This window comes from Mercenaria mercenaria, chromosome 5 (assembly GCF_021730395.1).
Source record: "Mercenaria mercenaria strain notata chromosome 5, MADL_Memer_1, whole genome shotgun sequence".
NCBI lineage: Eukaryota > Metazoa > Mollusca > Bivalvia > Venerida > Veneridae > Mercenaria > Mercenaria mercenaria.
This window is the reverse complement of record NC_069365.1, coordinates 40,622,186-40,910,543: the sequence shown is the minus strand read 5'-3', so window position 1 is coordinate 40,910,543 and position 288,358 is coordinate 40,622,186. Positions and strand designations below refer to the sequence as shown.

At 35.3% G+C, this 288,358-nt stretch overlaps 7 protein-coding genes and 1 long non-coding RNA gene across 11 annotated transcripts; 2 read left to right on the top strand and 6 right to left on the bottom strand.

The window, feature by feature from the left end:
- Positions 1-17,873: 17,873 nt before the first annotated feature.
- LOC123556984 (torsin-1A-like) lies at positions 17,874-54,994 on the bottom strand. 2 transcript variants are annotated; one of them, XM_053543291.1, is made up of 5 exons: positions 54,751-54,994; positions 48,515-48,777; positions 44,580-44,755; positions 20,169-20,293; positions 17,874-18,762 (listed from the first exon to the last, which is right to left on the bottom strand). In XM_053543291.1, the coding sequence occupies exons 1-5, from the start codon at positions 54,977-54,979 to the stop codon at positions 18,491-18,493; spliced, it is 1,065 nt and encodes a 354-aa protein (XP_053399266.1). In that variant the 5' UTR covers positions 54,980-54,994; the 3' UTR covers positions 17,874-18,490. The 2 variants fall into 2 exon arrangements, with proteins under 2 accessions (XP_053399266.1, XP_045204072.2); XM_045348137.2 differs by lacking the exons at positions 44,580-44,755; positions 48,515-48,777; positions 54,751-54,994 and adding exons at positions 20,754-20,929; positions 21,415-21,677; positions 28,605-29,135.
- Positions 30,509-36,843, bottom strand: LOC123556983 (uncharacterized). The gene is made up of 2 exons (XR_006687544.2): positions 36,004-36,843; positions 30,509-34,566 (listed from the first exon to the last, which is right to left on the bottom strand). It is a non-coding gene; the product is annotated as an uncharacterized LOC123556983 (long non-coding RNA).
- Positions 54,995-58,989: 3,995 nt separating the features above from the next.
- Positions 58,990-63,171, bottom strand: LOC123558923 (torsin-1A-like). Its single transcript, XM_045350759.2, has 5 exons — positions 62,894-63,171; positions 61,636-61,907; positions 60,873-61,048; positions 60,266-60,390; positions 58,990-59,604 (listed from the first exon to the last, which is right to left on the bottom strand). Exons 1-5 carry the CDS (start codon positions 63,096-63,098, stop codon positions 59,336-59,338), a joined length of 1,047 nt encoding a protein of 348 aa, XP_045206694.2. The 5' UTR covers positions 63,099-63,171; the 3' UTR covers positions 58,990-59,335.
- Positions 63,172-82,894: 19,723 nt separating this feature from the next.
- Positions 82,895-85,250, top strand: LOC123556981 (uncharacterized). The gene is made up of 3 exons (XM_053543290.1): positions 82,895-83,185; positions 83,689-83,796; positions 84,146-85,250. Exons 1-3 carry the CDS (start codon positions 83,183-83,185, stop codon positions 84,467-84,469), a joined length of 435 nt encoding a protein of 144 aa, XP_053399265.1. The 5' UTR covers positions 82,895-83,182; the 3' UTR covers positions 84,470-85,250.
- A 5,146-nt stretch (positions 85,251-90,396) lies between these two features.
- LOC123556980 (torsin-1A-like) lies at positions 90,397-98,726 on the bottom strand. The gene is made up of 5 exons (XM_045348134.2): positions 98,451-98,726; positions 94,707-94,969; positions 94,022-94,197; positions 91,404-91,528; positions 90,397-91,074 (listed from the first exon to the last, which is right to left on the bottom strand). Exons 1-5 carry the CDS (start codon positions 98,683-98,685, stop codon positions 90,806-90,808), a joined length of 1,068 nt encoding a protein of 355 aa, XP_045204069.2. The 5' UTR covers positions 98,686-98,726; the 3' UTR covers positions 90,397-90,805.
- A 237-nt stretch (positions 98,727-98,963) lies between these two features.
- LOC123556979 (uncharacterized) lies at positions 98,964-119,501 on the top strand. 2 transcript variants are annotated; one of them, XM_045348132.2, is made up of 10 exons: positions 98,964-99,094; positions 103,725-104,131; positions 104,475-104,608; positions 105,606-105,748; positions 106,515-106,611; positions 107,354-107,506; positions 109,245-109,417; positions 114,609-114,780; positions 116,000-116,190; positions 118,654-119,501. In XM_045348132.2, the coding sequence occupies exons 1-10, from the start codon at positions 98,964-98,966 to the stop codon at positions 118,763-118,765; spliced, it is 1,713 nt and encodes a 570-aa protein (XP_045204067.2). In that variant the 3' UTR covers positions 118,766-119,501. The 2 variants fall into 2 exon arrangements, with proteins under 2 accessions (XP_045204067.2, XP_045204068.1); XM_045348133.2 differs by lacking the exons at positions 114,609-114,780; positions 116,000-116,190 and adding an exon at positions 113,660-113,825.
- A 10,093-nt stretch (positions 119,502-129,594) lies between these two features.
- LOC123556975 (probable phosphorylase b kinase regulatory subunit alpha) lies at positions 129,595-225,951 on the bottom strand. The gene is made up of 32 exons (XM_053544560.1): positions 225,948-225,951; positions 224,968-224,984; positions 219,593-219,751; positions 218,507-218,723; positions 217,934-218,016; positions 216,947-217,027; positions 216,242-216,382; positions 215,513-215,617; positions 209,030-209,206; positions 208,226-208,321; positions 207,036-207,143; positions 204,887-204,965; positions 199,019-199,153; positions 198,373-198,482; positions 192,938-193,082; positions 182,988-183,152; positions 182,315-182,482; positions 180,968-180,982; positions 167,444-167,488; positions 163,498-163,533; positions 162,866-163,130; positions 162,163-162,238; positions 156,201-156,355; positions 155,018-155,096; positions 153,555-153,684; positions 152,694-152,792; positions 149,987-150,022; positions 144,602-144,711; positions 137,125-137,301; positions 136,597-136,650; positions 136,123-136,329; positions 129,595-133,856 (listed from the first exon to the last, which is right to left on the bottom strand). Exons 1-32 carry the CDS (start codon positions 225,949-225,951, stop codon positions 133,686-133,688), a joined length of 3,645 nt encoding a protein of 1,214 aa, XP_053400535.1. The 3' UTR covers positions 129,595-133,685.
- Positions 225,952-228,743: 2,792 nt separating this feature from the next.
- LOC123556978 (transmembrane and coiled-coil domain-containing protein 4-like) lies at positions 228,744-271,364 on the bottom strand. 2 transcript variants are annotated; one of them, XM_045348128.2, is made up of 14 exons: positions 271,252-271,364; positions 264,287-264,383; positions 261,692-261,749; positions 260,567-260,711; positions 259,928-260,060; positions 259,306-259,323; positions 255,644-255,741; positions 240,018-240,161; positions 239,444-239,593; positions 237,881-238,042; positions 237,224-237,445; positions 236,655-236,772; positions 236,362-236,479; positions 228,744-236,042 (listed from the first exon to the last, which is right to left on the bottom strand). In XM_045348128.2, exons 1-14 carry the CDS (start codon positions 271,307-271,309, stop codon positions 235,458-235,460), a joined length of 2,106 nt encoding a protein of 701 aa, XP_045204063.2. In that variant the 5' UTR covers positions 271,310-271,364; the 3' UTR covers positions 228,744-235,457. The 2 variants fall into 2 exon arrangements, with proteins under 2 accessions (XP_045204063.2, XP_045204064.2); XM_045348129.2 differs by lacking the exon at positions 259,306-259,323.
- Positions 271,365-288,358: the final 16,994 nt, after the last annotated feature.

Genomic DNA, 288,358 nt, shown 5'->3' with positions numbered 1-288,358 from the left:
CGGAGGTACGCATTGATATAAGGGCTTGCACCAGCTATGTGTCATTTCACAAAAATATATCTTTAAAAACTTTACCTTCAAAAACACCGTTTTGTTTACAAATTCTGCTTGGCGTGATACCCCAGTTGAAACGTCATAAGTCACGTGATTGTGCACCGTGTTGTATCCCTAATAAAAAATTCTAAAAACATCTCAATTTGAATAGAATATGAGCATTGATTTAACTTTATCGAATGCCGTAGTGAAAATAATTTCCGTGAATCGTGGGTAGAAAACAACAACAACAAAATAAAACGGTGCTTAAGTAGAAAACATTCACAACTTGAACGGTATATATGTTTACTTTGTCATATACATTTTTAAATTAACTATAGACGGAAAAAAACTTCTGCTTCCCCGTAATATAGCGTACTATAATGCCCGTATGCGGTGGAATACTTACCATCGATTTTAAATAAACACCCCCAAAAATGTTCTTTGTGTATGAAGAAAAATAAACGTTTCATTTCACTGCGATATTTTATGCATTTTAGAACTAATGATTTGGTTGATATATGAAATCAGTTACTACAATAAAATGATTAATTATTGATTAATATCATAAATTTGCATATTGCGAATAATAGATTTCAGAAATAATATATTTCATTTTGTGATTAGTCGTTGAATAAAATCATTGTTTGGAGTTTATTTGCGAAGGAATTTTATCTGAACGACATACAATGATTCTATTCAAGAGCAAACCACTAAATGAGATATATTATTTCGATTCTAACACGTTTCCAGGGATTTTAAAGTACATCCTTGACGACATCCATCAAATATTTGTCTGTTTTCTGTTTGTTTCTTTTCAAGCCCGCCGCTATGCCACTTGACGCTATGAGGTAATAATTGTGACATCAGAAAAAATGTTTTGTTGTGAAATAACACACAATTTTCAGCCTTCTTTAGCCTTGTTTAATAGGTAACATTAATCGGGTCGTGTTAGTTTAGTTTAAACATATTATTCCCAAGAGTACATAACATAGATTTGTATAATTACAACAACGAGTAAACATGATATTAAGGAAAGGATAAGAATGAAAGACATGTCTTATAGAATTCTTCTCCTTAAGCGGACAATACGGTTTGTATGTAAATACAAGAGAGCGTTATGGTATACTTGTAGAAGGAAGTGGTCATATACAAGTATCTGTATATCATAAAATAAAAATAGTAGAAAAAAGAACAGCGTTAAAAAGCAATGTATCACGAAAATCTCTTACTCTCAAATATGTAATTCTGACCATGCGTGAATGTTATAGTGTTATCCTGGTCGGTAAGGGATGGGTTTCCAAAGAGCACTGTGTTGAGATCAATCTCATAATTTTGTAGATTAGGTAGAAAGACGTTACGGAGACTGTATAATCTACATTCGAAAAAAAAAAAAGAAAGTTTGATTCAATTTTTCCACACGTGCATAAGGGAGACGGAGAGATATTTTTCATAAAGATATGTTGGTTGAGAGAACTGCATGTAGTGCGGAGCAGTGTGTGAAGAATTTGGAGTTTTCTGCTACCAACGTAATAATACAGTGGTGTTTTTGTTTTGTTCTTGTAAATTTGACTTTTAAAGGCTGACAAAATTGAACAATTGCGAACGTCTGCAGGTAATTGGTTCCAATCACGAATGACTGAAGGGAAAAAGGAGTTGTAATATAAAGCAGATTTAGCGTGTATACTATGTATGTCGTCAGAGTTTCTTAGTGAGTGTCTTGAGTTAACAGCTTCAGGAATCAAAGATGAGAGATAATAAGGTGTTTGATATGCCTGCATTTTATACTAGTAAAATAAAACGAGTTTGTGCTTATATCTTCTGTCTGATAGGGGTTCCCAATTGATTTCCTGGTGTAGATTTTCCAATGAAATGCGTTTGTTGCTTCAGAAGCAATACATGCACACTTGATTTGTATTTTGTCAAGTTGATCGAATTCGTACTGATCACATTTACTCCAAACAACGTCAGCATACTCTAATATATGTCGAATGAATGATGTTTTAATAACTTCTATGGATTTATGGTCTAGGGAATACTTTAATTTGCGCATGATGTTAACCCGTTTCCATGCCTTGTCTGTGATGTAGTCGATATGGTTATGCCATGTGAACTCACTAGATAGAAAAGCACCAAGGTGTTATGCTCGAGGACCCCTGGTATTTCTTGGTTGAACATTTGTAGAGCCGGATGTTGAAGACGGTTGTTTTCTGGTTATAAGAAGAAAGTCAGATTTCGCTGGATTGAAAGTCACTAACCATTTGTCGGCCCAGGACGAGATTGTCTGGATGTCAGACTGGAGAAGCGTTGCGGCTGAATCGGATTTTTCTACTATTAGATAGAGGCTAGTGTCATCTGTGAAGAGATTTATACAAGATCGCATTTCATGTACAATATCATTAATAAAGATGAGAAATAGCAGAGGGTCTAAGATTGACCCCTGGGTAACACCTGCTTTATCATTAGCCCATGATGACTGAGTGCCTGAAAGTATAATTCGTTGACGCCTGTCTGATAGTTAACTTCGAAACCAAGAGAGCAAAGAACTAGGAACGCCTGTATGTTCTAGTTTGGATAGAAGACCTTTGTGCCATACTTTGTCAAAGGCTTTACTTATGTCGAAGAAGACGACACGAACTTAAAGTCCATTGTCAAGAGCTTTGCTAAGTGTGTCGTAAATGAAGACCAGTTTATTGATAGTAGTCACCAGGAATAAAACCGGACTGAGCTGTAGGTAGAAAGTTGATATCTTGAAGATGGCTAAAGACATGCTTAAATACCAGACGTTCGAACACCTTTTCAGTTGTGGCTGATAGTTACTTGGAAGTGATTCATCGCCATTCTTGTAAATAGCAGTTATATGGGTCTCTTTCCAAATAGACGGCAGTGTACAAGTTTGTAAAAATGCATTTAATTATTTACAAAAAGGGAAGGAGAGCTCATGCGAAATTTCACGTAGGTGTATGTTACTGATACCCTCAGGTCCTGCTGCATTGTCAATTTGTAATGATTTGAGGACATCTTCGATTTCGACTGGGTGTAGTATTAGATCAGATATAAAGAAAAAGGAGTTGGGAGGGTCAAGGTCAGGTGCCTCTCTATTGTCGTCTTCAATATTTGTCGGTTGTACAAAGTAGCCGTTAAAAAGATTAGCCTTATCAAGGTAAGAGTATGTTGTTTGGTTGGTGAAGACGTGGAATGCTATTCTTATTTGGTTTAGAAATAAAGATTTAAGAGTTTTCCACCAGTCCTTAGACGATAAAGAACCACGTATGAGGTTGTCAGAAAGTTTAAGAAAATAATTCGATTTAGTCTCGCGTATCATTAGGATTGTTTCGTTTCGAACTGTTCTGAATTTTTGCCAAAAATGCTATGTTGGTGTTCTTCTGGCCTTTCTATATAGATGTTTGCGTTTACGTATGTTTCTTCTTATGTCATTTGTCATCCAAGGTACATCAAGGGGTCAGATATAGTTGTTATTACATTATTGGCATACGACAATACAGTTATCCCATGGATGATTTTTAACAGCATCTCGCAAACTATCATAGTCAGCGCGGTCGTATTCCCAGACAAGTCTGTCAAAACAATGTTGTTTTGTTTTTTTGGAATTTAAGAAGACCAAATACAGGAATGTGGTATCTTTGTTCTTGGTCAAGAAAGTGTTCACCAACACAAGAATATATAGAGAACGTTGTTCTTACTGGAAACAAAAATAAAATCAATCAGAGATTCGGAGTGTTCGGTAAAATGAGTTGGCTGATCAATTAGTTGCTCAAGATTGAATCGTTGTGTGATTGACATAATTTTGTGACTTATTACCGGACTGAGTACATTGTAGTTGAAGTCACCGGTTATTATGACATCAGATATATCTGTATCAATTGCAAGACCGATAGAATATTCAATAAGGTTGTTGTGAATATTATCAGAATTTGGAGGACGATAAACACTCCAAAGAGAATATGTATGTTACTATATAACGTTAATTCCACCCATATACATTCCAAACGATTCAACACTAAATCAGACCTCCGCCATGTCATGTCTTCCGTAGAAACAGAGTTGTAAAGCCAAGTTTCTGAAAAGGTGAGAATGTTAAAGTCGCACAATTCTGTGTATAAGATATCAAGTTTGTGTTGTATACTTTGAATATTTAGGTGGATAAAAGAGAGTTGATTTGGAATGTTTATTAATTCTTGTGATGTGGAAGACACGGACGAAATGGAGGAACTTGTTGGACCTGGATTCAGGTGAACATCTTCAGCAATTAGCAGAAGTAAAGACAGCCATGTGTAAAAGTTTACTACAAACAAAGCTTTGAGAAGGAATTGTGTAAAACGAAGGTTAGTATAAAAGTTTTTAGTGTACATGGGAACTTTTCTTAGGTGATGCTTGTTATGTTTCTGCGTTTGAAAAGATTCTATAATAAGTGTACAGTGAGAAAGTATATTCGGGTATACTAGAAATATGCAACAATGACAAGATATGCATGGACATTGGTAAGCGACCTTGGAATCTATATGAATGCATGACGGCTTATTTTGAAATTTTGTTACTCATGTAACTAAGTAATTGACAGTGCTAATAGTAGAAGATATGAGAAGCCGCCATAAGTATTACAACAAAACCAGGAATACTATGATGCATGAGAAGGTGTTGCCAGCAAGTTTTGAACTGGAGAAACGAGACAGGTGTGATCGTAATGTAGTAGAGAAAATAAAGTGAGAAAGAAAAGTAGAAAAGCATTGGTATCAAATAAACGAAGGGATTTTACGAGGGACAGATTCAACACAATCACATTAAACTGGTTATTTGGCAATAATTTAAAGAAATGAATACGGACTGATGTGGCGTACAGTAAATGTTTTGCTGTTCATATAAAAGTTATGAAGTGGTGAATATTCCTTACATATGATAAAAACTGTTGCACGAGACATCGTGAAAATTACACGGTAGTTCGAAATTGTGGAGATGATTCAAATAATATACAACTATGAAAACTGCAAATGTAAATAGATATAACTTATCACTTGATGTTTTGATGCACAATGTTATGCTTGGATTTTTGCAACTGATGCAAAATAAGTCTTGAACGAAACGACTAAAAAACTTTTGCATGAGACATCGTGGAAATTACACGGTAGTTCAAAATTGTGAAGATGATTCAAATAACAAGTAAATTAGGAAGATGCACACGTGACAAACGGATTTTTTCTCTAAAAATGACAATTACAGCCTAGTATGTATACATATTTTTGCTAGCATATACATATACGGGTGGTGTTATAATTGATTAAAAAGATGCATTAAAGAAATCTTAACAAAATTATATAGAGGATATTTGTTTGTTTTGAGTGAATATGGAATATATCTCACTGAGAAGTGAGAAAATTTCAAATATTTTCACGAGCGCGTAGCGCGAGTGAAAATGTGAAAATTTTCTCACTTCGAGGTGAGATATATTCCATATTCACGAAAAACTAACACATTTTCTTTTTATTTTATGCTCAATTACGTTGAGAAATACATTTTGCAACTGTTTTAATCTCAGCGCGGGAAACAGACGCGCGTAAACAGACATGACGTCAGACGTGCTGTGACGTTATAAAGACGCATGCAACATAAAGTTCCATTTTGTTTTATATTTTGCTGCATAACGGTATGAAATTCTCTTTAAGTAAAATAATTTGAATCGAGAAATATATTATAAAGAACAAAGTGCGACTATAATTTTCATCCTGTTTTAAGCAAATAATTTAAAATTCATACACAATGTATGAGGGGACGGAGCTCATATCTCTCAGTGTGAAAATATAGATTTCATATTTTCACAGTGTGAGCGATGAGATATGAAAATATTTAACTGATAGAATACAGTATTTCATTAGTTAGCATAAAATAAAATTTATTATCTTAAAATGAGTTTATTTTAAAAATAAAATTGAAACTACATTAACATATTCATATAAATCATAATATATATAATAAAGCCGTGTATCGGGTCCGAATGATCCAACGGTGAATCTTGAAACAAACTGACAGTATATATTAATTTGTGTTACCGGCGGGAAGAACTTATTTCAGCAAGAAAATTTACTGCATGACGTCATTTATACACTTATTGTTGATGAAATTAGGCGCTGTTTATCCGATGGGAAAAATACTCTTGTGGAAACGGCCTTTTCGATACTTTCCGGTATTTAAAGAATGGCGGGCCGCGATATCTATCAAAAAAAGAAGAAATATTGCATAAACTTTTAAATCCATACAAACATATACATTTACAAACAATGCATACACACTTTAATTCGCAACCGACATTATTCTTCCTGTTCATTCAATATTTTTTATCAACCGCAAAAAACCGAATATCGGATTTCCGTAACCTCAGTGAAAATTCTCTCGCTGCTAGTTGTTGTCAGGTAATGGATACAAGGGTACTGTCAAAGGCATCCGAATACCAGTAGGGCGCAGCCATCTTGGACACGTACATATTCATTACAGGTTATAACACACTAAATAGTTGTTGTTCTTTATTCTATATAAAATTGACCTATTTCCAATAACCGCAGCACACATCAGGACCCATTTTAAATGTCTGTAACTTACATTTTCTTGAAGAATATTGTCAGTGCTAACTAAAAATCAAAAGAAAAGTGGGGGTCATGTTTGATGCAAGAAAAATAATTTCAGTCAAACACACGAACTGCAAAATCAGCTAAAAAATGAGACCCCAAATTATACTGGTGGTGTATGATCTACGTTTCCATGAAAAATTTTGTCATGTTGTTATTTCATTTTGAAAATGCTACCTACATGTCAAGCATAGATCTGTCATGTGATTTTAGCAAAAAAATTGCAAAGAAAATAAGGAAAATAGCTCTGCAGAGCAAAAAACTGAGGACTATTTGTATCCGCCATTTCGCGACTACCATTTTTTTCGCGCCATTTTTCTATTTAGTGTCTGTATGCCTACAAATAGCCTATATGCCAATGTGTTTGTCTTTACGTAAATCTATTGTGAAATGCATGTTGTTAACAGCAGGCTGATAAGGAACAATAATTCGTATAGAGTACTGACCCGTGCATTGAATATTTGATATTGTAGAATAGAGATTAATATAATGAATGTGCATGCTCTAAAATAGACTTCTGCCAAATAGTCATGTTATGAAATAGTCGCTGGTTACGTGATGTTTTATTTATAGCTTCAGATATATCTGTGCAATTTGCAAATGCTTAAGTTTAGGTTTGCAGATGTTTTTTAATTCATTTTTTCAACCTGTCTTGATCCTTTTCTCGTGTTTCGTAAATGAATATGCGAAATATTTTTGTATTTTATAATATGCACGTGACGAAAACATACGGGGGAGTGCTACTTCTGCATTTCGATATTGAACATAAAGTAAACTCTAGTTCAAGTCGGTACTCCCGAACAATCAATTAAGATTATGACTGGAAAGTAACAGACTTTCATCACTGTCATATTATACATCTGTAATATGATGCTAAATTCAGATTTTCTTAAATGACAATTCATTGCATATGCGCTAGAAGGAAACTTTTGGTAATATAGTACAGTCTTGAGGTTCCAAATAAATTATGCCGGCTCGATATAAACTGGCTAAAACCTCGAACATGTCCAAAAACAGGAAGTGCATAGCGTCCATTTTTCCTTTCATTATCAGTATGAAGCCGGCGGCGAAACACACTCATGCGGCATAGAAACATATAAGGCCATTTGATTATTGAAAAGTGACCAATAGAATCAAGTCTTTCAAAGTTGATATTTTCCCCGACAATCCACCACTTTGAATGGGAACCATAACAGGACAGGAAACCAGACAATCAAAAAGATCTCAATAGCACAGAAAATAACCAAAAGGGTTTTAGTTGCACGGAAAGGATCATATCAATTTTCTGTTAGGATTTCTCCACATGCTCTATCATTAAAAAAAGCTTCAACCCGTATAACCATTACAAATGCGATGTTTTCACTTCTTAATTTACTTAGCATGACGATTTCGCTCCCACTCCATATCTTCTAAACTGCTGGGAAGATTTTCATAAAACTAGCATTATTTATATACCTCGCCAAGAAAATGTGCAGAGTACACAACCCAGGTCACTAAGTCCAAGGTCAAGGTTACAGTTTGAGTTCAAATGTCAAATATCTTAAATTTTTGTCCGCTAAATATCTTTTAAATCTCTAGATACTGTTTATAAAAGTAGTATCAACTTGAGATTTCTTTTCACGAAAAACGTATGTCTCACACAACTTACCAAGCAGACATTGTAAAGTGCTACAAATAAAGGGTCGTAGCTCCACGGAAAATCACTAACATTCCAGCAGGCAGTAATAGACAAGGCTTGGCAGTGGTAACTCCTGTGAAGTTTGGTGAAATTCCAATCAGTGGTATCAGAGAAGTAACGCAGGTCAAAGAATTTGACAAATCAAGAATCATGACTCCGCCGAAAATAATTTAATCAGAACATGACAGTAATATGCACAACCACGCACCACACTAATCACTTGTGGTGTTTGGTGAAATTCAGCCTTATTATATACAGAGTAAATACTGTAAAATATGACAAATAAATAGAGGATATTTGTTTGTTTCAGTATAAGATCGAAATATATTTCACCGAGTGAACAATATAATGCAATATTTTCACGAGTGGCGCAGCCACGAGTGAAAATGTAAGTTATGGTGTTCACGAGTGAAATATATTTTGATCTTACACTGAAACAAACAAATTTTCTATTTATTTTATGTGATTTTAATTAGTTTAAACCAAATTATATCCAGTTTGTCCGTGCAACGTCACGTGCATGGCATCATGACGTCATAATGTCGTGACGTCAGGATATCTTTGTAGAAAAACTGTAAATAGTTCTATTACGTTTCCTGATATCTTTTACATTTTATTATGATATAACATATATATTTATAATCCTGTTACCTAGATTTTCTATACAGCCTAAGTTTATCTATAAGTTACTTATATGCCAAGTTTAATATTTCAATCCATTCACTCGAAAATAAAGTTCTTTAGCGGAAACTGTTTTTTTTTATCTTTAGTAACAGCGACTTTGACCTTGACACCACTGACCCCAAATTCAATCCCCGCCTTAGAATTAATATAAGCTACCTAAAATCCAAGTGTCATTTTGATATCTCGGCCCAAACTTAAGTTATTAGGCGGGAACAAAGCCATCCATCCATCCATCCATCCGACATCGCCAATTTAATAACCAGGTTTTAAACTTTAGAAAACCTTGTTAATAACTTGATACAGCAAGGGCCATAACACCGCTGAAATTCATCAAACCGGAGAATGCCGACGCTATACACAACTAAAGTTGGCAATTATCACTTTTGTATGTTTTGTGTAAATCCGTCAAGTAGTGTCGGTGAGTTTCATTTGCGCAAACTTTGTGACCGAGAGACGGACAGACTGACACACTGACAGACTGATAGACAGACGGACAGCACTATATTAGACATAATTATTCATCTAATCTGAACAATGTGTAGAACGCACAACCCGGGTCACTAGGTCCAATGTCTACGTCTCACTTGAAGGTCAAATGTAAGATAGCTTAACTTGTGTCCGCTCCATATCACCTAAAACGTTTTCATGAAATTTGCGCTGATTGTTTACCTCATCCAGCCAACGTGCAGACTAAATAACCCATTACACTAGACCAAAGGTCAAGGTAACATATTTCAAAGATTAAATAGCTTACATTTGTATTCAATCAATAAAGAATGAATTTCATAAAATTAGCATCAATCGTCAACCTCATCCATAACAGAGTGCAAAACCCTTGTCATTAAGCCCAAGGTCAAGGTCCCACTCAGAAGTCAAATATCAAAAAGCTTAAATTTATCTCCGCTCAGTATCTTTAAACACTGGAAGGATATTCATAAAACTAGCTCTTGTTTTTTTTCCGAGTCAGGTGGGGAAAATGGTAAAATCTTTTTTTTTCTATAAAACAAACAAGCCAATTTTTCAGGTGAAAAATAGAAAACTCTTGCCTGTTTTTGAATTTTTATTGTATATTTAAAACTACGAATTAAAATAGAACAGGAAATAGCCACAACGCATAACAAATTAGAACAAATTAGAACAACATAGGCAGAAATGGTCAGGTTTGGATGGTATTGGAGAAATAATATGACCTGTCTTTAAACACTTATGTGGAGCTAAAACAATGCATTTTCCATCAACAACGGAATATACATATTTTATCGAGAACATCCATATCTTTTTCATTCTTTTTTCTCTCCTTTTTTTCTTCTTTTTTACACTCCTTCTTTTTTATTACAGTTTTTTTCCAATATTATTGTCATTTATAATAAGTAATGAATACTGAAGATCAATTAATATTCTCACACGACCAACTAATAACTGGAGGCTGGACGTATTTTGTGAGTTGCTGTTTTTAGGCGAGAAAAATGTTAATTGGAGTTCAAAATGTCATTTGTTTACTTTCTGATATAACAGAGGACACATTTTGCAGTGGTAAAAGTGTTTATTATTTACGAATTTTTAAACGCCCAGTTGGTGTCCATATAATTTATCTTCACTCGGCTTTTGGTCTTACATGTTTATCTTTGTTTGTAAAAAAAGTTATTGAAGGTACAGTGCCAGTTTATAGTGACGAAAAATTTCGTAATCGTGCATAGAACATGATTCCTGTACAAAACGAACACTTCATGGGATGTTTATTGATTTGGACGTTTACATAAATATATACTGTAATTGAAGATTTTCATGTGCTACTTCTAAAACCTCCCCTTGCAAAAATATTTTGGTACAAGCAATATTTTGTTGTTTGATGTTGTATACACGACATTTTTGTTGTGTGATTGTTCTACCAAGATGTCTTCTTGAAGTCTACAATCTAATACAAAGACTGAAAATTAGAAATATTTGAAAGTGTTATATATTAAATACTTAATTTAATGTGGTACTCACCAATACTAGTGAACGCAACAAAAATATGATGCATTTCTCTGTCCTTTTCGTACATTTTTAATTCCTGTTATTGAAGATCAGGTAGTTACTTATTGCCGCCTGAGGGAGCAGACATATAGAAAGGTTCGACGATGCCAATCTGCAGCCGTTGTATGTCACGCTTCACGGCCACGTCTATCTATCTAGGTACCATATGAAAATTAAAAAAACTATAACATCTTCATTATTTCCATCCAAAAAGTTTGATATCAATGAGGAACATTTAATATTATGTATATTTTATGACCCTTTTACTATTTTGCAAATGTAAATATGTTCAAAATAAGAGAAGAGAGTAAATGAGAAGAATATCAAATGACCAGAGTGAAAAAAATTGTAGTTCGTTTCTAGAGTGGCTAAAGGTAAATACGATTGTTACTATAAATATAAATTTCGCTTCTTAAGGAATTAAAAAACTAATGTGAATAACAGATTTCAGTTTTTGTAGAGTGTTAGGCTAGTTGTTTTTCTCTATAGTGGCATCCTTAACCCTAAATAGAAAGATTAACAAATTTACTTAGTTTTTTATTATTATTATTCTTAAGCAAATCAAAAAGAGGATGCGTTTGGAATAGCGTCTTCGCTCCATACTGATTCATTTCAATGGGTGTGTGAACAGATACGTAATATCTGGCTAAATTTTGGTCACTTTTTACAACATATTACTTTACATAAAACGTAAAATACTGGTTTAATTTCATTTATATTGCTTAAGAAAAGATGAAAACTACACACATCAGTGCAGATCTGCAATATCTCAGTTGTATCTTATGTAACACATGTAATATTATATTCACTATTTTTATATTTATGTCCAGTATGACAAGAGCTTTGTCTAACCCGGTATAACAGGCCCGTTCTAAAGCAAACTGTGACAGGGCAGTAAACCAGTGGATAGGGGTAGGGATATGTATGGGGCTGCGAGATGTGGATTCAAGAGAAATGAAACTAAACAAGAAGTTAAAGGAGCGGAGAGGGGAGGGACGGCTATGTGGATAAGGGCCACCACAATACAGTATCAAGAAACTGAGTGAAAGTAAAAACAAACTGCAGGGGCGGAGGTGGGCGTAAAGGTATTAGGGGCAGGATTTGGATGAGGGACAGTAAGATGCAATATATAGGAACTGAATTTTAAGTAAAAAGACTGTGACCTTGACGAGCCACAGACTCCACGTGTACTTAGTCACTGTGTAAAGTTTGAAAGGCGTAGCTATTACAATCTATTATTTGAGATCACGGAAACTGAAAAAATATCAGGAATTTAGTTAGGTCCCTGTGACCTTGACCTTTGAGACATTGACCTCAAAATCAACAGAGATCTTACACTAGTAGTACTTAGTCATTATTTAAAGATGGAAAGCCGTAGCTATCATACTTCATGACTTAGAGTCCGAAAACCATTTTCGGTCTCCAGGTCAATATGTCCTTGACCTTTGACCGACTGAACACAAACACATACAGGATCCTTCCCAAGTAGTGCTTAGTCAAAATGTAAAATTTGAAAGCCACACATATTACACTTTGTTACCTATAGTCCGGAAACAGAAAATGTTGAAGAACAGACAGACGGACGGACGAATAGCGCCATTCAATAGAGAGTTTGAGATTTCAAACTTCGCCTTCCCCTTCAACGTCTCTCATATATATTTTAGGTAAAACGTCACCGATATGCGTGTATTTCATTTATATCACACGTTGCTACTAAAGTTTTCCATGTAATATCACGTAAGCCTAAGACTTCCCTTTATTTAGAGATAGGCCTTAAAATTTTCAGTGATAGAATTACATTAAATAAAGTCTAGAAATTAATTTCCAAGTCCTTGAAATAACCAAAAATGATTTCACAAATGTGAAGTTTATGATAGTTTTGTTAATATCAATAACAGAAGTTTTATTCTTTAATTTAAAGTTGTGATCCACAAAGAATGACAACTCTTGCCTTGGGCTAGTACTTATAAGTAGAGATCTATTAGTTTACTTCCCTTGCAATTACACAATTGAGTGGAAAATGAAAGACACAATATCATACTTTTTTGCACAACAAAATCATTAAAGATTTATTCATTTGTGTTTGATTTACCCGTCAAGACATGGTTCCTATGATTCTGTCAACTTACATATGGTAAAAAATTAACTTTTAACAAGCCAATAATAAAACGAAGTACCAGTAGGTAAATAATAGTGCAGATAATACAGTTTTGCTTGTATCAAAATGTCACAATAGATCCACTTTTGTAATACAGAACACCTGGTAGGATTAGTAAAGGTGCAATTATATTGATCTCTATTTCCTATGCCTACTTTATTACTATGCGAAATAAAAAGCTTAGTTTCAGGATTTCTGCTTATTAAGTTATTTGGTTATCCATATATATAATTAGACTAAATTTGATGCGAAACACTATCAATAGGTATAAGAATAATGAAGTTTTGTATGGCTAATGATTTTAACTAAATACATTGAATTAAACCTGGAAGTATGAAGTTATCAACTGATTTTGAGGAACTTTGAGATTTTGTTCAAACTTTAACTTCTACGGCATATTTGTGTCCCCAGGCGGTATCGATTATACCAGATGGGCCTTTTTGTCGTATGAAGTGAAGTTTTGAACGTCCGAAGATGTGATATCACGAAAGTCGAAACTTCATTCTTTTTACATCTACTCTGTCCACATACTCGGCACCAAAGACTGAAATCTGGATGGAGGCACATGGCATGACAGTCATTTTACTTGAAAAATAAATAATTACGCGCGATTATCATTTGGTGGAACATTTTATTTTCACATCCAAATAAAATCAATCTGTTTCTGTCGGACACTTAATACGACAATTGCGTTTTAATCATAAACACATAAAATGGTACTAGTAAGACGGAAATTCTTTTGAAGTATCAGACAATTTCAAATAAATGATATCATGATGAGAGACGTTTAATGTTAGCCGTATGGGATAACTCCATTCTTTAAATGCACGAAACCAGAGCCTGGCAGAGGGACATTGTGGGTTAATTCCCCCTTTGTTTCTTACATTTTACAAAGAAAGTAGGTCTTGAAACTCGGGGTGACTCTACCCTACCCCTCCCCCCTCACCCCCCTGAAATGGGTGACCCCCTCTTTAATGTTGGTGTCCCTCTAACCAAAATTCCTGGATCCGCAGATGCTTTACTTATAAAATAGTATATTAAAATCATATTGTGCTGTCTGAGAGTTTGGCGTTATACAGAGTCATACAGAGTGTCATTATCACTTTGATATGCTCATAATAGGTTATCAACTTTGTATGTGGATATATGCACGAGTTCTGCAGCGGTAATATTGCGCGACTTTGGAGCGCAATATTGTCTGCGAAAGAACGAGTGCATATATCTACATACAAAGTTGATAACCTTTTTATCACATATCCACTATCAAATGATTAATTTATATCTAAATTATCGTTCTGTCACGAAAGACAGGAAAAAATACGGAAAAAAATTCTCCGAAAACGCAATTAACAAATCAAACTGACGCGCATTAATATTTTCCGCGAAAATGACGTCAACTTTTTGTTGCAACGTGCGCGTGGACGCCATGGACGTCACGCGATTCTTTCCATTACAACGTTAAGAAACCATTCCATATTAGTCCAACTCATGACGTAATTATAACTTTCATTTCATTTCAGTCTGATAAATTACTACATGCCAGTATCTAATAGGTCAAAGTGTAAAAGTAAACAAAATGTTGCATAAATTACAAATTAAACAAACACACAATAGCAACAAAAAATCTAAAGAAACGAGATCCGCAATGGACGCACCGTCAGGGGAGATAACTAGAGTCACGGATTGGGAATAGTCCGATATGAAAGCGTTCAACGTCATGATATGGAAAAATATTGCACGATCGCGGTCCATTGAAACCCAATGGAAAATAATTTTAGGTATGTAATAATCATTTTTATTTCCTCTCATGTATGATTTACAATCGTGCATTGTATACTGACTATACTGACATAATTTTATATAAAACCTAAATGTTTGGAGCAACACTAACGATTTTTTACATTGTTCACATTGTTTTATCGTCTGATTTCTTTTTCTTTTTGGTAATCGCTCTAATATCCATGCGATGATTATATTAATTGAAATGTTTTTTTTTTATTTAATTTTCATTTTTTCTATTCTAAAGCCGCATGTAAAATTCCTGCCCTTTCGGACAATTGGTATCAAAATGCACGAAAAAAACGATCATAATTACGGATAAATTGAATGGGCGGATTAAAAGAAGTAAGGTTCATTCTAATGTTTGAAATCTCAAGGAATTTTAATCGAACTTCAACTTTATACGTTAACTTCGCAAGAGACGTTGAAGGGGAAGGCGAAGGTTGAAATCTCAAACTCTCTATTATCTCTGAAACGTTCATGTAAACTCGGTCCAACTCCACCATGACTTTTAACAAATGTGTTGACGAACTCTTACAATTCATTATAAAGTCATGAAAACTATCCATGGAGTTAGGTTATATAGATCCCAATAGTCGCGAACTACAGATATATGAAAACAAACTTTATGAAGGACTGCTGTTACGTCATTTGTGGAAACATCGTTTTGGCGTTTTGGCTAACAGTATTTTAAATATTATTGGCAGACATACCAATCATTTATCCAGACACTGTAAAGTCTTGATCGTTGCATCATGATTGTTGCCGAAAATTATTATTTACAGCTTAAAAACACTGAATTCCTGAACAGGATATGTATTTTAGCGAAACATTGAATTTTAACAAATAACAAAATAAAGACTTTAAATGTATCATTAATTTGCATACTGCGGTCTTTTTGATGCCATGCATCAATTTTCCTTGTATATATCTAAAGCGCAAAACATTTAATGTATACAGTCATAATTATATATTACTAACCTACTGTTCATGAAAAGCGACTGGAATACACCAAATGATACACTAGGTAATCCGCAATTTACATTACGTCAGAAATACAAGGATCGTACAGAAAACAAAATGCAATTTCAATTTATGTTCGAGTATCAAAACATTATTAAAGTGGAAGAAATATTTGCGACAGTTATATTAATTCAAATAGGCCTGTGTTTTTGTTTTTTTTTCTTTCAAAACATTATTGGTCTAAATATAATGTTAATTCTAATGTACAGGAAATCGTTAACATTGCTCATTTTTTAAGTCACAAGTAGTAACGTCATCGTTTCAGCAAAGAGAACACTGCCTTTGGCATATGAAGATATAACTTGTGTTTGGTAACATAACTTTTTGAGTTTGAAAATGTTTCAAACTTGAACAGTAGGCCTCCGTGACCGAGCTGTTAAGGTCTCGGACTTCGAACTACTTGCGCCTCACCGCCTTCGTTCGAAACCTCACTGTGAGGAAGAAAGCCAGCTAGCTTAAGCTACAGTCACACATACGGATATGTCCGTGCGTTGAGGTACGGTGCGGATAGGATTAGTCTGTGGGTGTATAACTACGGAGCAGTACGTCTTAGTACGGGAAAAATGATGAGAAACAAGAAACAAACAAAACAATACAGGACGCGAATAAGTACGGATAGGTACGAGGTACTACGTTGAATTACGTTTTACTGCGCCTTTCAACTTGCCCAGCGCACGGACGGGTCTACGGTAAACTACGTTGAACTATGCTTAATACCCCAGTCACACATACGGCGCGGATAGCTACGTTTAGCCACGGATAGAAACGTAGTTATCCGTATCGATCCGTACCTGTGCCGTACCTCAAAGTAGTAATCCGTATCAATCTGTATTGACACTTGGTCAAAAAGTATTCAAGACGTACTCCCAACTTGCAAGTTTCTCCAACTTTTGAACATGCACAAAAGTTTGAGCGTACCTTTCCGTACTTCTTCGCGTCCTGTATCTATTTGTTCCCCGTTTCTCACCAATTTTCCCGTACTAAGACTTACTGCTCCGTACTTATCCGTGTCCAATCCCCCACAGACCATTCCCATCCGCACTGTACCTCAACGCACGGACATATCCGTATGTGTGACTGTAGCTTAAGTACGAGCAGCCTCGGATAACTACGTTCAGCTACGGCGAGGTACGTAACAGCACGGATAACTACGTTTAAGTACGTTTAACTACGGATGGATAAGTTTCAGCCAAGTTGGCCTAAAGTCACGCTCAAATGGCTACGATTCGCTCAAACTTTTGTGCATGTTCAAAAGTTGGAGAAACTTGCAAGTTTGGAATAAGTTTTGAATACGTTTTGACCACGTTTTGGTACGGATTAATACGAATGACTACTCTGAGGTACGGTTCGATACGGATTACTACGTTTCTGTCCGTAGCTAGACGTAGCTATCCGCGCCGTATAAGTGACTGGGGTATAACGGAACTTAGGTTCTTGGTGGGGTCTCTACCGCCCGAACCTGGAAAGTCGCAATATGACCTAAAATTATATTGTTACAACTTTAAACCCAGTCAAGAGATATTTGTAATTTGAAAGATTATTTGCCTCGACGTTTATTCCGGGGAGAACATCAAACTGTGCTCTTGTTTAAATATTTTATCATTATGTTTATATTTATAGTGCTTCTCATAACTTTCTCAATGTAGTTCCAGCACTTTTGAGCTATATCAAACCTTATGTATCGTGACTGTACACATGTGGTAACACAGTAGTTATCATGATATGATTGATGATGATATATGAGTTACGAATGTTCCTGCAAATGTGATCCAGTGACAGTCAAAATGAAGATTTTGTGCTTTTAGATCTACTACCCAGTTACATCTACTATATACCACTATATACCACTAGATTAGTATGAAAATTATTCTGACGCAACACGATTTATTTCCCTATCAAACAAAGAAGACTGAAAAACTGTTTCATTATGCAGCACATGCATGTTTGTAAGTCACAATTGTAACGCCACAGCGTCAAACAACTTTACGGCAGGCAAATAATCGTTTTATATCGTCAAGGGTGTAAATAATCCTTGATTACGTGTTAGAATCGAAAACAAATACAATGTTTATCTCAAACAGTAATTAACTCTTGAATAAAAACTGGTTTGTAGTTACTTTGCATATAACTATATCATGAGTGTTGCGCCCCGGTGATACAATTCCTTCGCATCTGAACTCCAAGACAAATCACTCCTTGGTATATATCAATTCTTGAACAAAATTTCAAACATGACTAATCAATTATATCTCCATAACATGAATCAAAGCACAGCAAAAAAACTTCAGTTATGTCAAAAATAACAAAAACATCAAAATAAATCTTGTCAGTTGATTCTTGATTCAATATAATAAGAAATGAGAATTCAGTCCTTTTATAGAATACAATGTACCATAAAATTGACATATTACGGACAGTTTGAACACCTATTTAGTACATCTTTTTACCAGTCTGGCATAAATAATTATTACAACTGCCTGTCTATAGCTCTTCTTCCATAATGAAGCCTATTTTCTGATACACGCGTTTACAACCTGTAGTTGAGAACACACCGAGGCCTTCAGGATAATACCGAAGTTCGTCTGCTATCTCCTGAACTTTGATTTCTGATATTTCTTTCTCCAACTTGTAATATCCTCCTCGAATAAGGCCGTCCCTAATACATTGTTTGATATGACCTCGCTCAAGTGGAAGAAATGGTAGGTATGCTGTGATCAAATCATTCACAATTAACTCGCTATGCCAAAGACCACCTGTCGAGAAGAAAGAAATAGAGTGTACTTATGTGGCATGTGAGAGACAAAGAGAAAGGATGATGATATTTAAGAACAACATGCAATATACATGGGATAGGACGTAAATGGTGTCTTTCGGTGGTTTAAGTGAGAAAAGTGTGTCTATCGGGTAAATATGGCGGATTTTGTTGACAAGTCATCACCCTAAGGCGGATATTTGGCAAAGTAAGTGAGTTTTTCTTTTACTTTGGAAACATCGCATGCGCACATTCTGTGACCACGCTATTTATATGCTCCCGACAATTTACTCCGAGTCTGTACCTGGAGCCCTAAAAAGGTATTGAACGCTTTATACGAAGATAAATAGCTCAAGTCATGCTTAATTCCACTTTTTCCATCGATTTTTGTAAATAAAAAACAGTACAAGTTCGACCAAATTTATGATAGTCATGGCCTTAGAGTTATTAATTCTTACTTACGACTGCATAGCACAAGTGCAAGAACCTTTTATTGCCGATTTGTTCTTGTTTAAGCCGATTTCAGTATCTTACGGGGAACTTTAAAACAATTTGGTCTCTATTCGGGTCACTGTACTGCGTTAGAGTTACTAGTATGATACCATTCCAATGTACAAGTAAAGTCACCACAAAACATTACGATAGCTGAACCGTTTTCAGTTGTAACGTTATATATTTGCAAGCTAGCAGTTCATAAGAAAAGTTAACAAAGGATGGTTGTACTGAATTACATAAAGTGTGCGTAAAATGTAAATACATGCTAAATGCAATCGTTAATTGTGAATAAATTATGGCATTTACACGTTAGAATAGTAAATTGCGATTACCACGTAACGTGATGTTCTGTCTGTCCTGTCTGATACACATGTGTCGTTTCCCAGTGGCGGGTTTAGTGCTAATAACATTGGACCTCTATTCACAATTACTGATTGCATTTAGCATGTACTTATATTTACGCAAATTTTATGTAATTCAATACAAAACAATAAAATAAATCTTTCTTTGTTAAATTGTCTTATGAACTGCTAGCTTACAAATGCAATAGTTAGTTCTCAGACTGACAACGCATTTGCAATTGCTCGCTAAGAAAGCACGTTCAAAAAGGGGTCCATGGGATTCAACAGCTCAGTCGGTCTTTTTCGTTATTCTTAAAGAAAAGTCCTACTGTAATACGGGACGGAATGAAAAATACAATGATGAATAGATGCCATATGTATTAAGTGACATTACTTCCGGGCCAACCCTAATATTTTCTTAAAGACAAAAAAGATCTAAAACCTAAATATTGCTATTCTATGAAAACATATTTACAATAATGCATAAATATGCAATTCTTAAACGCCTTAGACAAAACTAATGTTTACATTTTTATATTTCATACATGATACATATAAAACAGAAACTCACTTTTTTCGTTAAGTGCAGGAAGTCTTATAATCTCTTCCATTTCCTTTAGTTTGATAGATTCCCTTTCCAAACCATTCTTCCAAGTTGTTATTGCTTTCTCTGCTATATCTTTTGCCGCTGTGTTACTGAAATGTTTTTCATCCACTTTCTTAAAATATATCTGCAACATTATATTATGTACAATATTTATAAGTTACAAATGGTAAGAAACTGATAAAATATTGAATGAACAGCGAGCTAGTCAGCCTAATGGCCAAAACCAATTAGCCGTGTGACTATGGCTGGTAAGTACGACATTCTAATCACAAGTAGCTATTGCATATTTCAAATAATTTATACTAGTATTGTTACGAGTATAATACTGGTATAGTTATGATACTAGTGTGGTTGTTGAGAAAATATGTTCTGCCGTTCTGTCAATATCATAACTCAAGGACTGGTATTCTGAGCTTCTAGATACACTAGAATTACATTAACTCGCTCTTCTAGGAATGTTTATTTGCATGCCAAGTAGCATTATATAGAAACTTATCCTCTTTAAACAAATCGCCATGTCAGAGTAACTGAAGTCTTCTAGGCAAATACCTTAAAAAGAAGAACGTAGCTTTCCTGTAGTCCACACCATCAAGGCTGTCATAAAAATCCAGATAGGGTTTGAGGGTATCAATAATTCCTGGTGGCATCTTATCCATCTCATCAATTATGAACAATGATCGTGGACACTCTTTTACACGCGTTTCTATGAAATCCTTTAACTTGTCCTATAATGAAACTCGTTTTGTTACAAAGTTACAATGATAGTTAAGATCCTGCTAGCAGTTTAGTAAACCTTAAAATGCAGACCTGAGAAATGACTAGAGTATTAGTTTTCCTTAAGGCTTTGCCGAAAGCAAATGGTATGGTGACACAATGATCTGATCATAATTCACAGAATAGACGCAGATAGTAAAAAGGGTTGGTTTTTTTTTAGTTCACAATCTCAGTAGCCAGGTTATCAGTGACTTCCGTTACTATAATATCAAATACCTTCATCATTTTACCAGTATTTTGTCAGGTAATAAACTAACAGGTGTTTGAAAACACTAATTAGAAACAAAAAATTGCTAATACAATGCATCAACATGGTTATGTTTTGGAAGGGCCTTAAATTTCAACATATTGGTGATATCATCGACAATTTGTGTAGTTCACACAACTAAGATTTTTTAATATGTCTCTCAAATGAACACGTGTAACTTGTGCATACCTTGTAAGAATCTGTCTTGTATTGATGCGGAAACTCTTTTACAGCTGAGATCAAATGAACGTACTTGCTTTTCATTCCTTTTACAAACATTTTCTCTGCTACAATTTTACTAGCATAGTTCTTTCCTGTCCCTGTCCCTCCGTGGAAAGACAAGACTAGCGTTTTTCTTGGGTTATCTTTTCCATGGGCTTTCAGATATTTCACAAGAGGTTCAATGACCAGGTGCTGCCCATACAGTTTGGCTTCGAGTGTCAATTTCAGGTCTGAAATAGATGAACAACTAAAGCTACATCATTTCAGTATAGACCGAAATACACTTTGATAATTCAAAGCTCGCCCACACAGTTTGGGTGAAATTTTTTCAACATATTCATTTCCACCACGTTTGGCACAGAATGCATATATGACACTGAAAAAGTTCGATATTGGTAAAGATGCAAGAAAAATGTTAATTTTCTTCATTATCTCAAAAGCGTTGGAACGGTTTACTAACATCTGCACAATAGTTTTGACTATTTATAAGAATATCTAATGTCAATAAGTTTGTTCCACTAATCACTTTCAGAGAACTCACTTTTTATTAGTTTTTGAGAGAAATTGTTTTTCGACTAAAATGTGTAGGTTAGTCCCATTATTTTTGTGTTAGTATACAATCGTAAACTACCAGCATTCTGAGTGAAAAGGTTACCCTTGACTGGAAAAGAACAATTTAAAATAGAAGGCCTATGAAATAACAATCCAAGTATTACTTAAAGGTATCAATAGAGATATAGAAATGCCGCCCACCCTTAACCCTTAAACTGCACAGTTCGGCAAATGGGTACGATGCATATTGAACAGTTGATCTCCGATCGTGCACCAATCACATTTGCACAATGTATCTTATATCTACGTTATCCCGTTTGTGCCACATTAAATGTCGCCTCACCAACACGCGACAATGCGATAATTATCGCGTTGTCGCCCTGTCCAAAAACATATATACATGCGAGATTTCACGATCCTCGCGAGGTTTTTGAGTCGATAATTATCGTCTTAATTTTCGCATGTCTTTCTTAATTCTCGCATCGGGAAATTGAAATTCCGCTTAAACAATGATAAAAAGTTGTGAAAACCTCGCATTGTCGTATTGTCGCCCGGTGATAGGGATCATTTCTTACTATAGCACTGTGGATAAAATTCTTCACCGTTGAAAAAGGGAAATTGCATCAGCAGAGACTGTCGATAGAAATTTGTTTCGGTGTATTGATACACAATACCCAGGAAGAATTATATCGATCAATTGTCCAGAAATTTAATCCTAAGCGACATTGCGACAATGGGACAAAGCGAGGTTTTACTAATTCTCGCAACTATGTATCATTACTTAAGAGGAATTTCAATTTCCCGATGCGAGAATTAAGAAAGAAATGCGAAAATTAAGACGATAATTATCGACTCAAAAACCTCGCGAGGATTGTTACATCTCGCATGTATGTTTTCAGACAAGGCGACAATGCGATAATTATCGCATTGTCTCGTGTTGGTGAGGCGAGAATTAAAGTGGCACGAACAGGATTCCGTATATATCAGAGACACTCCGCGTACTGTATGTTTTCATTTACGTTGTTGAAAAATTCGAAATGATGGATGAGAGTTGACATAGTAATGGTTGTGAATGAGAAATCACAGTGGTACTGTTACACATTTGTTTCAGTTGGATAAATTGATACACACATGTAGTTGAAACACCCATTACATTGGTATCCTTCTAAACAAATATCTCTATCATAAAATCCTCTTTAATAGCAATTTCTGGAAAAATTTACAATATCTCTTCTTTCTGACTCTCATGAAGATTCATCCAGAGGTACATGAGAAGAACTCATTTAAAGTTGTTGTTTTTTTCTAAATTTGGCTCTGGCAGTCCCTAAAAGGGGTCAAGTTAAAACATTTTGAATAAACTTGATAGACGGCCATGCCAGCAGTGATTTTAATGAGCCTATAGAGAAAATGGTTTTCTGAGAAAATACCAGTGTCAGTATGAAGAAAGAGATTAACATTATTACAAATTACTTGATCTCAACAGACTTTGTAAGTCTAAACACCGGTTGGCATTCATGAAGAAAATAAAAAATAGCAAGTATCTAGTTACAAATTGCCAGTGACATATATAAGGCCAAGACAATGTGTTTAATGTCTTAAAATTTTATTGAACTAATGTAGCAATATGTACATAAATCAGTGTATTTTAGTTAAATTTCAATCGCATTTTGTTTCTAAAGTGTAAGACAGTTATTCATCTATATTTTTAAAACTATGCTGAAAAGAGATTGACTGAATAAGTTTGCAGATGAAGTTGTGAAAACGCGTTTATTCAGGAAGGGCCTAAATTGTCCACCTGAAAACTTGCAGTATAGCTGTATATCACCTGTATTATAAGAATGATTTTTATGAAGTTTCAGTGGGCGAAAACAGTAGGTCACTAGCTAGGACGTGGTGGGTCTTTAAGACGCATCATAGAATACCTGTATTCTTTTGTATTTCCATGATATGGTAATTATACATGATTTGCATGATAAAAACGAGAAAATACAAGTATCATCTAACAAACTGACGGGCGACATATATTAGGCCAAAACAATGTGTTTAATTTGACAAATATTGGGGTAACGTTTCAATAATTTCAGTCAGTTTTGGTGAACAACATCTCACTCGAAATTATGGCTAATCCGTGTACAGGTAGACAATACAGTAGAGACCAATTACTGGATTATAGAGATGTGCCTAGGAGGTATACAATACCGAATAAAGAAACAATAGCTATGTTGAAAAAGTATAATCTTTTGAAATACAGAGGTAAACGAGCTGGTCGCCCGAGGATAAAATCTAAAGCTGATATTTACTTGACAAATTCGACCCAAATTAAACTAAATCATACATTTATATCAAATGCACACAGAAAGAAACAACTGGAACGTTCAAATTTGATCCAAATTAAACTAGATCATTCATTTTTATTGAATGCCCAAAGAATGAAACAACTGAAACTTTCAACTGTGAACATACGGTCTGTGCGGGGAAAGTCTGCTGACCTTCTCCAGCACATATTAGAGGAGTGTATAGACCTCTGTGTGATCACAGAAACTTGGCTACAGCCGGATGGTGATGACGTTGTCAGGGGGGAATTGTCTCAAGATGGTTACTGCTTTGATGTCCCGAGACCCGACCGTAAAGGTGGAGGACTTGCCCTGTTATACAGAAATAATCTCAAAGTGTCAAGATGACCAGCAGAAACCTTTCAGTCTTTTGAATGTGCTGAATGGAAAGTACGTAGTCAAACATTCCTCCTCTACATCTTTGGTATATATAGACCGCCATATTCGGAGAGACACCCAGTAACTCAGGCTATGTTTATGACAGAATTCACTGAGTTTCTCGAACAAATAACGTCAAGATCCGAGTCTCTGGTGCTGTTAGGTGACTTTAACATCCACATGGATAATAAGTCAGACTGCTACACAAAACAATTTCAGCAGTGTTTGAGATCTTTTGGACTGGTTCAACATGTCAATGCTCCTACTCATTCTGGTGGTCATATTCTTGACCTGATGATCACAAAGCTAGAAGACAAACGTGTGAATGTCTCAGAACCTTTGCCAGACTATTACATCTCTGACCACTGCTTTGTAAGTTGTAACATTGAACAGTGTCGCCCTCCCTTGATCAGGAAAGAAATCAAATCTCGCAATTGGAAATCTGTATCAAGTGACATATTACAATCAGAATTCGGTCAATTAAATGAAATTGTAATGAACACTTCCAATGTCAATGATCTTGTGTCTGAGTTCACTAGAATCACGTCCGACATTGTTCAGAAACATGCCCCTCTTAAGGAAAGAACTATTCTCTGTAGACCGACAGTTCCTTGGTACTCTGGATACCTAAAACAGCTGAAACAATACAAACGATCAATAGAAAAAATCTTTATGAATGACAAATCTGACCTTTCAAAGAAAGTGTATAGTGGTGTAAGAAATGTATATAGCGCTGAGCTTTCTAAGGCCAAGGATGAGTATTACCAGAACAAGATTGGAGAAGCAGAAGGAAACATCAAAAAGCTGTATGCCGTAACATCCGATTTACTGGGAAGGTCGAAAGACAATCCGCTCCCATTACACACAAGTGCAGTATCTTTGGCAAATGACTTTCTACGATACTTTGCTGATAAAATAATCAAGTTGAGAAATGATCTTGACAACATATCAACTGAAACACCCAATGGTAATTCTTCCTACTCAAATCCACGTGTGACTATGAATACATTTACTGCGTTCAAACCACTTTCCGAAAACGATATTTTGAAACTTGTATATGCATCAAAATCTACAACTTGTGAACTTGATGTGATACCAACTAAGAAATTAAAGGAGCATTTTTCACAACTTGTTCCCGTTGTGACAGAAATTGTAAATCGATCACTGCTATCTGGTGTGTTCCCTGATGAATGGAAAAGTGCTGTGATAAAACCTTTGTTGAAGAAGAAAGGTCTCCCACTTGAACTGAAAAACTATCGCCCAGTGTCAGATTTAACATTCCTCTCCAAAATTCTTGAAAAAGCTGCACTAAATCAAATCAACAAGCATATTGAAGCTAACAATCTCCTCCCAGCTTACCAAAGTGCCTATAGAACATATCATTGGGTTGAAACAGCAATGGTCAAAATGTATAATGATCTTTTGGAAACCATAGATGAAAATCAAATAACAACCGTGGTCATGATCGACTTGAGTGCAGCGTTCGGTACCATCGATATCCCGATACTGATTCAAATCCTTCAAGATGACTTTGGTATACATAGCACTCCCTTGAAATAGATAGAATCTTATCTCACGAACAGAACAATGAAAGTTTTAGTCGAACAGTCAGCATCTGACACGGAGCCACTAAGGTTTGGTGTCCCGCAGGGTTCTTGTGCCGGACCTGTGATCTTTACCCTGTATATATCGGCTCTTAACCGAGTGGTGCAGAAATATCCAGCTGATCTCTATGGATACGCGGACGACCACAAGATTGCGTTAAAAATTCAAGCGGGAAATTCTCAAAATGAGACAACTTTTCTTCAACAACTCGACAGTTGTCTAAATGAAATCATAAAATGGATGACAACCTTCAAACTGAAAATGAATCAGTCTAAAACTGAAATTATTATGTATGGAACAAGACAACAGTTAGCGACATTGGACATCACAAGTGTAAACGTTGGTGGGTGTGACGTAAAATGCGTCGATCACGTCAGAGACCTAGGTGTAACTATGACCAATACACTCAACTTTGACCATCACATTCAGAAAAAGTGTCAGATAGCTCATGTACAGTTACGAAACCTTAGGGCTATACGGAAACATCTCACACAGAAGTCAACTGAATCATTAGTGCATGGATTGGTTCATTCTCACATTGACTTCTGCGACAGTTTATTTACAGAAATTCCAGCCTACCAAATCAATAAACTACAGCGAGTCCAAAATCATGCCGCTAGAGTAGTCAAGAATGCTTCCTATGAAAAACCAAGTACCGAACTTCTGAAAGAATTACACTGGCTTCCAGTTAAGGCTAGAGTCATGTTCAAAGTTTTAGTAATAGTCTTCCGTGTCATCAATGGTACAGCTCCAGTATATCTGAGGGAAATTTTTGTACCTACTCGACAACGATACAGACTTCGCTCACAAAGTGACACTAACTTTAACATCCCTAGACGGCGAACAAAACTAGCAGACAGATCTATGGCAGTCGTTGGTCCCAAATGGTGGAACGATCTGCCTAGCTATCTGAAAAACATTCAGACTGAAGCCAGCTTTAGATCAAAACTGAAAACACATTTATTTAGGCAGTTTTATGAACAATGAGTGTAGTCTTGTTAAAATACAAAATATTCAGAAGTGGTGTAAAATAGTATTTATATATGTCCAAATCTTTAAATCTAAGTTCTAGAATCCTGTTCATATTTTGTATGTATATATGTTAAATGTGTGTTATGTAATTGTAAAGCGCAATAGAATATTTTATAATTTTTGCGCTATATAAATGCCATGTATTTGTATTTATATTTAATGTCTAAACATTTTATTGAATGAATGTAGCATTATGCACAATATTTGTTATATTAAGCTGAGTTTAGATTAAACTTTGTTTCTACAGGGTAAGATAGTTATCTATTATCTATCTATCTATGTTTGTAAACCTATACTGAAAAGAGATTGACTGAAGTTTGTAGATGAAGTTTTGAAAACACATTAATTCAGGGAGGGCCTAAATTGTCCTTGTCAGCATGCAATATAGTGATTTTCACAAAGTTCATGTGAGAAAGAAAAGTAGGTCTCTAGGTTGTGGTGGGTTTTTAAAGACGCGCCACAGAATAACTTATTCTTTTGTATTTCCATGACCGTGATTATACATGATTTGTATGACAAAAAAATGAAAAATACACGTATCTAGCTGCAAACTGACAGTTACATATATTAGGCCAAGACAATGTTTTAATGTCTAAACATTATTTGAAAGAATGTAGCATGATGCACTGTACTTGATGTATAAGTTGTGTTTAGATCACACTTTGTTTCTACAGTGTAAGATAGTTATTTATCTATGTTTTTAAACTATACCGAAAAGAGTTTGACTGAATAAGTTTGTAGATGAAGTTGTGAAAACATATTAATTCAAGGAGGGCCTAAATTGTCCACCTGTCATCTTGTAGTATATCTGTAATATAACAGTATTATCAGAATGATCACAAAGTTCGTGTGGCAGAAAAAATTATGTCACTACGTTGTTGTAGGTCTTTAAGTGAAAAATGTGAAAAATTAAAATAGGCTAGTATATTTTCAAGTTTACGGCCATGTTTATCACAGTGTGCATAGGAGTATAATGTAACATGTACGATAGCATTTTCTGTCTGGTCTGGTACCAATGATCTTGCCTATAAGTAATTAGGCATGTCTTTCTCATGCTTGACCGACATGAAGCCAGAGCATCGTTTTTTAAGGCTTGTTTGGAATATATATGTAGAAATCACCGTGTTATCTTGCATACATCTCCAGTAATGCATGTCAACAGTATCTGGTCTTTGATAAAATATACACACTATCTGAGGGCATAAGTGGATACTGTCCCAAGTATTCACCTTGCAATAGAATATGTTTGAGTTTTACCTGTATAATTTGTTGATATCCATCTGTCAGTACAATATTCTGAACTCGTGTATCCTTTGTTATTTAACCAGGCAGAAACTGCTGCAAATACACCAGCAGTTAAAAAGTCGGCTGAAACCACTGATAAAGACAAATAAATAATTAAAACAGTTGCTTCTCTTCTATGAATCATACTCCAGAAATTTAAAACTTAAAACTGAAAGCGAAAGCGAAAGTTCCCATTTTTTTTTAAAATAGCTGTCTAGACGGTAGTGACGTCACATTCCATGTTGCTCTTTGTATGTGAAATGCATTAATGAAACTTAATTATACTGAAATTAAATAACAGTCTTAACTGCATTTTGTGCTTTAATCTGCTAAGGAAGTAAAGTTTAATTTAGAACTGATAACATAACAAATATTTACGGAAGCATTTAAGTGCCACCACTTGCCAGAACCTGATACATAACGGTTTTGAATAACAATAAGTCTTTAAGTTTAACGTTCAGTTCTAGACATGAGATATTAACGGATCCATCTGTTTTTCGCCTACTATATACTAATAAACTTTGATAATGTGGCAGTTGACCTCAATACAATCAACACTGTTTATTTTCCAATACAGGTAAATCCAATATTTGCTTTACAATAGATCTATGACAGATTATCTTGGAACACCCCTGGACTTATTGGACTCAAGTGCCACATTATCAAAGTTTATTAGTAGCTGCAAACATCTTTATTCATGTGTGTTGTGCGTCGTTTAACTACAAAATCCATCAACGGTACTCTTTTTAAGGTTTAGGAGTATATCACCAAAACACAGAAATATTTTGTAAACGAACAACATCATTACAAATATTTTACCTGACCATTACATGTTCTGCCATACTGTCCCGTACTTAAAATATTCTGAAAAAGTTGTCCCCCTTTGAAAATGAATGCCATTTGTAAAAAAATGAAAATAAACAATTGCTGAAAACTGTGTTCCACCTATTTATGTGAAATTTCAACACTCGCACGCTATTGCAAATGCATCAAAATGAACATGTGTAACAGTTCCTTGAAAATGGTGAGTTTTTAAAGGTGTTTGACTGTCCGGAAGTGTGGCCCCTTTAGGCAGTCCTTTTCCGGAATTCAATGCTTATACCAGTATACTGACACTTGTTTTGTAGAGTAATATACACGCTATCATTACAAAAACTACAAAACAAGTGTCAGTATACTGATATAAACATTGAATTCCGGAAAAGGACTGCCTAAAGGGGCCCCACTTCTGGACAGTCAAGCGCCTTTAAAAACTCACCATTTTCAAAGAACTGTTACACATGTTTGTTTTGATGCATTTGCAATAGCGTGCGAGTGTTGAAACTTCACATAAATAGGTGGAACACAGTTTTCAGCAATTGTTTATTTTTATTTCTTTACAAATGGCATTCATTTTCAAAGGGGGACAACTTTTTCAGAATATTTTAAGTACGGGACAGTACGGCAGAACATGTACTGGTCAGGTAAAACATTGGTAACGATGTTGTTCGTTTATCAAAAATTTCTGTGTTTTGGTGATATACTCCTAAACCTTAAACAGATTTTCGCTCATTTGTTAATTTGAAGCGATGCGTGGCAACACGTTTCCCGTGTTTCTTTTTCAGTGAATGATTATATCAAACAAGAACTGTTTGAAAACACCTATGCCCTCCGTGATGGCCTGTCGGATTTGACCTTTGCCCAAATGATCTAACATTTGGAGTCATCTACTGACTTCAGGCAAGAAGATTGACTTCAGGCAAGAAGATTGATAGCCAAAAAGTTCTTTATTCAAGCTCCGTAGCATTAGTTCCATATAACCAAGGTGTATATCTTACACTCACTTTATGAGCTCTGTTTGATGATGTAGTAAATCAAATCAAAACCCAACACGTATCTTTGATTGAAATCTGTCATTTAATATCTAAATGACGAATTTGAAAACACAATTAACAATAAATGGTTCTGTTACAGCATCATACATAATATGTGATAGGTGAGTAATTTTATCAAGAAAAGACAAATATTAACAGTTGATATGCATCATCAAAGGTGGGGATCTAACCTTTATGCCAATAAGCAACGAATGATAGTCTTACATCTAGGAAAAAACTGAAATACATATCCATTAATTAAAAATGATCAGTATAATATTATGTTGAATGTCAGTCTTATAGTCAAAAAGTAATGGCACAATAACTAGCATAATAATAATAGCACGCTGAATGTCAGCCTTATAGTTAAAAGTAATGATATCAATATATTTATATTATATTTACATGTGAAGTATCAATACAGCATTTATAAATGTATGTTGAATGTCATGCTAACAATTAAGAAGTATGAGAAATATCTATTATAAAAATGACTACCATATGTTGAACATCATTTTTACAATAAAACTGTAATGACATATCTATCAAGACAAAAAAAATGACTGGCACATGTTGAACTATCTACAACTATAGGTATACTGAACATACCAGGGATGGGAGGGAGGGTTTGAAGTTCTTGATAATTTGCGCGTAAGCTTTTCGTGCTCCGCAATTGAATAATATTAAAACCCGTACCGTCCCGTACTTGCATAAATATATTTATTTTTCAATAAATCTGTATTTATGCAAGCTCCGTAGCATTAGTTCCATATAACCAAGGTATATAGCTTACACTCACTTTATGAGCTCTTGATGATGTAGTAAATCAAATCAAAACCCAACATGTATCTTTGATTGAAATCTGTCATTTAATATCTAAATGACGAATTTGAAAACACAATTAACAATAAATGGTTCTGTTACAGCATCGTACATAATATGTGATAGGTGAGTAATTTTATCAAGAAAAGACAAATATTAACAGTTGATATGCATCATCAAAGGTGGGGATCTAACCTTTATGCCACATATTGCAAAAACATAATAAATGGATTTCATTTATTACGTTATAAGCAATAACCCCATCCGAAGAAAGTGAGTGTATCATTTATTTATCAACAGCTTACACATGTGTTGTGTTACACCCTCTAACTTGCAGAAATTGTAGAAAATGGTATATTTAACATTACAAAATAGAGGTAAGCATCCCTTGGCACCATCACACAAGCAAAATATTAGAAACTCATAAAAAAAAAAAAAAAAAAAAAAAAAAAAAATTGCCTACTAATAAACTTTATGTACATGTAAAATGATAACATTAGTGCGAGAGACCCATGACCCCATCGCACCATTAGCAATAAGAATTAAAAACATAAGAAAACTAGATATTAACTTGATAAAAATAATCCACCCCAAACAAAGGTGTATGATTTCTAAAATCCAGTACTGATATTTGTATTAAGAGGATAACTGAAGAATACTTGCTGAAGTGTTACATCCTCAAACATGCAGAAATTGTAGAAAATGGTACAAGTATATTTAACATGACAAAATAGAGGTAAGCGTCCCTTGGCACCATCACACAAGCAAAATATCAGTAACTCATGAAAACATGCAAAACTGCCTACTAATAAACTTTGTGTACATGTAACATGATAACATTAGTGCGAGAGACCCATGACCCCAACGTACCATTAGCAATAAGAATTACAAATATTAGAAAACTAGATATTAACTTGATAAAAATAATCCACCCCAAATTTAACAAAGGTGTATGACTTCTAAAATCCAATACTGATATTTGTCTTAAGAGGATAACTGAAGAATACTTGTTAACATGATAATCACAAGGTGAGAGACCCTTGACCCCATCACATTTGTGACCATGATGTACCTATATTATTGGAGCTTTGACCACATCTAATTTTTCTCCCATAGGAATGCGAATATACTTTTTTATAAGCGTTTGAAAACCACCTGCCAAAAGGTCGATTTTCTGAAACTCCCCATAAACCTCTTTGCAATGCCGCACCAATGCGGAAACTATGACCTTTGTAAAAGTCATTACTATAACCTAACCGAGTGAGTGACATTTGAAGCTTGGTACAAAAGAAATATCTTGTCACTGGATGATTATCAAAAACGAAAATAGTGGGCCTGGTGGAGCGTTACTTAATGTATAATACGAGTACAATGCATGCAAAGGGCACATACCTAATTCATAGTGACAACATGAAATATGCAGTTTATGGGTCTTGCCTCGACTATATTTATAGCTTTTCAGAACCAAGTCAAAGCTATTTAGTTCGATTGAATGTTATATATACATATTCTACTACTATAATATACGAGTCAGGAGAGGAAGAAGTAAATTCTCCAACTCGAAGGAAAACATAAAAGGTCAATAAATAAATGGCTGTTAGCAGTACACGTAGAAATTGCGAATTGCAAACTACGTCCATTGACCGTATTAAGTTATGCAACTGGCAAACGTGTGTCTGTTTTAGGAACTAAATTATGATAACCTTGCATTGCTTTTAAAATGCGTGTCTTAAAATAAAAAGATATATTTCAAACATTGTAGAACTAATCTTTTGACCAGGCATATAATACTTAGGTCCTGAGATGTTTACCAAGCCTACAACTGAATTGGAATGATTTTAAATGCATTCTGGACATAAATTTTGACAGAAGCGTACCAGGTCCAATAGTTTTCACAAGTTCTACTGCATTAATATTGAACAAAACACAATTCTGATGGGATTCCAGCCTTAACAGTTGACCTTCTGAAAATGAGAAATAATGTATTCCACGAAATTCACTGGGTTCCTGATTTGGTACTAAACCCAGAGTTGAGGTCATAAAGTTGCTAAAAGGTGGTTCATTCAAAGGACCCGCAACACGACCCGCATCAATTTCAACAGTGATTTTATGCCCTCTAAATTTTCAGTCGCAGATTTGAAATTCCCAGGAAATTTATAAGAATGAATACCTGTAAAAGGTATTTTAAAGCCCTTTGTGAAGCCATTCATCAAATATTCAGTTAATTTCAAGTAGTACCTTGGAGCCAGTATCGTAGGTTATCAGAATTAATTGGTTTAACAATATGAAAAGTAGCCTTATTTAAGACTGCAGGCACCTTGCATACGGTTTCGTTATCAGTTCTTTGACTTGAAATTTGATTGCACCTTTTTAAAAACACACAATTCGTCCATGAGGACTGGGGCACTTTTGACATCTGTACTGAAAGATGCACGATTTTCTGGCACTAGACCCGTTGTTAAAATCAAAGCACGGTCTGTTTTGGTGGGATCTTGCGCCAAGAAAGGACTGTTTTTGTTTTGGTTTAATTAACCCCATGACCAGTGCCTGCGTGTATAACTGGGTATCGATTTCCCCATATGAAATCAAAGCCAATCTTGCTTCTTTTAAGACACTAAATTGTCTATCGTAAAAATGGCAGCGGAATCCCCCGATTGCTTTGCAAGTTTACGAACTGTGTCGCAATGTTTCATTAAAGTAGCAGCAGATGTTGGGTGTCTGTCTGTGTAAACACTTGTAAAAATATGAAATGTATTAAACCTTTGATCCAGCGTTTTTATACTGGTCGACAATTTAAAACTTTTTTGAACGAGAGTTCCCCACTGCCATTTTCGACTAAATGGTATTGATAATCGCCTTTATTTTATATGGAATCTAACACCACAAACTGATCTGATACAATCTTAGCTTTGATTTTTTCATCAATACCAAGAAAAAGTGGATGCAAAAATGTGGCAGAATTTTGATTCAAAACTGAAGCTGGCAAAGTCGGTGTTGGAGCAATGTTGAAGTGCTTTGTGTGGATTCCAAAGGTATCTGTTCTTTTCCCAAGTTTTTGGGTTTTGAATAGTCAGGCGGTAGTACCTTCAAGTCTTTTAAAACCTACAAAATACCTTGCGTGACAGCAGGAACAACATTTGATATAATTGTGTTCAAGTCTTTTCTGATAAATTGGATGTGTTAGCTTCTGAAACCTGCTCAATTTGGTTTGTTCTTCGTTCGGTTTTAGCAGCTTCCCCAGCTGCAGCAGCCTTCGCTGTCTTGGTGGCATATGAAATAGAAAACCATATACGAGAGCATGTAAAGATCAACTTCCACAAGAAATACTGTATTTACAACAATCTCTTCTTGTAACATTTTACAAGTGTATGGCAGTCATCCTGTGTTTTAAAACCCTACAGTAAAAATATCCATCGACTAAATAAAGTAGTCCATATGACTACATATAGTCCATTTGACTATACGAAGAAGTCCATCTGACTATACAAAGTAGTCCATCTGACTACACTGTAGTCCATTTGACTACATCAATACGGACATAATATCTGAGTAACATAGACTTAGTAGCCCATTTGACTCCATGCAGCCCATTTGACTACATAAATGTAGACAGCTGTCAAGTACAATCATTTTTGTTGTCCATTTGACAACTTGCGGTGTATTTGACTACAAATTGTCTGTAACCATTATTTATATAGTGGAACAGATTATAAGAAAATAAAGACAATGTGTCTAGATTTTATAATTCTAGTAGACCATTTAACTACATTTAAACTAATCGGCCACAAACGCATAAACAGATACAGACAATCTGTTTAGATTTTATAAAATTTTATTTGTCCAGTTACTTACATTTAGTCTTTTACTACAAACGGGCAGAACATTTGTGATATACAAGATCTGCCATGTTCATAAGCCTGCAGAAAGTATTGTTTATCTAACTGAAATGGTTCTATCATATATGACAGGCTAATATACTTACTATATATATACTTATTAAAAGAGCATGTAAAGATCAGCTTCCACGAGATAATACATGTATTTACAAAAATCTCTTCTTGTAACATTTTACAAGTGTATGGCAGTCATCCTGTGTTTAGCCATACAGTAAAAAATAATCCATCGACTAAATAAAGTAGTCCATATGACTACATATAGTCCATTTGACTATACAAAGAAGTCCAGTCCATCTGACTACACTGTAGTCCATTTGACTACATCAATACGGACAAAATATCTGAGTAACATAGACTTAGTAACCCATTTGACTCCATGCAGCCCATTTGATTACATAAATGTAGACAGCTGTCAAAAACGATCATATTTTGTTGCCCATTTGACAACTTGCGGTGTATTTGACTGCAGATTACTTGTCTGTAACCATTATTTATATAATAGAACAGAATATAAACAAATACAATGTGTCTAGATTTTATAATTCTAGTAGACCATTTAAGAACATTTAAATTATATAAACAAATACAGACAATGTGTTTAGACTTTATAATTCTATTAGTTCATTTAACTACATATAAGTCTTTTACCACAAATGGACAGAAAATTTGTGATATACAAGATCTGCCATGTTCATAAGCCTGCAGGAAGTCTTGTTTATCTAACTGAAATGGACCCCATATAGGTTTGGTTCTATCATATATGACGGCTAATATACTTACTACATGTATGTCTATACTTACTGTTATATGATAATATAGATACAAATGTGCCACCAATTAGAATACAGTATCTTCCAGTACATGTGCGAATTACATATCTGCAATGCACTTCAAAATCATTTCTCTCACATTGTGGAAAATTTTCAAATCCCAGGTTGTTGAAATGAACACCATCTATCTGTAAAATATTAGCATTTAAAAATAGAATGTTTCATTCCTTTCAAATTCCAGTACGTTAAGTATTCCAAGTTCTTGCTTAAACACCATGTTTGCTTTTCTCAGACTATAATGACAGTAATAATAAAATCATTGTATATGTACGCTGGGATGTGGCGGGTGTGTTGCCTTAGAATAAATTGACAAATAAACATGCTTCACTAATCAATCTTGAAAGAACAGGACATGGTTCGAGTTTGTTAAACAACCGCCACTAAATCCACAGAACTTCACGTCAGTTGCCGAATCAACATTAAGTAAATCATATCTTTGCAGTTTATCAATATACACCACAAATTGAGCTCTATTAGAATCTCCCATGAACAGCAAAGACATCTCTAGCACCAAGTAAACTATATTACTGGGTCGAAAATGACCGAGTACGAATAAAGAAAATTAAAACCATACAAATACGATTGTCCAGTGTTGTACACTGCGGCGATGTCTGCAGCATAACATTACATTGTGTTGGACATCAAATTGTAGTAAAACATCGGAACTGTACGTGCTAGAACCTCTTCTATTGACAATTTTGAAGTTCTTGATAATTTGCGCGTAAGCTTTTCGTGCTCCGCAATTGAATAATATTAAAACCCGTACCGTCCCGTACTTGCATAAATATATTTATTTTTCAATAAATCTGTATTTAATTAATTAACATAAACCGTTTTCAGTCTAGAGTGATCCTGACCTATGACCTACGGAAACTGCAACAAGTGGCTTCATTTGTTTTTCATTTGTTGACTGACCACATGTAATCATTCTATCAAGTTTGACGACTGACGGCCAATACAATCTTAAGTTATTGAGCGGGAACCGTTTTCAGTCTTCAGGTCACTGTGACCTTGACCTATGATCTACTGACCCCCAAAACAAAAGGCTTCATCTATTGACCACATTCAATCATCCTATCAAGTTTGATAAATATAGGCTAACGCATTCTTTAGTTATTTAACGGAAACTGTTTTCAGTCTTAAGGCCACTTTCATCTTTATCTATGACTAGGGGTCATCTACTGATCACATACTATGACGTCTGAGCCTTTTGAAACCAAGCGTTCTCTAATTATTGTTCGGAAACTAAATGGTCTACCGACAGACGGATAAACAGACCAACAGACTGGCAGACTGTCCATTCTGCAGTTTTGACTAAGATAAGTCCAAAGTGGATGTATATCAGACTTGACCTAGTTACTATATGGACGAACATTCTATTTAAGATTCAATTTTTGAGAGGACATTTTTGATATTCGCAACTACGACTCGAGTTTCATTAAGTATATGGAATTTAAACTTTAAACCGGAATCGCCTGTCCCGTCGTCCGTCCCACAAGGCCGTCGTCTCGGGAACCCCGGTCGGGTGGCTCCTGGAGGGGAACTGGTACCCCATATATATCCATATATATGTGATAATGGAAACGTTAGTAATGCACATGATGCTCGTGTTCGGCTTAGAATTTTTTCGGCGGACAGACAGAGATTTGTTCGCCGGTAACGAATGCGGAAATCTAGTAGAAGAATATGCCTTACGAATCGCTTCAAGTGGAACTCGAATACACAAAGTACATTGAATGATGCTACAGTATCAATAGGTCAGAATTAATTAAAACACACCTAACCACACGGCAATTAAGAATTGTATGGGCGGCGAGGGTTACGAAAAACAAGAGGACCATAAAGACACTATATCGTTCACCAGAGTTTCACAGTTCAAAGCTGTATAGAACTCATATGTGAAACTAGTACAAACCACTAGCGGTTGATTCATTTTACCAAACAAATAATGTGACTGAATATAATAGAGAGGTCTACTGAAAATTCATTTGTGCCGTACCATTTTGACAAGGTCAGTCTTATTTATGTTTCTTTTCTGATCATAATTAACATTTTAGTTAGGAGATTAACCATCTTCCTGCTATAAAATGTATTTCCAGATAATCTGGAGATTGGCCTTTGATACCCCATAGAACTATTGCTAAAACTGCAAAATTTGATCTTATGCGATCGTATGATGTTACTTACTTATTTACATTCTTTTATTTAAAAACAAAGCATCAAAGTTATCTAATCTAATACTATCATTTAATTTATGTATGTAAATTGTTACTCCATAACAATCAATTTGAAATATCAATAAACTCAAAAGATTGTCCATAGACATCATTGTGTCAGTTAAAGTCGAATCTGCATATAAACAGTGCTATAAATATATACCAAACATTTCTTTCTACCTATGTATACGGTCACCCAATGAACATTTGTGTGAAATTATTTTTTAAAATTGAACCAATATTTTTGAAAAAGATCTTTAAGATTCCACGGAAAGTGACAGCCATGTCTTTTGACGAATCGAAATAAGTTTAAGTAATCTTGGTAGAGAGTTTTCAAAGGGATGTTTCTGTGAAATTGTATTAAAATTTAGGCAAAGATGACGTTTAAAGTTGTTTTTTATGTTTTAGCTCTTATAACCATGTTTTTGACGAATCAGATTAATTTGAAAAACATTGGTTGAGGGTCAGCCAAAGGATCATTTATGAGATATTATTTTAAAATCGGAATTCCCGTTTCTGACAAGAAGATTTTGTTTAAAGTTTCTACTACATACATATAGGAAAAGCATTGCGGCCATGTTTTGACTATTCGATATAATTTGAACAATCTTGGTAGAGAGTCAACCAAGGATCGGTTGTGTAAAAATATTTAAGAATCCGGCCAGCAGTTTATGATTTCTTTTAAGTTTCTAATGTATTCCTATAGGTGAACGTGACCCCATGCATGTTTTTACGAATAAAAATGATATGTACATCCTTGGTAGCTGATCAACCAAACATTATTTAAATGAATTTATTTTCAAATCTGGCAAGCATTTACTGACGAGAAGAATTTAAAAGTTTCTAATATATGTATAGTGGGAAGAATGACCACATACCTTGGATGAAATGTTTTTGACAAACGAAATATTTCTATTTAATTATTTTAAAATCGGAGCATTGGTTTATGAGATGTCGTTTAAACCTTTTCTATTTCTTGCCCTGGCAGCCCCTTTGTGCAACCAACAGGAACCGTTTGAAATATTTTGGAAGACGACCACCTATCGAATATCCAGGGCAAATAAAAAAAAAAATCCTGCTAATTGTTTCACAGGAGATGTCATTCGAAGAAAATGTTGACGGAGTTAGCTCCACTCATTGGTTCAAAGATACGTGAAATAATCCACATGTAGAATTATATTAAAGTATATTAATATACAATTTTTGAAGGGTTGTGAGTTTAAGTCCCAGCGGGGTAATGGTGTTTTTGGTTTTAAGTTTTTTAATCTATCAATATTGTCTTCGGTTATAAAAGATTAGTACTATTAGATATCAACGAGATTCTATATTTTATTTACATTTAATTACGAGGCAGCATAGACTTCATCAAAACATTTGTTTTATTCCACATTCAGTCAAAGATATACTGTGCACATCTTTTACATACATTATTTCAAACTGCACGGACCTTACTATTTCATCATTTATTGATTTAAATCTAGATGATCTCCATCAAACTTCTGTATATTTATGTGCATTTGTGTTAATTAGAGAGACAAGCGTTCACTAGAAAGAAATGAGTTTCGTGACTGATAGTCCACATGTAGAGTTATATTACAATATATTAATATACATTTTTTGAAGGGTCGTGAGTTCAAGTCCCGGCGAGATGACGAGATGCTATTGGTTTTAAGTTAGTTTTTTAATCTATTATTACAGTTTTCAGTTAGGTAAAATTAGTATTACTTGATATCAGCGTGATTTTGTATTTGATATTCATTTAATTACGATGATTTGTTTTATTCCACTTTCCTTTAAAGATGTACTTGCTCACCGAAAACCGTTGCACATTGATCTAAATCTAGAAAATCCTCATCAAACATCTTTAACTTGGCTAAATATATAAACTAACTGTGTATGCAACAATCACAATAACATGTCTATTTAGTATATAACAACCATTTTTCTGAACAAACTTCCAGATTTTTAGTTGCGTAACATATTCATACTGTTTTTAGTCCCACATTTATTAGTATATATTATTTACACCTTACACACTACCTTTCATACTCACAATCATGATTATTTTATCATTCCATAGATAATATGCGATAATTGTTTATATATTCAAACATGAAATTTGGGCATAATATATCTTTCATATCGTATAAATGACGTTCATTTATTTAAAATAACATAAGGCGAAATAATTATGAATGTTTCCGATATAAACTACAAAAAAATCGCTTTCAACATCGAAAACAAACAACTCCGAACAATCATTTTGAAGATGACGACAGATTTAATGTTAAAAAATGGCCGCCATTTTGATGACGTCAAAACTCATTCCAGTCGCAGAAATCAGTCTGGCGACATGGCTTAGAATGAACTACAGACATAATGGAACAGATTGGTATATGTCGCCGTTAATCTTTTTTTGCAATCGCACGGGAAAAAAATTTATGGTTACAAGAAAAATACCCTAAATAAAAAAAAAATTTATTTAAAAAAGGTTTCATTTTTTTGGCATATTGCGGTTTTTTTTTTTTAGGTTTTGGCATAAATTTTCCTTGTTAAATCAAAAAGTGAAAAAACATTTGTTTATACAGTAAAAATTAAAAATTTTACTAACCTCCCTTTCTGTTCCCTAATCAATAAAAAAAACGACGGGAATACGAAAAATTGAGAAAAAACTAACAAAATAAAAATTAGCATACTTTTTGTGATATTACGACAAAAATTTTCCCGGGGATCTTTTTTGTTTGTTTTGATTTAAAAAAATTTATAATCTGAATATAATGTGAGCGAGCGGTTAAGGTCTCTGACTTCGAATCACTTGCGCCTTACCGCGTTGTTTGAAACCTCGCCGTGGGGTGAGTGATTGTTCGGGTTTAACGTTTTTTTTAAAAACAATTTTTCGTCTTTATAAACGAGGGTTTGTCTACTTGTGCGTGGCAAAAATTCCCCCAATTTTTATAGTGCTCCCTAAACGGGAAATATCACGCCAAAAGACATTTGCATGATACCCCACCAGTCACATTATACTGACACCGGGTGCCCAGTCCTAGCAAACCCTTTTTAATGGAGCCCAAGCGGGAAAGTTTCGGTACCATTTTTTACGTCTTTGGTATGACGGGGCCCGGGGGGATCGAAACCCAGGGCCCCCCGCACTCGAAGCGGACGCTCTACCATAGGCTACGAGGGGGTTTCGCGGTGAGGAAGGTAAAAAAGTGGGTTTTTTAGTGGGGTCTTTTCAACGAACCGGGGAAAGTCCAATATGCCCAAAAAATTTATTTTTGATAAAATTTTAAAATCCAAAAAAGAGAAAAATTGAAATTTTGAGATTTTATATTTGCCTGGGCGTCTTTTTCCGGAGAAAAAAAATCAAAACTTTTTTTGTTTTCCTTTTTTTTTTTTTTTTTTTTTTTTAATTTTTTTAAAACATTTGTTTATATTCATAGTGTTTCTCAAAAAAAATTTTTCTCAATGTAAACCCGCTGTGGAAATTTTCCAAAACTTTACACTTTTCAAATAATTTGAAAAACTTTGCAATGTAAAACTTTTAAAGGTACAATTTTATAAAAATTTTTCTCTAAAAAGTATTTTAAAAAACAAAAACTGAAGTTTATTTCCCAAGTAAAAAAAAAAAAACAGAATGTCAATTTTTTTTTACAAAAGAAAGACCATGGTCACGGTTAAAGTTATTTCATGATTTTAAAAAAATTTAAAATTTTTTGGGTTTAAAAAATTTTAATTTTAATAATAATAATAAAATAAACTCTCCAAAAGGACAGTTTTTTATTTTAAACTGAAAAACAATAAAAACAATATGGGGGGAAAACAATTATCTTTGGCCTTTTGGCTATTGATAAAACCCTTTTTTATCGTGACCGTAACTTTTAGTCAAAAATAGTTTCCCCAAAGTATTTATAATGTTAAAGATTGATGATCATATACGCCTTTTAAAATTTTCCTTTAAAAAGGTGTTTCAGTGCCGTCAAAATGGGATTTTGTGCGTGAGATTACTTTCCGTTCAACTCCCGTAGATTAGTATAAAAATTTATTCTAACGCAATCAAAAAAAATTTTTCCCTAGAAACAAAGAAGACTAAAAAAGTTTTTTTAGCAACACAGGATGTTTGAAAGAAAAAAATTTTACCCCCAACAGCTTTCAAACATTTTTACGGCGCCCCACACAAAACAAGCAAATAATGTCTTATATCTTCAAGATTTGAAAAAAAATCCTTGTTTACGTGGGTTTGAATCGATAACCCAAAATTTTTTCAAACAGTAATTTACTTCTGGGAAAGAAAAAAATTGTTTTTCGTTACTTTTCAATTTTTTTTATTTTGTGGGTTGCACCCCGGTAGTACCCAAATTTCCCTTTGCATTTGAGCTCCAAGGGCAAATCACTCTTTGGTGTAAAAAAAATTTTTTGAACAACCGCTTAAAAATTTTAAACGTGGCTTTCTCAATTATATCTCCAAAAACATGAATAAAAGCACAGCAAAAAAAAATTAGTTATGTCAAAAAAAAACAAAAAAAATCAAAATAAATTTTGTCAATTTATTTTTTGATTCAATATAATAAAAAAAAAGAATTCAGTCCTTTTATAATACAATGTTCCCTAAAAATGAAAATATGGACAGTTTGAAAACCCCGTTTATACATTCTTTTACCAGTGTGGCATAAATGATATTTACAAACTGTCTGTCTATAGCTCTTCTTCCATAATGAAGCCCATTTTCTGATTTTCACGCGTTTACAACCTGTAAATCGAGAACCCCCGGGCCTTCAGGTTTAAAACCCCAAATTCGTCTGCTAAACTCCCGAACTTTTATTTCTTATATTTCTTTCTCCAACTTTTTAAATCCCCCTCGAATAGGCCGCCCCAAACTTTTTTTGATTGGGCCTCGCTCAAGTGGAAGGGGTTTGGGATTTTTTGCTGTGATCAAATCATTCACAATTTAAAAACCCCTATGCCAAAGGAAACCCTGTCGAGGAGAAAAAAATAGGGGTTTTATGTGGAAGGGAGAAACAAAAAGAAAAGGGGGATGATATTTAAGAAAAAACTGGGTTTTTAACATTAAAATAATTTTTTTATAAACAAAAAAGAATTTTTCCCTGGGATCGTTTTTTCGATTAAAAAACGTTTTTGCAAAAAAAACCTACTTCTGGCTATTCCGCTTAAAACGGATTCCGATTAGTATCCTTCCTGGTGTAATTCGAACGTGTTAGAATGGAAATTGATTTTTGTTTGGGTGCTTTGTTGACATATTAAACACGGATTTGAGTTCAGATGCCTTGTAATTAAGCACCCACTTACCCTCATCGCTTCAATGGAATTAGCTTACATTTTGACAAAAAATTTACAAGGGGAACTTTTTAGAAAAAGTAGTCAGGGAGCCCTTTATTTTGATTTAAAACAAGTTATTTTTTGGTGTCTCTTTGGGTTTTTTTTATCGCAATAGTTTGGGTTTTCAGTTTACAATGGATTTTTCCCGTTTTCTCGCTAAGAAACGAGGTTTGAAAATCGTTTTGGGAAATTTTGAAGAAATTTCCCTTTCTAATCCGACCCGTCGAGACGGGAGGAATTAAAAATACAAAAATGAATAGTACCATAGGGTGTTAAGTGACATTCCCTTGGGTAAAACCCAATTTTTTTTAAAGACAAAAAATGATCAAAAACTTTAACTTTCTATTTATAAAAAACATATTTAAAATAAATCAAAATATATGAGTTCTTAAACGTTTCCCCCCCCAAAAAAACAAATTTAATTTTTATATTTTACAGTACAAAAAAACAAAAAAAACTTTTGTCGTTAAGGCAGGAATTTTTATAATCTTTTCCCATTTCCTTTTAGTTTGATAGATTCCCTTTCCAAACTTCTTCCAAGTTGTTTTTGCTTTCTTGCTATATCTTTTGCCCTGTGTTACTGAAATGTTTTTCATCCATTTTCTTAAAATATATCTGCAACATTACATTATGTACACTATTTATAAGTTATAAAAGGAATGAAACTGATAAATGATGGATGATTGAATGAACGGGGAGCTAGTTCGCCTTATGGCCAATCAACCGTGTGACTGTGACTGATAAGTACGACATTGTAATCACAAGTAACTATTAAATATGTGGCTGTGGAGAAAATATGCTCTGTCGTTCTGTTAATATCATAACTCAAGGACTGGTATTCTGAGCTTCTGGGTAGACTAGAATTATATTTACTCGCTGTTCTAGGAATGTTTACTTGCATGCAAAATAACATTACTGCCGCATGGCATTATATGGAAACTTATTCTCTTTAAACAAATCGCCATATCAGAGTAACTGAAGTTTTCTAGGCATAAACCTTAAAAAGAAGAACGTAGCTTTCCTGTAGTCCACGCCTTCAAGGTTGTCATAAAACTCCAGATAGGGTTTGAGGGTATCGATAATTCCTGGTGGCATCTTATCCATCTCATCAATTATGAACAATGATCGTGGACACTCTTTTACACGCGTTTCTATGAAATCCTTTAACTTGTCCTATAATGAAACTCATTTTATTACAAAGTTACAATGATAGTTACACACTGGCCATAGCTTTATCAGATCAAGTGGTTCCAACGTTGTTTGAATGGTGAATTTTACACCAATCAGGTGGAGAAATATGGCCGATACTACAAATTTCCGGTATTGTAAGTATGATTTAAAGGAATTTCTACCCGTTAAATAACGGATCAAATGAAAACGACGGGTGCACCTGGAGCGCAAATGTGTCTATGTTTTAGCACATGTGTCCGTTTAGATGAGATTTGTGCCGTTATTCAAACACTTCTTTACAGTCCGGGGGGGAAAGGGAGATTTTTTACAGTTTTTGACAATATCGCCTCAATATTGTGTTTATCGGGAACAAGTAACTTTTTAAACACTTTTTATATAAAGGGGCTACATCTAAAAACAAAGCGTGTGTATTTTCGTAGTTTTATTCAGAGTTGTTTCTGAAAAATCGGCCGAAAACCTAATGCAACGCCGTTTCGAGTGGGTCGCTATGCAACGAAATCAAGGGGATACCGTTCTGTGTCTTACTTGCGAAGTCTTATCCGTCTTAAAAACAGTCATTAAAGGCTAACAATGAATAAATTTAGAGAGTTTTATATCATTATAATAATCCCACCATTTCTAATATATTGTACTTTTCATTTTTGACATTGTCAAGAAACATCAACACAAAAACATAAAGCAAGGATGAAAAACCGAACAATATCATAAAGTAAATATTAGTATTAGTTCTTTAAAAACAAGAACCATTTCACTGATATTTATCTCCTCCGCGAATGGTACTAAACAGCATACCAAAAGCGGTTTGGGACTCTTTAAAATCAGTATAGTTACAGTTGGTAAATTTTAGTCCTTTAAAACCAATACTTTGGGCGATTTCATTACTTTTGTGATTTAAGCTGTTCATACAAAATAAATAAATTTGGTCCATGATAAAAGTATTGATCAGTTGTTTGTACATATTTTCATTCATATTTCTGGTGAAACGTTCATTTATTTTCAGAGAGATAAATCACAGAGCCCGTTAAAATTGGCCAGGGAAAAGACAAGATTTTTTTTCCTCCATAAACCAGAAACGACGTAAAAAAACTCTATGGTCGCCGTTCAAAAATGAAAATACAAATGAAAAACAGGCACAATAAAAAAAACGGACATGCAATTCTAAGAAAACGTGTCACCAAGCAAACGATTAAAAGCGTTTTCTGTATGTGCTCAAAGTGAATAAAAAAAACACACACAAAAAAAAAAAAAGAAAATTCTGCTAACTCCAACTTCAAGCACCAAAATATCAAGAAAAAAAAACCCTGTTCACAATAAGGAAAATTAGAAGAAAGAGTTTTTTCTGATGAAAATTTTTTAAGAATTAACAAAGGAAGAGACAGATTTTTAGATATAGACATTGCAAGCGACAAGGTTGTCCTGAGACAACTTTTTGAAGCAAAAGATACATTATTTTACAATATTTCTAACTCTTTTCAAATCAATTAAGTACCCCTTGGCAAACATCGATTTTCTTCTTTAGTTACAGACAGTTAAATAGTACAACTGTGACACGTCTCTCTTAGTTTTTTTGTAGTCCGTTTATTTTCTTTCATGGTGTCTGTATTTCATTTGTATTTTCATTTTTTAAAGGCGACCATAGAGGTTTATACGTCGTTTCTGTTTTATGGAGGACAAATAAAAAATTTCGTCTTTTTCCTGGCCAATTTAACGTTCTCTGTGATTATCTCTCTGAAAATAATGAAGGCTTCACCCGGAATATGAATGAAAAGTGTACAAAAAAACTGGTCAATACTTTTATCATGGACCCAAAATTTTTTTATTTTGTATGAACGGCTTAAATGCACAGCAATTTAAATCAGTAAAGAAATCGCATTGTATTGGTTTTAAGGGACTAAAAAGTAACCAACTGTTACTATATGATTTAAAGAGTCAAACCCCTTTTGGCATGCTGTTCAGTACCATTCGTTGATGAGATAAATATCCTTGAACGGTTCTTGTTTTACAACTGTAACTATTATTTACTAAATGATCTTGTTCGATGTTCATCCTTGCTTTATGGTTTTTGTGTAGATGTTTTTTGACAGTGGGCCCCAAAAATATGTTAAATGTTAAGCGAGCTAAAAATGTAAAAGTTTCAATTTAGAAATGGCGGGATCATTATATGAATAAAACTCTCTAAATTTATCATTGTTAGCCTTTAATGACTGTTTTAAAACGGATATACTTTGCAAGTAAGAACGAACGGTATCCACTTGATGGCGTTGCATAGCGAACCACTCGAAACGGCGTTGCATCAGGTTTTCGGCCCAATTTTTCAAAAAAAAACTCGAATAATTCTATGAAATACACACGCTTTGTTTTGGAGGTAGCCCTTTACATAAAAAGGGTTTAAACAGTTACTTGCTGCGATAAACACAATATTTGTGGGTGATATTGTCAAATATTTTTCAAAAATCTCCTTCCCCCGCCGGACTGTACAGAAGGTTTGAATAAGCGGCACAAATCTCAGCTAAATGGACACATGTGCTAAAACATAGACACATTTACGCTCCAGGGCACCAATTTGTTTTCATTTGATTCGTTATTTTAAAGGGTAGAAATTCCTTAAATCATTCTTACAATACCGGAAAATTGTAGTATCGGCCATATTTTCCATCTGATCGCGTAAAATTCACCATTCAAACAACGTTGGAACCACTTGATCTGATAAAGCTATGGCCAGTGTGAGTTAAGATCCTGCTAGTAGTCTTGTAAACCTAACAAGATCTGTCGGAGGACAGCAATGCTCGACTGTTCAACAGCGTTGTCAATTGGATGCATATAAAAGTAAAAAGTGGGGGGGGGGATAGTTTTGTAAATATGTAAAACAGGATTATGGAACATGCACAATGCATATCAGCTCATGACACTGTACAAGTGTGTGTGGGTTTCAATCCGTTTCGATAAGTGGGTACTGAGATACCAGCTTACATATAACCAAAACATTGGTATGTCGGAAAGGGGTATAATTTTGTGAAAATGCAAAGTAGAGCTATGTAACCTGTGTATTGCATGTCAGATCATGACAGTGAACAAGTTTGTGAAGCTTCAATCCATTCTCATTTGTGGGTACTGAGATATTACCTTACATACAAAAACTTAACCAAAGATTTCTATGTCAAAAGGGGCATAATTTTGTAAAAAAGCAAAATAGAGTTATGGAACCTGTGCAAAATAAGTCAGTTTATCACATGAACAAGAATGTTAAGTTTCAATCCCTACCCACAAGGGGTTACTGAGATACCAGCTTATATACAAAAACTTAGCTAAATCGGGACGCCGACGCAGCTGCCGTCGCACGGGTGAGTCCAATAACTCTACGTATTCTTAGCCGAGCTAAAAATGAAGACCTGAGAAATGACAAGAGTATTGTTTTTCCTTAAGGCATTGCCGAAAGCAAATGGTGCAGTGCTCATAATTCTCGGAAGAGGTGCAGCTAGTAAAAAGTGTTGTTTTATTAGTTCAAAATCTCAGTAGGCAGGTTATCAATGACTTCCGTTACTACAATATCAAATAATATCATTAGCATTAGGTAGTAAACTAACAGGTGTTTCAAAACACTAATAAGAAAAAATATTTGCTAATACACTTCATCCACACTGTTGTGTTTTGGAAGAAATACTCTGGATGGGCCATATATTTCAACACATTGGTGACTACATAGTTTACACTGCTAAGTATACACGTGTAACTTGAGCATACCTTGTAAAAATATGTCTTGGATTCATGTGGAAACTCTTTTACAGTTGAGATCAAATGAACGTACTTGCTTTTCATTCCTTTTACAAACATATTCTCTGCTACAATTTTACTAGCATAGTTCTTTCCTGTCCCTGTCCCTCCGTGGAGAGACAAGACGAGCGCTTTTCTGGGGTTATCTTTTCCGTGGGCTTTAAGATATTTAACAAGCGGTTCAATGACCAGGTGCTGCCCATACAGTTTGGCTTCGAGTGTCAATTTCAGGTCTGAAATAGATAAATATTACATAAGGAACAATTAAAGCTACAACATTTCAGTATAGACCGAAATACATCATTGACAATTGAAAGCTACTTGCCCATAGTTCGGGTGAAATTTTTCAACATATTCATTTCCACCAAGTTTGGCATAGAATGCATATATAACACTAAAAATGTTTAAATGGGTTAAAAAAGTTAGATATTCGTAAAGATGCAAGAAAAATGTAAATTTTCTTCGTTATCTCAAAAGTCTTGGAACGGCTTAATACCTTCTGCACAATATTTTTGACTATTTATAAGAATATCTTGCGAAAAATCTTATGTCAATAAGTTTCTTCCACTAATCACTTTCAGAGAATTTTTGAGATTTTGGTTAGTCCTTTTATTTTTGTGTTAGTATACAATCGTAAACTACCAGCGTTCTGAGTGAAAAGGTTGCCCTTGACTGGAAAAGAACAATTTGAAAAAGGAGACCTATGAAATAACAAGCCAAGTATTACTTAAAGGTATCAATACAGCCCACCGGCAACAGACCAGGAATGCCACCCATCACTAAACTGCACAGTTCGGCAAATGGGTACGATACATATTGAACATTTGATCTTCCATCGTGCACCATTTGCATAATGTATCTTATGTCAGAGACACTCCACGTACTGTAGGTTTTCATTAACGTTGTTGAAAAATTCGAAATGATGGATGAGAGTCGACTTAGAAATGAACATACAGTGGTATTGTTACACATTAGTTTCAGTTGGATATATCGATACACCATTTTAGCATACACGTGTAGTTGAAACACCCTTTGGCAATCATTTTTACACCAGCCAATCAGAATATCTGTTGTTCTGTGGACAAAAATTGATTAGGAGACTTTGTGCATGTTTTTCTATAACGTAGACGAAAACATAAATTACGCGAAATGATTGCGAAAATGTGACTGGTGCATGATCGAATAAAGCGGTTTAAGCAGGCATATTTGCCGAACTGTGTGTTTTAAAGACGCACCAGAGAATAATTGTATTATTTTCTATTTCCATGATGGTAATTATACATGATTTGCATCATGACAAAAAATGGGAAATACAAGTATCTTCTAACGAATTGACAGCGACATAATATTAGACCAAGACAATGTGTTTAATGTCTAAACATTGTATTAAATTAATGTAGCATTATGCACAGTATTTGATATATTAAGCTGAGTTTAGATCAAACATTGTTTCTACAGGGTAAGATAGTTATCTATCTATGTTTGTAAACCTATTCTGAAAAAGATTGACTGAATAAGTTTGTAGATGAAGTTGTGAAAACAAATTTATTCAGGGAGGGCCTAAATTGCCTTGTCACCATGCTATATAGCTGTATCAAAGCAGTTTTATCAGTGAATGATTTTCACGAAGTTCATGAGGGAGAGAAAGGTAGGTCACTAGGTTGTGGCGGGTCTTTATTTAAAGGCGCATCATAGAATAACTGTATTCTTTTGTATTTCCTTGTCGGTGATCATACATGATTTGCATGAAAAAAAAAGAAAAGAGAATAAAGTATCTAGCTGCAAACTGATAGGCCAAGATAATGTGTTTAATGTCTAACATTTCTTTTTGAAAGAATGTAGATATGCACTGTAGGCTACTTGATGTAGAGTTTAGACCAAACTTTGTTTCTACAGCGTAAGATAGTTATTTATCTATGTTTTTAGAATTATACCAAAAAGAGTTTGACTGAATAAGTTTGTACATGAAGATGTGAAAACAAATTAATTCAAGAAGGACCTAAAATGTCCACCTGTTATCTTGTAGTATAGCTGGGTAGATCTATTTCACAAAGTTCATTAGGCAGGAAAATGTAGGTCACTAGGTTGTGGTGGGTCTCTAAGATTAAAATAGGCTAGTATGGCTATGGTTATCATATTGTACCTAGGAGTGTGATGTAACATGTACAATGGCATTTTCTTTCTGGCATGGTACCAGTGATCTTGCCTACTCAAAGGGGCGGTCTCCATAAAGCTGTTTTCCTGGTACAAACAGATTTTCATATATTTTTGCTAACAGTTAGCCTTATGAATGAGCTTTACATCCCGGGAATAGTTAGCCAATCGGAGCTTTAGTTTTAAGAGAATTATGTCTTAAGTGTGGGTGGGGTAGATCTATTTCAAAAAGTTTATTAGACAGGAAAAAGTAGGTCACTAGGGTGTGGTGGGTCTCTAAGATTAGAATAGCCTAGTATGGCTATGGTTATCATATTGTACCTAGGAGTGTGGTGTAACATGTACAATGGCATTTTCTTTCTGGCATGGTACCAGTGATCTTGCCTACTCAAAGGGGCGGTCTCCATTAAGCTGTTTTCCTGGTACAAACAGATTTTGATATAATTTTGCTAACAGTTAGCCTTATGAATGGGGAATAGTTAGCCAATCGGAGCTTTAGTTTTAAGAGAATTATGTCTTAAGTGTGGGTGGGGTAATTCCATACCTGTACTGCCTTACAGAACAAATAGGTGGATTTCAGTGTATTTATATCAGCTGAACTAAAAGTAACGTATAATGTGTACACTATAAACACATACTGACATGATGTAAGACATTTGATTCTGCAGCATACCTTTACAAAAATATGCCACTTCATATGCACTTTGTAGAATCTTATACATTTTGCATCTACCATCTTTGCGGAAAACCACAACATTTCTTGATACAAGAAGAGAGGCAAACCGCATTTAATGAGAATATTTGTTAATGACTAGACATTGCAGAATTATGGGGATTTATTTGTGCTTTGCCTTTGAAGTGACTTATTTTCCTTTGATAGCAGAAAAAGACATGAGAAAAATGCAGAAAATACCAGATTTTCTTTTTTCAGAATTTCAATTCATTTATGTGTAAAAATAACCCATGCTCAATGAAATGCACTGTACTTAACTATAAAAATCATATTTTATTGCTCAGTTGCTATTAATTTGATATTGTCAAACAGCTTTTACACTTTCTAAGCGTTGCTGTACTGGTGAAAGCAATGGGCAAAAGATACAGACTTTTTAACCAAATATAAGAGCCTGGTGTATATTTACTCCTTATACTCTGATATTTTGTCGTTTATATGCTATTCTGCATTACCATCATGTGAGGAGTCATGCACTTTCGGTATTTGTTTTGTTTGTTTGTTTTGGGTTTAACGCCGTTTTTCAACAGTATTTCAGTCATGTAACGGCGGGCAGTTAACCTAACTAGTGTTCCTGGATTCTGTACCAGTACAAACCTGTTCTCCGCAAGTAACTGCCAACTTCCCCACATGAATTATCAGAGATGGAGGACGAATGATTTCAGACACAATGTCTAATGAGCTAAGCGGGCGGGTGCACTTTCGGTATCCCATACCTCAGTTGCAGCATCTGTCAAAGCGTTCATGAATTTTTCATGTGTTTTTTGGTGGCTTTCGTTTTGCTGGCGACGTTCAAAACCTAAATAATAAGTAATATTTCCCTTCTCAAATGCACTCATCTGATTGGTCGAAAGGAGTGCACGCGCGGGTCAGCAGAAAGCGATATTGACCCGCAAAAGTGATAATGACTCTTGTGATATCGCTTTTTCTTATGTGTATGAAAAATGGGCCAGTCAAGTGAGTGAATTTGAGAAGGGCATTTATAGACTTATGTTCGGTCAGTATGTGTTTTTACGGACCTGTAAAAACACATATTCACCTCACCATAAGTCAATAGCTGTATGATAATAATGCCTGTTTTTATATTAAATATGTCAGTTCTCTGTTTTGGCGAAAGCTTTCTCATATTGGCAGATTTATATTTACGTCTGTCTTTTTGACACACAAGGCACTTCATAGACGAAGGGGGTGATGGTGGATCTAGTTCTGAAGTGCTGGCATTATTATTGGATTGCTGTTCCCTTAAGATGGAGTTAGCCAAGGAGGAAGTTTGAATCCAGTAACATTTATCACAAAACAGATTACCCTCACAAACCTTTGCTTTTAATATTGGAAGTAAAACACAAATATCATGTCCATTCAACCTTCTTAGTCGGGAACAACGCCCATATCTGACTTGGCAGTCTTTGCAGATTTTGCCTCTTGACTTTGCCATATTATATTGAAAACAAAATACATACAAATATAAATGTGTTGTCATATATACAAAACAATAACCTTCTAGGCTTAAAATTCAATTCCTTTGAATTAAAGTATTAACAGTGTATAACTACCACCATAAAGGTTATAGAATATTGTATAAATGAAGCACAAACAGATTCCTTGTTAAAACAATATAAGAATTCACCAATGGTATCAAATGAAGCAAGGTCAACTTGTCCAATAAACAGAAGACATTCAAAGCATATTTTAGACAGTTCCTGATAATTTACCAGAACATATAAGGTAATGGTTTACATAGAATGTATTATGCAAAAATAAAAAAAAAACTTGCCAAATAAACAAGAAACAATTTTTCAATTCATGCTAGAGATGAACAAAACTTTGGAGCTAATGTCAGAAGAGAAAGTTTTTGCCAGCAACAGATTCTATGTGATATATCTCAATAGATAAGAAAATACAGATATATGTACCAAAATCACTGTGTATTTTTTCACTAGGCAGTGCTAAAGAGGTTTCAACTTTGTTGAAGCTATACATCTTATTTTCAATACTGCGAAAAAAGGTAAATTAATTGGACACTGGGCCTAAAGTGATGCCTGCGAAATTGTAAAAATCACTATGCATTTATTTCTTTTATTGTGACACATCCTTATTCAAACAAGGCAAATCTTTGAAACACCACATTACTGGAAACGTACCACAAGCATTTGCTAAATAAAGAAATGAAAGCTTAGTCAGTATTTGACAAAAAAACATACAGGTTTGAATGTATAAAAGACTTAGATGTAAGACTGTATTCAAGGTAGACGATATTAAAATGAATCATTTTCATACACTGAAGCAGAGATATGGGACACCAAATAGAACTGCTGAAATGAAAATGACACATATAATGCAGCAAATAAAGTTGTATCAGGAAGGCCAGAAAGTGGCCTACATCAGATTTTTATGTTTTGCTGACATTTCTGTATGCCTTTACTAGTAGAGAAATATTTAGAGAATTGACAACATCAGATGAATAGAAGATTATGAAAGTGATGAATAAAAATGTTTTTAGTTAAATACAGTATGATTCATTGGGCCAGAATTACTTTCACACATACTTGAATTGAAATTCTGAAAAAAAGAAAATCTGGTATTTTCTGCATTTTTCTCATGTCTTTTTCTGCAGTCAAGGTCAAATAAGTCACTTCACAGGCAAAGCACAGAAAAAATCCCCATAATTCTGCAATGTCTAGTCATTAACAAATATTCTCAATAAATGCGCTTTGTGTCTCTTCTTGTATCAAGAAATATTGTGGTTTTCCGCAAGGATGGTAGATTCTACAAAGTGCATATGAAGTGGCATATTTTTGTAAAGGTATGCTGCAGAATCAAATGTCTTACATCACGTCAGTATGTGTTTATAGTGTACACATTATACGCCTTTACTTTTAGTTCAGCTGATATAAAAACATTGAAATCTACCTATTTGTTCTGTAATACAGGAGAGGTATAGAATTACCCCACCCACACTTAAGACATAATTCTTTTAAAACTAAAGCTCCGATTGGCTAACTATTTCCGGGATGTAAGGCCCATTCATAAGGCTAACTGTTAGCAAAAAATATATCAAAATCTGTTTGTACCAGGAAAACAGCCTTATGGAGACCGCCCCAAAGTTTCATCCCTAGTAATTATGCATGCCATAAACTAAAGCCAGAGCATAGTTTCTTAGGCTTGTGTGGAACATACATGTATAATAGGGGATGTAGAAATCACCGTGTTAGTTATCTTGTAATTATATTAGTAATTCATGTAGTGTATCAACAGTATCTAGTCTTTGAAAACATACACTGTGCACACTGTCCGAATTATTCACCCTGTAATAGAGTTTTACCTGTATAATTTGTTGATATCCATCTATCAGTACAATATTCTGAACTCGTGTATCCTTTATCATTTAACCAGACAGAAGCTGCTGCAAATACACCAGCAGTTAAAAAGTCGGCTGTGAAACCACTGATAAAGACAAATAAATAATTAAAACATTTGCTTCTCTTCCAGGAATCATACTCAAGAAATTTACACTTAAAACTGAAAGCGAAAGTTCCCAGCTTCTGCTCCATTTACTCTACGGTTGCGCCCTGTCTAGACGGTAGTGACGTCACGCTCTATGCTTCTCATTTAAGAATATTTTATTGCAAATGTTACACAAGATACAAGCACAACACACACATACAAGACATAACAACACTAGCAATAGGATATTGACGGAAGTATTAGAATACTTATCGAAAGATAATATTTGCAATACTTACGGATGCCTGTTTTACTAATGTGTAACACATGCTGAGTTATTCATGAAAAGGAAAAAAAAAAGCAAACAAACAAAAATGCACAAAAATGGAAGGAAACGATGAAATAAAAGAATTGGTATATTGAATTATTAGTATTTCGAATATTTTAGCAAAATTAGGTAAAGGTGACGGTATAAAATACTGAATAAGAAACTATATTCACTAGAATAAAAGGGAAGGGAGAAGAAACGTAAAGAAAAAGCTGAGCTGCCGAGCTGGCCCAAACCACTCCTAGCTTATATACTTAACAGTCTTGTTGTCTGGAGATAGATAGAGACTTGTCAGAACAGGGTTGGGGTCAGATCGCAAGTCAAGTAAACCTATGGCTCGCAAGGATAAATTGTTGGACAGTTGTGAAGATTTGTCTGTTGTCAGTATTAGACAGAGAAGTATCACCATAAAGCAAGATGTTAACAGTGATAGACTAGGTGAAATTACAAACAGAAGTTAACATAACATGCCGAGGAAGGTAATACAGTCTACATTCAAGCAAAAAATGTGAGCTGGTCTCGGGTTGTCCGCATTGACAAAAAGGAGAGTAACAGTTTACAATAATCGTAAGATAATAAGTCCACTACATTTCATACGAAGTCTAGCATGAAGAATTTGCGCTTTTCTACTTCCACTGAAATAATAAGAGGAAGTTTGACGTTGGTCGGTCTTTAGACGCCTCTGACGGTGCATTCTTGATATCATCCGAAAGATCGTTCCATTCAAGTACAGTCAAAGGAAGAAAGAAATTGAAGTACTGCGTTGTGCGAGATGCCACCGAGCGGAGATCACCGGAATTACGAAAGCTGTAGTTGGATACTGAATTAACGACTGACGGGACGAGACCGGTCAGGTACTAAGGAGCGGTGTCTTTGCACATTTTGAAAAACATAATAAGTATGTGGTCGCGCTCATTCTATGTGAAATGCATTAATGAAACTTAATTATACTGAAATTTAATATCAATCTTAACTGCATTTTGTGCTTTAATCTGTTAAGGAAGTAAAGTTTAATTTAAAACTGATAACATCACATGAGTTTAAACAAACGAAAGCGTTTTTAAAAGTGCCGCCATTTGCCAGAACCTGATATTTAGCGGTTTTGAAATAACAAGAAAAATATGTCTTTAAGTTTAACGTTCAGTTCTAGACATGAGATATTAACGGATTCATCTGTTTGTCTGTCTGGTTGGCTGGCCTACTATATAGCTGCAAACATCTTTATTCATGTGTGTTTTGCGTCGTTTAACTACAAAATCCATCAACGGTACTCTTTTTAAACAGATTTTCGCTCATTTGTTACATTTGAAGCGATGCGTGGCAACACGTTTCCCGTGTTTCTTTTTCAGTGAATGATTATATCAAACAAGAACTGTTTGTAAAGCACATATGCCCTCCGTGATGGCATGTCGAACATGACCTTTGCCCAAATGATCTAACATTTGGAGTCATCTACTGACTTCAGGCAAGAAGATTGATAGCCAAACTGTTCTTTAATTAATTAACATAAACCGTTTTCAGTCTAGAGGTCAATGTGACCTATGACCTACAGACACCTAAAACAAGAAGATTCATCTGTTGACCACATGCAATCATCCTATCAAGTTTGACGACTGACGGCCAATACAATCTTTAGTTATTGAGCGGGAACAGTTTTCAGTCTTTAGGCTACTGTGATCTTGACCTATGATCTACTGATCCCCAAAAACAAAAGGCTTTATATATGGACAACATTCAATCATCCTATCAAGTTTGATAAATATAGGCTAAAGCATTCTTTAGTTATTTAACGGAAACTGTTTTCTGTCATCTTTACCTACGACTAAGGGACATCTACTGATCACATGCTATGATGTATGAGCCTTTTGGAACCAAAAGTTCGCTAATTATTGTTTAAAATTTCCACAACATACATATGGGAAAAACATTGCGGCCATGTTTTGACTATTCGATATAATTTGAACAATCTTGGTAGACAGTCAACCAAGGATCGGTTGTGTGAAATAAGTTTCCAATGCATTCCTATACGCGAACGTGACCCCATGCATTGATTTGTACATCCTTGGTACAGGATCAGTTAAGCATTGTCTAAATGAATTTATTTTAAAAGCAAAGAAAATCTCCTATATAAGTGACCCCCCCCCCCCCCCCCCCCCCCCAAATACCAGACTTTTTAATCCCCAATATACAAGATCCTGTCTGGTCCAGTCTGATAAGGGTCCATAAAACCCCTGTAGACTTGACATGTAGCCTAATTATTGTCAGAGAATCATAAATTTTATTGCCTACAGGTAAATTGGTTATTTCCTGTGTTTTGCATTTTATTAATTGAAATGCTGTTGTTGTTTTTTTAGTCTTTTTTCAGCATGTACACAAAATTATTTTAATTGATAAGATACTAATTTTAATTGCTCAGTCATGTTGAGTAATGTCCTGGCCAATTAAATTATAACTCTTATAGCAAAGCATTTCTCACTATAAAATAATTATTCAAAACTTAATAAGAGAAATTACAAGTTTGTTTATTCAATGATTATGATCTTTTTATCAAAAGTAACAAAATAAAACCGAAATAAAAAAAGATAATTGCTGGATTTTATTAGAAATTAAAGAAGCGTTCAGTTGCATTTTTAATAGATAAAGAAGGTATATAGACAGAAGGATGTTATATATTAAAAATGCTTAATTCCTCTTGTGTTGTCTAAATAATGTTAACTTCTTTTATGATAATAAAATCCAGCAATAAAGATATATCATTGTTCAAAATACACAATAATTTATTACTTCTAAAAGCTATGTGCCTGAATGCATTTTTATATTTTTGATAATAAAAAACAGCAATAATGGATGTAATTGTTAAAAAAACTTACTTTATTAAAAATATGATAAAACACTGTTGTATCTTATCACTTTGTTTATTTAGCCCTAATTCAATCAAGCTTTCTAAACTCGTTATAAAGGTGAGAACTGATTTGCTATAAAGGTGAGAAATATCACCTGCAATTTATTTACTGCACAGTAGCTATCAGTAGCTATACAGTAGCTTATTATGATAAACAGAAGCAAGTCTACCAATGGTCCTGACTTGTGTATTGGCCCTTATCGCCAATACGCAGACCTTATCATCTCCATAGGCCACATACCAGGCATACCAGAATCAGTGTCTTTAAAATCTGGCAAACATTTTCTGACAAGAAGAATTGAAAAGTTTCTAATATATTGTATAGTGGGAAGTGACAACATACCCTGGATGGCATTTTTTGACAAAGAAATATTTCTGTGAAATTATTAAAAACGGAGCATTTGTTTAAGAGATGTCGTTTAAACCTTTTCTATTTCTAGCTCTGGCAGCCTCTTTGCGCAACCAACCGTAACCGTTTGAAATATTTTGGAAGATGACCCATCGAGTATCAAAGTCAAGTTTTATAAATTTCCTGCTAATTGTTTCACATAAGACGTCATTCGAAGAAAATGTTGACGGCCGGTCGGTCGGTCGGTCGGACGGACTTACGAAGGACGGTGAGTCAATAGCTCACCTCGAGCACTTTGCGCTCTGGTGAGCAAACAATAATAAATATCAAACAACGAAGCCAACATTCAAGACGCAGCTTTACCCAATTTGCCACTCACAGCAGTGTACACATGATAGTACACACTACCAAAAAAAGGAAAACATACAGACACCAATAAGGCCAAGCCAAACAATAAAAAAGAACACGGTGAGGCATCGCACTGGAACGGTCAGTGGCAAAAACACCATTCAACCTGGTGTTATTTAATAAATAAACAATGTCTTCGCGTTGTTTATTTTCTGATTTACAACGGTTCAGAGTTTAAACGTGCAGGAGTTGATTCACGACGGCGTTAACTGACATCAACAACGATATTTATAATTCAGTTACATCCACCGTTAGGAAAAACTCAGTGTATAAAAATAACTATAAACTGAAACAAATGACAATGTTTTAAAACACGTCGCAAACTACTTTCCATTTCACTCTTTAAAAAAAAATCACAAAGAAGAACGTCGTAAAGCCCCAGTTTAAATTTCAATAAACTACCCTCACCAAAACAACAAAAAGGCAACAAACTATCTACTTCATTGCAAACAAATAAGTTGACGGCGAGTTCACAACTATAGCTCTTCCATAATTAAGCCTATTTTCTCCGCTATACGCTTGCATCCAGTAGTTGAGAAAATCAAGAAGTCTTTTGGATAATATTTAAGTTCATCCCTTATCTCCTGTACTTTCAACTCTGGTATTTCATATTCAGAATTGTAATATCCTTTTTTGATGAGACCGTCCTTTATACATTGGTTGACGTGGCGCCGCTCGAGAGGGAGAAATGGTATGTAAGCTGTGATCAAATCCTTCAGAATTAACTCGCTATGCCAAAGACCGCCTGTCACAGAAAGAAAAAAAAGAAATGCAAAAATATATATATATGAAAAAGCACAATTATAAATTGACAGAAGACATTCTGTTTGGAAGTTAAGATTTAAAACTTAAATATGTTGTGTGTGACTTCAACTGTTCACTGGTATTAACAGTTCAAAATCCGTTCCCTTCTACAATTACCTTTGAACAATAATGAAAAGCGGAATATTTCAGGGGTTGTTCATGGTTATTTTACATGCGTCACGTATATAACATTGTTATAGGAGAGGGGCCCAGTTTACCGGACGTTGCCCATAGAATGGGTGCGTTGAGATGAGACCTAAGAGCATTCGCTATAAAAAAATACTTACCCGAACATTGTAATATATGTTTTTAGAACTACATTATTACTTCAGTTTCTGTGCAAAGCCCAATGTATGCATTCCCATATGAAAACTGCTTAACCGCCATTCATTTCTCAATCATTCAAATTACTGAAGGTACAGCTTTTATGACACGTTACTTATGAAACCTCTCTATATTCTTTTATTTTTAGATGAACAGCTTTTTTTTTTGGGGGGGGGGGGGGGGGGGGGGGGGGGGCGGAGGGGCCTCTAATCGTTAATATGTCGGAACTTCTTGAAGACTTCATACTTTATATGCTACAAACTGAAGCAGTAACTCACTTTTGTCATTGAGTGCATGAAGTCTTATAACCTCTTCCATTTCCTTCAGTTTTATAGATTCCCTTTTCAAACCGTTTTTCCAATGTGTAATTGTTTTCTGTGTTATGTCATGTCCCGCTGTGTTACTGAAATATATTTTAACCCATTTTCTATTAATATATCTACATCCTACATTATCTGTGTAATTGGTACACAATAACACATGACATAAAAATGACAAAAATTTATTAGTAGATGGTTGACCAGCTGATCAAATAACAGACCAAAATCAACCAACTGAATGCTTTTATACCAGTTTTTAGCTTTATTGCACTTCCATACTTCCATAACAATGTGTATTATGGTCCGATGGAATTCTCTATAATAGTGGAAATGATTCGCATCATAAATATACCATCGTAGCAGTTAGTTATTGCTAGTAACTACAAACGACATTATAATAACAATACAAAGTACATTGGTCTCTGTGATATTTTCTTTGAGAAGACCTGCTCTGCCTTAGGTTCATACTCACTGGTATTCCAAAGCGTTCAAAAAGTTCTAAAGTGCCATTGGCCTGTTGTATATTTCATTTCCTAAAAATTAGAATTTGTGGACTCTTTAATACCTTAAAAAGAAGAACATAGCTTTTCTGTACTCCACACCCGCTAGGTTGTCATAGAAATCAAGATATGGTTTGAGGGTATCTATTACTCCTGGTGGCAGCTTTTCCATCTCGTCAATTATGAAGAATGATCTTGGACACTCTCTAACACGAGCTTCTATGAAATCCTTCAACTTGTTCTATAATATAACTTGTGTTAATAAGAATAAAGGCCCTGTCTGAAATGTAACTTAGACATGGACTTAAGAACGACACATATTCATGCTGCTATAACATTGTCTATAGTACATTTAAATCAAAGAAAATTTTAAGAGCTCTCTGAAGATACACAGGCCATTCATACCAATGCCAAGTTTTATTACTACCTGTGCCAATTAAACAACAGTGCTAAAGGAAACCTTAGCATTTTAAGTCTAAATCCAAATGATAGATTTAGGCAAATGATGAGAACGGGTCCAATTCAACATAAAATACCTTTCGTTAACCTTTATTTTGTTACCAGTATTTAGCCCCCCCCCCCCCCCCAAAAAAAAAAAAAGAGAAGAAAGTTACAGGTTGTTTAAAACGCTAATAGATTCATTATTTGCTAATACCTACACTTCCATTTAGAGGAAAGATACTAAATGGAACATTCATAGAATAGGCATTCGTTTTGGTAAGTCATTACCAATTATTATAGTTACACTGTTAAGTTCTCAACAGAATCTTTATGATGTGCTTTCGTGACACAGGTCTCGCAACTATGGACGTGAAACTTTATGCATACCTTATAAGAACGCAACATGCCGTCCATGTCTTTATGTGGAAACTCTTTAGGCACCGAGATCAAATGAACGTACTTGCTTTTCATTCCTTTTACAAACATTTTCTCTGCTACAATTTGACTCGCATAATTCTTTCCTGTCCCCGTTCCTCCATGAAAAGACAAAGCAAGGGCTTTACTGGGATTGTCTCTTCCAAAGGCCTTCAAATGCTTGACAACTGATTCAATAACAAGATGCTGCCCATGTAAATTGCCTTCGAGAGTCAGCTTCAGATCTGAATTTATTAAATATTACATAAAGAACAATACACACTATAACATATATGAGCCGCGCCATGAGAAAACCAACATAGTGGCTTTGCGACCAGCATGGATCCAGACCAGCCTGTGCATCCGCGCAGTCTGGTCAGGATCCATGCTGTTCGCTTTCAAAGCCTAATGCAATTAGAGAAACTGTTAGCGAACAGCATGGATCCTGACCAGACTGCGCGGATGCGCAGGCTGGTCTGGATCCATGCTGGTCGCAAAGCCACTATGTTGGTTTTCTCATGGCGTGGCTCATATGTGTATTTTAAACTAAATAAAGTAATGTGTTCAATATTTTTTGTGTAAGTATTTAAAACTAAAAACCAGTTTTCTGAATTTTAATAAATGTTGCAGGTGACATAGTTCAATCTTAATTGCTTTGTTTGTTTGTTGTGTTGGTGTGCCGTAAAACCCAAATAAATAAATAAATTGTTTGTTGTGTTCGGATAAAGAGTCTTACCGACCTCTTTCAAGTTATGTGGTGGCGTTTTCGAGCTTGTAATGGAGGAAACTCATTGTGCATTATTTTAGAACCACCAACCTTCCGTAAATCAGACGGATGGCATCCTCATATAAAAGAATCATACATTCCTTTGGGGGTTTCGAACCAATGACTATGTGGGGCAAGGGATTCTAAATCAGCGACTTTAATCACTCTTCTTTGGAAGTCATGTATGAAATTGCTCGATACAGTCAAACTATTGCTTAAACGTGTACACATATACATAAGTAGCCGCCGTATCTCCGATATGAGTATATATAAGCTTAATGAACATTGAAAATTATACGCCATAACGAAGGGAGTAATCAAACATATAAATATATAAATATATGCTGTATTGCTTAATTTAAACACTACTGTTTCATATTATTGGACATAATAAATCAACAATGATTTATTACGTTAAGTTGAGAAACAAACAGATTATAGTTTGTTTTCAATTTTGAATGTTACCTGTATAATTCAATGATATCCATCCATCAGTACAACATTCCGTCCTCAGACAGCCAATAGCATTAAACCCAGCATGCAAACCTGCAGCACCTGCTGCAACCAGACCAGCACCTACAGACAAAAAATCACCTGAAACCAATGGCAACGACACATAAATAATAAAAACTGTAACTCCATTTCCAGAAATCATAAATTTTGGCTGCATTTTTCAATTTCAATTAAGAAATCTTATTTTTCATTTTTTGCTTTTAAAACCGAAAGCGAAAGTTTCCAACTCACTTTAAGAATTATACCTACATGGAAAACATATGTTAATTATTGTTAATAAAACGCTTGCAAGGAACTGGAAAAAAGGACTCGATCGTGCTGTAATATCTCACAGTCATGTTTACTTATTTTGTACTTTTAATCATTAAAATCATTATTAAAGTTAACTTCACAAATAATTCGTCAGATTATTAATCATGAAGCACCTAGTCAATGGGGGTGGGGTATTGAATTCCACCGTGTGTAACAGGTTGCCAACGTCGCTGTTTATTTAATCAATAGTTATTGAATCGGTAACGCCGTGGTACTAGCCACAATAACATAATCTTTGCTGAGGAAGAATTATGCTGCATTTTACAAAATTTTAAGTTCTTTTTGTATTAATTGAAAGAATAGTCTAAATAAATTGAAATGTTACGATTACTTGTGCTGCATATTAATATAATGTTTCAGACATCTTTCGTTACAAAATGAATTGAAACTAGAGCAATGCTTTACGCCAACTTTGTCAGTCTATTGTAACTTAATTGTTTATACTGCTGCCTTACCTTATACATCTTCGGGTACCCAAGGGTGTCTTAATACGCTATTCGACATGTAGAGTAGGTAATATTTAAAGGTACCCGTGGGTATCCGTCGATGTGTTTTATCAATGAGGCTTACCAACGTGACTTTTTCGTTTCGTGTACACGCAGAAGATCGCTCGAATCGGGTAACATATTTTTGCTTAAAATTATCTTATGGATGCTTTCCTGGCCATAAAGAGTCTGCTAGATATTCTTGATACTTTTCTCAAACACTTTGCCCAAAATTTGTTGTTTTTTCACGGACGAAATGTGTAGGTAACATACACACTGGAATTTTAGCGAAGTGTTTGAAGACAATATTGACAAAGTCTGGCAGACATTTTGTGTCTTCGACGCTTTTTATTCTATTAAAATCCATCAAGAAACAAGGAATTAATAAAGCAAAAATGTAACGAATATATCTATTTCCCTCTGTGTAAAATTAGAATAACATTTGGTAATAATGAGAAGGTGTTGAATTCGTTGAATTCGAAAAGGACAACATTTATCAGGCCACTTACAATTTACTAAAGCGGAATTCTTCCTCACACAAATTGAACAGGGTCCCTGATCCCAAATGATCAAAAATATATATTAAAAAGACTCAAGTCTGGACACGACAATATTGAAAATTGTCCTCGACATGGAAGATCTGTAAGCGTTATGAAGCAAATGAAAATATGCTGTCACGGGATGCGCAATGCACAACTACTGAAGTGCTAGACATTGGTGTCTCTGTTTGGGAAACCTGAAGAATTCTAAAAAGATCTAGCGATGCAATGCGGATGCTCCGTATCTTCACAGACGAACGAAAACATCAATTGCCTTTAAAATATCAGAAGCAAAAGTGCAGGAGATACCGGAAGGACTGCTCTTCTGTTCGGTGTCCTGCTTTTTCTCAACTACTGGGCGCAGTTGTATGTAATGAGTGAAAATGCGCCATTATGGAAGAGAGAGCTGTAGGTAGTTTGCTATAGTCAACTCGTATAAATATAAGCCACATTGTGCAACATGTTCTCGTTTGTTTATCATGAGATTTAGCGAAATATCGCTCTATGGTTGTATGCGAGGTTCGGATTGTTTTATTTTCTAGATCTATACCTGTATTTATAAGATTTCAGTTCAAGTTCAAGCTTGTCCAAACCAATGTCTCGATAAAACCATTGATCATATCATTACAATATTTCGAAAGTATTTTGTACAAAAGTATTGTTGTCTTTACGTTGATGTAAAGTCATTTTGAAGAATATCACTTTAGGAAAGGATTAATTTTTTCCATCAGTAATGCATAAAAAGTACATAAGATGTTAAAACAAATATATTGCCAACATTTGTAATGAAAGGAAAATGATATTTTTTTATCGAAACAATCAGAATATACATATAATATATTGGCTGCTAAATGCGCATCAATGTTTTCGATAATCACGGACTGAATACCGAATTATAAAGAAAATGGAAAAATATTTGAATGTTTTATATACCCATTCAGTAATAATTGTATGATTAGCTGCAATTCATTATCAATAATAATAAAAAGTGGTTGAGAAAACAAATATTAAATGCTAGTTTTCATGCACTGGCATGATAAATATTGTGTACGTTTTTATTTTACCGTAGACTTGTTTGTTGTCTTCTCTTGTTATCTAAACCTAGGGACCATACGCCGCTTTTCATGGAATTACACACTAGGCATACAGACACTAAATAGAAAAATGGCGCGAAAAAGAATGGTAGTCGCATAATGGCGGATACAAATAGTCCTCAGTTTTTTCGCTGTGTAGAGCTATTTTCCTTATTTTCTTTGCATTTTTTGGGGTAAAATCACATGACAGATCTATGCTTGACATGAAGATAGCATTTTAATCATGAAATAACACCATGACAAAATTTTTCATGGAAACTTAGATCATACACCACCAGTATAATTTGGGGTCTCATTTTTAGCTGATTTTGCAGTTTGTGTGTTTGACTGAAATTATTTTTCTTGCATCAAACATGACCCCCACTTTTCTTTTGATTTTTAGTTAGCACTGACAATATTCTTCAAGAAAATGTAAGTTACAGAAATTTAAAATGGATCCTGATGTGTGCTGCGGTCATTGGAAATGGGTCAATTTCATAAAGAATAAAGAACAACAACTATTTAGTGTGTTATAACCAGAAAGTGTGGTTCTTCCAACTCCCCACTTATAACCACTAGTGTATCATTGAAGGTTTCATGTGCACCGCCGTATGAACACATCTGCTAAGGGGCGCGGACGGTAGCATGCATTTCCACTACCGTCCATGAATAGGCTTAATCGAACCGAGCCTGCAAGAGTTTCGTTTTTGTCGTGTTGAGCGACCTGTGGAGTTTCCACTTTTTCTGTTTTGTTGTTCCATCATGTGCATTACAAGATACTGATTTATTTACTGAAATATTTATGCTAAAATAGTGCAACAGTGTGCACTGTAGTTAGTATGGCTATTGGAATTGCAATTTTGACTTTAGACAGTCTTACCGGTTATTCAACTTCGACTAAATTTTATGGTGATGTTTAACTTAGTTACAAGGAAACTAAGGAAACTAATCCAGTTACTGAGCAATCCGCATACCCGCTAAGAGTGAAAGCATAATTTACTTCCAGTTTTTTTCTCTCAAAGGAATGAAAAAAGGACCAGCGTGCCCGATTCACAATTGTTTGTCGGTATATACTAGTATTTCCCTTAGGCGGGAATGTCAGAAAGATAACTTATGATATGTCGAAGGTATTCAAAAAGTAGACCATTTCTTTTGGTTTCAATATAGTTGTAGTATTACATACCATTCCTTCGGCAAAGTTTATTTAGATGTTGGTAAAAGTGCTTCCAACCTGGCAGTAAGTGGAGACTTGGGCTGGGTAACAGCTGATTCCAAGCACCAGGCTGAGGTGACCCGACTGTGGTGTAGATAAAAAAACCATTGAAAATGATAGATTTGTTACATTTATACACATGGTGTCTGTTAATAAATTTGTCTTGGGAAAAACATTCCTTGAGATTGTTCGAAAATATCGGTGTATGTGAATGTTTACTATTAAATAAACCATGCAAGGCAACATATATTGGAATGGAACAGAGGTTATTACATACTGACATTGTTAACTGGAAGAATAGTTTGCATTATGTTGATAAAAACATAAGAAATGGAAAGAAATAAAGAACATTTATAGAACCTGTAAAAATGTATTTAAAACTGAACAAGATGTATTGCTAGGGAACATTTAGGGCCTGTAACCTCCTTGTGGCAATAGCCTCGAAACTGGACGATATGTTTACCCGAAGTCCCTGTAAATGAACGCCTCTCTCTATACTGTGACTACAGAGACCCATTTTTAGCTCATCTGATTTTTTGAAAAAAAATGATGAGTTATTGTCATCACTTGAGCGGTTGTCGGCGTCGGCGTCGGCGTCGGCGTCGGCGTCGGCGTCTGCGTCGGCGTTGCCTGGTTAAGTTTTATGTTTAGGTCAGCTTTTCTCCTAAACTATCAAAGCTATTGCTTTGAAACTTGGAATACTTGTTCACCATCATAAGCTGACCCTGTATAGCAAGAAACATAACTCCATCTTGCTTTTTGCAAGATTTATGGCCCCTTTTGTACTTAGAAAATATCAGATTTCTTGGTTAAGTTTTATGTTTAGGTCAACTTTTCTCCTAAACTATCAAAGCTATTGCTTTGAAACTTGGAATACTTGTTCACCATCATGAGCAGACCCTGTACATTAAGAAACATAACTCCATCTTGCTTTTTGCAAGATTTATTGCCCCTTTTGGACTTAGAAAATCAGTTTTCTTGGTTAAGTTTTATGTTTAGGTCAGCTTTTATCCTAAACTATCAAAGCTATTGCTTTAAAACTTGCAACACTTGTTCACCATCATAAGTTGACCCTGTACAGCAAGAAACATAACTCCATCCTGCTTTTTGCAAGATTTATGGCCCCTTTTGGACTTAGAAAATATCAGATTTCTTGGTTAAGTTTTATGTTTAGGTCAACTTTTTCTCTTAAACTATCAAAGCTATTGCTTTGAAACTGCAAAACACTTGCTGACCATCATAAGCTGACCCTGTACAGCAAGCAACATAACTCCATCCTGCTTTTTGCAATAATTATTGCCCCTTTTGGACTTAGAAAATCATTTTCTTGGTTGAGTATTATGTTTAAGTCAACTTTTCTCATAAACTATCAAAGCTATTGCTTTAAAACTTGCAACAGTTTTTCACCATCATAAGTGGACACTGAACATCAAGAAACATAACTCTATCCTGCTTTTTGCAAGAATGATGGCCCTTTTTAGACTTAGAAAATCATGGGTAGGACAATATTTCTATTACACAAAAAAAAATCAGATGAGCGTCAGCACCCGCAAAGCGGTGCTCTTGTTTATAAATTGTTTGTCAAATATTTGAAAAAGCATATCGGTTACACCCACAATTTCACGTTTTAGCCTATGTATGTTTAACGATAACGGATTGTTGACAATTCTCTGTTGCAAACTGATGCCATGTGCAGTCAAACCTGTGTTAAAAATCACCTCTGGACAAAGACCACCTGCCTCTAAAGACCACCTGTTTTGTTTCCTTTTTTAACATTGACAATGTATTTTAACCTGTGAATAAAGACCACCTCCCAATAAAGACCACATTTTGGCTTCCCAAGGGTGGTCTTTATCGACAGGTTTGACTGTATACAACATAGTTTGATACATAATTTAATAATAATAATCTTTTTTACAATATTTCCGTCCTTATTGTCATTGTAATTTGATAATGTTATATTTTCATTTGGTTAAGATTTTCTTAACCTATCTCTATAATAATAGAATGTTAATATGCTGTGTTGTAATTGTCTTAAAAATTAGAAAGCTTAAAAATAGTTTTCGGTTAGATGTTAGAGTAAATATCTTCAGTCAGTATAATCAGTATGATTATGACAGGGTAAAACTCTAATCGACGATGAGTTGTCAATATTTAAGTCTTTATGTTTACATGCAATTTACATTTTTGTAGTACAATTTCAAAGGTAATGGTAATTTTTATTTAACGTCTCCGTAGAAAAGCGTTTTAACCCTTTCGATCAATGAGTTCATACTTTTTTTTTCGTCTAAGTCAGAGAATAAGAATAAAATAACTTAGGTATAAGCGTTCCAGAGTAAACAATTGTGAAAAATGGTACAATATGAAGAAGAATGAAAAAGAGTGTTTATTTGTATTAAAATGCTCAAAAGCATCAGTATTACATAGTGATGAAAATATTGCAAAGCATGACCAGATGGCGAGATTGCAGTGTTGCGCCCCAGCAAACACACGACGTCGCAAAGACGTCTTTTTATAGTTGTTTTGGGGTCGCGACGTCGGTGACCAGAATCCGACGTTGTTCCAACGACTTTACACCGACCAAAGTCCGACGTCCCTATCCCGACGTTGTTCCAACGGCTTTACAGCGACCAAAATCCGACGTCGCTAATTCCGACGTTGTTCCAACGGCTTTACAGCGACCAAAATCCGACATCGCTATTCCGACGTTGTAAAAACGTTGGAACAACGTCATTAGATCTACTGAAACTTTAAAATATTTCAAGCTGCAAAAATAATTTCATTGTGTGAATACTTTATTGCATTTTTGTCGTTTAGCGCTATTCGTCATGTCGTGAGGTTAGTAACATTAACCATCTAACAAAAACTCAAAAGAGTTCCGCCCCAGTTTTCCGACGTGTTCAAAAATTGACCAATAAAAAACGGTCTAGCTCACGTCCTTTTTGCGTCCTTCATGTTGTTGATCGAGTTTTAAAAATTCGTGAGATTAAAAAAGCGCCCGGACGATTTTTATGAAATCATGCTTTCCCCCTGAAGATTTTGTTATTTTTTTACAGCGTTTTTTTTTTGTCATGACGTTTTTAAAACTGGTGAATTATAGTATAACTTATATTGTAATATTTTCGCGTAGGCCCCTTTTCCCCGGAATTTGTATGTTGACATTGTTGGCTGAGAGGAAAAATTAAAAATTAGCATTTTAGGCTAAAAAAGGGACAAAATTAAAATATCGCATCGATAAGACAGACTGTCAATTTTTTGTAGTTTTTTACTTTTTTATACATGAAAAAAATTTTAGAACTTCCCTAAATTTAAAAAAAGGTTTTTTGACAAAGGGGTTTTTGTTTATAAATTCATATGCTTATTCAAACATTTACTGCCATTTTATGTTGATATCTGCCCCAAAAACGCTTTACTCACTGGGGGTGTGGGTAAAAATTTTTTTGGGGGTATGATATAGGACTAACTAGATGGTTTTTTAAACAAAATCCGTTGTAGTTTTTATTTTAAAACTGATAGACAGTGAGGGTGATCCATTTTTTTTTGTAAAAAAGTGATGTTTTTCTAACTGCTAAATATTTTAAAAAAGATTTATAAATTTTTTTTTTTTATATTCGGTCAAATTCTATCAACCCCAAAAGTCTGTATTAAAAAAAGTCCTTCCCACCCCCCCTTCGCATAATAACGTGCAAGATTCAAAAACGCCATCCACACACACAAAAAAAATTTAACAGAATGCCAGTGTGAACGGTTGTTCCTTATCAAAAGGCAACAAAATTGCCGAATATCTTTTTGTCGCGTCACCATATTGAAAAAAAAATCAACATTTTAACATTTTGTTTTAGTAAAGCCTTGCGTGACGTCACATGTTTTAAGTTTTCCCCAAAAAACCCGCCAAATAAGTTTAGAATTTGAACGCGACAGTCAGTTACACATGCCCCCGAAACATCCTGTTACTTTGTTTGGGGGACTCTCCATATAATATAATTTATTATTTGCCACTTTCTTTACGCCGATGATTCTCTTAAAGTAAATAATAGCCCAACTTTTGATGGGGATCCTAGGAAATGTGGGTAACTTTTCTACGGGCAGTATCCCCATTTTGCGTCAAACACTCGAAAGACCAAAATAGTTGAAGCTTTTTCCGATGAAATTTTCATCGTGCCAAAACGTTTCTGCACGGGTTTTAAAATGCCTTATTTTTAATTGAAAAATTCAAAAAAATTCTTTATTGAACGGGGATTAAATTTGTAAATGATTTATGCCAAAATTATCAAATAATAAAAAATTATTATTTTCGGGTGATTTAAATGTTGTAGTACGTAAATGTTTAAAATTTTCCGTGTCTTACAAAAATATGCAAAAAAACGAAAAACCAAAACTTAACATACTGTGCCCCTGTGTTTTTTTTTTCCATTTTTTGGTCCTAAAAGTTTTGACGTTTAGATTGCCCGACAAATATAAAAAAATCTAACGGGCAAATTTAAAATTTGACTAATATAGTAACATAACCTCGGCAAAAACCCTGGGATTTTTTTTAAAAAGACTTTGGTAGGTCTGGTATAGTCACAAAGTTTTCTTTAAACCTTTCCCCTGCTCAGTTTCTAAAATGAACTAAAACCACTTTTTATTTTGGACAGTCCCTCTATTTTTCGAAGGGGGGTTCACGAAAATTTACTGACTGATGCGAACAGTGCAACCATGATCTCCCTGCACAGATTGGGGCGGGACTTGGTCTGCACGGTAAAAAAAGGCAAAATCCTTGTTGCAGTGGGCAAAAGGGTTAAAAACCGTAAACTTTTTGTGAAATGATTCAATTTTTGTTTTACATCTAAAATAAGAAAAAAAAAAAAAAAAAAAAAAAAAAGGGGAAAAATTAGATTATTAAAATACTTTTTTTAAAAATTTTTTTGCTGTTGACATTTTTTCCATTTTCTGCTTTTGGGAAGAACACTAGGGGGGGACTGTGAATAAATTTTTAAACTTCTGCTTAAAAAACCTTTACTCATGGGCCAGGGGCACAGTTTTACTTCAAGGATATCTGGTGTTTGAAAAGTAAGAAATATTACCTGTATTTTATTCCCTTTAAATAAAATATGCTGAACTTAACTGAAACCATCTAAATCGTGTTTCACAAGCTTTTTTTGTGCATTTTTTAAATTTTAAAGAATTTTTAAGAGATGAAAAATAATGATTATGCAAGAGTTTATTTGTTTTTTAAATTTTTGTTAAAACCCACTTAGGGTGAGCTCGTTAGTCCCACTTTCGTGTATTTGCTTGTGTCTGTCGATTTTGTTCGACCATACTTATACGCTGAACCAAATCTTGTTTTTTTTGGGCATGAAGTTCCCTAAGTGAAAGGTGTGCCATGCGTAAACCCCCTTTTATTCCTTCTCAAGGTAAAGGTCACAGTTAAAGGGCCTACGGTCATACTGAATTTTGTCCAGAGCAGTTTTTCTTCATGATGGTGGGTTTTTTGATGTAATTGGCATAAATTTTTCATTATGAGAGGGATTTCATGCGCAAGAACCGGTCCTGCCCAAGGGTCCATTTGACACGGGCGGGTAAACACCTGCTCCGGGGGCATATTTGTCTTATTGTTTTTTTTTTTAGTGATATAGTTTTAAAATTGTACCTTTTTATTAAACTTTTTTCACAAATTCTTCGTTTACAGGTGATGCAAAAAACTAATGACCATGTTAACATCAGAAAAAGAAAACTGGGAAAGAAAGGACAAATTTTTTTCGACTTAAAGGGTTAAATATTTAAGAAATGATATTTGATCATTTTTTACGTAGAATGGTGTTGTAAGAATAAAAACTTTAGCTTTGAATGCCCCCGCCCCCAATGTTTCTGGTTCAAAAATTTTGAAAACTCAGTATTCCAAAATTAATTTTGCATCGGGCTCCCCCAACCACTGTAAAAACCGTTAAAATTTTTGTGATAAGAAAAGAAATAGTATGTCATGCATTAAAATGATACCCGTCACCTTACCAAAATTTTAATTTTATACAAAAATTTCTATGTATGGAAAATTAATCTTCTTTTTTAAAACAAAACGTTTAAGTTTAATGGTGTTAAAAGTTTATTTTCCCCTGCTAGACATGGACCGGAAAGGGGACTAGGAGTGGGAGAAGTGCTGTGACTGATAATGCCTACAATAAAAATCCATTCAAAAAAAAAATCTGAAATAGTGAAATGAAAAAAATTTATGACTTAATACTGTATAATCTGCTCAAAAACACAAAATTTAAATTTTAAAATGTGAAAAAGCAAAACAGTTCTATTACAAAAAAATCTTTCAGTAAATTCTAAATGCAGCTGAAAGTAATCAAAAATGTGTAAAACGGCAATTAAGTTTGTTTTTTTTTGTATAAAAAACAAAGAACTTGTATCCAATTCATTTTCTAGATCACGTGTTTTTGGAATTTTTTTCAGAAAATTTAAATTCTACAAGGTGAAAAATTTCAAATAGTAAAACTCAAGAAAAAAAGTTTGCACAATGTTTTTTTTTTTCAAAAATTTCCCGTGTTTTTTTTCATTGTTTTGGCCTCCATTACACTTAAACTTTACTTTTATTTTTCTTAATATTTTTTTTGAATGGTTAATTACTCATTCAAGGAAAAACAAAAATTTGTTGGGTTAAGGTTAATGTTGTCTAAACTAAGTGATGGCAATTTTATCCATTAAAAAAAAAGTTTAAGTGATTTTGGGGAAATAAATTTAAAAAAATTTTCACTAAATCATATTAAAAGACCTGGCTAAATTATAAATGAAAAAAAAATTTATTTTGTTCAGATTTTTTAATAGAAATTTTTTTTCAAGATTTTTTATTAAAACATTTTCGGAAACTGCATAAAAAATGCCGCATTGGGCCTTTTAACTTTACTATTTGAACTATAAGAATAGTTCCCCCCGATACGGCACCGCTTTTTTGTCACCCTTGGTTAAGTTTTTTTGGGAACGTTTACATTTTGGCAAAACCTTTGGGATAAAGGTTTGAAACTTTTTAACACTTGTTTTCTCACCATACCAAATTTTTTTTGGGAAGGGCACATAACTCTGTCAAGGACTTTTGCGAATTAAGGTCCTTTTTTTCCTACAGTTATTTTTTTTAACGTTTGACAACATTGAAACTTTTATCATTTTATTTTTATTAACCATATCGATCCGTAGGTAAAATAATAAATCTTACAAGTATTTTGGGGATCTTTTTGGACTTGGAAATTTTTCAATTTTTTACCCGTCCTGTTTTGTGAAAAAATTTGTGTGTGGGTTTGAAAATTTGAACACTTTCTTCTTACATCATGATTTTCCTCTGTGGCAAGAGCAGATAACTCTTTCAAGAGTTTGGATAAATTATGGCCTTTTTTTTCTTGAAATTGGTTCAGTTTGCTACAAAATGTGTTTGTCAAAAATTTTTTACATAGGGTTTGAAACTTTGAACACTTACTTATTATTCATATTTCCATCTGTAGGGAAGAGCAGATAACCTTGTCAAAGAGTTTTTATAAATTATGGCTTTTTTTTTTGGTTGGAACTTGGTTCGTCAACTTATTGGAATAATTAAGCAAGATAATCCTTAAAAAAACAATAAATTTGGCAGAAAGATAACTAAATTTAAATATGGGGAAAAAAATTTTTCATTCCCGTTGCATTTTTTAAACCAATCTAAATTTTATTTTTCACCCCCTTTATCACATTTTTGTGTCAAATACACATTTTCTGCTAAACTTTTTTAAAGGAAATGTTAAAAAATTTTTCCCCCCCAAAGGGTGAGTAACTTTAAAATTTAGCTAACTGTACAAAATAATGCAGAGCTATCTTATTGTTTTCTGTCCATCTAAGATCAGATTTCACAGACCAAATGTGGTATCGAACCAGTATTTCTTGAATTATTTAAAAAAATTTAGGCGTTTTTACTCATTTATGGCTATTGTTTTAATGCATTTTGTCAAACATAAAGTAATTGTGTAGGGATAACGCATGTTTTTTTGTGCTACAACACCCAGAAAAACCCCAGGGATTGGGTTTTGGGACCCAAGCCCGGTACCAATATTCCCGAGGGGTTTGAGATGTTAAAAGAAATAACTGTGCTAATGCTATTTGGGATAAAAAGCAAAACCCCAATAAATGAAAAATATTGTCCCTCACGTCTTAAAATCCCCTGAAAAAGTGCGGAAAGTTTGTTTTTACTTACTCTTTCCTTTTGAATTATTTTTTTTGGGGCCCTAATACGTTTTCGCTTTGCCACGAACCGCATAAATAAAAAGGTGTTTAAAAACCTGTGACGCGAGAATCTCTTGTTAAAACCGTTTTCTCTCCCTTTAAACACCCCCGAAAAGGACTAACAGCATTTTATGCTAGAATTCTGATAAAGTTTCTTCACCTATTCAAGTTTTTAAAATAGTTAAAAATGCTGTTTTGACGCTCTTTTTTTTATGCATACCTTATTAATTCAAGCAAAATGGTTGCCCTTTCCACAAGTGTTCATCGTTGTATTCATTATGAAATATTTGTTAAAAAGCATTTTAAAGTCATTGACTGTTGCTGTCCCCAAAACTCTTTTTTCGAACATCTCAACAAAAATTTTTTTTGATCGAATGGTATAGTACTTTTATAAAAAAAAATTTCATTGAATCAATTTAGTTTGTTTTCTTACTAACCCAGTTGTTAAGATACGCTTTGTGACATTCTATTATTCAGTACACTTTGTTTAAAACCATAACTTTTGGGTTTTTTTTTGCTTTTAGCGAAACAAAATTGAGAAAAGTGTCATTTAAATTAAAAAATACATCTTTCCAAAGTTGTGAAAAAATGTCGTTCCAACCCTGCAAAGTGTCAAAAAACTTTACAACAAAGAAAAAAATACGTCTTTCAAACTTGTTTAAAAAAAACTTCCTTTCCAAGGTGGCAAAAAAGACGTCAAGCACCTTTCATTTTCAACCAAAAAACAAATTTTTCCAAAGTTTTGAAAAAAATGTCTTTTCCAACTTGTGAAAAAAACGTCAAAACCCCAAACCTTTTTATTTTCAAACCAAAAAAAAACGTTTTCAACGTTTTGGCAAGACGTCTTTTCCAAAGTTAAAAAAGAGTCTTTCCCAAAGTTTTGACAAGACTCAAAGCACCTTTCATTCAAAACCAAAAACAACGTTTTTTACAACGTCGGAAAAGACGTCATAACAACTTGTAACAACGTGGGTGTTTGCTGGGGCAGTTCTTGGGGGATTTATAAATTTTTTTTTCAAATGGTTGTCGAAAAATTTGGGAACATTTATAAATAAGCCCCCTTTACATAGTCCTCGCAAGAAGAAAATGTATAAAAAACACCTTTTAAAATCTCTTTTTGCGGGAAAACATAATTTAAAGTACCATATGTCACCAAATTTTAAAGTTCTCGAATTAGTGGTCTCTGTCAGAGTTTGGGCAGTTTTATTTGAAGTACTTTGGGTCGTAAAAGAGCTCAAGCATCTTGTAATCATTTTGTACATATTCAGTCTTCCTTATTAATAGTGTACTTCAAAAGATATTAGAAACAAAACCTCAAAGCGCTGATGGTGGTGCAATTTTTGTTTAAAAATATTGCAAAGAAAGCGACAACTGGGAACTGTTAATATAAAACCCAAAAAACTTTTTTTTGCATTTTTTTTTTATTTGCTTGGTTTTAAAAATTAAACCTTTTTTACGCCCTTTGTTTCAAAAACCCCTGATTCATCTTTTAAAATTTTTTGATCCTTTTTTAATTTGTGACGAAAACACAAAATAAATTACATCGAAGATGTTTTACTATGAATAATAGTTTAAACTTTTTCTCCAAAACATTCAGCTTTTAAATTTCTTTTTAAAGCTTTTGGGCTGCCTGTCATGAAATTTTTATATACCACGATTTTCCGTATCAGATAGCTGTGGTTTATGAGACTTTTTTAAAGAAAACAAAACAAACAAGCACCAAAATTAAACATTCAAATGTCAGCTCTGAGCCGTGTATTTTAGAGGTGCATTAATTATCACTCCATCTGTTATACTCAAAAGTTCGCTAGACATGACATGACAGCAGGCTTCGCAAAAATGCTGGACATTAAGTCAGACAAACTTACAATTTTAGTCAGACCGAGAAAAAAGTCGAAAAATATGTAACTGGCGAAACGAAACCGTTTTAATTTGTATATGTTGAGCGCAAATAACCAATCTGCGCTATTTACCAAACGCGCAGCACATAACAAATTTTTGTAAGTTGGTTATATGCGCAACGATTTACCAATCGTTGCGCAGGATAAATTTAATCTGCGCGATTTGCCAAATGCGCAGCGCAAATAACAAATGTCACTTTATATATCAGAAGTTTGCATTTCGTGTTTGATAAATCATTCAGTTGGTCAATTTATTAATAAATATAGATGTCAAATGCTGAATATCTTGGTACTTAAACTATATGTGTCATAAATTTGTTTCTACATTAGTAAATTCACGGCAGCCGGTCACCAGGTTTCAATACCTCTGATCTTATACAAGATGCAATAAAACCCAAACATGCGTGAAGGTGTGATTTCCTCCAGCCTGCACACGTCGTCCTCTGGTATGTTTTAGGCTATTTTTATAATTTTCTACTTCACCCGAGCACACACTTAGCAAAATATCGTTTTTTATTATATTGAAATATCTTGAAATTTCACAATAATATTCTTTTTACCAACGGACGCATATCTCTAAACATGTCTAGATAAAGATGAAATAAAAAAGTCACAGAATTAAAAGAAAATTCTTACAGATCTTATCTATATTTTTCATTATTATTATTTTATAGCACAAATCGATTGAATAGAATGTAGGCCTAATTTTCATCAAAACGTAAACGAAATTTTATATTTTGTAGCTGCACAAGATATACATTCTATTAGCGCAGGACATATGTCTTGCACAGATAAATTAAAACATAATAATTTTTCGTTTTCGTTATGACGGAAATCACTCTTGTTTCTATCTATTTCTACTACATTTTTAAAAGGTACAGAAATGATATGTTTTATAAATTAAATATATTTGAATTCAGGATTTGCTATTAACGCAGAACTGACATCCCGCGCGGGTTACAGAATTAAAATTACATTTGTCTTTGCAAAAGCTACAACTTTAGTCTGTAACCATAAAACAAAATTAAATTTAGCACGGTTTATGAAAGATATTCAAGTAATCAGGATCATTTCCAGATTTTTTATTAGCACAGGGCCGACATCCGCGCAAGATCATTACAGATGTAACAAAATATTCATTTGGCAAAAGCTACAATTACAGCCTGTAATCACAAAACAATGATAAAGTTAGCATGGTTTATGAAAGATATCCAAGTTATCAGGATTATTTCCAGATTAACACATCTTGCGCAGATAACAAATGTAATATTTCGTTCTCGTTATGACGAAAACCCCTTTTCTTTCTAATTATTTTCTACTCTGAAAACATTTTTTTTAAGTTGTTACATAAATAGTATCTTTTAGAAATGAAATGTTTGAAATATCGACGTCATTTCAAGATTTGCTATTAGCGCAGGACCGACATCCCGCGCAGGATACATATGTAACAAAATATTCATTTGGCAAAAGCTACAATTTCAGCCTGTAATCACAAAACAATGATAAAGTTAGTATGGTTTATGAAAGATATCCAAGTTATCAGGATTATTTCCAGATTTTTTATTAGCTAGGGCAAACACATCTTGCGCAGATAACAAATGTAATATTTCGTTTTCGTTATGACGGAAATCACGCTTCTTTCTATTTTTTTCTACTCCGAAACATTTTTTTATGAAGTTACATAAATAGTATCTTTTAGAATTGAAATATGTTTGAAATATCGGCGTCAGTTCAGAATTTGCTATCAGCGCAGGAACAACATCCCGCGCAGGCTACGGATGAAACATTATATTCAGATTTTCAAAAGCTACATTTTAGATCGTAATCGAAAAACGAAGTAAAAGTCAAAATGGTTTATAAAAGATATTCAAGTTATTGGAGTAATTTTCAGAGTTCTATTAACGCAGGACACACATCTTGCGCACCTACAAAATGTAAATGTAAAATTTCGTTCACATTTTGACGAAATTTATTAGTTATTCTATCTGTCTCACTATCAAAAAATAAAAAAATGATATAAGTATAAAAGATCTGTAAGAATCGTCTTTTAATTCTGCTTATTTTTGATTTATTTTTAATCTTGACCATGTCAAGAGATATGCTCACGTTGTTAAAAAAGAATTTCAATATGATGAAAAAAGCGATATGGTGAATTGTGGTAAGTGTGTGGCAATTCAGTCTTTTATGTAAGTCTCGGATCCTTTATGTTCTATATCCGGTATAAAATGACTGCGTGTGATCGAATGAAGTAAAAAATACCTTTAGTTATAAAAAGAATAGAGAGGACGATGTGGCTATCCGAAGGAAATCACACCTTCACGCATGTTTGAGTTTTATTGCATATTGTATCATACAGCAGATATTGAAACCTAGGGACCGACTCCCATGAATTTACTGATGTTGAAATAAATTTATGACACATTTTTAACACCAAGATTTGCAATATCAGTCTGTTATTGTTAAACAATTTAAAAGTTAGCATGGTTTATGGCAGTTATTCATATTATCAGAGTAATTTCCAGATTTTCTATCAGCGCAGGGCACATCTTGCGCAGCAACAAAAATTCGTTCACGTTCTGGCGAAAATTACTCTTTTATACTACAAAACATTAAAAATATCAATACGATCTGTAAGAAATGATCAATATATATTTGAAATATCGGTGTCATTTCAGGTTTTGATATTAGCGCTGGATCGACATTCCGCACAGGCTACGGCGTTTAAAAGTTAAAAAAGTAAAGAAAAAAAAAATAAAGAAAAAAACTTGTGTTATTAAATATACTTTGGATATTTTGTATCATTTTAAAGTTTTTTAACACATATGACAAATGACTCTTAATACCGTCGTCAACAGAAATTTTTAGTCCATAAACTACAAGGGATGTGAGCATCTCAATGAAATTACCGCATAAAAACGCTAATTTACTTTAAAAAAATGTTTTTCTTGTTCTTTACAAATTAAGCACAGTCAATTCACACCTTTACGCGTGCCTGATCACCGTCAGTTTTAAAATTAAACAGTTTTATGTAGGCCTACAAGTCTAACCCTCTAATGATATTCAATCTTATCGGGAGATATCATCCATATGTTAAAAGCGCAGACTCATTTACCAAACGCGCAAGACAGTTACCCTGCGCATATAAGAAATATATAAGGTTGCTCGATTTACAAATCGTTGCGCAGATAACAAATTGGTTATTTGCGCTGCGCGATTTACCAAATGCGCAGATTGGCTATATGCGCGTAACATATACATCAATCCAGATATATTGAGACACACCATGAGAAAATCAACATAGTGCGTTTGCGACTAGCATGGATCCAGACCAGCCTGTGCATCCGCGCAGTCTGGTCAGAATCCATGCTGTTAGCTTTCAAAGCCTATTACAACTAGAGAAACCGTCAGCGAACAGCAAGGATTCTCACCAGAGTGTGTGGATCCGCAGTTTGATCTGGGTTCATGCTGGTCACAAATGCACTATGTTGTTTTTCTCATGGTGCGACTCGAATGAATATAGCTGAAGTGAGCAGAATCTGTCTTGAAACAATTCAATTTTTAAGTTGGTCAGATCTGTTATCCGACGACTTGCAGTCTGACAGATTGCCGTTTCAAAAAGGCGGGTATTAGTATCATCGCTGCGCCCACTTTCACGGGCTTACAAGTTGATGAAATCGTGATACAGTAGCACAACTTAGTCAAAGCGAGTTTGCAACATTTGTCACATTGAACGACCTGTGGGTTTCCACGTTGATAATTCGTGTTTTGTCAGACGAAATTGTACCGGAATACTCTATGCATACATATAGTATCTTATATTGTACATTTGCATTTTTGTTCACTCTCGTATTGCTAAGCATGTTTTAGTATATTTTGTTCTTGATATAACGATGAACTGTACATGTTCAAGTTATATCAATAATAACTGTCCTGTTCATAAAGCATCTCACTAAATTTGCGCTAATTAGTGTTAATTGGCAGTACCAACGCCTGAGGAAATCCATATCACTGCTGATTATCGATTTTCTATAAATAGCCTAATAAACATGTGTTCATATTTTTGCGTGCTTGAAACGAAAACGAGACAATGCAGTCGAAAATTCAGTAACATTCTTAGATCACTAGGGTTGCATTAATATATATTTTACAATTTGATAGCTATGACGAACATTTAAGTTTGTTCTGACATTTTTGAAAAATGTTACAACTTGTTGGAAAAGCTATCAGAGGTACAAACTGGTATTGTCTATGGACCGGAAATGTTTGGAAACTTTTCCGTTGAAATTCCGTTTCTATTTTTAGCCGCGGATTATTGCTAGCAGAAGTAATTGTTCTTTATCAAATAAAGCCTTAAATTTCGGGAGTTATACGTGTGACACTGCGGTTAGGAAACATTTTTGAATTGTCAGTCTGGATTCCCAGGCTAGGTTTCTTATATATATAAGCTACTTTTCTACGTTATAAGCTACGTGACTTCTGTGGTAGTACTATGCAATAGCTAATCAATATCATCGCTCCAGTTCAGGTGACATGAGGTCATCTTTTATTCACGTGACCATAAATTTGCATATTTGTATTCATACACGTGGTTGTTTTAATTAAAACGTTGACTTCAGTTTGTATTGATTTTAGTCGCCGAATTTACATTAAAAATGGTATTAAGGCATATATTGTAGCTTTGCATATTCTGCACGTTGTGTAGATAATTATTTACAGGGAAAGCTTGGAACTATTTTTGGTTGTGTTATTAGGATGGTCTTAAGAACTGACAAGATTTCTCAAACTGAGTATTCTTTTTGACACTGGTGGCAGCAGCCACCAAAAATACGACTTCTGTAATTCTTTACCAGTCTCAGAGCCCATATTTAGCTGGGTGTATAACAAATGCTTTTTAACACCCCAATCCCCACGCCCCTCGAAGGTGGGCATATTAAAATCGCACTGTCCGTCCGTACGTGCGTGCATCCAATAAATTCTTGTCCGGGCTGTAACTCTGTCACCGATAAAGTGATAATGAGATGACGTGTCATGCGCAAGACCCAGACCCCTAGCTCTAAGGTCAAGATCACACTTAGAGGTCAAAGATTACCAGGGTCTATTTCGTGTCCGGTCCATAACTCTGCCACCCTTACGGGATTTTAAAATAACTTGGCATAAATGTTTACCATAATGAGACAATATGTCACGCGCGAAATTTAGACCACTAGCTCCAAGGTCAAGGTCACACTTACAAGTCAAAGGTTGATAGTGTCTGTTTCATGTCCATTTCATAACTGCCATTCATCAAGGGATTTTGAAATAACTTGGCATAAACGTTCCCCATAATGAGACGACGTGTTATGCGCAAGATCCAGACCCCTAGCTCTAAGGTCTAGGTCACACTTAGAGGTTATAAAAGTTAACATGGTATGTTTCTTGTCTGGCCCATAACTCTGCTATCGATGAAGGGATTTTAAAATAGCTTGGCATAAATGTTCCCTATAATGAGATGATGCGTTATGTGCAAGACCCAGACCACTAGCTCCAAGGTCAAGGTCACGCTTACAAGTCAAGGGTTAAAATGGTATGTTTCTTGTCTGGTCCATAACTCTGCCATTTATCAAGGGATTTGAAAATAATTTGACACAAATGTTAACCATATTGAGAAGGTGTGTCGCGCTTATGACCAGGGTCTCTCAGGTCAAGGTAACACAAATGATTCATACCTAAACTACTCTGGCTATTTTGCGCAGACAACGGTAGCATTCTGGGGCACGCTTCGGGGGTCATACGTCACAGTCTAATAGTGACAGCTCTTGTTTATTATCATTTTAGAATATGACTATACTGTTTGTATAGTTAAACATGTGAGACTTAGATAAACAATTAATTTGAAATTGTATTGTATTATGTAAATGATCATTTAATTTTGTTATTTACATAAGGTCTATCATGTTAAGCATTGTGTACAAGTTTGGTCACACCCTGCTTAAGCCCCCACCCTGAATCAGTTTAAGCAGGGTGTGACCAAACTTGTACACAATGCTTAACATAATAGACCTGTTTTTAAACTGCTTTTATCTGTAAATCCTTCTTGTTTTTAACACTATCAACTGTATTTATACTGCAATACACACCGTGTATTACTTTTATCCTCCTATCCAATCATGTACAGGCGCGCAGCTGCACATAATACTCGCAGAGAGGAGTACTGCAGTATAAATAGATAGATAGATATATATTAAGCCTCTCAAATAAATCAATGACTTGATCAAAATCTGATCAACAACCTTTAACTATCAGTTTAAATCAAAACAATATTAAACAGAAAAAAATCTTGATAGGCACGGAGGACGAAGTTAACATCGATCGAGTTTGTTTGACAAGGATTTAAAACTGACAATTTACTATAGAAGGGTGTATAGCTCATCGAGCACTGCGTGCAATGTATCATAAAATAACTTAAACGATGTCTTCAGCTTAAGGTCATATTTCACACTGGACTATAGATATATGGTAGGTGGATAAATATATTCATTTGTATTAGACTAGAATTTTAGCATTAAATAAGCAACAGTGTATGAGTATTTTACAGTCAGGATAAGGCAGTACATTAATGTTTTAACATCTCCACGTCGTGTTAGAAATTTAGGATGTTTTTTATTTTAAGCGATCGAAATTTTATAGTTTCATAAATCTTGACATTTTAACTTCTGATAAACATGTAAATACATATATTCTAATAGCATACAACTGAGCTAGAATTTCAAAAAAAAATCTTTGAAGCTTATTTAAATTATTGTCAGGCCGTCTTCTACCCGTGTAAGATTATAAACAGGCGCGTGCATGACCAGCTGAAATTTTGGTATCGTTCTAAAAGAGGAGCGCTCTTGATCCGTATGGGTTCGAACCCAATACCTGCGTTTTGTTTAAAAAAAACAACTATTGAAATTCACACAAATATACTGTATATGTATCACTACTTAATTTATTACGAGAGACGATGTAATATTTTGCAGGGGCGGATCATGTTGGAAGGTATCACGGTCGTCTCGACGTTTCCGTTCCTGCTGCACGTGCTTACAGCAGTTGGAGTTGTATTTGAGGTGGCTTCTTCTTACTCAAAAGTAAGTATCAAAATTCTTAGGTGTTGAAATTTACTGAAGTAAGAAAAATATATAGTGTCACGCTAGTGTATGCGGATGTGTACATATACAGAGCGGTACCAAGTTTCCGATTTTTGAACAGTATGATCCGGTTGTTAGGTCCCCACTTCCTTAATACACTTTATCATTTTAATACCTTATCCTTTGCTTGCTGTCTGTTTATTTTTACTTTTAACTTTCATAAGGATTAATTAAACATTAAACGCAGTCAACAAAGTTGTGGAAATCAGAGATTTCTTAATACCATAATTCAGAATATTTGAACGTTAGAATAGATTTGGTACTACAATAAAATAAAACTTCTTTGTAGGATGACGTCATTAGCTACTGGATAGATGCTGCCCTCAACTGCTACAGTCTAGTACCCAGGAACAGTCCACTCTCACATTATCTCACCTATGTTCAAGCTACCCTTGCCATTGTTGCGTTCTTGGCTCATACATCCAACAAACTCGAAAAGAGGAAAATTGGATATGGAATATTATTAATAATGTACACAGTGACGCAATTAAGACTTCTATTCTGGGGATTCGGAATTGAAGTAATAGCATATCTTTATACAAATATTACAATATTTTCTATTCTAGTGCTATATAACGATTCTTTAAGACTAAAAAGTATCAAAGGTACCTAGGACGATGGAGGATGGACGTCTAATTAACTTTCAGTGGAAATATGGTCTGAAGACGATGAACAGAGATAACTAGATTCCTTACCAAGTTCATCAAAGTTTAATGCCTGAAACTTTTTTTTTCATTTTGCTCTGTCATAATTAAATTAGTACAGGGAAGTAATAAAACTATGCATGGATATATGAATATTTATTTGTAGCTAGATACATCTCTGCAAAATTTTATCAGTAAAGACATGCTATAAACAAACTTACGACAACTTAAATATTTGCTTTTCCAAGTTTCAGATTTTTAAATGTTGATAAACATCTTAAAATGAATATTCAGTATTGATGTTACGGCTCAGATAGAATCTTTCTTTAATTCCTAATAAATGTAATATAAAATTTGCTATCCAAGTTTCAGTTTCAAACTCAGCCGAGACCGGAAAATATTTTGTGAACTTGGAGTCTGTCTATAAAGACCACTGTGGTTTTATTTCAGATTAAAACATAACATTATTTTCTGTGTATTTTGACCTGTGACTTGTGCTCATCTTCAAATAGACTACTTCTGGAACCACTTAGTGGTCATGATATACAGGGTAGACTATACACGGATGTAACACAGTAAACAAAAAAGAGAAAGGTGATTCTATGAATCAGGTTAAAGCTTTAAAATGCACTAAACTTAATTTTGTGATTTGATATGCAAAGAATATATACCTAATGTTAAGAATTTCAGATACATGCATTTTTAAATGTTTTGTTTTAGAATATTATAGAACATTAAAACTCAATCTTATGCCTTTGTTATGAACATATTTGCATATGTATCTCAGTAAGTTTAAAATGGACCAAAATATCTGAGATACTTTTGAAATAATGAATAAAATATTAACTGTTTGGTCCACCTTTTCTGCAACAATTTTTTTCCCCAGTTTCTCTTTTAAGCGATTTGTTCACACATTTTAGGGCAATTTATTCTCCAAATAGTGGAGCTAAAAATTAAGCTACAATTCACAAGAAATCATGTAGTAATAACAATTTTATATCATTTGTTATTTCTCAGTTTCAGGTAAGATAGGAGATATATTACTTTTTGCTTTGATGTTAAGCTGAGGTGTTGCATTGGTTTTAAAATTTGTTTGTAAGCTTATTTACAGTCCCCACCAGTAACCCATACAAATTTAGTAGTAATTTAAGTGGGAGGATAGTGATGCTCCAATTCCAGAAGTTTCACTGCTTCCTTAACCTGCAAGGTGTAAAGCACCATATACGGGTCTCTGAGCCCAATATTAGTAATTTTTAGTTGCAGCAAAATAAAGTGACTACAAACCGAAGATGAACATGAATCGGGCTGTTTCAATGTTCTGCATGTCTAGGACACTCTGTTACAATGGTTTAAATAATTAATAAAATGCATTCACTGGCTTGTTATGACGTTTTGACTGAATGATTGAAATACCAAAACTGAAATAAATACATGAACTTGACTTCCAAAAAACAATTTCTATATACCATTTTTACATCCCATAAATTTCATGTTTTAACTATATGGTAGTGCAAAATAAAATGAAATCAATAAATTTCCTTCTTTTTTTATTTATATACATGCAAAAAAATCAATTTAATAAATAAATCAATACAAATATTAACAAAATAGCACTTTGAAGCAAAAAAAAAAAAAAAATAAAAAAAAAAAAGCGAAAAATGTCTTCATACTAATCTAAGTGACAAGAAATAAGTGGCAAGAAATAATCATTTCAGTGATAAGCGACAAGAAATAAGTGGCAAGAAATAATCATTTCAGTGATAAACCACCAGTATATCATTACTTTACAACATACTATGCACATCATCTAGCTATCAGAAAATATTGAACATAAAATATCTACACAAAACGTATTATATACGTATAGGATATTTGTTTGTTTTTGTACAAGATGTAATTTTATTTCATGAAGTGAACTTCAAAAACTGTATTCTCACAAGTGGCAAAGCCATTCGAGAGAACTCTATTTTAGAAGTTCACAAAAAGACAAAATTATCAGCATTTTCCATTTTTAGTAGATCTACACAGTGAAAATATATTTCATATATTTCACTGTGAAAATACTGAATATACCTTATACCATCTATGGCATTTTTCAATGAAATGTTAGTACAATGTACGGCTGTTGTAAGTTGTATATGCACCATCCTTATATACACTTATATCTAAATACAGTAAAGCCAGTCAGGGGAGTGGGGGAAAGTGACTGCTTACAGCAGGTGGCTGCTTAATGCAGGTAATTTATAGAATGAATGTCCATTTTGGGAAATGAGACACAGGCTGCTTAAGACAGGTTGGCTGCTAAATAGAGGTGACCACTAAAGCAGGTTTTACTGTATTTAAAGAAAGCATATGAGCCGTGCCATGGGAAAACCAACATAGTGTGTTTGCGACCAGCATGGATCCAGACCAGCCTGCGCATCCGCGCAGTCTGGTCAGGATCCATGCTTTTCGCTAACAGTTTCTCTAATTGCAATAGACTTTGAAAGCGAACAGCATGGATCCTGACCAGACTGCGCGGATGCGCAGGCTGGTCTGGATCCATGCTGGTCGCAAACCCACTATGTTGGTTTTCTCGTGGCACGGCTCAATTATAATAATTTAAAAGGATTTTTTCATGCCAGTTAATTAAATTTTGCACGCACTTGAAACAAACTTCCAGCATGACATATATCACTTTCTCTTGTTAATTCAACAACTGAAAAACCAGCATTTACAGTAATCAAATTCTCCCTTTTATACTTATATAATGAAATGCATATATAAATATAATATATTGTAAAGCTCTTGTTTAAATACTATTACACGGCAAATTCATGAAAGGGAGAGCTGAAGATATTAATGGCATTTTTCAATGAAATGTTTGTACAATGTACGACTGCTAGAAGCTGTACATGCACCATTTGATTTAGGATTGAAATCAATTTGTTTGATTAAGAGGTTTCACTTGTTTGTATATCAGATCTTGGCAACACAGATAACAAACAGTGTCACTAGACTAGCAATACAGTCAACCTTGTATTAAGCAGCCAGCCAAAACCGTTACCCTCTAAATTTCTAAAATGAACAGATCCATCATTCAATTTGGGCAATACCATTTATTATTCGAAGGAGTGTTCACTGAAAATTTAATGACTGAATAGCAAACAGTGCAGACCATGATCAGCCTGCATGGATATACAGGCTGATCTTGGTCTGCACAGGTCGCAAGGGCAGAATCACTTACCGCCAGTAGGCTAAAGGTTAATGCAAGTTGAAATTATGACAAAAAGTAAGTTTTAGAAATTTGCTGATTGGCCACTAAAACAAGTCATTTTGAGAAAGAAAGTCAACAGACTCCCGATAGGTATAAATCAAAAATATTTCCCATAATAAAGTTTTAGAAGTATCAAGTTAGATCCTTTAAAAAGGTTTAATAAGGAGACTTTTAATGAAAAACAATTAGTTTGTTAAAATATGATATAACAAATTAAGTAAGACTGGTGTTTTTTCAAATTTGGTTATATTCTTATACATCCCAATCAAAAGTCATTTGCATATACTCCATTGTTTTCCTCACTCTAACCAGTATAGCAGTATCTTAATGAGGGGTGTTCAATAAATAAGGTGCTCTCATTTCTTCATATATCATCAAAAATTAATGAAACAGTTACATAATGTACATCAGGGAATTTAAGTTGATATGTCAAAATCATTCTTTCGTTGAAGAGTTAACAAGTAAATGCTAGTTCCCATGGCAACCTCATTTGACATCATCAGGCCCAATTTTGTTCCTTTTTTTGTATTTCGCTTAAACATAACTTGCTACCTACTTATTTTTCAAAATAAATTCTCTTAGATCTGGTTAATATTTATCTAAAATGTAAGTATTATGAAAATAACATCATGTTAATTTGGTTTTAAACATGTTTGGCAAGCATATTGTAATAGTCATCTTCTTAAAATCAGAGTTGAATGAAATTATGCTATAACATTTTGTGTTATGAATAAAAAAGTCAAGGAAACAGAAAATTGCCATGTTGTGTAAGGATTAGCTGTTCAGACGCCAGAAGACAATTACATTCAGCGAGGTTCTGAAAATTAATATCATACAAACTTCAAAACAATGTAGTCTTTTGGCATGCCTTGACATTCTCTACATAAAATCTTTTGAGATCTTTAATATGCTGCTTTTCACTGTACATAACAACATATCCAGACTACTTCAGCAAACAGACTGAGAATTTAAGGCCTACACAACCCTGAGAAAAATATATAATCTTTCACAATGCTGTTAAGTGATTAAGTGCACATGCACAGTGATTTTAACTAAATTGATAAGTGATCACAAGTGTTGAGTTATCATGCACAAGGAACTAGTAATCATGTACATGAAAGTTATCATGTACAAGTGGCTGGTGATCACAAATATGAAAATAGAAATCATGTACATTAAGTGCTAATCAACAGGTGATTGGTAATCGTTTACATCATAAAATCGGCGATAATGCACATGAAAGATATCATGTACAAGAAAGATACCATGTACAAGTGATTGGTGATCATCCATCCAATCATGCACATGTTACCTCTAATCAAGAAGATATGGATTTTGTTCAGGGATCAACAATCTGACTACAGGCTGCTGCTTGATGCAAAACATAATTTTGTCTAACAAATTTTAATACGATTCCCAATAAAAATTTTAATTATCCATAACAACGACGTATTCTTAAATTTCACTTAGATAGATGTCTATAAAGACACTGAATTTGCAACTAGTGTGGGATGAATCAGGACTAGATTGTTCATGAAATTACCTTCCATATTACTCAAAAATGTATGTAGAAAATACCTCTGCAAAACTTAAATACCACTGGACAATACACAATGCCATAGAGACTCAGTACAACCACTAAAGCACAAGCTAAATTTTTTGAAATATTCCTGAACAGTCAAAATGACTCATTTCAAAATGTCAGCATTTGTAATTTAAACCATTTTCATTTGTTTCTGGATCGGCAAGAGTTGCACTTACAACAATAATACAGTGAGAGTAAAAAGAATGAGCTAGCCCCTGTTCACACAATGATGGCAGGTGCTGGCTGGGCAATAAATATTTTCTAAATATGCTGGAGGATGACAGAATCATTATTACTTCTTGTGATAGTGAAACCTATTAAAGGATATGATAAAAAATGTTTTGGTCAAACAAATATTTTCAAGTACATGAAAAATGGTAAAGTCCAGCATAATCAGAGTATTATATATATACTGGGTATACCAATTACCGGGATATACACATTACGGTGAATGTCCTGTTTTGACACTTAACATGAAAATTGCTATACAATTTTTCTCTCATTATTCATGCTCAATGTGCTTAGATTTTTAGTAAAACTATTTTTGAAAATTGGAGTGTCTTTCTTTTTATTTCACACTGATCCCAGAAATTAAGGAATTTAGCTAAGTGACTGGTCATTATGGTTAATCTTTGCAATTTTTCTCCGCAAATTTTCAGTGAAGTTGCTTATTTCTGCCATATTTGTTTCATATTTAGTTTGGCCAATTGTAAAATAGAAATGCTTTCTTTGCCTTAGATCAATTTAACAACTTCTTAAGATTGAAAGTTGAAATTCTCGGTAATAGGTATATGCCAGAAAATGCTGAAAGTCCCCACCTCTGTTCTTTGAATGACAGTAATGGAACTTTTACCTGGGGTTTTGACGATTTTTTTGCCAAAATTCTAAAGCTAAAATATAAATTAATTAAACAGAATAAAATTTATCCTTTCAAACAATCATTTTGTTATAAATAGAGTCCACTGAATATAAGACTCGCGGTAATTGGTATACCCGGTATAAACCGGGTATACCGGTATATATATATAAAATTAAATACATCTTGACAAATAATCTGCAGTGAAAACTGATGACAATTATTTTACATCAGCTTCAATGTATTTGTCAATTTAATAATTAATGTGTAATTGACAATCATTTTTTTTAATTAAGGATATATAAATTTGCTATAAAATGATAGACATCTTGAAAAATGACCATTTAAAGTACATTTCCCAAATAATTATGAACACATGGGTTGACTATGAATTTACAAATGTCAAGCTCTTCAATAATGAAGTCTGTCCTCTTCTACAGCTCTTCCATAATGAAGTCTATTTTATTCTATACTCCTTCATAATGAAGTCTACTTTCTTCTGCATATGTAACTCTTCCATAACCAAGTCTGGTTTTTTTCAACAGCTCTTTCATAATGAAGTTTATTTCCTCCTTTAGTTTTTCCATAATGAAGTCTATTTTTTTTTTCTATATCTCTTCCATAATGAGGTCTATTTTCTCATGTATACGTTTACAACCAGTGGTTGAGAAAATAAGAACACCTTCAGGATAATACTGAAGTTCGTCTGCTATTTCCTGCACTTTTGCGTCTGATATTTCATCTTCAGATTTGTAATATCCTTTATGAACAAGACCGTCCTTAATACACTGCTTAACATGTCGCCGCTCGAGAGGGAGAAATGGTACGTATGCTGTAATCAAGTTCTTCAGAATGAGCTCACTATGCCAAAGACCACCTGTGGAAGAAAAATATGGAAGTACTGGTAACTGAACACAAATACAGAAAATATCTGATCTATTCATTCAGAAAAAAAAATCTACCCAGTAAAGCTTAGCAAGTAAAGATCTTAAAGTCCTTTCTATCAACGATTATCATGTAAAGTTCTTCATAAAATTAGCTTTTATAATAACTTAGCTAAAAACTATTTTGAAAGTTGTAGGACTAAGGTTTTAATTTTCTACTTCTTGAAAATGCCAAGAAAATTCCTCAAATGCTGTAGCTAAATTACTCAAAAATAAAAGAAAGTCCTTGCGTAACGTGCCTAGATGAGAAACAGTAACTCACTTTTGTTATTGAGAGCAGGAAGTCTGATAACCTCCTCCATCTCTTTAAGTTTGATAGTCTCTCTGTCCAAGTTGTTCGTCCAAGTAGTAATAGTTCTCTCTGCTATATCATTACCTGCTGTGTTACTGAAATATAGGTATTGTTTGGGTTTAAGGCCATTTTTCAACAGTATTTCAATATGTAATTGTGGGCAGCTAACCTTATCAGTGTTCCTGGATTCTGTACCAGTACTAAACTATTCTCCACAAGCAACTGCCAACATCCCCACATGAATCAGAGGTGAAGGACCAATGATTTCAGACACATTGTCTTTTATTAAATAGTCACAGAGATCATGTGCCTCAACCAGGGATCAAACTCACCGCCCTACAATCTGTAGATCTGCGCCCTCCCTAACAAATGAAGCAGGGAGGGGTGGAATGGCGGGTAGGCTGTTACTGAAATATAGGTTTTATATTGTATGAACTGACAAATCAAAATCTTTCTTTGAACAAGAGGACCATGATGGTCCTGAATCGCTCACCTCTTCCCACATGATCCAGTTTTGAGTATGACGTCGTTTTTTCTATTATTTGACATAGTGACCTAGTTTTTGAGCTCATATGACCCAGTTTTGAACTTGACCTAGATATTATCAAGAAAAAAAATTCTGACCAATTTTCATGAAGATCCATTGAAAAATATAGTCTCTAGAGAGGTCACAAGGTTTTTCTATTATTTGACCTATTGACCTAGTTTTTTAAGGCACGTGACCCAGTTTCAAACTTGACCTAGATATCATCAAGGTGAACATTCTGACCAATTTTCATGAAGATCCATTCAAGGGTATGGCCTCTAGAGAGGTCACAAGGTTTTTCTATTTCAAGACCTACTGACCTAGTTTTTGATCGCAGTTGACCCAGTTTCAAACTTGACCTAGATATCATCAAGATAAACATTCAGACCAACTTTCATACAGATCCCATGAAAAATATAGCCTCCAGAGAGGTCACAACGTTTTTTCATTATTTGACCTACTGACCTATTTTTTGAAGGCACGTGACCCACTTTCGAATTTGACCTAGATATCATCAAGATGAACATTCTGACCAATTTTTATGGAGATCCATTCACTAGTATGGCCTCTAGAGAGGTCACAAGGTTTTTCTATTTTTAGACCTTCTGACCTAGTTTTTGACTGCACATGACCCTGTTTCGAACTTGACCTAGATATCATCAAGATCAACATTCAGACCAACTTTCATGAAGATCCATTGAAAATATGGCCTTTCGAGAGGTCACAAGGTTTTTCTATTATTTGACCTACTGACCTAGTTTTTGATCGCATGTGACCCACTTTCGAACATGGCCTAGATATCATCAAGACGAACATTCAGACCAACTTTCATACAGATCCCATGAAATGTATGGCCTCTAGAGAGGTCACAAGGTTTTTCTATTTCAAGACCTACTGACCTAGTTTTTGACCGCACGTGACCTAGTTTCGAACTTGACCTAGATATCATCAAGATGAACATTCAGACCAACTTTCATACAGATCCCATGAAAGATATGGCCTTTAGAGAGGTCACAAGGTTTTTCTATTATTTGACCTACTGACCTTGTTTTTGATGGCACGTGACCCAGTTTCGAACTTGACCTAGATATCATCAAGGTGAACGTTCTGACCAATTTTCATGAAGATCTTGTGAAATATATGGCCTCTAGAGAGGTCACAAGGTTTTTCTATTTTTAGACCTACTGACCTAGTTTTTGAAGACACGTGACCCAGTTTCGAACTCGACCTAGATATCATCAAGGTGAACATTCTGACCAATTTTCATGAAGATCCATTGAAAATTATGGCCTCTAGAGAGGTCACAAGGTTTTTCTATTTTTAGACCTACTGACCTAGTTTTTGACGGCACGTGACCCAGTTTCGAACTTGACCTAGATATCATCAAGGTGAACATTCTGACCAACTTTCATAAAGATCCCATGAAAAATGTGACCTCTAGATAGGTCACAAGCAAAAGTTTACGGACGCACAGACGACGACCACCGCGCAATCACAAAAGCTCACCTTGTCACTTTGAGACAGGTGAGCTAAAAATAGATATTTTTTTATTTTGCGACTATTGCAGTTCATTTATTAAATACTACACAAAAGATTTCATAAAGCTTAAACTGATCAAACTATCGTAACACAAGTTTTTAAATTTCTGAGTGGTATACACTTTTTCATCACTGGAAAACACAACACCAGTCCTGGATTTGGGTATCCCATGTCTTTCATGAATGATTAATAGCAAATAGATTTGTGGACAATCAACTAATTTTATTGACTAATAACGTAACAATATCAGTACCTTGCATTCCAATTCTCAGATCTTCTGTTTTTGGTGTTTGTTTTTTTTTGCTTTAGGGCTGTTTTTCAACAGTATTTCAGTTTTGTAAGGGCAGGCAGTTAACCTCAACAGTGTTCCTGGATTATTTACCACCAGTACTAACCTGTTCTCTTCAGCTGCATACTTCTCCCTATTAATTATAGGTGGACAAAGAATGATTTAACACATAATGTCTTCTTTCAAATCATTATGGAGAACTTTTTTGCCGAGACAGCAACATACATTTATTACCTTAAGAAGAAGAATGTCGCCTTTCTGTAGTCTACACCGCCAAGATTTTCATAAAAGTCCAGATAGGGTTTGAGGGTATCGATGATTCCTGGCGGCATTTTATCCATCTCGTCAAATATGAAGAAAGATCTTGGACACTCCTTTACACGTGCCTCTATAAAATCACGTAATTTGTCCTGAAATGAATATTTTAAAATTTATATAAATAAATTCTAACATGTCTCAATTTGTCAGTGAAACACAAAAGGAAATCAAGAACTGTATATTTAAGAAATAATAAATCATATAATTATTACTAGGGATAATATGTTACCTCTTTGGCATGTTTTAAGATTACTAAAACATAGTCAAGTTGATGTCATGGCAACCTACTATTTGGCACCATGCATACCTGCTCAAAGAATAAGTAATTCTCTATTTAAATTCAAAAGATATATAGCAGAACCATGTTTTATGTATTTAAACACTCTGAATCATTTGTTTGTATACTGTTTAGAATAATGTCAAAAATTATTCCAGAGGTGCACAACCTCATCATCATGTTTAAAAAACATGGTTCTACGATTTATTATTTATTTAGAATTTCGAAGCCAGTAAGTCTAAATTTCAGACATCACTTAAAATATTGTTCAGTACAGGCCCCAGTATCAGATGTTTCAACTGTAAAAACTTATAATGCCAATACCTTGTAAAACGGCACCATTTCTTTATGAGGGAATTCCTTTGTGGCGGAGATCAGGTGAACAAATTTGCTTTTCATTCCCTTAGCAAACATTTTCTCGGCTACAATACGACTAACATAGTTTTTTCCTGTCCCTGTCCAACCATGAAAAGACAAGGCGAGGGCTTTACTGGGATTATCCTTTCCATGCGCTTTCAGATGTTTAACCACTGGTTCAATAACCAGGTGTTGTCCATACAGCTTGGCATCCAGAGTCAGCTTCAGGTCTGAAACAAATGACAAATGTTTAACATTTACTCTGCTAAATTTCTAAAATGGACTGGTCCATCATTCAATTTGGGCAGTACCATTTACTATTCACTGAAAATTTACTGACCAAATAGCGAATAGTGCAGACCAATTGATCAGCCTGCACAGGCTGGTCTTGGTCTGCACTGGTTGCAAAGGCAGAATCACTTGCCGCTTGCAGGCTAAAGGTTAATAGATGCCCATGTGCGATCATGTAATATGGAATATAACAACTGATAAAATAAGACTTGAGTTTTCAAATCTTTACAGAATTTGGAAAAACTATTAGAGAAGGCAGCTTCAAGTTCTAAACATTTTAGGCTCAGATGAAATGCTTTCATTAAATTTAATAGTCTATTCAGAGAACTGGTGAACTAAGAAACATTTGAGATTAAGGCTAAGGCATGAACTAAAACCAAATCAGAAAGTATTAGGATAGGCTAAGTTGCTTTTAGTATCTGTATAACAGAGATGTTTATATATATTATGTATACACTTATAGCAAGAATAACTGAACTTCCGAAGATTTTATTGGCAAACATTGACTTTTTCATCCTCTTTCATCACTGTCTACCGTTCTGTGGACATACAAAAATGTTTGTAAGATACCGGTAGAGACATAATCGAGTTAATCCATGTGCAGAATATTCCAGTAAGGTAAGCAGAGTTTGAATTTAAAGCTCATCTACTCTTGTAATCATGATCATTAATGCAGGAAAAAAATTCAAAAACGAATTGTTATGTTATAAACTTGCATCTTTTTCCAAGTGAAAATTATGGGCCAAATGATCTGCATCTTGAATTAACAATCACTACAATCTCTATCATTGTTCTTTATTTATTTCATTTTAGTATACAGTTGACATCATACTTGCGACCACCTCTTAGTATTAAGCGATTTTTGTATTTAACGACCAGTCAAATTCCCTCCCGAACGTTTTCAGTATATAAATTTATTCCATTAAACAACTTTTTTATTAAACGACTAGCAGCCACATAAATGTAGTCCCCAAAGGTAAAATATTTGACAAAAGTATCTATTAAGCGACCGGGTACCAAAATTCTACCGGGCATTTCTTCATCTGTGTAATTAGCGAGTACGTTTTGCACGTGACTGAATGCAATTAACATTTGTATCAAACTGACAAACAATCTAGTCATAATTTTCAGGGTTTCTGGTCTTGGAAAAGTGTTCACGATGTTAAAACAGATTTTGAAACCATACATGTATGTTCATAATAAATACAGTTACAATAACAGTTAAAAATAACTTTCCTTTTCATCTGACTGAAATTCATTAAGAGACCAATCTTAGCAGTCCCTTGGGTGGTCTCGTATATTGTGTTTTTTAGGATGCCTGGGCCTATTTAATGTAGCAGAGTCAAGTTATAATTGGTTAGATTTGATCTATTAGATAGTTATTTTATGTTAAATTTCGTTGGCACATGTCTTTTCAGTGACTGTATCTGTATGCCATAGTCCAACGTACATTTCTATTACATCTATACTGGTGGTCCACTGTGTTATATTTTACTGTTTGGTCTATCATGTCCAGTTGTGCATAAAAGCTTGTTAGATGGAAGTTACTGAGAGACGGAATTCACTTGAATTGATCAGCTCTGCTTTTCCCAGGATTAATAACTTTTTTGTATGAACAAACATTTTCATGGCACTTTAAAGGGTTCAACACTAACAGGATCCTGGAAACACGAGGATCCTAATTCCTTGATCTAACATTGCAGGATTAATTCTTTCTCTCAGACAGCTAATGATTCCGTTGGAATCCCTTATCTCGGCGTACGTCTGTTACTGAATTTGCTACTTCTTTGTAAGACTTGTTTAAGATGCAATCATTCTACCAGAAAAACGTGCATGACTTATTAAAACTTCAAAAATTCAACATGGACGTAGCAAAGGCTTACATTTGGAGTTTGTTAGAGCCTAATTGATTCAGCCCATTGGTTCCATACCCATGCTATCAGCAATGATTACCTAGCATAACTGGTTTCCATAACATAGAATTCTGCCAAAATTTCTCACAAATTTATCTACACCATCTGTGAAAAGGAAGAAAATGTAGCTGGAGGAGGATTTGGAAGGTGTCGGATTTAGCCAATCTTACTCTAGTAGTTAAGTATACACACAACAGTAATTTCATGTCTAAGTAGATACTCTGAAGTAATCAGAACTTCTGGTTTACAAATCTAATATATATTTAACTAAAAATTCTTAAGTAACTGAGTTATGCATTAAACATTGAATGTGTAAACCAGAATCGAAGCAGGTTGTTTTCTTGTGAAATCACTTCTCAGAGTAATCCATATGTAACAGGCTCTGTACCCACCCTTTATGTTTTAGACTTAAACTGTGTAAATGACCTGCACAAATGACACATATTTCATCTTATACTGGTTAAGGTTCTAACATACCAGTATTTGTTGTCTGCTGCTATGATGCATCTGATGCACCACTAATAACCAATCATTCTCACTTAATGGTTCATGTATATTTGTAATGTTAATAACTTTGTAAATTAGTGGGCCAAGACATAGGTTATATTAAATGCAGTGTCTACTTCGGAGTTTGTTGGTTTACTTCAAGTGGAGGCAAGCTGGATTCGAACCATGGAATTGTATTTTCTGTTTCAAATCAAACTAAATTTGTCCCCTTAACCACGTTCATGGCTTAGGAAGGCAGTTCCCATTACACTAGTCCAAATCTGTGACTCTAGTGCAGCCCCTGGCTTTTCATTCTATATAACAGAGGCCTATGATAGGCCACTTCCCAATCCAAAAATATACTACTTTTTCCCAACTTAGGCAGACATATTTCCCAAAATGCAAGTTAAGATCATGCCAACAGATGGTTAAAATTTTTACATTTTAGTATTTCCAGAGGAAGCGTTTGTCTGGTATCGATTTTTTTCCGGTGAGATAAATTTAATTCGTCTTTCGGTGTTTACTTCCAGTTGATTATTTTTCCCAAAATGGACAATTATCATGTACTGGTACTGATGATAAACTTGGGCAGAAAATGAAGTTTTTTATTTGTAACATGTTTATTTCTGCAAATTGTTATCAGTGGTTGGTATCAAAATAAAGCTTAACATTTGCCGAAATAAATAACCGATTGCAATCGAATAATTCGAAGGTGGTCGAGTTTATCATCTGTTCGAGTTTATCATCATGAGTACCAGTATACATAAAATTCCCAATTTGAAAGGCCAAGGCCTCTTCCCAATATCCTGATGAAAAGCCCTAAAGTAATCTCCTCAGTAATATTCTATAAAAATTTTGTATCTGTTTTATTTTAAAGATCTTTGTCTGAACCCTGGAAAACAATCAGGACTGTCAAAATAATTGGCATGAATCGCTTCAAAATACTATACTTCAGAAAATTATAACGAAACAGATGAGATAACCAAAGTTCTATGAACAGTTAGTCTACTTTAAATATTACCTGTATAATTTGTTGACACCCATCGATCAGTGCAACATTCGTTAATCATACAGTTAATGACATTAAACCCAGCCAGTAAACCAGCAGATATAGCAGAACCTACTGCCACAACCCCTGCAGTCATAAATTCTCCTGAAACCAATGACAACGATAAATAAATAATTAACAGTGTATAGTCTTTCCTGAAAATCATGCTGCTTGATTGATCATGTCGCTGTCTATGCAAAATTTTCATAAAACGATTAAATTATTCTCAATTCATGTTTCAAACCGAAAGCGGAAGTTGTCGAATGATTTTTAAAATGTAAAATAAACGAAAATATAAAGACAATTATTTGCAAGTTAAACAAATAAATGCAACTTTAATAATTATATGAATTACGCAGATAATTTTGGTATTATTTTATTTAACATTTTAAAAATATTCATCTATCTATTCGTCTATAAAATAATATATATTTTCTAGATATTTCGTCCGAATATTGAGCTGCTTCTTCTTTCAGAAGCACCAAAATGTCGACTTGGACAAGTCAGACACAGATGGAGCAGCCTACACTTTTTGAGCCCGGGACCGATCCCAAAGATGCTGATGGAGATGCACACTCGCGGAAATCACATCCAATCTTTGATGCTATCAAATCAGGGTAGGCAGTTGGATTGTTAACAAATGACGTTCAATTTATTAGCCAAAATTTGACAGGGCAGACAAAAAAGTCTGTTGTCAGGTCATGCCCTAACCTGCGTTTCCTGGGAATGTCTCCTATTGATTGTTGTTATATCTTACACTGAAAGCAACCTTAGTTGTTTTTCATCTTTAATAATATGTGAAATCTAAATAATGTTTCAAAGAAAATGAAATGTTTGTTTGTTTTTGTTTTGATGGTTGCTAAGATAGTTTGCTTTACAATAAAGGCAGTGGCTAGAGAACTGGAATCGGTTCCTTAGACAGCAAACTAATACGTCCGGAACCGGTTCTCTGGCCAATATACCGTTTGTAGGCTATGGAACCGGAATTCCATTTCTATGCATAAAGCTGCCGAAATTCCCTGTTTCATAATTTTGGTAAGTATCATGCAGATTATTATCTTAATTATTTTTACCATGACCTTGCATTTATCTGCCTTTACTGTGTCTTCAAAATTGTACTCGCTGCATACTGTGTCCGCCATATTGGAATGATATTTATACTAGTAAGAATGAATGCGTGAAAACTACCTTGCCGTTTTTAAATGTTATTTGCTTTAAACATTATTTAAATGTAAAGTTGTATTGTTTTGTATATGCCTCATCAGATGTTTACGGATGTACAAAATAGTTTAATTGCCATTAAATATTCCAGTGGATCATTTTATCACTTTAACACCTCGGCATTTCACGTATATCAGTTTTTTATTAACCAGGTTTTCAACGAAAACCTGAGTTATTAGATTGGGGTATGTCGGGCGGGCAGATGGGCGGCGGCGTCAAACTGGTGTTTCCGGTCAATAACTTTTGTTTCGGTAAAGATATTTGAATAAAACTTGGTATGTATGTAGCTTATATCAAGACAAAGGCTGGGATTGATTTTGGGGTTTCTAAGGGTCAAGGTCACTGTTACTTAAAATAGAAAAAGGGTTTCCGGTCAATAACTTAACTTAGGAATGAGCTATCATGATGAAACTTGGTGTATAGAAACTTATATAAAGTTGTAGCTTGGGATTGATTTTGGGGTTTCTGGGGTCAAGGTCATTGTTACTAAAAATAGGGTTAGGTTAGGGTTAGGGTTAGGGTTGTGCTTTAAAGTGGTGCACTGTGATTCAGTATACTTTTTTTATTCTTATGAAAACTGTTGAAAACCTGGTTTCGTGGCATTGCCGCGTTTCTTGTTGGATTAAAGTTTGCAAATGATTAGCAAATTGAAAAAATATCATGTGATCAATACTAATTAACAAAGATTACTTAAATTGTAAATGTTGCTTTCATTGTATTGTACCTTTTAAGTTTAAAGTTCAAGTTTATTTCGGCTTGCCCCGATTTCCGCATTAATTCGTACTACGATAGTTTATATCATTCCAATATGGTGGACAGTATGCGGCGAGTACACTTTTGGAGACACAATAACGCAGACAAATGCAAGAGCATGCCTTGCTGATATGGTAAAATTAATTAAGATAATAACATGCATGATACTTACCAAAAGAAACAAAGTGAATTTCGGCAGCTTTATACATAGAAATAAAATTCCGGTTCCCTAGCCTATGCACGGTACTTTAGCTAGAGAACCGGTTCTGGACGAATAAGTTCAGGGCTTTCGGTAGGTTCCGAAACTCAAGAGTCATTGACTCTTCAGCCCAAGGGTCAAAATCAGATTTTCAAGAGTCAAGATCAGCTTTTCAGGGGTCAAGCTATACTGTTATTAATGCAACTCCCACAGACTTTATCTAAAACAATGACATCAGTCATTATAGATTTTCTTAAGCAATTCATATTTTAGTTGTCTTACTTTGCACATTGCCTGAAGGTGGGTGGGGTTTGGTGCTTTTTATGATTTTATTCTCAGCAAATTCTTTCAAATAAGGGCTACTTTGGCAACAGTGATAATATTTTTCTTAAATGCAGACTTTTTATTGGCTTTTTATTTATATTGTACTAGAAAAATCTTGTAAGAAATTATAAAAATGTCCAAAAATGGCGGTCACGGAAATGAGTGACAAATATGGAAAACGAAAGTAAACATTTAAAATTCTTGATAAAATACCTGTTTTAAATTTCATTTTTTCACCATACCACTTATTATTTCTGCTTATTTAAACCATTTAATTTGTTTTGGACCAAACAAAGGCTCGGCAATGATAATAAATTTGCTATAGACCGTGACGGCCGACCGGCTCGTGTAATCGTATCAAGCACACAAAATAATAAACAAGTGGTACAAACACGATAATCTAAGGCTGCAATGTTTATCAATTAACTTTTACACATTGGTCAATAGACACCTTTGATAATGACAGGGCATTATTGTACTAAAAACAAACCGCGAGATGACCATGTGTCAGTCGGCGCGTGGCGTGATTGATATCTGTCAGTAGCTAATTAACATACGATGCTCCACCGACTGCCATACTTCCGCTTGTGCCGGCGGACAATATTGAAATTCACTGGGATTTTGATTGTCAAGGGGCAGAACTTTCGAACTTCGAGACGCATCAAAGTAAATTTCCGCGAGTCAAGCCGACACGCGGGGCATATTCTATGCGGGTCAAATACAAGTTTTTCTCGATTATTGCGGGTCAAAACCCGGGACCTCGGGTCAACCAAACGCCCTGTAAGTTCACTGTCTAGGGAACCAATTCCGGTTCTCTAGCCACTATCTACAATGAAATGCATATTTTTGGCACAGATGAGGCTGTATAAATCTTGACAAATAGAAAAAAACCCAGCAAGTTACCAAGGTATCAATACTTTAACCACAGGCTCGAGTATCGGATCTGGGACAAAAAAAATATGACCAGACTGATAAAAACTCCTGTTTTCATCCTAAATGAGTCCAAACTGAAAACTATGTAGTGAAATATGAGCCCCCCTTCAAAAGATACATATATCTACTGAAGGCCAGACTCTCGAGATTCGAGCCTGCAAGCAATGGGTTTACTTACCAGGCCGTTATGTTTTATGTTTATATTTCATTAACAGGTTTTTTTGGCTAAAATATTTGGCGAAATTCTGCCCCATTCCCCCCTCTGAACAGTTTTTTTTCCCCCATTTAAAAAAAATCCCCCCCCCCATCCCCCCTCGCCGTTGTCAAAAACAACTATGACTTTCATTTTTATGCCCCCAAAGGGAGTCATATTAGTTTTCAACCGTCCGTCCGTTCGTTCGTCACAACGTTAACTTTTTGCATGAAGGCACTTTACTCGCAAACCACTGCACCCAGGACCTTCAAACTTCACGTGCTGATAGTACTTATTGAGTATACCACCCTTACTGACTTTGGGGTCACCAGGTCAAAGGTCAAGGTCACAGGGGCCAACGTTAACTTTTTGCATGAAGGCACTTTACTCGCGAACCACTTCACCCAGGACCTTCAAACCTTACATGCTGATAGTACTTTATGAGTACACCAACCCTACTGACTTTGGGGTCAAAGGTCAAGGTCACAGGGTCCAACGTTAACTTTTTGTATGAAGGCCTTTTACTCGCGAACCACTGCACCCAGGACCTTCAATCTTCACGTGCTGATAATACTTATTGAGTACACCACTTTCACCAGGTCAAAGGTCAAGGTCACAGGGGCCAATGTTAACTTTTTGCATGAAGGCACTTTACTCGCGAACCTTTTCACCCAGGACCTTCCAACTTCACATGCTGATAGTACTTATTGAGTACACCACCCCTACTGACTTTGGGGTCACCAGGTCAAAGGTCAAGGTCACAGGGGCCAACGTTATCTTTTTGCATGAAGGCACTTTACTCGCGAACCACTGCACCCAGGACCTTCAAACTTCACATGCTGATAATACTTATTGAGTACACCACTCCTACTGACTTTTGGATCACCAGGTCAAAGGTCAAGGTCAGAGGGGCCAACGTTAACTTTTAACATGAAGGCACTTTACTCACGTACCATTACACCCAGGACCTTCAAACTTTACATGCTGATAGTATTTTATGAGTACACCATCCCTACTGACTTTTGGGTCACCAGGTCAGAGATCAAGGTCACAGGGGCCAACGTTAACTTTTTGCATGAAGGCACTTTACTCGTGAACCACTTCACCCAGGACCTTCAAACTTCACATGCTAATAGTACTTATTCAAGGTCACCAGGTAAAAGGTCAAGGTGCTGCGGGTGCATTTGTCACCATTAGCGACAGCTCTTGTTTTAAAACTCGTTTCTGGTACATTGTCATTAATAATAAGTCAATTTCTTGAATTTTAAATACATGGACTAGAATTGTCATGTCATTTCTGTGATAATCTATTGGGGTCTGCACTTTTTGTGATTTTTTGCGGATGCAAAATAGTTCAGTTTTGGCGAAAATGATTATTTTGGAGGATAAAAGTACTAATCAAATATTTGATGTTGGATTAGCTACATGGTTGTATATTCTCCACCAGTGGCTATTATAACCACACTATCCAAGATTCTATGTGGAATAAAACATGCCACAAAAATTCCCCTTTCAGCTTGTTCACTTCAAAATTTTCCCCCAAAAGTGTAAAAAAAATTATCTGTTGACACTTGTACATAATTATATGATATGTACAAAATGAATATTTTTTCATAAACTGTAGGATGTTGGTTCCTGTGCAGGCAATTGTTGAACAAGAGGGACCAGACATTCTCTCTATGCGAGATGAAAAGGGACACACACCGGCCCACTGGGCTTGTCTGGGAGGCCACACAGCTGTTTTAAGATATCTACTCGAACACAAAGGCCCAGTAAATGAGCCAAGCAACAATGATCTTGGTGCCCGGCCAATTCACTGGGCATGTGTGAACGGACATATAGCAATTGGAGACATTCTTATACAAGCTGGTGTTAGTTTAGATGTTACTGACAATAAGGGTTGTACACCACTAATTGTGGCAGCCCAGTATGGACAGACTATGTTAGCTGGGTACTTAATGGGTAAAGGTGCCAGGTTACAGATGGTGGACAGAGATGGTGATACAGCACTGCATTGGGCAGCCTTTAAAGGTAACTGTACTAGACAGACATTTAAATAATACTGAACTTCAACATTTGTTAAATCTCTTTGGTTTCAGAATTTTCTGTTTTTGATGTTGGAGGCAGCAGTCAGTGCTTCAGCGCCTGGTTAGAACTCATGGAACTGTAACCCTTTACATGGTAACGATACAGATTTTCATGCAAATTGACAGTGAGATAGATATTGGCAACTGTCACATTATCCTAAATGATTTGTACAATTCTGATGATACTCAAATATACAATCGCTATTCTTGGTACCATTCATGCACGCATAATGTAATTCAGTCCCTTTTATGAAAAAATTGTATGGAAAAATGGTTTTAAATTTCAGGAAAGTCCGAGTTGATGAGATTATTGATCTATTCTGGATTCAATCCACGACAAAAAGACAATTTTGGTCAAACACCACTTCATTTAGCTTGTATCAATGGTGACTTGACCAGTGTGCGAGAATTATGTGAACAAGTAAGTGGAAATGATAGTTTAATCAGCTAGGAATTTATTAGCATGTGAGTGTTTAACAGCATTTAAACCAGTCATCCTTTATAGATAGTCTGTTAAAGAACCATTGCATGACTGTATCACATGATAGGCACAAAGTATAACATTTAAGTACTACATTTATAATTTTATTAAATTGTGTTGCAATATGAGATATATGCAACTGATGCTATTAAAACACATTATTTTTTTTTATTTCCGTTCTTGTTTGCAGGATTGATTAAACATTTTGTGTACTTAATTACCTCCCTTTAAAGTTTGTTAATTGGACTTGCTTTGTAAAATCTTACACTTTTGGGATTGGGGTAATCATGTATACTTTTCATTTTGATAATATATTTACTTCTTCAAAGAATAAATAAGGCAGGCCAGTCTAAACTTTATTTAAAATCTGAAAGTTTTTTTTGACAGATTATTAAAAAATTATTATGCTATGACATAATACTGTATTATCAAGTTTACCAGTTTTGTGAAAAAGAAGAAAAATCTTTGTAGATGAACATGTCATGCTCTGGTCGTTGTTTATTTAGAAATATTGTTGCTAAATTAATATGCTACTACATACATGTACAAACTGAATCTAGATAACACAAATGCCTTGGACAGAAAACTCAAAATTTTGATTCTTACAGATCTGTAACAAAACCAAGTTAATCTGCAGATACTTGAAGTTCTTGTTTTTAAGGCTCTTTACCGCATGTAGTAGACCTGTAATGAAAATCTACAATTTTGATGCTGTTAATTATTTTTGACCTCGCTTGGTTGGTATGGAAAGCCAGCTGTTTGTATGGCTTTTCATGCTGAACCAACCTATAATAATACGTATTTGTACGGAGACTTTCAAAGCCATTGTGTGTCTACCCCCTTTTGGGCCAATACTTAAATAATTGTAAGGTAAGAATTTGTAAGAAATGAGCTGAACCAAGTTTTGAGTTGTCTAGTCATGTATATTACATTATAGGATGGAGTAGAGCTAGGGCTGCCAGATAAGAACGGAAAGACCCCACTGATGTTGGCTACAGGTCGTAAACATATTGCTGTCATAGATTATCTCAAGGCAGAGCTCAAACAGAAAAGTAGTTTTATGCCAAAAATAGATTTTTGGTAAGCTTTGAAAGTTTGATACCTGTGTATGATTTTGTAGGGCATGCATAGAAAATTAGTCATCCAGCTGGCTTAAATGGACTGGTCCATCATTCATTCAATTTGAGCGATACCATTTATTATTCAGAGGGGTGTTCATTGAAAATTTACTGACTGAATAGCGAACAGTGAGGACCATGATCAGCCTGCACAGATGTGCAGGCTGATCTTGGTCTGCATTGGTCGCAAAGGCAGAATCAATTGCTGCCGGCAGGCTAAAGGTTAAACTGGGAAGTCATAGATTCAAACCTTGGTTAAGGCATATATTTTCTATCATGACTGACTGAAAATAATGGTATACCAATGTCATGTAGGGAAGTTGTCACTTGTAGAAAACAGGGTTATACTCGTAAAGCATCCAGGAACACTGGTTAGATTATCTGAAGACTATATAACTTGAATACTGTTTTAAAAAAGTACTTGAAAACATCCTTTTATCCAGCAAAACAATACAGGGAAAATTACATTCCAGTACTCATTTTGGCAATTGTTTTATAACACAAAATTAAATTTGTCCAGTATGGAGATATAACAAGCTTAAAATATATTTCTATGGACATAATTAACTATTAACCATAAAGCTTACAAGGAATTCTTTTCTCAACTTTATTTTGGTAGTGAAAAAACAAAATGTTTAATATAAAACTGAAAGTAAATATATAAATTCCTTGATTTTAAGTATCTTAGGGATACCAGTTGAAGTTGCAATATCTATTTTTTTTTTCAGGTCAATAGTATTTGGACCACCTGGGAACAGTAAAGGTCCACTGTTATTCTTCTTCTGTAATCTCCTTTTGTGGGGCTACCCCATGTATATTATTAAGGTGAGAATAAAATTTATTCTGCTTCTGAAAATAATCATAAATTAACTATCATATTGTTTTATGATATTTTGATTTGCATTCATTCTGGTATTCAGGTCTTTGTTTCTTGGTTTCCAGTAGTCTCACAGTGGTTTGTAATAAGTTAATATTTGTTTTGATACATATGGTAGATAATACATCATTTTGAAATTGAAAATAGACAGTAGATACACACTTTTCATGACTGTGTTCTTCATGAATGTAATCAGGTGGTTTTATATTTGTATTTCAGTGTGATACATCATCTTGATCTATAACTGGTACACAATGTTCTTCATAAATGTTGCCTGCCCACTTAGCTCAATAGGGAGAGTGCAGAGTCTATGGATCGCGGGGTCATGGGTTCAGTCTCTTGGCGGGGCATATGTTCTCTGTGACGATTTGATATAAGACATTGTGTCTTAAGTCATTCGTTCTCCACCTCTGATTCATGTTGGGAAGTTGGCAGTTACTTGCAGAGAACAGGATTTTACTGGTACAGAATCAAGGAAAACTGGTTAGGTTAAATGCCCACAATTACATAACTGAAATACTGTTGAAAAACAGCGTTATACCCAAAAAACATACAAACGAATCTTCATGGATGTAGTCATGTTTGGTAATAATTGTGTTTTAGTGCAGCCATACACATGGTATGATTTACATGGTGCACTCTGTGTATTCTCTGAATGTACATAGACATGCATTCCCATTTATATTCCAGTGCCTGCCATACACTTGGTACGATCTACAGCTGGTGCACACTGTGTTCTTCTTCATGAATGTAGTCATGTGGTTCTGCCTATTCCACTGCAGTACGACAGACCCAGGCTATCTGCCTCGCAATATACCAGAATATGACATGGCTATTAAACAGGTAGATTATAATAAGGTATCTACTTCATTATGACAGAAGAGATAGCCAGTGCCTTTTACTATACTCAACTAAAGGATAATACAATATTCATGTATGAATGCTTCTCTTACAAATCTTATATATTCTTTGTGTCACCTGCAAGAATTTACTGTATCTTGTAATAACTTATAAGGACTGAATTACCCATAGTCTGTAAAAGTTACATGTTAAAGACCGAGCTGAAATTCTTGTCATACTCTAGCAGTTCTTACAGCTTTTAAATGCTTGCTCATATTCTAGCTAGACTTTACATTTTGAATAAGTTGCTAACTTTGTATTTGAACTTTAAATATTACTGCAGTCTGTAGACTTACAAATGTCAGTGTCATGTTTCAAATGTACTGAACAAATTGCATTTTGTCATTGTTGTGTCATTAAGAAATTAAAACTGCTGGTTAATTCTAAGATATTGGATAGGTTAAGATTTCACCATTGGCTCTCATCCAATCTGGTTTTCAATATGTTTGCCAGTAGCCTCATATGTTAGTTTTCAGTATTTTTGCAGGCCCAGTTTTGAATCAAAGTTAGCCCTATTCCCGAAAATTACCAAAAGTTAAATTCGATTTTTTTTTTTTTTAACATTTTCAGCCCAAACTGTACATTAATCTTAAACATTTGAAACATGAGGGAGTTCATTAACTTAAAGCATTACTGAACCATTTTTCTCTTACATGTACAATTTTAATAAAAACTAAACAATGCTCAGTTGGATGTTTTATAATGCATGTTTCTCATTTGTAAAGGCCCCAGTGGTCTAATCAGTGGGAAAACACTGATTTTGGTTGACAAATAACACAGTATAACAACTGTTATGGTGAAACTTATTATACATAACCCAAAATTAAGCCTAAAATAGACTGTTTTAATTGTAAAAACTATATTCATATTTTCTGTAGCAAAAAATATTGGTATGTTTTAATCATGTATCATTTGAGGGAAGCAATTCTTATTTTGGAATCTTTAATCAACAATTCTTTTTCCGCTTATTTTGGAGAAATTTTCTACTTTTTAAAACCTTAAATCAACATCTTTCATATCTCTGCACACAGCATGTTAACACATTCAAACATCTGTAATTTATGATACTGGTATTCAGGGTTGGGCTTTTTAACTTTTTATGCCCCTGAAGGGAGGCATATTAGTTTTCAACTGTCCGTCCGTTAGTTCGTTCGTTCGTCACAACGTTAACTTTTTGCATGAAGGCACATTACTCGCGAACCACTGCACCCAGGACCTTCAGACTTCACATGCTAATAGTACTTATTGAGTACACGACCCCTATTGACTTCGGGGTCACCAGGTCAAAGGTCAAGGTCACCAGGTCAAAGGTCAAGGCGCTGTGGGGGCATTTGTCACCATTAGTGACAGGTCTTGTTAATTCTGGTATAGGTAAAGAATTGTTAATTATTTTACTAACTGTATATAACTTAATTTGCATGTTTACTTATGGAAGATAAAAAGGTGTTTTCAGATTTGGAAATATTACTCTTTATTTCTTTTTTGCTGGTTAAGGAATAGACATTTTTCTGTTTCTTGTTGGAATGACATTTATCAAAATAATTAACAGTTGTACATGCTTTTTAATGACCATATATATTTTAATACTAAATTTTAGGCAAGAGCATGATTGTATAGTTCGATGATATTTTTAAATTCTATTTTCATATATATTAATATTTCATGTACATAAACCATCTAGGTTGCACATTTTGATGAATGGAAACAAGGAGATAACCCATTGAGCCGTCTGTGTCATACATGTCGGACAGTGAAACCGCTGCGATCGAAACATTGTAAAGTTTGTAACAGATGTGTGAAGGTGTTTGATCATCACTGTCCCTACATATACAACTGTGTCGGAGTGAACAACAGGTTTGTTTTAACTATGCTTTATAATTTAAAGTCTAAAATGCAGTGCTAGAAGCTTGGGTAGTTTTATAGTATAATTTGTCATCAAAATTCATGAGTTATTAACATAGCACAAGTTGCAGGTATATATATTATTTTAGCTTACTTTGATAGTCAGGATCTTATAGAAATGAGTGTACAATAACTGTATTTAGCAATAAACAGGCTTAAAATAACTTGTTTTAGTTTACATGATGCAAGTTTTTTTATTTTGCCCATCTAGCTCAATAGGGAGAGTTTGGACCAGGGTCCATATTCATCAATTTTTTATGCATGGAATGCAAAATATTCAGTTTGGTGTAATTTTACTTATAGTCAATATATTCTGATAAGAATTTTACAAAGCTGATTGTCACTTTGGAAAACACATTCATACATAGTTTTGCTACAATTTATGCTAATCTAAAAAGAAAGAAAGAATTAGCATATAAATTTTAGACTTGCAAAGTTGATAAATATTGGACCAGTAATCCAGAAGGCAGTTTTGTTCTTTGAAACATTGCATGTCAGGCAATTTGACCAAGGTCATTAATGAGCCGTGCCATGAGAAAATCAACATGGCTTTGCGACCAGCATGGATCCAGACCAGCCTGCGCATCCGCGCAGTCTGGTCAGGATCCGTGCTGTTCACTTTCAAAGTCTATTACAATTAGAGAAACCGTTAGCAAACAGCATGGATCCTGACCAGACTGTGCGGATGCGCAGGCTGGTCTGGATCCATGCTGGTCGCAAACCCACTATGTTGGTTTTTTCATGGCACGGCTCATTTGTTGTCTCTCAGACTGTGTTGTTTTGTAGCTGTAAGGTACTTTACAAAAGCTGTTAGGAATTCCATCAACATGTTATGTATTCATATAGATGTAACTGCAATAGTGATAAAGGTAGTGTTGATCTGTAGTACGCGTTAATACACAGCTAGTTACACGCTACTACTTGCTTGATGATAAAATAAATGAATTTGAAGGCATGGCTCAGTGATAATGCCATCTTCTGAATGGGTCTGACCAACAGCAAATTTCCTGTTATCCTGTTACAAATGTTTCCACCATCTCACCAAACTGCATAGATGTAATCAATTATGTTGCAAAAAATGCTTCGAAAACCCCAAACTTCACAAGCAGTTATATGGTATAATATGTATGTTGCATTTCTGTTTGCTGAACTTTGTTCTAGTGCATAAATAATATTGCATGATCTTTGCCATGATCTCTGTTGATTCTGCTTGAGTTATCATATCAGTTGGTTACTCTTGATATAAAAACAAAGGGAAAGGGAAAATATGTCTATAGATATTTGTGTTTGGGTAAAGGAAATGCGAAATCCCAGCCAGGCTCATTTTCACTCACTATTAACTCTGTTTGTTTGTTTTGTTGTTTTTTCTTCCTATTCTATAACATTTGCTTCTGTGCATATTTTGTATTTTTCTGGATAAAGAGGCTTTACACAGAATTTAGATTATCTCCCCTTGCCACCATTTTGAGGGTCATTCCTGGTAAAAAGTTTTCAGCAGATTAGACAATATTTTGAAATCATTTGTACTGTTAAAAATCTTTTCTTTAATTGCTGTTACATATTTTCAAGTATTGATGTCTATGACAAGAATTATTTGAAATTTTGCTGAAATTTGCTTAATTAATTAGTTATTTTCAATACATAGTATTCGATTAAAAAAAATGGTAGCTTTTGTCAAGGGAGGTAATATTGCAAAAATCATAAATTATCTATATTCTAATTGTAAATGGACATTCTTTGCTTTATTTCAAGAATACGGTTTATCAGATTATCCTTTTAAAGAAATACAAAGACATGATTTAACAGAAAATACATTTATCCTAAAAGCAGAATTTTATGAACAAAGAAAACTTTTTTTAATGTTCAAAGGCAAAAGTTTTTTGGGTACTAGGGAAGTCTGTATCTGTTTTATTTCCTGGAGAATAAGCATAGCTGTTGAGTTTAGAAAGTTTGTAACCAAGTTTACCTTTTGAAAATAATTTATAATGGATATTTGTGTAAAAATGTTCATGAAAGCTATAAGAAAAAACAGTTTTGAAAAAAATTTCTCTGCACTAGCTAAATTTTGTCAGGTTAACACTAGGTTCATGGTTTGAATACAAATATAGTTAAAGATATTTAAGACCAAGTAGTCATAATGTTTAACATGCACATGCTTATTCTCCAATTATCATTTTATTTTCACCTATGCACTTGCCTTGCATTATGATTCTGCTTTATCTCTGCATTTTTTCCATAAAATTGTTACAAAGCACAAAAAGATTTGCTCTTAATTACAGAAAAGCCCACCCGCTTAGCTCAGTAGGGAGAGCGTTGGTCTACAGATCGCAGGGTCCTGAGTTTGATCCCCGGGCGGGGCGTATGTTCTCTGTGACAATTTGATAAAAGACATTGTGTCTGAAATTATTCGTCCTCCACCTCTGATAATTCATGTGGGGAAGTTGGCAGTTACTTGCAGAGAACAGGTTCGTACTGGTACAGAATACAGGAACACTGGTTAGGTTAACTGCCCACCATTACATGACTGAAATACTGTTAAAAAACTGCGTTAAACCCAAAACAAACAAACAAATAATTACAGAAAATTGGTGATGGTTACACCCTGTATTAATCTAATGTTTATTCAAAATCCCAACTAAAACATTTTAGAAAATCGTTAAACATTGTGTCATTGACAGATGTTCAATCCAAAATGTATCCCTTGTAATTTTAAAATACTTCAAAACACTGTTTGCTTGAGCTTAAAATGTGATTAGCAAAATGCTTGAGTTATCCTAGGGTTTTGAGCTATTCAAGTTTAAAAGATTAATAAAAAAAATTGCATGGGACCTCTTAAATTTCTCGAGTGCTTCTGTGCACAAGAGCCATTATTGCTGGAGGAGCATATAAGAAGATAGTTCATGAAGATGCTTAGATTCCAAAAATAATCTTGATTCATATGCATGCATGATTTGTAGGGCCTTATTTAAAAGTATTCTTAAAAAGAAATATGTAATATCTGTAGGAAAGATGGGGATTGATCTCTGGATTCCTACATGAATGGTCATACGCTTTAAGTTTTCCATTTCTAGAGAATGAAATAATCAATGTTGTTCCTATTCTTCAGTATTGCATTGTGTTCCTCCATTACTCTATTAGTTGCATCTTACCTCATGTGTTAGAAATATTGAAGATACCTGTTCTGTTGTCATTGAATATTTCTTCACGTAAGCTTGTAAATTGATGTCATAAAAAGTTTAAAAGTTAAGACATGATTTTTTAAAGCAACCTCTCTAAATAGACAGTTTTAAAATGATCAAAGGTTCATAAGATGGCAAAAATGCTATGTGCATATACTGGGTAATGAATAATAATTATCAAAATTGGACAAAAGACAAGGATATTGGTTGAAAAGTAATGTTTTTCTTTGCCTATATGTAACACTCTAAACTCATTATTAACGTTTTGCATGGCTGTAACCCTTCCTGTGCTCTGGTAACTAGTGTCCCCAGCTTAGCATGTATAGTCATATTTATTTGTATACTTTTTGGATAGAAAAAAGATCTTTTCGATACTCATAGATTTATGCATGTCACAAATCTGTTTAATCACTTTAGTAGTATTATGTAATTTTATTGTATTCATTTCATCAAATCTTCTGTAATCTCCAATCTGCTGTAAAATCAGAATTTTTTACGCAGAATTTAATTTCACTATATTTGCTGCCTGTATCCGCTAAGATATTTATTTGCAAAAGTGATATTGACATAAATAATTATATCTAAATGTTTAATGATTTGTTCTTTTCATTGGGAATTATATTCAAAGTCGAGAACTTACTGAATTTTGAAAATACCAACCTTTAGCATTGCAAAAATATCTGATTTTACAGTAACTGCCACTAGGCAGTTGTAAAAAGTAACTGTTTATGACTTAATTCCAAGAATAAGACTAAATTGAAAGTAATCCTATAAGCATGAAAATGTGCGTTTGTCTCATGGGAAAGCATGAATATTCAGTGCAGTTTTCTGGTTTTGTGTAAGCTTGTAGTTTGGGACAAAATAGAAAATGTCTTTCCAGACATACATGTAGTTTCACAATTACAGAAAATTTGATAGATAAATTTTTACAGTTATTCACAACAGTTTTCCCATAGCTCCTTTGTTTTGTATCTAACTTTGAATTTTAATTGATCGTGCCATGGTCTCATTGTAGGCACTGGTTTCTGGGTTTCGTAGTGAGTGTGCTCGTCAACATTTATATCACCGATTACCTCTGCTACTACCTTCTTAACGAGTTTGGCTGGGACTGGGTGGTTGTCGTCGGGTCCTGCGAGGCTGGGGTGTTAACTTTTGCCGTAACGGGTTTGAGTGGAATGATGGTAAGCGTAGGAATGCCGATAAAAGCGTTAGTGTTAGATGTGACGCAGAGTGTCCCTTCTGGCCTAGGGTGTATTGTGCTCAGTTTTGAAGCAATTTTGCTAATGTATAAAAGCATTTCATGTTGTTTTGGTATTGTTTGAAAGTAGGAAACAGTTTCCATGATTTCTGGTATGCGGGAATTTGTTGCAAACGCTACAATAATGCCAATGTACAGCAGGGCTGCTCTGTGTCGGACAATGACAGAGCTTGAAGTTTGGGAGTTCAGAAAAACTTTTATAAATTTTCAGAATAGTTCACGGCTTTGCACAGGCTATATAGATCTGTACTGTAATTTGTATTGAGAATCTCAACTTCAAGTTCTGTATATTAGATAGGTATCAAAAGTAAAGACACTAAAGATATTCTGTGTGTTTACTTTCATTGCTTAAGAAACAAGTTGATTACATTTGTCTTACAGCACAAACATTTAAAGTCATCTCTTTTGCTATAACAATTGGATTGAGACATTCTTGAATACATCTTTCTCTTTTTCATGTACGTGATAGATTGTTGGACAGAAAACAGGACTTTAAGCTGAAATAGAACTTGCATAACGTACTTGTTTGCATACTATGCACAGGCAGTCATACTTACCATGTATTCACAAACTTAAATAAAAGATATATACAGATGACCACAAATGATTTGTATCTCAGATAAATGTAATCAGCTTTGTAGGGTTAAGGTAAAATCTGTTAAATGATAAATTATTAACAGGCACAAAATGTTACATTTTGTTTCAGAGTTACATTTACAGGTTTCTGTTACACTGTGATGATTAATGGTCTCTTAACCATCTACCTTAGTCTCTACACACTCAGTGTCACTGAGGAAGAATGGAACATTGTCTACATGTTCTATATGGCTGTCGGGATCTTCTTTGAGGGTGTCTCCAGCTACGTGTTTTGGTCAATGGTGAGCATTCTTTTTGTTTTTATAGGCCTGAAGGGAATTTTTATGTGATATATGGGTAGTTTGTCTGTTAGTTATTATACCCCCACAAACGAAGTTTGGAGGGTATATAGGAGTGAGCTTGTTGGTCTGTTGGTCTTCATGGTTACCGGACAATAACTCAAGTTCGACTTTGAGTTCAGTAGGTCGAAGGTCAAGGTCACAATGACCTGGAACAGTTAAACGGTTTCCAGATGAAACTTTGAGATAGCTTGGCCCAAGGATCATAAATTTTGGTACACAGATGTAACATCATAAAATACAGGTCAAGTTCGACTTTGAGTTCAGTAGGTCAAAGGTCAAGGTCACAATGACCTGGAACAGTTGAACGGTTTCCAGATGATACCTTGAGAATGCTTGGGTTGTGTGTTGCAGGTCAAGGTCACAGTGACTGTTAGTACAGAAACTTTTTGCACTTAATATCTTGAACACCTCTTGACCTAAGATCCTTTTACTTGTTAGGCATATTGCCTATGGACAGTTGGTGACCTTAATGATTTTTAGGTCAGTGAGTCAAAGGTTAAAAAAATGCTTCATCCCAATATTTTGAGAATGATTTGACTTACAATCCTGCACTGTCATTAGGCAATAGATAAATCCCATTGATTTTTAGGTCAGTGGAGCAAAGATCAAGGCCACAGTGACTTAGTCCCCTCAAAATTTTGACAATGGCTTGACTTACAACCCACAGACTTTGCAGGCACATTGCTCATGGGCAGTGAATGACTCCTAATGATTTAAAGTCAGTGTGTAAAAGGTCAAGTTAGTAAAAAAAGAACGTTCAACTGTTATGTTGTTAACTGTCATGCAAAGTGATTAGATGGGAGTATTACGTGACAGTGCTGGTCATCAATCAATCTGTTAGCAATTTAGTTATTGCTCAATAACTTCAGAATGCTTTGACGTATGATTCTCAAACTTGATAGGCATATTGCTTGAGGCATATTTTTCTCCTCACAGCCCTCTTGTTGAAAAGTCCTATATACATGGATGAAATATGAAAGCATTAAAAATGTGCAGACTGAATAAAGCTTGTGAATTTTATAAGTCCTGGCGAATAACAAGTTGCATTAAAGAACAATATTAATGTAATTTTAGTAAATATTTGATTACTTGAGTTATGTTAAGGTATTAGTATGAAGTCAGTGTTGGATGATTTAACACACTCACTTTTATTTTACAGATGTACTTGGCATATTCAAACCTAACAACAAATGAGTCTATAAACTACAAACGGTACAAGCATATGAAGGACAAGAACGGCAACTACAAAAATCCCTTCGACTCTGGCTGGAAATTGAACATTCTCGAGTTCTTCAAAATTATTCCACAGCCTCCTGAATATCTTGATCCAGATGATTATAATGAAACTCCGTAATATTTAATATATAACCAGTCTAATAATGAATATTATTTTGACTTTGTATTATTACTTTACCAGCAATAGTAAAGGGTGTCTTGGTGGCCAAGTTGCCCATCTGGGACTTAAATAATACACAGAAGGGCACCTTGGGTTTTCATTATTGTTATAGCTGGAAATTCTTTATACTACCTTAAATGTGTCAGTGTAACTTACAATGAGTTGAAGAAAACCTTAGTTGAGGTTATTACAAATTACTTTTAGAGTTATACTCAAGAAAGCTTGCATATAACTTGAGCGCCTTTAGAGTATATCAGTTCTAGAGGTCAAAGGTTAGCAAACTTAAGTTTAAGACTAGTCTAATACTCAAGCATCTGGTTTGACATTTCTGAATAAGTATCATAGTATATGAATAAGATTTTAATGTTAAGGTTTAGCAGTATATCACAAAACAACGGATTTTTTTAACGAATGAACAGCATCTTGACACACAACTTATCTGTCCAATACATGTTTTACTGTTCTGTCCCACAGAGTTGGATACTTAAAATATTCTTAATGAGTTGTCCCCCTTTAAATAAGAATGCCATTTGTAAAGAAAAAATGTAAACAATTGTCAAAAACGATGTTTTACCAATTTATGTTAAGTTTAAACACTCGCACGATGTTGCAAATGCATCAAAACGAAGACGTGAAACAGCTTTTAAAAAATGGTGAGTTTTTAAAGGCGCTGAACTGTCCAGAAGTGTGGCCCCTTCATGCAGTCCCTTTCCGGAATTCAATACATATATCAGTAAATTGACAATGGCTTTGTAGAATAATATAAATGTTTTATACGCTGTTAAATTTTCAAGTAAAACAATGCTTTCTTTCTATGATTTGATGACGTTCGAACTTTTTTCTCTGAAACCTGGACCTATACCTTAATTTCCTTCAAAATAAAATTAAGAATTTTGTTGAAAAAAAAAATTATTACGGAATGTAATTGCAGTCTTAGTTGTTAGCTTAAAGTATTTAGCTTAGAGTAGTCTCCCCATACCAAAATGGGGAATGAGCTTGAACAAACTTTTTTGAAAGTTGAAAAGTCACTTAAACCTGTGTATAATATGCATCCATGATGGGGTAAAAATCTATGCATTATACATGGGAATCTATGGTGCATAATGTTTTAACTTATAATTCATTATTGTGAAGTCTTTCATTCACTATTTTATCTTAATCAGTGATGTTACTGTTGAACTTCAAAGATATTTACTATGAAATAATTTTATTTCATGGAGATGAAATTTAGATGGTTTGCCCATAACAGCTATTTCATCGGGATATGAGTTAATAGATTTCCACTTAACCAAGAAGATAAATGAATGGGAACTTGGTCTATTTGTTGAGATTTAATTTCATGGAGTGACTCCATAATAAAATTCATGAAAACTAGTCCCCGATGAATATAAATGATTTCATAGTATTTAGAATTGTCAGTGTAAAGTGAAAACCACTGGTATGAGGACATAGAATTAGAAATCATTCTACATAATATTATGTTTGGAGTGAAAGATTTAACATATGAGCCGTGCCATGGAAAAACCAACATAGTGGGTTTGTGACCAGCATGGATCCAGACCAGCCTGCGCATCCGTGCAGTCTGGTCAGGATCCATGCTGTTCACTAATAGTTTCTCCAATTCCAATAGGCTTTAAAAGCAAACAGCATGGAGCCTGACCAGACTGCGCGGATGCGCAGGCTGGTCTGGATCCATGCTGGTCGCATTACCCACTATGTTGGTTTTCTCATGGCATGGCTCATATTATGTTTTACATATTCTGCACTATATGCCTTTGATAGATATTCCATGCTCCTTAAATTATAACTGCTCAGCTTACAGGATAAAATACATACAGCATATTTGAGGGATCACTGAGCTATGAAAGTGTATCAGACAGTAAAAAAATAAATGAAATTGACCATTACAATTCAGCTGTTACAAAGTTTTGTTTGGCAGAAAATACCTCTTGGGCAACTGGTTGTTAATTTTTACTGAAGGCATATATTTTGCAACTTTCTTGTCTGAAATGGGTCTACACAGGATTTAAGTCTCTTGGCAATGGAAGAATTAGCTTCTAAACCATGACAATATAAAAAGAATGTTTCCCAGTTATATATTATAAAACAAAAATTAGACTAGTTTTTTTCTTACAGCTTAAAATGGACCTTTTAGAATTGGAAGTATGAGATTTATATTTATGTATAAAATTTAAGATTGAATCTACTTGCAAAACAGAACTAACCAGTCTTCTCATCAAAGTTCTTACAAATGTGCTTGAATATGAAGGAATTTCCTGATCTACCCATGAAATCACCCATTTCAGACATGGAATCACCCATTTTAGACTGGAATTATGCATTTCAGACTGTAGGGATGTTAAGTTTCTCTATAATAATCATAATTCTATTTTGATAATGTTTTTGTATATTTTCAGACTTTCCACGCTTGTAACAACATTACAGTCAATGAGAGAATCAATCATAAACGATATGGCTACCTTAAAGATGGAAAGGGACAGTTCTACAACCCCTTTAACCGAGGTGTAGGCAAAAATCTAAAGGAATATTTCCACCTAATCCGTCCATTTGAGGAGAGAGACGTTGAATTACTTAGTGTGAGAACAGTCTGATGTGATTTGTGGACTTTTTTTTGTGAAATTTAAAGAAATGTGACTTAAAAGAGGCAGCCTGAAAGTTGGGTTGGTAGGATAGTGTTCAGACAGTGATGTCTTGCATACTGGCTTAGAGACTGATGTTTATGCAGGTGCTGACAATATTTGTCCAGCATTCTGTAGTGACTAACAGCAAATGGCACCATGGCAAAACGTAATTTTGAATAAATTCAGACACTACTATAAGAAAAATATGTGCTTTAAAGGAAGTCATTCATTTCATTTTATTTCTTGTACTTTTTGGAGAATGGTATGCAAAAAAAAAAGAATCTTTTCCCTGGTTGTAGGTGGGGATACGAATATCTGTCTCTCGGATAGCTGCTTTGTCAGTAACTTAGCAGACCCACCGTACCTCCTAGGTAGTGACCAGAGGTGGATATTCCTATCTGTACAGACATTCTGTGAAAGATTTTGATATTCTGTATAGGCACGGTGTATTTTATGACTGTTCTACTTGTATTTTCTATATATATGTCAAGTGTTTGACAGACATCTTTGTACTGATTGAAATTTTGACAGTATGTGATGTGTTAATTGGGAAATACCTGTAATTTTTTTTCTGTGTAAGGAAAACTGAACAGCTTCTTGGAAATTAAACTTGTTTTATTGTATTTGCTATGAATTTTTTTTTTGAAGATTTTCATTGAAGTTATTATGCTAATACAAAGTCTTGGGGTCTGAGTGGTTAAGGTTGCTGAAAACGATTGCTATGAAAATGTTTTGAAGATTTTCATTGAAGTTATCATGCTAATACAAAGTCTGGGGGTCTGAGTGGTTAAGGTTGCTGAAATCGATTTTTTTTTTTTTTGCTCCTCACCTCTGCAGGTTTGAAACCTTGTTTTGGATGTAGAATTTTTCATGTGACAAAGCCATCCAGCCTGCTTATGGAAGGTTGATGGTTTTACTGAGGTGCTGGCCTGTGTCTGAAATCATGCATGATGGTCAACCTGGGGTTTTACTCCACCATGAAAGGCTGGTAGATCATCATATGACCTATAATTGTCAATGTGATGTTAAACCTAGCCAAGCAAGCATGTTTACAAAGTGGATTTCTCACTGTTACTTTCACTAACTTTATTATATTACAATTTTACTCAATACAGATTAGACTAGTATGAATATAAATGAGTTAAATGTAGAACCTGTGATATTAAATACAAAGCAAGTGAAAAATTAAATGGTTTAAGAATACTTCTAATATTAAAATAATTATTTATGACCATCAGGCATTTGTCTTTTCATCTTGCCTATGCAGACAGGTGCTAAGGCAAGATTTTGTTTCTTTTATGGATTTTTACCGAACTTGGAGTGGATAGTGTTGACGTTGGTTTCAAAATTCTTGAAAGTGTCTTCTTTTGCTGTTTAAAATGACCATCAGATCAAAAAGTAAATGTAATTCTTTTTTAAATTATTTGATGAGTATTGACCAAACTTGGTTGTTTTTACCTTTAATTTTTACTTGTGTAAGTTTTGTTCTGACAGCATAAAGGGTTGAATATAAAAAATGTGTTGAACTAAAGAGTGGATTATATGCATGTAAAGCCAGTTTTATTTTCATGCCCCCCTTCGAAGGTGGGGTATATTGTTTTGCAGATGTCAGTCGGTCGGTCGGTATGTCGGTTGGTCTACAGACCAATTGGTTTGCGGATGATAACTCAAGAACACTTGGGCCTAGGATCATGAAAGTTGATAGGGAGGTTGGTCATGACCAGTAGATGACCCCTATTGATTTTGAGGTCAGTTGCTTAAAGGTCAAGGTCACAGTGACCCAGAACAGTTAAACAGTTTCTGGATGATAACTCAAGAAAGCTTGGTTCTAGGATCATGAAAGTTGATAGGGATGTTGGTCATGACCAGCAAATCGAGGGCTTAGCGCAAAACTTCTGTATCTTGTTCTTTATTTATATACAGTTACAATAGTTTTGCACCAAGCCCACGAAATGAACTCTATTGATTTTGAGGTCAGTATGTCAAAGGTCAAGGTCACAGTGACCCGGAACAATTAAACCATTTTGAGATGATAACTCAAGAAAGCTTCGGCCTAGGATCATGAAAGTTGATAGGGAGGTTGGCCATGACCAGCCGTTGACCCTTATTGATTTTAAGGTCAGTACCTCTTAGGTCAAGGTCACAGTGACCCGGAACCGTTAAAGGGTTTCCAGATGGTAACTCAAGAACGCCTGGATCTAGGATTATGAAAGTTGATAGGGAGGTTGGCCATGACCAACAGATGACCCCTATTGATTTTGAGGTCAGTAGGTCAAAGGTCAAGGACAGTGACCAGGAAAAATTAAAGTTTCCGGACTTTAACTTGAGAATGCTTGGGCCAATATCACAAAACTTAATGGGGATGTTGATCATGACCAGCAGATGACCCCTATTGATTTTGAGGTCAGTAACCAAATAATTTCTGTTCCTTGTGCAATTACTGAATGCATCAAGGGGGGTATTTTGTGTTCTACCAGCTCTTGTTCATTTAGACACAAAATTCTGGGAGGTTCATTAAAGCAATATAGGGTTTTATTTTATAAAGTGGTCAGTCCATGCCTATTGTCAGGCATGTTTCAAATCAAAATCATCAAGTTTTTGAGATGTTATGTTGTTTCTGTGCTTCTTGAATTTTATCACATATCTCGTATTGAGAACAAATAGAAACGTCCATTTTATTTTGATGCGTTTTTACTTAATTTCATTTTATTTGCCATTACCGTAATTTCCTGCAGACAACACACACCTAGTGGCACATTTGGCATTCTTTCTATGACCTCTATTGATGGAAAAAAGATTTGGCGCAAAACACAGCGACAGGTAACCATTGTTCAATTGTAATATTTACCTGCTTCTTATAGTGTTATTTATATAATAGCCGATAGTTCATGGAAGCTTACAGGTCATTATTTAAGAAAACTGATCAAGAAAAATATGCCAACTGGGTCAATCATGACCTTACAAGTTATACATGAAACTGATTGACATATCGAGAACATGTATGGTTTGTTATCTTGGGTAACATGGGAAATTATGGTTAAGAGGGATATATCTAAGCTGGGTTGGTGCACATTCTTATCATTCGCTATTTGCTTTATCATAGTGTTTAAACAGCTTGTTTTGTATTCTATGAAGCTGACATTATCATCTTTCAAGGAAAAAGATCTGATTGTTCTGTGAAAGTATACTTATAAGCGTTTTATTATATGAAATCATTGTGGTATAGGGTTGAAGCATCGAAACTGTTAGGTCCTGGATTTGATATCCGCCACCATCAAGAGTTTGACTGTTCATTATTCCTTTGGCATGACGACTGGTTGGCAACCATAGAAGTGGTCGTCAAAAGTTATCATGTTGTGTTTGTTGCAAGTCCAAGGTGATGACCTACAGGGCCCTAAAAGATGCCATATTAACATACTCATCACATAGATACATGAAACATTTGTCATATTTGTAAATTTTATGTCAGCCCAACCACTTGGCTTAATAGGGAGAGTGCAGATCTTTGGATCACGGGGTCGTGAATTTAATCCTCGGGTGGGCGCATGTTCTCTGTGACAAGTTGCTAAAACACATTGTGTCTGAACTCATTCGTCCTCTCTCTGATTCATGTGGGGAACTTGGCAGTTACTTTTGGAGAACGGGTTTGTACTGGTACAAAATCCAGGAACACCGGTTTGGTTTACTGCCATTAACATGCCCAGAAAAAACTTCTTCAAATAATCCAGTAAATGGCATTTTCCTGCTGGAGCCTAAAATGTTGTGCCAATTTTGTCATGTATTTTTATAAAGCATTCATCAAGAAATATAACTTGGTCTCCTTTATGCGAGTTTGATGTCACTTCGTTCAGTATTGTAGAATTTGATGGCATATGTAGTGGTCCCGATAAATATTCTACTGTTCTGCAATTTGATACAGTGTAGAAAACTTCAAACTTACTTCATATACGTTAAACAATACATATCTTAAAGACTATGATTTTTAGCTCACCTGTCACAAAGTGACAAGGTGAGCTTTTGTGATCGCGTGGCGTCCGTCGTCCGTCCGTCCGTCCGTCCGTAAACTTTTGCTTGTGACCACTCTAGAGGTCACATTTTTCATGGGATCTTTATCAAAGTTGGTCAGAATGTTCATCTTGATGATATCTTGGTCAAGTTCGGAACTGGGTCATGTGCGGTTAAAAACTAGGTCAGTAGGTCTAAAAATAGAAAAACCTTGTGACCTCTCTAGAGGCCATATTTTTCATGGGATCTTCATGAAAATTGGTCAGAATGTTCACCTTGATGATATCTAGGTCAAGTTCGAAACTGGGTCACGTGGGGTCAAAAACTAGGTCAGTAGGTCTGAAAATAGAAAAACCTTGTGACCTCTCTAGAGGCCATATTTCTCCATGGATCTTCATGAAAATTGGTCAGAATGTTCACCTTGATGATATCTAGGTCAAGTTCGAAACTGGGTCACGTGGGGTCAAAAACTAGGTCAGTAGGTCTGAAAATAGAAAAACTTTGTGACCTCTCTAGAGGCCATATTTTTCATGAGATCTTCATGAAAATTGGTCAGAATGTTCACCTATATGATATCTAGGTCAGGTTCGAAACTGGGTCAAGTGGGGTCCAAAACTAGGTCAGTAGGTCTAAAAATAGAAAAACCTTGTGACCTCTCTAGAGGCCATATTTCTCAATGGATCTTCATGAAAATTGGTCAGAATGTTCATCTTGATGATATCTAGGTCAAGTTCGAAACTGGGTCACGTGGGGTCAAAAACTAGGTCAGTAGGTCTAAAAATAGAAAAACCTTGTGACCTCTCTAGAGGCCATATTTCTCAATGGAACTTCATGAAAATTGGTCAGAATGTTCATCTTGATGATATCTAGGTCGAGTTTGAAACTGGGTCACGTGCCTTCAAAAACTAGGTCAGTAGGTCTAAAAATAGAAAAACCTTATGACCTCTCTAGAGGTCATATTTCTCAATGGATCTTCATGAAAATTGGTCAGAATGTTCACCTTGATGATATCTAGGTCGAATTTGAAACTGGGTCACGTGCGGTCAAAAACTGGGTCAGTAGGTCTGAAAATAGTAAAACTTTGTGACCTCTCTACAGGCCATATTTTTCATGGGATCTTTGTGAAAATTAGGCAGAATGTTCACCTTGATGATATCTAGGTCAAGTTCGAAACTGGGTCACATGCGATCAATAACTAGGTCAGTAGATCTAAAAATAGAAAAACCATGTGACCTCTCTAGAGGCCATATTTTTCAAAAGATCTTCATGAAAATTGATCAGAATGTTCATCTTGATGATATCTAGGTCAAGTTCGAAACTGGGTCACATGTGATCAAAAAGTAGATCAGTAGGTCTAACAAGAGGACCATGATGGTCCTGAATCGCTCACCTATCCCCACATGACCCAGTGTTGAACTGAGTATGACGTCGTAATTTCTACTATTTGACATATTGACCTAGTTTTTGAGCACATGTGACCTAGATATCATCAAGATAAAAAATTCTGACCAATTTTCATGAAGATTCATTGAAAAATATGGCCTCTAGAGAGGTCACCAGGTTTTTCTATTATTTGACCTAATGACCTAGTTTTTGAAGGCACGTGACCCACTTTTAAACTTGACCTAGATATCATCAAGGTGAACATTCTCACCAATTTTCATGAAGATCCCGTGAAAAATATGGCCTCTAGAGAGGTCACAAGGTTTTTCTATTTTTCGACCTACTGACCTAGTTTTTGACCGCACATGACCCAGTTTCGAACCTGATCTAGATATCATCAAGCTGAACATTCTCACCAATTTTCATGAAGATCCATTGAGAAATATGGCCTCTAGAGAGGTCACAAGGTTTTTCTATTTTTAGACCTACTGACCTAGTTTTTGACCGCATGTGACCCAGTTTCGAACTTGACCTAGATATCATAAAGGTGAACATTCTGACCAATATTCATGAAGATCTTGACAAATATGGCCTCTAGAGAGGTCACAAGGTTTTTCCATTTTTAGATCTACTCACCTAGTTTTTAATCCAATGTGACCCAGTTTCAAACTTGACCTAGATATCATCAAGGTTAACATTCTGACCAATTTTCATGAAGATCCATTGAGAAATATGGCCTCTAGAGAGGTCACAAGGTTTTTCTATTTCTAGACCTACTGACCTAGTTTTTGACCGCATGTGACCCAGTTTCAAACTTGGCTTACATATCATCAAGTTGAACATTCTGACCAATTTTCATGAACATCCATTGAGAAATATGGCCTCTAGAGAGGTCACAAGGTTTTTCTATTTTTAGACCTACTGACCTAGTTTTTGACCCCACATGACCCAGTTTCGAACTTGACCTACATATCATCAAGGTGAACATTCTGACCATTATTCATGAAGATCTCATAAAAAATATGGCCTCTAGAGAGGTCACAAGGTTTTTCTATTTTTAGATCTACTGACCTAGTTTTTAACCCCACGTGACCCAGTTTCGAACTTGACCTAGATATCATCAAGGTGAACATTCTGACTAATTTTCATGAAGATCCATTGAAAAATATGGCCTCTAGAGAGGTCACAAGGTTTTTCTATTTTTAGATCTAATGACCTAGTTTTTGACCCCATGTGACCCAGTTTCGAACCTGACCTAGATATCATCAAGGTGAACATTCTGACCAATATTCATGAAGATCCCATGAAAAATATGGCCTCTAGAGAGGTCACAAGGTTTTTCTATTTTTAGACCTACTGACCTAGTTTTTAATCCAATGTGACCCAGTTTCGAACTTGAGCTAGATATCATCAAGGTGAACATTCTGACCAATTTTCATGAAGATCCATTGAGAAATATGGCCTCTAGAGAGGTCACAAGGTTTTTCTATTTTTAGACCTAATGACCTAGTTTTTGACCCCACGTGACCCAGTTTCGAACTTGACCTAGATATCATCAAAGTGAACATTCTGACCAATTTTCATGAAGATCTTGTGAAATATATGGCCTCTAGAGAGGTCACAAGGTTTTTATACGCCCGTTTGAAAAACGGGACGTATTATGGGAACGCCCCTGGCGGGCGGGCGGCGTCCACAGACCTTGTCCGGAGCATATCTTCTACATGCATGAAGGGATTTTGATGAAACTTGGCACAGTTGTTCACCATCATGAGACGGAGTGTCATGCGCAAGAACCAGGTCCCTAGGTCTAAGGTCAAGGTCACACTTAGAGGTCAAAGGTCAAATTCAAGAATGACTTTGTCCGGACCATATCTTCTTCATGCATAGAGGGATTTTGATGAAAGTTGGCACAATTGTTCATCATCATGAGACGGAGTGTCATGCGCAAGAACCAGGTCCCTAGGTCTAAGGTCAAGGTCACACTTAGAGGTCAAAGGAAACAAGAATGAAAACTTTGTCCGGAGCATTTCTTCTTCATGCATAGAGGGATTTTGATATAACTTGGCACAAATGTTCACCACCATGAGGCGGAGTGTCATGCGCAAGAACCAGGTCTCTAGGTCTAAGGTCAAGGTCACACTTAGAGGTCAAAGGATACAAGAATGAAAACCTTGTCGGAGCATTTCTTCTTCATGCATAGAGGGATTTTGATATAACTTGGCACAAATGTTCACCACCACGAGACGTAGTGTCATGCGCAAGAACCAGGTCCCTAGGTCTAAGGTCAAGGTCACACTTAGAGGCCAAAGGTCAGATACAAGAATGACTTTGTCGAAGCATTTCTTCTTCATGCATGGAGGGATTTTGATGTAACTTGACACAATTATACACCATCATGAGACGAAGTGTCATGCGCAGTTCCCTTCTTTAGAATTACTTCCCTTTGTTGTTACTATAAATAGCTTATATTGTAACTTTTTCATTACTAGTCGTAGGGAAAAATCGAGACCACTTTTCTGTAGTACAACATGCATGCTACATCCAATTTTGAGGTGTATTTTGACCAGTCTCTACCTGGTAAAGATTTTTGTGAGGACTTACAATTTTTTTTTTTGATTTTTTTTTTTTTTTTTTTTTTTTTTTTTTAAGATTAACTTCCCTTAGTTGTTACTATAAATAACTTATATTGTAACTTTTTTATAATTGACCGTAGGGAAAAACCAAGACCACTTTTCTGTGGTACAACATAGATATTACTTTCCAATTTTAGGTGTATTTTAAGGTATCTCTACCTGGTAAGGAGTTTTTTTGTGGACTTAGAAAAACAAAACACTTAGTTATTACTAAACAACCACAAAATTAAAATTCCATTTGCAAATACAGGTGCTAGAGTAAAGAAATTTGCTGTGACGGGCGTATATTGTGACATTCTTGCACTCTTGTTCTATTTTTAGATCTAATGGCCTAGTTTTTGACTGCACATGACCCAGTTTCGAACTTGACCTAGATATCATCAAGGGGAACATTCTGACCAATTTTCATAAAGATCCCATGAAAAATGTGACCTCTAGAGTGGTCACAAGCAAAAGTTTACGCACGCACGCACGGACGGACGGACGCACGCACGGACGACGCGCGATCACAAAAGCTCACCTTGTCACTTTGTGACAGGTGAGCTAAAAATAGAAAAACCTTGTGACGTCTCTAGAGGCCATATTTCTCAATGGATCTTCATGAAAATTGGTCAGAATGTTCACCTTGATGATATCTAGGTCAAGTTTGTAACTGGGTCATGTGCGGTCAAAAACTAGGTCAGTAGGTCGAAAAATAGAAAAACCTTGTGACCTCTCTAGAGGCCATATTTTTCATGAGATCTTTCATGAAAATTGGTGAGAATGTTCACCTTGATGATATCTAGGTCAAGTTCAAAAGTGGGTCGGGTGCCTTCAAAAACTAGGTCATTAGGTCAAATAATAGAAAAACCTTGTGCCTCTCTAGAGGTCATATTATTCAATGGATCTTCATGAAAATTGGTCAGAATTTTTTATCTTGATGATATCTAGGTCACATGTGCTCAAAAACTAGGTCACTGTGTCAAATAATAGAAATAACGACGTCATACTCAGTTCAACACTGGGTCATGTGGGGATAGGTGAGCAATTCAGGACCATCATGGTCCTCTTGTTTTTTCTGTTATGAATTGTTGTTTTATTGGTGTGAAAAAGAAGAAAATTATAACTGCCAAAATTATAATCTTGTGTTGTTAGTAATTAGTGAAGTAGTTCTAAATAGATTCTTAGACTATTAGTGATACTCAAGTTAAGATGAACATTTGTTGTAACTGGTTAAAGCCAAATCAATGCAACACTAAATATATTGACACATGGGTCTCATAAAAAAAGTTTAATATCGTCTAATTGCCATTTTCCCTAATTGTTTTTGCAGTTTTTTTCCTAGTATACAAGTTGTATCGTTTTAAAAATGATTATACATGTAATTTATATAATTAAATACAACTGATATTTGTATGAGTGGTTCATATTGATAAATTCATTTCGTGTGTGTGTATGTTACATGTATGAATTAGGTAGTTGACCCGTAATGATAAATTTGCTTCAATTACTCATTCTCTATATGTGAATTCTCTGGCTAATACACAAGGTCAGTGCTCAGATGTCAAAATAGCATACATCAATATGCAATCTCAGTGGTTATTGCCTATTGTCATTATGGGGGTACTACCTTGAGGTTATTGTCTAGATAGGAATACTGAAGATGACTGTAATTTTTTTTAACTGTTGAAAATATTTGTTTTCTGGTCTGTTGTCCCACCCTGCTTATACTTTACAGAGGTGTCTTCTATCATGTCAATTGTTTTTTTAATCATTCGGACATTTACTGGTAGTGTTGGGGGTTTACCTTCACACAAGTTTCAGTTTCTTGAAATAGTACCAGTTTGAAATTGTGCAAGCAAATGGAAAAAAAAATTAGTTCTGGAATGAATGAATCATGGAATAAACAATACCTCTTTTCAGACCCTAATGCAAGTATTCACAGCATTTATGTTTTTGTGTTGAATGTTCACATTTTGCATAATTTCTTATGAATGTGCTTGATTTTTCATACGATATGTGTATATAAATATATAGTTTTGTACAAATTATTTATTATATGTCATTTCATTATTACATGTATCATCAAATACATTCTCTTTCAAAGTAAATTTTTTGACAAATCGATGTTTCTCATCATTTTTGTTGTCCATTCTGGTCAACACCCCTCTGATTGGCTAAGTAGGTAAAGCGTATTACTTCCTAACAGAAGGGGTGTAAATTTGAAATCACGAGCAAGGTTTTTGTTCTCCAGGATGATGTACTAAAGGCGATATGTCTACAGTCAGTTGTCCTCCACTTCTGGCTCATGAGTTGAAGTTGTCAATTACTTGCAGAGAAGGAATCCAAGAATAGATTAACAACTGAACAAACGTTGAGAAACCTCATTTAACCCAGTAAAACAGTCTAGTTTGCAATAACTTTTGGCATCTTCCATACCAACATGCATTTCAGATTTGTAGCTAGGCCAATTTGCTAACAAGTTACTATACATTGAAATCAATTATTTTCATGGCCTTACAACTTGGTTTCGATCAAAATTTCCATTTTTGTATGCACTTGTATTCATGGATTTAAAAGTACAGAAGATAGTTAAAAATTTTGTTTGTAATAGATTGACACAATCTGGAAAAATGATACCGCAACAAATAACTGATTTCACGGTATATGTATATACCCGTTCAGTTTTAACCGATACAAAACCACAAGAAAAATCTACATTTCAATTGTCAATTTATTTCAACAATCCTCACATCTTAAATACTGTAACAATGTTTGGAGTAAAAACAATTTTTTGTAAAATGATTAAAAGGCATAAGAATACAGTGGTAAAAAATTATGCCAGAACAAATACTACAGGGCATTCATGATCATGTCGCATGTTTGCCATGAATACAAAAACGAACAAGAGCTGTCTGTAAGACAGCCAAGCTCGACTATTCGAAATATTGTCACAGAAGCAGGAAATTATTACCCAAAATGTTAAATATCAAAAGAGTTTTAAGTTCGAAAGGGGACATAATTTGACCAAAATACATATCAGAGTTATGGGACTTGATGCTATCAACTAGTTTTATAACCCCAAAGAAACATGTTAAGTTTCAATTCAATATCTGCATTAGTTTTGGGGATAGTAACTTGCATGTAAAACTTTAACCAGAATTTTCTAAGTCCAAAAGGGGGCATAATTTACTCAAAATACATGTTCAGAGTTATGAAACTTGACCCAATGAGGTTGGTAATTGACCTAGAAAAAGAATAAATAAGTTTCAAAGCTATATGCCTTTTGGTAATAGCTGTATGTACTTGCACGCAAAACTTTAACCAGAATTTTCTAAGTCCAAAAGGGGGCATAATTTGCCCAAAATACATGTCAGAGTTATGGGACTTGGTGCTATCAACTAGTTTTATAACCCCGAAGACACGTGAAGTTTCAATTTAATATCTGTAGTAGTTTTAGAGATAGTTACTTGCATGTAAAACTTTAACCAGGATTTTCTAAGTCCAAAAGGGGGCATAATTTAGCCAAAATACATGTCAGAGTTATGGGACTTGACCCAGTGAGGTAGGTAATTGATCTAGAAAAAGAAAAAATAAGTTTCAAATCTATATGCCTTTTAGTAATAGCTGTATGTACTTGCATGCAAAACTTTAACCAGAATTTTCTAAGTCCAAAAGGGGGCATAATTTGGCCAAAATAAAGGTCAGAGTTATGGGACTTGGTGCTATCAACTAGTTTTATAACCCCGAAGACACATGTGAAGTTTCAATTCAATATCTGCATTAGTTTTGGAGATAGTAACTTGCATGTAAAACTTTAACCAGAATTTTCCAAGTCCAAAAGGGGGCATAATTTGGCCAAAATACATGTCAGAGTTATGGGACTTGACCCGGTGAGGTAGGTAATTGATCTAGAAAAAGAAAAAATAAGTTTTAAATCTATATGCCTTTTAGTAATAGCTGTATGTACTTGCACGCAAAACTTTAACCAGGATTTTCTAAGTCCAAAAGGGGGCATAATTTGGCCAAAATACATGTCAGAGTTATGGGACTTGACCCAGTGAGGTAGGTAATTGATCTAGAAAAAGAAAAAATAAGTTTCAAATCTATATGCCTTTTAGTAATAGCTGTATGTACTTGCATGCAAAACTTTAACCAGGATTTTCTAAGTCCAAAAGGGGGCATAATTTGGCCAAAATGAAGGTCAGAGTTATGGGACTTGAAGCTATCAACTAGTTTTATAACCCCGAAGACACGTGAAGTTTCAATTCAATATCTGCATTAGTTTTGCAGATAGTAACTTGCATGTAAAACTTTAACCAGAATTTTCTAAGTCCAAAAGGGGGCATAATTTGCTCAAAATACATGTTAGAGTTATGGAACTTGACCCAGTGAGGTTGGTAATTGACCTAGAAAAAGAATAAATAAGTTTCAAAGCTATATGCCTTTAAATGATAGCTGTATGTACTTGCATGCAAAAACTTAACCAAGGTGGGACGCCGACGCCGACGCCAGGGTGAGTAGAACAGCTAGACTATTCTTCGAATAGTCGAGCTAAAAATGTCACAATGAGGAGGGACCACCACAACAAATTTGTGTAAATGAGCCCTCTTATTAGTATAAATTATCTTACATCAGTTAATCTTGATATTAACCACAGTAAAAAGTCTACAGTAAAACACCAACTGCTCTAGGCTGCAAGGGGGAAACCAAACTGCAGGAGTTATCCAGAGGTTTTGAATGATCCTAACAAACTATAGAGAAAATGATGTGGAACCATATGAACTGCTCAAATGAGCCAATGTGTTTGAGTAGCTGATGGAGCAAGCAGTGTTTTACTGTATTTTTACACACACTGAATGATTGCCTATCAAAAGATAAAAATGTTCACCTTCTGTCCAAAAACCATATTGGAAAGCCATTTAGTAAGTGTTCAGAAATAAATTTCAAAGTTTTTTCTCAGGTTTTGACTTAAGCCCACCAAAAATATCACTTTACATCACAATAAAATACTGCTGAAATTCCTTTATTGCAGACACTAAATATATACTTGCTTGCCAGTCAATAATTAGTCGAAACGTATTTGCCTTAGGTCTGAAGAACTGAGGTCTCGGAAGGACCAAGGTATAAATGTTTACTGATTGGCCAGCCATTCAATATTGCTTTCATTATATAACATCAGAAATAAATTCAAAAGTTTTTTTCTTATTTTTTTTTACTTTAGCCCAGCATACCTGCAATTAACATTTGAGCCGTGCCATGAGAAAACCAACATAGTGGGTTTGCGACCAGCATGGATCCAAACCAGCCTGCGCATCCGCGCAGCTGGTCAGGATCCTTGCTGTTCGCTTTTAAAGCCTATTGAAATTGGAGAAACTGTCAGCGAACAGCATGGATCCTGACCAGACTGCACAGGCTGGTCTGGATCCATGCTGGTCGCAAAGCCACTATGTTGGTTTTCTCATGGCACAGCTCATTTAATCAGTAAATAGCACTACCAAGGACTGGTAATTTATATAAGTGATAAAAAATACTGTATAATGAGTAATAATTCTTCACAGCTTTCTTAGTATGCAGTGTGTTTTTTTATGGAATTCTAAAACAAGAAATATTGTTAGAATACACTCCTTAAAGGAATTACTTAATCCGTAGATGTATACAGACATTTATATACTTAAGCTTCCTTGGTACAATCAACTGTGAAGCAGGAATATCGAGTTCTGTTGTGCTGTTACATCTGCAGAATCCAGAGGGATTGGCTAGTGCCAGAGCCCAAGAAATACTGCAGATGATATTACAGGAAACAAAAGGCATTAACCTTTACCCTGCTAAATATCTAAAATGGACTGGTCTATCATTCAATTCGCAGTACCATTTATTATTTGAAGGGGTTTTCACTGAAAATTTACAGACTGAAAAGCAAACAGTGCAAACCATGATCAGCCTGGTCCGCACTGGTCGCAAAGGCAAAATCACTTGCCGCCAGCAGGCTAAAGGTTAATGCAATTCTAACATAAATTAAGCAAAAAGCTAAATTAAATGAACAGTTTCCTCTCAAACATGATTTACTTATACATTATAGGGCTGTAGTATGTGCATGTGTTGCCATGGAAGAAGCATTTATAAAAAGACTTTTTCATAGCATGTGATCTTGATAATGAGCATTTCATTTACTCTCTTGTTATAACACCCACTGCAATCAACAATACTATCAGTTTTATCCTAGAATGCATTAAAACACATGTTTATAAAATAAAATTAATAACAAAACAACTCATAACAACATAATGCTGTGTATATGGAAGTCAGCATGAAAGCAGAGCCTACAAGTAATCACATTTGACTGGAAACAAACAAGCAAGGAAACTTGTGTGGGCATGGACTGATTTTGAAATGTAGCCATGTTAATGCCAGCAAGAAGCACATCCACTGAAACCAACAAGTGTGGACATGGACCAATGTGGAAGTGGATCTATGTGGAGGTCAACAAGTGTTGACACGAAGCAATGTGGAAGTGGAAAAGTGTGAAAAGTGGACCTGCCTATGTTCAAGACAGTGAAGCATTTGTAATGTAAGCTACTATCAGCCTTAATCAGATCTGAAAGATGAAACTGTTTGACAGACAAATCACTAAAACGGAAGCTGTTGCTATAAGCACCTTGCAATTATTACTATCACTTGATTAAAGCCTTGAACGACATGTAAAATGTTTATTTCTGTATGCCTTATGCACTATAAAAAAGCTGTTTTGGTGTTTTCAACACTTTTTATAACTTTTATATTAGTTCACTTTCAACGTTAGGACTATCAGCTGACACTACACTCCATGTTCTGATGATGATCTAGATTTAGAGCCATTGCCAATCCTCGTGCCATATATGACATTGTCCCGTACCTCCCACTGGGGGCTGTATCGTACAAATGCTGACAAATACCTGCAGCTCCCTGTGAATATGCCACTACCTCTGCTGAAATTTGCTGGAAAAAAAAAATTGTTGTTACAGTTTTTTTATTGTCATCATTTCTCCCTCTAACCCCAATTTGGAACTTCCAATAGGCTAGGCGGACGCGTTTCTTGCAAATGAAAAGACCAAGCACATCATTACCCTCTAGAAAGTGCTACAGCTGGTTAACTTAATACCTAATCTGATTCTGTGGTCAGCAAGTTTTCCAGATTTCAACTTTGCATTCAATTATGTTTACTTAAAGGAAACAAAAACAAGAGGACCATGATGGTCCTGAATCGCTCACCTCTTCCCACATGACCCAGTTTTGAGTATGACGTCGTTTTTTCTATTATTTGACATAGTGACCTAGTTTTTGAGCTCATGTGACACAGTTTTGAACTTGACCTAGATATTATCAAGATAAAAATTCTGACCAATTTTCATGAAGATCCATTAAAAAATATGGTCTCTAGAGAGGTCACAAGGTTTTTCTATTATTTGACCCATTGACCTAGTTTTCGAAGGTACGTGACCCTGTTTTGAACTTTACCTAGATATCATCAAGGTGAACATTCTCACTAATTTTCATGAAGATCACATGAAAAATATGGCCTCTAGAGAAGTCACAAGGTTTTTCTATTTTTATACCTACTGGCCTAGTTTTTGATCGCACGTGACCCAGTTTCGAAACTGACCTAGATATCATCAAGATGAACATTCTGACCAATTTTCATGAAGATCCATTGAAAAATATGGCCTCTAGAGAAGTCAAAAGATTTTAATAATTTTAGACCTACTGACCTAGTTTTTGATCGTAGTTGACCCAGTTTCAAACTTGACCTAGATATCATCAAGATGAACACTCAGACCAACTTTCATACAGATCCCATGAAAAGTATGGCCTCTAGAGAGGTCACAAGGTTTTTTTATTATTTGACCTACTGACCTAGTTTTTTAAGGCACGTGACCCAGTTTCAAACTTGACCTAGCTGTCATCAAGGTGAACATTCTGACCAATATTTATGGAGATCCATTCACAAGTATGGCCTCTAGAGAGGTCACAAGGTTTTTCTATTTTTAGACCTACTGACCTAGTTTTTGACCGCACATGACCCTGTTTCGAATCTGACCTAGATATCATCAAGATGAACATTCAAACCAATTTTCATACAGATCCCATGAAAAATATGGCCTCTAGAGAGGTCACAAGATTTTTCTATTATTTGACCTACTGACCTAGTTTTTGATGGCATGTGACCCACTTTTGAACTTGACCTAGATATCATCAAGATGAACATTCAGACCAACTTTCATACAGATCCCATGAAAAATATGGCCTCTAGAGAGGTCACAAGGTTTTTCTATTATTTGACCTACTGACCTAGTTTTTGAAGGCACATGACCCACTTTCGAACTTGACCTAGATATCATCAAGGTGAACATTCTGACCAATTTTCATGAAGATCTCATGAAATATATGGCCTCTATAGAGGTCACAAGGTTTTTCTATTTTTAGACCTACTGACCTAGTTTTTGACCGAACGTGACCCAGTTTCGAACTTGACCTAGATATCATCAAGATGAACATTCAGACCAACTTTCATACAGATCCTATGAAAAATATGGCCTCTAGAGAGGTCACAAGGTTTTTCTATTATTTGACCTACTGATTTAGTTTTTGAAGGCATGTGACCCAGTTTCGAACTTGACCTAGATATCATCAAGGTGAACGTTCTGACCAATTTTCATGAAGATCTTGTGAAATATATGGCCTCTAGAGAGGTCACAAGGTTTTCTATTTTTAGATCTACTGACCTAGTTTTTGATGGCACGAGACCCAGTTTCGAACTTGACCTAGATATCATCAAGGTGAACATTCTGACCAATTTTCATGAAGATCTTGTGAAATATATGGCCTTTAGAGAGGTCACAAGGTTTTTCTATTTTTAGACCTACTGACCTAGTTTTTGATGGCATGTGACCCAGTTTCGAACTTGACCTAGATATCATCAAGATAAACATTCTGACCAACTTTCATAAACATCCCATGAAAAATATGACCTCTAGAGTGGTCACAAGCAAGTTTACGGACGCACGCACGGACGGACGGACGGACGGACGACGGACACCGCGCGATCACAAAAGCTCACCTTGTCACGTTGTGACAGGTGAGCTAAAAATGTTCTCGGCAAACGTTTATCAATAATACTTTTATAATAATAGATACTGTAACAAGCTTGGCAAATTCAAGGTGCTAAAACAGACTTTAATCAAGAGAAATATAATTTCACCAGTACCTGTTCCTTGATAAATATATCATTAGCATTGTATACAATTTTGTCTATGTGTATGACTTGTCCACTAAGATTAATACGACAATCTCCGTCAACTAGCATCGTAGTGACCATCAATGCTTCAACCATCAGCTGTCGGAATTCAGGTTGTGGGATCATATTTAACACTCGTTCTACTTGTAAGGCAAACTTGAATTCTCCGGACGTCATCTAATAACAAAGAATAACACAAGAAAGTGTTCAATACAAGATTACATTAACAGTTTATCTTGTATAGCATATGCAAGAACTGATCAAGCTAGCTTGACCTACAGATTGTGTTAAGAAATCCAAATAATCATGGATCATTTTGAAAAACACATTTGCTCAAAATTAGCATGAAGAGGGAATACAGTCAGAAAAAATTCAAACAAAAATAGTCATTTCTAAAATTTTCTACATTTTTTTTTCTTCTATTGTTGAAAGACAAACACTGACCTCTCTGGTAAGACTGTGGGGCAGGAAATGGTTTCCAATACTCAACCCATGACACTGTAACAGAAGAATGTAGATGGTAACATTTTGTTTAATATACAGTTGAACCTGCCTCAGTGGCCACCTGTTTTAAGCAACCACTTGCCTCAAGCAGGTTTCGTTTAATGGTCAACTTGTTCTACCTTAATAAATATAGTTTCACCAGAACCTGTTCTTTGATTCAGCAGTTGCAAAACCACTCTCATATGGTGCCATAGGATATTAACAATATAATATGTGAAAACCATTAAACCTGTATATAATGATTTCAGAAGCCACTAATCTGCATGTGTTTTATTCACAAAGATAAATACACTAAAAGTATGTATACTGGCAAAAAACATTAGGTATTTAAAGCCATGTGGTCCCTGTTTAGGGTGGTCTTTAAAACAGGGTCTGACTATAATAAAAGTTCAAAGCCTTTGATCTACACAAACAAAACTGGGTATGAAAAAGTAACAAAAATATCACCTTATATCAAATAATGACTACCTTCTCTAAGACTTTCCAAACTTGAGTGTAGAAGCCTACAGGCACCCTATTTAGAGCCCCATCAAGACGTCGCCTCCGCAGCCACTGGCCTTGTCGATCTTCCATTTCTGTCTCAAACAAACCAGCCTCACTTTTTCTGGAGGATGCACCTGAGGGTGTAAGACTTACGCCTGGCACCTTTAATTCAAAATACCATAAATATTTCTTTAAAAAAATGTACGTTTACAAAATACTACATGTATAACTAGAACTGTCACAGGAGTGACTTATACCCCCACAATACGGTCTTGTCACAGAAGAATGGCAACCATAAGAAATTTAAACAAGAGGACCATGATGGTCCTGAATCGCTCACCTATCCCCACATGACCCAGTGTTGAACTGAGTATGACGTCGTTTTTTCTATTATTTGACAAAGTGACCTAGTTTTTGAGCATATGTGACCTAGATATCATCAAGATAAAAAATTCTGACCAATTTTCATGAAGATCCATTGAAAAATATGACCTCTAGAGAGGTCACAAGGTTTTTCTATTATTTGACCTAAAGACCTAGTTTTTGAAGGCACGTGACCCACTTTTAAACTTGACCTAGATATCATCAAGGTGAACAATCTCACCAGTTTTCATGAAGATCTCAAGAAAAATATGGCCTCTAGAGAGGTCACAAGGTTTTTATATTTTTCAACCTACTGACCTAGTTTTTGACCGCACATGACCCAGTTTGGAACCTGACCTAGATATCATCAAGGATAACATTCTGACCAATTTTCATAAAGATCCCGTGAAAAATATGGCCTCTAGAGAGGTCACAAATTTTTTTCTGTTTTCAGACCTACTGACCTAGTTTTTGACCCCACATGACCCAGTTTCAAACTTGATCTAGAGATCATCAAGGTGAACATTCTGACCAATTTCTATGAAGATCCATTAAGAAATATGGCCTCTAGAGAGGTCACAAGGTTTTTCTATTATTAGACCTACTGACCTAGTTTTTGACCCCACGTGACCCAGTTTCGAACTTGACCTAGATATCATCAAGGTAAACATTCTGACCAATATTCATTAAGATCTCTTGAAAAATATGGCCTCTAGAGAGGTCACAAGGTTTTTCTATTTTTAGATCTACTGACCTAGTTTTTGACCCCACGTGACCCAGTTTCGAACTTGACCTAGATATCATCAAGATGAACATTCTGACTAATTTTCATGAAGATCCATTGAGAAATATGGCCTCTAGAGAGGTCACAAGGTTTTTCTATTTTTAGACCTACTGACCTAGTTTTTGACCCCACGTGACCCAGTTTCGAACTTGACCTAGATATCATCAAGGTGAACATTCTGACCAATATTCATGAAGATCTCTTGAAAAAAATAGCCTCTAGAGAGGTCACAAGGTTTTTCTATTTTTAGATCTACTGACCTAGTTTTTCACCCCACGTGACCCAGTTTCGAACTTGACCTAGACATCACCAAGATGAACATTCTGACCAATTTTCATGAAGATCCATTGAGAAATATGGCCTCTAGAAAGGTCACAAGGTTTTTCTATTTTTAGACCTACTGACCTAGTTTTTGACTCCACATGACCCAGTTTCGAACTTGACCTAGATATCATCAAGATGAACATTCTGACCAACTTTCATAAAGATCCCATGAAAAATGTGACCTCTAGAGTGGTCACAAGCAAAAGTTTATGGACGGACGGACGGACGGACGCACGGACGACGGACGCCACGCGATCACAAAAGCTCACCTTGTCACTTTGTGACAGGTGAGCTAAAAATACTTAAAGTAATTATAAAAAAAACTTAATACTTATAATAAAAAAGTTAGAAAAATACCTAAAATATTGAAAATCTAAAAATAGAATTTCTAAAAATAGACCAAATCTTGGAATTTAAGGGGAAGTAACTCAGTATAAAAGTTAAAAAAAGGTTACTTCCCTTTGGCTCTAAGCCAATCAGAATGATATACAGTGAAAATGCATAAAAATAACCTTTAATTCTAAGTAAAAGGGGGCATAATTCTTGAAAATTGGTGTCATTGTTATGCACCTTGTGTCACATGATGTGGGTGATGAGGTGGAACATCTATTTTATGTTTGAATCAAATCCATGTAGTAATAACTGAGATATTGTGAAAATACATCAAAATTAACCATAAATTCTATGTAAAAGGGGACATAATTCATGGAAAATTGGTGTCAGAGTTATGCACTTTGTGTCACATGATGTGGGTGATAAGGTGGAATATCTCTTTTAAGTCTGAATCAAATCCATTTAGTAATAACTGAGATAATAGATTTCACGACGGGACGGGACGGGACGCGACAAAACTGACTCCTATGTAGCCACCCCCCTCACCCTCAAACCATGTTTGGTGGTGGTATAATGATGAAGCTTATAAACACTAAATCATATAGGAATTATGCAATAAAGTCCAACATAGACTGCTTTGAATACTCACTCAACTTGAACTCCAGGTCTGGTTCTGGCAAAACTACTTTATAGTACTGTGAAACCATTTAATATTGTGGGCAAGAAATTTTGTGGTTTTGGCCACAACAGCTAATACTTGGCACTATGAATTTGTAGATTTCATCTTAATATACAATGAATGGGAATTTTTAGTTATTGGAATTAAGTTTCATGAAATAATTCAACCAAAAAATCCATGACAATTAGTACCCCCTGAATATTATTTCATAGTACAGAGAGGACTCTGTAATACATAGACGATATAGCAGATTCAATATTTTCAGGAGTGGCAAATCAAATATGTATCTGTCAATGCAAGTCTATTAGAAATGTAATACAATAGTTCTCATTTTCATATCAGGAAAGTTTGTTAAACTTTATCTGATATATATCTGAGCTAAAATAACTCTAACCTTGTTGGGCAACAAGGATAGGAAAATTAAATTTCAAAAATTACTATGGTGAAAATCTAAAAGTATTATGCACTCAATAAAATTTATATTAATTAGAGTAATGACCAGATCTTAAAGATTCGAATAAATCCATTACATGACCTAAATCAAATAAACCACCTTTAAAACACTTACAAATCAAATTCATACTTGCATCTCTAAATCTGTTTTAACAAAACAATTTTTACAACTACTAAAAATAAAACATTTCCCATGGAGCCAACTTCAAATTCCAGGAAAGAACAAGGCTTTTACAGATTTCTATTATCCATAAAACCTTAACAAGAATAAATCAAAGACCATGAGTTTGAATTACATAAAATATCAATTCAACAGCCTTGTCACTAGAGAAAGTTAAGTGAATAAAAACGAAAGTCGAAAAAGGGGCATAATTTTGGAAAAATGCAAGACAGAGTGCAATACGCGGGCTTAGAGCAAAAAGGTTGTAACTTCTTCTTTATTTCATATAAGTTACAACCATTTTGCGCTAAGCCCGCGAATTATAGCTTTATCTAATCTTAGAACAGTATTGAATTTTTTACGAACAAGATGTTCAAGATTCAAATCAGCGACTGTGACCCCTGATCCTGAGAAAAGTTTAAGTAAAACACTGGTGCAATAAAATATATTAACATCAGTGAGCTGAAAGGCAGCTATACTACAATCTATTTCAAATATCATATACACCTCTTTAAATGAAGAGTAGTCTTCCAGTTTTATATGATTTAGGTCTAAAATAAGAGCTGTACACTCAACTATTGCCTAAGAATACGTAATTTGTCCAAATTCATGTAAGAGTTATGTGACTTGATGCTGTGATTTTGTTAATTGCACCCAACATCTGTGTGCAGTTTAAACCAAGCATTTGCATTAATTTTGGAAATAGTTATTTTGCATTCAAAACTTTTAACCTTCATTTTCAAAGTCCAAAATGGGGCATAATTTTGCCAAATAACAATCCAGAGTTATAGGACATGCACCTTTCACATTGCTTTATCCATGTAAATAACGTATAAAGTTTCAGTTCAATACCTGCATTAACTTTGGACACATCAATTTGTATGTAAAACTTCAACCTGGATTTTTTAAGTCCAAGAAGAACAATACTTTTGCTAAAACTCATGAAAGAGTATGGGACATGCTGCTGGAACCTTGTGTTATTGCCTGAAAGGTGACTGTGAAGTTTTTACATAGCATCTGCAATGTTTAAAAACATGTAAAAACCATTAACCAAAATTTCTAAGTAAAAAAAGGAAATAACTCAAAGGATAATAACTCTAGGAAACACAGAAGAAATACACTTCTTGTCACATTAATGTACATTGTCAGTCACTATGAGCAAGTACAGCAATTTTCAATTGAATATTTTAAGTAATGAAGAATGAACTAGATTTAATAAAAGCTTTAACCAAAATTTCTATGTTAAAAAGTGGCATAGCTCTGGAAATACTGCAGAAAGAGATACACTTCTTGCCATACTAATTAATACTGTCACTATGAGCAAGTTCAGAGAGTTTCAATTGAATATCTTAAGTAATGAAGAAGATATAGGACTTTATAAAAACTTTAAGGAAAATTTGTAAGTTAAAAAGGGCCATAATTCTGGAAATATTGCAAGTGGAGTTACACAACCTGTCACACTAATAAATGCTGTCACTATGAGCAAATACAGCAAGTTTCAATTAAATACTTTAAGCAAAGAAGAAAATATTGGTTTTCATAAAAACTTAACCACTTGAACCAGGCCAAGTGCAATAGCCCTCTTTATTCTTCAAGTAGTTGAGCTAAGAATGCAGCAGTACACTGAGAAAAAGACACCAGCAACATCATTGTGTTTTCATTTGGTAAGCTCTGCTCTAAATCTTCTTTTTTCTTCAACAAAATCATGTGTGTTAAGTCTAAACTAGTGCTCTCAAATCCAGGTCCAAATAACATCAGCAACATCAATGAACCACTCTGCATGGAATTTATGAAACTGTTAGTGTGCAATTCTACATTCTACAAAGGTACAAGTATGTGAAACAGGGGTGTGAGTGGTGAAAACTTCCAGGATACTTAAACATGAGCTCTCACAGGAGACAGCACGCTTGACTATTTCGATGCTGGATAGTGAAATCAGGCACATCTGCGGAAAATGAAGCTGTCACTGGAGCGTTTAATGACTCAAATGTGGATGAAGATATTGGACAACAGCTTAAGTCTTAAGTTATTGTCCTTGTGTCATATGATGTGGATGATGATGTGGTACAACTGTTTAAAGTTTGAATCAAATCTGTTTGGTAATAACAGAGAGAGTGAAAGTGCATAAAAAACTGTAACCTGAAATTTTAAGTAAAAAGGGGGATAACTCATAAAATACAGGTGTCACAGTTATAGTCCTTGTGTCAAATGATGTTGGTGATGATGATGAACAATTATTTTAAGTTTGAATCAAATCCCTTCTGAAATGACAAAGATAGTGAAAATGCACCAAAATTAACATAAAATTCCAAGTAAAAAGGGAGCATAATTCAGAGCCAGAGTTATGGACCTTGTGTCATATGATGTGGGTGATGATGTGGAACAATATTTTAAGTTTGAATCAAATCCATTCAGTAATCACTGAGATAAAGTGAAAGTGCACCAAATCTTTAACCTGAAATTCTAAGTAAAAAGGGGGGATAATTCATGAAATATTGGTGCCAGAGTTATGACCCTTGTGCCATATGATGTGGGTGATGATGAGGAATAACTATTTTAAGTTTGAAGCAAATCCATCAAGTAATAACAAAAATAAAGAGAAAGTGCATCAAACCTTTAACCGAAGTGGGGACGCGTAAAGACGCCGACACCGGGTTGAGTAGGATAGCTTACCATACTTCGTATACTGGTAGTCAAGCTAAAAACGACATCTTTAAGTCAAAGAATCAATGCTGTAAATTCCTATCACCTCAGCTTGGACAAAATTTGATTTGTCAACGCCATATTTCATCAGGAAGACCTCTGTGGCCAGATGGTTAAGGTCGCCAGCTTTGAATCACATGCTCCTCACCAATGTCGGTGAGAAACCTCACTTCAGGTGTAGGATTTTTCTCAATAATAAAAAGCAGGAAAAGTTGCCACATAACATACATTGTGTCTATGTGACTCTATACCCAACAAAACAACCTGAAAATTTTCAACCTATAAAGTAGATGTTCTTTCCAAAGAAATAAATCTTTGCACATTCCTTTCAAAAACATGTATTTTCCCATGAACGGCAAAAAGTACTGTGTAACATATGAAACATTAAATTCATCTAGTAAAAAAAATCTGTGTCTTACTATATTAAGTACCTAACCAGTAATATCAAATACAGCTTGGGTTGGAGGTAATAGCAAATGGGCAATATGGTTTCTCTAAAAGCAAGGACAAAGAACTGTTTTTGCGAATCTGTTCATAAAATCTCTAAGCTGCTCTGCTCTATTAAACAAAAGAAGCAGAAGCATTTTATCACTCAAAATTTTGAGAAGTCGAGGCCATGCCATACTTACGAGAATGTGCGAGGCTCTCCGCTCAGCCTGACTCGGTGTATGAACCGGGATGACTGCCCCTACAGTCTTTACCTCAAGGTCTTGGTAAATAGAAAAGAGGTGCATTTGAAACATATCCTAGTCATTTAAAATAAAATGTTTTCTTTCAAATTAAGAAAAAAAATCCTTGTTAGTTTCCTTGAACAAGTGCCCATGCAATATGAAGCCAACTGGATGCATTTCATCCAAATAACTTCGGATGACATTGAAACATCAATTTCCATATGAGATTGCTGCATGCCTAGGATTATGTTCAACTCCATATGATACTGAAAACTCATTCCCATACATGCCCCCATGAAACAGAAATCAGTTACTCCACAATCCTCATGAAACACACTGATGTTAACCCCCCCCCCCCCCCCCCCCCCCCCCCCCCCTCACCCCACTCCCTTGAAACAGAGAATCAGTAAACAGATAATACTGTTCCCCAATGAAACAGACAACCGGTTACTCTACAGTTCCCCAAAGAAGCAGAGATACATTTACTCCATAGTTCACCCTCAAAACATAAATGAAAAAGAGATGTGGTTCCCTAATAAAACAAGAATCAGATTCCCTACAGTTCCTCTATGAAAACAGAATTACAGTTTTTCAATGAATCAGTATTTAAATACACAGTAATCCTATAAAAAAGAAATGTTGTTTCCCAACAAATTAGAAATGCAATTTCCCTATGAAACTGAGATGCAGTTACTTGACAGTTTCCCAGCAAAAAACTAACAAACAAAGATACAGTTCTCCAATGAAATAGATTCTGTAAAAGAGGCATGCAGGCTCATGGAACAGTTCTTAAAATCCCACGCCTGTTGCTGATGATAAAGCACACACACAATAGGACACAATGAACAAATACCAGCAGAATTTTCTGTAATGATCTTTTCTCTCCTGAAAATTTAAGTTGGCTCATTGGGACACAAATTTTTCACACGTGCACACTAAAATCCTCTAGCATGTGCTTCACTACTTGTTAGTTTTCTAAAGCAAATAAGCACCTTGGATGGTGTGGCGGTTTTACTCAGTCTCTCGGCAAATGCAGACGTCTCCTTTTTACCGTGTTTGGTGACGACGGACAGCTTGTATTCATCATCGTAATCGGTTGTTACTACAAGTAGAGTGCAACAGTAAAAACTTTAACATGCATGCTTAACACACAGCAATAAACTCTAAAAATCATTCAAAACTGGATGTTGCTTTTGAAAAAATGACTCCCCAAAGGGCTTAATTAAACTGAAGGTTGAATGGATACAAAATCTCTAGCCATAGCACCAAGAGTTTGAACTGCATCTTAAGACTGGCAAATTAAAATGCTAAATGATTAATTCAAGATTTCACAGAGTAAAAAGATACAGAGTCGTACCAAAAAAAAAACCTTACATGACTTCTGATCACACACTGCTACCTTGACCTTGTACCTACATGACCAAAAGCTGTCTTCTGCAACTCATCTTATCATAGGTAACATTTCTGGTAAGTAATTTGAAAATCCATCCAGTGGGTAACAAGATACAGACCAGACAGAACCTAATCAGTATTTGACCTTTGATCTTAACATGCAACCTTGACCCTGAAAGTTGCAATCTGCTTGTCGTCCCATTATGGTTACACTTTGAGAAAATAATGAAAACTTCCTCCAGGGTTTAAAGAGATAGAGAGCAGGCACAGACACAAAATAGTCTCTAATTGACCTCTGATCTCATTCTGTGACCTTGACACTAAAGAGCTATGGCCAAAAATTGTATTCTACATGTTATCACATTCTGGTTTACACCATAAATATGGCAAATTGATTGAAAATCGTTGGATGGGGTAAAAATGATAGCCTTAAAGACGCTCACCTGACCATGACCTTTTGGTGTATGTCATGATCCACTGTATCATACATGGAACAATTTTGTTTGGGAAAAAGTTGTTTAAAGGTTTTTTATAGTTTTAACTTTAATGGCCCCATAAAAGAGACAAGCGGAACTATTTGAACAAAATTAGAAGAGATCCATACAAAATGCTACAGAACATTGATTTCAGTTTAATGACAATCCATCAAGTGATTCATAATGAAGAATTTCCAATTTTAGCTTTGGTTGCCCACTAGAAGAGGTCAAACAAACTTGATAGAGATCCATGCAAGGATGTTACAGACCAAGTTTGGTTTAGCTAGAAGATGCTTATGTAGAAAAGCGCATGTCTCCCCCAATGCATAGTAGTAATAGGCAAGTAGTCAATAGGGGACAGAAGTGGAAGTCAAAGAGACACTGATGGTTGGCTGCAATAGGGATCATCTACTGGGCATGTCCAAACATCCAATGAAGTTTCAACATTCTGGGCCTAGTGGTTCATAAGTTATGGATTGGAAACGGTTTTCCATGTTCTGGCCCCTGTGACATTGAACTTTGATTGAATGACCCCAAAATCGACAGGGTTCATCTACTTTGCATGTCCAATCATCCTATGAAGTTTCAACATTCTGGGTCAAATGGTTCTTAAGTTATTGATGGGAAAGAGTTTTTCATGTTCAGGTCCCTGCAACCCCTTGACCTTTGCTGTGACCCTCAAAATGATAATAGTCATCTACTCTGTAACTCCTATGAAGTTTGAAGGTTCTGGGTTAAATGGTTCTCAAGTTACTGATCTGAAACAGTTTTCCATGTTCTGGTCCCTGTGACCTTGACCTTGACCTATGATCAAGTGAACCAAAAATCAATAGGGTCATCACTCTATATGTCCAATCATCCTATGATGTTTCAACATTCTGGGTCAAGTGGTTCTCACTGAGTTTAACATTCATGCCAAATATAAACAAGATTATTCAAAGTTATTGTCTGGACAAAAAAATATAGAGGGACGCACCAACACACTAACACACGTACACCGAACAGCCATTTTGATGACCATGTCTTCGCTTTCAATGGGTTAGACAAAAATGCAGCTTCATAGATACAAATATTCTGACAAAGTGTTATGAAGATTTGACCTCTACAAAGTGTTAACAATGCTTTCATATTAATTTACCTAGTCACCTAGTTTTTAAAACCAGGTGACCCAGTTTTTATATCTTTTGAGAATTTATTGAGGGTAACATTCTGACCAAGTTTCCTGAAGACTGGGCCAATATCACAACCTCTACAGTGTTAACAGAACAACTGCACCACAATGGAAACAGGGCAATCACAATAGCTCACTATGAGCACTTCAGGTGAGCTAAAAATATTTTGTAAGTCAATTTCTTATATGATGTAAAAGTTTAATACCTAAACAAACAAATAAGTGAAACAAAACACAACAAACAACTTGGAAGGCATGTTAAGATGAAAATCTGTTGTTACCTGAGGTAAGTACAGTTTTGCAGAAGTGTATTAATTTTCAACTCTTCAAATATGTATTATATGATTAGCAGGCAAGAATCAGGATTTTTTTTAAAGCAACCTTCAGTCTACAAAATAAATATTGCCAAATGCTGATAATTTAATTCTTTTCTTACGCATTTTATTCAGAGTGGCCAAACCCACTTGACTTTAATATTATACAAATGGGGATAATCTGTCAATTCATGTGACATTTTTGTTTGTAATTTCCTTGTTACTTGATGGATTTTGATAAAATAAAAGCCCCAAAGACAGGAAAACAAGTGCTTTCCTTGGCACAAAATGTCTGCCAATCTTAATCATTACTGTCTTCAAACACTTCGCCCAAAGTCTAGTGTGTACATTATCTACATATTTGTTCCATGAAAAAAATATCTGGGCAGTTGTTTGAGAAAAGTATCAAGAATTTCTAGCAGATGCTTTGAGGTGAGAAAAGTACTCATTGCCCTGTCTTTGATGCTTTTTATTTTATTAAAATCTGTCAAGTAGTAAGGATATTACAAGCAAAAATGTTTCCTGAATCAAGCATTTCTCCTCATGTGTACGATACCAAAAGTCACGTGGGTTGGCTGCCCTGTTATTGCCATATACTGAAAATGCAATTCTAATCTTACGCATTTTATTGCCAAAGGCTGAAAATATAATTCTTGTCTTATGCATTATATTGCCAAATGCTGATAATGTAATTCTTTTGATGTTTAATGATATTTTTCTGGTCTATTATATGACATCAAATTAAAATCAAGTGCAGGAAATGAGAATTCATTATGATGTCATTACATTTGAATGAGTTGACAACATGGCGTTTCCATTTAAATAATTATCTGCAGATTAGTGACACATGTGTTTTGTAAACCAAACTCTTTCTGGATGTTAAAATATATTTTGATGAATAAAGAAATGAAAAACATATTAAATTTTCCCTACGTTTACATAAAAAAAAAATGAAAATAAGTTTGATGATTTAATAAAGCTTGGAAATAAATTAGTCAGTAGAGGTTGGTAGCTGCAAAAGTTCCAAATAAATACAACAAAGCAGGGTATAACCGTGAAAAGAAAGTTAATTCATTTCTTTGAATAATAGGAGATGATTACATTTGTTTAATGCATATTGAAACAATATTATCAGCTTTAATGAAAAGCTGTAAAAAGAGAATATGTGTATTTACGTATTACATTAAACTCTGCTTAACTGTTGAAAATGGACTTTCAAACAAATAGATACTTGTATACTTAGCTTTTAGTATTTAAACTGTGGCAGTTTTTTTTTGCAACACATTAAAACAAACATTTTTATGGAATTTAGAGTAGTCAGGTATATATCCCAGTCAAACAAAAAGAAATCCATTTATCTCTATCCAAACAAGTTTGAACTGTATGAATCCATATTCCCATGAAATAGGAACCACTTAATTTCTATTCTGACAAATAATTTCATTCTGACAATTTATCAATTTTATTCTGACAAATATTTTCACAGCAATAGAAACTTTGGCTACACAACAGAGAACCAAACTTTAAAAAATTCTGATTTTTTTTTTGCTCATTAGTGTTAGTTCCAGTGAAATAATATCACAAGAAAAGTGAAAAATTCTTGGTATATACTGGTAAGTATCTATTTGTCAGCTCATCCAAGACAACAAAAGGAGGTACAGGATTTTTAATCTATAAAAACAGATCTGAAATTCTCGTAAGAACATACATGTAGATGAAAATCTTGCATATCCTCACGATAACCAAAATTAATGATTTTCCACTTTATCTAATAAGATTCTAGTAGTTTGACCAACTGATCAGGGTAATGTAAGATTTAATGAATTCTGTTGTTCATTATTTCTTTGATGAAATGGGTCCATGATATATGGGTATGAATATAAAGATACAGAAAGAAAACTTGTCTTAACCATTTCCATGCTAAATTTCTATAATGAACTTGTCCATCTTCCAATTTGGACAGTACCATTAACTGTTAAAAGGGGTGCTTACCAAAAAAAATACTGACTGAATTGTGAACAGTGCAGATCATGATCAGACTGCATGGAAGTGCAGGCTGATCAAGATCTGCACTGGTCACATAGGAAGAATCAATCGTGTCCAGCATGATAAGGGCTAAAGCTTTTTAGAGAAGTATGTGATTGACTGAAAACATTTGATATTCCTATTAAAGAACAATTTGTTCAAAATAAATTTCTTGTGTATTCAGCGGTAAAAATAGGAAGGAGATGCTCTATACTCGGCAAGTTATATGCAATAACCTAACCTGACCAATATAATCTAAGTTAAAAAAGTCATGAAAATAACCCATGCATCCCATTTAAAAAATAATGTGGGTGTTTTAAATAAGCTTAATAATCTATCCAAATAAGGAATAATGTAACTATATGTTTTAAATATACTAAACAACTTCAAACAAGGAATAGGTATATGTTTTAAAAATGCTTTAACACCAAAAATGGGATAAAGTATATGTTTTACCTATGCATAATAACCCATCCAAACAAGGAATAATGCATGTGTTTTAAATATGCTTAATAACCCCAAACAAGGAATAATGCACATGTATATGTTTTAAATATGCTCAATGACATCAAACAAGGGATAATATATATATTTCAAATACGCTTAACAACCCTAAACAAGGAATAATTAAAAAGCATAAATTATGTTTTAATATGCTTAAAAACATTGAAAAAAATCAATAACAGAGAGGTTAAGATTTCATACTAGTACGTACACATGCTTGTGTAGTTTTAATATTATACATATTAAAACAAGTACCAGGTCCTACGGTACCAAAATTCAGAGCACTTCAATTTTAGCCCCACAGTAGTTCACAACACACTTGAAAAATATAGTTTTGAAGTTCAAAACAGTTAAATCGTACAATCACATGTAGCAATTAATTAGCTGAACAATATGCTATACATGCACTTATTATGAAATCTTAACCTCTATGTAAGTGTAATGTTTGACCTGTACCTCCTTTTAAATCAAAGTAATGGCAATTAAAATGCTTACAGTACTCCATGATGCTTTCTTTGTCGCAATCATCTCCTTTCAATTTAATTACATACACTTAAATAATTCTTCATTATATATCATATATTTGAGGAGGCACAGGTGTGCAGGTGTAAAGGCAGCAGACTTCCGATACAGAGGTCATGGGTTTGAATCCAACTGAGAGCAGAATTTGACTGTGGTCTCCACAACCCTATACCAGACATGTGTACTGGTCAAAAAGCAGGAAGCTGTGATCAAGGCTATCTAAACCAAGTTGTGAGAACTTCCTCTACAATCAATGTTGTAGGTCCTAACTAACATATAGATGGGGATAAGGAGCCTGTGTTAGTAATGCAACTGATCTTTTTATACCAAACTAAACCTATGCAAATTCATATGCAAAATAAATCTTTTCGGTATGTATGTATGTACATACACACTCACGGACTTTAAAAATGCCTCATCCATGTATGGCAATAATTACATTCTTGCAACTTGTATTCAAACAGTACAGTATATACTTATTATTACAGTCTAACCTGTACTAATGGTCACCTCTGATCAGTATATATATATATATATATATATATATATATACTGACTGCCCCTCCGATCAGTGGTCACCTGGCTAAAGCGGCCAAGTTGTCTGTTTCCCCTGGCTGGCTGCATAAGACAGGTTAGACTGTATACATAAAATCAGATCCAATATCATGGTGGTTTCTTTTGTGAAACTTACAGTATGATCATTGTCACCACTGTACATGTAGCTTGTGCTGTAATTCATGCCATACAAAATGGACAGCACACATATACAAAAATTAAATGTAACAACATGTTGAAATTGGCTTCAATCTCTTAAACATTCTTTTTCAAAATTTTGAGACTTTTATTCAATAAATGACCCATTCATTAAAATCAATGAGCAATTTTTTATTTTTTTTCTTGCTTTTATTCTTCTCCAAAGTAGCCATTTTTAAAATATTTCATTGAAACACCATTAAGGTTTCGATGGAGGCCTTGAGAAACAAAAATCAGACAACAACAAATCATAGAAAGAAAGAGTTGTCTGACATGAAAACTGAACAGCATGTAAAACATGTATATTACTTTACGAAACAAGTGTCAGTATACTGATATAAACACTGAATTCCTGAAAAGGGCTGCCTAAAGGGGCTCCACTTCCGGACAGTTAAACACCTTTAAAAACTCACCATTTTCAAAGAACTGTTACACATGTTTGTTTTGATGCATTTGCAATAGCGTGCGAGTGGTGAAATTTCACGTAACAAGGTGGAACATAGTTTTCAGCAATTGTTTATCTTTATTTCTTTACAAATGGCATTCATTTTCAAAGGGAGACAACTTTTTCTCAAAGATTACTTAAAATAATCGGAAAAAGTTGTTTCCCTTTAAAAATGAATGCCATTTGTACTTAAAATAATCGGGAACAGTTGTCTCCCTTTGAAAATGAATGCCATTTGTAAAGAAATAAAGATAAACAATTGCTGAAAACTGTGTTCCACCTTGTTATGCGAAATTTCACCACTCGCACGCTATTGCAAATGCATCAAAACGAACATGTGTAACTGTTCTTTGAAAATGGTGAGTTTTTAAAGGCGTTTAACTGCCCGAAAGTGGAGCCCCTTTAGGCAGCCCTTTTCAGGAATTCAATGTTTATATCAGTATACTGACACTTGTTTCGTAAAGTAATATACATGTTTTACATGCTGTTCAATTTTAATGTCAAACAACTCTTTCTTTCTATGATTTGGTGTTGTTTGATTTTTGTTTCTCAAGGCCTCCATCGAAACCTTAAGTCACAACATCAAATACCATCAAATTGCTTTTATACAAGAGTCAGTCATCAAAATTTTACTGCAAAGGCCACAGCTCTAAAAGTAGGATTCCACGTTTGACAACATCATTTGAAGATTAAAAATTACGTCCATACCATCTGCTTTGATGTTTTGCAATGTACAAATCAACTTAACGTTTTATCATTGGCAAAACTGGTCAATTCATATATTATCTTTTAGCCATGTATCAACTTAAACAGATATCTGATATTCTTTTCCGATGAGACAACCAAGTCTGTGTACAATCAATGTTTATCCGAATAAAACATCTGAATATGAGCTTCATAAGCAGTAGTCAAGCTTTAGCATAGAAATATTACCACTTTCATACTCTTATGCATATATCATTATTATATACACTATGAAAATCTTCTTGGATAAATTTTCCAAATGCATAAACTAGGCATTTTTGACAGTCCTTGAGTGTAGATGAACTAAATAAATTAAAAAATAAATAACAAAATGTCAGCCAAACATGAATTAAATATTTTATATACCCATATGGATACAGCAATAAACGATCAAGGCATTTACCTTCAGCTACCATAACTCTTAGCCTGCTGGCGGCAAGTGATTCAGCCTTTGCAACCAGTGCAGACCAAGATCAGCCTGCACATCCATGCAGTCTGATCATGGTCTGCACTGTTCGCTATTCAGTTAGTAAATTTTCAGTGAACACCCCTTTGAATAATAAATGGTATTGCCCAAATTGAATGATGGACCAGTCCATTTTAGAAATTTAGCAGGCTAAGGGATAATGTAAGTTGAATATCATAGACCATGACCAAAAACATTAATATTATAATCCACGGTTTGCTAGTTCTTATGTTCATGCTGCATCAGAAGGACTTTGATGATATTGCACCTACCTGTGGTTATCATAAACTCTTTCCCACTCAGTATATGATGTAACATCATCTTCAGCTCGTACGGACTCAAGTTGAGAAGGTGGTCACTGGCTTCCTCTCCTACAATATGAAATCATTCAAGGAAGTAAGGTGATGCAAACTGGGTAAAATGTTATTAAACAAAGAGTGGACACCAGTCTGGAAACTCAAGCATATGATTGGTTGTGTTCAAATGCAAATTTGAAATTGACCAACTGCAATTTTGCACATGAGAACTGGGTATAAAAATTGAGAAAGAAGACCAGTCTCCAAACTCAAGCATTTTGATTGGTTGTTTTCAAGTGCAAATTTGAAATTGACCAATGGCAATGTTGCACTCTGTGACTGGTCTTAATGCTCCATTTTATAACTTTGCAGCTAGTTACAGCTGGATGAACAGATGCAGTGGGCCAGTGGTAACATTGTCTGTCTATGAAAACAGGGACAATGAGTTTGATCCCCTACAAAAATCATTTACATTGGGCTAAGATTCTTGTGTATGGTAGCTTTTAAATCTGTTACACTTAAGAACCAGGGAACCTTCTAGAGTCCGATCATCTTCTGTAGCTTGCACTATTTTCCCACTAAAATTACTAACAGTCTTCTGGAGGATGGCCAATATAGGTTTCCAGTGGCAACTATAAATAAGTCTAAACACAAACAAATAGCTGGATGAGATGAGATGAAACCCATTGAAAACCATTTAAAATTCAGAAAATACCAGCATAAAACCAAAACAAAATTGGATGCATTGCATTCCCTGTTTACATGATTTACGGTAAATGATTCAAATATTTTATGCCTTCTATAACAAAAGTCCAGAAGACAAACATATATTCATACCTGTACATTTGAAAAGACGTGCCAGCTCAGTTGCCATGACTTGTATTATAAGACCAACTCTTAAACGTAACATTTCGTTGAACAGTTTGGGCTCAGTTCGGATGAACATGGCCAGATATATCAACAGCTCCTGTAATTATACCATAAAATGTCACGTCTCTCTCTTAAAGGCATACAAAGGTAAAATTGTGGATGTAAAATAGAAATCCTTTATATCATTGTAGAAAAGAAATTTCTCACATTTTACTAACATACTTAGTTAGAACAGACATAGTTTCTTATTTTAACGTTCTAGGTGCACAATTTTCATACTTTTGCTAACCTTACCTACCTATGCCTACTACCTACTGCTATAAAATATCACATTCCATTTTTCTTTCTTCATGCTACACACCACATCTCACATCACATACTTACTCTCTAACTTCGTATTTTTCCTATATCTTTATAGTCTGACTGTATTATTTTTACCTTACTTATATGCTAAAACTCATCAAATTAACCCATACACAGTGCCAGATAACTGTAGCAATCAGAAGAAATCAACTGTTTACACCTGATGATGTCACTGTTGTATGACATCAATGTTACTCTCTAGACATAATGATTGGTATTTCGTTAAATACAGTTATCATATGGTGAGTTATATTTAATGGGAAATCTCATCCAAAATTTGCAGGAACACAATTTGGGACAAAATTTCACTCAAAGTTCGAATTTCCTTATCCACAACTCAAGGGCATGGAATGTTAATTTTATCTAAGTATCAATGACAATCTTCTTACTTCAAAAAATGAGGTGGGGCATAAAATCTTATTTCCCGTTATTCCTCGATTAATTAAGTTCTAAATGTCATGTAATAAACTCTTCTTAGAGAAGGTGCTCTCACTGGCAAAAAGTAAAGAGATAATAATAAAAGCAAGATTGGATGCACTGGTGCGAAAGTAAGAATCCTCACTGCAAAACCAGGAGTTGCAGGTTCAATCCACCAGATCCTCGACCTCCAATAGTATGTTACCTGGCATGCGGAAGAGATAGGGAAACTTCAGGAATTGGAGCATTTTTTACATTTTACTCTACTTTGGTGTGAGCATGAAATTTCATGGTATTTATCAAAATAAGAATTTCATAGGGATATGGATTTGTGGGTTTCAAGTTCAGAAGATAAATGAAAAGAAATTTTATGTTTGCTGGGATCTAATTTGATGGATTGACACAAACATAAACACCCCCCCCCCCCCCCCCCAAAATAAGACCCCATCAATGTTACTGACTGCACAGTATTTTGTAACAAAACTCCCTTCTAGATGAGTCTGCCATATGGGTAACTGATTGAAACTACAAATAAACTTGGATAAACACACATTATGTTTCCATCTGTTTAACAGAATTACATCAACAAGTCTTCTATAAATAGTTATAATATCCTCAAATAGTTTAATGTTTTCTATCGCCTTGTTTACCTGAGTTAAAGATGCAGTACTAAGATCTTCACCACAGACACTATAGATGATTGCTGCCAGTTCATCTGGTGGTAGTGGGCTGAAAGTAATAATTTTAAAACACTTCAATTATGTAATAGCAGGCAGTAAGCCTGATCAATTTTCATGGATTCAGTACAACTAGTTACCTGTTCTCCACAAATAACTGTCAACTTCTCCACATGAATAAGATCAGGAGAACAAATTATTTCAAATACAGCGTCTTTAATCAAATCATCAGGAGAACATAATGTTTCACCCACAGATCAAACTCACAAACCTGTAACCGGTAGACCTGTGCTCTACCTATTGAGCTAAGCAGACGGGATTCAAGAAATACTAATATGTTAAGAGCAGGCTGTCTAGCATACCCCGACAAAAAATTAGGGCTAATTTAAGGGCAATTTGTACAAAAAAATAGGGCTAAAATTAGGAATTTGGTACAATTTTAAGGAAATTTTAGGGCTAAATTTAGGAATTTTCAAATCAAAATATGGACTTTAAAGACCATGTAATGTGCTTACCTTAGTGACTGACATAAAAGTTACTCAGAAATAGTGCTTTATTTACAGAAAAGACGTCTCCTAGCTTTCCACTGTTTTGAACTGTGCTAAATTGTTTTTTTCTGAATTAGAAAAACTTTTAAACAACATTTAAAACATTTTCTCTTTTTGATCATTGCAAAAGTTAAAAAAATTAGGAATCTTTGTGAAAAAATAGGGCCTTTTTAGGAATTTCCTTTGATTTTTTTAAAAAAAATAGGAATTTAAGCCAAATTGAAAAAAAATAGGAAAAAGTAGGAATTTTAGGGACGCTAGACAACCTGTAAGAATGATGAGGACCATTTGCAATATAGGCCAAATTAGAACAAAAAAATTCCAAGCATACAGAGAAATATCTGAAACTATAAGACACAGCATAACCTCTTATAATGATGCTTATCAAGAACAAAAGGCAGTGATTCGTCTTTCCTAAACCTTTAACTTCTACAGAGCAACAACCTCTGCACACACACAAAATATATTTAAGGTTTCCCAAAGGTGTTGCTCTACAGCTGTTGCACAGAATAATAAATAATAACAGAAAACTGTCGAAATTCATAGTAAATAAAGAAAGAGCTACAACAGTTTTCCATTCAGCCCTCAAATTCTACATTATCATTTACCTGGTTATAATTTTCTCATTCTCCGAAGGCAGTCCTACAGACAGTTGTTTCTGTCGTACCAGTAAGTCAGTAGCTGCCAGGGCAAGATCCTCTACTCTCTTCTTTAACATGCCCGCTGCATGTCTAACTAGCCACCATTGCTTAAAATGTCCAGCCTGGTATAAAATAAACAAGAGGGCCATGATGGCCCTATATCGCTCACCTGGTTAAATGGTTGCTATGAAGATTTGCATTTAAGCTTGACCCCGGGGTCAAGATTTGAACAAACTTGGTAGAGATCCACTAGGCAATGCTACACACCAAATATCTAAGCTCTAGGCCTTCTAGTTTATTTCTAGACATTTTTTGGAAGATTTTCCTATGTAAAATCAAGTAACCCCTGGGGCGGGGACAATTTGACACCGGGTGGTCATGATTTGAACAAATTTTGTAGAGGTCCACTAGGCAATGCTACATGTCAAATATCTAAGCTCTAGGCCTTCTGGTTTATTTTTAGAAATTTTTTGAAGATTTTCCGATGTACAATTAAGTTACCGCAGGGGCGGGGTCAATTTTACCCCGGGGGTCATGATTTGAATAAAGTTTGTAGAAGTCTACTAGGCAATGTTACATATCAAATATCTAAGATCTAGGCCTTCTGCTTTATTTTTAGCAAATTTATGAAGATTTCCCTATGTACAATCAAGTAACCCTGGGGCTGGGTCAAGATTTGAACAAATTTTGTAGAGGTCCACTAGGCAACGCTACATGTCAAATATCTAAGCTCTAGACCTTCTGGTTTATTTTTAGAAAATTTTGAAGATTTTCCTATGTAAAATCAAGTGACCCCTGGGGCGGGGTCAATTTTGACGCCGGGGGTCATGATTTGAACAAATTTTGTAGAGGTCCACTGGGCAATGCTACATGTCAAATATCTAAGCTCTAGGCCATCTGGTTTATTTTAAAAACATTTGAAGATTTTCCTATAGAAATCTATGTAAAATCAAGTGACCCCTGGGGCAGGGTCAATTTTGACCCCGGGTCCACTAAGCAATGCTACATGTCAAATATCTAAGCTCTAGTGCTTCTGGTTTTTGAGAAGATTTTTTAAGATTTTCCTATGTAAAATCATATGACCCCTCGGGCGGGGTCAATTTTGACCCCGGGGTCATGATTTGAACAAATTTGGTACAGGTCCACTAGGCAATGCTTCACACCAAATATCTAAGCTCTAGGGGTTCTGGTATTTGAGAAGAAGATTTTTAAAGTTTTTCCTTTCGGTTGCCATGGCAACCAGAGTTCTGCATGGAATTCAATTCTTTGAAAAGAAATTGTAGAGCTTCACCCAAGGAACATTCCTGTGAAGTTTGGATGAAATTGGCCCAGCGGTTTATGAGAAGATGTCATTTAAAGTAAAAGTTTACGGACGATGGACGACTGACGGTGAGTGATCACAATAGCACACCCTGAGCCTTTGGCTCAGGTGAACTAAAAATAATTTGGGTCATATTTGATGAGCTTTTAATCAAGCTTTACATCTGTTGAAATATCTGTTAAATCAAATTTATATAAGATGAAGTGACAAATACATAACACATTGTAACAAACAGAAACATTAAAAGTCAGCAGACACAAAACAAGACAAAAAAACAAGAATGTTGTCTACAGAGTATGACACATGCTCCCTGAAAATGTTGGACAGAATAATGAACAAGAGGACCATGATGGTCCTGAATCGCTCACCTGTTCCCGCATGACCCAGTTTTGAGTATGACGTCGTTTTTTCTATTATTTGACAAAGTGACCTAGTTTTTGAGCTCATGTGACCCAGTTTTGAGCTTGACCTAGAAATCATCAAGATAAAAATTCTGACCAATTTTCATGAAGATCCATTGAAAAATATGGCCTCTAGAGAGGTCAAAAGATTTTTCAAATTTTAGACCTAATGACCTAGTTTTTGACCGCAGTTGACCCAGTTTCAAACTTGACCTAGATATAATCAAGATGAACATTCAGACCAACTTTCATACAGATCCCATGAAAAATATGGCCTTTAGAGAGGTCACAAGGTTTTTCTATTATTTGACCTACTGACCTAGTTTTTGACGGCACGTGACCCAGTTTCAAACCTGACCTAGATATCATCAAGATGAACATTCTGACCAAATTTCATGAAGATCTTGTGAAATATATGGCCTCTAGAGAGGTGACAAGGTTTTTCTATTTTTAGACCTACTGACCTAGTTTTTGACCGCACGTGATCCAGTTTCGAACTTGACCTAGATATCATCAAGGTGAATATTCTGACCAACTTTCATAAAGATCCCATGAAAAATATGGCCTTTAGAGAGGTCACAAGGTTTTTCTATTATTTGACCTACTGACCTAGTTTTTGATGGCCCGTGACCCACTTTCGAACTTGACCTAGATATCATCAAGGTGAACATTCTGAGCAATTTTCATGAAGATCTTGTGAAATATATGGCCTCTAGAGAGGTCACAAGGTTTTTCTATTTTTAGACCTACTGACCTAGTTTTTGACCGCACGTGATCCAGTTTCGAACTTGACCTAGATATCATCAATGTGAATATTCTGACCAACTTTCATAAAGATCCCATGAAAAATATGGCCTTTAGAGAGGTCACAAGGTTTTTCTATTATTTGACCTTCTGACCTAGTTTTTGATGGCCGGTGACCCAGTTTCGAACTTGACCTAGATATCATCAAGGTGAACATTCTGAGCAATTTTCATGAAGATCTTGTGAAATATATGGCCTCTAGTGAGGTCACAAGGTTTTTCTATCTTTAGACCTACTGACCTAGTTTTCGACAGCATGTGACCCACTTTCGAACTTGACCTAGATATCATCAAGGTGAACATTCTGACCAACTTTCATAAAGATCCCATGAAAAATGTGACCTCTAGAGTGGTCACAAGCAAAAGTTTACGCACGCACGGACGGACGGACGACGGATGCTGCGCGATCACAAAAGCTCACCTTGTCACTTTGTGACAGGTGAGCTAATGAATCCACTACTAGGCCATAATGTGGGCATGACAATCCCAAATATGCTCATGTCCACAAAATGCTGATGATATAATTATACAGTTTCATTTCATTTGGAAACTGAAGGAGTTGAGTTTACAAGTTTCATTTCAACAGGATGGAATTGTAGAAGTAGTTGAATACACAATGCTTTGATGTAGTTGCAATATTTCAAAGTCAAACAAGAGGACCATGATGGTCCTGAATCGCTCACCTCTTCCCACATGACCCAGTTTTGAGTATGACGTCATTTTTTCTATTATTTGACATAGTGACCTAGTTTTTGAGCTCATGTGACCCAGTTTTGAACTTGATTTAGATATTATCAAGATAAAAATTTGATCAATTTTCATGAAGATCCATTGAAAAATATGGTCTCTAGAGAGGTCACAAGGTTTTTCTATTATTTGACCTATTGACCTAGTTTTTGAAGGTACGTGACGCTGTTTTGAACTTTATATTGATATCATCAAGGTGAACATTCTCGCAAATTTTCATGAAGATCTCAAGAAAAATATGGCCTCTAGAGAGGTCACAAGGTTTTTCTATTTTTATACCTACTGGCCTAGTTTTTGACCGCACGTGACCCAGTTTCGAAACTGACCTAGATATCATCAAGGTGAACATTCAGATCAATTTTCATGAAGATTCATTGAAAAATATGGCCTCTAGAGAGGTCAAAAGATTTTAATAATTTTAGACCTACTGACCTAGTTTTTGACCGCAGTTGACCCAGTTTCAAACTTGACCTAGATGTCATCAAGATGAACATTCAGACTAACTTTCATACAGATCCCATGAAAAGTATGGCCTCTAGAGAGGTCAAAAGGTTTTTTAATTATTTGACCTACTGACCTAGTTTTTTAAGGCACGTGACCCAGTTTCAAACTTGACCTAGATATCAACAAGGTGAACAATCTGACCAATTTTCATGAAGATCCATTCAAGGGTATGGCCTCTAGAGAGGTCACAAGGTTTTTCTATTTCAAGACCTACTGACCTAGTTTTTGATCGCAGTTGACCCAGTTTCAAACTTGATCTAGATGTCATCAAGATGAACATTCAGACTAACTTTCATACAGATCCCATGAAAAGTATGGCCTCAAGAGAGGTCACAAGGTTTTTTTATTATTTGACCTACTGACCTAGTTTTTTAAGGCATGTGATCCGGTGTCAAACTTGACCTAGATATCAACAAGGTGAACAATCTGACCAATTTTCATGAAGATCCATTCAAGGGTATGGCCTTTTTCTATTATTTGACATAGTGACCTAGTTTTTTACCGCACATGACCCAGTTTCGAACTTGACCTATATATCATCAAGATAAACATTCAGACCAACTTTCAAACAGATCCCATGAAAAATATAGCCTCTAGAGAAGTCACAACGTTTTTTCATTATTTGACCTACTGACCTACTTTTTGAAGGCACGTGACCCATTTTCGAACTTGACCTAGATATCATCAAAATGAACATTCTGACCAATTTTTATGGAGATCCATTCACAAGGATGGCTTTAGAGAGGTCACAAGGCTTTTCTATTTTTAGACCTACTGACCTAGTTTTTGACCGCACATGACCCAGTTTCAAACTTGACCTAGATATCATCAAGATGAACATTCAGACCAACTTTATACAGATCCCATGAAAAATATGGCCTTTAGAGAGGTCACAAGGTTTTTCTATTATTTGACCTACTGACCTAGTTTTTGAAGGCACGTGACCCAGTTTCAAACTTGACCTAGATATCATCAAGATGAACATTCAGACCAACTTTCATACAGATCCCATGAAAAATATGGCCTCTAGAGAGGTCACAAGGTTTTTCTATTATTTGACCTACTGACCTAGTTTTTGATGGCACGTGACCCACTTTCGAACTTGACCTAGATATCAAGGTGAACATTCTGACCAATTTTCATGAAGATCTCATGAAAAATATGGCCTCTAGAGAGGTCACAAGGTTTTTCTATTTTTAGATCTACTGACCTAGTTTTTGATCGCACGTGACCCAGTTTCGAACTTGACCTAGATATCATCAAGATGAACATTCAGACCAACTTTCATACAGATCCCATGAAAAATATGGCCTTTAGAGAGGTCACAAGGTTTTTCTATTATTTGACCTACTGACCTAGTTTTTGAGCTCATGTGACCCAGTTTCGAACTTGACCTAGATATCATCAAGGTGAACATTCTGACCAATTTTCATGAAGATCTTGTGAAATATATGGCCTCTAGAGAGGTCACAAGGTTTTTCCATTTTTAGACCTACTGACCTAGTTTTTGACGGCACGTGACCCAGTTTCGAACTTGACCTAGATATCATCAAGATGAACATTCTGACCTATTTTCATAAAGATCCCACATAAAATGTGACCTCTAGAGTGGTCACAAGCAAAAGTTTATGCACGGACGCACGCATGCACGGACGGACGACGGACGCTGCGTGATCACAAAAGCTCACCTTGTCACTATGTGACAGGTGAGCTAAAAAAAGGGCCATAACTCCAGAAAAAAATCATCAGACATGAAAGTCCTGATAATATGCAAATTTCCACTTCGTTATAATGAAGCATACCAAGTTTCATTTCAATTGGATGGAAACTGTAGGACTTGTACCCAAGAAAGAGTGCCAGACAGATGGGACGAAGGTCTGAATGAAAGACAGACAGACAGTTCAAATACTACTACCATATTTTTCCGACACTGTGTGCTTACAAATTTGCATTTGTAAAACTCTAAACTGTTTTTCCCCTGAAGATTTCAAAACTCTGAGAAATTTACAAAAGAACAACCAACTATTTCTACTGCCATACTATACAAGGAAGTAGGGTAGCACATGCACACAATACAACTTTATGCTATTTTCTTTTTTATGTGATGCCAGTGCTATTACTGGTATCATCTTATTATGTAAAGTAGAACTCACTTTTTCGTATAACTCCAATAGAAGTTCTCCCACTGTACAATACTTCCCATCAACCTCAGTATCCCATTCAGTACCTCTGTCAAAACAAATATCAACATTTTACTAGAAACAAAACTTTTACAAGGAGCCTCAGTGGCCAAACGGTTAAGAACACTGATTGCTAATCACTTGCCCCTCATTGAATTTGGTTTGAAGCCCATCCATGCCTAATACAATGTCTGGAGGGGCACCTGGGGTGTTCCTCCACCAAGAAAAGCCGGAAAAGTCACCATGTATCCTTAACTGTGTTGGCGTAACTGTAAACCCAACAAAAAACTGTCATAAATCTGTTGAAAAACTGCAGTACATCAAGCAAACATGAGACTGTTGTCTTTGAAAATATACTCTACGGTCTAGTTGGTAGAGAAATACCTTTCATGAAACTTGAGTAACACTGCAATTATAAATCAATTTAAAAGCGTCAAAATTTGGTACTGTAGATTTAAGGCCATATACGGTATCTCAGACTTGTCCAACAGTGACAATACATCTATACTGCTATTTACATTAGACAGTCCTACCGTAAATGTTTTAAAAACAACAGACTTCGAAATAACAATTTCTTTGTACTTCAGATTAAAATCTGTTCAAATTTCAACGTTATATATTTATACAATACTTTCTAGGTTTAGAATTCAAAATTTGACACCATCAAATGCCTTACTTTTTCATATACAGGTAGTGTATTATGTCTGCCTGCTCTTGGAGATTCTCTGACTGTGCTAGCTGCTCAACAAGCTCGTGCGCATTGACACTTTCATAGTTGTTTTCCTGTGTGAATGCATGCTTTTCGCCAAATGCCCATTTCTTTCGCTGAAACTTAGGTGAACCTTGTGGGCTTACTTTAGGGCTCGCTTTTGGGCTCACTTTAGGGCTTGGAGCTGGTGAAGCCCATGGTGACGAATCTTTTAAATGGTGGTGAGCTGATTCTGTATAAGAAAAATTGACAGTGGTCGATTAAGCACTGTATGTATTTTTGTTTCACATGACATGCATATACACTGTCAATGCACTTTATTATAAGTGTTAGAGTTTTAAAATGAATGATGCAACAATATGCATTTATTTCCATATTGTGACATGCTAATGCAAAGAAACATTTAGCAAATTATAATTTATACATATTACGATGAACATATCTACAACCAGTTTTAGGAGTATTTCAGCCATGTCTGGCAGCAGGCATTTCTAAAAGTTTTATAAGGTTTTATAACTTTGTTACTTCTAAAAGTTCAATTTTCTGATTACCTCTCTTTCATAGACTGTATTTGTAAAATTCTTTTTTTAAATGTTTACCTTCATGGTGCTCTGAACCAGGCAGTGGGCGGTCCTCTGTAGAAAAAAAAGCCAACACTGAATATACACCGCAATCAAAATTATGAATCACAATTACATATACATACATATACATATTACACATAATTATATGTTACACACATTACATTTAGCTCTAAACTGAGTATTAACAAGTGGACAAACATAACAAATTATATATGCAGGATATTACTAAAAACAAACAATTTATATAAATAAACTATTAAAACTTGAATATAATATGAATTAAAAAACCTTTAGAGTATATTATATTAAGAATATAATAATACAAAATACTATAATGATATATCATAGCTATTTCACAGCATAACAGTAAGAATTACACTCCAGGGAAAATTCAAATGCAAAGCACGGTAAAACAACTGCATTCAACAAGCCAAATCAAAGCCTGAAAAAAATGCTAACACAGTAATTTTACTACAAAGCTGTAATGAAGAAAATGATATGGTATCTGTGTCATTCCACATTATCTTCCATTTGTCTCTTTGGTTTTAATTCTCATCGTTAAACTTATGGTCATATGGCGACTTTCAATCTTACAAGGCAGTCTGAAAGACTGCTAAATCCCCGCCACTGCTATGGATAGTGAAAGGGTAAAACCTTTGATTTTAGCTGTGACCTTGACCTTGAACTGACACGGCTGACTCATGAATTCTGCACAATGTCTTGATGAGGTGATCATTTGACCAAAGTTTCATGAAAATCCTTCAAGGGGTTAAGGAGATACAGAGCTGAAACCTTTGACCTTGAGTTGACATGGCTGACTCATGAGTTCTTGGTGAGGTGATCATTTGACCAAAGTTTGATGAAAATCCTTCAAGGGGTTAAGGAGATACAGAGTGGACACCAAATGGAAGGCTCAAACCTTTGACCCTTAGTTGTGACCTTGACCTTGAGCTGGCATGGTTGACTCATAATTTCTGCACATCGTCTTGATGAGGTAATCATTTGACCCAGGTTTTATAAAATTCCTTCAAGGGGTGTAGGAGATATAGAGTGGACACGAAATGGAAGGCTCAAGCCTTTGACCTTCAGCTGTGACCTTGACCTTGAGCTGACATGGCTGACTCATAAGTTCTGCACATCGCCTTGATGAGGTGATCGTCTGACCCAAGTTTGATGAAAATCCTTCAAGAGGTTTAGGAGATATAGAGCGGACACAAAATGGAAGGTTCAAACCTTTGACCCTAAGTTGTGACCTTGACCTTTAGCCGGCATGACTGACTCATGGGTTCTGCACATCGTCTTGATGAGGTGATCATTTGACCCAAGTTTTATAAAATTCCTTCAAGGGGTTTAAGAGATATAGAGCGGACACAAAATGGAAGGCTCAAACCTTTGACCTTGAGTTGTGACCTTGACCTTGAGCCGGCATGGCTGACTCATGGGTTCTGCACATCGTCTTGATGAGGTGATCATTTGACCCAAGTTTTATAAAATTCCTTCAAGGGGTTTAGGAGATATGGAGCGGACACAAAATGGCAGGCTCAAACCTTTGACCTTGAGTTGTGACCTTGACCTTGAACCGACAAGGCTGACTCATGAATTCTGCACATCGTCTTGATGAGGTGATCACTTGACCCAAGTTTCATGAAAATCCTTCAAGGGGTTTAGGAGATATGGACCGGACACGAATTTGTTACGGACGGAAGGACGGACGCAGACCATTCCTATAATCCCTCCGCCATGGCGGGGGATTAAAAATGGTGGAAGACATTGCAAGGTACCCCTCCGGGAATTATTTCAGGCACAGGAGAGTACCTGGATAGAACCAGGGACCTTCTGCAAGCCAGACAAATGGCTTCCTCAAATGATGATCCAAGTCATGTTTGGACCACTGACATAAGAGGCAAGTGATTCAAAATTAGCAACCTTAACCACTTGACCACAAATGGCCATTAAGTCTACATTTTTATACATACAAAATCAACAATCAATGATATTTCTTAACTTTCACATTACAAATCTTATAAATTTTCTATTATTAAAGTTATCGCCTTTGCATCCTTAATCAAAGCCTTGAGATGTCTGGTGGTTGTGGGTTTTGCTTGAGTTATTTTCACTTTAAATGCCAATCTATAAATATACATGTATAAGAAACAAATACTAATGTGCCTCATATCTAAGATAAACTCTGCCTGACCTTACATGAACAGCTGGAAGTGATGTAATCATGGGCTGGAATACCTAATCATTGACAGATCTTATATAATCTAAATGGCCAGTGTGAATGGATAGAGGATGAATAAGAACTGCTTGATCATTGATAATTCATCCGCATTGTTCATGAATGGGACTACTTTGTGTAGCACATGAACAAATTCCTTTGGATGTGATTTGGAATCAAATAAAGATGCTACATGATTGTCAGAAATACACTTAACTTTGGTAGCGGGATAAACCCGCAACCAAAAACACATCTAAAGTGCCTTTGCCTGATGGAAAGATACATCAGATTCTACACATATCGCATAAACTTATAATGTAACTTCTTAAAACATACAAAAAAAGTTGTCTCAGCTCTTAGAATCTGTGAAAAATACAATTTTAGAGGGTGATTAATTTAACAGTCCTTAGATGACTTTGAAAACCCCCATCACAGTAAAACCATTGGACTTTACTTGAATTGCTTCTTTACCTATAGTCTTAACCTTGAATATATGTTGCAGTATCTCATAGAAATGGATAAGCTTAACAAAAATGTTTGTCAAGAACAATATTTCACGTATCACTTATATAAAATATCATCATCATCAACAACAACAGCATGCATTGGGGAAAATAAAACTCCCCAAGAAATGGTTCTCAACAGAACAACAGAGATAGATCACCATTATCGAATATTAGAAATGCATCAACCCTCAAATTCATTTCATGTAACAACAAGTCTCACTTCAAAGTTAGGTAACACGACCAGCATACTGGAAAATACCTCAAACAGCACTTCAACAACACATCAGAAAACTTGGTACCAATGATACATGTTCAACATAAATCAACACAGAATTACAATGTCATGAACAATTACCAGACAGATACAAACATGTACAGACCAGACAATTTTTCCAGACATCAGATATAAAATGAGTATCAAAACAAAGTTACTGGATAGGTAATCTCTATATTTGTTTGAGTATATTGAAGCTCATGGCAGCTACTGTACTCTCAATACTCCTAATATCTTTCTTTTACTTTTTCCATATACCAAAATGCTTTATACCTCTTGAGTGTTGGTTAATCCAGAGATAACCCTAAAAGCTGCCATGACTCTGACCGCCACATCAACAATTCTGCTACATCTTCAAACTGATTCTTTGCGTTAAGTATGTACGCCCTTGTGCGGGTGTGTTCATTCAGGTTCAGCATTTTTTTAGCATTTTTGGGTCATACTTATCTATTGAACTGTTTGCATATAATAGAATTCAACAGACCCTAGTGTCAGTTTCAACAGATCAGAGTGTCAGTTTCAACATGACAACATACAGATGTTGCAGTTTGAAAACTAACATTCAACAGACCCTAGTGTCAGTTTCAACAGATCAGAGTGTCAGTTTCAACATGACAACATACAGATGTTGCAGTTTGAAAACTAACATTCAACAGACCCTAGTGTCACTTTCAACAGATCAGAGTGTCAGTTTCAACAGATCAGAGTGTCAGTTTCACTTGGTGCAACAGGACAACATACAAATAATATCATTTGAAAAATAACATTGAGCAAACCAAACTGTAGGTTTCGCTTTGTGCATCATTTAAAAATACCAGTCAACAGATAAGAGTGTCAGATTCATTTGGTGCAACAGGACAACATACAAGTATTTACGAGAGTAACATGGAATCCAGCACTTGGCACCCATATACACCAAAGTCCTAACATTACATGCACCATTCCATGCAGCAGTTTTACCTCCTTCATCTACACCTTTAAACTCTTCATCTGAATCTACAATGACTGCAAAGGTAAGTATGGGGCAACATGACAACATGGGCCATTGCTTTTGGATGCATTTGGTTTAAAACCACTTAAATATCTGATGTCACATGGAGACGTTTAAGCCTTAAAGGTGGAGGAAAATCTACAGATGCCACCGTGGCATTATTTCTGATGTGAGTAGGTAGGTACATTGTCTGGTAAAACCACAGACCCTCACATATCTTCCTAAAACCAGGTGATTCCAGGCTTCCTTGCTGGGAAGAATTCAAATTGTGGCACTCAAACCCCTAGAGGTGGAGGTCAGTGCTTCAACACCAATTTTGTGGCTTTGCTGTTTAAAGCAATGGTATATAAACAAATCACAGATGTTTCTACATTCTATCTTCTCTGCAATGCAAGCATACATGTTTTCATGCAAGCATGGCTGTACTTTTACCATACTGTCTGTAATTTATACCATACATATATTTCAAACATTTATAAAAGAATCAAACTTCTAAATTTAAAATAAAATTTGATAAACATAACAAACTTTATATTATTATTATTATACCAGATTTATACAGCGCCCTTTTCATGATAAACACGTTCAAAGGCGCTTTACATATAGCAATTAGCAGATATATAAATTTGGTATAATAATAATAACAAACTTGAAATTTTACAAAAATTAATTTCAATAGGTAAGCAAAATTTCTTATGTGTTTTTTCTTAAATCTTACTATGAAATGCATCAACTGATAATCAAAATTCACCATCCTGTGAATCACAAACAAAAAACTATACTATTTGCAAAGTGTGTACAAATTTTACATTTAGAACATTACAATTTTTCGTACCATACCGTATAGGCATAATTTCATTGACATACTGTTGTATATATATAGCAGTTTCAGTGATAGAAAGCTATGTGATATTTATTAAACTGAATATACTTAAATTTACATGTACATGGTGCATTCCTAAATCTATATGAATCTCCTTAAAGTAGTGAACCCTTCATGGCAACAGGTAAATTTCCATGCGATGACGTTTTCTTGTATGTTGTTTTGTACATTCTTCAGAGGATAATGTGGCTCACGCTGCTGGCTTTCCCTTTATACTGGAGAATGCAGAAATCACATAGGTAATCAAATGGAAATTCCTGACTGTCATTACCAGCCCACTGCCTTAACCCTTACCCTGCTAAATTTCTATAATGAACTTGTCCATCTTCCAATTTAGACAGTACCATTAACTGTTAAAAGGGGTGCTGATACTGACTGAATAGCGAATAGTGCAGATTATGATCAGACTGCATGGATGTGCAGGCTGATCATGATCTACACTGGTCGCAAAGGCAGAATCAATTGTGTCCAGCATGGTAAGGGTTAATATGAGATTATTATGCATTTAGATACAACAAAAAGATAATGAAGAAGCAACAGTTACTGTGTGTAAGATAAATGAATTAAAATGTTGCAACTGATGGTAAGAACCAAACAAGAAGTATGAGCAGATTATGAATTTTCAGGTGAAACTATCACTGTTATTGAATAGTGCTGTTTTCTTTAAATCTAGTAAGTTATTAGATGATAAATATTACATCTGAACATCGGGCAGACAGTTCTGACTTTTGACTGGCAAACCACAGTAAGTGTTTTATTACTTGACAACAGACATAAATTTCAACATCATTTTTTCTAAATTTTTGAAGTATAGACTGGCCAATACCGCTAACTATGGATTTATGTAAGGAGTCAAATAATATCATGTTATGTTATTGTGATATTTTGTCCGTTGGCTATGCAATGCTTCTAGACAACCTCTATGACTAATCAACCTAAGACTAAATTGTCTAATGATGCCCTATCAATTATCTAAACAATCTATCTGAGCATGCTCAAATACTATAATACTAATAAGATATGACAGATAAGATACATTCTATCTTAAGTCGGCAAGACAAGAAACAACATAACATATCCTCTGAGTGTGCTATTTTAAACTTACTCCAATATAGAACAATAAACATTAGTTTTCATAACTGCCCTGTCATAGATCCAAGGTCTTATAAGCCCCAGGCCAAGAGCACAGGCCAAGGGCTAATATGACAGATCAAGAATCTAAAACAGGGCCATTGTGAAAACCTATTTTTTTTTTGACAATTCTATCACATTACTTAAACATGTTTTATATTCTTAATTGCCTGAAAGCATGTATGGGGTAACTTAATCAAAGTTGTTAGGACACTGTAGAAGCCCCGAGATTAAAAACGAAATAGAACTGCTTTTGAGAAAAGCGCATGTCTCCCACAACTGCCTAATCATTTGAATAGTAGTATAAGATCGGATGAGATGTGTTCGAGCGTAAACTCTACTCCCTATAATATTCTTAATTCCCAATCAGACTTTCAGTGCTTTGATTATCAAAAACAACCCAATCAGACTTTCAGTGCTTTGATTATCAAAAACAATCCAATCAGACTTTGTGCTTTGATACAACCAAATCAGACTTTCAGTGCTTTGATTATCAAAAACAATGTTTCAAGGGCCATAATTCCGAAGTGCCTGGGCCAATTTGGCTAGTTATCAAACTTGCCCTAGGACTTATTGGCAAACACATTTTGTTCAAGTCTAGTGAAGATCGGATGAGAAATGTTCGACTTAAGTGTGCGGACAAGATTTGAGACAGACGGACAGATGGACAGACAGGAGTAAATCAATATGTCTCCCACCACACAGTGGTGTGGGAGACATAATTAACCGACAGAATTAGCCCAGGCAATACAAGTGAAATAAAGCAAATTCTCCCTTATTATTAGTAATGATTGTAATATTATTTACTGGAATCATGCAATATTTTAAACAAACATTGTCCAACTCTATACTCCTATTTCTACATTGCTTGCATTAACACAACCTGACACAGTTTTGGCATCGACACTTTGAAAGTCTAGGTACTACATTCTGTTGTCACCAAAGTATAGGTGTTATGTCTAACTGTTACTTTTTGATGTGAAAATTCTGTTTTTGCAATCATATAGCAATCATGTCACATAGTCAGCTGAACTATACTTTTTTTTCTTTGCTTTTCTTCCATTCCAGTTCTTTTCAATTATGAAACAAATAACCTTCAGTCAGTAATCATTCCAAAAAGTAAACCAATGCCCTCCCTGAAAATGGCTCCTACCAAGAAGTTGCCAATTTCTTAAAAATAGCAGAAAACCAAACTTATAACAACAAATGAACTGGCCAAACAACTGGCAAAATACTATGTAAAATAAGCAAATTACTACAAAGAACACTCACATGTCAATATACTTATAAAAAAATGTAGCAATATCATAAAATTGATCCCAAATACATCACAACAAATAAGCTGATATCAACTGTGAGATAATGATTCTGCTGGTGATTGGAAACATACTGTTTTATGTACAAAACACAACGTTAAAAATGATTATTTTCAAGTTTATCATAATAATAAATTTGCATTTCAGAGATTTTCAACAACCCTTATGCATAGTTTACACATAGCAATACAGACATGGAAACACAGAATTCTTTACATAATATGTACATTCAGTAGCACAGACATTTTTGCAGTGGCACATTCGGCAGGTAACAAAGAAGTTATAGCAGTTATACATTTGGCAGCATAGAAACTTATGCAAACGTATATTCAATATTGCAGAATTTTTGCAGACATACATTCAGTAGTGTAGAATTTTTGCAGATGTCCATTCAGTAGTGTAGAATTTTGAATGTACATTCAGCAGTGTAGAATTTTTGCAGATATACATTCAGTAGTGTAGAATTTTTGCAGATGTAACATTCAGTAGACTAAGTGTAGAATTTTTGCAGATGTACATTCACTAGTGTAGAATTTTTGCAGATGTAACATTCAGTAGTGTAGAATTTTTGCAGATGTACATTCAGTAGTGTAGAATTTTTTTGCCAATGTAACATTCAGTAGTGTAGAATTTTTGTAGATGTACATTCAGCAGTGTAGAATTTTTGCAGATGTAACTTCAGTAGTGTAGAATTTTTGCAGATGTACCTTCAGTAGTGTAGATTTTTTTTGCCAATGTAACATTCAGTAGTGTAGAATTTTTGCAGATGTGACATTCAGTATTGTAGAATTTTTGCAGATGTGACATTCAGTAGTGTAGAATTTTTGCAGATGTAACTTCAGTAGTGTAGAAATTTTGCAGATGTACCTTCAGTAGTGTAGAATTTTTTTGCCAATGTAACATTCAGTAGTGTAGAACTTTTGCAGATGTGACATTCTGTAGTGTAGAATTTTTGCAGATGTACATTCAGCAGTGTAGAATTTTTGCAGATGTAACATTCAGTAGACTTAGTGTAGAACTTTTGCAGATGTACATTTAGCAGTGTAGAATTTCGCAGATGTACATTCAGCAGTGTAGAATTTTTGCTGATGTAACATTCAGTAGTGTAGAATTTTTTTGCCAATGTAACAGTCAGTAGTGTAGAATTTTGGCAGATGTGACATTCAGTATTGTAGAATTTGTGCAGATGTACATTCAGCAGTGTAGAATTTTTGCATATGTAACATTCCGTAGACTAAGTGTAGAATTTGTGCAGATGTACATTCAGTTGTGTAGAATTTTTGCAGATGTAACATTCAGTAGTGTAGAATTTTTGCAGATGTATATTCAGTAGTGTAGAATGTTTGCAAATGTATATTCATTAGTGTAGAATTTTTGCAGATGTAACATTCAGTATTGTAAAATTTTTGCAGATGTACATTCAGTAGTGTAGAATTTTTGCAAATGTACATTCAGTAGTGTAGAATTTTTGCAAATGTACATTCGGTAGTGTAGAATTTTTGCAAATGTACATTCAGTAGTGTAGATTTTTTGTAAATGTTCACATGAAAGCACAGAATTTTTTGCAGATGTACATTTGCAAGCACAGAAATTTTTACAGATGTACCATTGGTAGCATAGAAACTTCTAAGATGGGCTAAGTGCATAATTTTGCAGATGTGCATTCAGTATTTGCAGATGTACATTCAACAGTGTCAATTGTTTGCAGATATACATTTGGAAGCATAGAAAATTTTTGCAGATGTACATTCAGTAGAGTAGATTTTTTGCAGAAGTATATTTTGAAGCACAGAAATGTTTGCAGATGTCTTTCCATTTTAGGCGTATGCAACAGAAACTTTTTCAAATGTAATCAATTTTGCAAGTTTAGTGCAGAATTTTTGCAGAAGTACATTCAGTATTGCAGAATTTTTGAGTCAGATTAATTTTAATATTACGTAAAGCATAGGAATTTTTGCAGATGTAAATACAGTAGTGTAAAATTTTTGTATATGTACATTCATTAGACTAAGTGTAGACTTTTTGCAACAGTACAATGATTATAATTTTGTAAATGCTAAGTACATGTATTTCCTAAAACCTTTAAAGCTAGCTTCAATTTAAAACCATACATACTATCTACGAACACACTATCTATGACCACTATCTTCCTGCTTTTAGCTTGTCTGGGTTTACCTGCTATCACAATAAGTAAAAATAAATTTCTGAAATATCTACATTTAGGCAGAAAGATTTTCATGTATTTCAGACAAAGAGTCCTTGTTGAAGATGTTGTAAAACGAATGCTGTTTCTAAGATCATTTAACTGAATTTTAACATATCATTATTCAATTTCATTATTTACTGAAACAACAATTGAGGAACTTGATGAAAGTGACTTCCCTCTTTTTATATTGCACAACTATTTACACAATATAGTATTATAATAAAGAAAATAAAGAATCAACATAATTATATCAGTTATAATAAATACTATAAATAGTAACAAATCAATAGTGGCAAGATCAGTCTCAGAAGAGACTGTACTCAGAAACAACTGGATCCCAGAGTTTCCAGACTTCATAACCCCAATTTGTTTGCTTTTTTATCCAGTTTAATATTTAACACTGACACAATCATAAGTCATATTGCAACTTCCCAGCTTTTTAAGATAGAGTACTGTATTTTTTTTGTCCGGTTTAATATTTAACACTGACACAATCATAGGTCATATTGCTACTTTCCAGCTTTTTATGATGGAGTTAGGCTCAAACTCAAAAGTGCCCCTTAGGGCTTTATTTAAGACTCAAGACTGGGGCCTGGGTAGAACCTGCAACCTTCAGTAGGTCAGCTTGATGGCTTCCTCTCATGACAAGCGAGGTTTCAATAAGACAATGGTGAATGGCAAGTGACTTAAACCTTGAATCTTAACCACTAGATTATGGAGACCTCTTCATATCCTCTGACCCTGACTTTTTTGTTGATGAGATGACTTTAATGACTGACTATGATGGTGCAGCAGAAAAAAAAAAAAGAACCAGAAATGCCTGACTACTAACTAATCTCATTCTGTGTGTGAAAGACTACAGGACTTACTGGGTTCTAGGTAATAGCAACAGTTACCTGTTTGTGAACTATGGGCAGTATATATAGTTAGGCTCAAACGACCATTAAAAAAATGAATTAAAGAGGAATGGTTGAAACAGGAAAAGCAGGATAATTTTCTTTGCCTTTAATTGTATTATAATGAATGGCCTGTTTTTTTAACATGTTATTATATTTTTGTTGAAATAAACAGGTACATTTAAATAACAAATATTGCAAAAATCTTTGCCAACCTCCAAATGGATTTCAAAAATCATATGTATATTATTCTGAATAAACAAGAGCTCGTAGAAATGCCCCCCTTGATGCGTTCAGTAATTGTACAAAGAACTGAAATTATCTGGTGAATGTACACAAAAGTTCTACTATTCTGGGTCAATGTGACCTTGACCTTTAACCTACTGACCTCAAAATCAATAGGGGTCACCTGCTGGTCATGATCAACCTCCATATTAAGTTTCGTGATCCTAAGTCCAAGCGTTCTCAAGTTATCATCCTGGAACGGTTTAACTGTTCTGGGTCACTTTGACCTTGACTTTTGACTTACTGACCTCAAAATCAATAGGATAGGGTTCATCTGCTGGTCTTCCCTGTCAGGTTTCGTGATCCTAGGCCCAAGCATTCTCAAGTTATCGTCCAGAAACGGTTTAACTGTTCCGAGTCACTTTGACCTTGACCTTTGACTTACTGACCTCAAAATCAATAGGAGTTATCTCCTGGTCGTGACCAACCTCCCTATCAACTTTCATGACCTAGGTTAAAGCGTTCTTGAGTTATCATCTGGAAACCCAATTGGTCTACATATAGACAGACCGACCGAAATCTGCAAACAATATACCCCTCCTTCTTCGAAGAGGAGCATAAAAATCTATGAAGCAATAATCCATATCACAAATTCATTTCAAGGGTATTACTAATATTTTTGTAGACTGTTACAAATTATATATCCATCGTCATGATCATTGCTTTCATCTACAACTAACACCTGAAAAGACATGTCTAACTGTATACGTTTAAATGCCATGAATTCCACACTGAAAATCTGTGAAGAAACATTAATTTCACCAAAGATATATAAATACAAGTAGTGTAATAAATACCGTTGGTTATAAGAGGATATATATTTTTGCATCATGCTAAAAGGCCTTTAAACCTAAACTTATGTATATTGCCCAGACCTACTTATGATACAGGCTGTAAAAGAGATAATGTTAGAAGGATGCACTGTTCTACAATACACTCATAAAACTTGCATGAAGTAATGACAATATGTTTGTTTTAACGACAATTTTTTATTTTTTCTTCTTGAAAACGTTCTCAATAAAATGAAATGAATTAATTTAGCTTTTTTTTTTGTCTATTAAATAAGCAAACAAAAAACAAGAGCTGTCAGAGGACAGCAACGCTGGACTATTCAACAGCCTTCTCAACTGAATGAAAACAACAGTCGAAAAAGGGGCATAATTTTGTAAAAATGCAAAACAGGGTTATGGAACCTGCACAGTGCTTATCAGCTCATGACACCGGACAAGTGAATGAAGTTTCAATCCATTCCAATTAGTGGGTACTGAGATACCAGCTTACATATAAGAATTTAACCAAAAACTGCTAAGTTGAAAAAGGGGCATAATTTTGTAAAATGCAGTGTAGAGTTATTGAACTTTTGCACTGCATGTCATATCATGACAGTGAACAAGAGTGTGAAGTTTCAATCCATTCCCATTAGTGGATACTGAGATACCAGCTTACATACAGAAACTTAACCAAAAACTGCTAAGTTGAAAAAGGGGCATAATTTTGAAAAAATGCAAAGTAGAGTTATGGGACCTACTTAGTGCATGTCAGATCATGACAGTGAAGAAGTGTGTGAAGTTTCAATCCATTGCTATTAGTGAGTACTGAGATACCAGCTTACATACAAAACCTTAACCAAAAATTTCTAAGTCGAAAAAGGGGCATAATTTTGTAAAAAAGCAAAACAGAGTTATGAAACCTGTGCAGTGTAAGTCAGTTTATCACAGTGAATAAGTGTGTGAAGTTTAAATCCATTCCCACAAGTGATTACTGAGATACCAGCTTACATACAAAAACTTAACCAAATCGGGACGCCGACACCGACGTGAACGCCGACGCACGGGCGAGTCCAATAGCACTACTATTCTATGAATAGTCGAGCTAAAAATCACAAAACTAGAAAAAAATGAAATCGATTCCAAGACAAATGGAAAAAAATCAGCACATGAGCCTTTCCTTGCTTCAGGGGTGAGCCAAGAATTTACACTACATTATAGTGTCACCAAAGTCATGCAACAAACTGCAAAAGCAAGTCACGAGGGGTGAATGCAAAAGAGGTGCAAGAGCTTCTATCTACATGCACCTAGACCTCTTTTGCATTCACCTCTCACTGAGTGTAAAAGCAGACCAGTTCACGACAATTAGCAGGTGAAATTACACTGTTAATACACACAGAGATGCAAGAGTCAAGTTTACATTTGTATTCATGTACATGTATCTATTTAAAATTAAATATATTTTTTTTAGATGTAAGTACTATCTAAAGTTGTATCTTTTTAAGCAATGGTATACAGAACAGTCTACAAGTAACCAAAATGATTTTGGTGACCAGTCTTCGTAATAATTATCTACTTTAGGAATCAAATGTGCTATTATATGCCAAACTGAATCCTTTTTCACACATGGAAAACTCATGCAACTTGACTGTTTGTATCTCTGGTACGATAAAAATCACCAAACAATACAAAAAGTACTGAAGGACTGATTATTTGCAAATGTTAATTAAGTTAAATAAAGGTACATGAATTATCTCCCTCTGAAGGCAAGACATACCTGGGCTTGTCGGAGATGGGGAAATGTGTATCCCACGAAGCCTTAACTGAGCGTGTATAGCTCAAGAAATAAAAACGAACATAGAGCAAGCAAAGTTAAACATATAAAAGTAAATATCTTGTTAGAGATAGAGCTAGAAATATGTACCTAGACAGGTCTCAATTACGTCTAGCCCTAACGCTTAAGAGTATCTGTAAATCAGATATCACCTCATCCTTTCCAACGTCCACCATAAATTTTGCAAAGTCCTACATCTTTTTACATAATATTGAAATGAAAAATAGTAAAACAAAGTCAGATGGGTCACACTTAGATAACAAGAGGACCATGATGGTCCTGAATCGCTCACCTGTCCCAACATGACCCAGTTTTGAACTGAGTATGACGTCGTTTTTTTTCTATTATTTGACATAGTGACCTAGTTTTTGAGCTCATGTGACCCAGTTTTGAATCTGACCTAGATATCATCAAGATGAACATTCAGACCAACTTTCATACAGATCCCATGAAAAATATGGCCTCTAGAGAGGTCACAAGGTCTTTTCATTATTTGACCTACTGACCTAGTTATTGATGGCACGTGACCCAGTTTCAAACTAGACCTAGATATCATCAAGATGAACATTCTGACCAATTTTCATGAAGATCCATTCAAAAGTATGGCCTCTAGAGAGGTCAAAAGATTTTTCTATTTTTAGACCTAATGACCTAGTTTTTGACCGCAGCTGACCCAGTTTCGAAATTGATCTAGATATCATCAAGATGAACATTCACACCAACTTTCATACAGATCCCATGAAAAATATGGCCTCTAGAGAGGTCACAATGTTTTTTTCATTATTTGACCTACTGACATAGTTATTGATGGCACATGACCCAGTTTCGAACCTGACCTACAAATCATCAAGATGAACATTCTGACCAATTTTCATGAAGATCCATTCAAAAGTATGGCCTCTAGAGAGGTCACAAGGTTTTTCTATTATTTGACCTACTGACCTAGTTATTGAAGGCACGTGACCCAGTTTCGAACTTGACCTAGATATCATCAAGATGAACATTCTGACCAATTTTCATGAAGATCATGTGAAAAATATGGCCTCTAGAGAGGTCACAAGGTTTTTCTATTTTTAGACCTACTGACCTAGTTTTTGACCGCACGTGACCCAGTTTCGAACTTGACCTAGATATCATCAAGATGAACATTCTGACCAACTTTCATAAAGATCCCATGAAAAATATGGCTTCTAGAGAGGTCACAAGGTTTTTTTATTATTTGACCTACTGACCTAGTTATTGATGGCATGTGACCCAGTTTCAAACTTGACCTAAATATCATCAAGTTGAACATTCTGACCAATTTTCATGAAAATCCATTCAAAAGTATGACCTCTACAGAGGTCACAAGGTTTTTCTATTTTTAGACCTAATGACCTAGTTTTTGCCCGCAGCTGACCCAGTTTCGAACTTGACCTAGATATCATCAAGATGAATACTCAGACCAACTTTCATACAGATCCCATGAAAAATATGGTCTCTAGAGAGGTCACAAGGTTTTTCTATTATTTGACCTACTGACCTAGTTTTTGAAGGCACGTGACCCAGTTTCGAACTTGACCTAGATATCATCAAGATGAACATTCTGACCAATTTTCATGAAGATCATGTGAAAAATATGGCCTCTAGAGAGGTCACAAGGTTTTTCTATTTTTAGACCTACTGACCTAGTTTTTGACCGCACGTGACCCAGTTTCGAACTTGACCTAGATATCATCAAGATGAACATTCTGACCAACTTTCATAAAGATCCCATGAAAAATGTGACCTCTAGAGAGGTCACAAGCAAAAGTTTACGCACGGACGGACGCACGGACGCACGGACGGACGACGGACGACGGACGCTGCGCGATCACAAAAGCTCACACTGTCACTTTGTGACATGTGAGCTAAAAATAGTATGTTTTATTGCCGTTTTTGCAATTTTTAAAGAAAACAATTACCAAACATGAAGAATTACACCTAATCAAACAATTCTGTCTGAAGCAAATGATACTGGGAAAGCACATCAATGTTCATGCTTTAGCAATATCTATTTTGAAGCATTAAATATCTGATTTACAAACCACTATCCATTGACTATAAATCACAGGATAAAATTCTTACAGCAAGCAAATGACGTAAAGAAATTTTTTACTAAATTTACATTTTCTGCAACTGACTGATTCTTTAGACTTGAGATTCAAAAATTTCATAAACACACAAGTGATCTGTTTGCCCAGTTCTAGAACAATTAGATAGTTTCTTTCTTTCTTTTCTTCTTTCTTAAAACAAATACTTTTCTATATATAGATTTCTATCCTGCAATTCACAGAAGGGATTTTTCAAAGAGTACACATTTATATATATATTCATGAATTATCTTTTGATCAGATAACAGAATATGTTCTATATGCAGTGTTTATAACCTAACAATGCACCCTAAATGCCTAGCGTATTTCACCTTTTCCCAACACTTAACACTGGCAGATGGGTTTTTCAATATATTGAGGGATAGATTACAACAAATATATAAGCTGCGGTTCCTCTAATGATAACAGTCACACACGAAAACACGAAGTAAGAGACTTAACTCAGATTAAAATCAGATAAAGGTAGTGGACCTGTACTGACAATCTGCATTTTGAATTGATTACGAATTCTTGGTATGCCATTTCGGCATTCTTAAGGTGGTGTGAAAAAGAAACTTTCTACTATGGCCAAAGGATGCCAAAATAGCATATGAGAATACATTTTTGCACAGAAATTATCATTATGGCTCTACTACCTTAAGTTACTCCATCTAATATCAAAGTAAGGCATAACAGTTTAATGCATATTTTATAATGGTTTGATGCATATTTTATATTCAAAACTAGAATGTGTCTGTAGGATACAGGGTGTGCCCCAACTGATACATTTGTCACAAATAAGGGGCAATAATTCAAATGTTTCCAGTCTTAAGGGGGTATAGCCTCAACAAACATTTTATAAAAAGGATTCATTATTCTAGGCCATATACTTTTTGAGCTATGAGCATCACAAACAAAAAAATCCACTATTTTGGCTATTTCATGGGCCATAACTCTGTAATAAGTGCTAAGATTCTCAAGGAGAATGTCAAGTGTGCAAGGTCCCATCATGATAAAGACTCATGCAAGGTTTCATGAATTTACATCAAATACTTTTTAAGCTAGGCATGTCATTAGGTGAAAATGTGCATTTTTGACTATTTCAGGGGCCATAACTTTAAAAATAGGGGGTGGAGCCAGCCAAAAATAAGAGGTGCGCAAGTTTATATCACGATAAAGATTCGTGCAAGTTTTCATCAGGGGCCATAACTCTGTAAATAGGGGGAGGAGCCAGACGAAAAATAAGAGGTGCGCAAGTTCATATCTCGATAAAGACTCATGCAAGGTTTCATCAAGGTTTCTATTAAATACTTTTTGAGCAAGGAGCATCACAAGGTGAAAATAAGCATTTCTGACTATTTCAGGGGCCATAACTCTGGAAATAGGTGGGCGGGGCCATATGAAAAAGAGGAGGTGCACAAGTTCATATCATGATTAAGACTCATGCAAGGTTTCATCAATCTATATGAAATACTTTTTGAGCTAGGTGCATCACAAGGTGAAAATGTGCATTTTGACTATTTCAGGGGCCATAATTCATGATAAAGACTCATGCAAGGTTTCATCAATTTATAAATACTTATTGAGCTAGGCACGTCACAAACTTCGGCAGGACGGACGGACACATGTACGGACAAGACCAAATCTATATGCCCCCACCACTCATGGGTGGGGGGGGGGACACAAAAACCCCTATTAATTTGCACAATAATGTTTTCAAAAAGTGCAATTTTATTATTATATATATTATAAAATCTGCATTGTAAATTAAATTAACTGACTATATCACTTTTATAGATAATGAAGCATTAATAGTAGTGTTGCACAGCTCATGGTTATATAAGTACCCATTTTTTCAGCATCAATTAATGCATAACAATTTTGATTCATAAGTCACAGTCTTTTCATTCAATAATTAAAGAGCTTGGCAAGAAGATCTTGGTTAGGGAAGATTAGTGCACTTGACCTCGAAATTAACGTGCAAGAGTTTGCCGTGCAAAAGCTGTACATTCTTCAGTCAATTTTTTCGCTATATTTTTTCCCATGTAATAATCATCATCATACCTTTCTGACGAAAAGCTGAATATTTAAATTTGATGTTATGAATATTTATGAGTTCAAAGTTATGAGTATTTACTATTAATGAGTTTACAATTAGTTAAACGTTATCCATGTAGAAAGGTTTATTATACTATATTTCTGAGCCAACAATTGATTAAATTCAAGTTAACAGAATCAGTGGCGCAGTGGTTCGCAGGTTGGACTACAACGCCAGCGGTCCGGGTTCGATTTCTGGTAGCGGCTGATATCCCGACTAGTGTTCAGTGCTGCGTGATTTACTTTAATTGGTACTGTTTCCAGTAGTATCGGTCTAGACTGGATGCTGGGGAGATAAATATGACACCTGTCGTGGGCTCAGCTGGAAATAAGTTGTTCCATCCATTCCAGGTGGGGACTTTATCGACTACCCACGTTCAAAAATAAACTTTACCTTTTAAGTTATTCTATTATGAATATGGAAAATATACACCAAAATATACTATTATTATTATTTTGTTTTAAAGCAGTAGTTGAAGAAATATCAAAATTAGTTCAGTTGAATGAAAATGAACATCACTGAGACATGTACCAGTACTAACACAAAACATGTATGATTATATATAGACAAAAACTACATGTATATGCAACTGAACAGACAGCAAATTATAAGACAAAACTACTGTACATAAAAATTTAACATTGGGTTATGATCCTCTAATGCTTGCAAAAATAGTTTGGTTAGTTAAAATAAATTAAAATTTGGCTTGCAAAATTCTAGTTCATTCAATTTATGTAACATAAGAAACAATAAACGAAACAGTTTTAAAAAATTTGAAAGTACCCAAAAATATAGTTACTGTTGTATAATAATTCTGCAAGTATGACAGCCTATTAGTCTTATATAATCTACAAAACATAGACATATAACATGAAGTAACTGTCAGTAACCACATTAAAAAGAATTACCTAAAAAGCTATGTCATTTAACATAAATAACAATGAGAAATATTGTTAATTTCTCTGACAATAATTGCATTTTTACTTCTTAAGAATAGCAAATTTTAAAATCTCAAATTTTAAAACGAAAATCAATTATGGTTAGATATTGTCCTGTTATGGGTGATTTTTTTTTCAGAATTTTTCTTGTGTAATCCTTGCAGTTTAAATAATTTTACAGTAAACTAATATATTTCACATTAAAGTTATGCCAATTCCATTAACTATGGTTTATATAATCCCAGATATGGAAATGGTCCTTTTGAATGCGACAACACACAAATTGAATGGAAAACTGCCAATGAAAAACAAACCCAAGATCCCAGACGCATCTAGCTTCTATTCTGGAAATAAAATTATCAAATGCTACCATACCTTGCACATCCAATGCATCCACATTGATGGATCTTGACCTTCGAACGATACCCCTAACGGAACTGTGGCGGTATGACCGGCTTGCCTTCTTGCCAAAACTGAGCAATCTCTGTCTGGGAGATGACCTCTTTAATACATCACTTAGCAACTTCATCAACTGGGTATCAACTATAATGGTAAAGCAAACACACTGTATGTACAGAAAAAGTCATAAAAATTTCGTGTTTTTGACCATAACAGCTAAGTGACTGGGACATTCAAGTCATGCATTTTATACAGAATTTTCATTATTCTAATTCTTCTGACTAACGCAACCATGTAGTCCACAATTAAAGTTAGCCCACAAATATGTAAGATTTTACAGTAGCTAAGTCTTTATCCTTTATAATTTTGGGTTTTCTGGTAAATCTACTCAAGCAGGATCATTAGAATTCTTTGCTGGAACTTCTTGTTAAAAGAAGTTTTTGCAAGTATATACAATTTTTAAAGCAAACCTGCTCATAAACATTGAAATGCCAAGAACATCTACTGGGTTTCTACCAAATATGGCGAGCAGCAAGTCATTACTTGCCCCACCCCCACCCCATAACCAACATCATTGTAACCTGCCCACAGGGCAAAAAAAGATTTTAAAAAAAGTTTAGTAATGTGAAAAAGCATGCTGGATACAAACCCTGGTTTGATTGATCAAAGTCCTTCACGAAGCTGAGTTTGGTAACACAGGAAGTGGAGATAAAGTCAGACAACAGTCCCAGATGAACCCGGGTACCAGCTATATATCCACTCTGTAGCTTCTTCAGGGTACCAATCAGCGAGCTTGGTGGCTGCCCATACTGATCTATAAATAGAAAGGACATAATAGTTACAGTATCTGTTTCCACTATCAATTATGCATAAAAAGAGTTCAAATTCTGACTTTTTTGGTTAAAATATTAGAAACCTGACATTTTTTTTCCATTTGATTATTAACTCTGTACTGTAATTAACTGAATCTTTAATATCAGTATTTTAATCTTTGGAAAAGACTATTATATAAATTCTGTTGTGAATTTGAAAAACTATACATGTAAATATAACATTTCTAAAACATTAACATACACTCATACTGTGAAATCATTAATTTCATGGCCATGAATTTTGTGGTTTGGGCCAAAATAGTTATTTAAAATGGATATGACTTCATGGATTTTAACTTTTGAACAAAAAAATGAGCGGGATTTCATCTATTTGCTGGGATTTAATTTTGTGGACTGAGTCAATCATGACACCCATGAAAATTAGTGTCCCATGAATATTACTGACTTCACAGTATTCATTACTAAGAACAACAAGAGTGCCGTCAAGCAGGGCAATATACGCCCTAAGGGTTACATCAGAGGATGGGAGCAAAATTTAAAGAACTTGACTGTTGAAGCCCAAAGGACAGGAACAACAAAAAGAAGAAATTCCAAAAAAAAATTCTAAGTCCACAAAAAAATTCTTACCAGGTAAAGTTAGGTCAAAATTCATCTAAAAATTGGATGTACCATCAATGTTGTACCACAGAAAAGTAGTCTCGGTTTTTCCCTATGGCCAATAATAAAAAAGTTTCAAAATAAGCTATTCATAGTAACGAAAAAGGAAAGTAATTAAAAAAAATTATTGTAAGAGTACAAAAAAGGGATCTGCCAAATAAAAACAACAGCACTGCAATGCAGAGCAATATACACAAAGCAGTCATATCTGACCTTTGACCCCTAAGTGTGACCTTGACCTTGAAGTGAGTCATCCAAAACATGCGCTCTGCATGTTGCCTCAGTGTGGTGAACATCTGTGCCAAGTTTCTTTGAAATCCTTCATGCAGTTCAAGAGTTACAGAGCAGACACAGCAAAGTCATATATGACCTTTCACTCCTAAGTGTGACCTTGACATTGAAGCTAGTCACCCGAAACAAGCACTCTGCACGTCGTCTCAGTGTGGTGAACATCTGTGTTTCTTTGAAATCCTTCAAGCAGTTCAAGAGTTACAGAGCGGACACGAAACACACTCATATAACCTTTGACCCGTAAGTGTGACCTTGACCTTGAAGTGAGACATCCAAAACAAGGGCTCTGCATGTCAGTGTGGTGAACATTTGTGTCAAGTTTCTTTGAAATCCTTCAAGGGGTTCAAGAATTACAGAGCGGACAAGAAATTGCTAACAGACGGACACCGAGGCTATAACATAATACGTCACTTTGGGCGTATAAAAAACAACTGAAGCATGCGGGGTAGACTGGTATTGTAAAGAAACCACAAAACACACAATTTCACATAAAATTGTTGAGCAATATGCACAATTTTACATAACACATAACCAAAGTGCTCTAAAACACTTTCATCTAAAACATGCTATTATCTAAAATGTACTGTGATTGATCATTGTCACATTAAATTTTTTCTCTCTAAATTTTAAAATAATCTGAGGCTACATAATAAAATAAACTACTGAGTCAGTCAAATTTACCAGAATACTATGGTATCATTCCATACTGATAACTTGTATAGAGGGCGGGTCAAAAACTACAGAGGAAATACAGTGAACAAAAAGAGAAACATAAATGTGCCCACAGAGTGCTTCAACAAAATATAATATTATCAGATTTTTAAGAAAAATAACAAAGGGCATTAAATTTAGATCCATACAAGAGCTCATAGAACACGAAATGCCCTCCTTGATGCATTCAGTAATTGCACAAGGGACAGAAATTATTTGGTGACTGTGCACAAAAGTTCTACTGTTCTTGGTCAATGTGACCTTGACCTTTGACCTATTGACCTCAAAATCAATAGGGTCGTCTGCTGGTCATAATAAACCTCCCTATTAAGTTTTGTGATCCTAGGCCCAAGTGTTCTCAAGTTATCGTCCAGAAATGGTTTAACTGTTCCGGGTCATGTGATCTTGACCTCTGACCTACTGACCTCAAAATCAATAGGTCTCATCTGCTGGTCATGATCAACCTCCTATCACCTTTCATGATCCTAGGCCAAATCGTTCTTGAGTTATTATCCGGAAACCATTTAACTGTTCTGGGTCACTGTGACCTTGACCTTTGACTTACTGATCTCAAAATCAATGGGGGTCATCTGCTGGTTATGATCAACCACCCCATCAACTTTCATGGTCCTAGGCCAAAGAGTTCTTGAGTTATCTGGAAAACGTTTAACTGTTCCCGATCACTGTGACCTTGACCTTAGACCTACTCACCTCAAAATCAATAGGGGTCATCTGCTGGTCATGATCAACCACCCCATCAACTTTCATGGTCCTAGGCCAAAGAGTTCTTGAGATATCCGGAAACCGTTAAACTGTTCCTGATCACTGTGACCTTGACCTTAGACCTACTCACCTCAAAATCAATAGGGGTCATCTGCTGGTCATGACCAACCTCCCTATCAACTTTCATGATCCCAGGCCCAAGTGTTCTTGAGTTATCATCCGGAAACCGTTTAACTGTTCTGGGTCACTGTGCTTTGACCTACTGATCTCAAAATCAATAGGGGTCATCTGCTGGTTATGACCAACCACCCTATCAACTTTCATCATCCTAGGCCCAAGGGTTCTTGAGTTTTCATCCAAAAACGGATTGGTCTACATACCAACCGACCAACCAACGTCTGCAAAACAATATACCCCTCCTTTTTCGAAGGGGGGCATAAAAACTCCTTTCTTTAGTTTATACCAACTTATTTTAGCTTTCTTGAGGCCACTTCATGGAAAAGCCAGTATTGTTGTAATATAAGAAAGTGCAGTCGTGACCCAAGAGTGGCTGGAAGATAAAACCTTAGACTTGAGTGGGTGACATCTTAATCACTATACCACAGCTTGCAATTCTGGGCATTTGGATTAATATTTTTTCTTCAATGTACAATGTAAATTAATCCTGATCTTTAAAAGCATCATTTTATGTATAAAACACAAACATGCTACAGACCAAGTTTGGTGAAAATCCATCAATCTGTTCATGAAAAGAAGTTGTTTAAAGGTGCTTTTTTTTCTCCTATTTTTAACTCTGGTGGCCCTTAAAGGGGCAATGCAGAACCATTTTCAAGACAGCTGAGATAGGTCAATACAAGACTGCTATTTAACAAGTTTGGTGAAGATCAGGTAATTCATGAGATGAAATTGTCTAAAGGTCTATTTATTTTTAACTCTGGTGACCCCTAAAAGGGGCCAAGTGGGCCAATTTCATACACAAAATTAAAAGAGGTCTATACAAGGATGCTACAGACCACAGGGATGGATGGGGAAATAATGGTGTATCTAAATGCAGATAACAATGATAGAGTCTAAAAATGCAAAGCTGAGATAACTCTTTAAAACATATGAGAGGCAATTAGTTCTTTGGATTATCAGTGAGAGGGGTTATCATTAGAGAGTGTATCATACAAATTTTTTAGAATCTGGGTTGTGTTATGTAGTTAACAGTGAATTTCCAAAATATAATTATGATCCATTGAAAGTAAGTACAGACACTCTTAAATAATAACTTTGAAATGACTTGTCTGCTTGACAAGTTTATTCTATTTTCTTTAAAATCCAAATAAAAATTAAACATTCACTGTTACAATTACAATAGTTTTGCAATATCGACTAAAACAAGAACTTGTAGAACATGAAATGCCCCCACTGATGCATTCATTAATTGCATAAGGAACAAAAATTATTTGGCCACTGTACATAAAAGTTCTACTGTTCTGGGTCAATGTGACCTTGACCTTTGACCTATTAACCTCAAAATCAATAGCGGTCAGCTGTTGGTCATGATCAACCTCCCTATTAAGTTTCGTGATCCTAGGCCCAAGCGTTCTCAAGTTATCTAGGGAAAGGGTTTAACTGTTCCGGGTCACTGTGACCTTGAACTCTGACCTACTGGCCTCAAAATCAATAGGGGTCATCTGCTGGTCATGCCCAACCTCCCTATCAAGATCCTAGGCCCAAGTGTTCTTGAGTTATCATCTGGAAACCGTTTAACTGTTCCGGGTCACTGTGACCTTGACCTTTGACCTACTAATCTCAAAATCAACAGGGGTCATCTGCTGGTTATGACCAACCTCCCTATCAACTTTCATGATCTTAGACCAAAGCATTCTTGAGTTATCATCCAGAAACGAATTGGTCTACATATGGACAGACAGACTGACATCTAAAATATACCCCTCCTTCTTCGAAGGGTGGCCATAATAAACATTTCATCCATTGTCCCTTCCAGTTATCAAAAGATCTTCCATTCTTATTCAGCACAGAGACAAAGATGCTTTTTTACATAGCCCATCTGTGCAGTTTAACAGAACCTTTACAAACTCTACCAAACAAATGAATTTAAAGAATTTTATACATATGGAAAAAATATTGAACAGCAGGGTCATGATGGCCGTAGTTCACTCGCCGGAGTATACAGATTGCTTGAACAATTTTGGTAGAGGGTCATGGAAAACATTTTGAAATTGGGCCAGTATTTTCTGTCAAGAAGATATTTTGAAGTATCCACTTTATGCAAATAGGAAATACTGTACACATATATGAAAAAGTGACTACTCCATCTAGTGGCCATATTTTCGACAAACTAGAATAATTTGAACAAACTTGGTATAGGGTCACTGAAAGAACATTTCTATGATACTTTTAAAAGTAGATTTCATAAATCATAATCATTAACTACGTTTTTCAGTGATTTGACCTAATGTTTTCTCCCAGGTGACCAAGTAAGAGTTTATCCTAGATTTTAACCCTTAGCCTGCTGGCGGCGATTGGTTTTGCCTTTGCGACCAGTGCAGACCAAGATCAGCCTGCACATCCGTGCAGGCTGATCATGGTCTGCACTGTTCGCTATTCAGTTAGTAAATTTCCAGTGAACACCCCTTTGAATAATAAATGGTATTGCCCAAACTGAATGATGGAACAGTCCATTTTAGAAATTTAGCAGGGTAAAGGTTAAGCAGACAAACAATCTGACTATGTATCATGAAGACCAAACAGATTGGTCTTACTATGATTTTATCTAGTTTTTCACCTCAGTAAAGTTTCAAAGCTGACCTAGATTCCATAGAGACAAACATTCTGACATAGTTTATGGAGATCAAGTCTACAGTATTAACAAAGTTTTTTCTATGATTTAACCTAGTGACTTAGTTTTTGACCTCAGGTGCCCCAATTTTCAACTTGGCCTGTGTTACATGACAAAGATTTATAATGATCAAGAAGAAAATGTGGCCTCTAGAGTGTTAACAAGGTTTTCCTATTAATTAACCTAGTGACCTAGGTTTTGACCCCAGGTCCCAGATGACCCAGTAACAAACTTGTGCGAGATTTTATTGAGGGTAACATTCAAAGTTTCATTAAGGTTGGGCAAAAACTGTGATCAAATGACTGTGAACAGTCACATTGTTGACGATACACAACGACAGACACAGGGTGGTTACAATAGCTCACGATGAGCTCTTTATGCTCTGGTGACCAAAAAATTATAAGGACCATAAGCCCAGGAATAACGGTCAATACCTCCTGTTGTATATATTACAAACATTTACCTAACAACATGGCTCAATTCAAGTAACACTTTGCTCTTAATTTCCTTATAAAATGATTTTAACAAAAGTGTCAAAGACAGGAAAATGAGTACCTTCCTTAGCACTATTAAGCATAATTATGCCAAAAATTCTCAACAGTTTCCTTAAACACTTGGCCCAAATGCTTGTTTTTTAAATCAAATATGTAGGTAACATGCACACTTTGATTTGAGGGGAGTGTTAGAAAAAAGTATTGAGAATGTCTGCAAAAGAACATTCTTCTTCTTGAGTAAGATGGTTTATATCTAATTAAAATGTCGCATAATTAGAAAACTGTACGCGAAAAATGTTACTTAAGTCAAGCGATTTTTTCCCCTGTACTGAAAATGGATATGGGTTGAATTCAAGATTAAAAAGCCCCATCAAAACAGAAAACAAAATTTTTGGTAGATAAAAGATCACAAGATCAATGTACATATTAATACATCTTCCCCTAACCCCAACCCACCCCTTCAAGAGTGATTCTATTACAGATCTTTTTTTTTTTTTTTTATGCAACCTTTTTACAGAAATTGCTGCAAGAAAGACATGTCAACATAAGTTTATTTAAGGCTATATGTACTCACTTTTGTCAGGCTCTTGTTAGCACTCAAAATTCCTGATGACTGTGTATATATATAATGTGATGTAACAATAACTCTTAGAGCTTGCCTACATAATATTATTTTGCTTTTTCAAAATGATTTCCAAAATATAACTAGAGCTGTCACAGGAGTGACGAATTATACCCCCACAATACGGCCTTGTCACAGAAGTAAGCCAATGTCAAAGTCGAACTTGTCCTATATTTGGTGATGTTACACCTGTGTATCAAAAGTGATTTAAACCTATCAACCCTGCAAAAAGTTCTACTGTTCTGGGTCAATGTGACCTTGACCTTTGACCAACTGACCTCAAAATCAATAGAGGTTATCTGCCGGTCATGATCAACCTCCTTATAAAGATCTGTGGCCCTAGGCCCAAGCATTCTAAAGTTATCATCAGAAAACTATTTCACTGTTCTGGGTCACTGTGACCTTGACCTTTGACCTACTAAGTCATCTGTTGATCATGACTACCCTTCCTATCAACTTTCATTATCCAAGGCCTATGTGTTCTCAATGGTCACTGTGACCTTGACCTTTGACCTACTGACCTCAAAATCAATAGGAGTCATCTGCTGGTCATGAACAACCTCCCTATCAACATTCATGATCCTAGGCCCAAGCGTTCTCAAGTTATCATCCGGAAACCGTTTAAATGTTCTGGGTCTTTGTGACCTTAGCCTTTGACATACTGACCTCAAAGTCGATCTTGACCTGTGTTTTATGATGTTTCACATGTATACCAAAAATTATTTAAATCTGTCCAGCTTTTCATGAGTTATTATCCAGAAACCAGGAAAACCAACAGACCAACCGACCAACCAACAAGCTCACTCCTGTATAAGAACATACTGCTGGAAGTAAGCTTAATTTTTTATCCGAAGTAAGAGTTTTTTGTCTTTTAAAATTAGCTGACCATAAAAATAGGTGCGGAATCTCTGATAGTACTTTAAAGACTTTTGCATCCAAATATTACCTACAAGCTTTTCTAGCCAAATTAGTTTTTAATTCAATTTCACAAACAAGGTCAAAAAGCAATTTGTTTAAAGTGTAATTTCAGACGTAAATTTAATTATACAGTGATTGTCATCGACTTCTCTTTTTATGTTTTTTTTCTTATATTTGAAAGCCTGTCAAATTAACACTCTTTCACAGACTTGGAAATTATTTAATTTTGTAAGCATTAAGGGTTGCGGTTTTGGCAAAAACAAAGATTTCACAGGGATGCGAATTTGTGATTTAAAAATTTAAAAGTTTAAGGTAGTTCTGCATGTTCGGATCAAATTTTTTTTCTACAATGTAGAGTTTTATTAAATCTTGACTTTTCACAACTTCAGAATCTTAGAAAATCAGCGAATAAAAAAGACAGGGACATGTGCTAGATTTTTTGAACTGAAAAATTTGGACCTCACACAAGTTTTCATAATGGGAGTCTATGAGAAAATCACAGTTTTCATTACATTTCTGCGAATAGGAATTTTTCTACAATGACAATTTAAATGAAACTTCTCGAAGTCGTAAGTAAACAGATGGCCTATGAAATGTTGAAGTAAAATGTATAGGTTGGTGTGCTTGTTTTTAACATATTTGCCCATGATTAAAGCAATCTGCGCATTTCAAGCTGGTTTTAAGATATTACTTCTATCATATAATATTTTAATTTTAGAAAGAGAGTAACGTTGCCATTGTAATAAATTTACTCACGATTTTCCGTAAGTTCGTAAAATGGTTTTCATTTCTGTATGCCGAAACCAGGCTTTATTCTACATCATGATTCATACAGAACTTTCAAAACAAAATTTAAGTACTTTTCAAGCACTTTTCAAGGATTTTGTCCCCATTTTCAAGGACTACAAAATCGCATTTGTCGCATTTATTACTTTTACTCATGACGAATTCTGTCTATTTTCTACAAAATAAACACGGTGACAATAACCCGGAAATGACCTTCAATTCAGCACCAATAAAATTTTACGTTGTGTTAATTGCATTTAGAGTACTAAAACCCGTCCTGGTACCGTAACATACTATCATTTACTCGTCAGTAAGCCCTGTCGAAGATAGGTCTAGCTGTCATTAATTTTGTTCGTCTTTTTTTCGATATTTTGGTCTGATCTGCTATTTTTTTCTGATTTTCTATTCACAGAACATCAATTCAAGAACAATTTATCAAAATTTACTTGTTTTTTTTTTTTTTTCAAAATTCAAGTACTTTTCAATGAGTTTTTGGCAGTTCCAAATTCAAGTTCTTTTCGAGTACTAGGCATCAAATTCAAGTACTTTTCAAGACCTGTGCAAACCATGTACATTATCCGGATAAATGATGATACGCCATCACTTCCGGTTTATCAAACGTGCAGAACTACCTTAAATGGAAAAGTTACTAACTTATCAGTATTTAAATACATGGAATGACACAGCATTATAAAGGCCCCCTTTTCTAAGAATTTGTTTTTTAATCACATGATATACATCAGCAGCATCTTCATACCTCAGATCTATTTATAGCATACCTCATACCAAAGTTCTAGGAAGTTTCTATTAATAGCACACAACAGCCTCGACCTTTCTTACCAAAGAGGTGAGACGAAATACAAATGGCCATTAAAGGTCGCCCCATGCCCTTCCAGCAATTTTTTATATAGGAAACTTCCGAACGGAGCATGTCAACCATAAATGTAGCATCTAGCGACGTGTAAAATTGCTGATAGTCCAAAAACTGTCAAGTAAAAATAACAGAAAACAAGCTTGAACTTTTATGGTAAGCTGGATAAAATGGTTATAAAAAAATGAAAAATGGAAAAAGCATGGAACAATAACAGCCACAAACAATCCCCTTCTGACCCAATATGAACTGCTGAAAAAAAACTGCATCTAAGGTCTAATATTAGTGAGCTGGTGTTTCTTTTCTGTTTCAAAAATAAGAAAGGGCAATGTTCTTTGTGACCATAACAGAGACCTGCCCATGAGAATGTTTATTTATAAAAAAAACGGCTAGTAATTTGTCAAAATGAAATGATATCTAATAACATTTTTACAAGAAAATTTGACTTTTCAAAGGTAAACCAAAATTTAAGCCTTATGTACCATTTACTAAACTATTCTGTGAACTGTGAATAATTCTACTTGAAAGAATGAGAGATGTTCAAGTTGAAATGACCAAATATGTGGTATCTTTTACAATAAGAAAAGTCCAATCTGAAAACAAAAACAAAAAAACACATATTAAATACATTTAGAAAGCAAAATCTCTGTGGTACAATAACAACAACAACAACAACAGAAAATCATGAAATCGACTAAAAAGGGTCAGAAGAAGATTGTGTATTTCTAAACAAGTAAGCATAAATAAAGAATAAGATAAAGCCTTGGATAATATAAGGCAAAAACATGCACAATAACAGTAACAAAAAAAATAAAAGACTCCTTCTCCACTAAAATATCGCCCACCTAGTGTAGATCTATTAACTGGACAGATAAACGTAGGCCTTCCCATCATTCTCCAGTTATGCTGCAAGTCATCCATATTGTTTTTCATTGTGTCTACAAGAAAATCCATATCGAGCGGCAAGTAGAACTGATGCTGGTCTACAAACTGAAATGGTGCCAAATCCACTGTGACATACATGTACCAGTATTCTTACAGTCAGCTCTAAGACTTTGTTTCAATTTCTGTTGTTGGTTTCAATGATTTTTTTACAGAGCTCATTCAGTTTTGCCATAATAAATTAACTGCTTAATTACCATCCCAGCCTGCCCCAGATTTTTCATGCTACCATCACCTTATTTACTTTCTTTAAAAATAAAAATAATACTTGTATTTCAGTTAGTATTTCTGTTGTTATTATTCTTTCGTCTAATTTTAGCTTGTCACTTTTTGTGTTTTTCGTGCAGGATACTATAGGAGTCAAGTTCACAATGACTGACATACAGACTAACATACATTCTTACTAATGGATATTTACTGGGTATTTCTTTTGTTTCAAAGTACCAAAGAAGCGACAAAATACCCAATAAGCAGTACAAAATGAATGGAATTTAGCATTGCCTATTGTCCTCAGTACTAAACAAACTTCCTTTTGGTGCTTGAAATGGCAGAAAGACAGTTCAAACACTATGCCTCTTGGGTCTTCAACAGTAGGGGCAAAAAAGCAGAATTATATTTATAAGACTTTAGCACTGCATGTCATATCATTACAGTGAGCAAGTGTGTAAAGTTTCAATCCATTCCCACTACCTTATGTGAAACTTGATCAAATCGGGATACCGACAAGACACTGACTAATGTGTGAGTGTAAGTGCTCTCTATCTGTTCTTGAAAATAGTCAACCAAAAATACAAAATGCTCACCCTCTAACTCTCCCACCTCATGTAAAATCTGGATGATAATCTAGTAATTCATTTACAATGGCATTAGCTAATGACTGCTTTTAATTTCGCATAGGTGGTTCTAGTGTTCTGAATAATTGAAATAAATCCGGTCTTTTATAAGCCTTTAGCCAAAGCTAATAATTCCTACAAATGAAAACATGCTGAGGGCTGAAAGGAAAATGGTGATAACTGATATCAAGTAGTTCTGAATGTTCAGTACTTTTCTTCAAAACGTCTGGATATCTTACGAAAATTTAGCTAATAAAAAGACATCAGTAGTTAACTGCATGATTTTTCACTGGAAACAATTTTTGAATACTTGTTCCTCAAGCAAATTTTCTTAAGGTAAAAATCATACTTTTGGTTACATTTTAGCATATAGAATAATTTTATAACGAAGATTTTAATGAAACTTCCTAAAGCTGTCAATTTACGTATTTACCATCATACAGTCAGATAAACTATTTTCAGACAGCTTAACATGATCCAAACAGACACCATTTCAAGCTGTTTTATGAAAAAAATTTCAAATTATTCCTATGTCAACATTTCTGATAGCATGTCTATTGGTAGTCTTTTGTAAAATTGTAAAAAATTTAAATCTACCAATTACCGTACTTTAGGCATGATTTACATATCTGTTTGCCTGACTCATACTTTTTTCTTCTAGTTTACTGTAAAATCATTTGTCTTTGTGGTCTGGGCCAAAATGTCTATTCTATAAAGATATAAAGTCTTGGATTTTGACCAACAGACATAAAAAGAATGGAAGTTTTACTTGTTTGTTATGATTTAATTTTGTGGATTGACAACAGTTACTGTAAAATCCATAAAAAGAAGTCCCCCACATAAATCAATGATTTCACAAATTCCAGATAAATGACATTCTGTAATGACTTCCAGATAACAAAACTAAACCTTAAATAAAGTAGAAATTACCACAATTCTCCAAGCAACCCTCACAAAATATATAAGTTAAGGAAATAAAATATCTCATAAAAGCCTTGGTTAAACTGACTACCAAATTATTACAGATGAGAGAGAAATGTCTAGAAAAAAAAAATTTAAAAGAAGGTAAACTAGAACTATCACTAAGATGACATATCCCCCAAAATGCCGTTCTGATACAGCGAAGGAGTTTGGACTTATAAACCAGGGTCTTGCATTCTGCATGTCTTCTTAATGAAAAAAACCTGATGCTGGTTTTAAGAAAATCCTTCCAGCAGTTAAGAGAAGATATGGAGCAGACATGAAATACAGCTATTTGACCTTTGACCTCAAAGTATAACCTTGACCTGGGACCTATAGACCTAGGTAATAAGCTCTGAACATCATCCTGATGAAGTAAACAACTGGTGTAAGTTTTACCAAAATCATTTTAGCAGTTGATAAGAAATGCAGCAAACACAATATAAACTTTGTTTGACCTTTCCCTTCTCAAGTGTGACCTTGACCTTCGACCTAGAGATAGGAGTCATCCACGCTGCATATCATCTTGATAAAGTAAAATAGTTGACAGTTTTATAAAAATCAAACAAGCAGTTTAGAAGATACAGAGAAGAAACGAAACAAAGCTACTTGATCTTTGAACTTATGACCTAGGTCATATGCTCTTTATGTAATCTCGAAGAGGCAAACAATTATTGCTAGTTTCATCCTTCAAGCAGTTTAAAAGACATGGAGGGGACAAAAATTAAAGCCAATTAACCTTTGACCCCTAAGTGTGACCCTGACCTTAAACCTGCTTGCCTGAGTTATATGTCCACATACTGTGTTGATATGGCAAAGAACTGATGCTAGTTTTATGATGTCTTTCTAAGCGATTTGATGATATGGTATGGACATGACTTTAAACTATTTGACCTTTGACCTCCAAGTGAGGCCTTGACCTTGGGCCAAGTGATCTGGGTCACCTGCATGTGTCTAAATTACATTCCGGTAATTATAATATGTGTAAATGTTGAGTTCTGCTCAACCCGGGGCTAGAGGGTGGGGACGGTAGCTTGCATTTCCACTACCGTCCATGAACAGGCTCAATCAAACCAAGCCTGCAACATTTTCGTTTATGTTGTGTTGCACGACCTGCGGTTTTCCACTTTTTCTCATTTGCTTTAATCCTGCTGTATTAGAATGGTGAACATTTGTACATAGTTATTTGAAACTCAAGTGAACGGTTTTAAGATGATACTCTGTACACATGATATTCCTCCCGAAGAGTAGATATGCGGCCATTCTTGTGTTCTTTCCTTTGTTCATTTTAGCTATATAAAAGATTTCAGCCACATGAAATCAACTGAATGAACAGAATTGACTGTTTTCTATTGTTCTCACAGCTGTGTTACAACTCTCTTGTGTGTGTGAATTGACTAACGGGGCCCAGTTGTTCAAAACTTTAACAGACTGTTAAACTAATCGCTTGTTAAATTTTGATTAAAAAACTAGTCTTGGTTGAAAACAGAAGTATGATGTTTTAATTTTACTGTGAAGGAGTTTTAGTGGTCATAATCCTTAAGTCATACATTTGTTTTTCTAAGTTCTCTAAAATGTCGAAATACTATTTATGCACGATGGGTGATTATACGTTGGGCGTAATAATTTCACGAGGATGCAGCCGAGTGAAATTATTTGTACGACGTATTACCGTCCGAGTGTATAAATAGAGTTAAAACAAGGGTTTGAATATAAATTATTTTGATTCTAATATGCCCTTAATCTAAAACAGCAGATAAGATAAAGAAGCGCTTTCTTCGTCGCAACAAAAACTTCGATGTCACCTCACGTTAACATGACGTCATTCTAGCGTAAGAGCGTTTTAACAGAGACAAGCATATTAGAATAAAAGTTAATCGACCGTAGCTTAATCAGCTGTTAAAGTTTCAAACAACCAGGTCCATATGGACAAGATATCCACCATATATTTTGTTACTGGCAGTATAATGACCATCACCCTAACCAATAAGCTACTATGAATTTCAAGTAACATTGAATGGCACCAATTCTGTTACATTCTCTGATAACAAATGACTTTACGACCCTTGCTTATCAAGGAATTAGGAGAAAAAAATGGAATAAAAGACCTCAACATAGAACAAATTACTCTTATTTCTCTGTGACCAGAATTACACCTCAAATTAAAGGAGCACAATGCTACAGTACATTACAATTTATTTCATTGAGCTTAACACCATTTTTCAACAGTTATTGCAGTTATTTAACAGTATTCAGTAACCTAACCAGTGTTCCAGAATTCTACACCAGAACTGACTTGTTCTCTGCAAACAAATGATAACAACACACCTGCCCAAAGTTTACCTTATTTCATAAAACTTTGTGGTTTTGCTAAAATGGTTTATTTCATGGGGACAAGAATTTATGGATTTCAATTTTAAGAGATATAAATAAAAAACTTCTTGTTCTACAAATTTTTAATCATATAAACAGTAGTGTCTACTTGTACCAGTGAGCACAATGCCCATTTATTAGTGCTTCTTCTCTGGAATATCACGCCGAAGACACATGGACATGATACCCCAACCACTCACATTATACAGACATTGAGCTGACCAGTCCTAGTACTATCATCTTAATGCTGACCACCGAGTGAGGAAGCTACGAGCACCACTTTTTCATGTCTTTGGTATGATACAACCAGGCAGCCATCCCACAACCTCCAATACCCGAAGCTGGTGCTCTACCACTAGGTTACCAAGACGGTATATTAAAGGGAATTAATTTTTGTTAAAAAAATATTAAAGGGAAGTAATTAAGATAAAAATACCCCAGTATTACTGGGAAGTAATTTAGATAAAAATACGCCAATATTAAAGAGAAGTAATTTTGATAAAATACCCCATTATATTGTTTAATTTGATTAATATTGATATGCTTATGCTTGATAAGCCAAGTTATTTGTATGTATAAAAAAGCTACAAAACTTGACAAGAAAACTAATTCAAGACCTTGAATCTGTTCATGGCATAGTTATAAAATGGACAAGAAAAAACATTTGTGCCTAGTAACCTTAAAATTTGTTGATGGATGGTTCAGACATGGACTGACAGAATAAAAAGCTAATACTTTTTTACCTCAAAGTTTGACCTGGAGTTTTCAGCCAAGGATCTAGATTTTGAACATGACATATCATCTCAATAAGGTAATACAAAAGTCCCTTAACAAATGGTGGATTTATGGAGTAGACATAAAAATGCCGACAGACTAATAGAATGGCTGATGGAAAAGCGCAATACTAGTTCCCACAAAAGGTCTTAGTACCAGTCAGGGACTAATGGTTGGTGTTGTGCTAATAAATGGTATAAAAGAAATAAACTATGGCATATACAGGTAACTCAAATGTAGCCTTCTTACTTTACTTTTTAATTTTATGTTTTACTATATTATATTTTTGTGACTTTGTTTTAAAAAGAGTGAAAAATTAATCATCAAATCTTCAAGTTTCCTACTAATAAACAGATGTGTGCAAGTCATAATTCACACAGAGTTAAATTTCTGTTTACCTGTGGTATAAATGCAAGAATCTGGTCCTGGAGAATGTAAAGCTTGCTGGTTGCTAGGAGACCAATCTCACTGGAGGGTCGCCCTGTCAATCCCATTCTTTTGTTCTTGCCTTAAAAATCAGTAAACAAGTTGCACAGTCAAATTTGAATATAAAGACAGTGCTTAGGAGAGTCAAAAAGAGTTTGATATTTTTTTGGCATGTGTGCTTTATATACATGTAAAATACCCTGAAAAGCGTAAATTGGGAAAGAAAACAACAGTGAAACATGGCTAGCTCCAGCACCTGAGCTCTGATCTTTCCCTGTGTTTCACAATATCAATACAATCAAACCTTTCTACAATGTTGTTTCCTTTCCCATTTGATAATATTCTTTGTAAAAGAACTTATCTGGAGTATAAATTTCTATAAAACACAGACATTACTGTCTTTGCAGTGATTTTTACTCTCAACAGGTTGCACTCTATAATAAGACAAATCATTCCTCTATCACTTGTATACAGTTTTACTTTTTGTTTATCTGCATTGAAATCAATATTCAGTTAAAATACAAATACAACGCATCTTCTTCCTGTAAAAATTTTGGATCATTTTGTTCAACGATTTAGACTTAGCCTACTTACGTAGCTTGCTCATACGTAACTTACCAAGTAAGGAGTAAATCTGGCTAAGGACTCTAGCAGGGTAGACCTGTATAGGTGCAACTTCTGGTATAGTCTGCACAAATATACCATTCTCTGACAATTTGTCCTGTATAGTCATATCTTCTGCCAGTATCACAACTAGAAATGTACAAATGCACCATACATGTCATACATGTTGATAATATAACAAGAGGGCCAAGATGGCCCTAGGTTGCTCACCTAAGAAACACACCATAACAGTGTAAAACATGTTTGACCTAGTGATTTCATGGAAACAAATATTCTGACCAGAACTATGCATGTGGTCCAAATTTGAAGCCTGTACCTTCAAAAATGTGAAAGTAGGTCACTAGGTCAATGTCAAGGTCAAAGTTTGTTTCGGTACACAAAACTATGCATGTGGTCCAAATTTGAAAGTTGTAGCTTGAGAAATGTGAAAGTAAGTCACTAGGTCAAAATCAAGGTCAACTCATGTCAAGGTTCATCTTGCCACTCAAAACCATACAAATTTGAATGTTGTAGGTTATTGACAAGAAGATTTTAAAAGCTTTTACCCTATATAAGTCTATATGAACAATGTGACCCCCAGGGCGGGATCATATTTGACCCTAGGGGGATAATTTGAACAAACTTGGTAGAAAACCACTAGATGATGCTACATTACAAATATCAAAGACCTAGGCTTTGTGGTTTGGACAAGAAGATTTTCAAAGTTTTCCCCTATATAAGTCTATGTAAACCATGTGACCCCCGGGGCGGGGCCATATTTGACCCTAGGCGGATAATTTGAACAATCTTAGAAGAAGACCACTAGATGATGTCACAAACAAAATATCAAAGCCCTAGGCCCTGTGGTTTTGGACAAGAGGTTTTTCAATGTTTTTCCCTATACAAGTCTATATAAACCATGTGACCCCCGGGGCGGGGCCATACTTGAACCCAGGGAAATAATCTGAACAATCGTGGTAGAGGACCACTAGATGATGCTTCATACCAAATATCAAAGCCCTAGGCACTGTTGTTTTCAACAAGAAGATTTTTAAAGTTTTTCCCTATATAAATCTATTTAAATTATAAAAATAAACAAAGGGCCATAACTCACTCAAAAATTGTTGAACCAGTCTGATTCTCAGGGGGACACAACTAGGGTACCAATACATCATTCTGACAAAGTTTGGTCGAAATCCCCCTGGTAGTTTCTGAGGAGATGCGATAACGAGAAATTGTTAACGGACGGAAGGACGGACGGAAGGACGACGGACCACGGACGCAGAGTGATTTGAATAGCCCACCATCTGATGATGGTGGGCTAAAAATACAGCCTCTATCGCATACACAAGGTTTTTCTTTGATTTGACCTAGTGACCTAGTTTTTAATCCCAGATGACCCATTTTCGAACTCGGCCTAGATTTCATCAAGGTAATCATTCTGACCAAAATTCATGAAGATCAATTGAAAAATACCGCCTCTATCGCATACACAAGGTTTTTCTTTGATTTGACCTAGTGACCTAGTTTTTGACCCGAGATGACCCATTTTTGAACTCGGCCTAGATTTCATCAAGGCAATCATTCTGACCAATATTCATGAAGAATAATTGAACAAGAGGACCATGATGGTCCTGAATCGCTCACCTACCCCACATGACCCAGTGCTGAACTGAGTATGACGTCGGTATTTCTATCATTTGACATAGTGACCTAGTTTTTGAGCACATGTGACCTAGATATCATCAAGATAAAAAATTCTGACCAATTTTCATGAAGATCCATTCAAAAATATGGCCTCTAGAGAGGTCACAAGGTTTTTCTATTATTTGACCTAATGACCTCGTTTTTGAAGGCACGTGACCCACTTTTAAACTTGACCTAGATATCATCAAGGTGAACATTCTCATCAATTTTCATGAAGATCTCGTGAAAAATATGGCCTCTAGAGAGGTCACAAGGTTTTTCTATTTTTCGACCTACTGACCTAGTTTTTGACTGCACATGACCCAGTTACGAATTTGACCTAGATATCATCAAGCTGAACATTCTCACTAATTTTCATGAAGATCCATTGAGAAATATGGCCTCTAGAGAGGTCACAAGGTTTTTCTATTTTTAGACCTACTTACTAGTTTTTGACCCCACGTGACCCAGTTTTGAACTTGACCTAGATATCATCAAGGTGAACATTCTGACCAATTTTCATGAAGATCCATTGAGAAATATGGCCTCTAGAGAGGTCACAAGTTTTTTCTATTTTTAGACCTACTGACCTAGTTTTTGACCCCACATGACCCAGTTTCGAACTTGACCTAGATATCATCAAGGTGAACATTCTGACCAATATTCATGAAGATCTCATGAAAAATATGGCCTCTAGAGAAGTCACAAGGTTTTTCTATTTTTAGATCTACTGACCTAGTTTTTAATCCCCCGTGACCCAGTTTCAAACCTAACCTAGATATCATCAAGATGAACATTCTGACCAATTTTCATGAAGATCCATTGAGAAATATGGCCTCTATAGAGGTCACAAGGTTTTTCTATTTTTAGATCTAATGACCTAGTTTTTGACCCCACGTGACCCAGTTTTGAACTTGACCTAGATATCATCAAGGTGAACATTCTGACCAATATTCATGAAGATCTCATGAAAAATTTGGCCTCTAGAGAGGTCACAAGGTTTTTCTATTTTTAGACTTACTGACCTAGATTTTGACCCCATGTGACCCAGTTTCGAACTTGACCTAGATATCATCAAGGTGAACGTTCTGACCAATTTTCATGAAGATCTTATGAAATATATGGCCTCTAGAGAGGTCACAAGGTTTTTCTATTTTTAGACTTACTGACCTAGTTTTTGATGGCACGTGACCCAGTTTCGAACTTGACCTAGATATCATCAAGATGAACATTCTGACCAACTTTCATAAAGATCCCACAAAAAATGTGACCTCTAGAGTGGTCACAAGCAAAAGTTTACGGACGGACGCACGGACGACGGACGCTGCGTGATCACAAAAGCTCACATTGTCACTATGTGACAGATGAGCTAAAAATACAGCCTCTATCGCACACACAAGGTTTTTCTTTGATTTGACCTAGTGACCTAGTTTTTGACCTGAGATGACCCATTTTCGAACTTGGCCTAGATTTCATCAAGGCAATCATTCTGACCAATATTCATGAAGATCAATTGAAAAATACAGCCTCTATCGCATACACAAGGTTTTCCTTTGATTTGACCTAGTGACCTAGTTTTTGACCCGAGATGACCCATTTTCGAACTCGGCCTAGATTTCATCAAGGTTATCATTCTGACCAATATTCATGAAGATTAGTTGAAAAATACAGCCTCTATTGCATACACAAGGTTTTTCTTTGATTTGACCTAGTGACCTAGTTTTTGACCCGAGATGACTCATTTTCAAACCCGGCTTAGATTTCATCAAGGTTATCATTCTGACCAATATTCATGAAGATTAATTGAAAAATACAGCCTCTATCGCATACACAAGCTAAATGTTGACAGACCACGGACAACAGACGACGGAAGACGGACGCCGGACATTGAGCGATCAGAAAAACTCACCTGAGCATTGCTCAGGTGAGCTAAAAATGAGTATTCATAATTCAAAAGAATGGATGTTTTTGTAAATACCGTACATTTTAATCAACTGTATAATCAGCAAACAAAGACCTATAGAATGAAAAAGGTCTGAACATCTCATAGCAAAGAGTAAAAACTCGCTAAACTGTGAGAAATCATTTATTTATGGAAGCATTCTCTTCACTCTATATCAGATAAGTAAAGCACTTGACAGACTGATCATTGTGATACAAAAACTATTCTGTTGATAATGATTTTTTTTTTGCAAAAACACATGTATCACATAACAAGAGGACCATGATGGTCCTGAATCACTCGCCTCTTCCCACATGACCCAGTTTTGAGTATGACATCATTTTTTTCTATTATTTGACATAGTGACCTAGTTTTTGAGCTCATATGACCCAGTTTTGAACTTGACCTAGATATTATCAAGATAAAAATTCTGACCAATTTTCATGAAGATCCATTGAAAAATATGGTCTCTAGAGAGGTCACAAGGCTTTTTCTATTATTTGACCTATTGACCTAGTTTTCAAAGGTACGTAACCCTGTTTTGAACTTTATCTAGATATCATCAAGGTGAACATTCTCACTAATTTTCATGAAGATCTCATGAAAAATATGGCCTCTAGAGAGGTCACAAGGTTTTTCTATTTCAAGACCTTCTGACCTAGTTTTTCATCGCAGTTGACCCAGTTTCAAACTTTACCTATATATCATCAAGATAAACATTCAGACCAACTTTCATACAGATCCTATGAAAAATATGGCGTCTAGAAAGGTCACAACTTTTTTCATTATTTGACCTACTGACCTACTTTTTGAATGAACGTGACCCACTTTCGAACTTGACCTAGATATCATCAAGATGAACATTCTGACCAATTTTTATGGAGATCCATTCTTAAGTATGGCCTCTAGAGAGGTCACAAGGTTTTTCTATTTTCATACCTACTGACCTAGTTTTTGACCGCACTTGACCCTGTTTCGAACCTGACCTAGATATCATCAAGATGAACATTCAGACCAACTTTCATACAGATCCCATGAAAAATATGGCCTTTAGAGAGGTCACACGGTTTTTCTATTATTTGACCTACTGACCTAGTTTTTGAAGGCACGTGACCCAGTTTCGAACTTGACCTAGATATCATCAAGATGAACATTCAGATCAATTTTCATACAGATCCCATGAAAAATATGGCCTCTAGAGAGGTCACAAGGTTTTTCTATTATTTGACCTACTGACCAAGTTTTTGAAGGCACGTGACCCACTTTCGAACTTGATTTAGATATCATCAAGGTGAATATTCTGACAAATTTTCATGATAAATCTCATGAAATATATGGCCTCTAGAGAGGTCACAAGGTTTTTCTATTTTTAGACCTACTGACCTAGTTTTTGACCGCACGTGACCCAGTTTCAAACTTGACCTAGACATCATCAAGATGAACATTCAAACCAACTTTCATACAGATCCCATGAAAAATATGGCCTTTAGAGAGGTCACAAGGTTTTTCTATTATTTGACCTACTGAGCTAGTTTTTGAAGGCACGTGACCCAGTTTCGAACTTGACCTAGATATCATCAAGGTAAACGTTCTGACCAATTTTCATGAAGATCTTGTGAAATATATGGCCTCTAGAGAGGTCACAAGGTTTTTCTATTTTTAGACCTACTGACCTAGTTTTTGATGGCACGTGACCCAGTTTTGAACTTGACCTAGATATCATCAAGGTGAACATCCTGACCAACTTTCATAAAGATCCCATGAAAAATGTGACCTCTAGAGTGGTCACAAGCAAAACTTTACGGACTGATGCACGCACGTACGCACGCATGCACGGACGGACGACGGACATCGCACGATCACAAAAGCTCACCTTGTCACTTTGTGACAGGTAAGCTAAAAATGCCCAGTACATGTACTAAGTTTGTCCACTTTTGAGATTAAACTGAACATTAACAGCTTAGATCACATGATGGCTTACCAGATGCAATGATGGAAGAACTTAAGTACCACTCAAAAGAATATTTAAAGCAAAGTGAACACTTAGAGGGAATCATTACCTTCCACTTGGTGCTTCTTCACATAGAAGAATTTAATCCTTTAAAAGCTATAACAGACAACTTTAAGAAAGCAATCAGTTAAATTAAGCAACCTTAACCATTTAATCACAAAGACCCTTTTAACATAATTTTCCTACTAAAACCTATGGAAATTTAATACAAATCCTGAACAGAACAATTATAAATATAACAAACCTTGCACTACAACATCAGGCCTTGGTTCTGTTATCAATCTTCTGTTCAACGGATCTAACTCTCCAGGTGAAATAAATTTCTGCAACAAAAATAGCAAATTGATGAAACATTGCCCAAAAAAAAAAAATTCAAATTCTATCTCTGTCTTCAACAGACTTAAAAAACATCAGTGAGGTGCTGATTAATTTCAGAGCTGCCGAATCACAAATAAATAGTACAGGGAGCGATCTTTGATGAAAGCTTTCATTGTACAAAATGATTTTTCAATAAAAAGACTAAACATACTTTGCAAAGTTAATAAATTGAAATGCAATAAAAAGCAAACCTTCCAAGCAATTTCTAAACTAGAACTGTCACAGGAGTGACTCATACCCCCACCATACGGTCTTGTCACAGAAGAAGGGCAACCATAAGGAATCTTAAAAATACTTTGGAGTACTTCATCCTGGGCTTCCACATATAAGTAATACTAGTATAATACTAGTATAGTAATACTAGTAAATATATTAAATCTCTAATATTAGAGATACACTAAAAGTGAATACAAAAAAGTGTCTTACCGACCCATGTTACCACGGAAAAATGTTTTTACTTTTTACATAGGACTTATAATAAAAAAGTTAGAAAAATACCTGAAATATTGAAAATCTAAAAATAGGATTTCTAAAAGTAGACTAATTCCTGGAATTTAAGGGGAAGAAACTCAGTAAAAAGGTTACTTCCCTTTGGCTCTAAGCCAATCAGAATGAGATATAGTGAAAATACATCAAAATTAACCTTAAATTCTAGGTAAAAGGGGACACAATTCAAGAAAAATAGTGTCAGAGTTATGCACCTTGTGTCACATGATGTGGGTGATGAGGTGGAACATCTATTTTAAGTCTGAATCAAATCCATTCAGTAGTAATTGAGATATAGTGAAAATACATCAAAACTAACCTTAAATTCTAAGTAAAAAGGGGCATAATTCATGAAAAATTGGTGTCAGAGTTATGCACCTTGTGTCACATGATGTGGGTGATGAGGTGGAACATCTATTTTAAGTTTGAATCAAATCCTTTTAGTAATAATTGAGATATAGTGAAAATACATCAAAATCAACCTTAAATTTAAAGGAAAAGGGGACATAATTCATAAAAAATTTATGTCAGAGTTAAGCACCTTATGTCACATCATCTGGGTGATGAGGTGGAACAACTATTTTAAGTCTGAATCAAATCCATTTAGTAATAACTGAGATATAGTGAAAATACAAAAAAATTAACCTTAAATTCTAAGTAAAAGGGGACATAATTCATGAAAACTTGGTGTCAGAGTTATGCACCTTGTGTCACATGATGTGGGCACATGATGTGGGTGATGAGGTGGAACATCTTTTTTAAGTTTGAATCAAATCCTTTTAGTAGTAACTGAGATAAAGTGAAAATACATCAAAATCAACCTTAAATTCTTAGTAAAAAGGGGCATAATTCATAAAAAAATGGTGTCAGAGTTATGCACCTTATGTCACATGATGTGGGTGATGAGGTGGAACATCTATTTTAAGTTTGAATCAAATCCATTTAGTAATAACTGAGATATAGTGAAAATACAAAAAAATTAACCTTAAATTCTAAGTAAAAGGGGACATAATTCATGAAAACTTGGTGTCAAGAGTTATGCACCTTGTGTCACATGATGTGGGTGATGTGGAACATGTATTTTAAGTCTGAATCAAATCCATTTGGTAATAACTGAGATAAAAGATTTCGGGACGGGACGGGACGCGACGGGACACGACGGGACGCGACGGGACGCGACAAAACTGACTCCTATATACCCCCCTCAAACATGTTTGGTGGGGGTATAAATATAAATGAGCCGTGCCATGAGAAAACCAACATAGTGGGTTTGCGACCAGCATGGATCCAGACCAGCCTGCGCATCCGCGCAGTCTAGTCAGGATCCATGCTGTTCGCTTTCAGAACCTATAACAATTAGAGAAACTGTTAGCGAACAGCATGGATCCTGACCAGACTGCGCGGATGCGCAGGCTGGTCTGGATCCATGCTGGTTGCAAAGCCGCTATGTTGGTTTTCACATGGCGCGGCTCATATCATAAAATTCCAGGTCGAATTCAACCTTCCTTAACAAACAATACAGTGATTACCTCGTCAACCAGTCTCCCCAGTATATAAAGTGACTGTCCCCACATGTGTAAAGGTTTTCCTATCTGCTGTCTTTTTTGACTGTCAGGTTTCCTTACCTCTTGATCAACCTAGAAACAATTAAAATTCTAATAAAGTCAAAGTTAATGCTGAAATTGTTTTTTCTTTTTCAAAAAAATGTTGTTGTGATTTAGTTAGTTAACTCCCAAAAAAGTGGAAGATTAAACCTATTTATTTTACACTGATTGTAGTTTAACTAAGCCCAATGAATGCTGCCTAGACTTCTAACCAGTATTTACGCCTAATCAGGGATGCAAGAGACTGCAGTCAAATCAAATCAAATCCTGCATTCTATTCTGCAACCTAGAAATCATGATTCCTAATCTCAATTCCTGCACCACTGTGCATTATAAGGGAGATTGCAAGTGCATTTCCTTCAAATATATGCAACTTTGATCTCGTTTGCTTATGAAATGAAGGATTTATTTCAGAGTTCATGTGGAATGAACAATAATATATGACTGGCAAATCCATGACTTACATCAGCCATTTATTGTTAATCTAACAATTAAATTCTGTCGTCATTTCTTATATTTATTAATATTTCCATTCCCATTGTCAGCCAATTTTTCCCTAGAAATTGCACAATTTTTTTGTATTTAACATTTAGATGCATTTTCCTAGTTGTTCTGATCACTAGACAAAACAATTGCAAAATTAACTAAATAATGTTTTCCCCAACTACATGCAGGCATCACCAAAACGGTGGCACAGTATCACTAAGTGGTGTTATCATGAACAATTATGATAAATGTAAATATTTCCCTCTGCACAATGGTTATAAATTTAAATTAGCTTCTCATTTTTTTCTTCAAACAGTGCAACCAAATTAATAAATAATCTGCATAGTCCATTTAAGATATATTTCAAGTCCATTAAATTTCACAAAAAAATAAGTATTAGTTTGTATGGTTGACAGGAAGAATTCACAATCATGAAAATAAACATATTTTTGCTTATGACCCCTGCATATAATAATCAGCCTGGAATTTAAACACAAAAGAGGAAAACCTTACAAGACTTCAATTTGTCTTTGGTACTCACAAGACTGAAATGTGTCTGCTTTCACAACAACTATACATCATCATGTGGAAAAAAACTTCCAAAAATAAATAAAAATGAAGTAAGGTACCTTATCTTTTGGCACAGCATACATCTCCGGCATCATTGGTATACCCTCCTCATTCTTTATAATAACACTGTCTAACAATGTTCGGTACTTATCAACCTGCAAATATCAAATCAACAGTAAAGTAATTCTTTCTGACCAATTAGACCGAGAACAGATCTGAGAGTTATACATATGAGCCGTGCCATGAGAAAACCAACATAGTGGCTTTGCGACCAGCATGGATCCAGACCAGCCTGGGCATCCGCGCAGTCTGGTCAGGATCCATGCTGTTCGCTTTCAAAGTCTATTACAATTAGAGAAACCGTTAGTGAACAGCATGGATCCTGACTAGACTGCGCGGATGCGCAGGCTGGTCTGGATCCATGCTGGTCGCAAAGCCACTATGTTGGTTTTCCCATGGCACGGCTCATATCATCAATGATTAACAAAATCGTTACATAATTGACAACTGATTTAACATAAGGTTTCATTGTGATTAAGTTGTCATATTGTATCATATTATGCATCTAAATCTATAAATGATGTAAAATGTTTGCAAATAAGCAATTATAAATACAGATAAGACAGAAAGACCAAAATACTTCATAACTAAAAGTTAATAACACTTCTGTCAAAGGTAAGAGAATATATCACATTATAGCGTTGAAGCTGAAATTTCCCAAACACATAACATTTCCAAAAGCACAATAACATACTTTTGTTTTAATTTCACATTCATAAGCAATGCAATATAGAATCTTTCAAATAAATGTCAAAACCAAGACATGTAACCATTTCACAAACAAGGTAAGGAAAGAATCTTACTCTCTCAGCGTCTCCACTATAAAGACCATCTAGTATGAAATAAGCAAAGAACATAGGCCACATATTTTCTATTTTCTCGAAAGCGAGAAGTTCCCAAGGCTCGTAATGTAGTCTATTGGGATCCTCCACTGCTGTTTTATAACCATCACGTAAAAACCGCCGACAACCATATTTACCCTGTAAAATATACATGTTTCACAAAGTATTAATACAGTATTGTCAAATGCTTATGAGCAGTTTTTGCTTTGTCGCTATTAAGTAAAAGGTCATACTGAGACTGTTTTGCAACTTTGAGATATACCCATTGAGAATGAACCTAGGTGTCCTCACAGACTTAATACCATCACGCAAGCTGGTAACTAGGTAAAAACAAGAGAACCATGATGGTCCTGAATCGCTCATCTCTTCCCACATGACCCAGTTTTGAGTATGACGTCGTTTTTTCTATTATTTGACATAGTGACCTAGTTTTTGAGCTCATGTGACACAGTTTTGAACTTGACCTAGATATTATCAAGATAAAAATTCTGACCAATTTTCATGAAGATCCATTGAAAAATATGGTCTCTAGAGAGGTCACAAGGTTTTTCTATTATTTGACCTATTGACCTAGTTTTCAAAGGTACGTGACCCTGTTTTGAGCTGTACCTAGATATCATCAAGGTCAACATTCTCACCAATTTTCATGAAGATCTCATGAAAAATATGGCCTCTAGAGAGGTCACAAGGTTTTTTTATTATTTGACCTACTGACCTAGTTTTTGAAGGCACGTGACCCAGTTTCAAACTTGACCTAGATATCATCAAGGTGAACATTCTGACCAATTTTCATGAAGATCCATTCAAGGGTATGGCCTCTAGAGAGGTTTACGTTCTAGAGACCTAGTTTTTGATCGCAGTTGACCCAGTTTCAAACTTGACCTATATATCATCAAGATAAACATTCAGACCAACTTTCATACAGATCCCATGAAAAATTTGGCCTCTAGAGAGGTCACAACGTTTTTTCATTATTTGACCTATTGATCTACTTTTTGAAGGCACGTGACCCACTTTCGAACTTGACCGAGGTATCATCAAGATGAACATTCTGACCAATTTTTATTTAGATCTATTCAAAAGTACGGCCTCTAGAGAGGTCACAAGGTTTTTCTATTTTTAGATCTACTGACCTAGTTTTGGACCGCACATAACCCTGTTTCGAACTTGACCTAGATATCATCAAGATGAACATTCAGACCAATTTTCATACAGATCCCATGAAAAATATGGCCTTTAGAGAGGTCACAAGGTTTTTCTATTATTTGACCTACTGACCTAGCTTTTGACAGCACGTGACCCACTTTCAAACTTGACATAGATATCATCAAGATGAACATTCATACCAAGTTTCATACAGATCCCATGAAAAATATTGCCTCTAGAGAGGTCACAAGGTTTTTCTATTATTTGACCTACTGACCTAGTTTTTGATGGCACGTGATCCACTTTCGAACTTGATCTAGATATCATCAAGGTGAACATTCTGACCAATTTTCATGAAGATCTCATGAAATATATAGCCTCTAGAGAGGTCACAAGGTTTTTCTATTTTTAGAAACTGACCTACATATCATCATGGTGAACATTCAGATCAATTTTCATGAAGATCCATTGAAAAATATGGCCTCTAGAGAGGTCAAAAGATCTTAAAAATTTTAAACCTACTGACCTAGTTTTTGACTGCAGTTGACCCAGTTTCAGACCAACTTTCATACAGATCCCATGAAAAGTATGGCCTCTAGAGAGGTCACAAGGTTTTTTTATTATTTGACCTATTGACCTAGTTTTTTAAGGCACGTGACCAAGTTTCAAATTTGACCTAGATATCATCAAGGTGAACATTCTGACCACTTTTCATGAAGATCCATTCAAGGGTATGGCCTCTAGAGAGGTCACAAGGTTTTTCTATTTCAAGACCTACTGACCTAGTTTTTGATTGCAGTTGACCCAGTTTCAAACCTGACCTATAAATCATTAAGATAAACATTCAGACCAACTTTCATACAGATCCCATGAAAAATATGGCCTCTGGAGAGGTCACAACGTTTTTTCATTATTTGACCTACTGACCTACTTTTTGAAGGCACATGACTCACTTTCGAACTTGACCTAGATATCATCAAGATGAACATTCTGACCAATTTTTATGGAGATCCACTCACAAGTATGGCCTCTACAGAGGTCACAAGGTTTTTCTATTTTTAGACCTACTGACCTAGTTTTTGACCGCCGTGACCCTGTTTCGAACTTGACCTAGATATCATCAAGATGAATATTCAGACCAATTTTCATACAGATCCCATGAAAAATATGGCCTCTAGAGAGGTCACAAGGTTTTTCTATTATTTGACCTACTGGCCTAGTTTTTGATGGCACGTGACCCAGTTTCGAACTTGGCCTAGATATCATCAAGATGAACATTCAGACTAATTTTCATACAGGTCCCATGAAAAATATGGCCTCTAGAGAGGTCAAAAGATTTTAATAATTTTAGACCTACTGACCTAGTTTTTGACCGCAGTTGACCCAGTTTCAAACTTGACCTAGATATCATCAAGATGAACAGTCAGACCAACTTTCATACAGATCCCATGAGAAGTATGGCCTCTAGAGAGGTCACAAGGTTTTTTTATTATTTGACCTATTGACCTAGTTTTTTAAGGCACGTGACCCAGTTTCAAACTTGACCTAGATATCATCAAGGTGAACATTCTGACCAGTTTTCATGAAAATCCATTCAAGGGTATGGCCTCTAGAGAGGTCACAAGGTTTTTCTATTTCAAGACCTACTGACCTAGTTTTTGATTGCAGTTGACACAGTTTCAAACCAGACCTATATATCATCAAGATAAACATTCAGACCAACTTTCATACAGATCCCATGAAAAATATGGCCTCTAGAGAGGTCACAACGTTTTTTCATTATTTGACCTACTGACCTACTTTTTGAAGGCACGTGACCCACTTTCGAATTTTACCTAGATATCATCAAGATGAACATTCTGACCAACTTTTATGGAGATCCATTCACAAGTATGGCCTCTAGAGAGGTCACACGGTTTTTCTATTTTTAGACCTACTGACCTAGTTTTGGACCACATATGACCCTGTTGTGAACTTGACCTAGATATCATCAAGATGAACATTCAGACCAACTTTCATACAGATCCAATGAAAAATATGGCCTGTAGAGAGGTCACAAGGTTTTTCTATTATTTGACCTACTGACCTAGTTTTTGACGGCACATGACCCACTTTCGAACTTGCCCTAGATATCATCAAGATGAACATTCAGACCAATTTTCATACAGATCCCATGAAAAATATGGCCTCTAGAGAGGTCACAAGGTTTTTCTATTATTTGACCTACTGACCTAGTTTTTGATGGCACGTGACCCACTTTCGAACTTGACCTAGATATCATCAAGGTGAACATTCTGACCAATTTTCATGAAGATCTCATGAAATATATGGCCTCTAGAGAGGTCACAAGGTTTTTCTATTTTTAGACCTACTGACCTAGTTTTTGACCGCATGTGACCCAGTTTCAAACTTGACCTAGATATCATCAAGGTGAACATTCAGACTAACTTTCATATAGATCCCATGAAAAATATGGCCTTTAGAGAGGTCACAAGGTTTTTCTATTATTTGACCTGCTGACCTAGTTTTTGATGGCACGTGACCCAGTTTCGAACTTCACCTAGATATCATCAAGATGAACTTTCTGACCCATTTTCATGAAGTTCTTGTGAAATATATGGCCTCTAGAGAGGTCACAAGTTTTTTCTATTTTTAGACCTACTGACCTAGTTTTTGAAGGCATGTGACCCAGTTTCGAACTTGATCTAGATATCATCAAGGTGAACATTCTGACTAATTTCCATGAAGATCTTGTGAAATATATGGCCTCTAGAGAGGTCACAAGGTTTTTCTATTTTTAGACCTACTGACCTAGTTTTTAATGGCACGTGACCCAGTTTCGAACCTGACCTAGATATCATCAAGATGAACATTCTGACCAACTTTCATAAAGATCCCACAAAAAATGTGACCTCTAGAGTGGTCACAAGCAAAAGTTTACCCATGCACGCACGGACGGACGCTGCGTGATCACAAAAGCTCACCTTGTCACTATGTGACAGGTGAGCTAACAACAGCTTCCAACAGTTTCCTCATATGACAAAATCTGACACTTGTAAAGAACAAGAGGACCATGATGGTCCTGAATCGCTCACCTATCCCCACATGACCCAGTGTTGAACTGAGTATGACCTAGTTATTTCTATTATTTGACATAGTGACCTAGTTTTTGAGCACATGTGACCTAGATATCATCAAGATAAAAAATTCTGACTAATTTTCATGAAGATCCATTGAAAAATATGACCTCTAGAGAGGTCACAAGGTTTTTCTATTATCTGACCTAATGACCTAGTTTTTGAAAGCATGTGACCCACCTTTAAACTTGACCTAGATATCATCAAGGTGAACATTCTCACCAATTTTCATGAAGATCTCGTGAAAAATATGGCCTCTAGAGAGGTCACAAGGTTTTTTTATTTTTCAACCTACTGACCTAGTTTTTGACCGCACATGACCCAGTTACGAACTTGACCTAGATATCATCAAGCTGAACATTCTCACCAATTTTCATGAAGATCCATTGAGAAAGATGGCCTCTAGAGACATCACAAGATTTTTCTATTTTTAGACCTACTGACCTAGTTTTTGACCGCACATAACCCAGTTTCGAACTTGACCTAGATGTCATCAAGGTCAACATTCTGACCAAATTTCATGAAGATCTCTTGAAAAATATGGCCTCGAAAGATTTATTTATTTATTTTGTTGGGTTTAACGCCGCACCGACACAATTTTAGGTCATATGGCGACTTTCCAGCTTTAATGGTGGAGGAAGACCCCAGGTGCCCCTCCGTGCATACTTTCATCACGAGCGGGCACCTGGGTAGAACCACCGACCTTCCGTAAGCCAGCTGGATGGCTTCCTCACGTGAAGAATTCTACGCCCCAAATGAGGTTTCGAACCCACATCGATGAGGGGCAAATGGTTTGAAGTCAACGACTCTAACCACTCGGCCACGGAGGCCCCGGCCTCGAAAGAGGTCACAAGGTTTTTCTATTTTTAGATCTACTGACCTAGTTATTGACCGCATGTGACCCAGTTTCGAACTTGACCTAGATATCATCAAGATGAACATTCTGACCAATTTTCATACAGATCCCATGAAAAATATGGCCTCTAGAGAGGTCACAAAGTTTTTCTATTTTCAGACCTACTGACCTAGTTTTTGACCGTACGTGACCCAGTTTCAAACTTGACCTAGATATCATCAAGGTGAACATTCTGACCAATATTCATGAAGATCTCTTGAAAAATATGGCCTCTAAAGAGGTCACAAGGTTTTTCTATTTTTAGATCTACTGACCTAGTTATTGACTGCACGTGACCCAGTTTCGAACTTGACCTAGATATCATCAAGATGAACATTCTGACCAATTTTCATAAAGATCCCATGAAAAATATGGCCTCTAGAGAGGTCACAAAGTTTTTCTATTTTCAGACCTACTGACCTAGTTTTTGACCGTACGTGACCCAGTTTCAAACTTGACCTAGATATCATCAAGATGAACATTCTGACCAATTTTCATACAGATCCCATGAAAAATATGGCCTCTAGAGAGGTCACAAGGTTTTTCTATTTTTAGACCTAGTGACCTAGTTTTTGACCCCACGTGACCCAGTTTCGAGCTTGACCTAGGTATCATCAAGGTGAACATTCTGACCAATATTCATGAAGATCTCATGAAAAATATGGCCTCTAGAGAGGTCACAAGGTTTTTCTATTTTTAGACCTACTGACCTAGTTTTTGACCGCACGTGACCCAGTTTCGAACTTGACCTAGATATCATCAAGGTGAACATTCTGACTAATATTCATGAAGATCTCATGAAAAATATGGCCTCTAGAGAGGTCACAAGGTTTTTCTATTTTTAGATCTACTGACCTAGTTTTTGACCGCACCTGACCCAGTTTCGAACTTGACCTAGATATCATCAAGATGAACAATCTGACCAACTTTCATAAAGATCCCATGAAAAATGTGACCTCTAGAGTGGTCACAAGCAAAAGTTTACGGACGGACGGACGCACGGACGACGGACGCCACGCGATCACAAAAGCTCACCTTGTCACTTCGTGACAGGTGAGCTAAAAAAGGTCAGAGTCAGTCTGGCAAAACTTTATTCATGTCTGCACATCAATACAATAAATCTTCTACATATAACTATCACATTACAGTTACTTTAAATACCAGTGAAAACAAAGTATCCAACAAGCCTGGATTCAAAGCTTGTTGTTAAATTAACTAATCAGCACACTAGTCTAAATAATGGTAATCATGATGGCAAATACTCACCATAAGTTTGTTTTCTATTTCATCTCTAGTTTTGTTGATGATGTCTACATCATCTACAGCAAAGGCAGGAAAACTTATCACAGATATAAGGGCAGCATCTATCTCCTGTAAATAATGAAAAGAATCTATTAAAATATGGCTAATTTCCAAACTTTATAAAAACATAACTTGGCAATTTCTTTTGGCAATTTTTAATGTTTCCAGGACCTGTCTATATACCACATTTAAACACTTTAAGAGCAAGTTTATACCACGTTTTGTAATAATGCTAACATAGGTCTATATACTTTCCTTGGTGTCTGAGTAATTGTTCTTCTTTAGTTTTTTCCTTTTTATTACAGCCAGTTAAAACTTAAACAACATAAAGCAACTTTGTTTGGACATAAAAGAAAATTTAGGTTCTATCAAACACATCCTACTGATACGCTACTCAGATTCCTCTAGTCCTTATCTAAACGACTTGCTCCCTTGAAATTCATAACACCGAGTCTGACATTTTCTCTTAAAAACCTGTCTGAATAAACTTTGCTACAAGCGTCATATGCTTATCAATTTTTAAAAGGTCGCAGAATTTTTTTCTGCCGAAAGTACAGTCATTTAAACATTCTCATAACCAAGATTTCCAAAAGAAATGGTGTTGAACAATATCTACTCAAATATAACTTATAAGTACAAGATCTTTTTTCACATATATCTCAAGTATTTAAGTATTTGTTGATCACTGCTTACCTTGGAGCTAGATTCTCGGGGAAGCATGGAGTGTAGTATAGCCTGGCACTGCTGGGCTTCGTCTGGTAGGGCATGGATAATAGAGGCAGGTCCACCTCGGGCTCCAAACAGATCTAACTCATTTATAGCCTCTAAGGCTGCCTACACACAAAGTAATATGAATTGAAAACATCTTACTTCTGACTATATGGCATAATCATTTCATTTTATTTCTGTATAAAATTTCATAGTTTAGTCGTAAATGTCTATTTTGTGGGACCACCAATTTTTGTATTTTATATTTCATAGAAATGTTTTTTTATTGATTGTGATTTAATTCTATGTATAAAAACAACAAAAGACCAATGAAAACAAAAGACCCGTGAAAATAAGTCCCCATGACATAAATGAATTTACAGTAACTTTCTCTAACCAGAATTCCCTTTATATATATATACCACTAGTGAGTTTTGATAAATATTATATATTTTGCTTGATTTACATACAGATAAATTTCTGTCTTATTATTTATTAAATTTACTCTTACTATATTATTATATAACAATTGAAAAAAATCCAATTTTAACTTTTCAACATATTAATACATAAAAACTAAGTAACTAACTAACTCCACAAATGAAGAGTGCTTATCTATGTTAGCATTGTTTCTAAATCAGGTATAGAAAAAACTGATTTTATCTAGACTTGAAAAAGAAAGGGTTATACTTTTGCCATTCCAATAGAGCTGGAGTTTAATTCTGGCAGACCATGGTTTGTTTTGTCACCTCTCTCCCAAATACCATAGTCCTACAATGGAACAATGGAAATATATGAAAATATTTAAATCTTAAATCCGAGCTAAACTAACAAGTTTTACTTATTCCTTACTAGTGGGCAAGAAACTGACAACTTCCCATGATTTTTTTTCAGAGGTGGGGTAGGTGGTCATATAATGATATACTTTCTCACATAAATCTGGCTTGGAGGACCAATAGCCTAAAGCACACTGTCTCGAGTCAATCATAATGGCGGGAACATACAAACATGACCCGGATCCGAACCTACGACCTCCTGACTGGAAAGTCTTGCGCTCAACCTACCTGGACTGACAGTTTCTCTGTAGGGATTAACATAATACTCTGTAGAGGTTAATTTCCTAAAACTGTGACGTCTTTCAAGATCCTTTGGAATAAAATTTTGAGCTTTCAATTCAAACAGTTTTTGCAGTAAACATGTGCGTTTCAAAATAAAACTAGAGACTTTTTTTCACGAAAAACATGTCTCCCACTAACTGCCACGCAAAAATTGCAAAATACCACAAATCAAGATCCATAACTCTAGGGAAAACCACTGAATCATATCATTCCAACAATATACATAACTAGCCTTGGCAATGATCACTGGTTTGGTGTAAATCCATCCAGAGGTGTCGCAGGACTTAATGGACAAACTTTGTGACATACAGACAGACAGACAGATGGACAGCACTAAATCAATAGGTTTCCCCTACTACATGTGGGAGACATAATCATGATCAAATGAATGGAAATTTTGCTTGTACATTGGGACTAAATTTTCTGAATTGACTCAACCACGAAATCCAAGAAAATCAGTCCCCAACGAATATAACTGATTTCACTATAAATTGATCTGCTTTGAAGGGAAAATATTAATTATACACAGGTGTTATTCTTGAAAAGTTATATGACTTACTGGTGTTCTGTACGCTGTTTCTATGTAGAAAACAAGGTTTTGTATAAAAGATGCCTCATCTAGTGTATATACTATTTGTAGACCTGTAACCATGAAAAGAAATAAGAATAACAATGAATGTGTCAAAATATGTCACTGATGTAGATTTGAGTTTTACTTTTTGTAATGTATGTAAAAGTGTGCTGATCTTGAAAAAGCCACCAACATAAATTCGGTAAATTACATCTGGCTTGTTCCCAATGCATGTTAATAAATGTTGGTGAATCTAAAAAGTCCTACGACAACCATGTCAGAAATAAAATGTATGTTTTAGAAAATTAATAACAATGAAATAGGTTGCAACATGAAAAGTTGAAGATGTATCTATAATGAGTAGTAAATCACTGGACATAACCCAATTGTTTAAAATTTCAGATTAAGTTTTCTCCAGATTCTTATTAGTAACTGTTACAGCAAAATTGCCAGAAAATTGCAATCTCCTGAATTCTGACACTTCAGATGCTTAATGAAATAAAGAATAATATGGAAAAGATGTAAGCAGAAAATTGCAACATCTCTTCTGGTTTGTTTTACCTGCTGCTGTCATCTGTGCCAGGAAGAGTATATACAGTGAAGTGGCATCAATCTGAAGATGACCCCACTCCTTGTCGCCGACCACAGGCTTGCCAGTCACACTGCTGTACTTGGCATGCAGGCAATCTTTCGGAGACTGTGTCAACTTAAATTTCTCCAGTTTGTTCACTTGTAGCATCATACTTCTCATCAGCCCTCGCATCAACTTCACAACAGACTGTGTAACAATGTACTTAATTATTCTATTGTTTTAATAAATTCTATAAGCAAAGGGCCATGACTGATTGAAAAATTTGTATCAATATATAAACTGACAAATCTAAGGTTCTTAAGCAGTAGTTATGTCGGGGAAAAAATAGATCTATTCAAGAGAAACTTTTCTTGCCTTGAAAACACAGTATAATAAACAGAAAGCCATGTTTTATACTTTACACTTAAATCCTATTAATTTCCTTAGAGGGGACTATTACCCGATATTGCCCATTTCATTCCATGGGCAGAAAGTTATTTTGTCCAAAATGGCTATTTCATGGGAATATGAACTCAAGAATTTCAACTTTTAAAGACGAAATGAACCAAAATTTTAGCTGTTCATTGGGATTTTATTTTCTGGATTTTTCCTTTGTTTGTACCAATATTCCAAAATTCTGTATTGTTATATCATTCACTTGATCAATTTAATCAATTGTCAATACACTGATATATCTAGATTAAGAATAAGTAATATAGTTTGATCATGAAACAACTTTTTAACAGCCAAATATTCTTCAATGTAGGTTGTTTAATTCTAGTAAGTACTAATCAAAATTAAATCCGGGTAAGGTTCTAGTTTCCTCAAAGCAAGAATAGCGAATTTCATCAAATTACATCTTATTTGGTTTGTCAATGTTATATACATGTATTAAAAGACAAAATATATGATATATTTTTGTATTAACCTGTAAAGGATCATGTATAATAAAATATTAAATATTTCTCACAAATGTTTACACTTCAAAACATCATGCAATGAATAAGTGCACATGATGACATTTGTAGGTTATATTTATCTTGCCACAGTGAGAGCAATAATCATGATAGCTATACCTGCTCTAGTTCATAAGCCTTGGCTAGATCCTCATCAAGGTCTGCCGTCTTCCGGTATGCCAGGGAGAGTCCCCATACAGCAAGTATTGAATACACATTGTCTCGCACCCAGGCGTGACTGTTATGTTCTGTAGCAGGAAATAAACCTGTCACTGGATTCTGAAAATTCAAGCACATGCAATGATGAGAACTGACAGACAGGTTCTGAAAATATAAGGCAGGTATGTAAACACTGTTAATCAAGAGATACCAGCAGATTGACATCCTACCAAAGAACATCAGTAATGCAATGCTTTTTTTCTAAATCACCTGAATTTCTAAGGATCTGGGTCTTGCAAGCAGGATTTCATTTAATCCTGATTTGTCAAAGCATCCTATTATATTCCAAGATGAACCAGACCTAGATCCAGGGCCTGGACCAGAGGGCCCATGCCCCCCTCCCCCCACCCTCCTCCAGTTAGCTGAGAAATGACCTAAACTCATCAAAACTGCACCCAACTATTTTGGCAAAGGAATAATATTTTCTCAAAATTTAGCACAGATGCATACCTATATTTCAAAGTTTTCAAGGGGGAGGCCCCATGCCCCTCTAGTATGGGACCCCCTTCCTATACCTCAAAATTTAGACCAAACAAGAGATCATAGAGTGATCTTGGCGCCCACCATTGAGCAATATTTGAATGTTCCAAATTTTAAGACTAGCTAAAGGTCAAAATCAAGGTCAAATTTCATTTCAGTACACAACACTGTGCATGTGGTCCAAATTTGAAAGCTGCAGCTTGAGAAATGTGAAAGTAGGTCACTAGATCAATTTCAAGGTCAAAGTTCATTTTGGTACACAGAACTATGCATGTGCTTCAAATTTGGAAGCTGTAGCTTGAGAAATGTGAAAGTAGGTACTAGGTAAAAATCAATGTCAAATTTCAATTCAGAACACAAAAATATGCGTGTGGTCCAAATTTGAAGGCCTGTGGCTTCAGAAATGTTAAAGTAGGTCACTTCGTCAATCTCAAGATCAAAGTTCATTTCAGTACACAAAACTATGCATGTGGTCCAAATTTGAAGGCTGTAGCTTGAGAAGTGTGGAAGTAGGTCACTAGATCAAAATCAAGGTCAAATTTCATTTCGGAACACAAAATTATGCATGTGGTCCAAATTTGAAGCCTGTACCTTCAAAAATGTGAAAGTAGGTCACTAGGTCAATGTCAAGGTCAAAGTCTGTTTCGGTACACAAACCTATGCATGTGGTCCAAATCTGAAGCTACAGAAATGTGAAAGTAGGTCACTAGGTCAAGATCAAGGTCAACTCATGTCAAGGTTCATCTTGCCACTCAAAACTATACAATGTCATGTGGTCCAAATTTGAATGTTGTAGGCTATGGACATAAAGATTCTAAAAGTTTTCCCTATATTAAGTCTATATGAACCATGTGACCCCCAGGGCGGGGCCATATTTGACCCTAGGGGGATAATTTGAACAAACTTGGTAGAGAACCACTAGATGATGCTACATTACATATATCAAAACCCTAGTCTTTGTGATTTGGACAAGAAGATTTTCAAAGTTTTTCCTTAAATAAATATATGTAAATTATAAAAATAAACAAAGGGCCATAACTCACTCAAAAATTGTTGAACCAGTCTGATTTTCAGAGGGACACAACTAGGGTACCAATACATCATTCTGACTAAGTCTGGTGAAAATCCCCCCAGTAGTTTCTGAGGAAATGCGATAACGAAAAATTGTTAACGGACAGATGGACCAACCACGGATGCAGAGTGATTTGAATAGCCCACCATCTGATGATGGTGGGCTAAAAATGCACCAGAGGCCACCCTTGCATACCTATATTTCAAAAAATTTCAGGGGGAGATCCCCTGACCCACTAAAACAGAAGGCCCCCTCAAGTACCTACTCCCACTAGGCACTATGCGTCTCGGCAGTAACGCCTTTGTTTTTAACTGGTGCTCCTCCTCTCCCCTCATTCAAATATTTCTGGATCTGGGCCTGCAAAAACATTGGTAGGTAAATACAGAAAATCATGGCCTCAACATTTTGCTACAATGATTGAAAAATTTAGACCTCAAACAATTTTTCATTCTACAAGTAGGATATTCACAATTTTGATGCAGACTTCTACAATGCAGATTTTCATAAAACTTCTCAGTTATACATTTACGTATCCTTCATGATAAGGTAAAAAATGTATAGAGCCGTGCGCTTGTTTGATAAATATTTCAAACGACTATAAAGATCTGCAAATTTCAAGTTGATTTTATGATATTATTTGGATTTGTTCACATATCAGCATTTGGTTATGATATTTAGGTGTAAAGTTAACAATAAAAATATGTAAGTCTTGAGACTGGTTAAACGAGAACGCCAAAAGAATTAATAGCTGAATTACTACTTCAGTAACATAAACAATAAGCATAAGTTGATGTGACACTCATGACTTGATATATCCCGGCACAACCAGTTTCCAATGGCTCTTAACAAGTTTTTTGTCCAGCTTTGTTCACATGCAAGTCCAACTCTGGTTTATTGCCTCACACTAACCATATGATCAGCATAAATGCTATAAAAGTATACTATTTCCATTTTAAGTTTCTTACTGAATCCCTGGCATGAACTCTAATTTTGAAAATTGTCAGTAAGAAGTCATGCTGGAAATTTACAACCTAAATCTGACCATGTGCAGTATTTTTGCTCTCATACCTGTCAAGTAACCAAAATATGAAAGAGTGAGATAGGACGAGTGGGGGTGGGTGGGGTTTTTTTGGTAATGCTCCAAATTCTTTAAGTCGTGATCAAACCTTGAATTTGTGAAATCTTCTTTGGATTTGTCTTTTGTTTCATAAAACATTTGGATTGAGTAATAACAGTTTTATATCTGATACTGACATATAATGTACAACTGTTTTAAAGCTTTTTCTAGCTATATAATATAACCTTTAGCTTTGTTTTAAATTATGCATTTTTTGTGCCTGTTTTGCTGGTTTCACTTTTTTACATTTATTTTTCTTATGGCAGCTTTTAGGTCATCGACCTAGAACAGCAGTTTAACCTGTCAGTAGTACATCAAAATGTTGCCATGTCATCCTATGTTTCTGTCATGTGCTATTGTATGTCTTTAGGTTTGTTTTATAAACTGGATCTCACTGATTGTGCAATGTCATATTATTTTCTGTCTTTGTGCTAGATAAATTTATAGGTTAATTCATACCAAATAATAATTTTAATTTCCATATTTCTTTCAATCATGTCCTTCTTTTACAGCTATTTTTACTTTTGTTCCTTATAAATTTGTTAATACATAGTCAGTTCAAAAGCACCTGGAGTGCTTATGTTGTATTGTTACTTGTCTTGCCGACTCAAAATTATCTTATCTTACCAGTTTTAGCTTCTTCTTAATCTTTTATAGTAATGGCAAACGTTCAATTAATGATACATTATGGCCATGCTTGGTGGGGATGGGGGGGGGGGGGGGAGTTAAAGTAAAAGACTGTCAGGTTTCCTAAGCTACTCAATCCACCTAATGCCTCCCAACAGTTATGATAAAAAAGTGAAAAAAAACCAACACCTTAATTCCCTTAACTGCAAATTATATTTATACATAAACTTTTGTGCAGAAAGGAAGATGTTTGTACTAGGGTTAAAAACAGAATAAAAGCAAAATGATTTGTAGACCTAATTCTCGATATTCCGTAGTTTCACTTTCATTCCGTGGCTCTCAAAAATACCCTTGTGCCGCTGCCGCGCGTGTCAGAAGTCCATGCAAGTTTCTCAGAAAAGTAAACAAAGATTTGTGAGCATCCGAAAATGCGCAATAAACAGGTAAGTATAGCTTATTTACTTAAAAATATGAAAATGTGAAAAAAAACTTTTCAGTGCTAAAGAAAAAGAGGGTGGCATACAAAAAATTTTATTAAAATATAAACATGCAAACTGATTGTGACAAACTTTTAGCAACATGTTACACAGTCCCCTAACTAAATACTGAGCAGTGTAATTAGTCAAGGTACCCTTCACCATAGCGACCATCAATCAGCCAATCAGAGCCACGGATTCAACGAGAAGCTGCCAGCTGATCTAGACCAATGTAGGTCAACATACATGAGGTGAGCTTTTTCATGTTCTGTCATATCTTGTTGATTTTTTGACTTAGCATGCTTATACTGAAAGGTTGCAGTTTCTTTACATTAAAAAACAATACGTGAATATCTAACATCCAACGAGCATGCACAATTTGGGTGTCAGACGTTTCACCCCCAAGACTGTTTCTCCCAAGACTTTTCACCCCCAGTTTGAAAAGTCTGGTGTTTTATAGCATATGAAGACTTTTGCCAATTAAGAGCCATGGAATTATGAGAACACAGCATACTGGAATAATGGTGTAAACATCAATGTAGCCAGTGCTGATTTGAATCCGTTGACTGTTTCAACACTGACTACAAGAGATGGAAATGTGTTCCACTGAACAACTGTTCTAAGGAAAAATGAATTTTTATAATAGCCTGTCAGCTCTATTTTTTTTCTGTGAATCTGATTTTCAGACTTGACAATTATAAACTGATGTTTGAGAATTGGTTTTATTTGGACAAGAGGCGATTGGAAAATCAAATCCAGCGCGAAACTCCAAGAATTACTTCTGTTTCCTAATTTCTTCCAAAGTTAAAAACGTAAACGTTTTACGTACTGACCATCAGTGATTTCTGGGAAGTCAAGTAATACAGGAACAATTCTTGTTTTCAGGCAAACTCTCTAATATATTTAAGGTCAAGGCCGCTGTCAATAGCAAGACGTAATTTCGTATCTTTCGATAATAATATCTGGGATTTCTTTATGTTAAATTTTTTTCATCAATTTCAAAGTTATTTAAATGTTTCATATTTGATGTTTTCTACAGGATATTATCTGTTATTCTTTTATTTTTCTTATCATGCGAAAATAAAAGTCACGCTTCCTAGAATATATTTACCCCAATTCAAAGTAAATACCAAAAGTCTACTGATAATAACTCGACGAAGGAATAGGCATACAGTAGTTAACTTTTGTCATTAGTCATATTCGAAGCTGTCTGCTTTGTATTGTCATTTAATTCACAATATACAAGATTTTAAATAAAATAAACTTTATTTAACGTTGGATAATGTAGGCCCTACACTTTGTAATGTTCAAGATACTAGTATAAACATATGTAAAACAGATATAAACAAGGATTCAGAGCTAAAGATAAAAAATAAAAAATGGTTTAAAGCATATCAAGGCATTTTAAATATTGAAAATTTAACTGAATATAGCATGGTTGCGTGAGAAATACATATTTACAAATAAAGCTTACCTCACCTTTACCTTTATCAATAAAGCTTACCTTTTTCTTAGTATTCTCTGCAAAATATGAGAGTAAAGATATAACTGTAAGAATGAAGTTCATAGCTTAAAATGTTAAAATTAATAGACAAATTATGCTCTATGAAATGTTGTAGAAAAGATAAACTTGGCAGACAAAAAGTGACAAGCAAACAGAAAAGATATTATAATGAAACTGAGCGAAAAAGGCAGTAGTTATTGTTTCAGTATTAATAATGCAATAAGCTGAAAATACTTCAGCCCTAGCCGGGAATCGAACCCGGGACCTCTCACACCTAAGACTCTACCACGTCACTATAAAAGATAGCTCATTAGCAAGGAAGTATAAGTGCACCCTTATACTCTACTCTACTAATTAAAGTATTATTGATCCCATTCAGGTTGGTTAACGAAAAAGAAAATCACATAAAACATTAATACGATGTTCAACAAACAAAACACTGCTTCTACAGTAATCGTATCACTTCGTTCTTACTTTTTTTTAATGTTCAGCCAGTCTACTCATCCATTTGACAACAGATATGATTCTCTACGGCAAAATATAAAGAAAAGAAGCACAAAATACGCCAGTGCCAATAAGCAACATATGCAAACTAAAATCAGGCATATGAATCATAAAAACAATGAACAAGCAACAGCTGAAAGCAAATAAAAAAAAAACAATAAAAAGGATAGCATAGCATTGCAAGCCAACATTTAAAGAAAAGGAAAAAGCAGCTGGGCCATTGGAGGAAGCAGTGCATAGCTTCTCAAACATGGCGCATTTAAATTAGCACAGTGCATCCATACTCAAGTTTGGATCTGATGAGGTAGGCGATTTACATACATTCTTCTGTGCAGAGAATTAGGTTTTGTCATATATGACCAAAATGTGTGGGTTAATAAATACCTGGAAAACTGTATAGAAAATGGGTCATATATAAATCGGTGGCGACTAAATTTCTTTTCTTTCTTTTTTTCACTCATAAGTCATAGACATACCCATAATCACTGGATTATATTTATGTTCCACATAATGAACGACATAAGGCAAAAAAAACTTCGTATATTCCTCACTAAAGTTTTCCGACAATTGCTACTAGACTGAAAAGTAGGCAAAACAATTCCCAGTTGAATGGTTTTAAAGAAGGAATCGTTATAGAGTCGACATGAAATTCTTGTTATATAGTCGACATGAAATTCTTGTATCAAATGTGATCCTTACTTTTACTGCAGTAGACATTCATGCATACACTTAACCACACAAAAACGCCGGTGACCATTAAGCACTATTGAACTAAAATAGGCTATGAATAGAAACAATGAAAAGAACAGTTGAAAGCATCAAAAAAAACAATAAAAAGGATAGATGCTTGAAGCACATTAAACGAAGGTAAAGCAGCTGGCCATTGGTAGGAAGTTGTGCATATTCAAAATGGCAATTTAAATTAGCACGTGCATTCCATACTCAGAATTTGGATTGATAGGTAGGCGATTTACATACATTTTCTGTGCAGAGTATTAGGTTTTGTCAAATATGGCAAAAGTGTGGGTAAAATATACTGGAAACTGTATAGAAAATTGGTATCATAAATCGGTTGGGACAATCAATTCTTTTTTTTTTCATAATAGTCATAGAATTACATAATACTGGATTATATTTTGTTCACATAATGACGACTTAAGGCAAAAAAATTGTATTATTCCTCACTAAAGTTTCCGACAATTGCTATAGACTGAAAAGTATGGCAAAAATTCCCGTTGATGGTTTTAAAGAAGGAACGTTATAGAGTCGACAAAAATCTTGTTATATGTCGACATGAAATTTGTATTAAGTGATCCTAATTTTATGCAGTTAGAAATTCATGCATCACTTATCCATCAACAAAAAAAGTGGGACTCTTAGCTTTTGCACCGGTAGTAGGAGGTGTATAGCCAGTTTAATTGGGTTAGATAAAAAACGAATTATAGACCACAAGTTTAAGTGCAGGATGAGAACAATTGGGATGGCATTTTGCCTGTTTGTCCGTTCTCAAGGTTTAAAAACCAATGAAACTTACATGGATTCAGTGTTGTTCTATTTTCTGGCCTTTCGAGATCAAGATCATGGAGTCCATTCAATATCTATATAAAAGAATTCAGCTCAAGACAAATTTTATTTCGTACTAAGAGATCCTGAAGACAGGGGAAAGAAACGTTTTAACAATTTAAGCATGATTCCAAAAGTATTGCTTGGTTGTCATGGCCTGATTTGTAAAACTGGAAAAAGGTATTTTTTTCAACAAAAGAAGACCTAAACAAAAAATGTAAATGGATGCTTACGCAGACAGTATATCGCAGAGAAGCGAAGAATCGATTTTTTTTTGACAACTACTGCACAGATTTACAACAGATAATGGATGAAAATCCTTGAATATTAAGCTCCTTTAACTTTGTCAAACATAATACTGGGGCCGTATTTGTTTCCGTATAGAGCCATATTTGTTTTTATCTTAAAAGAAAAAACTTTCTCCTCCAAAAGTGCAATAAATTATGACAATCTTCCAATTCCCTTCCCATTATCGGCCTTCTTAGATAGGCATACTTAATGTGTGGGAGGTTCTGGATCTGCTGCATGACCGCGTCATACGATAGATGTGAAAAATGGCACTACTGGCTGCCTTGCTTGGTATTCAGGTTTAGAAGCTGGCTTCTCCGCCCTGATACCCTTGTGACGAGGAATTTTTTCAAGGATGTGCGGAGAGTGATTAAATACAAGTAGTAGAACTTGTTCCAAATCTGACCTAAATTATATATTAGTTTAAACTAAAGCTCTGCTCATCTTACATACCTTTTAAGCAGTTCGTAAATTAGACACATCTCCTGTGCAACTTTTTTTATTCCACATCCTGGCAATGTTTTATTATTGAGCTCACCTACGCACTTTAAGTATTGTGATCGCTGTGTTCGCCATTGTCAACAATATTACTGTTAACACTCTAGATGTCACAATTTTGGCCCAATCTTTAAGAAACATAGAAAGTCATCCTAAATAAAATCTTGGACGAGTTCGAAACTGAGTCATCTAAGGTAAAGACAATATAGGTCACTAGGTCTGTAGATAGATAATCTCTATGCATTATAGGAGGTTTGAAAACGAGTTACCCAAAATTAAAAGCTAGGTAAATAGGTCAAATCATAGAAAAACTTTGTGAACACTTGGTGCCATGTTTTTTCATAAGTATTGTAAACAGAAGTGAAACACTAGGTCACTAGGTCAAATCAGTGAAAAAAAACTTAGCATTCTACCTGATTCACAGAAAACAATATCAGAATGTTTGTTGTGATGAAATCTAGGTCATACTGGATACTAAGATACCTGGGGTAGTAACTAGGTCAGGTTAGCGAAACTGGGCCTTCATGACCCTCTTGTTTGAGTTTATTACAGAGAATATGAAGAAAATAGTCACTTAGATGAAAGCATCAAGGTCTAAACATACACAGTATTTTTTCGAAAGTGGCAATATCAATTAGTTATATTTATTCATTTATTTATTTGGGTTTTACGGGGCACCAACACAGTATAGGTTATATGGCGCCAAACAGGACTACAAATTTTGGTTTCACATCTCATTTACATCGGAATAAAAACACGAGGTATGGAATCAAAATTTGCATACCTGCTGGAATCACAGAGTTACAGCAAAACCAAGTGTTAAGACCCTATTATGCAAGGGTAAGGCAGTGGTCCCAATTCTTCTCATACATAGATCGTTCCAGAACCACATGGGGCCAATTAAAGTTATAACAACAAACCAATCAGTGGTTAAACATTTTATTCACTCATTTATAATCATTCTGTGGGTGATTTTCAAATTTTCATTAACAAAACTGTATACCCTGATCTGTTTGCAGGTAAAAAGCAATGTAATATATTGTAATATATTATACCAATGTTAAGTACACACATAATCGTTTTTTTTTTTTTGGCTTAAAAAAGATAATAATGTGCATGAAGAGTCGAACTTTTTTTGTCTATAAAATTTGAATTAAAAACTACTGAAACATAAAAGCAAATTAGGAACGAAAATGTGAAAAAAAACATGAATGCATTTAAAAAAAAAACACTGTAGGAAAGAAGATCAAATGAGCCAATGCACATAAGCCAAATACCGGTGTCAAATGGAACCTCTGAAAACTCATACACTACCAGTATATATATATGCCATCATGACGGGCCATCATGAATACTGTGGCCAAACATATCAAAACATAATTTACATAATTTAGATTACAACACTAAAAGGTTGATTACTAAACAGTTTGACTTATAAGAAAATAAATGTTAGTCATGATGTTGAGCAAAACTTTTTTTTTTTTTATTTAAAATCAGTGTTAAAGCAAATTCAGAAATGACTCATCAAGGTGTAGTAGTTCACTCACCAGGGTATACAGCATGACTAGAAACTTAACAGACTCTTGTAAACAATACAACATGAGTGCCTTTTCAACTAATACATCAACACAAAGAAGTATAAAATAATATTTCTTTATAGCTATTTGGTCAATAACAGTAACAATTAGTATTTTAAAGGCTTTCATAAGACAAATTTATCACAGGAACACATGAAATGCAAGAAAGGCAAAACTATATCGCAGTTTAACAAAAATTAACATTTTTCGGTCTCAGCAGAGTTTGAGTTTGAAATTTTAATATCAATTTTACTAAAACTTCACGGCTTAATTCCAACTGAGACTGACTTTCATTACTGAATAGTCACTTAAAAATAGTTATTAACTTAAAATTTAGTTTTAATCATGCTATTTAGATATAAATGACAAAACAAGTTTTATTATCAAACTCAACTAAGACTGAAAATGTTTTGTGAACACGGGGCCAGGTGTCCTAATTACCACACAAGGTAACGTATTTTTGCCATAAATACCATGTTTGCTAAAAACTATATAAGGAAAGAACAGTGACACCACATAATTTTAACATGATATCAGGAATCATAACTGAGCAATCAGAGAGATAAAAAAACACGCTATCAAAGAACATAATAGAAGCTTCAAAAGTAATTCAGAAAAAAACAAGAGCTGTCGGAGGACAGCAACGCTCGACTATTTAACAGCCTTGTCGCTTGAATGAATAAGAAAGTCGAAAAAGGGGCATAATTTAGTAAAAAAGTAAAATAGGGTTATGGAACCTGCATAGTGCTTATCAGCTCATGACAGTGAACTAGTGTGTGAAGTTTCAATTCTTTCCCATTAGTGGATACTGAGATACCAGCTTACATACAAAAACTTAACCAAAAATTTCTATGTTGAAAAAGGGGCATAATTTTGTAAAAAAGCAAAATAAAGTTATGGGACCTGCTTTGGGCATGTCAGATCTTGACAGTGAACAAGTGTGTGAAGTTTCAATCCATTCCCATTAGTGAGTACTGAGATACCAGCTTACATACAAAACCTTAACCAAAAAATTCTAGGTAGAAAAAGGGGCATAATTTTGTAAAAAAGCAAAATAGAGTTATGGAACCTGTGCAATGTAAGTCAGTTTATCACAGTAAATAAGTCAGGGGTCACGCTGTCGATCGCCACTTGAGCCATTTGCGACAAAAAATTAAAAGTGGCTCCGAAATTTTCTAATTGGCGAAAATGGCCCGAAGCTATGTCTGTCTGCAAAACTACGAATACTGCCAGTTTTACGAACCAAAAGGTGTGAAAAATCGATAATCTGTGTGAAACAACATCCGTTATTGAAAGGGAGGGAGCCAAATTGCAATTTTTTTATTTGATCAGGCAGTTAATTGGCGATAATTAGATTATTGAATAACAAACTGGATAATTATAATCTTCATTTTGTGCACTTGATATGATTTTATGAGCAGTCGGACGATAGACAAATTTTCTATGATTGCCGAGGGTTAGTTTGGGCAAAAAGAAATAAAAATGCTTTAGACAAGCAGAAATTTTAAGTATTGAATAGCTATGATGATAGAAAAGCAATAAAACATAGGTATTTTATCAAATATTTAATTCTAATTTACGTTTTCCGAATTTGTCACCCGTTTTCGCGACCGTGATTTTCGGATATTTCTATCATTTCTGACGTGATTTTTTAATTGCAATCTTAATTAAAAGCCAATAAAAAGTCTGCATTTAAGAAAAATATGACAAATGTTGCAAAAGGAGCTCTTATTTTGAAGTAATTTTCGAGAATAAAACATGCGAAGGCATCGAACCCCACCCACTTACAGGCAATGTGCAAAATAAGACACTGTTTTTTTTTTAAACATTTTTTTTTCTTTTTTAACATCTTTATTTTAAATGTGATTTTCTGAATTTTTTTATTAAATGGCAGATGTTTATAAAAATGATCATTTTAGAAATTAACACAAATTGATTTTCTAAATAGCTTTTTAAAGGGTTACTAAGAAATATGTAATAACTACATTAATTTCTTGAGTAGTATGAGTACTTTGGTACATATAATGGAGTCCTACAAGAACGTCAATGCTATGCGCTTCACCGTTGTTGGCCTCATAATTTAATCTTAGGAAAAAGCAGTGGCTCAGGGAAAAAAAATCCCAGTGTGACCCCTGTAAGTGTGTGAAGTTTCAATCCATTCCCACAAGTGGTTACTGAGATACCAGCTTACATACAAAACCTTAACCAAAAATTTCTAAGTCAAAAAAGGGGCATAATTTTGTAGAAAAGCAAAACAGAGTTATGGAACCTGTGCAATGTAAGTCAGTTTATCAGAGTGAATAAGTGTGTGAAGTTTCAATCCATTCCCACAAGTGGTTGCTGAGATACCAGCTTACATACAAAAACTTAACCTAATCGGGACGCGGACGCCGACGCATGGGCGAGTCCAATAGCTCTACTATTCTATGAATAGTCGAGCTTAAAATCAATTTTCAACCACTAAAGGATGCTACAAACTAAAAACTTCAAAATCCAATTCAAAATACTAAACTGATTTACTTTTTTGGTTTTAATTCTAGGTCTGTGAGTTTAACCAGCATGTCTATGATAAAATACGAGTAAACCAAGTTAAACAAGTGACCAAGTATTGCAGTGGTCAAAACAAAGTCCTCTTCTGGTGGAAAACTTTCAATAGTGACTTTGACCTTTGACCGACAAGCATAGGTTATGTGCTGACACATTGTCTCATGATGGGGAACATTTCTGTGTAGTAGTAAGATAATTCATCAATGCATATAAAAGGTATGGAGTGGAAACAATTTTTACTTGATCTTCAATAGTGACCTTGACCTTTGACTTACAAGCATAAGTCATGTACGTGCATAATCGACATATTGCCCTCTATTCACATATCAAGTTTTATGAACCTAGCTTGAATATTTTTTGAGTAATTGCAGGATCCAGAAGGCCGTACATATGGATGGAGGGCATTCCTATAGTCTCCTCTGGTGTTCCACCAGAAGGGGACTAATTATTGTCTTTTTTCACATAAATTGTAACAGAACAAAAGTGCACACACAACATTGATTCCTTTTTTTTTTCAATATGGAACACACTTTTTATTGCACATTACAACTTGTAAAACAAACAATTTCTTTCTTCAATATGAATAAAAATGATGTCAACATTGTATTTCATATTCCCCCTGAAAATGTTTGATGGAATACATGCCCCTCCAGCCATTATTTCTTCATGGCCGACCTTCTGTAAGCCGGCTGGATGGCTTCCTGACATTAAGAATTCCACACCCCAAGTGAGGCTTGAATCCACATTGGTGAGGAGCAGGTGGTTTGAAGTCAGCGACCTTAGTCACTCAGGCACAAAGGCCCCATAAAACTGTAGAAGGAGTTGAGTACAGAAGGTACAGAAGACTTGGTAATATTGTTTTATCCAAAAATGTGATAAAACAGGGAAAAATGATCTGAAATTAAAATCCTGACAATAATTATGAATGTCCACTTCATGTAGATAAAGTATACAAAGTTTCATTTGAACTGGGTGATACTGTACTTACAATACAAGGAGCTGAGTACACAAGGTACAGAATATAGTTTTTTGCTGCGAAGTTCAAAAAAAAAGGGGCATATCTCAAAAAAAATATCATCAGACATGACAGTCCAGACAATATGCTCATGCCTACTCCATTATGACAAATACCAAGTTTCATTTGAATTGATTGGAAACTCTAAGAGTGGAGAACCCAAGGTACAAATTTCGTTGTAATATGGTTAAGTCCTAAAATGGGTATAACTAGCATTCTACAGTTACTGAACAGTCCTCTGTCTCAAGGTCACTGTGACTATGGCCTTTTACTTACTTACCCCCAAAATGATAGGATTAATCTACTGGCCACAACAAATCATTCTGTGAAATTTGAAAACTGTAAGCAAAATGGGGTCTTTAGTTATGAACAGAAACTGTTTTCAGTCTCCAGGTCACTGAAACTTTGACCTCTGACCTACTGATCTTTAAAATAGTAGGACATCTGCTGAACACATGCAATCATCTCATTATGTTTGATGACTGCAGACAAAAGCATTTTTTACTTACTTAGCTTGATCTATTTTCAGTCTAAAAGTCCCCTTGACCTTTGCCCTACCGACCTCCATCTACTTACCATAGGCAATCATCCTATGAAATCTGACTATAATTATGAGACCAAGCATTATTTAGTTACTCAAAAAATAAAATAAAAGTCAGGTATGAAAGTCTTGATAATATGCATATGTCCTGTTGATGTATACCAAATTTTAGCTGAATTTGATAAAAACTGTGAGAGCTGAGTACACAAGAAAGTGTGACTGATGAACATAATGGATGATCGACAGGAGTCCAAACACTATAATATTACACCTGCTTGGTCTTTGATGCTGGAGGCATAAAACAGATAAGCATATAAAATATGTATCAAAAAGCTCTTCAAAGAGGGTTAAAATGTCATGACAAATTGTAGCAAAACAAAGATGTATATGGTTTAGAAGGCAGTTAAAAACTATAGCCCATACAATATATCTATACCAGCAATTTTGTAATATTTTCAGCAGTAAAGTGGTTTTGTTATGAGATACAGGAAACCTTTTAAGAAACTCATCTCTAGATATACTTCATGCGTCTAAACGATTTTTAAAAATAAATTTTCTTACAATATAAAATTCTTCCTTACACAGCCATGATGACTGATTTTTGTAACATACTTGCGAAATAAAAGACATATATAGATTAATTAATTTTTAAAAATTTGTATTCTAATTCAACTTTTTTTTGTAACATTGGTTTCTAATGGTACTTTTGTGGCATATAAACCATGGATTTACTGTAGAAAGCCAAATGTTGTCATAATTATCAAAATTCACAAAGTATCTATTGAGTGTGTAAAAGTGGAGATTTTTTCTTTTTTAAATTTGCTGAAATTAGAACAGGAAAAATAATATCTTATTTCAAGACTTGCAGAAATTTAGTGCTGGTTTGTATGTCACAAGAACTCATTTAACATTTATTTTTGTTGGGTTTAACATTTCTTCTAGTGGTGGAGGGAGATCGCAGGTTTCCCTTGGGCATTATTTCAGGCATAACTAGGCAGAGACCTTCCATATGTCAGCTGAATGGCTTCCTTACACGAAAGAATTCTACACCAAAGTGAGTTGCAAGTTATTCAAAGTCAGCAACTTTAACCACTGGGACAAGGCGGCACAATTTCTTGCATACCAGACGGGGATTTCCAGTATTTTTACCGGAGCTGGAAAAATCCATCTAGATGACTCTCGTGCTTTAAATGACGTATTGCGAACTACAGATATATGTGGAAAATTTATGTAGTAATTTTTTATATTTCAAAAACGGAATAAAAATCCAATAACTTGACAGTTCCTCTTTGTTCCTGATGTTATATTTCTCGATTCAAAACACGTTATTTTATCAAAAAATCATAAAGTTGCGCTGCAACTGATAAAACAAAACCGGAACTAAACACTGTTATTTGTCTTTGATACGTTTTGACGTCAAAGAAATTCCCATCTGCACCTACAACCAGTGAAAGAATCTTAGAGTCTCCACTCCCCCATCCCACCTCCCAACCCTAATGTGTCTCACATAAAACTAAATTTTATGACATATATTAACCACAGATATTCACCTGCAAATCTAAAACATGACATTGTTATCCTCTAATATTTCAGGTACCTCATACAACCAAAAGGCCTTAAAATACAACCTACTTTGTCAAACAGTTTTGCTACAAGTGATAAATGCATTTTCACTGCAGGCATGATTTTGATAAAGCAATGACTTTCACTTCAAAATTGATGAGACAGAATGTTTCAGCAGGAGTTTTCTTGGGCTCATATTACAGTAAAACCCATCGTAAAGACCATCAGTAAATGGCCACCACTCAACTCTGTACTCTACTGGTTTTATTTCTGATTCAAACATTAGCGGCATATTTTACTTTGTGAACACAGACATCCTACTAAATAAACTTTTCACTTTTTTCCTCTCCAATATATGGTCTTTAATACAGGTTTGACTGTATCTGATTTTTTTTTATTCTTTGGTTTCATCTTCTTCAGACTCTGGATTGGAATCTGTGAAGTAGCATCCTTCATTGTCATCTGCTTCTTCAGACTGTCCACTATTGCCATTTTTACTTCCCTGAGAAGGTAGACTGAGCTTCACATTTTTGTCAATAATTGCACTTTTTTTAATTCTACTTTCAGAATCAGAATTGTTTTTACCAAGTCTTTCTTCTTTGTTTACACTGTTCACATCTAGTTCACCTTGCACATCTTCAAGATTTTCACTATTTGCTGTAGTTCTATCATTTAAAGCTGTTGTTTTACATTCATCAGTTGTTTCACTTTTATCATTACTTCTATCAGAAGCAGGTTCAGCTCTTTTAGCAGCTTCTGACTCACTAATTTCATTTGTGGAATCATCGCTGTTATTGTCCACATTTCCAGCACCAGTCTCAGGTGCAGTTTCAACATTGGCGATCATAGAAAAATCTTTTAATTCACTACTGGCTGTGTTAATTTTCAGTGGTGACATTTTCAATTCATCTTTAGTACGGACACCAACAGCTTTTAGTATTGTGTCCAGATTTTTTATGTAGTCACCATGGCCATCAATCTACAAAAGTGTTAAAAATACCTTGTCAACTGTATCATTATTTAAGTAAACTATCTTTAAAAACAAAATTTACACATCAATGATTCATTTCTCCCTTCCTTTCACACACTACTTTATACAGGTCTAAAACAAATATTTACATATTCTGATTCTAAACTACCATCCTCCTTTGTCTCTTAACATTACCCACGGTGGGATGAACTCCATGTCAACTCAAATCTGAAACATTTTTTTTAACTCCCTGCTTTCTCTGGTATCTTCTCCTAACAAGTACACAAACAAAAATAGGTAAATAAAAAAGAAAATTGTCAGAACTTACTATATCACTGAGATCAATGTTATGCATTCTCCTGTTGTCCCATTTTACTGGGGAAAGTCCTGCCACCCTGAATGTGACAGAGGCCGTTCTGTACAGGAACTTCAACAGCCAGTCACCTCTGAAATAAACAAAGAGTTCTAATGGGTCTGAAGTCATCTACATTACATAGCCTTAAATAAGGTTCTCCACAAGTGATTCACAACCTTCTTTGTGGAGGAAAGTAGAGGTAAATTTTTGAAACTGTCAGAGAAATATCTCTTGTGTATATGTGTACTCAACATTTGTTGACTCACCTCGCATACCCATTGACAATTTTTCCTCCAATTACTTTAATAAGTGGCCGCCAGTTTTTGGGGTCCCCTGATACTGGTGCTCCAAGTAGTACCACATCTTCTATTAAACCTTCACCACCTGAATGCAGAAATATCACATTTCACTAATATTCTGAAACACTATAAAAATGGACAAATTCAAACATATTTTTACCTAAGACTGACTTTTAATTTCATATCAAGATAAATTTGCATCAAGCTTATTTTTTTAACAAAATGCTGAGAATTTTCAACAAGTATAATATCAAGCGGTCATATAATGTACAATAAAACCTGTATTTGCGGTCACTACTATTAGACAGCCACTTGCTTAAGTAGCCAGTCAGCTAACTTCCCATACTGACATCCAGTGACTGGCTGCTTAATACTGGTTTGACTGTAGTATCAGAATTTTTTGTGTGATCAGAAATAAAATCTGATCTTTTTCAAGAACTTCTGTTAGTGAAATGATCAAAAAGGTTGAATTTGAGGAACTTAATTCATCGCTAATATTTCTGATCTTACAGGATATCTATAAACCGTAATTATACCTTTCCTTTTGGCGAGTTCCTCTAAACATGAGAATATCACTCTGGAACCTAGACTGAAGCCAATCAGAGTGACCGGTCTGTTTCCCTGCTCCCTACCCAACAAAACCTCAGCCAACTGTTTCCCGGCTTCTGTAGCTCTCTGAGTACAGACATGCCAGGGATTGTCTATGGCTGCAGATGCACTAATCAATGCTGCAGGCCAAGCAATTGCAGTGATTAACCCTGGAAAACATTTTTATCATCATAATTCATATTCATTTTCTTTTGAACATTTTTTTTGTATACTGTGTATGACCTAGAATCCGTGCAGTCTGATCATGATCTGCACTGTTCGCCATTCAGTCAGTATTTTTTTGGTAATCACCCCTTTTAACAGTTAATGGTACTGTCCAAATTGGAAGATGGACAAGTTCATTATAGAAATTTAGCAGAGTAAGGATTAAAACTAATGACACAGAACAATGATAAATACAGACCTCCATTATTCCTAACTTGGACATTACTGTAAGCATTTGTTCATGCTATGCTAAAGCACCTGAAATTAATTGACTTTGTCCCAGGTGAAAGTCTCACAACTTGACTATCACACTTATGATATGTTAAATTGAATTCTTTGACAATTTCTTAATCAAAGCCATGCAGGTGTAATTTACCTACCTGATAAAACTGTATATTTTAAGGCCTCAGTGGTAGCCATACTGAGTCCAGTATGCAGCAGGTAGTCAAATGCCTCGCCAAGTTGAGACAAGTACTTTGACTCCCATCTTAGACTATACTGTTCCTTAGAGTCTGCCAAGGCACTCCATGGGATTCGGAAATCTACAAACAAATATTTTACCTACGTAAGTAAGTTCACGTAATTTGTCATAATTCTCATATATGGGCCTACCAAATGTTGAAGTAAATAGAGCTATCACTAAAGGTGATTAATGTACCCCCCTGCATGCACTGACACAGTACATTGCAATTTGACGCACACAAGATTGCATAATTATGTGGACTGTATGTATATAGACTCTATGTATATAGTATAGTAACAAAAAACAAAGTCACATAACTCTGCAGAATACTTTTCTGAAAGAACCTAATATGCACCATGCACAACTAGGGTTGGTACTGATCACTAGTTTGAAGTTTCTTTTAATTGTGTGCAAGGGTTCAGGAGATTAGGCACGCACAAGCTTGCATATGCAGACTGTATGTATATAGGATAGTAACTAAAAACAAAGTCCAATAACTGTGCAGAATTTTTTTCTGAAAGAACCCAACATGCACCATGCACAACTACAGTTGTTACTGATCACTTGTGTGAAGTTTCATTCAACTGCGACAAGGGGTTGAGGAGAGTTGGTGTGCACAAGATTGTGTCTACGGACAGACAGACAGACAGACAGACAACCTGAAACCAGAATATCACCCTTACACCTTCGTTGTTCTGGGGGTACAAAAACTATTCAAACAATTTTTGGTGAAAACTGTAAATTTTGCTGATAATTTTCAACAATACAGCAAAATATTAATGGACCCTTATGCAGAAAGTATGACTGGTTCAAAATCCATCAGAATTAATTCTAGATTAGAAAACATTTCTGCCATTGAAATTTAAGACAATTTTCAATGCAATGAGCAAGCATCTCTGCCATTAATCAGTTAGTAATAAGAAAACATTTTTTTAAAGTTCTGTTTATTTTTTATTTATCTTGGTTAATCTGAGTCATTTTTCTTCTACTATATTTATATTCCAAAATTCAGTATCTACTGTATCAATATATGTCACAAGCCTAACCATGTCAGAATACAAGGATTCCTTATTCAAAACGATAAGCATATCACAGATCTAGTCAGCAATGGCCGTTGCCAAAAGAAATTGTTTTACCATTCACTTACATTCAAATCTGTAGCAATTTTGTTTTTTAAATGTTTCAAATATTGACAGAAGAGATGTGTGTCCATAGGACACCAGTGCGCCCACTCCTGTCATTGTATGCATATTATTGACTAAGTCAAGGAATTTGGTCAGGTTGTAAAACACCAGGTACACAGCTTCACATGCTGAATAAAAATCCTGTGAGGTTTGGTGACTCTGGGTCAAATACTTTTTGAGATATGCACAACAAAAATTCGGACAGATGGACAGACAGGACAACAGTCACAACCGCAACTCTTAAGTGCATTTTTGGGGCACAAAAATTTAAACATGTGTAAAATAACTACAGATACCTTGCATTTTATCATTTAACCAACCAGTGACGGCTACGGTTATATGAAGCTGTTTTACAGTTCGAGCACAGTCCAGCCTACTGCCGATCAGTGTCAATGGTTCAAAGGCAAACTCATCAATAGCCCCAACTCGACGCTTCATCTTGTAACCTAAACAAGTTTAGAAAATTCACAAACAGTTGTTATCATGAATACAAATGCTACAGTTTTATTTGAATTAGGAAAGCTGCTTTACTTCTAATATTGCACTAACACCATGTAAAATAGCTTGTATAGTTGTAATTCATGTGATGAAAATCTTAATTCCTTCACATATTAATGATACTCATAAGTAATATCAAATCAGCGTGTTTTTTTAAGCTTTTATCTGCGATTATCTGAATAAATATGTGTGCCCAAACTAATATATTCAATGCATTTCTTTCCTTTTGTGAAGTACATGTAAAGATAAAGTTAATACTGCTCAGATATACAAGAACAAAAATCCCCAAAACACACCTATTTTCTAAGCAGCAGCTGACCACAATGACAACTAATGTATCAGTATGCCCATTCAAAAAAGCTAGAGACATACCAGTTAATCCTGCACCAGCAACTCCAAACAGAGACCCTATAATTGCCACACCTGCTGCAGATCCCAGCGCTGCGGCCCCTGCACCACCTATCACTGCTCCTGCTCCAGCAGCCACCAATGGTGCTGCTAATCCTCCTGTAAGACCTGCAAAACATATTTGTATATAACTATGTAACTATGTAAGTAAGTTTATTTCTGACATCACCAGCTATTCATATAGGCAACTTTTGTGACCTTGTTTATCCCTTGGGGGCCTCCGTGGCTGAGTACTTCAAATCACTTGCCCCTCATCGATGTGGGTTTGAGATGAAATAATGCACGGAGGGGCACCTGGGGTCTTCCTCCACCATCAAAGCTGGAAAGCCCCACATGACCTATAATTGTGTCGGTGCGACGTTAAACCCAACAAAATAAATAAATATTATTTAACCCTTATCATGCTGGACACAAATGATTCTGCCTTTGCGACCAGTGTTGATCATAATCAGCCTGAACATCCATGCAGTCTCATCATGATCTGCACTGTTCCCCTGGGGATTCAGTCAGTATCTTTTTGGTAAGCACCCCTTTTAACAGTTAATGGTACTGTCCACATTGGAAGATGGACAAGTTTATTACAGACAATTAGCAGGGTAAGGGTTAAAGGATTTTATTGCTATACCTGTGGCAGAACTGCTATACTGTGGTAGTACTGCTATACTGCCCAATCACTACCTTATCCCTTTTCCTCCTCCAGCAGTAGCAAACGATACTGCAAATGCTCCTTTCAAGCTTGAATAAAATTTTAAGTCTCAAACTTCCTATTCTAACAAGAGCATTGCAATGCAGTGCAAATTAGGTCCAAAGGTATGACCTTTTACCCCTAAGTGTGACTCGAAGTGAGCCATCCAAAACATGCGCTCTGCATGTTGTCTTTATGTGGTATACATTTGTGCCAAGTTTTTTTAAAATCCTTCAAGCAGTTCAAGAGTTACAGAGCGGGCACGAAACAAACTCAAATGACCTTTAACTCCAAAGTGTGACCTTGACTTTGAAGGGAGCCATCCAAAACATGCGCTCTGCACATTGTCCATATGTATTTTATGTAAAAATTCACCTTTCAAACACTGGCAGAGCAAACTGTGGCAATTCTTAAAAACATGTGCTAACCATAATTTCCATGAATGAAAAGTACAATGGAATTGTAACGGGCACAGCCTTCCTAAGTCACGGTTTAGGGGACAAATTCAGTTGGAGATAAGAAACACGAGTATGGGGTTTGAATCTGACTCAGGGACTAAGGATCAGACCAATACTTGAAGTGAATCAACAAATTCCAAAGTAGACATTACATTTAATATTTTAACCTGTCTTATCCCACTAATTTACAAATTAACAAATGTACATGAATCCAACATGTTAGGCAGAAAGTGAGGGAACTTGACACTTGTGCAGCTAGAGAAGGAATACTCCCGAACAGTTGTTTTTTCCACATTTATGCATTTTTTACAGCGTAAAGATATCTAACAATTATTTCAATGGTTGCAGCTATATATAGCAGTGTGTGTTCCAATCAAATGCCTCGTATTGGCAGACGACAACTAGAAAATGCTTTTGTAAAAAAGCGCATGTCTCCCCCAATGCAAAGTCCTATAGGCAAGAAGTCAATAGGGGTCAGGAGCGAAAGTCAAAGAGACACTGATGGTTGGCTGCAATAGGGATCATCTACTTGGCATGTCCAGTCATCCCGCTAAATTTCAACACTCGTGGCCTAGTGGTTCTCAAGTCACTGTTCAGGCTCCTGTGACCTTGACCTTTGATCAAGTGACCTCAAAAAAATAGGGGTCATCTACTCTGCATGTCCAATCATCCTATTAAGTTTCAACATTGTAGGTCAAGTGGTTCTCAAGTTATTTCCAAAAAATGATTTTACATGAACAGGCCACTGTGACCTTGACATTTAATAGACTGACCCCAAAATCAATAGGGGTCATCTACTATGCATGTTCAATCATCCTATGAAGTTTCAACATTCTGGGTCGAGTGGTTCTCAAGTTATTGATCAGAACTGGTTAACAATGTTCAGGCCCCTGAGACCTTGACCTTTAACGGAGTGACCCCAAAAACAATAAGGGTCATTTACTCTGCATGAACAATCATCCTATGAAGTTTCAACATTCTGGGTCGAGAGGTTCTCAAGTTATTGACTGGAAATGGTTTTCCATGTTCAGGCCCCTGTGACCTTGACCTTTAACAGAGTGACCCCAAAATCGTTAGGGGTCATCTACTCTTTATGATCAATCATCCTATGAAGTTTCAACATTCTGGGTCAAGTGGTTCTCAAGTTACTGACCGGAAATGGTTTTCAATGTTCAGGTCCCTGTGACCTTGACCTTTAATGGAGTGACCCCAAAATCAATAGGGGTCATCTACTTTGCATGTACAATCATCCTATGAAGTTTCAACATTCTGGGTCAAGTGGTTCTCTAGTTATTGATCAGAAATGGTTTTCAATGTTCAGGCCCCTGTGACCTTGACCTTTGACAGAGTGATCCCATAATCAATAAGGGTCATCTACTCTTTATGACCAATCATCCTATCAAGTTTCAACATTCTGGGTCAGGTGGTTCTCAAGTTATTGATCGGAAATGGTTTTAAATGTTCAGGCCCCTGTGACCTTGACCTTTGACAGAGTGACCCCAAAATGATTAGGGGTCATCTACTCTTCATGACCAATCATCCTATGAAGTTTCAACATTCTGGGTCAAGTGGTTCTCTAGTTATTGATCGGAAATGGTTTTCAATGTTCAGGCCCCTGTGACCTTGACCTTTGACGGAGTGACCCCAAAATCAATAGGGGTCATCTACTCTTCATGACCAATCATCCTATGAAGTTTCAACATTCTGGGTCAAGTGGTTCTCTAGTTATTGATCGGAAATGGTTTTCAATGATCAGGCCCCTGTGACCTTGACCTTTGACAGAGTGATCCCAAAATCAATAGGGGTCATCTACTCTTCATGACCAATCATCCTATGAAGTTTCAACATTCTGGGTCAAGTGGTTCTCTAGTTATTGATCGGAAATGGTTTTCAATGTTCAGGCCCCTGTGACCTTGACCTTTGAAGGAGTGACCCCAAAAACAATAGGGGTCGTCTACTCCAGCAGCCCTACAACCCTATGAAGTTTGAAGGTTCTAGGTCAAATGGTTCTCCAGTTATTGCTCGGAAATGAAGTGTGACGTACGGACGGACGGACGGACGGACGGACGGACAGGGCAAAAACAATATGTCTCCTGGGGGAGACATAATTATACCAGACGTCAAATAACAGAACATTAGCCGGTGTAATACAAAATGTGTATGTCATCCATGCAGGTCATTTACACAGCTGAAGTCTAAAATTTTAGGGTGGGTACCTGGCCTGTTACAGTATAAATGTTACTGTATAGCGGGTTAATTCTGCGGGCAAAAAAATTCTGTGGTTTTGTCCTAAAATGGGCCTAGTTTATTTCTGTGTTTTTTATTTCTGCGACCTTCGACAAAAGCAGGAATTAATGTCTGCGGTTTACATAAACCGGAAGTAAATTCTGGCATGGGAAATAGCTACTGCATTTACTGTCACAATTAATGACTCAAATGCATATCGCTCTCGTCAGCTATGTCTTGGTGGCATTTATCTTGGTTGGAATCTAGGACAGTGAAGTTGGCGCAGCTGATTTACATTTAAATCTGTTTTTTTTTTTTCATTTTTCCATGCATGATCAGAAATCAGAGTTAAAAATAAATACTGTAGGTCTAGTACCGTTAATTCATTCTGAAAGACATTTTCATAAAATGTAACACTGCTGGTAGAAAAATTTATGATTTATACAAATATAATTACAGATGCAAAATCTAGTACATAGTCCGTTCACAGTCCATGTCAAACGTTTCATAAACCTAGTCGGTTTTGTGACATACACTTGCAAAGATTACACGCTCGAACCATAACCATTCATTCGTGGACAATAGATTGACAGAATAACAATATCAATCAACCACAATTGATGCAATTCCGGCTCACTGTAACCTTGAACTTTGGCCTACTAATCTCAAAATCAAAAGGGGACATCTGCTGGTCATGACAAACCTCCATATCAACTTTCATGATCCAAGGCCAAAGCATTCTTGAGTTAACATCTTGAACCATAGACCTGATCTGGGTCACTGTGACCTTGACCTTTGACTTACTAAACTCAATATCAATTGGGGTTATCTGATAGTCATGATCAACCTCTCTGTTAATAACAGTTTTGTGATCTTGGGCCAAGCTTTCTTAAGTTATCATCCTGAAACCATTTAATTGTTCCAGGTCACTGTGACCTTGACCTTTCATCTATCAATATCAAAATCAATAGGGGTCACCTGCTGGTTATGACAAAACCTCCCTATCAACTTTCATGATCCTAGGCCCAAGGGTTCCTGAGTTATCATCTGGAAACCATTTAACTGTTCCAGGTCTCTGTGACCTTCACCTTTGGCCTACTGTTCTCAAAATCAATATGGGTCATCTGCTGATTATCACCAACCTCCCTATCAACTTTCTTGATACTAGGCACAAGCATTCTTGAATTATTGTCCGGAAACTGCTTAACAGTTCCGGGTCACTGTGACCTTGACCTTTGACCTACTGATTTAAAAATCTTTGTTAAAAAAAACATTTTCTAAATTTTCTAAAATAGTATTTTGTTAATCTACTGGTATTTTTTTACTCCAAAATTAGAACCATCGGAACAAACAAGAATAGAGTTCCTTGCCAGAATATTTGATGTAATTATGATCAGTAACTTCACACAAGATGTTGACAACAGCAAATAACAGACAAAAAAATATCACAATACCTAAACAGAGAACAAATTCTCAGTTGAGCCTCTCTTTTTTTTATCACAATGACACAGATTGTGTCCTCTATTTTGATGAACAAAGGACAAGCAGTAGATATTACATGATAAAACAAACTCTAACCTACATTGATAATCAAAATGATAACACCCCTTAAAAGTTTTTGAAATGAAAAAGCTGCTTTGCAAATATTCTCTTGCATAAAATAAAATTTAAAACAACTTTACCATTTAATACAAAAGGTAAAAAGGATTAACAAATTTTATTCAAACTGTTTACAAAAATGGCCGTGTCGGGATGTAAACTTTCAGATTTCGAAGCTTCAGTGTCAAAAGGTTCAGCAGAGGATTTAAACCATGAGTGTGATCCCTGTTTGAGTGACGGTCAACATGAAGATGCCCATGGTTACTGTGTAGACTGCAAGGAATATCTCTGCAAAAACTGCTTTAAATTTCACCAAAGAACCATGGCTTTAAAGCACCATCAACTGCTAGACACAGATAACATAGGTGAACACAAAACTCCTTCAACAACCTCTCAAGTATGCACTGAGAAATGTACCAGACATGCTGATGACGTTATTAAGTTCTTTTGTCCAGACCACAAGGAACTTGGTTGTCATGACTGCATGATCATGGATCATAGGACATGTAAGATTGACTATATACCCGATAATTGTGCAGGAATAGCAGGCAATGAAGAATACAAGGGGACAATGTGGCTGTTGAATCAAAAACTGAAAGAAATAGAAGTCATTATGAAAAAGGCAAAAGTCAGGGATAAAGAGATTGATGATTGCTATGACAACCTCATCAAAGAAATTCTCAAATTCCGAAAAGAAATAAATGATCGCTCAGACCAACTGCAACAACAAATCGAGAAAAAGGCTAATAGGCAGAAATCTGATGATAAACAAGTTATCAAGAAAGTGCTTCAAACATGTACAAATGTGTCTGCTGATATGGACAAGCTTCAGTCAAATTTAAGTACTAACAATCGATCAAAACAGAATGGGCAACTTTACATCAACATTAAACAAGCTCAATTCAAACTAAAGTCCATTGAAATAGAAAAGGCTGGAGAAATTTTAAAAAAGACAAACATGCGATACACGTTTGAATATAATGACAATTTAAAAGATGTGCTGTCCAAACCAAATGTTCTTGGTAACCTCAACCTAACCAACACCCTCGTGCCAAAAAAGAAAGTTGACAAGCTGATCAAAAATGAAGATATAAATGTTAGAACAAAGTCAGATAGGACTGGCTGCTTAATCACAGGATGTGCTGTCTTGTCCTCTAACAATCTGGTGCTGGCTGATTACAATAACAGCAAGCTGAAAGTTGTAGACATACAGAGTAAAGATGTGACAGAAGAGATAACATTTGACTCACCACCAAGGGATATAGATGCAATGCCTCAGGGCCAGATTGCTGTTACACTGCCACACAGCAGCGAGGTTATCATAATGAAAACAGTCAGTTTGTTAATTGTTCATACGATTCCAATTACAGGTAAATGCAAAGGTATAACTTATCATCAAGATCATCTCTATGTTGTTTGCACCAACCCTAACAGTGTACTAGTACTTGATACAAAAGGTAATGTACAGTACACAATTTCCCTGAATAATGACATATATGTTAACCCGCAATATATTGTGGTAAGTGAGGATTTCAGACATATCTATATCAGTGACAGTGAAAGCAACTGTGTAGTCAGTATAACATTACAAGGGGATATATCAGCTGTATATGAACACGAGAAACTCTGTGTATCACTGGGGATGGTGATGTCAGATGATGGATCATTGCTGCTGTGCTTCTGTAACAAATCCGGCACCATTCATAAAGTATCAGGAGACTTAAAGCAAGGTCAGACAATGATAGATGACCTATGTTGGCCATTGTCTATATGCTACAGTCATCACCATGATGAAGTATATATTGGCTGCACTGGAGATCATCTGAAGAGTTACAGTTTGAAATAAAATGTAAATATCTACTGCAGTTCCCTAGCATGAAAACCAACTTTCTCTTATACTTTAATCTTGTAAATAATCTTTACCTGCTTTGTAAATAAAATAAAGGGTCTACCTTGGTCAAAATAACAATTGGTGTTTAAATTATTACTAAATACTTTCACACAATTATCGTCCGGAAACATTCCTATTAACAATGATAAAGAAATGTTTTCTCATTTGAAACCAGAATTTCAGACATAATACTTCAGATATTGTATTCTGCTTTTAATAACATCACTGATACTGTATATCTTTCATAAGTTTGCTAGAAACCGTTTAACACGATCTTCTTTAGGAAACATACTACCTTTATCAAAGTACATAGCATCATATCATACCAATGACTTATATCTTTTAAAAAGTTTCTGTGAGAGTAAGCATAAAAACAGCTTCATAGAACAATATGGACTATAATTTATCCAATATAGAAATACGTTATTATGTATATTGTGTGGTCATGTGAAACAGTTGCCAATCATTTGACTGGATAAGCAAAACAGGTATAGAATAAAGCTTTATGATGAAACTAAAACAAATTATTTTTCTACATTTATACTCCATTATTTCATTTGTAAACTAGCACTATTCATGTGATTGTACCGCGTGAATATGGTATATCAATACTTATTGAAAACAAGTGAATGAAGTATTGCCATGCAATACAAAGTCCCCTACTGGAAGGCACCTAATTTTCTCTACTGCAGTATAACATAATGAACTGATATCTGTCAATGATGTATAAACAATATTGTACTACATATACAATATGTTATAACAACACACTTGGATTAAAATGTGCATATATAAAAACCCACAGTTGTTTTCATTTTGAATTTTTTTGGCTGATTATAAAAATGTTATCATGTAACTTATTTATAGTAACAACAAAGGGAAATTAATCTTAAAAAAAAAAAAAAAAAATCTATATAATATAAGTCCACAAGAAACTCTTTACCAGGTAGAGATAGGTCAAAATACACCTAAAAATTGGATGTAACATGCATGCTGTACCACAGAAAAGCGGTCTCGATTTTCCTCTACCACCAGTAATAAAAAAGTTACAATAAAATCTATTTATAGTAACAACAAAGGGACGTAATTCTAAAAACAAGGGTGCCTCATGGTGGTGAACATTTGGTCCAAGTTACATCAAAATCCCTCCATGCATGAAGAAGAAATGTTCCGTACAAAGTCATTCTTGAATTTGACCTTTGACCTCTAAATATGACCTTGACCTTACTCATCCAGGGGAATATTTGTGCCAACTGATATCTAAATCCTGCTTTGCATGACAAAGTTATAGACCGGACAGGAAAAAAATCCTCTTGACCTTTGATCTCAAAGTGTGACCTTGACCTTTAAGCTAGGGTACTGGGTGTTGCGCATGACACGTCGTCTCATCATGGGAAACACTTGTGCCAAGTAATATTAAAATCCCTTCATGGATGGCAGAGTTATGGACGGGACAGGAAAAAACTCTGTTGATCTTTGACCCCAAATTGTGACCTTGACCTTTGAGCTAGGGATCCGGGATTTGCGCACCACATGTCATCTCATCATGGGGAACACTTGTGCTAAGTGATATTAAAATCCTTTAATGAATGTCAGAGTTATGGACCGGACACGAAACAGACCCTGTTCATGCTATGTTAACATTTGACTGCTAAGTGTGACCTTGACCTTTGAGCTAGGGGTCTGAAAGTTGTGCATGACACATCGTCTTATTATGAGGTACATTTGTGCCAAGTGATATTAAAATCCCTTCATAGATGGGAGAGTTATGGACCGGACAGGAAAAAAGCCTTGTTGACCTTTGACCTCCAATTGTGACCTTGACCTTTAAGCTAGGGGTCCAGGTTTTGCGCATGACACGTCATCTCCTCATGGGGAACATTTGTGCCAAGTAATATTAAATTCTCTTCATGGATGGGAGTTATGGACCGGACAGGAAAAAAGCCCTGTTGACCTTTGACCTCCAATTGTGACCTTGACCTTTGAGCTAGGGGTCCGGGATTTGCCCAAGACACATCATCTCATCATGGGGAACATTTGTGCCAAGAAATACTAAAATCCCTTCAAGGATGAGAGAGTTGTGGACAGGACAGGAAAAAAGCCCTGTTGACCTTTGACCTCCAATTGTGACCTTGACCTTTGAGCTAGGGGTCCGGGTTTTGCACATGACACGTCATCTCATCATGGGGAACATTTGTGCCAAGTAATATTAAAATTCCTTCATGGATGACAGAGTTATGGACCGGACACGAAATTGCGGACAGACGGACGGATGGACGGACGGACAGGCGGATGGACGGAATGACGGAAAAGTGCATTCCTATAGTCCCCGAAACTGGTTTTCAACCAGTAGGGGACTAATAAACATCTTATAGCTCATTAATGTTGTTGCTTTATTTTGGTTTATATTCAACAAAGTACAGTATAGACTCTCCATGCAAAAAGCTACTGCCAGTTTGACTGGTGGGGAATAAACAACATGTGCTCAAAAATCTATATTATGCCTTGCACCAGTTATATCTTAGGTAGTCTGGTAGTTTTTCACAAGTCAGCTACAAAACCTGGTCATATGGAAGTAATCAATCCCAGTGAAGCTTAAATAAATTTCGGTTTTTACCGTAACCACTACAACAACGACAAGAGCTGTCAGTGGACAACGTGCTCGACTATTCTCAGTGCTTGATAGTATAATATAAGCTATGAGTAAAACTTAAACATTACAATAAGCAAATTCTAAGTCGAAAAGGGGCCATAATTCAGTCAAAATGTTTGTTAGAGTTGCCTCCTCCTTTTCACAAACTGGAGTCATGATGGTAAACAAGTATGCAAAATATCAAAGCAATAACTCAATGGACTTTGAAAATATTTGGGGTGGTACGCAAACTTTAACATTTGTGTGACGCTCAAGCTAATGCTAACGCTCACGCTAACGCCGACACTGGGGCGAGTAGGATAGCTCCCCTATTCTTCGAATAGTCGAGTTAAAAAATTAAAGTTCACTGTTAAATACTACTGTGAAATGATTTCATCTGTTGGTTTCAACAAAAAACAGCTATGTGCTTGCATATTGCAAAGTTTTGGCTGCAAATATGAATATTCATCATGCATACACAGGTGACTTGTTTGTTTATAGTTTAGCGCCATTTTTCAACAGTTGTTCAGTTTAAATATGTAACAGTGGTCAGTTAACCTAACTAGTGTTTCTGGAATCTGTACCAGTGCTAACCTGTTCTCCACAAGTAACTGCCAACTTTTCCACACAAATCAGAGTTTGAGGACAAAATGACATCAGACAATGTCCTTTATCAAATTGTCAGAATGTATGTCTCGCCAGGGGACAAAACTCACAACCTCATGATCTGTAGATCTATGCTCTGTTTATTGCGCTAAGCAAGTTATCTGATTGCCCAGTCATACATATATACAACAGTTATAGAACAGATAAGAGAAAAAAAACAAGAGGATCAGAATGGCCCTAGATCGCTCACCTGGCATTCACAGCAGCTGCTTCATTGAACAATTTTGGAACAAGTAACAATGCAGTCAAACTAGAAGATGCTTTTGTAAAAAAGCACACGTCTCCCCCACTGCATAGTCGTATATGCAAGAAGTCAACAGGGGAAAAGAGCGAAAGTCAAAGAGACACTGATGGTTGGCTGCAATAGGGATGAACTATTTGGCATGTCCAATCATCCCACTAAGTTTCAACATTCTGGGCCTAGTGGTTCTCAAGTTATGAATTGGATACGGTTTTCCATGTTCTGGCTGCTGTGACCTTGACCTTTGATCAAGTGACCCCAAAATCATTTGGGGTCATTTACTCTGCATGTCCAAATATCCTATTAAGTTTCAACATTCTGGGTCAAGTGGTTCTCAAGTTATTGATTGGAAAGAGTTTTCTATGTTCAGTCCCCTGTGACCTTGACCTTTGATGAAGTGACCCCCAAAAACAATAGGGGTCACCTACTCTGTTATTCCTACCTCCCTATGAAGTTTGAAGGTTCTAGGTCAAATGGTTCTGAAGTTATATACCGGAAATGGATTTCAATTTTCTGTCCACTGCGACCTTGACCTTTAACAGAGTGACCCCAAAATCAATAGGGGTCATCTCCTCTGCATGACCAATCACCCTATGAAGTTTCAACATTCTGGGTTAAGTGGTTCTCATGTTACTGAATGGAATTTGTTTTCCATATTCAGGCTCATGTGACCTTGACCTTTGATCAAGTGATCCCAAAATCAATAAGGGTAATCTAGTCTGCATGTCCAATCATCCTATGAAGTTTCAACATTCTGGGTCAAGTGGTTCTCAAGTTACTGACCAGAAATGGTTTTCCTTGTTTGGGCCCCTGTGACCTTGACCTTTAATGCAGTGATCCCAAAATTTATAGGGGTCATCTACTCTGCATGTCCAATCATCCTATGAAGTTTCAACATTCTGGGTCAAGTGGTTCTCACGTTACTGACCGGAAATGGTTTTCCATGTTCAGACCCCTGTGATCTTGAATTTTAACTGAGTGACCCAAAATCAATAGGGGTCATCTACTCTGCATGTCCAATCATCCTATGAAGTTTCAACATTCTTGGTCAAGTGGTTCTCAAGTTATTGATCGGAAATTCGTCAGTCCCTGGTGGTCTTGCTTTTCAATGAAACAGAATGATTTGAAGGAATTTTATAGAGAGTCACCATGTGAAACTGTTATGAAATTATTTTCGAATCAAGCCAGCAGTTTCAGGCCAAGATTTTTAACCCTTACCTTGCTAAATTTCTATAATGAACTTGTCCATCTTTCAATCTGGACAGTAACATTAACTGTTAAAAGGGGTGCTTACCAAAAACATACTGACTGAATAGCGAACAATGCAGATCTTGATCAGATTTCAGGCTGATGATGATCTACAATGGTTGCAAAGGCAGAATCAATTGTGTCTAGCATAATAAGAGTTAAGTTTTCCATATAGTCATATAGAGAAAAATAGAGAAAACTAATGTGCACCAAGGCAGCCATGTTTTTAACAAATCAATATGGCTTAAAGGAATTTTGCAGAGGTTCACCCAAGGAACATTACTGTCAGATTATTTCAAAATTGGGCAAGTGGTTTGAGAAGAGATGATTTTCTAAGTTTTCTGTGTAGTCATACAGGGAAAACTAGCCCCACTCCCTTGCGGCCATGTTTTTCAACAAAATAGAATTATTTGAAGAAATTTGGTAGAAATTCATCGTCAAGATACGAGTCATATCACCAAGGGAAGTTCCTATATATGACCATGGGAAGTTCCTACAATTATATGACCATGGGAAGTTCCTACATATGACCATGGGAAGTTCCTATATATGACCAAGGTAAGTTCCTATGTATGACCATGGGAAGTTCCTATGCCTTTAGTATCTTGAGCAATGAAATGGATCCAATTGCTAAGGTGAGTACTGTCTTAGACTAGCTGACAAACTATACAGAATGTCCTTTGTTAACATGTAGAGCTGGCATGAACTATATATCGCATATAAACAATTTTAAATGACTTGTGTATCAATCAGGGCTCGGTTGCCAGTTTGTCGGTTAGAGTTAAAAGTTCACCTCATGACTTTCTTCAGTTTTAGCTATCTGTCAATCAAATTTTGTCAAAAGACAAGAGGACCATGATGGTCCTGAATCGCTCACCTGTTCCCATATGACCCAGTTTTGAGTATGATGTCGTTTTTTCTATTATTTGACATAGTGACCAAGTTTTTGAGCTCATGTGACCCAGTTTTGAATCTGACCTAGATATCATCAAGATAAAAATTCTGACCAATTTTCATGAAGATCCATTGAAAAATATGGCCTCTAGAGAGGTCACAAGGTTTTTCTATATATGACCATGGGAAGTTCAAAGTCCAATTTTCATGAAGATCCATTGAAATATATGGCCTCTAGAGAGGTCAAAAGATTTTTCTAATTTTAGATCTACTGACCTAGTTTTTGACCGCAGTTGACCCAGTTTCAAACTTGACCTAGATATCATCAAGATGAACAATCAGACCAACTTTCATAAAGATCCCATGAAAAGTATGGCCTCTAGAGTGGTCACAAGGTTTTTTTATTATTTGACCTACTGACCTAGTTTTTGATGTCACGTGACCCAGTTCTGAACTTGACCTAAATATCATCAAGGTGAACATTCTGACCAATTTTCATGAAGATCCATTCAAGGCTATGGCCTCCAGAGAGGTCACAAGGTTTTTCTATTTTAAGACCTACTGACCTAGTTTTTAATCGCAGTTGACCCAGTTTCAAACTTGACCTAGATATCATCAAGATAAACATTTAGACCAACTTTCGTACAGATCCCATGAAAAATATGGCCTCTAGAGAGGTCACAAGGTTTTTTCATTATTTGACCTACTGACCTACTTTTAGATGGCACGTGACCCAGTTTTGAACTTGACCTAGATATCATCAAGATGAACATTCTGACCAATTTTTATGAAGATTCATTCACAAATATGGCTTCTAGAGAGGTCACAAGGTTTTTCTATTTTTAGACCTACTGACCTAGTTTTTGATCGCACATGACCCAGTTTCAAACTTGACCTAGATATTATCAAGATGAACATTCAGATCAACTTTCATATAGATCCCATGAAAAATATGGCCTTTAGAGAGGTCACAATGTTTTTCTATTATTTGACCTACTGACCTAGTTTTTGATGGCACTGATCCAGTTTCAAAACTGATCTAGATATCATCTAGGTGAACATTCTGACCAATTTTCATGAAGATCTTGTGAAATATATGGCCTCTAGAGAAGTCACAAGGTTTTTCTATTTTTAGACCTACTGACCTATTTTTTGACCGCACATGACCCAGTTTCAAACTTGACCTAGATATCATCAAGATGAACATTCAGACCAACTTTCATATAGTTCCCATGAAAAATATGGCCTTTAGAGAGGTCACAATGTTTTTCTATTATTTGACCTACTGACCTAGTTTTTGACGGCACGTGACCCAGTTTCAAACCTGACCTAGATATCATCTAGGTGAACATTCTGACCAATTTTCATGAAGATGTTGTGAAAAATATGGCCTCTAGAGAAGTCACAAGGTTTTTCTATTTTTAGACCTACTGACCTAGTTTTTGACCGCACGTGACCCAGTTTCCAAACTGACCTAGATATCATCAAGGTGAACATTCTGACCAACTTCCATATAGATCCAATGAAAAATATGGCCTTTAGAGAGGTCACAATGTTTTTCTATTATTAGACCTACTGACCTAGTTTTTGAAGGCACGTGACCTAGTTTCAAACCTGACCTAGATATCATCTAGGTGAACATTCTGACCAATTTTCATGAAGATCTTGTGAAATATATGGCCTCCAGAGAGGTCACAAGGTTTTTTCTATTTTTAGACCTACTGACCTAGTTTTTGATTGCATGTGACCCAGTTTCGAAACTGACCTAGATATCATCAAGGTAAACATTCTGACCAATTTTCATGAAGATCTTGTGAAATATATGGCCTCTAGAGAGGTCACAAGGTTTTTCTATTTTTAGACCTACTGACCTAGTTTTTGACTGCACGTGACCCAGTTTCGAAAATGACCTAGATATCATCTATGTGAACATTCTGACCAATTTTCATAAAGATCTTTTGAAATATATGGCCTCTAGAGAGGTCACAAGGTTTTTCTATTTTTAGACCTACTGACCTAGTTTTTGACCGCATGTGACCCAGTTTCAATCTTGACCTAGATATCATCAAGATGAACATTCAGACCAACTTTCATATAGATCCCATGAAAAATATGGCCTTTAGAGAGGTCACAATGTTTTTCTATTATTTGACCTGCTGACCTAGTTTTTGATGGCACGTGACCCAGTTTCAAACTTGACCTAGATATCATCTAGGTGAACATTCTGACCAATTTTCATGAAGATCTTGTGAAATATATGGCCTCTAGAGAGGTCACAAGGTTTTTCTATTTTTAGACCTACTGACCTATTTTTTGACCGCACGTGACCCAGTTTCGAACTTGACCTAGATATCATCAAGGTGAACACTCTGACAAATTTACATATAGACCCCATGAAAAATGTGACCTCTAGAGTGGTCACAAGCAAAAGTTTACGCACGGACGGACGACGGACGCTGCTCGATCACAAAAGCTCACCTTGTCACTTTGTGACAGGTGAGCTAAAAAACAAGATACATTTTACTGTCTTCTTTTTTCAACTTAGTAAGAATTTATTAGCACCACTTGCATTGTTTTTATCCAAATTTATAAGCAGTTGCCGACTCCTCCAGAAGAATGTTTGCCATTCCAGGTTTTAAAAAATATTGAAAGCTTCAGAACATCCAATTCCAGCATATTCTTTTTGGTTCTTTATCATGCCTGATGTTTCACAACATTAAATCTCAACAAAAAATAAAATTATGATTCACTTTATGTACTAAACTTGATATCAATGAAATGAGCCAGTCTGGTCAGGATCCATGCTGTAACAGTTTCTCTAATTGCAATAGGGTTTGAAAGTGAACAGTATCAATCCTGACCAGACTGCGCGGATGCGCAGGCTGATCTGGATCCATACTGGTCGCAAATGCACTATGTTGGTTTTCTCATGGTGCGGCTCAAATGATATCGAATAAAATAGCTGTTTAACAGCTACAGCTACAGCGTTTTCACTAGGACAATGAAATTTCATGTATACAAAGTTAAATGATTTCACTGTATTCTCTTACCTATCAAAGCTCCGCCTCCCACTGTGGCTAGACCAATGAGAGCGTATCTTTTCACTTTTCTGTTTCTAGATTTCTTTGCTTTTTCTTTCATTTCCTCTCTAACAAATAAGAAAATGACATTTAGTTATACATTACTTGGACATTAGAGATTACTTCCTACCAGTATATTACATGCACCCTGTATCTGAAATATCACTATTCAATTATGGCAGATTTCTAAATATAACAATTAATATTAAATTTCAAAACGATCTTGTTATGAGATCAAACAGAACAGTGTGCTTTTGTGAAGAAAAGGCATTTTTGTTGTGTAGTGCTTGATGTTTACAATTTTCGGCCGTCAGATTTTCTGAAGAAATTGGGCAAGATTCAGTTAAAGGTAGATGAACTGTATTGACATATTCCTTGTCCATCTAACAACAATGTACAAGTTGCTTTCGGTATGTATGTGCAGAAAAAACAAAATAAATGAAATATAACAATATTAAAATCTGAGAAAGTGTAAAACCCCTGAAATTAAGGAAAGAATAAAACCTACAGCAATGCTTACAAAATTATTTTTGATCGAGTTTAGAGTCACACAGACACAGATTAGGCCATATGACAACTTTTCCAGCATTTCAAAATAGAGGAAGATCCCAGATGCCCCTTCGTGCAGTTTTTTCAGGCATAGGCAAGCACCCGGGTAGAACCTTCTACATTCTGTATTAAGCTTGCTGGATGATGTCCTATACCTAAATGAAGTGCGAAGCATAAGAAGAAAGTAATATCTATAAATGTAAAATCAATTTAGATTTAATGGAAGTGCCTAGCTTCAACCTATTTATTTATATCAATCGCACAGAAAATCCTCAGTTAATTAGGCTGTTACTGCTTCCGGGACTCAAGCCTTGATAAGGATGGTGGAGACCTTCCACTCTCACCAAGATTTGAACTGGGTTCTGCTTAGGCATTGTTTTACACCCCTAAAATGGGACTGCATGAACTAAGAGATGACAATGTTAAACAATTTATTTATTTGGGTTTTACGGCGCACCAACACAGTATAGGTTATATGGCGCCAAACAGGAATACAAATTTTGGTTCCACATCTCATTTACATCGAAATAAAAACATGAGGTATGGAATCAAAATTTGCATACCTGCTGGAATCACAGAGTTACTGCAAAACCAAGTGTTAAGACCCTATTAGTCGCCTCTTACGATCATGCAAGGGTAAGGCAGTGGTTCCAATTCTTTTCATACACAGATCGTCCCAGAACCACATGTTAACAAAGCTTGGGTGACTAAAAAATTATCATGGTTTGGACCATTTATAAAATCATGCCCCTTTTACCTTCAACACAAAGTCTGGTCTAAGGTTTTCTAGAAAAAACAAAACTGCAAAAATCAGAAAAACCTTGCAATGGATAAAGCATGCTTTAATCTGAGAACAAACTTCCTATCTAACAGTAAAAAAATAAAATTAAGATTAACAAGAGATCACAGAGTGATCTTGGCGCCCACCAATGTGCCATTTTTGAGTGTTCCAAATTTCAAGACTTACTGACTAGCTCAAGGTCAAATTTCATTTTCGTACACAACACAAATCTATGCATGTGGTCCAAATTTGAAGCCTGTACCTTCAAAAATGTGAAAGTAGGTCACTAGGTCAATGTCAAGGTCAAAGTTTGCTTCGGTACACAAAACTATGCATGTGGTCCTAAATTTGAAGCCTGTAGCTACAGAAATGTGAAAGTAGGTCACTAGGTCAATCTTAAGGTCAAAGTTCATTTTGGTACCCAAAACTATGCAAGTGGTCCAAATTTGAAGGCTGTAGCTTGAGAAATGTAAAACTAGGTCACTAGGTCAAAATCCAGGTCAAATTTTACTTCGGAATACAAAACTATGCATGTGGTCCAAATTTGAAGCCTGTACCTTCAAAAATGTGAAAGTAGGTCACTAGGTCAATGTAAAGGTCAAAGTTTGTTTCGGTACACAAAACTATGCATGTGGTCCAAATTTGAAGGCTGTAGCTTGAGAAATGTAAAAGTAGGTCACTAGGTCAAAATCAAGGTCAAATATTATTTCGGAATACAAAACTATGCATGTGGTCCAAATTTGAAGCCTGTACCTTAAAAATGTGAAAGTAGGTCACTAGGTCAATGTAAAGGTCAAAGGTCATTTCAGTACACAAAACTATGCAAGTGGTCCAAATTTGAAGGCTGTAGCTTGAGAAATGTAAAAGTAGGTCACTAGGTCAAAATTAAGGTCAAATATTATTTCGGAATACAAAACTATGCATGTGGTCCAAATTTGAAGCCTGTACCTTAAAAATGTGAAAGTAGGTCACTAGGTCAATGTAAAGGTCAAAGGTCATTTCAGTACACAAAACTATGCATGTGGTCCAAATTTGAAGCCTGTACCTTCAAAAATGTGAAAGTAGGTCACTAGGTCAATGTCAAGGTCAAAGTTTTTTTCGGTACACAAAACTATGCATGTAGTCCAAATTTGAAGGCTGTAGCTTGAGAAATGTGAAAGTAGGTCACTAGGTCAAAATCAATGTCAAATTTCATTTTGAAACACGAAACTATACATATGGTCCAAATTTGATGCCTGTACCTTCAAAAATGTGAAAGTAGGTCACTAGGTCAAAATAAAGGTCAAAGTTTTTTCCAGTGCACAAAATTATGCATGTGGTCCAAATTTGAAAGCTGTAGCTACAGAAATGTGAAAGTAGGTCACTAGGTCAAAATCAAGGTCAACTCATGTCAAGGGTCATCTTGCCACTCAAAAATATACATGTGGTCCAAGTTTGAATGTTGTAGTTACTGACAAGAACATTTTAAAAGCTTTTCCCTATGTAAGTCTATATGAACCAATTGACCCCCGGGGCGGGGCCATATTTAACCCTAGGAGGATAATTTGAACAAACTTGGTAGAGAACCACTAGATGATGCTACATTACAAGTATCAAAGCCCTAGGCTTTGTGGTTTGGACAAGAAGATTTTCAAAGTTTTTCCCTATATAAGTCTATGTAAACCATATGACCCCCAGGGCGGGGCCATATTTGACCCTAGGGGTATAATTTGATCAATCTTAGTTGAAGACCACTAGATGATGTCACATACAAAATATCAAAGCCCTAGGCCCTGTGGTTTTGGACAAGAGGTTATTCAAAGTTTTTCCCTATATAAGTCTATATAAACCATGTGACCCACAGGGCGGGGCCATATTTGACCCCAGAGAAATAATTTGAATCATCTTGGTAGAGGACCACTAGATGATGCTTCAAACAAAATATCAAAGCCCTAGGCTCTGTGGTTTTGGACAAGAAGGTTTTCAAAGTTTTTCCCTATATAAATCTATATAAATTATAGAAATAAACAAAGGGCCATAACTCACTCATAAATTGTTGAACCAGTCTGATTTTCAGGGGGACACAACTAGGGTACCAATACATCATTCTGACAAAGTTTGGTCAAAATCCCCCAAGTAGTTTCTGAGGAGATGCGATAACGAGAAATTGTTAACGGACGGACGGACGGACTGACGGACGGACGGACGGAATGACGGACGGACGGACCACGGACGCAGAGTGATTTTAATAGCCCACCATCTGATGATGGTGGGCTAATAAAAATGAGGATCAAATGTATAAAATTACAATATATATATATACCTTTCCCTATCTGAAGTGCTAAGGTTATTCAAAAATCAAAATGTCTAAATGAATATTGATAAGTGTATAAAATTCGGAATAATTTGATAAAAAGAAAAAGGAAGATTAATGTCTTAACCCTCACCCTTCTAAATTTCTATAATGAACTTGTCAATCTTTCAATTTGAACCATTAACTGTTAAAAGGAGTGCATTACAAAAAGATACTGACTGAATGGCGAACAGTGCAGATCATGATCAGACTGCACAGACCTGCAGGCTGATCATGATCTGCACTGGTCGCAAAGGCAGAATTAATTGTGTCCAGTATGATAAGGCTTAAACAACTAAAAACACTATACTTCCAAAACATTACATTGTCTTCTACACTATGGAACCCCTATCGTAGGGATTAAAAACAAGTAAAATTATAATCTTAAGAAACTGCAACACTTGTCATGTTGCCATCTAGAAGTCGAAACAGGATCCCATTCCTACGGTTAAATTTTCTATGAGATAATAAATTAAGTCTATACTACAAAAGCATGTGTTGGTGTATTTCTCTTGTTGTTTTTTAGGCTATGAAGAAAAAAAACCGGATTTTTAGTATTTCAGTTCTGTTCATGTTTCTGTAAAACACTTACTCTGACATGACATATGTATCATATTCCAGTGTTTCGGCAAATTCTTCTTCTATAGATTCAACATCATCCCATGTGACCCTTAGTTGCCAGGCAACATGCTTGATTAACACTCGCATTCTTGCATCATAGCAGCCTGTGTAAGAATACACCAAAGTATATCACTGTACCAAAATATATCATACATATTATGCAAGAGCACAGTGATCAAGTTTTGAACCAAAATTCATTCCGATATGTAACCCGCTACACAATGACTTTGATACTGCAAAAGCACGTTTTAGCTTGGTCAAAATTTCACGTGAAATTCTGAGTATGTCTGCGAGGTTTAATATTCGCGAAATTGAAAAAATGGTATCATACTTGAATTTGAATTATACTAATTGTAAATATTAACACAAGGATTAATTTTCACGAGATGTATGGCCTCGCTAACATAGCAAAAATTAAACCCATGCAAATTTCTGCTTTTACAGTATTTAACCATTCAGTCTAACTTATAACTCAATTCCAGTGTAAATCAGACGATAAACCATACAAATGCATTGATTATTCAATAAAACTACAGCAATCGATTATACTTCATATATGGAGCTAACCAGTCAGCAATTTTAAAGTGGGTAACCACTGACTATTTCTCACCTTCACTAATGGCTATAGCTATTAGGTCAACTATGAGTGGCTTTCTGGATTCCTTTAAACACTCCTCTGCCATCAGGGAGTCCACAAACACATCACATTCAGTCATTATCTCCCCTTCCAGCAAGGCAAACATTGAATTATTAGTCTGAAACATTGGATTAAATACTCTAAAATCAATCAATCAAAGTATCACTTACCTTCTCTACTAGCAAGGTAAGTTTTATTAGTTGGAAATTAATCAATCAGTAGATCAATCACCTCACCTCCTGACAAGGTAAGTCTGAGACTGATCAGTATATGATTCAGTTACCTTTTCTCTAAACAAGTTAAACGTCAAGTCACAGTTGGAAATCAATCATTCTAACACGACTCGATTTGATTTCCAGTTAAACAAAGAAGGAAATCAAGCTCTGTATATTCTGCGATAAACAATGGTTGATATGAGGACCGGTAAGACAGCATCAATTGCCGCATGGCATCCTATACATTACTCCTTGGGTAAATGAAGTCCAGCATAATATTTATTAAAATATGTCAATGAGCATGTCAAAATGAAAACAATCAAGGCCTTCTTGTCATTAATCGTCTAATTTACCATGGTTCATCCTTCAGATGCTTCAGTATTTAACCACTTGTGCTAACGCCCTCGTGGTTCAATTCCTACGCATCTGAACTCTGAATCGTGGTAAATTAGACGATAAACCAACCAAAAGCCTAGATTATTTATTAAATAAATAGATCATTTATCTCCCCTCTAAACAAGGTAAACATCAAGTTACCAGTCTGAAATCAGTCAATAAATGATTATCTCCCCTCTAAACAAGGTAAATATTTAGTTATGTCTGAAATCAATCAATAAATGATTAAGTTATCTCCCCTCTAAACAAGGTAAACATCAAGTTACCAGTCTGAAATCAACCATTTGAACTATTAGGCTGAAATCAATCAATCAATCAATCAATTAATCAAATAACCCAAATATTTCAACTTGCATTGATCATTCAGTTAACAAAACAATGAAATTAGTTAAAATCGGTAACATAAGATCAAAAATAAAATCATTTGTTTTTTGCACATGATTAGTAATTTTTTTCACTCCTGTAACAGATGGACTGAATATTATACCTGTTTGGGTTGACCAAAGTCGTGCAGTATTTTCTCAAGAGCCTTCTTCTTGAAGCCACTAAATACCGTAAACAATAAACAAAACATTAAGTATACATTTTAACTTGCAAAAAAAAACACAAAAAAACATTACATATTACACATGCAGTTTTAACTAGTATCAATCAAAGTGTTTAAACTTTCAACAGATAATAACAAATTCAAACCCCACTTCTATCAATTTCTACTGTAGTTTAGTTTAAACAAATTTATTTCAGGTTGATTGTGAAGCAACATTTTATATCAATCACTCTGAACACTGCATTTCTCATGTCCATCTCATTGACAGTATGAGATCAAAGAAAAGCCAATTTCCCTTCTACTGCTGAGCACCAATCAAGGGAAATAGTTCCGAAATACTGGTACCATTTACATATCTTTGGTATGACATAACTGGGGATCAAACCTACAACCTCCTGCACTCATAGTGGATGCTCTACCACTAGGCTACTGAGGCAGTTTCTCACTGTAGGTCAGAAAACATACACACTAATTTCATTTGGTATTTTGGGTGTCTACAAGCATGTGCAGTTTTGAATTCCCAGCATGATTATTCTAGTAAAGACTGTTTTATATTTCTCAATCACAATGGTTTTGGATATTAGCAACTACAGTTATAACAGGGCACATTCCCAGCTACATATGTATCTGACAACAGAAAAGATGGACTTTAAAATTAAGTATTTATACAATACTAAAAGTTCCTTAAACTCTCTTAAAATTGGAATTTTTGGTGTTACAGTAGTATTTATGTACTGGCAATATAGGGCCAACAGGCAGGGTTTCCGCTGCAATTCGCCAATGGCGAAAAAAATAAAAAATTGGCGAAAAAAGTTTTTGCTGTAAATGTATTTTTTATAATGTGTATTTCTCTGTCTTAATTACTCTCTGTCTTGCCTAAAAAATCAATATTACCCGCGGGCGTTTCCGTTCATGATACATAATACACAGCGTGTCACCAAGCGAGGGATTAGCGATTCGGCATCAATTACACAAGCTGCCACGTGCCTCTCGATCTTTGACTTTAATTTAAACATGCGATAAACCAATGACAGCTTTGGATGTAGAACGCCTGATGTATTTTATCGGCAAAATTATTAAGCTCTGCCTTTACATATGTCATCGTTGATTGAAGTAATATGGCGCGGTAGTAAACAAATGAAAGTCATGTTTCACGGACTGAATTAAAAGACACTGACAGCTGATTTACACATGTTTTAACAAGCGGAATCATGAAAGTAGTGTCAAAGTAGCCATTTCTAAGTTATATTTTGTAGCAAAACTTCGGAATGAACGACTGACGGGACATCCGCGATAAATTCCAATAATTTTTAAATCTGATCGTAGATTCATTTTGGCAAATTCCAATGAAAAACTGCGATAAACCAGCAGAAATCAATGGTAAAAATTAACTCTGGCCATAGAAAATAAGTTACAAATTTTCATTTTATAAATATTGCTAGTCTTGATTGCCTTTCTTTCGTTTGTCACTCATTTTCGCGACCCCAATTTCCGATTAATTTTGGTCATTCAGAGAAGACCTACCTATGCAAATGTATTTTTTTTATTTTTGCTGAGAAGTACCCTGCTATTTTGGCAAAGGAATAATAATATTTTCTCAAAATTTAGACCAAGAAACATACCAGAGGCCACCATTCCATACCTGTATTTTATAATTTTTCCAGCGGGAAAACCCTCTGATTCCCCCCACTCATAAAGAGGGTACTAACCCCTCCTTTACCTCAAAATTTTGGACCTTAACATGCACCAGAGGCCACCATTTCATGCCTGTATTTCAAAATGTCCCAGGGGGAAAGCCCCCTGACCCCCCATCAAAAGGGTACTAACCTCTCCATTATCTCAAAATTTTGAACATAAAAATGCACCAGAGGCCTTCATTTCATGCTTGTATTTCAAAAATTTCCAAGGGGAGAGCCCCCTACCCCCCCCCCCTCCATCCCCATCACCCAATAAGAGTTTACAATCAAATAATGAAAAAACTGTAAAAATGACAAATTGTTGCAACATGCACTGTGTGTTGGAGAATACACCCACTGGACGCCCCCTATGTGTCGTTGACTTCGATATTTTGTGGTGGAAATAAAATTGGGGCCAGTGGAAACCCTGAACAGGTAAGACCCGTGATATAAGGCAATCATATTAGACTCCTAATATTAGGTCAACATTAAGATTAGATGACATACAAATGTATACGGCCAACGTGTAAGACTTACATTGTAGGACCAATGTGTAAATCTCAAGAAACAGGGCAAACATGTAAGGCCAATCTGTTAGGCTCACAATAAAGGGCCAAAATGTTAGACTCAGGATTCATGGCCAACGTGTAATACTCAAGATACTGGGCCAACGTGTAAGACTTGTAATACAGGGCGAACCTGTGAGACTCATGAAATATGGCAAACTTGTAAGACTATATTTTTTTTTTATAAACAACAATAACACATTCACAAGTCGTTATTGTCACAAATAAGGACAGGTAGCAGACATAACAAATATAAATCCCTTGCAAAAGTATCTAATTTCATAGCAACCTACTCCTGACATTCATCGCTAAATAGCTGTGACAAGGAGACGGCACACAATCCTGCGATACTGTACAGTCCAACATCGGTTAGTTTTCTGTGATATGGTTCTGAAATGAAATAAAATATAACTTTGACATCTTTTATTGGTTTTTTATTGCAGATTTACCTAAATTCTGACAGATAAAACTAGACGTATGTCCACAGGACAATGGTGCCCCTGCATGCTCACTTCTGTTGCTTTACGGTCATTATGTTCAGTCAGGGGTGTAACTGTTTCAAGTTACAGCATTTTGTAACCCATTTGAGTTATTGCTTATTCTTTCATAACTTGTTTCAGTTATCATAAAATATTACAAAGCCCTCCTGTGCTAATTTCTCATTTTGAATGCGACTAATGAAACTATTTCCTGAATCCTTGAACTTTTATCTTTCCAGCTATGCAATCAAATTTTTTACGCAAGGCTGATAAAGTTTTACGCAAATGTTTTAAAGCTATAAATCTCTTAGCATCCCATTATCCTTATCAGGTCATGATCAGACTAAAAGAGAATTTGATTAACCACAGTTTGCTACTAATTTCACTTTAAAGGTCATTTTGTAAGAACAGCAAAAACAAGAGCTCCGCCAAGCGGGGCAATATACGCCGGAAGGATTACATGATAGGATGGGAGCAAAATTTAAAGAACTTGACTGTTTTAGCCCAAAGGAGTGGAACAACAAAAGGAAAACTTCAAAAAACAAATCTAAGTCCACAAAAAAAACATTCAAAGTCCACAAAAAAAATCATTATCAGGTACAGGTATGTAAAAATACACCTAAAATTAGAGGTACCATCCATGTTGACCACAGAAAAGTGGTCTCGGTTTTTCCCTACGGCCAATAATAAAAAAGTTTAAAAATAAGCTATTTATAGTAACATAAAAGGGAAGTAATTCAAAAACAAATTATTGTAAGTGAACAAAAAAGAGATCTGCCAAATAAAAACAAGAGCACTGCAATGCAGAGCAATTTACACAAAGCTAAGTGTGACCTTGACCTTGAAGCGAGTCATCCAGAACATGCGCTCTACACATTGTCTTGGTGTGGTGAACATTTGTGTCAAGTTTCTTTGAAATTCTTCAATGGGTTCAAGAGTTACAGAGCGGACACGAAACAAGCTGATATGACCTTTGACTCCTAAGTGTGACCTTGACCTTGAAGCAAGACATCCAAAACATGCGCTCTGCATGTGGTCTCGGTGTGGTGAACATTTGTGTCAAGTTTCCTTGAAATCCTTCAAGGGGTTCAAGAGTTATAGAGCGGACACGGGAACTGAATGAGATCTCGTTTTACTGAGCAGAAGGATAAAAATTTGAGTTGTGAAAAACTTTCTATCAGATCGTTGTTTATAATGATAATGGTGTTTTTTTTTATGTTGTTAGTATTTTCAACATGGGGAAGATATGAATTTATGATTGAAAGTCTGGTAAATCAAAAGTGGTCGTTTGAAAATTGGACACGATTTGGTTTATTATGTGATGGCTGTATCGCCAGTGTAATACTTTAATATTAAACCTCTGTTGATTTGATCACGAGTCAACATGTTTCTTTTATTTTTTTCCGATTTGAAAATGAATATGCAATACGGATCCGTACCTCTAGACAAGCCTGTTAGGGGTTTTCTAGGGGTATGGACCACCTTTTTCTAGAGATTTATAGTTATTTATATCTTAAATTTTGTTGAAAATGAAATAACAACTAAGTCTTAACCAGTCTTCACTTAAAACTTGGATCTAATTGGTTTACAGATACCAGTGTCCGTCCGATTGTTTACCTTCTCTTTCAAAACCTAAATAACCGAGGAACTCCAAAGGAATACACTGTTCTGTGCCGATAGGAATTAGTTTGTTGTCAAATAAACTGTTGATAACAGCTAGATTAATGAATGAATCTATCTATCCCTTAAATGAATTCTATTTGAAATTCAGCAAATAAATAAATAAATAAATAAATAAATTAGGCATAATAATATGCACCAATCTATTTTGTTATTTAACAATGTACATTGTTGTATAATGATAATCGGCACGGAACTGATTGTTTAATAATCAATTAAGCGACATTAAGTAAAAGAAACTGTTTGTGAAAACGTCCCATGTTTCTCGTAACAGCTACCAAATGTGTGAAAAACATAAATAGACTAAGGGCTAATTATCAATTAAAAATAGTTTTTCCCCAACATACTTAAAATTATTTTGTTTAATCTTGGTATCTTTTTTTTCTGCCAGTTCGAAACTTAATGCAGGTTACCTAACCATCGTTCCTGGGAAAGACCAGTTCCAAATAAACTGCCTACTTTCTCACGTAAAGAACCGGGCTAGTCGGTAAAAGGGATGAATGAATTCTCTTCTGCTGTATTTCAAGGAAGTCAATAGTCTATTTCTATGCTAAATAAACATTGATTTATTTAGAATCTCTATTTACTGAATATATTTACAGCATCATGTATGGTCCAAAGAATTTTAGAAGAAAAAAAACAAGAAACTTATCAACAACAAAAAAGTTATGATTCATCTTGTCAAGTCATTGAAACAGGTCATTGTAACTTATGTTTCGTTTCAGGCTCTTTCATCACACTTCTCCCTTGAAGAAGACTGGGCGGTTATTGAATGGGCACAGGCGAAAGCCACCCTTACCACAGATAAACACTTTGAGCACGATGGAGTGGATTATTGGTAATCTGTCCAAGTCTCACCCAAACCTGTGCAAAGTCACTAGAGTGGGACTGCTTCTACCAACCTCCACAGCTGGTGTGTATGTAGACATGTTCTTTCTGAAACTTGCTGCTTGCAGTAAAATACATAGTTAAACTTGAAATACAGAACCTGCTTCTGTGTGTAAAAAAGCTACAATGGTGTTGTTAACACCCACAAATATTAAACAGAAATACTGTTGCAATTCATTGTGCAGAAGAACACAAGATAAATGTCAAATCTTAGGAACTTTTACAATATAAATCCATCCTTGGTTATCCTTGCTCTGGGAAAATAACAAATACTTTTTTTTTGGACTTTCAGATTGTGAGAGAGGTTTCAGCAGTTGAATGTGTATAGACCACCCACCATTCACCAGTGAGCATGAAAGTGCTTAATGCCTTACTCATGGTGTCCATGCAGGGACAAAAAATGAATGACTTTAATATCAGTGGTGCAGTAAAGGAATGCCACAGTGCCAAAGACAGACACTTATATGAAAAAAAAAATGCCTATCGAGCGTTAAACGCAATAAGGGCGTATCTACATATAATAACTATATGTAGATACTCCCTTATTGCGTTGAACCCTCGCTATGTGTTGTTAGTGTTAGTACAAAAGAAGTGGAAGGACATTATGTGTTGTTCGAAAATACTTATAAAAGAAGTGGACACCTGTGTAGTGTATATGATATATTGATGGTTATATGATTATGTGAAAATGTAGAAGTAATGAAATACATGTTGTTGTGTTTTTTTTGCATATGGTATACTTAAAAAAGCACCATTTGGGTTCGACTTTTAAAAAAAAAAAATTGAACATGGGAGGGGAGACCCCTCCCGCACCCACCCCTTATCCCGCCACGCAAAGTTTACCCCGGCACCTTAAAAAATTTCTAGGGAAGGGCCTGAAATTATTATTTTATTTTAAAGAGAAGAAGAAAGGAAATTATAATGTAATGGCCTGCTACTTTATTAATTATGACATGTTATGACATGTTCATACTTAAATTATTACTTTATTTTAAAGAGAAGAAAGAAGGGAAATTGTAATGTAATGGCCGTTCAGGACATAGTTATAAAGTAATATAGAAACAGTTCAGTATTCTAAAATACTGCTTCTCCGAAATATTGTTCTCTCTGTTTCATACACATGTATAATCGTATATTGCTCATCCTAAGGTTAACAGAGTACAGTTCTTCTCTGTACCTGGCATACAGGTAGCCAACTGGACGCTGGCATATTTCCATTATACATTACAGATTCAGCAGTCCTCAGAATGTCGTATCACCATATTTGTAATAATTTTGCAAAATATAAATCCCCATTCCATGCAGTGCCTTAATTCATATTACTTCTTTGAGTACAGAATGACGTAGACGAGTTAAGGTAACTTGACATGAACAACCAAGATGGCGACACGAAATTAGGGTTGGTCACATTATTTACTCCTATAGACAATATGCTACTACAGAGGTCTAAAGATGCATTTTAATCATTTAATACACACATATACAATTGTAAAAATGCATTTGATTTATAAAATTATAAAATCAAATGTTCTGAAACTCACCATGAAAACTAGTCAATTTTGTGCGCATTTTGCGGACAAGTTATGTATCAAAACTGAAAATAATTTATATCCTCATAACTTTGAATATGTCCTTCAGGTGCTCCACCTATGAACAAAAGAACTTATCCACTAAGTTTTATGCTATTTGCTCTGGAATTTCATCAGTAAATTATAAATTTCAATATTTTGTTGCAAATAAATTCAGTAACAAGGGGCTATGCAATTCCAAAAATATGTTTATCGTAAAACTCACCGAGTCCTATGAACGGAAAGTGAACCCAAACATAACTGATTTTGGGTATATTACAATGTAATACATTATATTTTATGACCCTTGCATGTTCAAATGCAGAAATCCTCATCTAAACTGGCTCTATATTTTTTGGGAGGCAACAGAAAATCAAGAAAATGTACCTTACCAATTATATTAAACATGCATTAATTTAGTATGGCCTAAGATCCATGCTTTCCATGAGATTTCCATGCAAGTCAGTAAAGTTTTGACATTGAGGGTTATTCAAACAGTAGCAAACACATCTGAACTAGGACACAGATTGAAAAGATTGTAAACGTTTTATAAAATTAAAATACAATGTAGAATTACTAAGAAATGAATATATCACTCAAAACTCTTAATATGTGAGGATATAAAGTCTCAGAAATAAGGACAAAGTAAACTTACATGTACTTTGAATTTTTTTAATGACCCTCATACTGCAGGCAGGTTTCAACTTTTTAGGGTATAAAATATAGAAATTTATAACTTACTGATGAAATTCCAGAGCAAATAGCATAAAACTCAGTGGATAAATTCTTTTGTTCATAGGTGGAGCACCTGAAGGACATATTCAAAGATTTGAGGATATAAATTATTTTCAGTTTGGATACGTAACTTTTCTGCAAAATGTGCACAAAAACTGACTAGTTTTCATGGTGAGTTTCAGAATATTTGATTATATATTTTTATAAATTAAATGCATTTTCACAATTGTATATGTGTGTTTTAAATTATTAAAATGCATCTTTACACCTCTGTAGCAGCATATCCAGGGTTCTCCCCAGGCCAATTAAGCATAGCGCACCCGCTATCCTTTAATGACAGAACCATACAATCCGCTACTCTTTGATCCCCCCGCTATCCCTTTAACACAGACCGCTACCTTTAAAAGTTTACCAATAATGTAAACACATAACTGATAAAGCATGTCTAAAATTAGCCTGAAGCTACAGCTGACATATTTTTAGGAGAAAAATCGATACTGTGTCACTCAGCACCCAAAGAAGTGAGAAATGACGTAATAATTGTACATTGATTGGATTATGGACACAGTTGTCGGCGTCTTGTTTGAAACTTCTTTGAAACAATTTTTGTGAATTGATTAAGGAGTTTTAGTGAATATATGATGAAAACAATTGGAAATGTTGGTGTTTAACTTTGTCAAACTGTTAATCTCGGGAAAGGATTATTAAAGAAGATGTCTTTGAACTTTCAGGTGAGTAAATGATTAAAGTAATTAAATTCTTATAGACAAAGAAGCAATTTTGTTTTTGAGTAAATAATTAAGTAATTGCATTGTTGTATCAAGATTTAAAATGAAGCAGATAATATTTTTAATGTTCCTGCATCCACCGCAGGTACTACACAACACTAATTTTTTTTTTTTAAAATACAGTATTAAAAAAAATGAATGGTATCTTTCAGTCAGAGATAGATTAATTCTTGTATTAGCTCTACAACAAAATGTTGCTGGTTTTGCTGTTGATGTTTGTTTCATTCTATTACTAGTAATGCCATGGTCATTTTCTACTTTCAGACTGTGAGAGGGTTTTCTTCACTGAAGAGAATAAAAACAACACATAGGTCAAGACTGATCAACACAACACTGAACTGTCTGTTAATAATTGCCATTCAAGAACCTAAATTGGAAGACTTTTAATTTGAACATTCTGTAGAGTTGTGGAGAAGCCAAGAAGATGTGTGATATAAACTTTAGTGCCTTGCAAATAACTGTGAACTGTGACAATGAGATGAAAGTGATGTAATGAAAGTAATTTATTATATAATGTATGTGACTACTACACACAGTTACTGTAGTACTATGATAAGCATAAGGACAAATTTGTGTTTAATAAAAAAGTTTGATTATAACACTTGTAAATTGTATTACTGCTTATAATTAAAAGATAAAGATACAAATGTTTCACTTATAAGTATATGTGGTTAAACTTGATAAAAAGTCACCCTCATAAGCCCCTCACAAAACACCAGTTTGGCTACCGCGCACTTCCAGCTATCCCTTAATTTTTTCCTGGGGAGAACCCTGATATCGTCTATAGGAGTAAATAATTTGACCAACCCTAATTTTGTGACGCCATCTTCTTTGTCCATGTCAAGTTACCTTAAAGTGAAAAATAATTATTCTCAGCAGGAGTTGCAAATTCAATTTTCCATATTGCCAAGGTTGTCCCAAAGCTTGTACCGGCAAGTGAAATTTGACCAGAATTTACTATAATAGTTCTATTATAACTATCATACGGACAAGTACAAAATAGCAAATTGCAAAAACGGGACAAGCAAGTCAAAATCAGATTTTCCCCACCCCTGTCTCAGACTGATTATTTTACCATCTTCCTTTGAAATCCACGTGCTTCAATTTGAAGATACGTTACCTTTGCTTTTCTGTTTACCCCCTGTCACTGATTTGTCGCTGTTTTTGTTATGTGACATTCTACTCCACTTTCTCTGTTTCTGACACCTGACTTCCGGATTTTATGTCTATTACTCGTACCGTCCGTTTTATCTGTACGGTAGTTGGTGCGAATAATCCCCGTACCTAATCCGACACATATGCATATAGAAGATAAAACACTTTCAAAATGTTCTAGAAAGTCATTCTGATTTGACGGTGTATAGCAAGAACCTACAATTAAAGGTTTGTTTTGGGTAATAAACTACGTCCTCCTTATATCAGCCTCAATACCGTCTAACAAGACATTTGCAACGCCACTCCTATACTGGGTATACCAATTACCGTGAGTCTTATATTCAATGGACTCTATTTATAACAAAATGATTGTATTAAAAGATAAATTTTATTCTGTTTAATTAATTTATATTTTAGCTTTAGACTTTTGGCCAAAAAATCGTCAGAACCTCAGATAAAAGTTCCACTACTGTCATTCAAAGAACAGAGGTGGGTAATTTTAGCATTTTCTTGCATATACCTATTACCGTGAATTTCAACTTTCAATCTAAAGAAGTTGTTAAATTGATCTAAGACAAAGACAGCATTTCTATTTTACAATGGGCCAAACTAAATATGAAAGAGATATGGCAGAAATAAGCAATGTCATTGAAAATTTGCGGAGAAAAATTGCAAAGATTAACCATAATGACCAGTCCCTTAGCTGAATTCCTTAATTTCTGGGATCAGTGAGAAATAAAAAGAAAGACACTCCAATTTTCAAAAATAGTTTTGCTAAAAATCTAAGCACATTGAGCATGAATAATGAAAGAAAAATTGTAAAGCAATTTTCATGTTAAGTATCAAAACAGGACATTCACGGTAATATGTATATCCCGGTAATTGGTATACCCAGTATATACCCAGATCTTCACTTCATGTAATTACTATAACTACTCTTTTCTTCCAGCCACCAAAGTGCTTTGGAACTTGTGCAAGCCCCAACCCTGAACCAGTTTAAACAGGGTGTGACCAAACTTGCACATAATGTTTAACATGATAGACCTGTTTTTAAACTGCTTTTATCTGTAAAACCTTCTTGTTTTTTAACACTATCAACTGTATTTCAAAGCAGTAATCTATCTATCGCAAAGGAAGATCTAGCACTACACAACTACTCGAATGAATAGAAAAGTGGACCGATGCAATAGAAAATGGACATGAAATAGACATTGTCTACCTCGATTTCAAAGCAGCATTCGACAAAGTTCCACACATGCGTCCCAGCCAGCATGACTATATCGGCCCGATATAGGTATAATGTCGGAATGTCGGCAAAATGTGCCGATGTAGGGCGACGTCGGGCCGTCGTGAGTGAGTGAGTTAGGTTTTACGGCGAATCGACACAAAATGATCATATATCGCCGGGATCGAACCCTTGAACTGCCGCAAAATATTGAAATTGGTAGATCCGCATCAATCAGTGTAACTATTTCGTAAGTCTGATTGACATCGGGCCGATATTTGATTCTCTGATATAGCTATATTTTTCAAAACATTATTGATATACGGGAAAAAGTAATTTAAGTGTTTATTTGTGCTTATTTATTAAACAAATATGATGTATGCCAGGATCAATCAAACTAGGTTCCAAACAAAATTTGTAGACGGTAAATATCAAAATTTTATATGTAATAAAGGGAGGTTATAATTAAGATGCATTTTTATTTTATGTATAATGCCGCCGTAGAAATATTTATATTTACAAAAAAATGAAAATATAAATATGTTTAAAATTCTAATCGAACGATTTTAATAGTGTTAAGAATATACAGAAAACTTACGTACCTGTATAAAACATGTAGTATATAGTGAAAAACATTATACCAATAAAATCAAATAACCATCATACACATAATGCGATACACATCTGTTCTCAAGTAAATTACTGTGAGAATTTATAAAGTGTACATTTTGAAGAAAACTGAAGAAGCAATGCGTGTCACACTATTTCGCGACAACGATATGATCTGCCAATATCGGGTCGATATCATTTTGATGTTGGCCAAATATCGTTTGCCAATGTCGAACCGATGTCATTATGATGTTGGCCCGATATCGTCTGCAGACGTCGGACCGACATCATTCCTATTTGCAACCGATATAGAAGCCGATATCGGGCCGTTATAGACAACGACGTCGGTTTGATATCGGCCCGATATAGAATGTTGGCTGGGGTATTCTCAAGAAGGTATGGAGTGTAGGAATAAGAGGGAAGATATACTCATGGATAAAAAGCTTTTTAGAAAACAGATTCCAAAGAGTTGTAGTAAAGGGCCAAAAATCAAATTGGAAAAAAGTGACCAGCGGAGTACCCCAGGGTAGTGTTTTAGGCCATGTCCTCTTCCTCATCTTCATTAATGATCTCCCTGAAGCAGTCAGTTGCACCCTAAAACTCTTTGCACATGAAACTAAACTGTATTCAGTAATAAGGAACAACTCAGATTCAGAAATTCTACAAGACAAAATTTCCGATGCTTGTGATTGGGCTGAAAAATGGCAGATGATATTCAACACAAAGAAAGCAAAACTATGCACATCGGAAAAGAAACACCTAATGAATACTTTATGAAAGATAGCCGAAAGAAAATGCACAGGATTCAGCAAGTAGAACATGAAAAAGATCTAGGTGTAATTTTTGACAATGAACTATCCTTTAACAAACACATCTGCACTAAAGTTAACTTGGCAAACAGGAACCTGGGAGTGATATTGAAAACGTTTACATCTATGGATAAAGAAATGTTCCTGTTACTATACAAATCACTAGTACGCCTACATCTAGAGTATGCCTCGGCCATATGGACTCCTAAATACAAAAAAGATGCGATAGCAAAAGAAAATGTCCAGAGAAGAGCAACGAGAGCGCTGCAGAGTCTCAGTGGACTAGATTACAGCCAAAGACAACTGGGCTTACCGACTCTTGAATACAGGAGAGACAGAGCAGACGCCATGGAGGTTTACAAACTCATAAATGAGCTAGATATAACAAGACTATTGAAATTTAGGCACAATGTTGTAACTAGGGGGAATAATCGAAAACTACAAAAGGACTATGCTAAACATAGAAAAAGGATCAGTGCATTTAGTCATAGAGTGGTTAGAAACTGGAACAGCCTTCCAAATAAGGCAATAGAGGCACCAACAATAAACTCCTTCAAAGCAAGACTGAATAAACACTAGTCAGGAGACAGCAAGTTTCAAGCTAAATGTTACATCCTCTATGCAAGAATACGAGGAAATAACTACATCAATTGAAAATGCCTATATGTGGTTTTGTGCAGGAATTGCTCTGCCAAAAAGTACAGCAACTGAAATATTTTAAAGTATGTTTAAAAGTGCAGTTGATGTTGTACAGGAATTGTTCTTCCAATATCAAAATATTATCTCAGAAATGAAAAAGCAAACAACCATCTGTTGTGCAGGAATTGTTCTGCCGACAGAAAGGACAGAATGTTAGATAGATATTGGTAGAAATAATGGCTACACTATGGGTAGAAATATGTGGAGACAGACAGTGACTGCACTATGATATGTGAAATAAGTGCAGATACTGATAAAGTGCAATGTAAATATGTAAATACAAGCAAAGAAAACAAGAAAAACTAATTTCAAAAATAGACTACTAAAACTTAGTAAAAGAAAAAAGAAACTAACAAAATTGATAAATTTGGGGTGCCACGGTATCAGAATACTTATATTAAGGAAGATTAGGATTGAATGAAATGAAAAAGAAATTATTAACATTGCCAATATAGAGAAATCGAAAAACTAAAGGGCCTATGAAGCTGAAGCTGTAGCTTAACTCCAGAGAATGGAGTTCTGGTTTCAATTTCTACATGAACTACATGGACTTGCAATACACATATTCTCCTGTCTATTTTACTTCTTGTACAGGCGCGCAGCTGCACGTAATACTCGAAAAGAGGCGTGATGCAGTATATATATATATATATATATATATATATATATGTTCATGTAGTTCATGTAGAGTAGAAGCCAGAACATCCTTAGACGTTAAGCGTTGTCGCTTCTAGGCTCATTTGATTTTAATTCCAATTTGGTAATAATCAGTTATTATCATAGATTATTATCTTTGTATCGGGAAATATGCACGAGTTCTTCAGTGGAAATATTGCGCGAATTTAGGAGCGCAATATTCTTCCGCTGAAGAACGAGTGCATATTTCCCGATGCAAAGAAAATAACCTTTTAATACATACGCATCTACACGTATAAATATTATGTAAATATCATAAGTAAGTTCAATAGCCTGAATAGGATTGATAATACTGAACTAAATAGAAAAACATAGTGCAAAAACACACACTAAATTACGTTACGCACCCGATATGAAATTCAGGCGTCAGTGTATGGAAAAATATTGACGTTTCCGGTACCAGTGTAACTTAACGGGGAGGTACCAGTATAACTTAACGGGGAATAGAAACGAGTATGTAATAATCATTATTATTGTTATCATGAATCATCTTTCATTAATTCTATTCCATTTGTCATAATATTGGTATATACATTTTGACACATATATTTATATTTACATTTAAAAATACCATATATATATTTTTAAAAGAGATAAAAGTCATAGTTTTTAGCACAGTCTATACACTATATACAAAATGTAGTTGCGTATGTACTATTATTTGCTAGATGGGGCAATAGCACCATTGCTTGAGTTAGACTGTCATGGCATTTATAATTATAAAAACCAAGGTTGAAAAAAGAACATAACTCACTTTCACAGTAATCATACTCTTAAATTTGCAAATAGAGACCATATAGCATCTATGCTCGGATTTTGACTGGCCTGACATTTAAAAATATCAATTTACAAAATTGTTAGAAGGAACATTGTTCCCTAGCACAGTCTTCTCACCCTTAAGTCATATATACGGTAACTTACTGATAGGGGCTATAGCACTTTGCTATGAATTTTGACCGACCTAACCAGTGTTTATTCAGCCTAGATTTGAAACTGTTGAGAGTTGGCGCTTCAATTGTACCAGTGGGGAGTGTATTCCATGTGTCTACTGCCCTATGACTGGAAGTATTTTTTCTTGTGTTTGAATTGGCTCTATACTTGAATAATTTCTGTGTGTTCCCCGTTATGCTAGTATTAGTTCTGACAGTTAGCAAGTTAGTGGAAGTTTTATCAAGTTCCTTTCGAAGTTTGTATACTTCAATGACATCTGCTCTAGTTCTCCTATACTCTAGTGTTGGCAGCCATAGTTGGATTAACCTGTCGCTGTACCCTAGCCCTTGTAGTTCATGAAGCATCTTTGTGGCTCTCCTCTACACATTTTCTATGGCGATTGCATCTTTCTTGTATTTGGGGTCCATATGACAGACGAATACTCCAAATGTGGACGTACTAGTGACTTGTATAACTGTAAAAAACATTTCTTGGTTCATGTACGTAAAGTTTTCAGCACGACTTTTATGTCATGTTATTGGTACTGTTTAGTTTCTCAACATGACCATTTCGGCATGGGTGGTTCCAATACCTTCGCTTTCATAGCCTTGGGTATTGTATAATCACCGCTTGAATATGGTGCCTGCTTTTTAATTTTGTCTTTTGACAGTTCCTGTGATACGCCGGCTCCATAACCTCAGTTCTCCTTTCTAAATTCCAGTTTGTTTAGTTCTGCCCATTGTTTTCTCGTTTGGGGAAAACCCTTTACTTTATCTGGGGACCAAACGCCTCTCTTCATGGAATTACACGCCTCAACACGTGTATCATTGAAGGTTCCATGTTCATCGCCGTTTGAATACATCTGCGGATGTCTCTAAATTGAATTTTGTGCTTTTAGCATGTGTAAATGTTGAGTTCAGCTCAACCCGTGGCTAGAGGGCGTGAACGGTAGCATGCATTTCCACTACCGTCCATGAACAGGCTCAACCAAACCGAGCCTGCAACATTTTCGTTTTTGTCGTGTTGGGCGACCTGTGAAGCTTCCACTTTTCTCTATTTTATTATAACAACAGCGTTGTATGTGTCGTGTGGTGGCCGTAAAAAAGTCTCCCCGTATATTCAATCAGAGCTGTTATATTTCGATCTTCTCAGATCGTTCAACACGACTTTTATGTCATGTTATTGGTACTGTTTAGTTTCTCAACATGACCATTTCGGCATGGGTGGTTCCAATACTCCCGCTTTCATAGTCTCGGGTATTGTATAATCACCCCTTGGGTATGGTGCCTGCTTTTTAATTTTGTCTTTTGACAGTTTCTGTGATATGCAGGCTCCATAACCTCAGTTCCCCTTTCTAAATTCCAGTTTGTTTAGTTATGCCCATTGTTTTCTCGATTGGGGCAAACCCTTTACTTTATCTGGGGACCAAACGCCGCTCTTCATGGAATTACACGCCTCAACACGTGTATCATTGAAGGTTCCATGTTCATCGCCGTTTGAATACATCTGCGGATGTCTCTAAATTGAATTTCGTACTTTTAGCATGTGTAAATGTCGAGTTCTGCTCAACCCGGGGCTAGAGGGCGTGGACTGTAGCATGCATTTCCACTACCGTCCATGAACGGGCTCAATCAAACCGAGCCTGCAACATTTTCGTTTTTGTCGTGTTGGGCGACCTGTGAAGCTTCCACTTTTCTCTATTTTATAATTATTAGTCCAAGCTTTCTGTTTGCAATGTTAACTTTGGTACTTATATGTTTACTAAAGGTGAGTGTATCATCAAATATTACCTCTAGGTCTTTTTCTTCAGTTATTTGATTTATCTTGTTTATTCTGTTTTCAGTATCTTTCGTGTAATATTCTGTCCTAGGTTTATTTCCTATGTGCATCGTTTTGCATTTTTTGATGTTAAATATCATTTACCACTTATTCGCCCAATGGCAGGCATCGAAAATGTTATATTGTAGTCTAACTTCATCATCATGTCCTCTTTCGACCGAATATAGCTTGGTATCATCAGCGAAGAGTTCTAATGTGCAGCTTAGAGCATCTGGTAAAAACCGGTCCTAATACACTACCCTAGCTGTGGGACACCGCTGGTGACATTTTGCCACGTGAAAGTGACTCCATTGCTTTTAACCCTCTGTAACCTATAGATAGATAGATAAAATTTCTACCCAAATGAACTCTAAATTGTTATTATTCAAATCTAGCTGGACTTTCTGTAAAAGCAATATCTTCTCTAACGTGAAGGCACACTCCACCTCCCTGTCGATCACGCTCATTAGGCTTGTATTTCGTTGAAATTTCACCAATAATACCACTGCTTTTAATCTGAAAGCAAGACGTTTAGACCCCTTGACACCTACCAAAATAAGATGACACCTTCACCCCTTGACACTTTGTCCCCTATTTTCATTTTTTCATAGTGACACTTTGACCCCTAATTTATTTTTTTTATTTGCTTGGTTTTAGTGAAAAATTTACATGTTATATGTCTATGTGCATATTTATAGTTAGTATTTAATGTTTTTGTTGAATATTGACAGAGATTCTGGCTCAAACATTTCACATTATTTTAGTGTTTTGAAACGAAATGATACAATTTTAATCACATTATTTGAAGATTTTGACATCCCAAGACACATCAAAGAATATGTAAAAAGGCGATAATGATATATTGTTGAGTATAAATGCTGCATTAAAATATAGAATGACTTTGAATCAAAGAAATCATTGATTTCAATTTGTATGTAAGTGGGCTAATTTGCAAGTAATTAAGATAATCCCAATGACCAATTCTTTCTTAATTGTTAATGTAATCCCTTAACTTGCTAAATTTATAAATATGATATTTAATATGTCTTAATTAAGATAGATATTTTCTTGAAAGTTTATAAAGTTCCAATTACCATATGTTGATGCCTTAGCAATCATGTTTAATGATTTAAAGGTACTATGTCACCAAATCTTGGCAACATCTTGGAAAATCTTAAATTACATTCTATATGATGTAGTTTACAAGCATGTTGCTAACAAAATAATTCATGAGAGTAGCGCCGCCTTGTGCCATAACGAGACTTTATATTATACTTTCGTGGTTATCCTTGATGATTGCTGCTTCCTCCATTCGATAACCTGCTACGCGATATCTTTCGTTTAGACCAATGTAATTTTGGAGGCGAATATCATCCATAAATCTGAAATGTTTCATTAGCAACTAAGCCAATGCACTTACGAAAATACAGCAAGAATTAGAACACACGACCATGTTAAAAATGACAAGTAAACAAAAAATACAACAGACTCACTTTGTCGATTACATTCAAGAATAAGTCACATACACACAATCATAAATCATTTACATGAAATAATAAGTCATTTACACCAATGCACTAATGGATAAATCATTAACACACAATAATGGAAGAATAAGTCATTTACCTGCAAGGATTTTTTTTTACTTAAATGCCCTTCCATAATATAGAACAGGAACAAATTCAGAGAATTAAAACAAATTCAGAGAATTAACTTATTTCGCGATACTCGTATTTTTCATCCGCTTACTCTTCGGTAGCGATAGATATACGGATAAAGAGAAAACATAAAACAGATTGGCAGATTCAAATAGTAATGCACTTACTTAAAATGAGAATATTAAAATGTCGTATCTATAAGATTGACTTCCCAATGAGATAGACTCTCCCTCTCTCTCTCCCCCTCTCTCTCTCTCTTTCTATATTTTATTTTTTTTTATATTTACAAAATAAATATTGAATGAGAAATAGAATATGGTTAGACTAAACTGAACTGAACTGAACGGAACATAACAGAACGGAACAGAACAGATCCGAACAAAATAGAATACTGGAACAGTACTGGTATTCCCAATAATGCCCCCTTCCACCACAACGCAAATATTCTTTCTTGACGCCATTTCCTGCATTCTGCGATTTGGATAAGGATTTACCCCTAATCATTTTACTGCTCACGTAAAGGGTTTGACCCATACCCCATTCGTCCTTTGTACGGCGTATTTTTGTAGTTCTCTTACGGGGTCAATTAGAAAAAGACAGCATGAAATAACTTTGAAATTGTGAACCGAGTTCTTAAGTCACTAGTTTGTAAACGTGTTTTTGTGCATTGGCTAAAGGCTCGGAAGTTCCGCAAGGAATTTCTGATCGTGCAATGGCGTGCGCGATGTTCGAATACGATCACATCGTACATAAGCGCCATGGCGAAGAGCGAAGATGATGTTCGAAGATGCCGGATGACAGTACACGATGTTGCGATGCATGAAAGTGTGATGACATTGCATAAAGTTCTGCGCAGCAGCAACGCGCAAGGATGTAGAAATCGTTACAGTTGAAGATCACCTTGATGCGGCAGGCAAAATCCACGTCATCAGCTGAACGGTTCAGGTCATACTTGGGAAATTGGAGAAAATACACAGCTTGGCTGTCTCCAGCATCTTCCTAGATTCAGATTTTAAAATAACTTTTGCTCGTAAGCGAACGTGACAGGTATAATCTGCACTCCCCTCCTACTTTTCTTTTTCTATGTCAGTTCAGGATAACTCTTAAACCTTACCCTGCTAAAGTTCTATAATGAACTTTTCCATCTTTCAGTTTTGACATAACTGTTAAAAGGGGTGCTTACCATAAAGGTACTGACTGAATGGCGGACAGTGCAGACCATGATCAGACTGCATGGATGTACAGGCTGATATCACTTGCTGATGTCACTTGCCGCCAGCAGGCTAAGTAAAGGGATAAGGACCTGCACTCTGAAATGGGTCTAGCTATGTGTCACAGTATATAAACGAACTGAACCCCAACCGGATCTTGCGAGCGGATTTCAGTGTCAGCCATTTTGCGTCGAGACAGTTGAGTTAAAAATTCGTGTACATGAGGATACTGTTGAATGATAAGTAAGTCAATCCGTGTTTGTTATATGAATGAACGATTTTGAACATAAAAACAAGATTTAAAGGCAGGGTGTAAAATAGGCCTACTGTACGTTTCTTGCCGGTGATTCTGAACCTCACTTGCGATTTTAAGCGATCTATCTGTACCATGTCTTGGGAGTATTTTCAAAAATTCTGTACGTTTCTTGGGAGAAGAAATTTATGATTTAAAGCATTTTTTGTGTGTTTATTTTTCGATCAATAACTAGAGAACCACTTGACCCAGAATGTTGAATCTTCAAAGGATGACTGGTCATGAAGAGTAGATGACCCCTATTGTTTTTGGTGTCACTCCGTCAAAGGTCAAGGTCACAGGGGCCTGAACATTGAAAACCATTTCCGATCAATAACTAGAGAACCACTTGACCCAGAATGTTGAAACTTCATAGGATGATTGGTAGATGACCCCTATTGTTTTTAGGGTCACTTCGTCAAAGGTCAAGGTCACAGGGGCCTGAACATTGAAAACCATTTCCGATCAATAACTTGAGTACCACTTGACCCAGAATGTTGAAACTTCATAGGATGATTGTACATGCAAAGTAGATGACCGCTATTGATTTAAGAGTCACTCCATTAAAGGTCAAGGTCACAGGGGCCTGAACATTGAAAACCATTTCCGGTCAGTAACTTGAGAACCACTCGACCCAGAATGTTGAAACTTCATAGGATGATTGAACATGCAGAGTAGATGATCCCTATTGATTTTGGGGTCAGTCTATTAAAGGTCAAGGTCACAGGGGCCTGGTCATGTAAAATCATTTCTGGAGAATAACTTGAGAACCACTTAACCTAGAATGTTGAAACTTAATAGGATGATTGGACATGCAGAGTAGATGACCCCTATTTATTTTGAGGTCACTTGATCAAAGGTCAAGGTCACAGGAGCCTGAACATGGAAAACAATTTCCGATCAATAACTTGAGAACCACTTGACCCAGAATGTTGAAACTTCATAGAATGATTGAACATGCAGAGTAGATGATCCCTATTGATTTTGGGGTCAGTCTATTAAAAGTCAAGGTCACAGGGGCCTGGTCATGTAAAATAATTTCTGGAGAATAACTTGAGAACCACTTGACCTAGAATGTTGAAACTTAATAGGATGATTGGACATGCAGAGTAGATGACCCCTATTTATTTTGAGGTCACTTGATCAAAGATCAAGGTCACAGGAGCCTGAACAGTGACTTGAGAACCACTAGGCCAACAGTGTTGAAATTTAGCGGGATGACTGGACATGCCAAGTAGATGATCCCTATTGCAGCCAACCATCAGTGTCTCTTTGACTTTCGCTCCTGACCCCTATTGACTTCTTGCCTATAGGACTTTGCATTGGGGGAGACATGCGCTTTTTTACAAAAGCAATTTCTAGTACCTTTTGTTATTAATTAATTGCAGCGGTACAAACTCAAAACTCCGTGTTCAACCCATCTAAACTTGATAAAACCCAATTTTCTTTCGCGTGTAGTGCTATCTCGTTCTAGCCTGCGGCGAGTTTCATGAATTTTATTCTCTTAATGCTAAAATGATAATGTTGCGTATCATAGGTCAACAATAAAGTTTGTTGACTACAATGTACATACGGATTGACTTACTTATCATTCAACAGTATCCTCATGAACACGAACTTTTAACTCAACAATCTCGACGCAAAATGGCTGACACTGAAATCTGCTCGCAAGATCCGGTTGGGGTTCAGTTCGTTTATATACTGTGATACTGGGTAGCGATCAAGTACGTCGCTTAAAACTCAGCTCGTTAGATGGCGTAGCGTCATCTATTGGGCTTACGGAAATTAAAATAGTTTTATGAATTAATGGCAACCTGTGAATAAATATACATGTATTACAATGGCACTGTTTCTATCTTTCTAAAATAAAAATTTGATTTTAAAACATCTAACACGTTAAATAATTCGAAATATTGTCATAGAATTAGCGTGAAATGTGCAGTTCACTTTATTCATGGTCAAATATCTTAGAAAGAAGCACACGGACTATAAATTTTATTTCACCATATGATATGTATTTCTTTCTCTTATTCGATATCTCAGTCATACACGTAATGCACGTAATGTGGAAATATATGACACGTATCCACAATGGCTGCACGGACAAACACACGGGTGAATTGCCCCGTGGAACCTCCGTTAATAGAGAGTTTGAGATTTCAAACTTCGCCTTCCCCTTCAACGTCTCTCATATATATTTTGGGTAAAACGTCACAGATATGCGTGTATTTTATTTATATCACACGTTGCTACTAAAGTTTTCATGTAATATCACGACAGCCTAAGACTTCTCTTTATTACTATGCGAAATAAAAAGCTTAGTTTCAGGATTTCTGCTTATTAAGTTATTTGTAATCCATATATATAATTAGACTAAATTTGATGCGAAACACTTCCAATAGGTATAAGAATAATGAAGTTTTGTATGGCTAATGATTTTAACTAAATACATTGAATTGAACCTGGAAGTATGAAGTTATCAACTGATTTTGAGAAACTTTGAGATTTTGTTCAAACTTTAACTTCTACGGCATATTTGTGTCCCCAGGCGGTATCGATTATACCAGATGGGCCTTTATGTCGTATGAAGTGAAGTTTTGAACGTCCGAAGATGTGATATCACGAAAGTCGAAACTTCATTCTTTTTACATCTACTCTGTCCACATACTCGGCATCAAAGACTGAAATCTGGATTAAGGCACATGGCATGACAGTCATTTTACTTGAAAAATAAATAATTACGCGCGATTATCATTTGGTGGAACATTTTATTTTCACATCCAAATAAAATCAATCTGTTTCTGTCGGACACTTAATACGACAACTGCGTTTTAATTATAAACATAAAATGGTACTAGTAAGACGGAAAATTCTTCTGAAGTATCAGACAATTTCAGATCTATGATATCATGATGAGAGACGTTTCCTGTTAGCCGTATGGGATAACTCCATTCTTTAAATGCACGGAACCAGAACCTGGCAGAGGGACATTGTGGGTTAATTCCCCCTTTGATTCTTATATTTTACAAAGAAAGTCGGTTTTGAAACTCGGCGTGACCCTCACCCCCCCCCCCCCCCCCCCCACACACACACTGAAATGGGTGTGATCCCCTCTTTAATGTTGGTGTCCCTCTAACCAAAACTCCTGGATCCGAAGATGCTTTACTTATAAAATAGTGTATTAAAATCATATTCTAATATGGCTAACAATGCTTTAATCATCATAACGACGTCACGTCAATGTGGTATTTAGCGCCATGTACGCATCAAGAAATAGCGCTTTAAAATTTCATGAAATATTTTACTTAATAACATGTTTTAAACGAAATGTCACATTGCACAAAAATTTTGATTAATTTATAATCATGCTGAATTAGTTATTCGCTTTGCAGAATAATTTGCAATAATTTTCGCTCGAACTGAATTCTGCCGCATAAAGAACATATTAGAATCGAAATAATTTATAGCAAACAGTGCTTTATTATTAGGTTATTTAACATTGTTCTGTACAATACGGTGATATATTTGGACTCGTACCCAGCTGAGAAAACCATATTGGACGAGCCGCTAGGCGAGTTCAATATGGTTTTCTCAGCTGGTACGAGTCCAAATATATCTCGTATTGTACAGTACAATGTTAAATAACCTTTTTATTCTATATCTATTTTATCTTACTATAATAATAGTTTAAATTAAAAATGTTTCACTGAATATTGTATTCCTGCCTTTTCTAGTTTTTTCCCAGCTTGGTATGAGTGCAAATATATTTTATACAGAACAATGTTAGACCTTAAATAACCTTTTTATTCTATATTTATTTCACTTCATACGTAATATACGTAATTCATTGAATGTTGTTTTTTCTGCGTATCATCATTAAAAAAAGTATATGGTTCAACCTCCCTACAACAGCCATTTGGCGATTTGGGTGGTAATAATACTTGGCTGAGATATTATGCCCACAAACATTGTCAGCAAGTTTGGTGAAGATCGGATGAAAACTGTTCGACTTAAAAGAGCGGACAAGGCTAAATTCCCCGTTTTTCGAGTAATTCAATGACTATAATCAAAGAGTGCCTGGTACAATTTGGCTGGTTATCGAAATTGGCCGAGATGTAATGCCCACAAACATTCTCAGCTAGTTTGGTGAAGAGCCGACGAAAACTGAATTATAGAGCAGACATGTTTTGGATGCTGACCGCCCGTCCGCTGCCATTCATAATCTTCTCCATTTTGTTTCTTAACCGTTAAACAAAAAATGCTGAGGTAGCTATTCAGATAGTCAGGGCTGATACCAATTTCTAGGTTTCGTCCGGAACGGCTTCTTTTAGCGACTTTTCAAATATTCCAACACCTGATGATCCTTTTTACTGTATTTCTAAGTTTTTGATTATTAACGAACGTTTTAATATCTAAATCAGATAGCATTGTTATCCCTTGAATCGTCTTTTGTGTGTTGTAAACAAACAAAAAAAACCTCAAATTAAATCCAAATTTCAAGACGCATAATCAAACTCTGTACACAGAGCGCCTACTTCATCCGATTTACATTCGAAACATTTTCACGCGTTTCGGGCTTTATCGTATGTTTAACATGGGACTGTTGAACCGTCCAAATACAGAAAATCAGGATTTTTTTGTACGCGCGTGCGTCCAAATACAAAAAATACAGGATTTTTGTACGCACGTGCATCCAAATACCGTAATATATTGTACGGTCACGTGTTGCAAATGAACGTTCGCGATTGGATAGATAAAATAGATATAGAATAATACTATTTATACACTCGGGCGGTTATACGTATAACCACCCATCGTGTACAAATAGTGATAAAGAATTGTTTTGCTATAAATTATTTCTTAATTGTGCTGTCTGAGAGTTTGGCATTATACAGAGTCATACAGAGTGTCATTATCACGTTGATATGATCATTATAGGTTATTAACTTTGTATGTGGATATATGCTCGAGTTCTGCAGCGGTAATATTGCGCGACTTTAGGAGCGCAATATTGTCCGCGAAAGAACGAGTGCATATATCCACATACAAAGTTGATAACCTTTTTATTACATATCCACTATCAAATGATTAATTTATATCTAAATTATCGTTCTGTCACGAAAGACAGGAAAAAATACGGAAAAAAATTCTCCGAAAACGCAATAAACAAATCAAACTGACGCGCATTAATATTTTCCGCGAAAATGACGTCAACTTGTTGTCGCAACGTGCGCGTGGATGCCATGGACGTCACGCGATTCTTTCCATTACAACGTTAAGAAAACATTCCACGTCCTATATTAGTCCAACTCATGACGTAATTATAACTTTCATTTCATTTCAGTCTGATAAATTACGTGGCAGTATCCAATAGGTCAGATTAATCAAAGTGTAAAAGTAAACAAAATGTTGCATAAATTACAAATTAAACAAACACACAATAGCAACAAAAATCTAAAGAAACGAGATCCGCAATGGACGGACCGTCAGGGGAGGTAATTAGAGTCACGGATTGGGACTAGTCAGATAAGAAAGCGTTCAACGTCATGATATGGAAAAATATTGCACGATCGAGGTCCACTGAAACCCAATGGAAAATAATTTTAGGTATGTAATAATCATTTTTATTTCCTCTCATGTATGATTTACAATCGTGCATTGTATACTGACTATACTGACAGAATTTTATATAAAACCTAAATGTTTGGAGCAACACTAACGAGTTTTTACATTGTTCACATTGTTTTATCGTGTGTTTTTTTGTTGTTGTTGTTGTTGTTTTTGGTTTTCTTGTGTTTTTTTTTTTGGTAATCGCTCTAATATCCATGCGATGATTATATTTATTGAAATGTTTTTTATTTAATTTTCATTTTTTTCATTTTTAAAACCTCTTGTAAAATTCCTGCCCTTTCGGACAATTGGTATGAAAATGCACGAAAAAAACGATCGTAATTACGGATAAATTGAATGGGCGGATTAAAAGAAGTAAGGTTCATTCTAATGTTTGAAATCTCAAGGAATTTTAATCGAACTTCAACTTCATACGTTAACTTCGCAAGAGACGTTGAAGGGGAAGGCAAAGGTTGAAATCTGAAACTCTCTAATATCCGTGATAAAACGTACATTACCGAGGATCCCCGATTCAATAAAACTGCAGACGATACAAACATAATAAATATGGATTTGGCGCATGCGCGAGAGTTAAGTATTAGTACCTTCTGGAAAAGACTTGATGCACGGCGCACGTTACTATAAGTATAAAACTCCCTATAAAAATAACGATCCGTGACACTTCCAAAGGATCTTAATTCAGAATCAGCCAATCAGAATGCAAGGCATACAAATAAATGAAGTTCGTAATCATAAACACTTTGGTATCAATCTCTCGCATGATCTGCGGTGGTCCACACATATAGAATACATTAAAAGTAAGACTTGGAAAAGAATCAATATTATGAAAAAAATAAAATTTCAGCTTGATAGAAAATCACTTGAAGTCATATATATATCTTTTATAAGACCAATTCTAGAGTATGGAGATGTATTATTTGATAACTGTACACAAAATGAAAAACGAGAGCTTGAGCAAATTCAACAAGAAGCGGCAAGAATAATTACTGGAACAAAACTTGTATCCATTGATAAACTCATGACAGAGGTTGTTTTAGAATCCTTGGAGAAACGGCGATACAAACACAAACTTATTCTTTTCTTTAAAATGAAAAACAATCTTACCCCACAGTATCTTAAGATCTTGTCCCTTCGTCAGTTGGCAGTGAGCATCGCTATCCACTCAGGAATGCAAACGACACGCAAAACATCCTCACACATACTGACTTATATTTATCCCCACGCCAAAGGCGAAGGGGATATTAGAAATGCTCTCCGTGCGTGCGTGCGTCCGTCCGTCCGTGTGTCCGCAACGATCTTTGTCCGGAGCATAACTCCAAAAGTACTGGAGGGATTTTCTTCAAAGTTCATACACTGATAGAACACATTGGGAAGAAGTGCAGTGTGCAAGAACAATAACTCTGCTTTGCCTATTTTTTGAGTTATTCCACTTTATCTTATTTTCTTAAAAAAATTGTCCTGAGCATAACTCCAAAAGTACTGGAGGGATTTTCT

Excerpts from the sequence above, each read along its gene's own strand:
- LOC123556984 (XM_053543291.1), bottom strand. The coding sequence starts at position 54,979 with ATGGAGCAGAAGCTGGGAACTTTCGCTTTCAGTTTTAAGTGTAAATTT. Across the intron at positions 20,294-44,579 it reads GCTACGTTCTTCTTTTTAAG|TAACACAGCGGCAAAAGATA; the intron begins GTTTATGCCTAG and ends AAAACATTTCAG. Across the intron at positions 18,763-20,168 it reads TCCTGCACTTAACGAAAAAA|GTGGTCTTTGGCATAGCGAG; the intron begins GTGAGTTTCTGT and ends TCTTCTCGACAG.
- LOC123558923 (XM_045350759.2), bottom strand. The coding sequence starts at position 63,098 with ATGCAGCCAAAATTTATGATTTCTGGAAATGGAGTTACAGTTTTTATT. Across the intron at positions 60,391-60,872 it reads GCTATGTTCTTCTTTTTAAG|TAACACAGCGGGACATGACA; the intron begins GTATTAAAGAGT and ends AATATATTTCAG. Across the intron at positions 59,605-60,265 it reads TCATGCACTCAATGACAAAA|GCGGTCTTTGGCATAGCGAG; the intron begins GTGAGTTACTGC and ends TTTCTGTGACAG.
- LOC123556981 (XM_053543290.1), top strand. Across the intron at positions 83,797-84,145 it reads TGGCTTCTTCTTACTCAAAA|GATGACGTCATTAGCTACTG; the intron begins GTAAGTATCAAA and ends ACTTCTTTGTAG.
- LOC123556980 (XM_045348134.2), bottom strand. The coding sequence starts at position 98,685 with ATGAAAATTTTGCATAGACAGCGACATGATCAATCAAGCAGCATGATT. Across the intron at positions 94,970-98,450 it reads GGTGTCAACAAATTATACAG|ACCTGAAGCTGACTCTGGAT; the intron begins GTAATATTTAAA and ends CATTTGTTTCAG. Across the intron at positions 91,529-94,021 it reads GCGACATTCTTCTTCTTAAG|TAACACAGCAGGTAATGATA; the intron begins GTAATAAATGTA and ends CCTATATTTCAG.
- LOC123556979 (XM_045348132.2), top strand. The coding sequence starts at position 98,964 with ATGTCGACTTGGACAAGTCAGACACAGATGGAGCAGCCTACACTTTTT. Across the intron at positions 104,609-105,605 it reads TGCGAGAATTATGTGAACAA|GATGGAGTAGAGCTAGGGCT; the intron begins GTAAGTGGAAAT and ends ATTACATTATAG. Across the intron at positions 114,781-115,999 it reads GCTACGTGTTTTGGTCAATG|ATGTACTTGGCATATTCAAA; the intron begins GTGAGCATTCTT and ends TTTATTTTACAG.
- LOC123556975 (XM_053544560.1), bottom strand. Across the intron at positions 207,144-208,225 it reads ATGCTGTGCCAAAAGATAAG|GTTGATCAAGAGGTAAGGAA; the intron begins GTACCTTACTTC and ends AATTGTTTCTAG. Across the intron at positions 155,097-156,200 it reads AATGAGAAAATTATAACCAG|CCCACTACCACCAGATGAAC; the intron begins GTAAATGATAAT and ends TATTACTTTCAG.
- LOC123556978 (XM_045348128.2), bottom strand. The coding sequence starts at position 271,309 with ATGTCACATAACAAAAACAGCGACAAATCAGTGACAGGGGGTAAACAG. Across the intron at positions 238,043-239,443 it reads GTTAAATGATAAAATGCAAG|ATTTCCGAATCCCATGGAGT; the intron begins GTATCTGTAGTT and ends ATTTGTTTGTAG. Across the intron at positions 236,480-236,654 it reads ATTGTCAATGGGTATGCGAG|AGGTGACTGGCTGTTGAAGT; the intron begins GTGAGTCAACAA and ends TGTTTATTTCAG.